This window comes from Cynocephalus volans, chromosome 8, assembly GCF_027409185.1.
Source record: "Cynocephalus volans isolate mCynVol1 chromosome 8, mCynVol1.pri, whole genome shotgun sequence".
In the NCBI taxonomy this organism is placed as follows: Eukaryota; Metazoa; Chordata; class Mammalia; order Dermoptera; family Cynocephalidae; genus Cynocephalus; species Cynocephalus volans.
Window position 1 is genome coordinate 4,261,301 of NC_084467.1, and position 246,302 is coordinate 4,507,602.

Genomic DNA, 246,302 nt, shown 5'->3' on the forward strand with positions numbered 1-246,302 from the left:
TGGACGTACAGCAGCCCCACCCACATCATCTGGGGTGTTGTTAGAAATGCAGAACTCAGGCCGCCCCAGACCTGCCAGACCGGAGTCTGCACTCTGCAAGGCACCGGGGGCTTCAAAGTACTCATCTACACTGCCTCTCAGTGGCCCCCAGAGGGACTGAGCTTGGATGGCCTCAACTCAGGGCACCCTTCGTGTCCCCTTCCCAGCCCCAATTCGTGTCCAGTTCCCTCGGACGCATCCTGGGACCCGCTTCCACATCAGTCACTCGCACTCCCATCCTGGTCTCAAAGTCTGCTTCTGGAGAACCCAACCTAAGCTGGGGCGGAGGTCTGTCCAGGGCTGTCTGTCCAGAGTACCTGATCCTCTCCAGAAACCATGGCCCACACTTGCAGCTCACTCCAGCAGCAAACACTCAGGTTGTCAACTCATCACACCCACGCAGGCGCAATGGATGGAAGGCAGACAGCCCAAGGGACAGGGGCATAAGAGAGCTGACTGCGTTGGGGGACAGACACAGGGGTTTGGTGAAAGCAGAGGTCAGGTAAGGGCACAGGGCCTGGCATTACTGACTAGAGAGCCACCTGCCTCCTTCCCAGCATCACCCCCAACCCACCACTCTGTCCACAATCTCTGCCCGGACCAGCCCCACCTCCCTGGCCCTCCCTGGGCCCCACAGCATGGTCAGAGGGCTCCTTGGCTGGATGGAAGCAGAGGAAAGCAGGCTCACCTAGAACTGGTCACCAGTCCCTCCACTGGCCTCCTGCTGGCTCACCAAGCTCCACCCTGACCTTGTGAAGGACTTTTTTGGGGATGAGATCACCTTGGCTTTGATCTCCCCTGGGCCAAGGAGAAAATGCAGGAGCCTCTGATCTTCTCCAAATGGCTCAGCACTCACCACACAGGGACAAGAATTGGGGCATTCCTCAGAACCTGCCTCCAGCCTTTGTAAAACTTCCCAAAGAGCAGGCTGACCTGGGTGTCCAGGACCATCTCTGTTCCCCTCAAATGAGAAAATCTCCTCTAAAGCGGAAGGAGAAAACTAAAGGCTCTGTACAAAATGTTTTCTGTCTGAGCTAATTTTAGGGTGGTCCACACTCTCATGAGGGTCATGGAAATTGTCCCAGGCACATGTTTCAATGCCCAGAGAGGCAATATTGCTGAAGCATCGGGGCACGGCTGCAAATGTCCAGTCTTGTCATGTAAATGCCACAGCTGAGGTGCTCTGTGTCTGTAGCCATGTGAAAATCCCTCACCTGCCAGCTCTCAAAGGCAAAAGGGTCAGGCACGTCTGATGCAGCTCCCCATGGCCGGGATGGATTTCACTCAACAGACCCCTACTGAGTGCCGGTGACGTGCCGCAGCTGCTCGGTCCAGAAGACAGCGCTCCGCGGTGTTCCAGCTGTGGGCTCAGAGTGGGAATGCTGGGGCTGGAGTCCCAGCTCTGAGCCTTCCTGGCCCCAGGAGTCACCTCATGGGTTGTGTGATCTCTCAGTCTCAGTCTCCTCATCTGAAAGCAGGGATAGGAATAGCTACTTAATGAGCTGTGTGAGGACCGGAATTTATGATGCACATGATGAGCTCAGCACGGTGCCTGGGAACGAATCAAAACCTCGCACAAATAGGCGGGACCACAAAGGGGGGGTGGCCACTGACTTTCATGATTAGGACATCCAAAGGGTGGGACTGGTCTTGAAGTTTCCAAAAATGCCACCAGGTCTGCATGTATGTGTGTGTGTGAGATGCGCTGTCTCTCTCTCTCTCTCTCTCTCTCTTTCTCTCTCTCTCTCTCTCTCTCTCTCTCTCTCTCTCTGTATCCATCTCCATCTCCTTTTCTCCCTTTCAGTTCCTCCATCCTCTGTGTTGGCTTCATTTTCAGTCGGGGTCTCCCACATGGCAGCCAGAATGTCCACCATCAGACCAGGAGCAAGATGGCAGCAGAAAGAGAGTAATTTCCCAATTACTCCAGCAAAAATCCCAGGGGCAAATCTGATTGGCCCTGCCTGGGTCATGTGCCCATCCCTGAGCCAACCACCATGGCTGAGGGACAGAGTTCTGTGATTGGCCAGCCTAGGTCATATGATACATGTTGGCTGGATAGAAAGGAATCAGTTTCCACTGCAGTCACCTGTACATGCTCAGCAAATGTAAGTTGCTGTGTTGTTACTGCACAGAGAACGGGGCAGGGTATGAACATCTACTGAGCTGGGTGCTGTGCACCAGGCCCTCCTGCACTATCATGACACGGGGCTATGACCACATGCAGGCCGGGGACAGTGCCCAGCCCTGCTTCCCCAGACCTGCCTCACCTGCCCCCTCCTCCCCTCTTACACTGGGAAGAGGTGTCCCCAAAGACACCGTCAACAAGTTTCCAGGGTGCTCCCCAGCCCAGCAAAGCCATCTGCCCTCCTGCCCCCAAATAGGTGGATGTCCTCACCCATGCCGCCCTGCCCATGCTTGGGGACAGCAGTCTCCACTGTCTGCCATGAATGCTGAAATCGGCTGCTGGGTGGTCAGGGGCTGGTTGGTGTGGCCAGTACCGAGACGCCTGATGGGCAGAGAGCCCTCAGGCCTGTGCTCCCACTGCCTGCAGAGACGGGCCCTTGGGGCATCTTGTGCAAACAGCACAGCCCTGGCTTCTCAACATCACTGCCTGGAAACAGCAGGAAGCCTGGAAACAGGAGCTGGGGCCAGAGAACGGGGAAAACCTCATCCGAGGCTCAGGCTGAGGGTCCCGCCCGAGGGATGGGTGGTGGGCAGGGAGAGGGACCAGGGAGCTGCACTGAGCCCAGCAGGGACATCACAGAGGGAGCCCAGATCTCTCAGCAACAGAACTCCTCTACAGAAGAGACTGCGCCAGCTCTGGGGACCACACCCCAGCAGTTCCCTCGGTACCCTTGGGAAGTCTGCTCCCCAGTGCACGTGAGTGCAGACTCGGGCTCTCTGAACCTCGGTTTTAGCCTCTGTAAGAGGTGGTGGTGACAGAGCCACTAACATCCACTGAGCAGGTACTCAGTGCTGGACACCCACACACACTCTCTCTGAAGCACTTTAGATGCACAAGCTCATGTCACCTTCTGAGTGATCATTGTCCCACCTCACACTGAGCCCCAGCCACAGCCACACCGAGGCTGAATTCAGCCCCAGGCCCTCTGACTCCCGAGCCCTGCCCTGGCCACTGCCCTGGGCTGCTTCTGCCCATTGCCGGGGTGGCCACAGGGCACCCCACGGGGCTGGGGGACGAGCAGCTTCATCCTACAGAGGAGCGAGGAGCCGGTATTCGGGTGAGGGAAGCCTGCCAGGTGGTATGGAGTGTGGACCCACCAGGCCACGGCCTTCCCTGGAAAACAGAAAGAACCACACAGCCCAGGCCCTGGGGAGCCAGACAAAGGGACGTGGGGGGCCAACAGTGTTGGGGTGTCTACCAGGGCATTCAAAAGCTCTCCAGCACATTCTGAGGGCTCTTAACCTGCATGGGGTTCATGCACCCCCTGGAAATTTAGTCAGACGTTTGTCTCTGTCCAGCACCCCTTTCTGAGAAAGAGTCCCCAAGGGGTCACAACATTCCCACTCCTCCTAGATATGAGTCCACTCCTGCCTGGGATGATGGACGTGGCACCTTCTACTGCTGCCCCACTGCCCTGCGAGGCACGGGGACCCCAGACCCTGCTCACCCCAAGGCTTGATGCCTTTTGCTGGAGGACACTTGACACTGCGAAGCCTCCTCACCTCCCCAGGAGATCGGCCCATCCACCTTCCCCACGCCATAGATGAAGAAACTGAGGCAAGCACGGTCAGGCCCGGCCTGGGGCCACTTGGCTTTCGAGTGGCATGGAGGGACCTGGTCCAGCTCAGTTCCGCCCCAGCCGGCCGTCTAGCCACTGGACAGCACCGCCCCAGGCGCTCAGGGACCCGGCCCGGGTTCCTCTTCCTTCCAGCCGGCCCCGGCGCTCAGCAGAGTGACGACTCTGTGTCAGGCTGCGTCCCGCGAGGGCTTGGGAGGAAGGGGCCTTGCGGCTAGGAGGCGATGGGCAACCCCTGCCTTTCATGTGCAGTCTCTTGTCTGCACATCAGTCACAGGGAAGTGACACAGGAACAGCCTGTCTGCCGCCCTGGGAGCGGTGCAAGGCCCGCGCACAACTTTCAGTACGTACCCTCAGGTTTCAAAAAGTGTGCCTGCGTCAGATCTGAGACTTGTTTAACAGGATTAATCCAGCTCACAAGCGCTCTGCTGCCACTTTGTTCCTGGCAAGACAAACTCCGAGAGGAAGTTGCAAAAGCAAGCTTGAAATGCCAGGATCCTGGCTCCCGAGCGCCCCCATGGAAGTCCCCACAGGCAAGGACAAGACCTGTGTGTGTGATTGCTGAGGATGCTGTCAGGGGCTGGGGGTCCGGCTGCAACAGAGGCCAGACGACCCCGCATGGGGACTGTGAGCCTGGGCTTCTGCAGAAGATCCAGGTTACTCAGGGTCTTTGCCGGCTGCTCCCAGCATCTCCAAACCTCCCCTGCTCCCGCCCCCCATGCCCAGCTCATTCAGGTTTGTCCACAAAGACCAAGTTCCAAGACCCACTATAGCTGCAGGAAAACCGGGCTTGGCTTACTCTGGGGACAGTTCAAGCCTCGGATCTACAGTAAGTGTCCGAGTCAGGTGGTCTGAACTGGAAGGACCTACGCCCCTGCCGCAGAGGTGGCATAGTGGTGTGTGAGGGCGCAGAGGCGGGAGCTGGATGGCCTGAGTTCAAATCCCAGCTCTGCCACATTCTACTGAATGTCAGTCAAGCATCTTAACCTCTTTGGGCCTCAGTTTCATCGTCTGTAAAGTGGGAGGATGACAAGACGTCCATCACAGGAGCTGCTGTGAGGATGAGATAGATTGGTGTCTGTCAGCACCTCGGACAGTGCCTGCCTCAGGAAGCACTCTCCGTGCTGCTGTCGATGCTGCATTGTAATTGTTACATTAGGTTATATTGCTATCGTGTATATGTTATAGTTATAATATATAATATTATTGTTACCACGTGACGGGCAGTTGACTAAGCTGTTCACAGGAATCACCATCTTGCTCTTCGAGATTGGAGGCACGTTAGCCGATTGTTCACGTGAAGACCTGGGATTCTAAAAGGTTAAGGGACTTGTCCACCGTCCCATGGCTGGCTGTCAGTAGAACTAGACTCTAGACCCAGGCCACCGGGCCTCAGGGTGATTTGACCTTGAACACCAGTCTACCACACGGGGTTGAAAACTCAGATGCCCGAGGAGCCGGGCAGGCAAGGTAAATAACCAGCCAAGAGTTAGATGACAAACAGCAAGGGACATGTGGGCTCTCCATTGGGGACACTATAGGGAGCAGTGGGGATTGTGGCAAATCAGAGCAAAGAGGTCAGCTGCTTCTCAGATTTGGGTGATCGGGACCATGGGAGAATATAGGCCCAGTGTGGCCAGACCTTCCTGTTTTTCAAAAGAAATATAGACTTTGACTGGATTTTTTTTTTAATGCTGGCAAATTATTTTTAAAATCTTGAACACAGAATGACTCAAAACAAATATTTTTTTAAAAACCTCTCTAGGAGCCAGACCCAGCACACAGCCCCGAGCCTGGGACCCCTGCCGTGGAGAGACATCAGAGGGCCCCAGTCCCTCTCAGTCCCCTGCACAGGGGACACGGTTCTGTCCCCACGACCTCCTCAACGGCAAGTCTCCTGCAGGAAGCTCAGTCTTTCCTGGCAGGAAGAAGCAGGCTTGAAATGAAGATGTGAGCCAGAGAATGGGGGTCCCAGAGCCTCCTGCACCTCACCAGCAAGGGCACCTCATCAGAAACTCAGAGAAGACTGGAGCCAGCCAGACTCTTGCACTCTACGCCCAACCCCCCACTTCACAGGTAGGAACTGAGGTCCAGGGAGGCAAGGGCATTGGCTCAAGGTCACACAGGGGCAGTGCTCTCAGTCCTGGGCGCCGACTTGTCCACGCAAGCCTGCTCCGTCTCTGCCCACGGAGGCTGTACCCTCGGTGGCCCCCGCCATCCCCGTGGCCAGAATCCACAGGGGCCATTTGCATGCGGGCCACCATCACCCACCACAAGGCCACCTGTCGGATGGATGGATGTGCTGCCTCTTATCAAAGCCCGTGAAAACACTTTGAACGCTGCACACTTTGAAGCTCCGTTTGACTTTCAATCTAGGCCCACAAAGTATCTTTGCAGAAAAATAACCTAGATTTGTCATGGCACATCTTGACACATTTGTATAGTCCCTTGATCCGTCCCTGGGCTAACAATAGCTCCCCAGCTTCACTTTAAATAAGAACATTCACAACACAGACAAGAAGAACGGGGGGGTAAAACGGGCCATTACTTTAAAAAAAAAATTACTTGCACAAATGCGAAGACAAATTCAGTCTGCTCAACACAGAGCCTGGTTTCCAGCCAAGTGACAGATTCATAACCAAGTGGCTCGAACGGCTGTTGACAGGCCCCAACCCAAAAGGAGAGAATTGAATGAGGGCTGGCTGCAGAGCGGGTAATAGGATTTGGGGCCCTTCATTTGCAGGTCACTGGTTTTAATTTAGCCCAAACACCCTGTCACTGAGAGCTGCCACTGTCTGGCCACTGACAAAGAACAGGCAGGCCCAGGCCATCCACAGGAGATGGAGGGGGGCCCGCAGGAGCCTATCCAGGCAGCTGCTGCTGGGGCAGCCCAGGACTAGGAGGACGGACACCAGTGTCCCTAGCTGGGGCTGGAAGTCAGTCACAGCTGGCAACGCGAGGGCAGGTCCCCAGGTCAGGGGCCATCAGCTCTCTGGTGCTCCCTCCAAATCAGCAGAGAACACACTGGCCCGGGGACCCCAGCGTTGCCCCCTTTACAGCTCCCTCAGTGTCACCCGTGCAGCCGTCGTCAGATCTTTGCAGCTTTCTCATGGCTCAGAGAGCTCCGCAGTCTGCCCAGGTGAGCTCAGTGCCAAAGCCGGTGCCCCCGCCTGCTCAGCCCACTCTTAGCTCCACCACCTTCCCCTTCTCAGCCCACCCTGACAGTTCCAAAGATGCATTTCGGCACACAATAGAATACATTCAGGCTTTAAAAAGGAAGAAAATTCTGACACCTGCTACAACATGGATGAACCTTGAGGACATTTTGCTGAGTGCAGTGAGTCCTGTGTGGTTCCACGTGTGTGAGTTACTGAGTAGTCACAGTCACAGAGACAGAAAGGAGATTAGAGGTGACCAGGGGCCGAGGGAAGGGAACCAGGGAGTTAGTGTTTATGGGCGCACAGTTCAGCTTGGGAAACATGAAAAAGAAAAGTTCTGGAGACGAACAGTGGTGATGGCTGCACGACAGCATGAATGAGCTTAATGCCACTGGATGGACGCTTTAATATAGTTAAAACTGTACATTTTATGTTACATGTAATTTAGTACCCATACACATAAAACTATGCATTTCAGAGCCTGGATGGGCAACCTCCACTGTCCCTTCCGCGGTCACCTGCTTTATAAAACAATGGTTTTTCAGCACCTACCAGGTGCCAGGTGCTCGCTGGGTACTAGGGCTGGAGATGAAATATGGCTTCTGCCCCGGAGACACTTGAAGCCCAGAGTGGGGAAGTGGGCAGAAACACGCAGCCACCCGCTGTGCACGCGGCACTTATGGGGGCGCCTGAGACAGGACAGTAGTGGCCACTGGAGGACAGCAGGGAGGGGAACAGGGCATCCTCCACCAGAGGGACGGCTCTGCAGTAGACAGAGAAGGCCCAGACGTGTGGCCACGGAGAGACAGAAGTGGTCACTAGGGCGGTGAACATATGCTCCATTTCTCCCCGAAGCCTCCAGGGCCACACGCAGGAGCTAAGGTGTGTGTTGAGGCCCATGTGTCCCCTCCACCACCATGGGACAGGTAAGCTGTGTTCACTTAGGGCTGCATCAGAGTGCAGCAGGGGCCGGTGTCCCCGGGAGGTGAGGGATGGGACGTCTCCTCACTGCCTCCCCTGCCGTTTCTCACGCCCGGCTACGGAACCAGGGCAGGAAGCGGGTGGGCCCAGGTCGCCCTGCCTGCGGCTCCAGAACTCGCGCCAAGTTGCACTTCCGACGTCACCCGTCTCAGCTTTACTGCACCCTGACCACGTCTGTTTGAGATCGCTGTCATTTCCCATACCAAGGGTTATTTTTTATTTTTGGCAACTTGTTGAACGCATTTTTTGTCTAGCCATTATTTCATTTAGAAGTCCCCTGGTCTGGCTGTGATTGCGGGCACTTAACGGAGCTGCTTGTGCTGAATGAAGATTTTCTATCTGATCGTTGACAGCTTTAATCTTAAAAGAAGCCATTAAGTGAGGCCAGCCGCACCTCGAAATGTCATTGCCATGTAAATAGGCTGGATCAGGCCACTGGTACTTTTCCAGATGGGCAGGATTTACCCAGCGTGTGGGGGCAAGTCCACTCTCCCCAACCAGCAGGAGAAAAGCAACCAGACATGGGGAAGGCAGGTTCCCGGCCAACAGCGTGGCTCTGCGGCGAAGGTCTTATCACGCCCTTAAAAACTGCCCTCGTGAGGGGGAATTCTCACATGAGCCTGTGTTTTGATGAACCGGGCTGCCCCTGGTCCAAGCAGACCGGATGAATCCACACCCTCAAGGAGCTGTGTCCCAGGCCATCATGGGTCATCAAACACCACCCACAGCTTCAAACATCTCACCTAGCGAGTTGGCACTGCAGGTTTACCAATTCTGGAGGGTTTCAGATGGAGGCAGGACATTTCTTTGGGGTGGACACAGTGGAAAACAGGACAACAGGAAAACTGTCAGACCAGGATAGCTGGGCAAGCTGACCATGAAGGACCCTCCGATGCACGGCACCATGGCTAGGGATCTTGCAGGTGCTGTCTCTTTGACACCATTGCCTGCAAGTCAATGACCACCCTTCTCTGGGAGGTGTCACCCCTGCCCCAGATTCATAGGGGTGGGATTGGAGGCTCTGCTTATTCTGTGAGATCCCACCCCCCAGACCCCTGCATGCAGCTGATTGAACCAGGAGTACATACCTGACCCAGCATGAGCCAGTCAGATTTTCTCTCCTGGAGATGTAGCATTGTGGCCAAGAGAACTTGACTGTCCTAGGGGCTGGCCTGTCACCTGCAAGCTCAGGTGTCATGAGGGCCACCTGGATAGAGACAGCTAGACCACAAAGATGAGGGAGAACAGAAAGAAACAGAAACAAAGAAAGACAGAGGCTGCCAGTCCCAGCCCCTGGTGAGGCCGCCCCACACCCTGCCCTAGATTCCCGAATCGCCCCCCACCATGCTGCAGCAGCTCGAGCGTGCTCCGTCCTTGTTCTGTAGTGTCCTCACCATGACAGCAGGGTAGGAAGGTAGATGACAAAAGCAGAGCTGGTCTGGTCTGACTGTAGGAAACATTGTATGAGCCCAATCCCCAGTTCCAATATGCAAAGTGCATGAATTTCATACATGCTTTGTGCAAATTCAAATTTTTATTTAATCATGAATGTTAATGGTCTTAATAGAAAAAGACCTTATTGAAAACAAATAAATGGCCAACTTTGCCAGCCCACTGAATGGCCGATAGAACCTGAAGTCATGAATTTGCTGCTGAGTCTCCCGGAACGGCCATGAAGAGCTGGTCGGTCTTTGACTCTCTTGAACACATCAAGTCTTTGAAGCTACAAGACCTGCATGTGAGAGGATGAGGTCCTGGGAAGCCCAGAAGAGCCCAGAGCTAGGATTCAGGAACATGGACTTCAGTCCTTTAAGAATAAGACTTTAAAAAAAAAAAAAAAAAAAAAAACAGCAAAGAGAAGTTGTTTAAAACCTAAACTAACTGTAGCTACTTCTACCTTCTGAATGAGACAGCATAATTTATATCACTGTATTAGTGCTCTGTTGCTGCAAAGCAGATCAATATGAACTTGGTGGCTTCAAACAGCCAACACTTATTACCTCAGAGCATCCGTGGGTGAGGAGTCGACACGGCTCAGCTGGGTCCCCTGCTCTGGGTCTCACTGGCTGAAATCGAGGTGTCAGCTGGCTACATTCCCGCACGGAACTCAGGAAGAGAATCCCCGTCAGCTTGTCGGCAGAATCCAGTTCCTGGCAATGGAGGAAAGGGACTGAGGTCCTGTCACTTTTAGTTCCCACAGGCCACACGCAGGTCCTAGCCACCCAGCCCCTCACAGCACGGCAGATTGCTTCTTCCAGGCCAGGAGAATCTCTCTCATGATTTGAACCTCCACCTGCAAGGACAGCCTCTTTCTGGCTGAGGGCTCACCTGATTAGATCAGGCCCACCCAGGATTATCTCCCTTTTGGTTAACTCAAGGTCAACCGATTTGGGACTTTAACTGCATCATTAAAGTCCCTTCACTTTTGGCATGAAAGTGACCTAGTTGCAAGAGTGAAACACATCCTGTCCTTCGTCCTGTACACACTCAAGCCCAGAGATTATAACCAGGAGGTTGGGAATCTTGCAGGCTATGCTAGGCAGAAAAATGGCCCCCGAAATGTCCACACACTAATCCCTGGAGCCCATGAACATGTTACCTTACATGGCAAAAAGACTTTGCAGATGTGATTAAGGTAAGAACCTTGAGATGGAAGATTATCTGGGATTATCCAGGTGGGGCCAAAGTAATCACATGAATTCTTAAAAGCAGAGACTCTTCCAGGCTACAGTCAGAAGGACATGTGACTAAAGAAGTAGGGGCAGAGGGACACTGTGTTGTTGACTTTGAAGACCGAGGAAGGGCCACAAGCCAAGGCATGCAGGCAGCTCTAGGAGCTGCAAAAGGCAAGAACCCAGATTCTCCCCTACGGCCTCCAGAAGGATCACGGCCCAGCCCACACCTTGATTTTAGCCCCATGAGACCCATGTCAGACTTCTGACTCCAGAACTGTAAGATAATAAATTTGTGTTGCTTTAAGCCACTAAGGTTGTGGTGATTCCTTCCAACAGCCGTAGAACACTAATACAGGGGCTTTATCAGTTTCCTGTGGATACCTTAGCAAATTACCACAAACTTGGAAATTTGTTTGGTGGCTTCAAGCAACAGAAATTTATTCTCGCTGTACAGATATTGGTAAGAAAGAGAGAAAGGAGATGGCTTGTGTCTCATGGCTTCTTCCACCTTCTGGGTTGCCACAGGCAGGTCCTGGAGTGGACGGTCCTGCAGCTCAGCCAGGCTCTGATAGGACAAAGCAAGAAGGAAAAGCGAATGCTCCATTAGAATAACGTGTGGAGGCCTGAGTATCCCGGGCAGATGGAAGGAGAGGCTCTGGAAATAGAGAGCAGATCTTGGAGGAGATGCACACGGGGGTGGCCTGGGTGCTTGTCACCTGTGGTATGGATATTACTAATTTGGGGTTGTGCATCTGTGCGTCTGCTACACACACAACGGCCTTGTGCAGATGTACATTCTCTGCAGCAATAAAATGCAGCAGGTGAAAGTAACCTAGAAGCCAGAGAGCTAAAGTACACATCCCAGCTCCACCACCTCCAAGGTGAATGTTAGCATCTCCGTGCCTCGGTTTCCTCATCTGTAAATGGGGACCACAAGAAACATGCTCACCTCCTAGGAGGGCGGTGAGGATGAAACTGTGCTCTGCAAGTGATGATGCTTCAGGGTGGGAGCTTTTCATGCTTGGGTTGACGTCAGCATGGAGGTGGGGCAGGGGCTGCAGCATGCAAAGCAGGAAGATTTGGCAAAGCAAGAAACCAAAGCCGGAGTGCCCAATTGGAATTTGAGCCCTGTGCCTCTGAGGCACTCTTTGGAGGAGGTGGGCGGAAGAGCAGGGGTGGGAGGATGAGGGGAAGCAAATCTCCAGATCTCAAGGGGCAGAATGACCCCACTGATAACTGAATTTCTCAAACAATCATAATAGCCCATTTATCCAGCAGTTAATCATGTCTCAGGAACCATGGTGGGCATTTAGATACACATTTACTCCTCCCAGGATCTTGTGAGGTATATTACTATCCCCATCACACAGAAGATGACTCCAAGGGTCATAGAGGGGCAGTAGCTTGCTCAGCTAGCATGAGCAGGTCCTGGCCTCCACAGCTCAGGCTCTTAACCAGCCAGTACTTCCTCCCGGGGCAGCACCAAGGACCAGAGCCTCAGAGGAGGCATGAAGTCCCTGTGACCTCAGTTGAAACTCTTCTCTCCACACCTTCCAAGAAAAATTCAAATGAGATTTCCTGTCCTTGACCACCCAGGGACCCTAGAGGACTCGAGTGAGAGGTCCCAGTGCACAGGAGCAGGCCATTCCCTTTGTGACCTGCACCCACAACCCACAGCATGTTCCCTACTACAGTGCTGCAGAAGGGGTGCAGGCAGGCAGCTGCCTCTGGGCAAAGACAGAGCGAGGGGCAGCGTGCCTCAGGAAAGGGCCCCTGCAAGCAGAGCCTTATCTGCAACGTCCTCTCTGGACACCCAAGTCCCATGGGTCACCAATCTAGACCTCTGTGGGTGACAATCTACAACTGTAACCTGTACTTTCTGCAGACATCCAACAATGTGAACAGGCACAACTGACAGCAAGACATGGTTTGTAACATGGTCAATCAGCATTTTGCTGAAGTTCCCTGCTACCAGTCTCAAGTCAGCCTGGATTCGGTTGTTCCTGGGAAGGGAGGGATTGAGACTGGCTTCCTGGAGGAGGAGGCATGACCTGGGCCTGGGGTGGAAAGGGATTAGGACGTGTCTCCCAGGCAGTGTGGACCACATGCTGTCTGGGGTCCTGGTCGGCTCTGGTATGGAGAAACAGTCAGCCTGCAGGGAGCAGAAAAGTTTCCTGTCTCAGTGTCCCCTTTGTCTCCCCCACTCTCAAGTTCTTGAATCTTAAGAGCAGACCTGGGTGAACTTCACAGAGCCTTCTCATAGATCACAGCTCCCAGCATCAGCAGAAATGAATTGAGCTCCTTGGAATTCCTCTGCTCCTTGGGCCTCACCTCGCAGAGGGCTGTGAGCGGGACCCACTGCAGCCCAGGAGTGAATCAGGTGGCTTGGCCTTCCACCAGAACAAGGTGGCAGAGTGACTACTTGAACCGCCATCCAGCACCCCACCCCACCAGGCCCACCTGTTATTTAATACATTTTTTGGCTTAACGAAGGTGAGGTTGAGACTAAGCTAAAAAAGCTGCAAAAACTTACCAACACCTCTGCTTTGTAACTTCCAAAGCCACCAGCAACCTCCTTCCATTTTCACACAGAGGCAAGAGGCACCAGCTAGAAATCAGGAAGCTGGAACAGCCCCTGCAACCCACATCCAAACCTGAGCAGTGACTTGCAGCTGACGCCTCAGCGTCCCTCAGGAGGCAGGAGGGAAAGTCATCAGGGAAGGGGCATTTCAAAAGGCCCAGCCACCAAACATGGTGCCTGGCATTTCACATTAGAAACAGATTCCTTGAACAACCCAAGTGTCTGTAGACTTAGGAATGGATAAATGAAACGTGGTGCATCCATGCAATGGAATATTATGCAGCCATAAAATGAATGAAGTTCTGACACCTGCTACAACATGACGCTAAATGAAAGAAGCCAGACACAAAAGGTGACATACTGTATGATTCCATTGCTATGAAACATCCAGAATAGGCAAATCCATAGAGACAGAAATCAGAGGAGTGGTTGCCAGGGGCTTGGGGGTAGGGGAGTGTGGAGTGGCTGCATAATTGATATAGGGATTCTTTTTGGGGTGTCTGTTACCTCTTCATCCCAAAACTAGCAGATGGATGTGCATCATAATCAGAGTTTGCTTGGGATGGTGGAGCAAGGAGGTGCAGGGTTGGAGAGCTGGTCCTTCCACCTGGCAGCTGTGGACAATTGATCTATAGACTAACACAATTCCCATCAAAATCCCAGCTGGCTTTGTGCAGAACTTGATGAGCTGATTCCAAAATCCATATGGAAATGCAAAGCACCTAGAACAGCCAAAACGACTGTTCTAAAGAACAGCGTCAGAGATCTACCCGCTGGATTACTGCATGTCAATCATTCTTTAATAAAGCTGTTAGAAAAGAGAGAAGAGAGGGTAACCTCATATCCTGGTCTTTACAAAGGCTCTCAAATACAGAGAGTTTTATTGCTTTACTTTCCATCGCAAAGTACTATTTAGGAGCGACATGCCTTGCAAGCCATGTTAAAACACCGTGGACAGAGAAAACAACAGTGATCAAAACTAGGAGAGCTGACCCAAAATCAGGATCGTAATATCTGAGCTTCAGTATTGGAGCTGGTTCCCACGTGGGCAACTCTATCTAACATGTTCCAGAAGTAATGTGGGGCATTTAGTACATGGTAGGCACCTTGCCAACAACTTTACATGCACAATCCTATTAAATTCTCTCACCAATCCAAGACATGGTAGGTTCTGCTTTTATCCCCACCTACAGATTTTTTTTAAAGGGCAGTTCAGAGAAGTTGAGTAACTTGCCCAAGGTCACATAGCTAGCAAGTTGGTGGAGTTAGAGTTTGAATTCTGGTCAAATGATGCTGTTAGCCATGATGTTCTACAGCTGCCAGGCCTGGTGCTGGGGATGTGTCCAGCTCTGTCAGACCCACTGGCAAACGTAGTGACAAAGATAAGATACCAGCCACTCTGCCATGTGGACGAATTTGAAAACAGAGCTTTTGGGTCAACTGATTTAAGCACAGGCCCTTGAGCGGCTCAAACAAGGGAGGCACCTTGTATTCTGGTCCCCTAAATTACAGTCCTAGGAAGTTCTCTCTCTTATTAAATAAAATAAGTCATATTAAAAACAATGAGAGAGAGATCTTCTAGGATTGAGCCACAGAGGATTGCTTGCAGAAGATGAGTTATCCTGAACTCATCTTCTGAGTGCAGCTCAGTTAGTGCAGCTAACTGAGAACCTCAGTTAGTGCAGCTCGGGATGTTTATTGAGGCCACCTAATAAAATCATGCTCAAGACATTTAACAGGTGTAGTCAACACACACGGAGCAATGGCTTCACGATGCAAGTGCTGGATATTGTTAAAGATCTCCTTAGAAAGTAAGGAGATAGCATAAGTGGTTATCTTCCAGGGATCACATTTATATATTTACAGGACAATTGGAAAAATAAAAAGATTCTTCTAGTATCTGGCACGTAGGCACTTGTGGCTCAGAATAACATTTTCAGCATCATTCACAGGCTCAAGAAGTCCTGTGCATCTTGCTCTTCCTCGTCTCGTCCTGCACAGTTCAGTCCAAAAGCCATTAGCCAGGGCCAAGCCAGGTAGGCATCTGCAGGGGCGGGAGGGGAGGAGGACCCGAGGCCACCTAGCAGGGAAGAGGATGCCCATGCAGGCGGCTGTCCTGGTCACAACCCAGAGTGGGTTTCAGAGACTCAGCTGGGTGAGGACAGGATGGGGTGGGGACAGGGAGGGAGCAGGCAATGTGGGGTATTGCCGCCCAGGCGGGGACAGGAAGGTGTCCCCAGGGGTGGTAGCAGTGCAGGTGCAGGTTGTTAGACCCCAAGCAGAGTGTGGTGGGAGTCAGCACAGGGAGAGGGAGAGTGACAGGGGTAATGGGAGATTGGTTACAATTACCAATTGTAGCCTGAAGAATTGTCCAATCAATTATGGTACATCTTTACTGCCGGATAGTATGTAGCCATTAGAATCAATATTGTAGGGCCGGCCCGTGGCTCACTCGGGAGAGTGTGGTGCTGAGAATCAATATTGTAGAAAAACATTTAATGACATGAAAAGATGATCATGAAATATTAAGGGAAAAAAGCAGGTTACAAAAGACTGTTCCTGATGATCCTAACAGTCCCCCTTTCTGGTTTTCTACAGCTACGCAACAATCCACCCCAAAACTGGGTGCCGTCAAACAGCCGCTTTATTCTGCTCGTGGGCCCACGGGCCAGGCGTCGTGAAGTCAGGGCAGGAATGGCTCCTCTCTCTGCTCCAGCAGGTTGGGGGCCTCGGCTGGAATGACACAAACAGCCCAGGCTGGAGCCGAAGCCAGAGAATCCATCCAAGGTGGCGTGTTCCCTCACACACATGGCACCCAGACTGGGGTGACTAAAGGACAGACTCAGCCAGGACTGTTGGCCAGAGTGTCAACCTACATGTGGGCATCCCAGCAGGAAGGTCTCAGTGTAGGGATTTCTTACACAGCCACTCAGTAAGAGCCAGTGTTCCGGCAAGCGAGGGGACACCCATGGCCTTTCGTGACCTAATCCTGGAAGTCACAGAGTGTCACTTTTGCCATATTCTTGGTAGAGGTGGTCACAGAGACCAGCCCCAACTCAAGAAGCAGAGGATGGACCCCACCTCTTGACGGCAGTTGCAGCAAAGCACTGGCACCCACCATTTCAAACCATCATGTCCCCCTCAAGAAAAAGGATGGACCAAAATGTCAACCACCGTTTTCTAAGGGTAGTGAGATTTTAAGTGGGCTTTTTTCCTTCCCTTTTCTTCTCTGTCTTCTAAATGTGCTGCAATAAATATGTATTACTTAAGTCAGTAAAAAAGAACATTAAAATTAAAAATAAACTCTGCCCTTTCCATTTCCCACTCACCAGCTCATCCACCTTCCTCGGTGGCAGTGTGACGCCCCTCATCTGTAGTTCTGCAGGGACTCTGCACGTCTGGCTGCCTGCGCTGTGAGCCAGGAAGAGCTGAGGAGCTCGAGGGAGAAGCTCGGTTGTCCTTGCCTCCTGCAGCATCCCGGGAACGAAGTTCAGGGGTGCAACAATGAGACAGGGCTGGGCTTGTGTCAGAGCGTGAAGCATCCAGAGCAAGCAGAAGGAAGCCTTGGGGCACCTGCCAGCACATGAGGGGCAGCGCTTTCCAGACGCTGAGCTCCTGGAGGGCAGCGGCTGGACCCTGTCCCTGCGTCCCAGCTCCCACACCAGTGGCACAGAGCATCAGGAGCAGGAGAGCTTCAGAACGGTAGACATGACTCAACGGGGTCCCCAACCCCTTTCAGGACTACAGAGTGCCTGACAGATGTGCACCATGTCTCACTTAAATACCTCCAGGTGGGGGGCTCACTCCATTATTAGACAACTGTCCTCAGTAGGACAGATTTTCCATCCAAGGACAAATGTACTTCTGCATAGGTCAGATTATGTCGCTCCTTTGGCTTAACCCCAGGGGTTTACGCCAGCATAAAGCCCACGGCACTCACTGTGACACACAAGGCCTGGCCCAGTCTGGCTCACCCAACTCTGCAGCCTCACCTTGTTCCACTTTGTGCTAAGCACCTTCTCTCAGCTGCCTGTACACATTCCTCTGTCTCTTCCACCAACACGTCCTTCCAGAGACACCCACAAGGTTGGCTCCTTCTTGTGCTTCTAGTCTCCGAGCGAATGTCAACTCCTTGGACAGGCTTCTCTAGTCACCCAACCAAAGTCCACATACCACCCATTATTATCTCTCTTGTTCACAGCACTCAGTGCACTGTGCACTTGCTGGACTGGGTCACCTGCTTGGCTGTCTTCCTCCCCCACTAGGATGTCAGTACCAGGAGGGCAGGGACTGGTTTGCTTTGCCCATTGTTGTATCCCGAGCATCCAGGACAGTGCCTGCACCATAACAGACATAACAGATGCTCAGTAAATATGTGATGGATGGATGGATGGATGGATGGATGGAGAAATGGATGGATGGATGGATGATGGATGGATAGATGGATGGAAGAATGGATGGATGGATAGATGGATTGATGGATGGATAGGAAAGTGGATGGATGGATGGATGGATGGATGGATGGATGGATGGATGGATGGATGGATGGATGGATGGAGAAATGGATGGATGGAAAAATGGATTGATAGATGAATGGATTGATGGATGGATGAATTGATGGATGGATGATGGATGGATGGATGGATGGATGGATGGAAAAATGGATGGATGGAGAAATGGATGGATGGATGGATGGATGGATGGATGGATGGGTGGGTGGATGGATGGATGGATGGATGGATAGATGGAAAAGTGGATGGATGGATGGATAGATGGATGGAAAAATGGATGGATGATGGATGGATGGACAGATGGATGGAGGGATGGAAACACGGATAGATGGTGGATAGGTGGATGAAACATTATTTATTTTTAATTCACACTCATTCAGTGAATATTTCTAAGTGCCTGCTGGAGACGAAATTCTAATCCTACCTGCAGGAGACACAAAGAACTTCTCAGCCCCACCCAAGATGCTTTTCAGATACTGGACTCGAAATCACCCCTTCCCTTAATCTTTCCTCCAAGCATCGAAGGACCAGCTCCTGCAGCAGTTGTTCATGTCCCATGTCCCCTGACTCACCCCTCTTGCCCTCAGCAGCCTGTTCTGGCCATTGTCTAGGGCCACAAACCTTCCCTAAATGTTTTTCCAGAGAAAATCATCCTCAAAAGCAAGGCTTATCAAGCTATCTGTGGTGAAGGACATGTTTGTTTTATTTTTCATTTCCAATTTGTCACAAACTAGTACTGTTGTAAAATATGATAAAAATGAACGATTAGAAAAACACAGTGAAAGGGCCGAGCCCGTGGCGCACTAGGGAGAGTGCGGCGCTGGGAGCGCAGCGACTCTTCCGCCGCGGGTTCGGATCCTATATAGGAATGGCCGGTGCACTCACTGGTTGAGTGCCGGTCACGAAAAAGACAAAAAAAAAAAAAAAAGAAAAACACAGTGAAAAAGGATACAAAATACAAGCCTAAATTTTTTTATTGGATTCAACAGATATAAAATTACCCAGAAAATTGCTGCAAAGTTTTCTAGACTCTTACTCTCAATTTATTTACTTATATTGTCTTGAGCTGGTAACAGTTCAGGGACCACTCTTATAGCAGTTGCACCAAAGAAGCACCATGAGCCCAGGGACATTTTGACAGGTGGAGTGGCACCAGCACCTGTGAGCAGGTGTGTCAGAGGCCCCTGCTGCAGGGCAGGCTGTGCTCCAGCCCCCAGGGTGAGCACCCGACCCTGACGCCGGCCAGTTCCTTCCACTTGTCTGGGGTCAGAATCCGTTCTCAGCATGAAGAAAGCACCTGCCTTCAGAAAGCTCGTGTTCCAGTTGGAGAAGACAGAAAATAATTAATAACTAGGCATATGGATGTCAGGAGATGTATGTGAGCAGGGATGGGCTAGAGGAAGGACCATGCTGAATACGGTGGTCAGGAAGCCCTGATTGAGAAGATCAGAAACACCTGAAGGAGGTGCAGGTGAGAGCCACACAGATACCTGGACAAAGAATGTCCCAGGCAGCACAACAGCAGGTGCAGAGGCCCAGAGCTGGGAGCCTGAGTGGGCTGCCCCTGGAACCCCTCTTCCAGGAGGCTTCCTGGGATGCTCTCTCCTCGGGCTGAGCTCAGGGCTCCTCCTCTGTGCTCCCAGAATACCATGAGCACACACCCATCACCACAGGTTTGAAGTAGAGTCAACCCTCCATATCCACGGGTTTCGTATCCACGGATCCCATATGCACAGATTCAACCAACTGTGGATCAAAAATATTTGGAAAAAATGGAAATAAAAAGTAACACAACGTTGAGAAATAATACAAATAAAAGCAATGCAGTATAACAATTATTTACATAGCATTTGCATTTTATTAGGTATTATGAGTAATCTAGAGATAATCTAAAATATATGGGAGGATGTGCATAGATTATATGCAAATACTGTGCCATTTTATAAGGGCCCTGAGCATCACAGATCTTGGCGCCTGTAGGGGGGTCCTGGAACCAGTGCCCTGAGGATACGGGAGGGATATCTGTCTTCTGTCTTCCCCTCCACACTGGCAGCTCCTGAAGAGCAGGTACAGGGGATCGCTGCTGAATCCCAATACATGGCACATGGTAGCTGCTCCAAGAGTGTTTGGCAAATGGAAGGAAAGAGGGTAGGAGGGAGGAAGTAGGTACAGAGGAAAGAGGGAGGGAGAGAGGGCTGAATACACCAGTCGCCACGAATGAAAGCCTCTGGGCTAGAAACTGGGGGAGAAGCAGCCTCGCCTGGCTCTTCAGTCCCAGGGAGGGCTGGTATGGAATTTAGAATAGCAGTCTCTCTGGTGGGAAAATTCAGAAGAAAGCACTGACCTCTCTGATCTTCACCTGCATTGCCTTTAAAAGAGGGATAGGATACACATACACATCCCCAAGGATGTTTAAAAATTTAATAATAGAAGTCACAAAAGGCATCTGCCATTGAAGCTGGCACATGGAATGACTCTGCAAAACTTAAGAAACATTAAGAAAGAGAGATGCGGCCTTGGGAGGAGACACACTTGAAACCTAATCAGAGTCATTTCTGATGATTTCAGTGAGAGGTGGCATCAGAGTCTTTCCCTGGGACCTCCAGGTGGGGACTGGAGTGCTGGAGGGGAGTGGGAGTGTCAGGGCGAACTCTGCCAGGCCCCCTCCTCCCAGGATTGTGACAGCGTCTGAGGGAGCCGTCCGCCGCAGGGCAGGAAGGAATCCGAGAGGTCAGCCCATCCAGCCTGCCCAGGAGGCTCCTCTGGGCTTAACTGCCCCCAAGTATGGGAGACTCACTCTCAGAGGGAACGGCAGGTGGGCAATGGCCAGTTTCTCTGAGCCTGGTCCAAAAGCTTACATGGCTTACATCATGTGATTTCTCCCAGTCATTCTCGTAAGTCTGCCTGTGCCTATTCTTGGTGCTCTCTGAGCAGAAAGGATTTGCTTCTTTTCTAACCCTAATAAATCACTGCTCCTGCAGGGGGCTGGGTGGAGAGCACCAAGAGAATTCCCCACAGCAGCCTGCATGTGATCAGTTATTCCTTCATGCAACCTCCCACATGGACACTCACGTAGGCATGTGTGCTCACCCATGCATGCACACAGACACACGTACATGCACACACACAAGCACATATATGCTCATGTGTGCACATACACGCACCCACCCTCACCCACACACATGCGTATGTGTACATGCTTGCTTACATGTACATACACATGTGCACTTGTGCGTGTGCGCATGCCCACATGTGCTTACATGTTCATGTGCCCAGGCATGCATTGCATGCACATGCCATGCACACACATGTATACACATGCACATACAAAAATGCCAATTGAAAAGGAAACAGAGGGATTAGCAAATGTTTGCTGAGCTTTTGCTGGGCAGGAGATTCTGCAGGGATATTTGGAGCCGGCAGAAAACTTATAGTCCCTGCCCTTGGAGCAAGAGAGGAGACACTTTTGTTTGGCGCCTGCCTTGTTGGAAGCACTTTGCAGGCACATATTTTAAAAGCTTCTTAGTCTGTGAGGAAGGGTTAAGTCGGGCATTGATGGGCTATAACCAATAAGCGTGTTTACACACTTACCCATTTCATTAGGCATCTTCATCAGAAAGGAATCAGTGTTTAACCTATTCATGCTCCAAACCTGAAAATGGGAAATAGACATGTCCCAAAAAATGAAATCCGCCATCTTGATTTCATGAACCTGGACTATGGGAGCGTCCACGTCAGCCCATGAAGATCCTTCTTGAGGTGCCCCTGGTCCTGCAGGGTGACCAGTCTCTGAGAACCAAAGGAGAAAGTCTCCCAGGACTCCTGGAGAACAGGCCTGTGGGGGAGAGGGGCAGGGGCAAGCCCGGAAGGGGGTTGTCCTCACAGAGAGAGGCAGCGCTGTAGGCCCGGGCCAGCCCGGAGGGGCCGCAGCCAGGTCCGGGACAACTGGAGCAGAAAAATAACGATCATAAGGGGTTATAGACCAGTGGAAAAAATAGCAAGCCATGAGCCCACATGTACATGATATGAATAATAATAAATAAGCATAATTCAAGAATATGATAATACTAATAATATTATTATATTTGGATTAATAATATCACTGTTTATATTAATAATATAAATATTATTACTTATAAAAATTTAAAAAATACAATTCAATCAGTGGAATGAATGACTGCAATACTGATATGATGGATTTACTAAAAGACTGGGAGAGAAGAGAGCGGTCCCCCCAAATGCACAAGACTGCCGGAATCAGGAAATCATCAGCGGTGCTGGCAGCAGTGGGTAAAGGTTGTTTAGGAATACAATATTCACCTAGTCTCAATGTATCACCCCATAAATTACCCACTAATTATTAAAGGAAAAGAGTTGCTTCCAGCAACTGAAGAAACCTGATGGACTCCTCCTTAACCGAGGGATCAAAGTTAGCGTCCCCGACATGGAGACAGCAGTGCCGCGTGCTTCCCACCCTGGTGCACCCAGGATGACCCGGCATGGCTCGGCAGTCGTCCCGCCCAGCATGCAGAGCCTGCATCTACACACAAACCAGTTAAAGGACATTACAAAATAACCAGGTCAAAAATCCCAGAGAAAAGCCGAGGAACTAGTCCAGATTTGAGAAGACTACAGAGATGATAACTACATGCAACGCGTGAACCTGGGTTAGATTCGGGACAGGGAAAAGCACCATCTATAAAGGACATTAGGGGACAGTTAAAATTTTTAAATATATATATAGAGAGAGAGAGGGAATGACAAAGCAAATTGGGCAGAATGTAAACAGTGGTTGAATGTGGGTAGAGAGACTACAGGAATTCCTTGTGCTGTGCTAGCAACTTTGGAATAGATCTGAAATTACATCAAAATTAAAAGTTATAAAAAAATCTAATTAGGCTCTGTCCCCCCTCCAGGAGCACACTGTGTTCAGAGGTCCCCAAGACTGTCTTCAGGTTCAATGATTTGCTGGAAAGATTCACAGAACTCGGAAGATCTATTATATTCACAGTTATGGTTATTACAGGGAAAAGATAGACTAGAAACAGCCAAGCAAACAGGCCTTGGGGCAGAGTCCAGGAGAGACGGGCTACGGGCTCCCTGCTGGCCTCTCCGCGTGGAGCCGTGCGGACAGCGCTGACTTCTCCCAACAACGACACGTGGGGACTGGTTAGAGGGTGAGCAGAGGCAGAGGGACCACTGGAGACTGACTCTCGCCCAGGACAGCACTGGAGTCGCAGACTGGGAGGGTAGGGATTTGAGAAACACACCGAGGTGTGACCAACCCGGCCACTTCATCCCAAGGTGGGCGTCGTCCCCACTCTGTGGTCAGCACCCCCCAGCACAAGTACTTAGAGCAGGTGTTAGGGAACAAAGCAAACATTCTTAGCGATATGGAGAGCAACAGGGCCCCCTCCCCAGGCTGGCAGGAGCAGAGCGGAAGGTTCCAGCAGTTCATCTCACTAGGTCTTATGCTGCTGGTTTGGGGACCAGATCACGGAGATCTCTGTCTCACACACAGGAGGCCAGGGCCCCACGCAGCATCCAAACTGACATCTGAGAGAGAAGTAAGAGGCTGGCCCTTTCCAGTAATAAAAACAATACCTCTCAGAGCAGCTTTGTAGAAGACTGAGGAATCTGGAGGGCATTTAGCCCTTACAGCATGAAATGTTCTGTTAAATTACTAAAAAGAAAAATTCAGGTTTCTTTGAACCTGAAAGATATAGTAATTACTGAACCAGAACTCACAGCAGGAGATGTTTTATGGAACCTAATTAAAGCTAAACGGGAGGAGAAAGTCATCACAACTGCGGAAAAGAATACATCACCGGGGGCTAAGTGAGCACAGCAGAGGAGGGAGCCAGTGAGGAGGTGGCCACCGAGGGGCCTGACTTGTCCCAGCTGCCGCAAGTACAAGAAGACAGGGCTGCTCCAGAGCCCCCATGCAAGCCCACGCCTCCTAAAAGATGCAGGGCTGGTGAGTGCCCTCTTCAGCATCCCTCCCTTTGCACATGCACACACACACGCACCTGCACATATGGACACAAATGCATGTGCACACACACACACATGATCACGTGCACACTGCATGCATATGTGCAGGTACATATGTGGGTGTACATGTGCATGCACGCACACATGCACACGCACATATATACATGCACATGCATACGCACCCATGGTCACGCATGACCCATGTGCACTGCCATATGCACATGCACACACATGTACATGCAAGCATGAATATGCATAAACAGCTCCTCTTGTTCAGTCGGTCACAGGGAATACAGCTTTCTATCTTCCTGATCCATCAACCAGGACTCTTCGGGGTCCTGCCCACCACCAGCAGAAAGACAGAAGTGGATAGAGAGTGGTTCACCCTCCATGGTGCCTTGAGCACTCTGGTTTGAGCCAGACTGGTGTTCTGTACCAGCAGATACCAGGAGAAGCCCAAACAAAGCAAACCCTACCCTCCACCCCAAGCCAGCCCAAAATAATAAGACTCCACCTGGGTTTTCCAGCAAACCAAGCCCAAGGCAAGGATTCAAGTGCTGAGGCTTTATCCAGGAAGTGCAAACCCGGGCCAGCCCGGGGAGGGAAGGAGAGGTGGGGGAGGGAATGGCGGAGGCAGGCGGAGGGCTGCACCAGGGGCTGCCACTGCCCAGAGCCACACAGCCCCACCGGTGCCCTGGCAGGAGTCAGCCTGGCACATGGAGCTTCTGTGGCCAGGCTCTCCAGTTCTCCATCGGTGACAGGTCAGTCCCCTGGGCTCTGAACCCAGCATTTCATAAAGGATGTCAAATCCCAGGTGGGGGATCCCATCCAAGGCCAGAGTAGCGGAAGAAGCCAGAACTCTCTGGCACATGTCAGGTCAGCCTGGCTGCAGATGACAGCCAAAGGGGACCACCCCACACTCCCAGGGCCAGTGACAAGCTGACCCTCAGAGACAGCAGCACCATCCAGAGCTGTTAGTATCACTGAAGGAATCCAAGACATGCGTCCAGGACAAAGAGTACCCAGAAACAGGCGGGCACCATCTCCACACTGCACACCACTGGGGTTCCAAATCCACATCACCAAGTTGGTCCACACCCTCAGTGAGCCACTGCCGTGTTGGGAAGTCAAGACTTCATGCGTGCAAAGGTAACACTGCAGTGAGGACTCGGCCACATGCCACCACTATGGGAACTCTTCTGATGTCCCCTCCTGTGTGGCCCCCTCTGCATGCCTGACTCAGGCCACCTGAAGCAGGTCTGGCTCCTGTCCTGGGCTGCCTCCCCAAGACAGAATCTGTCTTTCAAGCATCTTCCTGTTCCTGGAGACCAGCACATGGTAGATGCTTGGTAGAATGGTCGGGAGTGAATGAGCAGATGGACGGATGGATGGGCAGAGGAAGGAAGGAGATTATTGAGGTAGAGGTGATCAGAGGTTTCCTAGGAGACATAAGGCAGAGAGCGGGGGACAGAGCACAAGTCGTGCCCCAGAACCAGCGGAGGTTTGCTTTATGTTGGGGTTTTAGCTAGACTTAAGCCTTTCCTCCACCTGTTCTAACCTTTGGGCCCCTTGCTGTCCTTGTGAGCCTGGAACCACCTGCTTAGACTCTCCTGGGTCTTTTGCTAAATACACAGATTCCCAGGCCCGGCTCAGACCTGCAGAATCATCATTTCCAGATGGCCGGAAGCCCTCTGCCCCAGGGAACCCACACACTCAATTTTGAAAGCTTGGCCCTCAAGCCCTTGAGGCTTCGAGCCTTCAACCGAGAGTACAGCAAAAGAATCCAGAATCCTATTTCTCCCTTCAAGAGAAAAAGTTTGTTTCCTAAAGTGAAGAAATTAAAATCCATAGAGACTGAGATTTATTTTAATGGAGAAATAAATTAAACAAAGCAAAAGCATCAGCCCGCAGCCCAACCAGAGGCAAACGGGGAAGAGACGCAGCTTGGCTGTAGCCCAGGCACAGGCTCATCTGATGCACTTGGTCCCTGAAGCTGGGTGTGGAGAGAGAGGGGATGTGTCTGCACTGTGGGAAAGGGGACAGGGTCCTTGGAGAGCTGTACACAGAGCAGAAAGCTCCCCTCACTTCCCAGTCCTCTAGTGAAGAGGGGCGACCTGGGTCCTCACCCAGAGGGAGGTAAGCAGATGGGGGGTGGGGGAGGGAGGTAAGCAGACGGTGGTGGTGGTAGGGGGGCAAGGCAGCCCCTGCCCTGGCCAGAGGGGCCCAAGGCCACCAGTCTGCATGGAGATACTCGATTTTGGTATAAATACTCCCCCCCATCACTCCCTCCTGCTTCCCACTAGCCCCACCCCCACCACCTCCCAGGACTGGTCAAGGCTCCCCTGGCAACAGCAGGCTCCCCCACAGCAATCAGGCCCACTGACAACTCTCTGAGAAAAACAGGAGAAATATAAGCTAAGCAACGACACCACCTGGCTATTTTCCCCCAAGACCGAAGCCATTTTCATTCCCACTATGTTGGGGGGCCGAGATGTCGCTCTTTCACCCCATTCAGTTGGTTCCCTTGGCAGCGGCCAGCAGCGTGATGTGGTGGAGAGGCCAGGGTGACTCTGTCCCTTTGTAGCTGTGTGACCTCGACAGGCCCCTGCCCTTCCTGACTTGCAAAAAGGGGTCTTCGCAGTCACTCAGGTGCCTCTGCAACTCAGCACATGGACCCCAGCCCTGTGTGGTCAGAGGCTGCAGAATCCTATGGCCGGAGCTGTCCAGCATCCAAACGCGTCTCCCAAGACCCCCAGGGCAGAGGACTTGGGCAGCAGGGGGCCTAGTGCCAAGGAACAGGGAGACCCACCCTAAGACCACTCCTCCTTCTTCCATAGCCCAGAGCGGACCCAGCCAAGGCCCCGGGAGAATGTCCAGGCTACGGAGGGGTGGGTGAGGTGTGGTGCCGAGTCACGATATCCCCCTCACCTGGGTGGGGTGGGGGGTCCCGAAGCTTGGCCGGGAACACTGTGCAGGCGTGTGGGGCTGACTCTCAGACTCCTCACCTGGCCCAAGCAAAGGTGGGCTTAGTCCAGCCAAGTTTGGAAAGTGAAGTGCTGGGGGGAGTGCCTAATGTCGCAATAAATTAAAAAATTGCTCAGGCAGAGCTGCCTGTGAAAGGTGAGAGGTCCCGGGACGACTGCAGGTGAGATCTGCAGCAGCGCAGCTGGCTCTCCAGGAGGACTAGGAGAGCTACGGAGTCCCGGGACTACTGCAGGTGAGATCTGCAGCAGCGCAGCTGGCTCTCCAGGAGGACTAGGAGAGCTACGGAGTCCCGGGACTACTGCAGGTGAGATCTGCAGCAGCGCAGCTGGCTCTCCAGGAGGACTAGGAGAGCTATGGAGTCCCGGGACTACTGCAGGTGAGATCTGCAGCAGCGCAGCTGGCTCTCCAGGAGGACTAGGAGAGCTACGGAGTCCCGGGACTACTGCAGGTGAGATCTGCAGCAGCGCAGCTGGCTCTCCAGGAGGAGTAGGAGAGCTACGGAGAGCAGCACTTGAAAACCAGTCATCTGAGCCGACTGAAGCAGCATTTCAAGCCCAGAAAGGTGCAATCAGCGCCAGCTTCGAGAGTCAGCTTCATAGATTCCATTTCCTAACAGCTGCCTCTCATTGGGACCTGACTTGGGGGGTCAGTCTCCCCCAGGGTCTCCCACTGGACATGGGTCCTCCTGTCCCACCTGAGATGCCAGCATGGGTCACAGCTTGACTTTGATTGAAAAGCTCAGTTTCCACCAGCAGTGAATTTCCATGCTGCTATTAGCAGAAAACGATGTGTTAGAAGCAGGGAGGTTCCTCTTTCTCTGTCAATAAGTGGGTAAAACCCAACCACTGGGGCACAGCTGACCAGCAGCAGCAGGAGGGCTGGAGATGCCGGCAGAGAGTGTTGGGCTGGCCTCCAGGGTTCACCTTCCCCTCCAGGATTCATCTTCCCCTGCAGGGTCTGCATTGGGTCCTGAGATTCCAGGAGCAGGATGGGGTCAGAAGGGACCTGAATCTCTTTGCAGGTGCCAAACAAACAGCATTCACTGTTGGGCAGCTGTCGGTGGACAGAGAGTGAAGGCATCCCAAGGGGCTCTGCTGAGTCTGGCTCTAGACTCCTTCCCCAGCTGCCCAGAGCTCAGACTGACCTTCAGCAAGCAGAGGCCTCCCCCTCCCAGGGAACTGGATACGGCCCCTTTGTTCTCTGGAGCCTGAAGGACTCGGGTCTCTCTGCAAATGCTGTCCAGGCACTGTGGTGGGGAAGTCCTCTCCTCTCCCTGCAGCTAGCAGTGGCTCTTGGTGGCCATGGCCAGTTGTCTATGGGCCAGCAGCAGCTGGAAGCCAATGGAAAGAAGGACCCTCTGTGGCTGCATCACCTCATAGTATCCTTGTGTCCCCAGAGGATCCTTGTGTCCCCAGAGTCCTGAAAAACAGACACCTAACCACCTCAGGTCCCAACAGTCCTGCTCCCACTGAGTTCCAGAATTCAGGGAGAAAAGCCCCTCAGCAGACAGGGGTACCTCTGACAGACTGCCACCCTCTCCCTGTGCTCACTATGAGCTGATGGTGAATGTCCCTGGGGTATGGGTTTGTCCTGCACAGCTTCTAAACAAAAAGGTACAATTCAGCAAGCCTGAGAATATAAGAGTCAAGGATTTAGGGAGTCCCCGCAAGGCTAGGGTGACTACATCACTGATCACCCGAATAGGAACTCTTAAGAACCAAAGCAGGGAAACAGGTATTCAAACAAAAACTTGAACATGAGTGTTCATAGCAGCATGATTCACAATATCCGAAAGGTGGGGCCAACCCAGGGCTGCCAGCGTCCTTGCCCAAGCCCAAGCCCCAGGCCCAGCAGGCCAGGTGGGGAAGGGCACCTGGGGATGCCCTGAGGCTCCACTAGGCAAAAGGCAATGGACCCCACCCCCCAAGATGCAGAGAGCAGCCATTTCCAGGTGGGTAAATTGGTGGCCCCAGGAACGGAGGCAGAGTCAAGGCAGATTCCTGAGAGATCTGAGTCACAAAGCCTTTTGGGAGGATGTACAATCAGACAGAAATCTTTCCTCATGCACATGGGTAGCAGACTAGAGGGAGGCTGCTCCCCGGGGAGCCCCCTTCCTAGAGCACCCCCTACCATTGGCCACCAGCCCTCCAAGTTCAGCATAAGCCAACTTTGTTCACAGTGGGTTGCCTCTGACTTAGTGTAAGCACACACAGCACCCAGTGTCTCAGGGTGGACAGAAGAGATATTGCCTAGAGAACAAAGCCCAGCTCTCCTCCCTGCCCCTCTCCTACCAGGAGTCCTGACCTTGGAAAGACCCCTTCCCCCCAGAAGCAGCAATGGATCTGGGGGTGCCTTGAACCCCTGTTCCCAGGCTACAACCCAAAAACACTTCCAGGAAGCATCAGGGTATGAGGGCCTCTGACACCATCTGAAGATGTGCTAATTGATACTGAAATCAAGTTTCTGGAAATAATCACAGCCTGTGCTGGACAGAAGACTTAACAAGAGATGATGCTCTATGCATCCAGGAGATTCACAAGGCAATGCAAAGAAGGGCTAGGGTGGGATGTGCAAGGGACAGTGGTTATCCTGGCAGGCTGTGGGATGGCATGGACAAGATAAGTAAAGTCCCCATGCTGCAACACCCAGTCCTTTAAAAAGCAAATCCCCTCCTACCCAAGGGAAGGGGAAGAAGCCAATGCTGCTCTCCTCTGCTCTTTATCTGTCCTCCTCATACATCAAAGCAAACCCCAGAAAAAATGTGTATTCCTGGTATTCAGCTCAGACTCAAGGAAGTCAATGGCAGAGTGTGATGGGCCAAAGGGTGACTCCCCAAAACATATGTCCATGTGCCAACCCTGGGAACCTGTGAATGCTATTTATTTGGACACCCCTCCCACAACCAGGCACACCACCAGTGCCTCAGGGCCCTGCCCAGGGGCCTGGGGTATGGATCTGGGAACTGAATTCCCCTCCCACAACCAGGCATACTGAACCAGCACTTTGGGGCCCTCCTGGGGACCTGAGGAATGGAGAAGGGGACCGGGCCCCCTCCCACAACCAAGCACACTGCACCAGTGCCTTGGGGCCCACCCAGGGTCCCAAGGCATGGAGAAGGGGACCGGACCCCCCTCCCACATCCAGGCACACTGTGCCAGTGCCTTAGGGCCCACTTGGGGACCTGAGGTATGGAGCCAGGGACCAGACACTCTCCACAACTAGGCACACTGCCAGTACCAAGGAGCATGCCAAAAACATCACCTCCACATGGGTGGCCCACCACAGCAACCACAAAAACCATGGCTGACACAAAAGCAGCTAGACACCACAACCACCACACAGACGGTCCACCAGCCACTGGAGTGCATTGACACAAGGAGAGTCACCAGCAGAGACCAAAGAAAAGAAGAGGATGTCTCTCTCCACAAAGCCCATTTCACAGCAACAGGAGCATCTGCTCTATGATAATATTGGGGGACCTGATCACACCTCTCAGCATTGGACAGATCATCTAGGCACCAAATCAGCAGAGTAACCATTATTCTTTCAGAAGGAGAGAAGAAATCTAGGGCAATTAGGGGGGGAGGGGGTAGGGAGAGGGGTGGGGAGAGATTGGACAAGGGGCGTAAAGAATAAGTATGATTTGTAACAATATATGTGCTAGTAATATTGATTTGATCAACATATATCAATGTTGAACCCCAAAATTATGTATAATCAATTTTGATTCAACAAAACTTTTTTAAAAAAAGAATGCCTCACAAATGTATCATTTTTATTGTTCTTGATCCCAAAGAAAGCTGAGCTATGCTACTTTCAACTCCCAAACACATTCTCTTAAAAACAGATTCCAAATTCCCAAATCATAGTTAATAGGGTATTCACATTTCAGTTCTCAGCTGAAATCCAGAAATTTCACACCCACCTTAATCCAAGGGTCACTACTTCTCTGTCTTTATGAGTTGGGGGGCCATCTGCTCCCCAGGAGCCAGGCAGAGTGCCCCAGCTCCCACCCAGCGAAAACCAAGCCCCCCCAGAAGAAAACACCTGCTGCCTTAAGTGAATCCCTGACCTCTAGCACTTCATCATGAGTTTACACACACACACACACGCACACATGCACACACATACGCACACCATCTCTTCATCAAAGAACCCAGGAATGATCCCAGGTATAATTAGGGCAATGACCTAACACCTGCCCTTCTTAAAAACATCTCATTCCTTCCACAACCAAAGGTCACCAAGTCTCTGGTCCCTTCCAGTGAACCTCTCTCATCAGTGACATACATTTAGACATCAGCCGGCAGCACGTGATACTCCTGAAAATGTCAAGCCTGTTGGGTCAGTCATGAGCAATTTAAGACAAGCTGAGCAAGTCTCATTCGGAAGTGTCCATTCCCTGCTGGAGCCTCCGGGAAGCAGAGAGAACATCACCACATCCCTCCTGAGACAGAGGCCAGCACTTATCAGGCTACTCAATGCCTGAGCCTCGCCCACTCCAGAAAGCACTTGCTCAAAGCAAAAGAGAGATGAAGGGGGGCAAAAGGCAGGGAACTCCAGGTTATCTGCCAGAGCCTGGGAGTGTACTGTGGTCACTACGGGCCACCAAAGAAGTCATTTCTTGTTTCCATCCACCCACCCATCTTTTCCCTTTTATGTATTTGTCCATTCATCCATCCATTCATTCATCCATGAATCCTTCCCTTTCTCCATCCATCCATCCATCCATCCATCCATCCGCCCACCTCTTTGGTTCACTCAGAAGGGATTCTTTTGTAAAGGGTTTTGAGCGCAGTCTGGAAGCTAAGAGATTCACCCAAATGTAGACATGTCAACCTGATCTATGTACTTTGGAACTCAAGCTACATATAATTCCAGAAAGCATTTTTAAACAATGGTAAAAATGCAGAACTAGACCTCGTGGTTTCTTTTTTTTTTTTTTTTTTCAGAAAAACACAGAGACTTTTAATACATCACAGCCATAAAATAGTTGTTTAGAATATTCCCACTTTTCTATCAGGTCCAGCTCTTACAAGGTTATCACAGTATTTGAAAAAGCCAGATCTCCCTGGGAGCAGGTTATTAGGCAGAGGCTAAGATGTGCTCAGAAACCTCATCCGGTTTCTGGCAGGGTACACTGATGACCTCCCCTTCACTGGGATCCCTTCTTGTCCCTCTGCACACAACCCCCACCAAGGCCTGGACTTCAGACCATTACATTTCCTTCCTTCAACTCAAACAACTTAACAGTTAAAAAAATAAAATAAAATAACCCAATTAAAAAAATGGGCAAAGGAGCTGAATAGGCATTTATCAAAGGAAGATATACAAGTGGCCAACAGACACATGAAAAAATGTTCAACATCAGGAAATGCAAATCAAAACCACACTGAGATATCAACTCACCCCAGTTAGACTGGCCATTATCAAAAACACAGAGAATAACAAATGCTGGTGAGGATGTAGAGAAAGGGGACCCCTCCTACACTGTTGGGGGGACTGTAAATTGGTGCAGCCATTATGGAAAACAGTACAGAAGTTCCTCAAACATCTACAGATAGAACTGCCATACAATATCCAGCAATCCCACTGCTGGGTATATACCCAAAGGAATGGAAATCATCATGTGGAAGAAATACCTGCACTCCCATGTTTACTGCAGCTCTATTTACAATAGCCAAGGTTGGAACCAACCTAAAAGGCCATCATCAGATGACTGGGTAAGGAAAATGTGGCATATATACTCAATGGAATACTACTCTGCCATCACAAAGAATGAAACGTTGCCATTTGCAGAAACACAGATGAACTTAGAGAAAATCATGTTTAAGTAAAATAAGCCAGGCACAGAAAGAGAAACACCACATGTCTTCACTCATAAGTAGGAGCTAAAAAATAAAAATATAAATAAAAGAAAGAAAGATACATCAATCATAATAATACATTGAACTTTCAAAAGGAAAACTGAGGTTACTAGAATTTGGAGGTGGGGGAGGAAGGAATTGGTGAAGGGCCACAAACAGTGATAATCGTGTGTATTGTTGAATATACCAATTTTCCTGATTTGAGCATCACGTATTGCACACGGGTATGGATATTCAACTCGGTACTCCACAAATATTTACAATCAACTATGTTGTTACAATAAAAATAAAAATAAAAATAGATTATACCACAAAAAAAAAATTTGCTCCTTCAAATGGGGCCCTCTTACCAGTGTCCACATGGCTTCCCAGCTGACCTGCACGGCAGCCAACTGAACGATCCTGGGAAGTAAACAGGCTAAAGAACAGCAAGTCACAATTTGCCCCTGGGAACACGGCAATGATTCAAGCAAAGTAGGGAGCGAGGTATCACATCCTGCTCTGCACAGATTTTTTTTTAAATCTGAAGCCTGGTAACCAAGCTTTTGTATATCTTTTGACAAAAAACCAACATAAGTACCTTTCAGGTCCCTCTTTATGTTTGGCAGGGTAAGACTTTGCAGGACAGTGTCAAGGGAAGCAGGCCTTCCCAATGCCCCACTCCAGATGTCAGCCCCCAGAAAAGAGAGGTCCATGTTAACAGACCAGAGTTATTCAAACAAGCCCACAAGACTTCTCTCTCATGAGTTACGTCCTCTCCCAAACGTAACAAAATTAACTGGCCTAAATATTTGGACTACTGTCATCTGTCTTTCTACAGCCTGGATTGACTTCAAGAGCCTTTCAGAACTGATCTGACTCAGTGCCGCTCTATCTCCTCATTGATTTCAGCTTCATTATAAAATAAAACAGGTAGTTTACATCCACACGTAGACCGTAAGTGCTACTATGCTGTCTAAATATCGTACCTCACTGTCCCACTGGGATGATGAAAGCATGAACACACTTTTAATTGACCTTCTGGCACTTAAAGTAAACGTAACTCACAGGATTGGACCCTCCTTTCATCACTAATACCATGTCCTCTGGCTATGCAAACACTGGCAAAACCATCTCTCCCTATTAAAAAGCAAAGACATATGGCATCCTCCCTTGACAAGAGCCACAGCCTCACTCCAAGAAGAATGAACACAGAACGAGAATAAGTGGTGCTGATGTCAGAGGGTCAGGGGGGTGGTCTGATAGCCTCAACCCACCCCACCTTCTTACCAGTTCCTGATTCTGCCACAGGAAAGAATTCAAGGGCAGAGTCACAGTGGAAAGTGAGAACAAGTTTAATATAAGAAATGCGGATTCCAGGGAGAGAGTGCGGCACAGCTTCAGAGAGTGGAGCATGGGCCAAGTTTAACACAAAAGTTCAGTACAGACACCAAGTCCAACACAAAAGCAAGAAAAACATACTTAAAGCTCAGTATAGAATGCAGCCTGGCTCAAGACAGTGAGCAGCCGCCTGCTGAAAAGCAAGTTTGATGCAAAAAAAGAAACACGCATTCCACAGGCAGAGCGCATGCTGGCTCTGGGAGCAGGAGCAGCAGCCCTGCCTGGGGCTGGGATTCGGTTTTTATGGTTTCCCTACCTCGTGAATATTCGATTAAGGGTGAGGTTCCCAGTTATGTAACACAGTCTTGCACATGCTCAGTCGGTCTCTTCTTGGAGCATGCTCATTGGTCAAACCCTGTCACATGCACCAGGCATATTCAAGAATATTCCATGCTCTCTAGCACTTCTAGTGGAAGGTCATTTGGCTACCAGGATTATATGACCCTTCTCTACGGAGCATGCTCAGCCACTGGATTTGCATGGTCTCACCTTCCCAGGGTTGGTGCCGAAAATAGGTCTACCTGGCAACAGTAACTTTCCTCTAGGGGAGAGCCCAGAGGAGGGGCTCAGGGGGCTTGTTACCCAGTGGGGTGTCCTGTAACCTGAGCCCAGGGAAACTGGGCACCTCCTGTATCAGTGAATCCTCCCACCTAAGGCTGCACAGAACGGCCTTCACCCACCCAGAAATGGGTTTTTTCTCCCTGGGAAGGGACAGTGTTTCTAACGAGTGACATCAAGCACATCCCCTCCCATGCAGAGCCCTGGATTCACCATCCATCAAGTTTCCTAAAGAAAGAAAAGTATAAACTGTCTATCCGTCCATTTTCTTCCAGGAAAAGAAAAAAAGAGGATAAGTTAAGTCTGAATAAGACGGTTTTTCATATTCAGTGCTTTAAAATTAGAAGTCAACAAACTTTTTCTTAAAGGACTAGAGGTAAATATCTTAAACTTTGCAAAGCACACGCTCCATGCTGAATGCACTCAACGCCGCTGCTGCGGCACCTCGACAGTGTGTAAATGAATGAGCGTGACTGTGTTACCATAAAGCTTTGTTTACAAAAACAGGCAGACTCGGTCTGTGGGCTGCAGTTTGCTGACCCCTTGTGTGGAAAGTGGGGTCAGTACAGTCAGGCCCCCTCGCCTCATGCCTGGCTGGAGATGATTCAGCACATCCATGGTAAACGAGTTACACAGGAGCAGAGTTAGTGCACGTGCACGCCCGTGTACGCTTTGGCCCGTCGCCACTTTTTGTGCACTTCCAGTATGGAAGGCTCTGAGCTGCTGGTCGGTGGAGCACGCGTCTTAAGAATAACGCGTGTCCACTTTGCCGGTGGCTGCTTGGTTTTTTCTTTCGACTTCCTGGCTCAGGACCTGCACAGGATGCGGTGGAAGGGTCTGTGATCCAGCCCGACACCCCTGCTTTAAGGCAGCACTACATGTGCTGAGGAATGGGGGGGGTGTTTGTTGTCCAAGAGGTAAGCGTCCAAGGGAGGGTATCTCTGATTTCAGCAAGACCATGATGGTGCAGTTCTGAGTCCCAAGAGGGAATTTCCCTTCTGGTAAGAGAAGGCACTCAGTGAGGACCTATCAATGAAGATTTGCTAGTTTCTCTTGCAATGTTTCCTCCTTAATCACGGCTTCCCAATCTTGACCATTAGAATCAAGAACTGAAGCAACAAAGACTCCAAGATACCAGTGGGCGTTTCTCTAAAGGTCCTTCCAGAAGGGCTTCCTGGGGCCAGAGAGAGCCCCACGGAGGAAGGGAGTCGATGCTCAGATACTGATCCCCTTCGCGAGCGTCCAGGGTAACGAGCAGCCCCGCCATGCCCCGCTCACTCGGAACCGACTGATCTAAGCACGAGGTGTTAAGGGAAGCTGGCTCTTTAGAGAATTCAAACTAGGGGAAAATAAGAAAAGAGCAGGCAGAACGGGGCCAAAAAGCTTCTGCAGGGAGGCTCCACTTGAATGTAGATCTGAGTCTTTCTCCATAATTAAATACTTCAGCAGCTAATTGGTTTCAGCAATTTAAAAAAAAAAAAAAGACTAGATTCAATTTCCACTCCTTTAAAATGCAATCTAGACAATTTATGAAAAGAAATCAAACATAATGCAGAGATGAATAGACTTTCTCTTGCCATAACCTTCCTTAAAAGCACTTGGAGAGGTAAAAAAATTCTTAAATCAAAGGGAATGCCATACTTACTAAAAAGAAAGTTGCATAATTAATTTAGTGGCCCCTTTAGTTATCATAAAGGACAGTTAAAGAGAGCTGTTCTGTTCAGTTTCTTCCTGGATGCATTCATGTAGAATGTTTAATTAGAAAATGAAGAAGGGTCAAGCTGCTAAAGAGATCTCGAGACCAGTGCTGAGCTCCTGCTGCTGAGGAAATGCAGGAAACGCGGTCACTGGAAAGGGCGAGGTTGAGAGCAATGGCCTCTGCGAGTAAAGAGACAGAGCAACATCAACAGGGTGTGTGGAATCAAGTGCAAAGTTGAGGTGGAAGTTTCTAGAAGAGATATAAGGAGCCTGAGAACAGATCTGCAAACAGCAGAGGCAGAAGGCGCTGGAGGGAGATGATGTGGGGCGAGAGGCCCCCCTCAACGATCCCCACATGGATTGGGCCTTCTTATTAGTGAAAATGAGCGTGTGTACACATGGCACACACACGGCTCCACAGACACCTACGCACAGGGACATGAACACAGACACACCTCACACAAACATACAGCCGTGTGGACACACACCCAGACACATCCAACTCACACGAGACACAGACACACAGGCATAGAGCACATAGGTGCGTGCACACACGCAAATGCACACACAGACACCAACATGCACAGACACAGACATTTCACACAGTCCCAAGCACACATATGCACACAGAGGTACACACACAGACACGGAGTAGGCAGAGACTCACATATTCAAAATACACACACACACTGCCCCCTTACATGCCAACACAACACACACGACATGGCTGGAGACAAACATGTATATGCTCCGGGCCCAGGTCTGGCCCAAGGACGTCTCTCAAGGTGCTTGGGAAAACTTGGCAAAAAGAAGCAGCCAGCAATTTTGCCCACATCTTACTAAGCCTTCTGTGCCAAGACCCTTCTCCTAGCTCCAGACGCAGGCGCCCCAGCTGCTCGTGTCTCTAGCATCGCAGACCCACCATGCCCAGAGCTGAGCTCACCCTCTTCCCTGGGAGCCTGCTGCACCTCCACCCTTTCCACAGCTGAGGCGACCTCAGCCTCCTATCAGGGTCCTCCTGGATTCCTCTCTTCCCCACATACCTAGTCTCCCGTCTGTCCCCCAGCCCTAGTGGCCTGACCTTCAAGACAGATCCAGAATCCAAGCTCTTCCCCATCCCCGGCCCCCACCTCCTGGACTCCTGCCATGAATCCTGAACTCATCAGCCAGAGCAATGCTCCTACGACCTCCAGCAGACCATACCCCATTCCACCCAGAGGAAGACTCACCTCGTACCCTGTCCACAGGCCCCGCACAACCTGCCCTCCGTAATTCTCTCTCTCCAGCCACACCGGCCTCTTTGCTTGCTGTTCCTTGAACCTGGCAGGCAGCCCACTGCCCCAGCTGCTCCCTCCACCTGGAACATTCTCTCCCAGATCCCTGCATGGTTGCTTCCCAGGTCCCTTTCAAGTACTGGCTCAAGCGTCATCTTTTTCCGAAGCCCTAGCACGGCCACCCTAATTTTTACAGCCCCCTGCCCACCCCCACCTCGGCACTAATATCCCCACGCTCTGCTTTTTCCCATAGCAATGGCACCTCCCGTGTCCACCGTAATTCACTAATGTGTGTGTAGGTCCTCATCTCTTTCGTTCACAGGCGTGTTCCAAGCGCTCAGGACAGGGCCTGACACGTGGGAAGCACGCAGGGAGGATCGGCTGAATGAGTACCTAGGATCAGATGCCTGCCGTGGGCTGGGCACTGTGCACGCCTGCAGATAAAGGGGCCAGAGAGGGTCAAGTGCCCACCACCTCCCTCAGCCCCTCTTTCTGTTTTCACAACAGCCCTGTGGGGTGAGAAGCTCAGATATTTTGTTTCCCCGTTTTATGGCTTGCGGGAGGCTACACAGCTCAGTAAGTAGCAGAACAAGGAGTCCAAGCCAGGGCTCCAACTTCATTAGGATGCTCCGTCCTTCAAGCCACTGAAGAAGGACCGGGGGCTGCGGGGAGGTCAGCATGCTCTGGCCACTCTCCACTGCTGTGCACATGTTACTGCAGTTGTTAAACACACGGTATTGTGAATCTCAGTGTGGTGAACCTGACAAGCAAGCAGTTTCAGATGGGAGCAAAATCAAAGGCGAGGAGCTGCAATTAGTTTAAAAAGCATCTGTAGGAACATTTGAATGAATTATTCACCCATTCATGTCCCTCCATTTTTCATGCTCACCAGAGCCACAAGGTACATTGTTAAAAATTTTATTATGAGCTCAAAGAAGAGCCCCTAAATCCAGAAAACAGTAGATCCTTGTGCTTTATTCTAAGCATGAACTGATTTTTTCTTACAAAAATACCCTGTGACCTAGGTGTGACAGAGTCCTAGGCTCCCAAAGGCAGTCGGGGACCTGGGGACACCCTCTCCTGGCAGCACGAGGTCGGCGCTGGGAGGTCGGCTGCTGGTTCTTCATCCACCAAGCACAGCTGCGTTTCCTCTCTTCTTAAAGCTCTGGAGGAAATCAGCTTTAAGTCAAAGAGTACTTCCTTACTGGAGTCTCTCCCACCTTAATTTAAACTGGTTTTATTTCCATTACTTTTGACCCAAAGAGAACCTACCAACTCTCCATTACAACATCTTTCAGGTGACACCCTCCATTGAAAAGCTCTGTGGCTTTGGACAGGTCACCTAACCACTCTGAGCCTCCATTTACTTCCCCAGTTCAGTCACAGGCTTCTGGGAGAATCAAATGGCAGCAAGTACAAGGGGCCACCCGTCAGTCACCTCTCAACTTTCCCTGCAGGCCAAATAGCTTCTGCTCTGTCAGCCTCTTCCTCATAGCGCCCAGCTCCTGTCCTTAGGATGCTTTTCTGGGGTGGATCCTCACTACGGTTTTCCACTGCTCCACATACATGCGTGTGTACACACACACACACACACACACACACAGGCACACCCATGCTCGTGCCCACATCTGTGCACGGTCACACACTCACTGTCACACACAACTATACACACACACCCATATGCACCCACATACACTCTCTGTCACACACTCCAAGGTGCCGATGCTGCTACAGACCCCCCACTTATCCCTTCCAGAATTTGCAGCACCTCCCAGAACCAACCAGGTTCTCCAATACACCTACCAGATGTTTCTGCCTGAATAGTTCTTAACGAGATGACGCCTCCTTTATGATTGTACCACATTTGCAAAGAATTTCCTCCCGCTGGTTGATAGCTCACCTTAAGATAAACAAGGTAGGCTCTTGCCCAGCAGGGACAGGGGCCAGCCAGGAATCTGGAGAATTACAGACACAGCATGCCCAAATCTGGTAAGGAAGGAAGAACCCAACTCCCTCTCAGCCACTGACTCCATAAATGCTCGTAGCAGGTGACTGGGACTAGAAGGGTCAGCCACCGGTAGCTGTCTCCAACAGAACCAGTGGGCACAGCACAGCCGGCCCAGAGGTTCCAGAACTGTGCCATCTGCCATCACAGAGCTACGCCACTTTCCAAAAGATAAGACTCCCTTCCATGGCTGCAAGTGCACTCTGGAACCCTCCCTGAGTAGGAAATCTCTCAGAAACAGAGCAGAAGGAAGGCAGCTGTCGGAGCTGTGATACTCCTGGACAATTTCTAAATGTGTTTGCTTTCACCCAGCTTTGCAGAGCTACTCAACTCCACTTCAGTAAAGAAGTGGCCTCAAGAGGGCTGGCACGATGGCCTTGAGTAGAGCCCCTCCCCACTAGGGAATTCCCATTCCATTTGTCTCCACAGGGTCAAACAGGATGAGGACACCTTGTGTAAGTCTGAGCTTCAGAAGTTATCATTTTCAAGTCAAGACAACTCAAAAAGAGAAATTCAATCATGCACAGCTACGAACAGACACCTCCGCCCTCCCTCCCCAGCAGACCCCATGCCCTAAAATAAGGTCATTTAACTGGAAATTCCCTCAGAAGCCATTTCTAGATTGAGGTGTTGTGATGTATCAGATCAACCAAAGACCTGAAATTCTGCCTCATTGACTCCAAATGTGAAATAAGATGAAAAGAAAGCAAGGAAGGAGAGCAGCTTTTAAAACGAGCAAGAATCTTCCCTAGGAATAATTATGTGTGAGATTGGCTGAGAGAGGACACGGATTTCAGAATGGTTTTGCCCACAAGGGGGGTTGTATGTTTTTCATCAATTGAGATAATATGGTAATATTTCAGATCACCCATGCCGATGCCAAATCAAGAAATTATTTAACCTGCCTTGACCACAGTGCCTGTCCTAGTAAGTGCAAAATAGAGTCATTTGAATAAAGACAGCACTGCCCACAGCTTCTCAATCTTTATCAACAATGATTATTGGGGAGGGGTGTTTTCTGGTTAATGGGATTATCTGGCTAAGTGGTCATATTAGGATAATGAACACTAGGTGTTATAAGAAATAATGCCAAAATCTCAGTGGCTTTGCATAATAAGTTCACACACCTCTAATGTCATATTCCAAAGTGAAGCAGGTTGATCCTTTTGGCTCTCCTCCACACGGTGACTCAGAACTCCAGGCTCCTTCCATCTTCTGAGAAGATCATCTTAATACCTGGCCTTTGAATCCCTCGTGACCTCATCCTACTAGCTCGAACCCAGTCATGTGGTCCTAATTCAACCCCAAGGGAAGCTGGGAATTGTAGATTCCTGTGTGCCCAGGAAGAAGAATGGAGTCGATGGTCATCTAACCAGGTCGGCACAGAGGATTAAACAGAAAATCCTTCTCGTTCAACCACTGTCTTTTTAAGATTTCTTTCTTTAAAGCATATAATCTTCCTTAAGCTTTAGTAAATAAAGCCTTCTGAATATTGCCTAGTTTTTCTTCAATGACTGTAGGGTCATCATTCAAAACACCAGTAGAGATGTGTAAAATTTGTGAGATTTGGCTCTATGAATATTGATATTTGTATACATATGGTAAGTTTTTTCTTATAACCCTCATAGAAGCTTAGCTTATTTTCCAGACATTTTTAAGAGGGAAAGAATAAGTTCATTTAAATATTATTTTGCTGCAAACCTAAATCTCTAAGAAAGTCCATGCAGAAATCAGCCATAACAGGAGCTCTCTTTATTTTTTAGAAAGATAACCAGGAGATAAGGTGGCCACAGGACACAAAGAGGTGCCCACATGTGTGTTCCTGGAAGGAGGGAGTTTGGTTTGGTTCCATGGCTAGCACCCCAAGGCTGGCATCAGAATATCTGTGCCACGTCTTAAAGGGCAGGTGTCTGCACCTCACTCTAGTGACTGGAAATGGGGCCAGAGTAGCTTTATATCAATACACTCTGCTGGTGTCTCTGAGCATCAGCAAAGTTTGAGCATCTACCAACGTTGTAGAAAGAAAACAGCCTTTTGAAATTAGAAGGCCCTGAAATTCTATCTGGTTTTGATTCTTCCAAGGTGTGTTCCCTCGGTGGAGATACTTAAACATCCTGAATGCCAGTTTTCCCATCCACGAAATGGAGATGTCACCTCCGCCATAGGTTACCTCGATGACTTAAGGAGACAACAACCAGAAAGCACTAGGTTCGGAGTCTAGCTCCCGACAGGAGCAAAAGGGCTCATGGCTTTTGTTGTTGAGGATGGTGATTTCTGCATGTTGCAGGTGTCTGCTGAAAACCAGGTTTCTAGCCTGGAAAGTAAGGACTGTAAAATTGGCTTGCTTTCACCTGAAAATGTTCCAACATGCTCGTGGTGGACAGGAAGAGCAGGAGGCAGCGTTGCAGCAGGAAAGGCTGCGATGTCTCTCAATGCTGTGAGAAACCATTGAAAAGCAGAACCGGCCCAAAGGGAGCTAAGTGAGCCGCAGTTAAGGGTGCCTCTGCAGGTGACAAGGGGTGTCTCAGAGCACTCTAAAGAGAACCCACTCCCAGCAGAAAGAAAGAGCAACTCCTACACAGGCTAAAACCAAATGGCCCCCAAGTGGCATGAGGGGACCAGGGATGAGCAATGGTGGGTGGGAGGAGGAGAGAGAAAGACGGGCTCGGGAAACGTCCTCTTCCTGGTGTGGGTGGCTCTGGGGAAAGTTCCCAAAGTGCGGGACATAAAAGGCACAGAGAAGACCTGGGGTGTGGGGTGAGGGGGTGGCTAGACACGCTCTAAATCACACTGAATCCTGTGCAGGTGAGCAAAGGAGCCCCCGCCTCGGGTGTCCAGGCTCCCCACCGATCAGATCTCTCTTGAGGGGTCCAAAGCCTCAGCTTGGTATGAGTCTGTCTTCACCACTTCTCTCTGACCCATGCTAATTGCTAACATCTCCTCTTAATGACAGGGAGACAGACACGGGGACAGAGAGGGGAGGAGGAGGACAGGAAAAATAAACCAAAACAAAGACCGCTCTCAGGTAATAGCCTGTATTGGCTACGGTTAAAACACATTGTTTTATCTCCATTAAGTTTCTTTCTGCAGTTACCTTGTTTCTGGGAAAGGGTTCTGGTGTTTCATTTAGGGCAATAACACACATACACATGTCCCTTTTGAAATGAATTTAGCTAAAAAGCTGAGTCCATTTAAAGAACAGTAATAATATGGTGTAGGCATTAAGAGGAAAGGCAAAAACCACGGGCAGGTGTGAAAGGAGTGGAGTCGGGCCCAGCTGTTCTGGGGGAAGGGCCCCTCTCCCCCACCCCTTCCCCCTGGGGACGAGAAGACAGATCTGATTGGTCGGGAGCCTGCACACCTGGGGAGCCGCCTTTGCTCACCTGCCTTATACCTTCTGGTATAAAATTCCCTCCAAGTGCGCCGCCAGCTTCCTCTTCTGCGGACACTGGCAGATGTGGCTTTTCATCCCACTCAGTGCTCGGATCTGAGGCTGGGTCTGGGGTTTGGGAGAGGACGGGGCTGTCCATGAGACCGCAGGGGTGCCGGGCCGTACCTGCAGCTGCAGGGACCTGCTTTTCTCCGCCTCCTCCAAGTACCTCCTAGTGGCTTTGCGGGGAAGAGGGGGCCGGGCCAAAGCAGAAAGCAGGGATGCTGGAATCCCTAGCCCACCTGCCGGCCTGAGGGCTGCCATTCTGACTTTTCACCCTGTGTGACCGGCCCGGTGTTGTGACCAGCCCGGCGTTCGATGCTTTTGTGAGTGTCTCAGTTAAACACGTCCAAATTCTCCAGAACATGTTCAGGTGGCCTTGAGGTGCTGAGAAATGTGTCAGCTTGGTTGGAAAATGACCAGGGAAGGCAAAAGTTGACGAACATACTTCCACCACCTGCCAAGACTTTCTCTCACCAGACAGTGGCCGGCCCCAGCGGCTATGACATCCTTGCCCCCCAACCCATAAGAACCAGGGGTTCATCAGAACCAGAGGATGTTAACTCTGCCCAGGGGTGACCAACACAGGACGCCAACTGCACAGAAGCTGTTCTTTCCAGTAGCTTCTCTCTTCTCTCCCAGGTCAGAGAAAACCCAGAAGACCCAAGGCATGGGCTCCATTGAAGGCAGCAGAATCAGTAGTCACCTTATGGGGGTTTCCTCCAACTCCATATGGTGAGTAGGAACTTCACAGATGCACATTGTTAATAAAAATGCATCCCAGCTTGGAAAAAGGAAACACGATGAGCTCTTGCTTTCCTGACATCCTGCACTTTCTGATAAGCTTGCTGCAGCCGCAGATCTCTTGGGGCGTATAGCTTAGTTTCCCCTAACAGCTGAGAGCCCGGACAGTTTGCAGCCCTGGAAGGTTAAGGGTTTTAACCTGTAGAAGCTGGTAAGAGGGCGTGGTTTTGTGGCCCCGTGCAGAAGATGGCCCCAAAGCTCACAGTTCTATTGCCCTCAGGGCCGTTAACCAGTTTTGAGTCTAACTTACCAAGCTCACATCAGTGTGCTTTTCCCAGCTGACGTACAAACCCATTGACTTGTGCTTCAAACCAGCTATTTTTAACTTCCTGTTGGTTCATTGATTCATTCATTAATGAATTAAATTAAACTTTAACATGTTCTCACTATCTACTTGCATGAGATTTTCATTTTAAGTGACATAATGATGTAGACCATTACTTGTAGGACAGGTACCTTAACATTAACTACAAGAATAATAATAATAAACAAAAATCAACATTTATTAAATGAATATTCTGTACCAATTATGTGTGCCAGAGGCTTCGTAGGCATTACCTACTTTAACATAACAGCCCTATGAAGTATGTAATATAATCATGCCCATTCTAAAGATGAAAAACTAGGTTGAGAAAAAAGTAACTTGTCCAAGGTCACACATCCAGGAGTGACAGACTAGGATTCAAAATCAGGCAGTGTGCCATCCTCTCCCCCACAAAAAAAACCCAGACAAACTCAGCCTGATACAAGTAGCAGACAGTCTTATCCTATGAGCTTTTAACAAACTTGACAAATCGCAGAAGACTGCAAAAGGTCAGAGAAACTCCAAGTGGTAAACAATGACCCTAAATCAGAGTAGTAGCTAAAGATGTTGATGCCGGCTGGCCCTAAACCAATCCGTTGGTTCAGGCACAAGTTACGGAAGCAGGGCAACGGGGATGTAGTTCGTGCGCCCTTAGGAAGGCACATTGTGCAGGGAATTACTGGATGTGTGGATACAGGGAATCACTGGCTCTCGCAATCTGTGCCTTCCTGGACTATGGAAGCTGGAAAGCTAAAAACTACACTTCCCAGAACCCCTTGCAGCTGCAATTCAGCATGTAGAGTCCACCGACCAAATGTACTTGTGGGGGAACTGGGCTGGGTGGGTGGGCACACCTGGCCTCAGGCAGCTTCCTGACCTTCACGGGCAGCAGGCCCTTCGCCAGTCCAGTTCTGTGGCGTGGCTTTGAAAGTCTTTCCTGGAAACTCATCCTCGAGTTTGTTTCTTCAGGTCTCCCAGTGACTCCTGGGGCCATTCAGTGCCCTGTAATGAATCCCTTTACACTCAGACTAACTGGAATACACTCATTTCTCTTCCATGGAAGCCTGGGCCTCACAGAAGCCTGTGCCAGGAGTGGGTGTGGGCGACACACTGTAGCAGTGAGATCTGAGGCTTGTCATCTGCTGACGACGTGAAGGGAACAAAGGCTCTACTGGCACCGGAGGGACAGAGGCGGGGGTTCACTCTCACACAAAGGTGCAGCCATTACCTGGGATTTCAGAGTGGCCACATGGACCCACCAGAGGCTGGGGGGACGGTGGCCCCAGTGGGCAGTGCAGCCAGAATGCTTATCAGAACAGCTTCTCTCTTAGGGATCTTAAGTGGCGGTCAGTTAATCGTGAGGTCACTGGGACTGAAATAGGGGGACAGCCTGCCACGGTCCTGCTTGATCTGTATAACCCAAAAATATCCTCTAGGCCTGGAGAACAGAGGCCTGACTTGAGACACCACAAGGAAGTCACAACCTCTCATTCAATTCCCACAGCAGAGTCGGTTCATGGATCCTCAACCATCTGAATAAAAGGGAGGCCAGGTTCCCTAGGGATCGGCCCAGAGCTACCACCTGTATCTGCTAGCTATGGCTGCATGACAAACCACTCCAAAACTTAGTGGCTTAAAGCAACAATCACTTACGGATGCTCACGCATCTTTAGGTCAGTGGGTAGTTCTGCTTAAGAGCCAGGCTTGGCCTGGAGCCTCGGCTGGGCCGGCTTGTCTCTGCTCCATGTGGTCTCTCATCCTCCTGCAGGCTGGCATGGGCTTGTTCTTACGGAGGAGATAGGGTTCCAAGAGAAAGAACAGAAGCAGGCAAGGCCTCTTGAAGCCTAGGCTCAGAACTGGCACAATGTCACTTACAGTACATTCCACTGATCAAAGCAAGTCACAGCCAGTCCAGATTCAAGGGGAAACAGACCCCACCTCATGCTGGCTGAAGCTGCAAGGTCACATTACAAAGGGGGCATGGAGACAGGAAATAATAGTGGCTGTTTTTGCAAACGACCTCCTGCAGCTCTGAACATGTGTGCTGTCGAATTTCTGCCTAGCAGTCCCCTAAAGGATCTGTGGCCACTTGCCAGGGTGCTGCCCATGGGGGAGGGCTTTGAACTAATGCTAATCCTTGAGACCCCAGATCTACTGTGGCCCCCATCAGAGTGGGGACTTGTGAAGGTCACATGATGTTGGACTTGGAATCTGGGTGGTCTCACAATGAGCCCTGAGGGCCCACGTACCCATATGCAGTCTGTTCTGCAGTTCCTAACTGTGGTTGGAAGACAAACCTCTGGCAGAATCCTACACTGGCCCCAACCCACGCAGGGAGGGTCATTATAGCAGGAAGGGGCAAACAGAAGTCTCTGGAACTACCTGTTCCTACCAAATTAGTGAATAAAAGCAACCTGGCCTCCATGGTGGAGATTAGTTCCCAGTGTCACTCTCAGACTTGGGAGACTCCTCTCTTACCCCCTTGAAACTTACCTGCCATACCCATGCGAAAGGCAGATAGGTCTGGAGAGTGTCAGGGACCACAACAGTCTTACCCAGGTGGGACTCCAGTTGAAGCTCCAGATGTCATCTCCTTACTGATGCACCTCATACTTGGCTATCGATGTGGTGGGTGCTTTTTTCCTCTGTCACATGTACAGAGGTTTTGCTTAACCCTGACAAAGGCAGCCATACAATTCCATTGTCCTACCCTGGAGCTTCGTCATCTCTCTGTCTCCGAGTCCTAATTCCATCCACAGGGTCCTTCATCACCCCAGCATCCCACAGAACATCGTGCTGTTCCACCACATTGACCCAAAAGCGACAGGATCTTGGGGCAGGAAATCTTGGGCAGACACTCGGCAACCTTGGCAAGACCCAGGTGTGCCAGAAAGTGGGACACAGATCTCTGGAAAATTCAGGGGCCTGATCTGGGATATGTTAGGATACCCACTCCAGAGGTTAAAGAAGAAAGAGGCACAGACTCCCACCCGTTCATCAAGGAACCTGTGATTCTGCCTCCTCTGGGGAGCCCAGTGCAGGAGGCTCCCTGGCTGATCTGGGCTGCAGTACAAGCAGCTTTGCCTCTGGGCACTTATGATCCTTGAGATCCAGCAGGGCGCAAAGTGTCTGTGGCAGATGGGGAACTGGAGAGAGCCTGTGACAAGCTGCAACAGAAGAATCACAGTGCAGTTCCCCTGGGTTTTGAAGCAGAGCCACAGCCTCTTCAGCAAACAGTAATTTCAACTAGAGACACAGTTCAGCAGTTGCAACTACACCTAATAGAGACTTTGCTTCTAGTCACGGATCCCCAGGGATGCCGATGGATGAGGTATAACTGGATGGGATCCCGTCTACCTGGCCAAGCCCAGGGCATGCCAAGCAGGACCCCCACCCCCCTCTAAGATATATAAAAGAGGTCAGGTTCAAGCAGGTCCTGAAAACACAAGAAATTGCATCAGGAGGGGATTCATCCCCCAGGGCACCTACTTCAATGGCCCAGTGACCTCTCCCTCCACCCACCCATCATGGGTCTCCCTCTGTCTAGCTAACTGAGGACAAAGGACTTCAAGCCTGAGACTCCACACAGATGCTGGCACAGATGCCACATCACAGCCCCCACCCTGGGGAGGCTCTGGAGGGGAGTGGAAACAGGAAACTGTCACAGTTGGCAGGACCCCCAATGGTACAGCTGACTTTCCGCTGGGTCCTGGAAGGAGAGGTGGAGACACATGCACAGCAAATGGGAGAAATGCCTGAAGGTCTGGCCCAATGGCACAGATTGGCAAGAGCAAGACTGTAGGACAGAGGACCAGGAGGTTTGGGAACTAGGCCTCTCGGGGTGGGCACAGAGAGCAAGGACATCTGGTCCCCACTGCAGAGCAGGCTCTCGGCGATCAGATGGACAGGCTGAACCACTCTGAGATGTCAGTGAGCCTCTTTGCTCAGCCAGCCCAGCGCATGCTCAGTGAGCTCACAGGATGCCAAGGCAGAGATGGAGATGATGGTGTGAGCTCAGCGGCCTGCTCTCCCTCCCCAGTGCAAGTCTGGCTACCACCCTTGCCAAGTGCAGCAGAGATGTCAGCTAAGTCCCCACAAGGGCACATGCCCGGGAGAACCAGGCTCTTCCCATCTAGGAGGGGTTAATCAGTTAGCCTTGCTGGAACGGACACTCACTCTGAATAAAGATTTGCTTTCCCTATTCACCATGCTTCTGCCAGTGTATGGAATTGCTGACTTTCTTCCATGCATCTCACACAACCTTGCTCCCAGAAAAGGAACTCATTCCACAGGCAAAGGAGGGAGGCCACATGGCACTCACTGGTCATACTGTGCAACTGTCACCCAAAAGCAGCTAGCCATCCAGAACAGTGGAGCGTGGTGGAAGGACCAATGAAGACTCAGTTATGGTACAGATAGAAGCCAACAGCACGTGAAGCTGAGAGCTCCTTGTTGGATGTGGCCTATCCTTTGAACCAGCAAACATCATGCTCTGCTCTCTCTCCCCCAGGCAGACACCCAGATCAGGGAAACAAGGAATGTTGCCCCTTAAGACTATGCAAAATTTTAAATTCTTGCTTCCTATCCCCACAACTTTAGGCTCTTAGAGTGCCCAAGAGAAGACACAATCATGGTGCCATGTTGGCTGGGGTAACTGGCCCTGGATGTCAAGGGGGAAATGGGCTGCTGCCCTTCAGTGGGGATGAAGGGAATGTTCTGGAACCCCCATGATTTGGGGAGCTGCTTCTTGTTATTGCAATGTCTTCAGATAGTGTTGATGAAAATCTACAGTACACCCCTTCAAGCAGGACCACCAAGAGCTCAGACCCAACAGGGATAAAGACATGAGTCAAGCCACCAGGTTAAGAATGCAAACCAGCTGAGCTGCCAACTGGGGACAAAAGAACATGAAATAAGCAGTAGAAGAGAGAAGTTCCAAAAACCAATGGCCAGCTGCATACCTGAGGAACCTATCCTGGATTTCCTTTTTCCCTCCCTTTCCCCTATTCTTTAAACTGGATGTGCAGTAGGTGGTTGGTTTTAGAATTTGGGTCATAGTAATTGTTGGGATTTGGGGTCCTTTAGTTCAGGGAAGGGTGAGGACAACTGTGCTTTTGTGGGGGTGGTTGTACTACATTACACAGGAGCAGCTTGTTGCTAATGGTATTGTTTAGAAATCAAAGTGTGGGAAGAAGTGAGGGTGGGGGGTATTGATTAGTGAAGGGAGGACCGTGAGGGTGCCATGCATTGGCATGCCCGGAAGCTACTCCAGCCCCTTGTCATGAACCATCCTACTCTGCAGAGGCTGGTGGTTAAAACTACATCTCCCAGACTCCCTTGCAGCTCAAACTCCAGATTGCATTAGGTTCTGCTGTCAACGGAATGCATTCCTGCAAGGCCTGGGGGGGGGGGGGGGGGCAGATAGTAGGGTGGTCCATTCAGCTCAGAGTAGAGATATTTGTGATTCTGGTGCCTGTGGCAGAGGTTTTGGCTGTGGCAGGGGTTCTGCCATTTAACAGAAACGACTTCCTGATCATTCCTAAAAGCTCAGACTGGAGTTTGTTTCTTCAGACCTCCCAGTAGATTTATGAACCATTATAACATACCCTATAATAAACTCATTTCTGCAAAACTCCTAGAGTAAACTCTGTCCTCTGCAAGTGGCCCTGGCTGATCCACTGGGATCTTTCTACACTAATTTGCAGCTTAGAAATCAAAGGTTGGGTTCCATCGGGCGATGGTATTAGATTTAGCAGTCATGAGAGAGGGAGCAATAGAAATAGATTTAGAAAATTTAGTTCCCAATTCCCACTTAGGATTCCTTTCTTCAGGTTCTCTACAAATATTTCAATGGTAAATCACCAGTTTAAAAAAAAAAATAAAACTTTATAGAGTGCTGTGTTAGAACACCAAGGTCAAGGGTTAGGATCCCCATACCAGCCAGCTGCCAGAAAAATAGTTTTTAAAAGGTCTTTGAGGCTTTGAGCTCTATGTTCTTTGGACATCAGATTCATGAGCTAGACCAAAGGCTAAAGTGGGAGGTAAATGTGGTCTACCCGCTCCCTGGCACCAGCCACAGGTGTCACAGGACCTGCCCTCCCTGAGCCCATCCTCACCCTACAGCCCTTAGTCACTGTCGCTCTCCCTCTATCCCTGCCCAGAGACTTGCCAGGGCTGGGCAGGAGTCCAAGTCCCAGAGACATGATGGAAAAAAATATGAGCACTCAGGGTCCATGACACAGGCTGCTGTGACACCCCATGGAAAACAAAGGATAGTTCCCTCAATGCCCCGAGGCTCTTTCCTCCAAATGACAGAGATTTTCTCCAGGCCAGGGATCCTGACTGACTCGAGAACTCTTCTTAGTTGGCTAGAAACCCAACTTGTCCCATCCCAGGGGACATTTTTGGCTCATGTAACTGACAATTCCAGGAGAAGTCTAAAATGGCTGGTCCCTGACACTCAAATGATGTCATCGGGACTCAGTTTCTCTGTTGTCCAGCTCTGCCCTCCTCCCCGCTGGCTTCAACCCCAGGCAGGCTCACTCCTCGAGATGGTCCCTGTCGCTGTAGGCCCACATTCCACCAGCTTCAAGATCTGAAAAAAGAGATTTCTCTTTCCAAACAATTCTAGCAAAAGTCCCAGGATTGAAGCTCCTTGGGTCAACTTGGGTCATGCATCCAATTATTTGGAGAGCTCAACAGAAGACTCCTACTGGCCGGGTCTGGGTACCATGTGTACTCCTGAAGGCAGCTCATGAGGCAGAGAAGGGTTGACCAGCCCATAGAACCCCCACGGACTGGGAGTGGAGGAGGGGGTTTCTCTGCTAAAAGAAAAAATAACCAGAAGTGCTACCACCAGAAGAAAGGGGAACAGATGCCAGACAAGTAAAACAACAGAGGAGCCTCTTGCCAACTGCAGTGAGCCAGAGCTGCCTCAGAGGGGCTGCCAGAAACCAGGGCCCTGAGAAGGATGCGGCTGGGCTGGGTGCTGCCAGGGGCAGGCAGGACCACAATGGTACAGCTCACAGCCCAGCTCTCCTGAGCACACAGCCCCAGCCCCCCACGCAGCATTTACAAGACCAGATAACTCTACAGTGCTGATAGTGGCCGTGATGTTGTTCTCATTTTGCCGATAATGAATGCAACTTGAGATTCTCAAGTCCAAAACGTTTTGTTCAGAAGACATGAAAAGACTTATTATCTCTAGTACAGCCCCTCCAGTAAACACCCAGTGGCTTCTCCAGTGACATTTAAACCATTCAGCACCGCATTTCATTTTAGCCACAAATTTTACAAGCTTCATGAGTGACTAAAATATGTGGGGCCATGTGTGTGGTCTTTCAGGGAACCCACTCAGATCCAGCCACCATCTATGGGGTAGCCCTGGGCTTCCGTGTCTGCTGCCACACCTGGAGGGGTTGAAAGCAGAGCACGTTGATAGTTTTAACTTGATTTTTTCTAGATACCAGAAGCTCCCTGAATGTCCTGAAAGTGTTTGCAAAAGTGGGCATGAGTGTGTTTCTGGGGCAGGAGTCCACCACATCAGTAAACTCTTGTTGCATAACAAATCACCTAAATGTAAAGGCTTAAAACAACAAACATTATTATCTCACATTATCTTCTTTCTGTGGATCAAGAATCTGGAACAGCTTTGCTGGATGGTTCTGGCTCATGGTCTCTCAGGGGATGTAGTCAAGCTGTAAGCCAGGAGGGCTTCCTCATCAGAAGGCTTGCCTGAGGCTGGAGGACTCTATTCCAGGATGGCTCACCCACATGGCTGTTAGCAGGAGTTCCTCTTTGGCACCCAATTCCTTGCTAGCTTTTGGCAGGAGACCTAGTTGCACAGCATGTGGATCTCTCCACAGGACTGCTTGAGCATCCTCCCAACATGGTGGCTGGCTTCCCCAGAGCAAGTGATGCAAGAGAGAGCACAGCCAAAGCCAATGATTTTTATAATTGAGCTTCAGAAGTCGCATTCTGTCATTTCTGCAATATTCTATTGTTTACACAGATCAGCTCTATTCAGTGTGGGAGGGGACCACATGAGGGTATGAATATCAGGAGGCCAACTTGGAGGCTGGCCACCATAGCTCTCTCATTCTTAAAGAGGTTCTGTCCTTCCCAAAATATTATGCATCTCTGAGGTCTACTTCAAATCTTGAGTTCTAGGGATCTGTTGCTGCTGAAAACTCCTTCCCTTGGAAAAGGAACCAACAGGAAAGTGACATCAGGTCAGAAATAGGACAGTGTGCTCCCTCCTGACCTGCCCCCATCCCCAGTGAATGAATGAGATGAGGTGCGAGAGAAAGGGGGAAATGTCAGCTCCCTGCTTTTCCATCTCTCCCACCAGCCCCGTCCCTGCCCCCAGAAGAAGCCATTGACAGACTTTCCATTGAGCCAGCTCCTTCCAGAGAAACTCAATGGTCCTCTCTTTCATCAGAGTATCTCTGCTGTTCCAAGACATGAGGTTTCAAGGGAGTGATGTAAGAGTGTCTGTCTGCAGCACTCAGAGTAGCGTGCCTAAGAGAACAGTGATAAGCATGGCTTTGAAAGCTGTTTAGTCTGAGTTCTGACCCCAGCTCCAATGTGTAATGGCCACAAGTCTGTGATAAGCACCTCAACCTCTATGAGCCACCATATCATTGCAGGGTTGTTGAGGATTATTTTGATAGTAAGAATTAACTGGCATTATGTGCCCAGACCTGGACTAAGTACTTGATATGTGCCATCTCCTCTAATCCCTGGCATCAGCCCCATTTTACAGGAAGATAAAGTGAGAAGAGGCAAGTTCTGCTCCAGGCTACCAGGTTTGCAAGTGGAAGAGCCAGAAATAAAACCCAGGAAAGTATGATTCCTGAACCTGAGTCCTTAACCACTAAACAAGCCCAGAGCCTGGAATGATGATGGTTGGTGATGATTATGGTGATGATGGTCATGGTGATGATAGTCATGGTGATGATGATGGTGATGATGGTGATGGTGGTGACGATGGTGATGATGATGGTGATGATGATGATCATGGTGATGAAGATGATCATGGTGATGATGGTGATGGTGATGATGATGGTGATGATGGTCATGGTGATGATGGTGATGATGATGGTGATGGTGGTGATGGTGATGATGGTGATGATGATCATGGTGACGATGGTGATGGTGATGATGATGATGATGATGATCATGGTGATGATGGTGATGATGATGATCATGGTGATGATGGTGATGGTGATGGTGGTGATGATGGTGGTGATGGTGATGGTGATGATGATGGTGATGATGGTGATGGTGGTGATGATGGTGATGTTGATGATGATGATGATGATGATGATGGTGATGATGGTGATGATGCTGATGGTGATGATGATGATGATCATGGTGATGATGGTGATGGTGATGATGATGGTGATGATGATGGTGATGATGGTGATGATGATGATCATGGTGACGATGGTGATGGTGATGATGATGATGATGATGATCATGGTGATGATGGTGGTGATGATGATGATGATGATGATGGTGATGATGGTGATGATGCTGATGGTGATGATGATGATGATCATGGTGATGATGGTGATGGTGATGATGATGGTGATGATGATGGTGATGATGGTGATGATGATGATCATGGTGACGATGGTGATGGTGATGATGATGATGATGATGATCATGGTGATGATGGTGGTGATGATGGTGATGATGATCATGGTGATGATGGTGATGATGATGATCATGGTGATGATGATGATTGTGATGATGATGGTGATGATGATGATCATGGAGATGATGGTGATGGTGATGATGGTGATGATGATGATGATCATGGTGATGATGGTGATGATGGTGATGATGATCATGGTGATGATGGTGATGGTGATGGTGGTGATGATGATGATCATGGTGATGATGGTGATGGTGATGGTGATGGTGATGATGATGGTGATGATGATCATGGTGATGATGGTGATGATGATCATGATCATGGTGATGATGGTGATGATCATGGTGATGATGGTGATGGTGGTGACGATGGTGATGATGGTGGTGATGATGTAATGATAAGAGTGGTGATGAAGCAGTGAAGGAGACAGAGTCCCAAGGACAGGGATGGGCTCCCAGGCAAAGGAGGAGTTAGGGGAGATATAAGTCAAGCAGCCCCAGAGACAAGCAAAAAAAACGGAATTCAATGAGGGGAGCAGGTCAAACCCAGGACTGAAAGGAACATCTCCCAAAACCAGGGCAGAATGGAATGAAATCTTGCTTACCCCCACATTTCCCAGATGATGAGCCCGAGGCCTGGGAAGGAAAAGCCACTGATCCAGCCTGGATCAGAGCACAGGCCCAAAGCCCCATCCCCCGCCTCCTATTGAGGAGTTAATCACCCAGCATCAGAATCCAGGGCAAGGAGGGGGACCCTCTCCGTGAAGAGCTCAGTGCCACCACAGTGCTGGGCCATAGGGGTCTTCCGTTCACATGTGTTGAATTCCCATCTACTCACAAAGGTTCCCAGTACAGATCAGAAGTCTGAAAGGATGGCAGGGCATGCAGCCAGCAGAGCACCCAATCCAGCCATTCTTCTGGGGAAGGCAGCGGGTTCCCCCAGGGCCCCAGGAAGATTACTCTGCAGGGGAATAAGACCACCCAAGGACAGAGACTTTCCAGCCAACTGCAGGCACCATCTCAGGTGAGGGCAACAGAGAAGGTCAGACACCGACCATGGCTGCTGATCCCACCGGCTGTCCTACCCACCCATCAGCAGCTGGCTGCAGATCCCTCCCCAGCTACGGAAGGGTCCTGAGCTGTCTCCAGGCTGCCAGGAAACCAGCAGAGGCAGACCCCCAAGTCTGAAGAGAAGCCGGAGGCCAGATGGACAAAGCCAAGTGCTGGCTCCCAGGCCAGGCCTGCCCAGCTGCTCCATCCCTGCCCAACTCTGCCCTCTCTCCTCCTGGTCTCCAGGTCCTCCACTGTCTACTGTCCAGCCACCATCCTCTCTGCCACGGAGGAAAGCCAGTCATCATCATGAGGTCCCTGGCTCCTCCAGACCCGTCACTTTGCTGGCTCTCTGACAGTGGTTCTTCTCCAGAGGATTGGAGCAAGGCTTTGGCTGCAACTGGGGAAATAAGTGGGGCCGAGGAAAGAAGCCACCTAGCTGGACACTGCCCCGGCCACTAGGTGCCTATGTCTCACCCAGTGTGGGGTTGGCGAATCCTCCTTCTGCAGGTCCGTCCCTGCACTCTGTACACGAGCCCAGTGACCACAAACACCCGGTCCATCAGCTCCACTATCCCAAGTGCTTACCTTGGTCCCAGCACACTCTTGTCTGCTTTCCTTCCCCTCCTCCCAAAAACATTTTTAAGCAAAGCCTTAGCACACTTTGGACCAGGAAATCTTCCAGTGCGCCGGCTCCAAAGCTCTTCCTTTGGTTTGTGCAAACCCTCTCAGGCTTCGGAGGCGTCAGGCAGCTCCAGGGTATGTTTTGAAGTCTCCTGTGAAGTCCCCTTTCCTTCCCCACCCACTTAAGAGAGAATCCCAGCCAGCCTCCTCTCGCTCCTCCCAGGCAGCAGGAGCCCGCCAGCACTCAATCTGCCTCGCTTCTCCCCGTGTGCAGCACCCCTGGGCCCGGGAGGCTAAGTCTGGCCCACCCCTTCCCAGCACCAGCACAGAAATCCGCGTGCGTTCTGGGCGGAGGTGGGCAGCTCTGTGCCTGCAGAGGCCCCGGGGGAGCCATGCCTTGCAGCCCCTCCCCGCTCCCCATCCTGCCCCCCGGCATCAGGACACAGATGTCCACAGGACAAGGACGAAAAAGCTGAGGGCAGTACCGGGGCTGTCTGAGCCCCGCCCAGCTGAGAGCAGGAACACCCCTGGACCCATGGTCCAGGCCCACCTCAGCCTCCATCCCATCTACTTCCTTCCAGAGCCATCCAAGAACTGCCTGCCCAAACCATGGGACTGAGGCTTAGGGCAGGTCGTCCCCCTACCTGGGCCCATCACTAGTGAGGTCTCCACCAGCCCCACCAAGAAATGGCAGGAAGCAACGGACAGCAGCTTCCTCCAACAAATGCTTTCCAGTTTGAGCGTCAGCCTAGGTTCTGGATTTCGTCCTTCCTAAGTGGAAGGGCTTAAGTGTTCCTTCTTCCATGACAGGACAGTGATGGTAGCAGTTTGGTTTGGACAGGAATTCTCTTAGTGCCCTTACTTGGCAAATAAAAAGTTGGCAATTCCACGCTGGTTCTCTAATTTAAAAAGAAAAATTTTTAATCGACCCATGAAATCCCAGGAATGACCCTCCAGGAGCCCTTCAGTTGGTGACCCTGGCGTCTGCCTTGTTCATATGCTTAACCGTTGGCTGATAACGAAAGTCAGCTGAGCGGGACAGGATAATGCCATCGCCAGTGAGAGCTCGGGTGGCGCTGGGACGCAGAGGAGGAAGCCACAGTTCATCATTTCTGTGGCCAAACCCGCTCCAGAGTGACAGACCCCACATTCAAGATGTCTCTCCAGAGGCAAGTGAGAGCCAAACACGTGATTGTATTTTATTAGTCAGAGACTCTAATGTTGCCCTGTCCACGCTCCAGCACCCCCAAGGAGGAGACGGACTCCGGATGGCTGGGCTGGGCACTGCCAGCGGGACATTTATTAGGGGTTCTGCATGAGGGCTGAAACCCTCCAGGCCGTGTCCCTGGCAGAGGAGCCAGCCGGGGAAGGACAGCCCACCCACCCGTGCCCTTGGCTCCTTGCTCACATGAGCCCTGCAGTCTCCCCTTCTGCTGTCCTGGGGGGCGGGGGTGAATGTGCCATCTGTGAATTCATTTGATTGTCACCAGAATCTAATTTTCCTCCTGATATGGAGGAAATGGTATGAGAATCATAAGACAGGCAGACAGTAAGCAGGGAGCGATATGAGCATGGTGTCATTATCGGGGACAACTCCATCAGCCAGCCCTGAGCAGAATAAAGATCAGGTTCCCTCCTTCCAGATCAGCACCCACGGGAGACCCCATCTTCCCCCAGGCAAGCTGGCTGGTGTCTGGATTCTGCTGGGGGTGCATCTGCATGTGTCCCACTTTGGCACCAGGGAGGGGAGGATGCTCCAAGGCCCGGGCCACTGCCCTGGAATCTCTCTTTTGCAGTTTGCTCTGGGGGCTGCAGCCAGAGGGAGCCCAACCAGGATCCTGTTTGGCAGTTCAGACCCCAAAGCTCCAAGAGCAGGTGTTGAAGACATCGCACCACACAGCTGCCCCTCAGCTGAGACCCAGGGGTGGCCTCACCTCCAGTAACGGCTCAGAAAACACGGCCTGAGAGTCGAGGGTCTCCTAGAAATCTTACGAGCCCCTTGAGGCCAAGGACAGAACTCGCACAAGGTCCCCTCCCTCCTGACACACGCCCTCATTCTGCACCAGCTTGACGTGAATTCTGTCATTTGAGGTCACACAGGAAATCCAGGACAGCCCCAGCTGGAGCCTGAGCCTTCTGGGTCGCAGCTCGTCCCTCTTCCCAGCACACCAGCCCACATCTGCCTACTGTGCAGCCCTGTGATTATTATAACATTGCAAAACCAACTTCCTCTGCTTCCAACCTCCTGAGGTTCAAATATTTAATAGAAAGGCTGCACACACACACACACACACACGCACGCACGCACGCACGCACACACGCACGCACACGCACATGCACACGCCAGCTGGACACCTCGTGGTGTCCTTCCAAGTAGCTGCTTTCTCCTCCACAGAATTATGTGTGTACAGACAGAAAGATCCTACCAGCTCTGTTTCCCTGGAGAACCCTGATTAGCTAACGCACTGGATAACTGCCATCTACTTACCAACTCTGTGGATTTGCCTGCTCTGGATACCGCACAGAAATGCGGCCACGCATATGAGCATGTGGCCTTCCGCGTGTGGCTTCTCTCACACACGTTTTCGAGGTTCCTCTGTGTCGTAGCATGCATCAGTCCTTCATTCCCTCTTGCAGCTGAAAGGCGCTCCGCTGTGTGGACAGGCCACATTTTGCTTGTCCTTTCACCCACTGATGGTTCGAGGTTGCTCCGAGGCATGATTCTGACTGAGCTGCCTTCGTGGAGGTCTGGAAGAAGTTAATGGTTTAATTAAAGCTCATGTGGTAGAAGCAGACTAATAGCCACGCACAGGGTCCTCTCTGGGCCCTAGGCAGGAACAGGTGGCCTCTGCCTGTGCAAGGTTCTCCCAGGCTGGGGGAGGCAGGAAGTGAGGTGACCCAGGCAGCCCTGATGCCACCAGGAAGGGTACTGACAGGGGTGGAGGAGTGGAGGTGGCCCTTCCAGCAGGCTCACTCGGAGAACTCTCAATATCAGTCAGGAGCCTGCGGGGTCTTGGGACAAGTCCCTGCCCTCAGGGAATCCAAGGCTGAGCCTGACTCATGGATGGGGAGCCCCTCGGAGCCCCGTGCTGAACAAACGTAAGGATTCTGCCCTGTTTTTCCAGCTCCTGGGATCCCACTTGTACGCGGGACTGCTGAAGGGAAGGTGGACTTCCAGGACACTCTCTTTGCCTCCTCTCTTGTACAGTAAGATTCATGGCCAGTGGCCAGCGATAAATCCAGCCTGCAGCTCGTCGCTCATTAACTGCCATATGTACTTATGAAAGAAAGCCCTCTCTAATTAAAGCTGTCATGTTACACTTTATGCATCTCGTCCGGGCACAATGCAGCAGCCAGGGCCTTAACTGCCTGCTAAGCTGGCCTAAACTTTCCAGGGAAGCTGGGGTGTGCGGAACAGCCTCCCCCAGTCACCCGCAGGTAACAAATCCCCACCCGCAGGTAACAAATCTTCAGAAAGACCCCAGGCCCCTGGAGCAACAGCTCTCCCTGCAGTCTGTGGAGTGGGGGTCCTTATGGACTGCCCCCTGGCTGTGGGCCCTGGGCCTGGACATCCCTGCAGTCCACCTCTCCCTGGCCAGGACACAGCCAGCTCCACAGCGCTCGGCTGTGCTGAGATCTGGAGCCTCTCTCAGTGTCTCCATGAAGCTCAGTTAGGTGAACTTGCTAGCCCTGGTGGTCCCTCTGCCTAGAATGCCCCTTCCCAGCCCCCCACCCATTTTAACCCATTAAAGCTCAGCACCAGCCCTTCACCTCCAGAGACACCCGGCCCACCCCATCCCAAGGCCGGGCCAGCAGCCCTGTTCAGGGTGCCCACAGCTCTGTGACAAGGGTGCATGTCTGTTTACGTGCATCTTTCACCTGCCCATCAAGAGTAACCTGTCTTAGTCTTTCCACTCTTGGGACACCAGAAGTTTCCTTGGGGTGGCCCTGGCCAAAGCCAGCATAGCTGGCCACATTGTCTAAACCAAAGTCCCCATATCAGACTTCTCAACAGCCCCACTCCATCAGCAGCCCCCCCCAGGTGGGTCTTCAAAGAGTTGTTTCACTACTTACCTGACCTCAGGGTCCCAGGACCTTCCTAGAGAAATACCGCCTGTCCTCACTTACAAGTGGGAGCTATAAAAATAACAAATAAAAAAAGAAAGACACAATCATCACAATAATATGTTGAACTTTCAAAAGGAGAGAACAGAACCAAGGTTACCAGAGGTGGGAAAGCAGGGAGGTGGGGTTGTCAAGAAATTGGTAACAGGCCACGAAAAATGATTTTATTGTGTCATGTTGAATATACGAATTATCCTGGTTTGAGCATCACATATTGCACACAGGTATGGACATTCAACACTGTACACCGCAGATATGTACAATCAATTGTGTTTCAATAAAAAATAATAATAAGGAAAAATAAATTAAAACTTTACAAATACCTTTCTAAACATTTTAGAAGCCCAACCTTGACTCTCGTGTGGGGCTTGACGGGGTCAACACACAAGACCCCTGTGGCGCATCAGATTGTCATTCAAACCCCAGCCCCCCGCAGCGTGACTGCCCGTGCCCACACCGTGTGGCTTTGCAGAGGCTCCCAGCGCCCAGCCCGCCCCAGCAGCTCGCAGGTGTGGCGCGCTGTGGCGTCATGTGCCCGGGGTTCGACTTGCCCTCTGTGCTTCGTCCCTGAGAGGAGTCCCGGGGAAGCTGCTGGTCCCAGAATGCGATCCGCATGGGGCCGAACTGACCGTGACCTGAAGCCTGAAGTAGAGTCCCCCACAGCCGACCTCAGAACCATCAGCAAAAACGAAATGCCGCTGCTGTGAGCCCTGAGCTTGGGGATGTTTTGCAGCGTGACTGCGGCATGGAGCTGTCTCATACTCTGCCCTTTTACCCACAAGCTCTGAACCAGTGGAGCCAAAGGGAGCATCCAGTGGGTGCAGACAACGTCCGGCTGACACTGGGGAGGGTGAGTTCAGAGACACCAGCTTCCTGCAGCAACCTTGGCTTCCTGAGCCTTCATCCCAGACCTGGGGGCATCACAGGCAGGGGCGTGCAGGCCAGAGCATGGGCCCACTGCTGGCTGGCAAGTCCCAAAGAGAGGGCAAGGGACAGGCTGAGCCGCAGGCCTGGGCTCCTCCCAAACTCTGTAATCAGAGGACTCTTACCACCGGGCTGGCAATGCCCCCCTGTCCCAACGTGGGAAACAGGACGAGCTACCCAGTTTGCAGGGCCCAATGCAACATAGAACATCATGCCCCTTGTTACAGGATTACTGAGGATGAGAGGATGGCAAGAGACGGGCATCAAACCGAGTGCAGAGCCCTCCTGAGCACCAGCCCAGGTGACTGCATGGGTCACATGGTGGGGAAGAAGTGTCCCCACCACCGTCACACACCCAGCCTGGCCTCGCCAATGATGGTCAACTCACTTCCTGCACAAAAGTGAAACTCAGAACCACAGGCACTCAGAGGCCGGGAAGGGGCTGGTGGTTCAGCCTCTCACAGACCTGGATTGAGACCCTCGAGAGGGACAGAACCGGTCCCGTCTCCTAAGCCAGGTGCTGACAGGGGAGGATGGTGCCCCTCAAGGGATGTGGACCAGGGAGTCACCCCTGCCCCAGCCAGCTAATGCCTTCTGCAGGTGCATGGGACCAGCTCAGCTTCTCCCTCTACCCGGAAAAGACCCCAGGAGTCAGAGGGCGTCACCCCCCAGGTGACTTCCCCAAACCCAGCCTCTGTGCACTGCAGAAAGCCAAGGCAGAATCCCACCTGGACACCAGAAGTCCCTGAGGGGCAGCCACTGACTGAAAACAACCAGCCTGTCCAAGGTGACAAATCCAAAGACCCAGGAGGGCAAACCTCTGCCACACTGCCCTCCACTGCGGCCCTGGGCACACGCCGCTTCCTCCACCTGCAGGGGAGGACCTGGAATCAGCTTCTAATCACATTCTGTCTCCACGTGACTTCGGAGCTGTCCGTCTGAACCTGACCCATCGTTAGCTTCTGTGTTCTCGCCGGAAACGTAATTCACTCTGCAGCCTTCAGCGCTGACGCTGACTCACCTTTGGACATTTCTGACTAACAGTAGCTAAGGAAAGACCAGGGCGCATCCATAATCCTTAAGAAATACTATTATTCTATGAAAATCATTCAGTTAATCTACTTTAATAACCCTGTGTAGGGCCCTTGATATACTGCAGTCTTTACAGTATTAATTTCAGAAATATTAGCTGTCACTTTCCCATCCAACTGGAGCGACAGAGGCACCCAGCATGTACCTTGATGGGGGTGCCCATTCGTCCACTTAACATGCCATAAAGAGCAGTGACATTGCCCCCCTCAGGGCATAAATCTCGCCCAAGCCAGGGTGGGCCTTGGGGTGCAGGAAAAGCAATGAGCGGCTCCTGCTGGTACCCAAGGCAGGAGAGAGGCAAGTGCCCTCCCAGTCCATGCCACGGTCCCCAGGGCTCCTCCCGCCTGACTTCCAGGGGGCCTGGGGCTCACCTCCACTAACACACTGACCCCAGGGCCTATAGCTGAGGGACAACGTGGCTACGATACAGAGATGACAGGACGTGTCTGGGATGGGTGGACGCTGCCCAGCGCATCAGAGATCCTTGAGACACCATCGAATGAACAAACCCACAAACCAAGTGACACCGCCTCCTGGTGGGGCCACAGATACCCACTTGCTGGCCTGCAGGGCCACATGCCTGGGTGATCTGTGGGTGCTGAGAAGGCCATCCGTCCTGACCCCCCACCCCCGTCCCCACCCTAAAAGCCTGGACCCTTTCTCCCCAGGGGGCTCCCAGCCTTGGGTGGCACTCGCCATACCATCTGCAGCAGCAGCTGCCCAGCCCGAGGAGCTGGCACGGCTGGACACCAGGCCCCATGGAGCAGGAGCGAGCAGGGGAGCCTCGGGAACGGGACAACTGCTCCCTGCTCCTCTCTCCGGTCTGGCCAGGCCTCCCTTGGGCCGACTCCAGATCTTTTTTGGGCCATGCTGCTTCTAGAAATAAATTGTTGCCAGCAGTGTCTGTTTCTAAATCCTCATTGATTTTTGTCTCTGTTTTCCCAGCTTCCTGTCACAAGGAGTTATTGCGGGTGATGAATCGGAACTCGCCCTACACTAACCCGCCTCTTAAAAGCTGTCCACGGCTGGACTGTGGCTGGGGACCCTGCCTGATGGCTTCGGGGAGGGCCGGCGGGGAGCGTAGAGGCCTCTCTGCTCCTCCGTGTGTGGAGCACAAGTTGCGACATGGGGTCCACCTCACTCGGATCCAAACACCTTCTCTCCCTCCCCCTCACTCAGTGACCTTGGACGAGTCACCCAAACCTCAGGCCTCAGTCATCCCCCCGACCCCGCCCAGCTCCAGAGTATTGGGGATACATAAGAAGCGACAGGTAGTCATGTGGCCCGGCAGCCCCATGGTGTCAGGGCCAGCTCCTCTGTCCTGCCATTCCCGTGTGGCCCTCAACCTCATGGTCCAGGTGGCTTTTGCATTCTGGGCTTGCAGAAGGGGGAAAGGAGCATCGGGAAATGCAGCTTGTGCTCTGGTGGCCGGGTGACCGGGTGACCACTCTTCCACCCTGTTCCCTCTGCATCCTGTTGCAGGGACACATGTCCCTCACCACTTGCTTGGCAGCCCAAGCACCTGACACCTGCTAGGCTGTGCCCCACACCTGGCCACCTGCTCGGATGCCTCTGTCCCTCCCAGTGTGATGCTGTCAAGCTGGTCCTTGATGGCCACTAGCCACTTGGCCTTTCTCGAGGCTTCACTGTGTGTGATGGGGCTCTCTGGCTAGTCCAGGTGTGAGCTGACCTTCCCAGGGCTGCTTCTGCCCTGTTCCCCACACACCTGCACTGCTGGGGTCGTCAGGCTTCTCCAGAGACACACAACCAAAGGACGCGTGCAGATGGAGAGAGATTTATTTTCAGGAACTGGCTCGCTTGATTGTGGGGCAGGTAAGTCTGAATTCTGCAGGGGACAGCTGAGGTCGCAGCTGGAGTACAAGGCAGATGGAGGCAGAGCTCCTCCTCTTCCAGGGACCTCGTCTTTTCTGTTAAGGCTTCACCCAATTAAATGAGGCCCACCCACATTAGGGAGGGTGGTCTGCTCTACCCAATGTCTACTGACTTAAATGTTAATCTCACCTAAAAAATACCCTCACAGCAGCATCCAGACGTGTATCACCAAGCATACCATGGCTTAGTCAAGGTGATGCATAAGATTAACCATCACAACTGCTCTGGTGGTGCCAGAAGTCCCACCTTAACCAGTGACTGTGCTGGGTTAGGCACTACCTTGCCTGGGTCCCTCTACACACAGCTGCCCTGTGGGTTGCAGGGCGAGTGTGACATGCCCCTTGCTATGGGCGCTTCTCCCAGGCCAAGGCCCCTCCAAGAGCAGAGAGCTGGCAGGACGTGGCGCTGGGACCCGGAACAGGGTCACTGAAACTCAAGAAAGGGGCCTGGGCCCGGCTGTGGCTTTCTATGGCATGGCTTCAACCCAGGACCCTGGATCCCAGGGGCCACCGAGACGCATATGTTAAGAAACCAGGTTGAAGACCACAGGCCTCAGAATTGTGGGAAATTCCCATCTCCACCCTCCCATTCCCAGGGGCAGCCAGAGGTCTGAGCAGAGTGCTGGTGGACGGGGCACCCACGGCTGAGCCTTCAAGAGGCCGGGGGGGGGGTAACTAGTGGACCCCATTCCCTTGGCGCCCGATGCTTGGCAGGTGACCTCATCAGTAGCCCTCACAACACCCCGCAAGGCAGCAGCACTGTCATCCCCACCTACAGGCGAAGCCACTGAGGCTCAGAAGGGTGCCGAAGTCACCCAGCTGGCGGGCTATGGGCAATGGGGTGGCCAAGACCTGCCTGGTGACAATGACAATGATGCTCACATCTGGGAGGCACCAACGTCGTATTCAGCTTCTTCTAATGGCCTGTGCAGTCGCGGGGCTTATCAGCGGTTGCTGACAAGGAAACAGGTTCGGAGAGGCTCGGAGCCGCCTGGTGGCACATCCATCCGCTGGACAGCAGCGGCCAGGGCCTCCCTCCCGCTGCGCAATGGAGCTGTTTCACCAGCAGGGCCTGGCTGCTCCTGCCTCCACGGAGCCTGCAGTACACAGCAGCCGCGGGAACAGCAGGGGGAGTGGGGACAGGTGCCAGCAAAGCTGTGACTCGCTGCCACCCAGACTGGGGGTTTATTTATGTAACCACAGAAAAGAAGAAAAGGAGACTGCCTCTGGGAAGAACCCAAGTGAGCATCTTTCCTGAGGTCTGACTCACAGATTCATCCTGACCCAAGAGAGCAAGCAGTCAGACCCCTCCCCAGGCCACAAGCCCCAGAAAGTAGCAGTCACATCACTTGGGGCTAGTGGGTAGGGACAGAGGAGGTCCCCGAGCTTCGGACCTCAGGGCACCTGCCCATGCTTGGGAAATGACCAAACACTTGTCGGCAGGAGACGAAACCAGGGACAGGGGATGGCAAGTAAGTCGGGGGTGGGGGATGCTATGCTCATCTCCTGGTGACATGAGTGGGACACTCCTGCCCCTCCAGTTCCTGGCACCAGGTATTCCATCACAACCAGACAGGGAAGGACCCAGAATTTGGAGATGGGTGGTCTGGGCTTGCAGCTGTGCCACTGGGAGCAAGTCACTTAGCCTCTCTGAGCCTCAGTTTCCTGGCCTGTTAAGCAGGGTGTTAGTGGGGGCTCAGGCTTGGTGGGAGTCCCAGGGCACTGCGAGCCCATCAGCTGTTAGGAATACAGGAGGCCAGGGGTTTGGAGTTTGGTTTTGCCTGCTCAAAAGGTGGCCATGTGTGGAAAGGAAACTTCTAGCCAAGCCAAATTTGGGTGGAATTCACATGCGGGCTTTGCCACCTACAGGAGAGCCCATCCGCCCATACCATCAGGGCTGGCGTAAAGGGGTCTGACACCAGGCAGACCTTGTCTTACTCCTTCAAAGGCCGAATTCCTGAGCTCTTCCCTCAATCAGGGCAAAGAAAGGGCACAGCCTGCATCTGCACAGGTTCCTGGGACAGAGGCTGGGAGGTGGGGCTGTGAGGTCAGGGCTACCATGTACAGGTGCGCACGTGGCACACCTGTTGCAAACGGTGCCCCTAGAGCTGCACAGGCTGGGTGAAAATACTCAAAGTTAATGCTTAATTTAGTAAGCAGCAAAAGTTACTGATCTGTATTTCTATAAAACATTTCTGCAGAATGTAACAGGCAAAGGACACCGCTCCCACGACCAGTGACTGCAGCTCTCAGAACTCAGCCCCTTGGGGTGACGGCAGCAGCTTCCAGGAGCTCGCTACCCTAGGGCTGGCCCCGTGGCAATTAGTATTCCAAAGAGGCGCTCGACTAATTATATTTTTACCTCCATAAAAAATAAATCAGATCACCTTAGAAGAGAACCATCCTAATTGTGAGAAACATTGTATCTCATGTCTAATTAGAACTGCCTGTGTCCCCTCCACAGTTACTGGAAGATTCTGGCATAGAATTAAGAGAGTAACTGAATGACGGCAGCTCCTGGCTGCTTTCCAGGCTGTACAGAACTTCTGGAGGCTTCCCTGCCAGGGAGAGAGTAGGATGTTTCTGCTGGGCTCACACAGCAATGCCGAGGGGTCCCTGGAAGCCTCCACAGAAGCACCTGACTTCTGTTCTCCTGTCAAACATCAAATGGCTGAGGACATTCTCTAGTTGAAGTTTCTTAAAATCAGGATTTGCTGCAGGAAGAACTTCCCCGAGAGAAGAAGAGTAGGCTGAGCCGACACATGCTGGTCCGCGGCTGGGGCACGGTCGGCTCCATGCCTGCCCCTGCCTTGACAGCAGGGCAGTGAGTGCTGGCAGCCGTGGGCAGGGCCTCTGCCCCTTGAAAAGGGCAGTGGAAGCTTCAGGAAGGTGTCGGCCTGGCCAGGGAGAAGCGCATTCACTCGCTCACCCATCCATCGACCTCATCCCTAATAAGCACTGCTTAGTAGGTGGGTGGGTCGGCACCGTGCAGGGCACTAAGGATGAAAAGGTCTCACCACAAGCACACAGCAAGGCCCGATGCATCCCAAGTACTAACAGGTGCCAGCTGGGTTATTAGTGCGTGCTGAACTGGGTCACCGAACGCCCTGCTCTTTTCCTTCCATTGATCCGCATGTAGACTAGCATCGTTGAGGTTCAGTGGTGGAAGGAAGATATGTCCTCACGAACATGACACTCTAGCGGGGGAGACAAGGAGGTGAACAAACACAGACTGAGACGGGAACAACCCCGGGCAGAGAGGGGTGACCTGAAGACGGTGCACCAGGTCCTTTTCTGTGTAATAAACTAGCCCAAACCTCAGGGGCTGCCAGCACAGGCCATATTCAGCTCGTGGTTCTGCCGGCTGGCATCTGGGCTGGGCACAGCGGGCAGTAGTTCTTCTGGCTGGGGCGCTGTGTCTGTCATCAGCCAGGGTTGCCTGATACGGGATGGCCGAGGGATGGCTGGGCACCTGGACCTCTCTCCATGGGCTCTCATCCTCTCATAGGTTCTTGTGGGCTTGTCCCCATGGTGGCCTCGAGGTCCCCAGAACCCCAGAGCAGAGCAGCAAGCAGGGCATGTCCAGCTGTGAAGCCCACATGCCATGCCAGCCACACCGGCCACGTTCCAGTAACCACGGGTGACCAGACCCCGGGGGGTGGGGACACAGACCCTCCTTGATGGAAGAAGCATAGAATATGTGGTCATATTTGTGACCAATCACGGGGGAACTGCTACCTCAGACAGGTGGCCAGGTGAGGCCTCTCTAGGTGACGAAACCACAGGGACGAGAAGAGCTGGTCATGCTGGAAGTTTCCAGGCAGAGGGACAAGAAGGTGCAGGTGGGGGAAAGGTGGGGGAGCTGAGGCTGCGTGAGGGGAGGGGATTCATGAGTTATGGTCAGACCGATGCGGGACTCAGCAGCCAGAGGCCTCAGGACTTCGGGGGGGAGCAGCTGATGGGCTGACGCTCACCTGACAACAAGGTACACTCACAGGTAACAAGGGCGCTATGCAGGGAGGCCTCTCCAGCAAGGGAATGTCCACCCTCATTCCCGACTAAAGCCCGGAAGCAAGGCACGAGGGCGTGAGGAAGAGCATTCAGGCAGAAGGAACAGCATATGCAAAGGCCCTGCACTGGAGAATACTGGACGTCCTCGAGGGACAGCAGGAGAACAGGTGGCCAGAACCAATGCACCAGGGAGGAGCTGGTGGAGATGAGACAGGAGAAGTGGCCAAGAGCCTCAGGCCACCTCACGGACTCTGGCTGAACAAGAGAGGAGGCACTGGTGGGCCCTGCACTGCCCCGGCTGCTGGGGGACCCAGGGGGAAGTCAGGAGACTAGCTCAGGGGCCCCTGGCGACACCTCAAGATGGCAGCAGGTGCAGACAGAGAAGTGCTTATTGCTCTTGCTGACAGCTGCCCGTGGCATGTAAACTCCCAGGAGACTCAGGGACTGCCCCCTTGGACCCACACAGCCAGCTCTCCAGCCTGGTCACTCGGGTGAGTGGCGGTCCACCGAGGGAGTCCAGGGAGGTGTCTTGCTAAAACTGCACTAGCTTGGGCTACTCGGGGGTGTCCAGCTCGGAGCAGAGATGTCTGAGAATCTGATAAAGGCTGCAGATCCTCCCTCCTATGCATACAGAATTTTGCACATAATTTCAAGGGTTTGGGGGACTCCTGTCTGAAAGAGAGAAGGGTAGAGGGAAGCCTTATTTCCACACAGAGGGGAGCACAAGAGGAGGCTGGCACTTCCTCGGCCATCACCCAGCTCTGCTGTCTGGTGGGGACATCGTGGCCAGCAGCGTCTGGTCAGTGCAGGGTGATGGCTGCATGGCGAGGCTGGCATGTCTGGGCCCTCAGGTGTCCACAGGTTGTCCTTAGTCTCCTGCATCTCACCCCACAACAGGCCAGAGGGGAGGGAGTAGTAGCAAGAGGACTGACAGACCCCCGTCCATTGTCTTCATCTGGGGGTGAGAGCACAGAGGCAAGTTCCCGAGGAGACCTCAGCCACCCTGTGGCCACACCCACCTCCTTCCAAGGTCTCTGTGGGTGTGGCCTGCCCTGCACCCGCCCCTTCTTCCCTCACAGCCAGCCTGGGGATCCAGCCTCCCCCCCAACTCTCGGTCTGACCACACTCTGACCACCCCCTCCAGCTCCAGGTCTGGACCACCACAGAAACCATCGCAGGTTCAGGGGTGTGTCTGTGACCTGACCAGAGGCAGAGGGCCTGGGACTTCCACTCAAGGAAACAACAGCTGGCATTTTAAAGCGGATGGTTATCTTTGCACTGGGGGAAGAGCCTGCCTGAGAGTGACATTGACACAGAAAAGGCAGAGCGTGTGGACACAGGCTGCTGATGACATCATCCAAGGACCTGGATCCAGCCAACTTGAAGACTGAGTTTCCCCAGAAGGTATGAGAGTCAATCACAGCTGCCTTTTTGGCTCATTCTGGTTTGAGCTGAGGGTTTGTCCCTTGCAAACAAAAAATCTCTACTAATAGCGTTGGTCCAATGGAAGTCTAGCACATTCACTGCAAAAACAGGCCAGTGCATGTGAGCTCTTGGCAAGCAGAATTAAGGGGAAAAACCTAAATGCTGTATCATTTAGGGGACCGCTGTAGGTGGTCAGCAATGTGAACAGAAAGCCTGACAACTACCTACACTCGAGGATTCCAAATTCCACAGCACTCTGCAAAAGGCTGACCCTTCCCCCGGCCACCCACTCGCCCGCACAGCCACAGACCCAGCTTCACTGTGTGAGCAGCAGCCCACGCAGCAGCCTGTTCCTGGTGCTTGGTCTCGTTCCTGACACAGAGGGAGGACACTGAGGAGGACACCCCCCCATGCCCATCCCCGGGTCCAAGGGATGGGGGCACCTGCCTTCCAGACTCAACCTTCAAGCCACCTCCACGCAGGTCCCAGCCACAAGGAGCCTCCTGCAGGCTGCTGGCCCAGAGAGGGAGGGCAGGCCAGTCCAGGTCCGTCCAGGCAGGGAGGTCGGCTGGGCGAGAGAGGGCAATGCTAATTGGAGACCAAGACCACCACCTGGGAGGACAGCCTATCTCCTCCTCCTCAGCGCCCTGCAGACAGACCCCAGGGGCAGAGGGCAAAGACCTGCCTGGACAAGGCGGTATCACTCCTGCCCACATGCCATCAGCCAAGCCTGCAAGCAGGGGGTGAAAGGACATCCCTCCCAAGGGGACACTGCCATCAGGTGGCGTCGGGTGGGAGGGGCAGTGAGCAATCGGGAGCTGTCCTGCAGTGGCCACCCAGGACCTGCTGCGCTGAGCTCTGCAGCTGGTTAGCTCATTTGTCCTCACAGAGTCTTATGTAGCAGAAGCCACGAGAACCCCTACTTGACAGAGCAGACTGAGGCCTGGGGCTGCCCGGAAGCAGGGAGCTGTGGCAGTGGGGGGCGAGAGGGTGTGGGATGGAGCCGGAAGAGGACGGGCCTTCAGGCACCAGACAGGATCCTTGTCTTGTCCTCCCCACCAAAGGGTTTGCCCAAAGGAGGTGACAGGATCAGGTTTGTGTTTTGTGATGGTGGTGATGGCTGCCCTGAACACTGGACTCGAGGGCCAGCGCGACAGCAAGGAGAGTGGCTGGGAGGGCAGGTGGATGGCACAGACCGTCCCTGCAGATGGCACAGCCTGACCCTGCAGCCAGGGCCCACGCTTGTAGGTCTCGGAGACCTCACCTTTCCGTGAGAACTCACACGCTGTCTTCCCATCCCGGGCCCATGTGAGCCACAAGAGCAGAGTCTGCAGACTTAGCCGTTCCCACAGCCCTCGTCCTGGTCACTCTGCCTTCTGGAGAGAAGCACATCACTTTGGTGCACGGTTATTTCAAGGTAGAATCCTCACCGTGAAATTTACCTTTAGCACCTTGAGTTGCAGATCGATTCAGGATGGCTGGTGTGTGCCTTGTGCGGCCACAGGGTCCTCCCCGGCGAGGACGGCCATGCTGGAGGCCACACTACACGCACCAAAGGTTTGCCCCGTCACGGGGTCATTTCCTAGATTTACACTAGGCCTTCCCCCTCAAGGACTAGAAGTCTTGATTTGCTGGTTATGGGACTACTGAAGACTCCCCAGGACTACATGGGTCCCCAGACTCCTTCTGTGTTAGCTTCCTGGGGCTGCTGCAAAAAATTGCTACAAACTGGGTGGCTTAAAACAACAGAAATGTATTCTCTCTCAGTGTGCAGGCCAGAGGTCCAGGATCAAGGTGTGGGCAGGGCTGGCTCCATCTCGGGGCTCTGAAGTGTCCGAGGGGACTTTGTCCCAGGCCTCTGCGGCTTCTGGTGGCTGCCGGCAGTGCTTGGCGTTCCTTGGCTTGTAGCTGCATCACTCCAACCTCTGCCTCGGTTGTCACATAACCATCTGTGCACCTCTTTCTGCCTTCTATAAAGACACTCTCACTGGATCTACAGACCACCCTAATCCAATATGATTTCTTCTTGGCCTTTCCCTTAATCATATCTGCAAAGACCCTTTCCCAAATAAGGTCACGTTCTGAGGTTGCAGGTGGACGTGAGTCTTGGAGGACGCTATTCAACCCTCTACAGATGGGTGACTCTCCTCACATCTGTTCTGCAACTTGCAGGTGGCTTCCAAGCCTCCACGGCAGCCCCGGAGAGGCGAGAGGCAGCACTGGAAGACCAGCTCCCTGTCCCACACAGCCTCCCGTGGACCTGCTCAGATGTGGCTTTGGTCTGGGGTCAGGGGAGCCAGAGGGGCGTGTGTGGCACTCGCCAGCAGGTATGTGCTAACTAGTAAAGTTTTGTTGGAGTGAACAGGACTGAAGCCATGTCGGGACCTAAAACCACCTGGGCTATGGGGGGTGAGGGCAGGGCGAGAGACTTTAAAAAGGACAGTTTTTTTTTCTCTCCACTCTTTCTTCCCACCCCTGACTATATTTGCTTGTTAAATAGGAAAACAGGTTGAGAAACTAATCAGTCCTTTGCAAAGCTAACAGGTCTTTCTTTGAGACTCGTAGAGTTCTGAGAAGTCGTCAAGGTCAAGTGACTGGAGCTGACCTTGGGCACCAGCCAAGTCAGCCGGAGCACTGCAAAGCGACACCACACAAAAGACCTTGCAGAAGGGTTGATTCTATTCCAGAGCAAACCAGACTCTTGACAGTTCTCGAGATAGCAGCGAAAATGAGAACAGAAACCAGACAAGGCCTTGGCGAGACCTGGTACCTGACCCATAGACGTGACTCCTTGCAGCTCGCGTCCCTTTCTCTCCTGCTTTTCACCTCCCATGTTCCATTCCCTGATCCCCTCCTTTAAAGCCCCCTCAGTAAATCTATGAGATTTACTCTGAGATGAGACAGGCTACCATCTCCTTCAGCTGAATACACCTGCTTTTCTAACACCAACCATTTGACTTCTGCATCTTTTTTCTTTTCTTCTCAAGGGGGCGGGCAGCCGGAGCTGAGCTCGGTACCAGTGTCCACTGTTTGAGGATCGCCGGCCCCTTTCTCGGGCGGGAAGGGTTTCCACATTCTTTACCTTCCCGTCCTCCAGATTCAAGGGCAGTGCCCTGCGTACAACCAGGGAGACCCCACCATGCTCAGGCCCCACCAGACCCAGACCCACCTGAACTGCTCATAACCGCAGGCCACTGGGCGTTCTGTTCTCTCTCTCTCCATCTCCTTCTACATCAGGGCCTCAGTGCCACCTCCCTGACCTCCGACTGAAGCCGCCACGCTCGGGGCTGGCTGAGAGTAGCAGCCCCCACCCCGTCCGTTGGGAGGGAAAAGGTTGTTAAGGAAACATAATGGCTGTTTCCCCACCTCTTAGAACCTAAAGCAACAGTTTTAAAAAGCGCCTTAATTTATTTCTAAATACAGACAAACATAGCATTAAATCATTATCAGACATGAGAAAAGCAAAGCAGCTCATCTGGTTTGCATTTGACGCCATTTAGTTAAAAGTAGCTTTCAACAGGGTGGGTGGCGGGAGGAGCGGGACGGAGGGAATAAAATACCGCTACTAAGAAATGCCCTTGATGGAAATGATAACGTTCCCTTTGAAAGATGGCCCGTCTTTGTGCGGGAGAAAGCAGCGCTCAGCTCGGAGCCCTTAGCCCCTATCATTGGGCAGATCCGCAGCTCTGGAGGCTTCCAGGCTCCGCTGCAGGGCTGGGCTTTCTCATGGAAATCACCCGACCTGCAGCGATGCCAGCTGTTCCTCCAGGCTGGCGACTGGCAAGTCAGAAGTAAACTAAAATGCTAATCCAAGAGCAGGGCATAGGCTCGACATTCTGGGGCTCATAAAGGAAGGGACAAGGCCCATCTTTTGCAACCCAGAGCACACAGCAGACTTGGGCTGGGGTCTGTGCCCAGCAGAAGAGCCCCCCCCCCAGAGATGCCTCTTCACATGAAGGGACATTGGGACAGCCAGTAACACACCCGCAGGGGGGTCCAGCCGGGGAGAAGGGATGGCACACTGTCCTGCACAGTTCCCTGAGTGGCTGGTGGCAGCCCCTGAGCCAGGATCCGAGCCCTCAAGCTGCCCCAGCCAGGGCAGGAGGAGCCCTCTGTGGGGCGGAGGCAGCAGGAGGCACGCCACGGCAAGTGGGGGGTTTGGGAGGGAGGGGGTATGTGGAGGGTGGAAGTGGAGCAGCCCCAGGGGTGACCGAGGGCCTGGTGACCAGGGCCAGGGGAGACCCCAGGGAGGACGCCTGCCCAGCCCAGCCCCCAGCTTCTCCCTCCAGCCCACGGGGCCCATGACCTAGCACAGCCCTCACCTGCTCTGGCCTTGGCCCCTCACCCCTCCTCTCCCAGCTCTTCCTCTGCCGGTTCCCTGCCACTCCCTCTTCTGCTCAATGCCACCTCCTCAGAGAGGCCCCAACCTCCTTCCCTAAAATAGAAGCCCCTTCTCCAGGCCCTCAGCCTGCTTCTCCTCGCACGCACGAGCCTTCAGCACCACCTGACAGGACAGGACGGGCCCCTTCCTATTGTGGACAACCTCCCAAGAGGGCCAGCTTCTGGGTGGCATGAGTCCAGGGCAGAAGAGTGACAGCAAGTGATGGCCAGCGTGGCTCCTCTGGCCAGCTGCACCTCTTCCCGCCCCTGCGAGCTCACTGCCAGGCACCCAGCACCTGCCCCTCACACCCGGGGGTGTCTCCACTCGGTGCTGCGGTTCTCTCCTCCCCACGTGGGGGTAACAAGGCAGGGGGGTGCTGTGTGGGGCACACCCAGCTGCTAGGGACGGACACGTGTCATGGAGTATGCCACGTGGGAGCCCTGTGGGCAACAGTGGACCAGCTTGATGGTCAGCCTGTCTCGGACACCTGGGGCTGAAGGTGCCTGAGGAGCCAGCCCCCTAGCCTTCACTTCACAGACCGGCCAGGGCTAAGTGGGGGCATGGGGACAAAGCGACTCTGGTGGCTCCTCTTCTGGGAAAAGTGGCAGCCCCTTGGTTCTCCAAAATGAAAAATTCACCTGACAAAGAAAGAGCTTCTGCAGAGCAGGCAGCGCAGCCCGTCTCCCTTGCAGGCGGGAGCTGAGCCAGCTCTTGGAAGCCTCTGGAAGTGGGAGGAGGTGGGGTTGGAAGTGCCCTGTGCCCTCTCCTCCCACCCTGCTGAGCCAGGAGAGGGAGCAATTAGGCCTCTGGAATCGCCACTCTTCTAAAAGGCACCCAAGCTGCGTAAGTGACTTTCCAGTGGGCGCCGCCCGTCCCAGTCCAGGGTATTCCTATCTGGGTTTGACAGCGCCTCGGGTGGGGAGCCACATCCAGGAAGCGTTCTCAGCTTAGCAAGTCCCAGGCTGGAGGAAAGCAGCCCAGGGACCGCAGCGGCACTCACTCAGCCCTGCCGGCACTTGGAAGAGGGACTCAAAACCCCGACCTTCTGCCTGGAGCTTCACAGCAGATATCAGGAGCATGGCGAGTGGCAGAGAGCCAGAGATCACTAACTGCAGGGAGGGTAATCGTTACAAAGAAGCCCCAAATGCATGCACATGGCATGGAAAGTGAAGACCTTCTAGGACCACAACAGAAGGACCAGTGTCCTTTTCCAAGATCTTGAGAAGCCAGGCAGCCAAGGTCACCTGCGACATTGACCAGCCCCACGGAGGATAGCCTTCACTCCCACCCCACTCAGGGTCTGCCCGCAGTGTGGCCACAGGACAAACAGCTCTGAGAACATCCCACCTGGGGAGCATGGAGCCCTGGAGTGGTGGGTTGCTTCTGTATCATGAGGCTCCAGGCCCAGGCTTTCCCACTGACCCACTGACCCACGGACCCACCCGCAGACTCCTGTCTCTCTCTCCTAATTCTCCAGCAGCCCGACTCCTCCTTGCTCACCCTGGGCTCAGGCCTCCTATCTGAGTGGTCACTGATCCTGTAGCATGACACTTCTGGCTGGGATTTCTGCAAGACAAGGAGAAAATGGTCCAGTCACCCTCCCCAGCAAGACAGCAGAAACAAATGGAACATAACGACTTCATGATCACATCCATACGCATTGCTTTAACATCATCTATTAAGCCAAAACCTGAGCGTTCTGCCAGCACAGCTCATCGCCCGTCATGGGCAGCTGCCATTCTCAGGACCCTTAATGAGAGCCATGCAGCGTTGCAAACAGCAGACCGAGACCTGTGCTCTGGGGGCCACCTCACCCTCATGCCACACGCTGGGGAGGGGCAAGGCCTGGGCTAGGGCAACACGGAAAGGACAGCAATGGATGGGCAGCCCAGAAGCATGGAGACAAGACCTTGCAAGTCACAGTCACACCTTTGTTGTACCAGTAGACCTGGCAGCTATAGGAAATGAATACATGGATGTGTGCAGAAAAGTGGGTCCAACTTCCAGAAAGTAACTTTAAGGGGAGGGATCTGCCCCTCGTTGGCCCCTTCCTGCTGACTAGGCTGTAGCTGTGATGGCAGGAGCTGCAGCAGCCATCTTGGGACATGAGGTGGAAGTAATGTGATGAAAATAACAAAATGTCAAGAAAGAAGTCTGGCAGCAAGCAGAGCGAGGTGGCACTCCACCCTCGCCTGGGATAATCTGCCTGGGATTCCAAATGTCCATCTTGCTTAGGACAGTGTTATTTTGGGTTTTCTCACAGCTGAACCACACGTAACCACCCTGTCTAGTCTCCCACCTTACCTCTCTTCTGCGTGCATCTAGGCCAGCTCCAGTGCATTCCCCACGTCACTGCCCGTCTTCTTGCCAAAATGCACCCAGTATCATGTCTCTATCCCCCACCCTGCTGCCTGCTTAGAAACTTTCAAAAGCCTCTTGATGCTTTCCAATAAAGATAAAAGTCCTCATTGTGGACCTCATTTTGCATGAGGGACAGCTTCTCGGGCTGGGCTCCAGCCCACTGGCCTTCCTTGGAATGGGCACACCTTGCCCCTCCCCCAGGGCCTTGGCCCTCCCTGCTGCTCCCTCTGTCCAGGAGGCTTTCTGTCCCCCACTCCTCTGAGAAGCCCCCCAACCTGAATCTTCTCACAGAAGGCCTTGCCTCTTCCTGCTCCAGGCCCAGGACGATGGCCCTGAGGCCGTGAGATGGCAGGGAGCACGGTGCAGGCGGGCCCAGTCACCAAGAAGTGAGTGAGTGAACCTCCTGGTCTCCAGGGTGTCTCAGGGAGCTTCTTAGAAGGCAGGAGATTTAGGTTTTAAAAACATTAAAAGGACAAATCTATAATGATTGATTTTCCTGCCCATGGTTGTATCTCCTTAACTGTGGCGGCTTCCAGTTCAGTGTGGACTCCCTGTGAACACATGCTGGACACTTGCTCCCGCCCACAGGGCTCGATGACAGTGGCTTCTTTGGACTCCCAAGAAACCCTTTCACAGGGACTGGTCATCTTACAATTCACCTGTGTAGGACTGAATGTTGGGGCCTCCCAAAAAGAAAATCAAACTCCCTAAAAAGGAAAATACGCGCCAGCCATTCCTGTTGGGTCACTAGAGAAACTAGAGGCTGCTGTCCAGGTCTGCAGGCAGCGGAGCTCGGTACAGTGTCATCACAAAGCAGAGCCCGGACCCAAAGATGCTGCTCTATGCCTCCCCGCAAGGCTTCTCCACTCCCCTGCTGGCAAGGGACACAAGAAAAAGCCACAGCTCTGACCGGCATAACTCAGCTGAAGCGAACAGAACACTTCTCTGAAAGACAGAGACTGCATCACAATTTGAGCACTGCATTGAGGCAGCAGAGACAACAGCCATGACTGATTTTCTTTGTGAAAAAGGAACCTTAACCAACAGAAGTCCCACTGGGATGTGTCTCTCTGTAAGGTCACTGCCCAGGTGCGGCACGTCACTGCAACTCAGAAGAATGGGGACAGCAGGCCTTGTGCTCCCACCTCCCCGACCACTGCCATCTTAGCAGCTGTCCTCATGTTCTCAGCCACCCTCGGGTCAGGCCTGAGTGGACGCCCCATGAGGGTGTGGGGCCCTGGCTACACCTTCTCAAGGGACAACCAGGCTTATGCTGGAGACTGAAACCTGACACAGCGTCAGCAGAAAGTACTCAAGAAAACTGACAAAAGAGAAAACGTGTAAAAGATGAGTATTTCATTCAATAACTTAAAAAACAGATACAAAATAATATCAGTATAAAACATTGCATAGCAAATAATATACAGTGTTTGTACAAAATCCAGCAAGAAAAACGTGACTTTATCATTTCGGAATGATTCATAAAATACATTCTGCTAAAAGCAAATCAAAACAAAGTCATAGCGGAGACAACCTCCATGAGCAACAGGGACATGAAGTGGGTCCCACGCGCACCTCATACCTCAGCCTTGTGGTCTTTGTTACTGTCACAGCAGCCAGACTGGGTGCAGGTGCTACAAAAATGGTCACAGGCCAAGCTCACAGGTGACCTGGGGGGTCGCTGTGGTCAAACGCTGCAGAGAGGCCAGGACTGGTCTACAGAGCAAGAGCAGGCACACCAGGGACAGGGCAGCCCCTCAAGGCCACGCCCTCACTGGTAAATGACCTTCACGCAAAATGTCTCTTCATTTTTGTCTTCGTGGTCATTGATGTAAATCAGAATCTCCTCCTCTCCCGCTCTCTGACCGGGTGCAAACTGAAGGCCGATGGTGTGGGTCTCTCCTCCTCCGACCTGCAAACAAGTGCCAAGATGCAGCATGCACACTGAGTGCCCCGCTCTCTTGCCCAGCCACTGGGCGTGGAATGTGTATTTCCAACAGGACTGCAGGCCACAAGAGCTGACGAGTGACTGTGGGCCCCTTGGGTGCATCTGAGGCCCACCTGAGACTCCAGCACCAGGAGAAGGATGAGAGATGGCACTCACTGGGGTGACTCGTTCTTCACACTTGGAGGCATGCTTATTTTCTTAACTACACTTTCCAGTATTATACTGGTAATGCTGCTCTTTCCCACTCTTGGGAGAAGCTTCACTAAATCTCTCAGGCCATCAGGTGTCCGCTGGCCGTCTGAAGCACTTCCCCAGAGTATGGGATGGCACTTGTCCCCGTCCCAGGACTGTCTGAGGACTGCTGTTATTCCACAGAATCACTCCTAAACATAGCAGGAACCCCCCCACCCCACCCCATTCAGAGGTCCCCCGGTGCTTGCCCTGAGGCATCACCTGAGAGCCCCCACCGTGCACAGCCCCGGCCCCCACCTGGAAGGAGTCCTCCTTGAAGTGCAGCAGGTCAGGGTGGTCGCTGTGCAGGTGGAAGGTCCTCCGGGCGGGGTAGGGGTTGGTGTAGGTGATCCGCTTGTGGGCACCCTTCCCTTCACCCGCAGCCAGCGTGATCTCAAAGGCCTGTGGAGGGGGCGACAGGGAAAGGCTGTGGCCAGACTCGCAATAACAGCTGTTGGCCCTTCTCCAAGGATTTTCTGAGCCTATTCTGTGCCACGTGTGGTCCCAGACAGGGGGCACCTCCCCATGGCTAAGACGGACAAGCTCTCTGAAGCTTCCAGCCCAGAGAGAGGAAGCTGAGGAACAAACAATCCCCCACCCCAGCCTCACACGGGACCCTGGAACTGGGCAGCCCAAGTCACAACCAGCTGACAACCAGGTGACACCCTGTCACCCATATCACATGGCCCAGGCAGGGGCCACTCAGTGCCTTGGCAGAAAGTCCTGTCCCCTCAGCATGCTTGTCACTGTACAAACCTTGGAGATGAGTGGCTGGCGGCAGGAAAGGCACACGAGCCACGAGGCCACCAGCTGGTGGTAGTCCACGTCCACCAGGTTGAGGCGCATGAAGCGGCTGCCGGCTCTCCAGGGTCTCAGGCCAATGTGCAGGTCCTGCACCCCGTGAGGTGCCAGCACAAACACCCCACTGGGGTCCGTCTTCAAGGACAGGAGAGGCAGGTCAGGGCACAGGCCTCAACTGCCCAGGCACCATCAGCCCCGTTGACCACAGAAGCCACAGGTCACGAGGTGGCTCAGATTCCACAGCTCAACCCACCCAGGGACAGCCCACATCTGAAGCCACGACCCCAACTTGACTCCAGCATCCCAAGGTCTCAGGTCTGCGCTGGGCAGGGCCCCCTCCCACTGCAACCAGTCCCCAAGTGCCACCTCAACAGAGAGGACTGAGACAACCTCTGGGTTATGGCACCACCACAGGCAGGGAACATGAGCTGCCCCCGTTACCCAGGCATGTCATCGTGGCTTCGCTAATTCCAGCATTCCTATTAATATTTACCTTTCAACAGCCCTGAAAATTGGCCTTTGGGGTTTGTTTACGTGTCACTCATCCCACAATGACACGTCTCATAAGAGGCAACTTTAGTGGAGACTCTGGTAAGAGCAAGCCCAGTCGCTGAGGTGCTGGAAGAGCTGCCATCAGGACCAGCCACCAAGCTGCAGCCAGTCCTCCCCTCCCCCCACAGCCGACATCCCATTTCCAGGGTGGGGAGGGAAAGGCTCCAAGCAGCCAGGACACCCAGCAGCCCCAGAAAGGTGGTACCTTCAGCTCCCAGGGGTGTGAAGTGAACGCTCTCACTTTCCTCACTGTCTGCATCCCCCGAAGGACTAGGGACAGGCGGGTCAGCTGGCCGGTGACACAGGACACGTCCACACGCTTCAGGGAGTGCAGGTACACCTGCCATGTCTGCACAGGCACCGCCAGCCAGTGATCCCTGCAGCGGGACAGGAGCCATCTGCACTCGTCCCCGAGGGTGGTAGCAACAACCCAGGGGAGGTGGACAGGGTCTGCGGAGGGTGGGGAGCTGGGAGGTCACACAGGGAAAGCCCTGAAGACCGGAGCTGAGAGAGAAGGCTGGGGCCCAGCTGCTCCCAACCCCTGGCTACCCACCTGCCACCTAAGCCACAGCCCTCAGGGTGGGGCTGTGCCATCCAGGACACTACCCAGCAAATGACGAATGATGTCAGCTTTGGCTAAATACAAAAACTGGACAAGCTCCAACCCCAAACCGGATGTCCTGAGGAAAAGGCCATGAGCAGCATGACAGGGGTTGGAGGTCATGCAGGCCCGAGCACCGGGAGCCCCCGTGTCAGCATCTCAGCACTCGGACCTAGTGGCTTTACTGTAAAGTGGAGCTGGGCGACGCCTGGTGCTGAGTGCAGGTTCCCCACCCCGACCCTGTTCTCAGAAGCATTGCAGGAAGTCTTCCAGCTCGCACCAGCTGTAAAGGGCCCTCAGAGGGCTGGGAGACAGGATTTAGGAGGAATAGCAAAGATGCCAGTCACTTAAACTGGGTGGGAGAAGTAAGAGGCGTTTCAGGCATACAGGACAATGACCAGCCACCTTCCTTCTCCCCAGGGGGCCACAAGCCTGACTCCCTCAGACACTCAGCTTGTAGACTTGGTAAGAAGGCAGTGACCAAAGGCTGCCAGGTTGTTCCTGGGCACTGTCTACTTCATTTCTTTCCTGGGTGGGCACAGGACACGCCCAAGTCCCTCCGGCTGCCTGCGCAGCACTGGCGCAGAGAGGACACCCTTTCCCATGTCTCTGCTGGCCCTGGACTCGGCATCTCACCTTGCAGAGCACAGGCATGACAACTGTGTTCTCACCGGCAGCCGCCAAGCTTCCTCTACCACCACCCCCAGATCACCATGGGGCTGGCGGGGCTGGCACTTACATGTAGATGATGACAAAGAAGTCTTTGATCTCCGGGCTTGGACCACTGGCCACCTTCAGAAACACATCCCGTGGCTCCCCGGGGCCCTGCCAACCAGATGATGGCGTGAGTGCTGCCTGCGTTCTCAGCTCTATCCGACCCATCCTAGCCCAAATCACGTATCTGCTGCAGCTACGGCAGGTGTGAAGCAGCCCCACCCCCACAAATGCATTAATTTTCTGTACAGTCAGAATTCACTATTTTGTTCATTGCAAAAGAGAGAATCATCGACTTCTTGGTTTTACATTGATCTCAGCTATTATGTTCTGCAGGTTTTGTCCAGTTCCCTCACCAGTCACAGCACAGTCACTGTCACCCTCACACACGTGATTAACAAGCACCTTAATCACCATTCACTTTGCCCACTTTGCTTCATGCCTCTTTTTAATTTAAATTCAGGTCATCAAAGAACAGATCTGCTTGCAGAAAAACAAAAACTCGCTTGTAAAGCCCACAGGTGTCAAAACAGCCCTTTAGCACCTTGGAAAGAAAGCCCTGGCCTGACACTGACAGTGAAGAGGCTGTGGGACAGGGTAGGACCATGGGGGTGAGGCTCACTAAAAGGAGCTGCCCGAGACGGGCCATATACACGCACCACATTCTGGGTCTCACAGATGACGTTTGGGTCGCTACATCGCACATGGACTGGGGGGTCATCAGCAGGCATTCCCATGGGAGCTCCTGGAACAGGGGAAACGTCAGACAAACAGATCTCTTCTGGGCAGGACCGGCCCGTATCATAGATGGCCCTGCGTGTCCCAACACCAACTAGGACAGGCCCCAGTACCAGGTGCTCAACCGACCCCTGCTGGGAAATGGACACTGTGCTGCCCTCCGCCCCCAGCACAGCACCTGTGCATGGGGCACAGCTGTACAGGCACTGGCACCTCCACCCTGACACAGCACCCCCTCAGGGAAGCATCAAAGGGAAGAACCAAAAAGCAAACAGAACTGCTACCCGGCAAGGAAGACCTTGCTGTGGTCTAAAGGGCAGCCACCAGAAAGTAAGTGAGCCATCAGGTGAGGAAGTAGCATTCCTCACCCCCAGGCCCACCCCCTCATCTGACGGGGCCATGATGTTTAGGTGGGTGGAACAGCTACCACATGTGCTCCCATAATCTCAGAGGACAAGAAGGTTGCTGTTTCAAACCCCAAGGGTAGAGTTTATGATGTGCCACACGGCTGATGTAACAGCACCACGATGACTTCACCTGCCTGTGGAGACACCTTTTCTGATCCGTGGAACCTACAAGACACTGGCCCGGGAGAGCACGGGACCTGCCTGGAAGTGTGCGCCAGGGGGGCAGGCGGATGGCCTTCTTCAGGAAGGTGAGCTCTGGGTGGCAGAAGCGGAACACCTGGTCCACCACGTGGGGCTGTGGCTCCACGGTCAGGCAGAGCACAGCGAGGGGCTTGCCACGGCTTGCTCGGAACACGACCTACAAAAGAGCAGCCATGCCTGGCGTCAGGACCGGCACTCGGGTCCCCTCGGAACAGGCGTGCCCAGCACAGGGAATGCACGTGGACATGCCACTGTTATTTCTCTTAGGTAAGGCACACTCCTTAAGTCCTGGTGAACAGGCTTGCTGTCTCAAGGTAAGAAACTACGTCAGCCATAATTCCAGTGTGTGCACGGGAAGTCATTCTGGAAGGATCTCGACACTAACCTCTTCAGGTCCTACGGGTGCTAATGGGGGTGCCATTTTCACAGATGTGCACATTAGCATGAGCTCACTGAATTCAGATGGTAAAGAGAGGCTGTGCTTAAACCAAAGGGCTAGAAATAGAAACTTCTCTGTTTTTAACAAAAGTTACTAAAAAACTTAATTTGGATAAGTGATATAATGGCTATCCTTATTTCATCACACACACACTCGCGCATGTGCACATGCAGAAACATGTGCACACAGAGGCATACACATATACACACATGTACATGCGCACACACAAGCTCACAAACTTGAACTATGCACACGCCCACAGAGGAGGGGTGGGGGAGGGGAAGTAATGGAAGCAGACCTTCTGAATATAACCTGTTTTATATTTTTATTTTGAACTCATGTAAATGTTTTTAGTTGATTTCTTAAATTAAATCAAAAAGAAAATAAAAGAATCTCTATATATTGAAAACAAACTGAAACAAATCAAACTATTTATCAAGCTGGTTATACAACAATCCAGAGAAAGATTTTTTAAGTAAATTTAAACCACAAGACAAAAAGGACGTAGGGACAAAAACACCACTCAGAAGTCTTGAACTGCAGTGGTCCTGTTTGTGGCTGGCAGAGATAACTTGAGAAAAGCACATACATGCACACCAGCTGGTGCAGCCAGCAGCATCAGGGCCAAAGGGGCTTAACTAGCGTGATCAGCAAACTCGTTACATACAAAAGGAAGGGGACAAATAAGCAAATATATTGTAGAAGATAACAGGAGCCAGATTTCTCAGTAAAACATCAAAAAAAGACAGCAGGAATAAATCCCATGACGCTGGACTACTACTAGAAGAACTGGCATGAATTCATGGTCTTTGACACGACATAGATAGAAATAGAAGTCTGTGCACACACACACATCTACATGTCAGACACGCGTGATCTGTATATGTGTATGTGTGCACATCTGCACATACAGGCATACGCTTCTTAGGTCTCTGCTAGGTGGGACTAGCAGCAGTGGGACTAGCAGCAATGACACCCAGCAGTAATGAGCACTCTGAGCACCAGATTTTGGTTTCTAACTATCATTCTCCACTAAAAAGAACGTTAACAAATGGCTGGTTCCAGAAATGGAGAAGGGAAATACAAGACTAGCCTGGAGCATCTCGTTGTGTCAGGCAGTAAGGGAGGGCTAACAGAGTGACAGGGACGTGTCAACAGGACACAGGAGCCAGCTTGAAGGGGCTGCCACTGCTCAGTCAGGGACAATATGAATATGAGCAGCAAAATAAATAATGATAGTAACAAATTTAATAGAATAGAAAGTCACAGCCAGTAAGATACAAAAACCAATAAAATAAACGGGATGAAGGAAAAGCTCGATCTCAGAACACTGATAACAAACGCAGAAGCAACGGCCAAATTGTAAAGTCACCAAAAGGCAACCATCACACCAAGTACTGGTTCAGGCAAGATCATCAGTGGATGCCAAGACACAGAGGGTAAGAGTTTTATAAGGAGCAGGATATTCACATAGTCTCAGAGTTATCTCCCAACAAAATACTTATTTTCTAATCACTAAGTATAAAATACTTTGTGATTTTACAGGGAGGAAACGTGGCAGATGCCATCTTAAATAAATGAAAGAGTTAACATCACCAGCAACGGGACAGATTAATATCGTGTCCCTCCCAACATGACGTTCTGAGAAGAGAGCAAAACGTCTGTGGTGTCCTGCCCAAAATTCATAACCTGAATCTGACCACAAGCAAATGTCACACAAGCCCCACTGAAGGCATTCGACGAGACAAGCAGCCTGAACGTCTGAAGGACAATTCGGGTCACATGCCAGGCAGGGCCACAGGACACACCCTGAGCCCAGGCAGGTAACTGCTGAGCACTGGGACATGTGTGACCCTGTGATGAGATTACACCAGTGCCAATGTCCTGCTTCTCATGGCCCCACCTTGGTTGTATAGGAGAGTGTCATTATTTTCAGGAGAGACCAGCTCTTAAGTTCCATGGAGAAATGGGGCACTATGTTGGTAACTTATTCCCAAACTGTTCACAAAAATATAGAGAGAGCAATGAGGCAAACGCAGTAAATGCAGTAAGCATAACAACCAGGTCTGGGTGAACACTGCATGGGAGTTCGTTGCACTATTCTTGTGACTTTTCTCTAAGTTTGAAATTATTTCCTTTTTTTTTTTTGGCACAGAAGCTAACCTGAACAGGATGGCAGTGGCCAGAGAAAGAACGGTTTTATCATCTAAAGAATAATGTCTACCATGGAACAGGAAATATAAATATAAAACCCATGAGTTCACAATGAGATGACAAAAAACCGACCATCTTTGGAGGCACACATCAGTATTTTGAAAGTTGATAAGTAAAGGGAATGAATCTAACATTCACCCTGACTTTCCAGTACAAAGTTGATTTCAGAGTAGCCAAACTGCCAATGGGAAAGGTCTGGTTTTAGAAGAATCACAGGAAGGAGGCCAGAATTGGAATTTCACCATTTTCCACCCCTGATGGAGTAACGGGTGTGAGCCACGAGCCTGCAGGTCCTACAGCAAACACACCGGGCGTCAGCGTCTGAGCCCACGATGACCACCCACCACCATGGCCTCCAAGGGTGACATGGTCAGCCACGCTCAGTGACTCCAGGGACAGAGCACACAGGACAGCAGGTCCTGACCCAAACAAACCAACTGTAAAAAGGCTGGTGAGCACAGCCTGGACACCAGACAATACTGACGACCTGTGCTGATGGGGGGCAGTGATGATGGCATGCGGTCAGGTTAAAAAGAGTCCTCATCTGTCAGAGACACATACTGAAGTCATGTGGGTAATCTAGTAAGATTTCTGGGGTTTTCCTTAAAACTCCAAATTCATGTGAAGGGATCACAGCTTCAACATAAAGATTACTTTTAAGTGTAAACGTTTGAAATCTTTCCTGAACTTCCCTTATCTGAATAGAGCTCAGCCTCCTGAAAGGAAGCCAACAGACTGCCCGTTCACATTAGCATCAAAAAGACAACAGAACCTTCCATACCTTTCCTCTGAAGACCTAATTCTCACCCCCTTTTTGTTAAGTTGGCATATAAACCTTACCTCAGGTATTCAGCAAGTTACTCATTTCTAAGTACTCCCATGGGCATGTGAAAATAAGTCGTTTTTTCTCCTGCTCATCTGTCTATTGTCAGTTTATTTGCAGGCCCCTGAGCATTTAGACCCGACATCTGGTGACAAAGATGGGATGGTTTAGACTTCCCACACATGTAAGGAAAAAGCATTCTCCTGAGAGTTAATCTACAGCACTAAATAAAGAGCAGACATATTCCTTAGACAAAGGCAAAGCTAAGGCTCGCATTTAAATAAAACAGGTTTTTGCTGGTGATGGGGCCTGGTGGGCACAGGGGCCAGAGCCAAGCACAGTGCGCCTCAGGAAGGTGGGGCAGCCCTCGGTGCCACTCCCTCCCACTGGAACATTTGGTCTGAGCTCAGTTCTCAGCATTGAATACTGCTCTCAAGGCAGGGGAGAAGGACCACAGTTTTGTTTTTGCTTTTTACTTTCAAACTACTACAAGAGGCATTTGTCCACCAAAACAAATCACATCGGAAATCCCTACAAACAACAGGGTCTCAAGATCCTCCTGAGAGTGACTTACCAGCAGGCTGTTGAGAAGCACATGCCTTATAAACTCGGCCTTCCCTCAGGAAGGTAACTAACGATTAGTCTTATTTTTGGAAAGAAACTATCCACACTCACACACACGTCAGGCTCATGAGGTGGCCACGAGTGGTGACAGCTACAGCTCAAGGACGCGGCAGCCGCTGGGACCACTGGGCTTCACACCAGAGCACCATGGCTGCACAAGGCAGGTGGCCAGGGCGCCATCTCCACACTGGACACCCAGTTGGGCTGCGCCAACGTCTGCACGGAGCTGCTGCTGCCCTATTAGGACAGGAAGAAAGTCCACCTCCAAGGCCCCTGCCCCCATCCCAGTCCTGCCCTAGACCCAGCTCCTCCTCTAGGAGGGCAGAAAATTGCAGAAGGGTGAGGCCCAAAAAGGCCCCTCTATTAGAGTGAACCAATGATACACCTTGCTCAGTCTGCAGGGAGGACACCTGGCTGGCACCGTGAGACCATGGAACACCGGGCATCCATTTGTCTCCTGCCCCTTTACCTTGGCATGTTTGGTGGGCATCGTGCTAGACTTCCAAGTGGACCCGGCATCTGTGCCCTCCTCGGAGTGCAGCTCAGCGGAGGCCTGTGAGAAAGCAATGAGCATGAGTGGTCCATGAGGTGCAATCACGGGCACCCAGCATGTGTGCACGCAGGAACAGCCGCCGCCTGGGCTGAGGCCCCCTGCACACCTCATCTCCTCCACTCTAATCCCCGGGCAGCTCCCGCTACTGACCAGCCTCATGACACCGGAGAGGAAGCCAAGGCTGTCAGGAGCTACTGAAAGGGCACACCCAGCTTGTAGCCAAAGCCTGAGGTCCCAGCCCCTGTCCTTATGCCTGTCCAAAGAGCCGGCACGGACATCTGTGAGCCTTGAGGAGTTCCTCACGCCCACCTGAAGCTGCGGTCCTCATCCTACAGAACTGACCTCAAAAGGCACATGCTCCACACCCCTCCCCAACCTCCCGCACACGTGTTTGACTCACGCACGCTCTACACAACACCTCCAGTCCTAAACCCCACCTTGTGTAGAGGAGCCAAGGCAATAGTCACAGGGGCAAACAACACTAACTTGAGGGTAGAAAACACCAGAATATTTCAACCCATTAGCTCTACTGAGGTTTACAAAAGCTTTTTTTACCAATTCAGTAAAGAGAACTGGGCGGACACGGTCCCCGCTTGCAGACACCCACAGGCAGAAGGAGAGAAGGCTCTAGGCTGCTGAGCACAGTGCAGGTGCCAGCACTCTCAAGGAGTGACAAGCAAGCAGATAAGGCCCAGAGGCTGAGCACCTGCCCTGGTGCAGGGGAGCACTGTCGAGACCTGACAGCCTTCTCAGCCCCCCGCCACTAAACCCCAGTGTGCCCAATGTCCAGCACCTGCGCCTGGGCCAGCTGCCCCATGGAGAAGCTCTGGTACTTGAAGGGGATGTGGATGACCTCCCGGGGGCGCAGATAGAGCTGGGGGGACAGGCTGCCCTGCAGGCGGAACATGTCCTCCTCCACCGGTGTGAGAAGGCCAGCAGCATCCTTGAGGTACCGCCACTCCCGGCTGTCCAGGACGACACTAAGAGGGGGAAGGGACACAGCTGAGGTGCCAACACTGCTCTTTCCAGGAGTGCCCTGTGGGGGATGCACCCCATCCGAGACTGGGCCTCAGTGGAGGGGCAAGAAGCAGCTCAGCCCCCACAGTACGTACCCAGTTCCACCCAACACAGGCCTGGGCAGGGGACGGGTGGGAGGGGCTGCCTGGAGCTCTCACCTAAGCTCAGGATTGTCGATCTCAATGGTCACCGTGTGCTGCGTATTGTGGGGGTTCTTGAGTGCAAACTCGAAGAACTCAGCCGTGCCCAGCGTGGCATAGAGTGTGTGGTGCGTGGTGATGGCCAGGCTCAGCACACTGGCAATGCTCTCGGCCTTGGTGCGCTCGCGGTAGGCGTCAATGACCTGCAGGTCCCGCAAGTGCTGTGCACGGATGCTCTGCTGAGCCTGCAAACCAAGGGGCCAATTTGGTGGATGCAGTCCCAGTACACTCTCCTCTGTGAGGGGCTTGATCTGCTGGACACCTACCCCACTCCACCCCAGAATACCAAATTTCTTCTGGAAAATCACCACCACTGCCTGCTTCCTTGACCATGTGGCTTCAGTGGCACTGGCCCACCCCCAATGTGGGGGTGGGTCTCAACCAGTGTTAGGACAGAGAACGGGCACGCCTGTCCCTCACTGGCTATTCCCTGCATGTACAGGTCTGTGCAGCACCCTGGCTCCTCTCTTCCCTGCCCTGTAGCTGGCCTACCCCACAGGGGGCAGGAGGCCTGCCCTGCATGCTCTGAGACTCTCTTCACAGCCATGAGGCTGGTGCCCGGGCACAGTGGGGGAGATGAAAAGCAGTGGTTTCAAATAAAAGAGGAAAGAATGGCCTCAAAACTAAGCCTGGTGACAGGGCTCACCCAGCCAGTCCCCAGCAAGGCGAAGGGAGCGGATAGCCAGCATGACACTGCCTCAGCAGGTCTTGGCTACCTCCTTCTTCAGGTGCCCAGCAATTCCAGGGGCTCTGGCAACACAGATGCACGCTACAGGCTGGAGACTGGCTTCTCCTGTGAGCCTTACACTAAAAAGTAGGGCCATCAGAGGCTGCTTTGCAAGATTTGAGGCCTAGAAGGGGCAACCCCCATGCTGGGGAGTTGCCCGGCCACAGCTGCCCCAAGAACCCACTCGGCTGAGCAGAGACCCTGATGTCTAACACTGAGAGGCTGAGATGTTGGAGGGATGAGCTGACTTGAATGCCTCAGACTTGAACACAAAAGTTGAGGACAAAGCATGGTTTCTGACTGCAGTGACTCTGGAGACTAACTTTCTGACATCCAGAACTCTGGCTTGTCCTTTGCAGGGGGACTGAAGCTGAGCCTGTCACTTCTCCTGGGATTTGGAAGTGGGAGGTGGCCGTGTTCACACGTGAGCCCCCTAGGCATTTTATCAGCAGAGCTTCTCGGGGTAGTGGAGCCTCTGCCAGGTGCACCGGACCATAGGACTGTCAGTCAGGATGAGAAAGGGAACCATGAGTGGCTTTTCCACCTTGCATGGCTCTGACCACTTCTAGCTGAGGGGACAAGATCCATTCTGTCCACCCAGGACGAAACAGTGGCAGGCTTTGGGGTGTGGCCACTTGAAGATGGGAGCACAACTGGCCTACTACACTGGTTGTCCAAGACAGGGCACAGTGACGGCCACTCCCCATTGTACTGTGGACTTGAGGGTTACACGCGATGGGTAGGGACAGCATGAACCTGGGGTTGTGAGGAGGGCAACTTCTTGCCCACTCCTGTCTCCTTCCACACAGGACACTGTGAGCTAACACCCCTGGCCTCCCTCCACCTGGCCCACCCACAGGAGGAGGGGTGGGTCTCCTGATTGGAAGGTTCTGTAGCATGAACAAGACAGGCACAGCCCTGCCCTGCCTCTCCTCTTCCTTTGGGATCCACCTTCCTGCAGACACAGCTGCTGCTCACACCACTCCAGGCCGGAGGGGTCAGCTCAATAACAAAGATCCCACCTGTGGAGAAGGCCTGCCACTGCCTGGTGGTGCCCATGACCAAGCAAGCTTATTTTTAAGTCCCAGGCTCAGAGTTAGAAAGCACACTTGCCTACAGACATAAGCCAAATCCCCAATGTCAGCTTCATTGATAAACAGCCACCAGTGAGAGAGAGGTGACATTTTGGGCTCCATCTGCCACAATCCTATGTCATTTCTTCATCAACTCAAAGCCCAGGTGGGAAAGGGTGACGTTCCCTGGCTCCTGGGCCCCCCACGGTCCACATATCCCACCGCAGTCCACATATCCCACTGCAGGGCCCAGCACTGGCTCAGGGAGGGCCCATTGCCACATCAGGGCAGTGAACCACAGTGAGCCACTGGCCAGGACATCCGGGAAGTAAAGCTCTCTCTTCCATGGCACTTGGCATGAGATGACACACAAAAGTTGAGTCTAATGGGACCATTTTTCTACCATGAGTGGTTCCTGGAGCTGCTGGGACATCACTGCAGGAAGCTTGAGGGTGAAGCCAATACACAGAGGGCAGGGGGACGTGGGGAGAACCAGTCCCTGAAGACAGATGCAGCCTGGAGTTGGCACCATCCTGAGCTGTCTAGTCATTGCATCCAGACTCACTGGCTACATGAAGAGAACTTAGTGGCAACCCATCGGCACCAGGCAGGCTTGGTGCGTCGGGACATCTCCTCAAAACAGAGCAGCTGGGCCGGAAACCACAGCCAGGGCCCAGTGTATGCTGGGCTTTTTGTCACTTGCAGCCCCAAGAACCCCCACACAAGGAGCTTAACCTGCCAGCCCTTTCTCCCAGGCCCAGCCAGGGTCCACAGGGAAGGGGGTCACCCCACAGGCCTGCGGCTTTGCACATGTGTAGTGGCTCCCACTGATCTATAGCAGTCACTGCGGGCCAGCCACTGTCCCGGGCACTGAGCACGTATTAGGCTGAGTGACCCTCGTAAGGAAAGCACAGCACAGAGGGGCCAGTGACCGTCCCCAGGCATCACACGGAGATTTGGATGCAGGGATCAGGCTCCATGGTCTGTGTTCCCAGCACCAGGCCAGATGACCTTCCAGCCGAGAAACCCTGGACAACAGGATTCCTGCCCCAGCTCCACCTCCCTCATGTCTGCACTGACTGTGGCGAAAACGACCCTGAAGGGGAAAGAAACCCACCCAGAGTTCTTCTCCGCCCCCAACCACGACCTTCCGAGGCCAGGACTTCACCAGCATTAGTGAACTCATCACACACGTGCAAGACCAGGAGCTCTCTTCCCAAGGACTGGAGGAGTTTGTAGAATTCTTAGCCTTTCTTCAAAAGAAGGTTGTAAAAGCTCTTGAAGGAACAGGAACCTCCACATATTTGCTAAATCGAGTCACTTTCACCTCAAAATTCCACGGGGCTACCAACCCAGGAACCTTAGAATTTGGTGGAAAACTCTCTTGTATTTATCAACCCAACTTTCCAGATCCATTGCTGCGCTCAAAACGGGGTGCTGAGCCATCAGCTTCTCTACCAGAGCACACCGTGAGAGAGAGAGCTTGCCAAGTTCATAACAATGCTGCTACTAACAACACTGGTGGCACCTTCACTGAGGACTTGCCATGTGCCAGGCCCAACCACACCAAGGCGGGGCCTCTTAGTGTCCCCACATGCCGGCAGACAGAACTGAGGCTGTCCACGCTGGGACCTCCAAAGACCACAGCCTCCAGCCGCACCTGCCCATGCCTCCCCACACCACGGCTCCCTGCCCAGCCCTGAGGCTCCCCAGCCCCCATCCTCTTGCTGTGCCCTCTTCACCCCCCATCAGATGGACTGACCTCCTTTCTGCTCCCGCCCTAGACCCACAGCCGAGGGCAGGGCCCAGCTGCTCCATCCACCTGTGAGCACCAGGGCCTTGCTGTCCACACACTCAACCGCCCTAATGGGAAAGGGACTCTCAGACGATCTTCCTCTCTCAAGGCCCCTGTGGCTCCTTTCCTCTGTAAACCCTTACGGTGCAACCATTCCCTCCTCCCATTTCTGAGATGCAAAATATAAAAGGGTCTATTTGGATTTTCAGCCAACAAAGGAAATTTTTCTGGTCAGAATTACACTGACAACCCAAGATATACATGTTAAGTGGTTCACGGCTCTGGCCCCCAAACTTGGAGAACCTCAGAATCACCTGCAGAGCTTTCTTAAAAACCCAGGCTCTGAGGGTGCCCCCCAAACCAACTGGAATCAGAATCTCCAGGGGTGAAGCCCAAGAATCCACTTTTATTAAAAGCTCTCCACATAATTCTGACTTAAAAGTGTCCCCCAGTGGCTGAAAGAGTCCCATTCTCTTACATTCTGCAGCTGGGACTTGGGAGGAAGATAGAGGGACGACAGGCAGGTCTCACTGAGACCAGGGAAGGCGTACCAGCACGCTGGTCCTGCGGCCGCCGCTGCACTCTGCCCCAGCCTCCTGCAGACGCACGGCCCTCATCCGCTCCAGCTTGCGCCTGCGGACGGCGTCCGCCTCGCGGCCGGCACTCCGGGGCCCTGCACTACCCGGTGGGCGGCTCAGCAGCACGGCGGCCAGCTCGCTGTCCACGTCGGCCAGCTTCTGCGCCTGCACCACACGCGCCGCTGTGGGGAGGGGCAGAGGAGGAGTCAGGGTGGGGTGTGGCATGCACGTCCACCGCAGACATGGGGCAGGCCTCGTTGTTTTTGGCAGGTCCAATCTGCGCAGCTTGAAGAGGCTCGTAGTGATGGTGACGTTTTAAGCTGGCCGTCACAGCAGCCCTCCTTTCACCAGCCCTAAAGCAAAAGGAATTCTGACTTGGTCCTTAGACACAAAGTCATCAATACACCATGAGATGATGTTCTAGGTGGAGAAAGGTCAGTGCTCTAGCTCCTGCTCTCAGGATTTCACTGGGCCCACTAACTGCTCCAGGATTGACAGCCCTGCTCACAGGCAGCCCCTGCAGGGAGTGCCCCTGCCCACCAAGACACCATTCTGAGCTCTCAGAAGCATCATCACACTGAGTCCTCAAGCCCACCCATGTCGGATGTCATGAGCCCCTGGTACAGATCAGGCTTCTGGAGCTCAGATTGGGCCTGGCTCCAAAGCTCACCTTTAGACTCTGTGCCCAGTTGCCCCTGGACTGCCTGACGACCAGGGCAGCCCATCTCCTTTGAATGCCCTTTAGCAGATAAACAGAAGCCCACACGGGCCTGGCCCTGGCAGATGGGTGAGCAGCCGGCACAGGATGCTACGTTTCCTTCTGACACAAGAGATTCTGAACAATCTCGTGACCAGCACAGGCAGGGCAGGTGAGAGGGGCTCATAGGACCTGAGTCTTTCCTGACTCTCAGGCACCTCCAGAAGTTTCCCACGGGACAAGAGCACCAGCCCGCACTCTCCCAGCCTGGTTCCAGGCTCTCCATCGTCGAACCCCAGAAGCCCCCGAGGCCCTCCAGGTGGTAGGGAGCAGTTTTTCTCTCTAGCTCGCCCACCTCTTCCTCTGTCACAAGTAAACAAGTGCCACTTCCAGTTTCCTTGCCACCATTCTATCTTACATCCATTTAATTGCTTTTCAGATGCTACAAGTTGGTTTAGATGCCCTAAATGGCCGCCCCAAAAGAGCACTGGACATGTCTCCAGTGTGCAGGTATGAATTGGTCTGCACTGCCCACAGCCAGCCTCCAGTGGAGGGACCGGGGCAGGCTGGGGGCTTACAACAAGCTCAAGTCTTCAGACTGTATCACCCCAACACCTTCCTCTCCTGGTTCCAGCAAAACCAGAAGTGAAGTTCCAGAGTGACCACAGGGGACCACACTTGCTGAGAGGCAGGAAGCACTGAGAACCTTTTTAAAATTTTTGTGAGACTTCCAAAATCCAGAGCCCTGAACACCTCCCAAGCCCTGAACACCTCCCATCCTGGTTCTGATCAGAACAGGGCGTAGAGGACCATGGACTCCAGACATACTCAATTCCCTCAATAAATCTTTCCTGGCTCCAGCTCCCTAGACTGCTGGGCCCAAGGCTGGGGCTTTGCAAATAACTCGGCTGTTTCTGGAATGCAGGGACTTCTTTCTTCATGGATCTGGCTCTCCATCCACTCTCTTGGTGGTCAGAGGACCAGCTGGGATGAAGAGGCACTAACCCTAAAGCAGGGAATCCAGATTCTCGTCCAGGTTCACCACCCTTAACCACATCATTGGCCAAGTCACCGGACATCCCTTTGCCCCCGTTTCTTCAATATTAAAACGAGGAAGCTAGCCCAGAACAGACTCTCAGCCTGCTTGGATCATGGATCATTGATCTGCTGAGACCACTAACAGGGTTCCTGCGGACCCACATAGAAACGAGGAGCCACAGACAACTGAAAAAAGGAGCCACTCAGAGGCTGGTGAGTCATCGCAGGGCCCATCCCATGGGAAGGGTTTGCAGTGTGGGTGGTGGGGGAGACAAGCCCACCAGGGGAACACCGGCGCACAGCATGGACAGCTGATCTGCTCTCCAATCACTGTTTGTAGACTGGTCAGGAATACAGAACGGCAGGGGGTGAAGTTTGCTGAAAAGACTCAGGCTCAGACCAGAGTTTCCACATAACCCAGGTGCACCAGATCTTACAAGACCCAGAAGTACCTATAAAGTCAACTATTAAAACCTGAGCTGCACAAAAAGCCTTCCCCAGGGAATCAGCAGCAAAGCAGCAATTTAGCTCAACCACAGAGCTCAAGTGCTGGTCCCCATAGGAAGTTCCCCCATTTTAAGTAAGCAAAGGACAGCAAATTAGTTCCAGTGCAGAGTTTAAGTGGTAAGAACAGCAAATTATCCAACACAGAACTGAAAGAAAAAACAAAATACCGACAGCCCAGAGACAAAGTTTGATATTAACTAGTAAAGGTCTAACACCACCAAAGAACATCTATGAGAACCCTAGAAGGACCAGAAGCCCCCTGGGATACCCAGCCGGGGTGGTGGGGGGCCAAGGCCCTCAGCCACACACCCCCAACATCCACACCAAGCCCAGGGATGACCACTGAGCCGCCACTGGAAGCTCCCTGGTCTCCCCTGCTGGAACGAAAGGGGTGCCACAGGCCTCGACCATGCCCCTCCTCCTTCCTACTCCTCCACCCTATTTTCTTCCCTGTTTCCCTCCCCCCTGCCCCCCAACTGCTCCACAACAACATCTTAGAATGTATAAAATAATAATAATTAATTAATTAATTAAAAAATAAAAGAAGCCTCACAGCAGTTTTGCATTCGCACAAGATGACCTACAACATTGGGAGAAACACCACTTTAAAAGCACTTCCCACTTTTAATTCAAGGAACAAATATCTTATGTTCAGATCTGTAGGATCTTAAATTTTAAGGAGATAAGAAACTTCAGAGCTTCCCTGCTGTGAAAAATATTTCCACCACACAGGTCTTTCCCTCCCAAACCCGGGTCTTTCTTTCCCAAGGTACATAATTGGTTTATTTCAACTCTTCACAACATGGAGAGTTTTAAATTCATTTTAAAAAACCTGTCTATGTTCATACTGACCTCTCTTCATTTCCTCTTCCCCTACAGTGAGCAGTTAACCAGACACAAATGCCATTCACAAGATTACCATTCCTGTAGGAAACAGCACAGCCAGCCTGCAGAGCCCAGTCCAGACAGTGCTCAGTGTGATGAATCGCAGATCAACGGGGCTGCATCTCCACAGGACCATTTAGTCAGGGCACCAAGCTGGACACGGACAGCTACCAACTGGCTCCAGACACAGAGGGGCACCAACACCACCACAAACACACACGCACGTGCATGCGGCTTTCCACCTCTCACTCCTTCCCACCCCGCACCCACCATTCACAACACACCCATACGTGGGTCCAACAGTCTCAACTCACGTCTTGGGCCTCCACTCATGAGGAGGCTGCCTCCACAGAAGCGGCCAGCTCCATCATTCGAGATGACTCGAGACCTGGACGGCGGCAATGCGCTGGACTTTCTCACTCTCTGTTCACACGAGTGACCTAAATGAAAAACACCCCCTGCATAAGATGCTAACACCAAACAAGAGTGTGATGGAGCAGGTCAGTCCACCCTACAAGGAGTTCTGGCTTTCTAATGGCCCCCGCACACCCTGACGTGCTAGCGCTCCCCAGGGCCACTCTGCTCTGAATCTGCCTTGCAATGACAGAGGGCAGGTGGGAGCTCACTTTTCTTGAACTCTTGCAGCTCTAGGTTTCAATTCTCTTGCCATCTCAGCAGCAGCCTCTGCCTTCCTGGGATGAATGAAAGAAGCAGCGCTCACAGCTCACTCACACGCAGATCCTTACCTGTGCTTCTCTGGACTGCAATGTGGGATGCTTCACAAACGTGGACCTCAGTCTTTTGAAGGTCACACTGTTCAGGGAAAGGCCTTGGTGCACTTGTGTGTACAAACGTCTGACTCCACACACACCTGACAGTGAAAGAGCCTCCACAAACTAGAACCTTCACTGGAGTATTTTCACCAAAGAAGCCTTTAGAGCAGCAGCATGGCCTCAGGATAAACGTGTCCACAAAGCAGGCTCATGGCCTGGCTTCCCCCAGCTGACTGGGGAGTGGTGCCCTGTGAACCTGCAGATGTGAGTCCCAGGGAGAGGCAGTATTGCCCAGGGCACACTCTCCTGCAAAGAGGGTCCCACAACCTCGGCAAGGATTTTACCTCCACTCAGGGCAGGGCCAAGCACAACTAATGAAGCCACGTCCCAAAATGAACCACCCAACTTGTACACAAAATGCTTGTACTATTGATTTCCCTAATTCCAACAAGATAGTGTTGAATACTTGCAGGCCTGGGGCGTCTGGTAGTCTTGTCAGGAGCTCTTAGGAGCAGCGTCCCCTTGCCCTGGGTTTCCCACCTCTCTGTGTCCCGTCCCTCCCCGCCTTCCTGCAGCCCCAGGGGAAGGAGCTGTCTTCTCCAGTCTTTCCTGCTCAGCTGGGCCCCTCCTCTGATGCTGCAGACCCATCTGCTACTCTGGGTCCCTTCCCCTCTTGCCTGCCAGAGCTGCTGTTCTAAGGGGCAAGCTCAGTGCTAGGCGATTTGCACAACCATCTGCCCACAGAGGTGAGCCATGTCCTCCAGGTTCTCCTAGTGACGAAGGTGTATTTCCATCTCCAGCAGCCTGACAGTCGTGTCTCTTTAGAAGGGTTCTGAAATGAAGTTGGAAGGGGAGTGCCCGTCCTTCCAGGGACTCGGCAGGTCTTTGAGCAGCACTGAGTGAGCGCATCCCCTCCAGACCCGAGGGACAGCAGCCTGGGTTCTGAAAGGACATGCAAGCTGGATACTGAACTACAGCTGGTGACCCTAAAGGCACTGGTGCACCAGGAGGCCACCCCCCAAAAAATACTGGCAAGGGCAAAGGCCTCAGTTTAGGGGTGGAGGAGGGCTAGATTTAGAAATTACAAACAGTATGAAGTCAATCTCTCGTGAAATTCTAGGAGAGGTTTACTTAACAGACAGACTGAAAGCTGATTTATATAGCAGTGAACAAAGTCCCTTCCTTCAAAGAACCTACATTCCAATGATTTTTAAATTCCTTCAGTCATCCTGAGTGTTTTCTGTGAGTCTCTGCACACACCAGGTGCGCCTTCCTGCCCCTTCCTGCGGACGGAGCTGTTCTTGGTCACCCACCCCTGCCTTCTTCACAGGGTGGAAAGTGACTCCGGCAAGTGCCTGACCTGTCAGCTGTCTTCCCTAGCACCAGTGAATGTGCAGAAGCCCCTGCTCAGAGCATCCCCTAGGAGGCACCTGCCAAAGCTCATGGGGGTCAAACAAGGGCCAGGCCACCTACTCACACACGCTGAGGACTCTGCTCTTAGAGGACAGGTTCCACATACTGGGCACTCACAGCCATTGCTGCTGAGGGCCAGCGGGCAGGCTGTCTCCTCCCACTCCTGGCAGTGACCAGGAAGGCCATTAACACCTGTGCCTATAATCTCTTTCTGGGGGAAAGCTGTCCTAGCTGAAGTCCCAGTAGCTGACACCCCCTTATCCTACTGTTCTTCCTCGCTGACCTCAACACAGCTGGCGACACACAGTGGCAGCAGCAGTGATCCCCACCCCTCACCCCTGCTCACGGGCCCATGCCACACCCACAAAGACGCAGCCTCAGCTTCTCACGGCATCTGCAACATCCACCTGACCTCACTCTGGGCCGCTTCCTGGGAACAAGCATGTAGAATAAGAATCGTTCCAGTCTCTCTACTGCCCCTGGAGGCCTCTCCACCAGGTCCACTTGCCATGGCCCCCTCTTCTACACTCTGCATGGGGTTTCCACCTTCCCCTTCAGATTAAAGCACATGACCTTCAAGCTCAGGCTGAGCCTCTTGTCAAAACACATTCTTCTCCATGGGATCCATTTTTGACCCTAGACATCATCATCGTCATGGGATCATGATTCTCGTCCCTACAAAAGGAACCCTGGCGTCAGCGCCCCTTTGCATGGACAGATGTTCGTGTCTCGTGGCCTGCGTTATCTTCTGAAGCCCAGGAAGAACAAAATTCCAAGGCAAGATGGGCCTTAGGCTTGCTTATCAATCCATTTGTTAATCTTTCCACCAGCACTCTAGGTACACAGGCAAACATGATGACAAGCAAGAAATGGTCACTGTCCTCAAGGAATTCCCAGACTTGCGAGGGGAAATGGCAGAAAACAAGCAGAACAGGGCAGAGACAGAGTGTCCAGCAGGGCTGATAGGGGACAGGAGCCTAATCCAGGCCCAGCCACGGGTACCACAGCCAGAACTCCAGCACAACATTCACGCCCGGGGCCCCCCAGCCTCACCACCTTCCAGATGATGGAGATGAGGTGCCCCCAGGCCCCCAAGTCCGTCTGTTTCCCTCCCACAAGCTCAGAGGCAGCCAAAGCTCCTCGCTGTCTGCGTCGTTTCTTCCCACATGAATTCACAGCAGGGACGGTGGTTCATGGGCTGACAGGTCTTGGCAAGCTCTCTGTCACATCCCAAGGACCTGCTCCAAGAAGGAGCGAGCCTCCCAGGCACCTGGCATGTGGCACATAGCACCTGCACTCACAGTGAGGCAGCAGTGTGCTCATCCCACACCCGGGGGAAGCCAGCCAGGTAGCTATGGAAGCTACCTTCCATAGCTCTCTCGACCACCTTAATCTGCTGGCTGGTGGCTCCCTGAATCTCAGGCAAGGAGGCCTGGGGTCCACCCAAATCTAATGAAATGAGCACCAGCCTATTTGAAGGCTGGTGATATGCGCAACACTGAGAGATACAGAGTCCAGGGAAGCTGCTAGAAGGTCGGCATCAGGTCCAGATAGCTCGCAGTGGCAGGTGACCGTCGTTCTGGGAGCTCAGGCTCTCAGGAGGGACAATGACAATCTCCACAGCGGGCGAGACAAGCAGGATCCCGTGGGTCACCTCACAGACAAGGCATGCTGTTGGGCCTCATTACCATTTCCTCTTACTGTATTTATACTTAGAGCTTTGATTTGTTTACAAGATGGGAAAATAAACTGGTAAGCTGAATTAACATTTGCACGCTGACTCAAATAGGATAAACGGGTGGGAAAAACGCTGGATTTCATCAGGGCACAATCTGTGATCTTAGATTGGTGCAGGTTTTCTTCCCCTTCAGTTAGACAGAAGGTTAGTCTGGGGATCAAGACATTGGCTGCAGGGACGGAAATCCCTCCACACACACAGGGCTCCTGACACGGCCCCACAGATGTGGCCCCACAGCTGCAGCAACCACACCTCAGTCCCCTGTCAAAGTCTGTCGCTACCTGGTATCCTTGAAGTGTGGTCTGCAGACACACATCTGGAGAACACAGACACTCGGCCTTGGGCCGTCTGCCCTGATGCCTGCTTCCCCTGGGAAGGCCCCTCCAGGAGGCTGCAGAACATAACGGACAACCAAGCTCCAACTGAACCGTGGGATAAAAGACAACACTACGTTCTTGCAATCCCTATGTGACTAAAGCTAACTGAGAGACAGGCAAAACAGGCTGCTGAGAAAGTCAAAGGGCCTGTCTGAGAGGAGACATCCCCAAGCAAGAAGACGGGTTTCTCCCCATTGTAAGACCCGCAGGAGCCTGGGCCTGTCCGTGTCACATGCTTCCCGGCATGGCCTCAAACTGCAGCACACACTGAGATGCAGCTAGCCAGTGTGGGGTTCAACCCAGGCTGACGTGCAGGCTCCGTCCTGCTCTGTCACCCTGCAGGCTTCCACAGCCATCGTCCAGTGTAGGGTGCTGGCTTACACCTGGTGCTCCATGCATAATAATAGTTTTAGAAGGAAATAAAAGTCGTAACACTTTTTTTTCAAAAAATGCAAATGTACAGAGGAGGCCACAGTGCAGCGGCACTGACGTGCTGCGTGCAGCATGCGTCCTTCGCTAGCTCTCCCGCACTGGAGTCTCTTGAGCTGGCTATCCCAGACTCTCTCCCCTGTGAGCTTATCTCTCCCTCGCAGGCAAAGTGTGAAAATGACAATTTAAGATAACATATAAAGGAGCCAATCTTTCTTCTGAAGATAAGATTTTAAAACCTGGAGTCACTGTACATTTGCGGGCTGGTGAAATAAATACAAAAATACCCAACACGGTCTCAGAACCAGAACGCTTCTTGCAACTCCTTTAGCTGAGTGAGCCCCTGAACAATGCCTGCTTCTCACATGTGGCTAATTTATTTCTCCAGAACCTAATTGAGTTTTGCTGTTTCTATACTGTCTGTTTTCCAGGCTGCCTCAGATTTTACATTTGTAAACAAGCAGGCAGCAACCTCCAGCCAGACTTAATGAGCTGTGCGCTCGCTCTGCTGCTGCGGCTCCGCCAGCCTCTGTGCTGTCAGCACAGGGTGGATGTGGCCCATGGGGCTCCGGGATTTAAAATCAGGCTGAGTTTTGAGGAATGGAAAATTCCCTAATAAACTAACAGAGGTTTGAGTCCCATCCAGACAGACCCAGCTCCAGAAACACCAAATGGCTTGGTTTTGCTGTGCATTCAATTTTGCCCAGAAAAATCCCAAACCTTCCAGAGTAACCTCAAGGGAGATCCAGTGGGTTGTCACTAGCCCACATGTGCCCTCCACCCTGAGGTGGGCACAAGCAGGCACCCAGCCTTGTGTTCCACGATGCCTCTGTCCCCAGCCCCTTCAGCAGCCCGTCCCATCAGAGCCCTCAATTGATGTGTCTGGAATGTCCCTGGCAGGGTCAGCCTCAGTCACTCCCAATCCTGCCCACTACTGGCCCAGGTACCGGGAAGAGTGAAAACCAGGGCTTTGCTCAGTCTCCCTGATGAACAACTCTTGGACACCATCTGATATAAGGCCATGGTGCTGGGCTCCAAAAAAGCACTCTTCTCTGATCTCCTGTTCCCGAACCACAGGGAAGCTTAAGAACTTTCTCTTTTCTCTCCTCTGTGATGAGACAGTTTGGTGGGCTGGTACTCCAAATGAAAATCTCTCTTGGAACTTAGCCACTTTATCTGAGGATTGTCATAGAGCTGCCCCATGGATAGCACCAAGAAACACAACGTAGGCAAGCCTGAGATGACTAATGATCTCAAATCTTGACCAGAAATAAAAAAAATACCAAACAACTGGTGCCAGGAGACTTGGTGGTCGAGGACAGGCTCAGTGGTTGAGGACAGACTCTCCCTTGCCATGCTAACAAGAATTCTGCTGATTTCCTGCCAAGTGCATGATGCCTACAGTGTGGCCACTGCCCTGAGGGAGCCGCACTGGGAAGATAATGGTGCTGACATGGGAGAAATGGCGAGAAGGCAGGCACAGCTGCCGGGGACTCTTACCCACGTTGGCCAAGGTCAGGTGCAGCCATCCCTTCACCACGGTGTGGACGCCAATGGGCCTGACACTGCCAAGCCTGGACACATCTCCACTCACCACCACCATGTCCTGCTCGTATTCAGTCGCCACAACCTCAAGCTCATGGGAGACCTGCACAGCCGGCCGCCCTTGGCGGAGGAGATGCTGCAGAGGAAAGAAATGCACTCAGAAGCTAGAGTCTAACAACAGCCATTTCCAAGTGGCCCTGCAGATATAAGTGGCTCCCCGACCCACCAAGAAAGGCCAGTAAGGAGGAGGTGGAAGGAGCACCCTAACCCTATACCACCTCAGAGGGGAGACTGAGGCAGCATCTTAAAAACCGGAGTCCTTAATATCGGGGTCTTTTTCACAAATTCTTTAATAAAGTGCCACCCGACTCATGTACTAAATAAACACCACTAGGCAGTGGGGACACACAATGGGCCTGGCTGCTGTCCTGGAGGATCCACCTCGCTGTAGGAAGGCTTAGAATAGAGGGCAACAGAATGATACAGGGAACGCCAACCAAGCCCAGCTCCAGGGACAGCAAAACACTCCAAGACAGAAATGTGAGTTGAACTTTCAGAACAAAGACGAGCCCGTGGGCAGAGAAAGCTGGGAGGCACGCACCAAGGGCACACACAGCACAGGACCTCCCAGGGCCAGGGAGCAGTGGGCTGCCACATGGCTGCAGGGGAGACTGTGGGTGCAGGACCCTAGCGTGCTGGGCTGAGGCCAGGTGGTGAGGATCTCCATGCCAGGCCAAGGCTGCTCAGAGCAGGGTGAGAGCAAGACAAGCCCAGGCCCAGGGCAGCATTAGAAGGACTTTCTTGACCATGGTCTTCTCAATTCCCTGCTTGGACTCAGAAAACGCTCTTAAGGCAAGCCTGGGGGAATGTGATGAATCACGGGCTGGCTCCAGCCCCACCTTGGACATTCTTTACTATGTTCCCTTGGGAAAGTCACCTGTCCTCTCTGGACCAGAGCATCCTCATACATAAACGAAAGTGCGGGAACAGGTTTCAGTCCCAGCTCTCGTAATTCTCGTACTTCTCCCACACCAACAAAAGCACCTGCCTCTGGGGCTGCAGACCCAGACCTGACCCCTCCCCTGGGTCTGGGAGCTTCCAGTGGCTTCAGACTCTGCTGGCTCAGTGATGCTTGTCCACACTGCTCATGTTCATTGCATGCACATCTATGGTTTAAGGAACCTCAGCCGCAGGAATATGTGAAAACTCCCTTGGAGAACAGCCAATAAGCATAAGAAACAATGTTCAGCCTCACCCGGAAGCAAAGAGATGCAAATAAAAACAAGGCATCATTCCTTACTTATCAAAATTGCACATTTTTTTAAAAAAGGCTAGCACCCCACAGAGGCAAGTGTGCGGAAGCACAGGAGGGCCGGGCCGGTAGGCTCCCTGCCCCCGTCTGGCCCCACACACCTGCAGCCCACATGTTTGCACCTTTCTGCTTCTGGGAACGTGTCATTTGGGGGGACCTAATAGCAAAGAGCACAAGCTTCAGGATCAGAATTGGTCTAAAACCCAAGCTCTGAATATTATCAGCATGACCTTGAGCCTCGGTTTTCTCTGCTGGAAACGAGGATAATGATAGGATTACCCTGAAGGGCTAGGCCGAGGGTTACAGCATCAGTCCCTGAAAGCAACGGCTCTCATGGCCAAACAACGTGTGACCATCACTATCCTCAGGACATCAGCTGACGAGGGTGCAAAAGTCGACCTTCAAGACGCCCACTGCAATAATGAGACTAGAGAGAAAGCACCTGAATGTCCAAGAACAGGGTAAGGAACCAGTCGCCATGCACCCTTTGCCTGCAGAAGATAAGTCTACCAAATGGTAAACAGAGCATCTTCACTGTCTCAGGATCTGCAGTCACAAGGGATTATCCTTTTTTATTTCAATTTTCCATCTTTTCTACCTACGTTTTAAAGTTAAAAGGCTTTTTTATTTTAAAAAAAGAAAAACTTAATTTTAATTTATCCAAGTCTGTATCAGTCAATGTGACAGTGTTTAAGGGGCTCTTCATATAGAAAGAAATCACATGGCTCTGCTGCCTCCATGCCGAACAACAGTATGACAGTAAAGAAGGGGCACAGGGCTCAGCTGGGCAGGAAGAGAGGCCTCTATAGTCCCCAACGTGTCACAGACATGCAGCGGCCACAATGACCCTGGGGACCTGAACCATGATGCTAGTGGGAACAGAGGACCAGGGTAAGTAATCAGAACAGCAGCCAGCAACTGCTGAGTTCTCACTGCGTGGACCCCGCTGGGGTGCTCTGCACGCACTGCCCTCTCACACTCTCCAGGGGGCATCACCCTCCTCACAGACAAGGACACTGAGGCTGGGCACGGCTGAGTCACTCACTCGGTGGCTGGTGTAGCAGGATCAGTCAGAAGGAGGAAGGGGCAGGCGAAGCCCCAGAGGAAGAGGAGACAGTGTCAGGAGGAAGGGCCCACCACAAGCACATCACAGACAGGACAGAGGGGCAATGGGATAGGATCCGTATTTCCCAGTAAACACGAGGCTGCTAGATGGGGCAAGGCTAAGGCAGGGAAACTGGGGAGGTGGCTACAGCTGGAAGCCAGAAGGAAAGTAGCTATGTGGAATCAAAGAAAAGTGTATAAGTTTTGGAGATTTTGTGTAAGTTTTAAGTGTATAAGTTTTTGAAGCTGTAATTATGATGCTATATCCTCTCCCGCCTCCACCCCATGGGCCAGGAGGAAAGTTCTCAGGACATCATGTCAGCCATGAAAGTGGCCCGGGAGTTGTCATGGTAACTCTCATTGATCCTCTGCCACCCCCCACCCCCATGCAACAGAGAAGGCTTGGGGAGAAAGCCCGGGGAAGAAGAGTGAACGAATGGATGAATGAACGCACGGACTTAGGTTTTAACACGTGAGGAGACTAGGAAAGCACAACCAGAAAAAGAGTTAGATCCTGGGCCGGCCCCGTGGCTCACTCGGGAGAGAGCAGCGCTGATGGCGCCGAGGCCATGGGTTTGGATCCCATATAGGGATGGCCGGTGCACTCACTGGCTGAGCGTGGTGCAGACCCCACGATGCCGAGGGTTGCGATCCCCTTACTGGTCAAAAAAAAAGAAAAAGAAAAAGAGTTAGATCCTAACTCTCATTACAATTAGAAAAGCACGGTTCACGCAACTGATGACAGGAATCAGATAACGTTCGCACATCCCATTCATTCATTTGTCCAATCTTGAAGGTGTACCCCTGCTGAGCTGGGCCCTCCAGGGACCGTGGTAACAAGGCAGACCTGGCACCTGCCCTCATTATGGTCAAAGGAGCAGAGTGACATTAGCCAGCAAGTCGGTTTGCAGGAGAAGCTGATAACCAAGTTTGATTTTAAGAGTTCACTGAGCAAATGCCTAGCACTACAGATTAAGACTTTGTGGAAAATCTTTTCCTTTCAGAAAGCAGAGAACACAGCACTGTTTTTAATTAGTGAACCAAGAAGCCATCCAGTCCAGGACAGGACAGTGACCAACAGCACAGTGACTCGTCTCACGAGGGATGCAGCCGCCTGCCCTGCTTGTCCTGCAGGACAGCCACTACCTTCATCTGAACAGCAGCAGATCCAATGAGAAGCAAGGAGTCCCCGTCCCAGACATCAAGCTGCAGGGTCTGTGCCGCCAGGTAGCGGAGGAACCAGCGCTGCTCTCCAGGTTTTAGGAATCTGGGGTCCACCATATACTTCAGCTGGAAGCCGGGAGACCCTGTGAAAAAAAGGCCCAAACGAGTCCAAAAGTAATTACAGCCATTTGTCATCTTTCCACTTGAGGACATTTCCGCTCTGGTCATGATTACTAATTTCTGCTTCCATCATAGTTACAGTTAAAAAACACATTAATCAAAAACATCAAAAAATACCCAAATTAACAAAATGAAGAGCCCTGTTCAGAAGACTACATTTCTTTCCAATACATATGATAAACTCCTCCCAAAATAAGATTTGTGTTTCACCAAGTCCTTGTAAAACAGTCTGTGATGGATGCAACCAGCGCGCTGATGGGGCTCACCAGGGAGTTTATTATTCTGGGCACAAAGAATTTAAGGAAAATGTAGTCTATGTCTGCCATCGACACCAGACCCCTCCACAGACACACAGCGGCAGGCTGAGACTGAGCCCCTCCGTGCCTTGCTCAGGAGGGCAGCGGCCTGGGGGATCTCAGGGCTTCTCTTTGGGGTGCGCTCCTGGCTTGTGGCTGAGAGATGGGAGCTGGAAGGCGGCCTCTGCCTTCATCTTCTTCAAGTGGCATCATCATTCATCCCACACTGACCAAAACGCCACTGGAATCGTCATTAGTTAAAGTGAAGGGAACAGCCATGTTGGAAGCACACTCAAAACAGCATTACTCTTTTCCATCAGTGTTTATGGAGACCTGACGAGCAGAGGCTGAACTCTGGGGAAGAGGGCACCTGCTTACTTAGCACCCCTGCCACTGGGCCCACATGACGCTGAGATCAGGACGGTCTGGCCATGGGTCCTCTCCACCCCACCACCAGCCACCTCAACCCATGGGGGGGACTACAGACTAATGTCCCACCTGTTTTCCTCAAGAGCAGGGGACAGTGCTTTCAGCAGCAAGCCTGAGTGCAAATGGGTCAGGACAGGGGACACTGCCTGAGATGCTGGGCTCCAGCACTGGGGGGCTGAGGGGCAGCAGGGACTGGAGGGCTGCAGGGTGGGCCAGCTGCTTAGGTTCCAGCCACAGAGGGAGTCAAAGGGGCATCTCACAAAGTGGAAAGGCAAGTAAGGAATCAGGACAAAGATGAGGAAGAGCTGGCAGTAAACATCACACAATGGCAGGCATGTCCCCAGTATGTCATCTCAGAGGTAACCAGACCAAGTCACACCTCACCCCCATTCCTGCCCCACCAGCCAGCTCTGAGGACTGTGGCACTTGGTTAGAGCTCAGGACATAGCCATGCACACACGGGAGCCTCTCAGTACTTCTCAGAGGTGCAATGGGCCCTGGAACGAAGACCCTGAGCACCAAGCCCAGGCTCGAGCACTAACCACAGGGCTCCCACCCACTGCTGGCCTGGGCTGCTGGGGAGGAGCAGCAGGGGACCTCCCTCCACACCAGCCAGACTTATGCGGGTGGTCTTCCCAAGTGACACCCAGGGTGCTTCTGCACCCCCGCCACAGCCTCTCCTGCACCACGGACCCGCACAGAGTACTAGGTATACCCTGAATGCAGCCGCTCCCTACTGTCTTCTCCCCAGCCAGCTCTTCCAACACCCCGTAGGCCAGCCTCACTCAACACCACTGCTACATCCCATCATTGTCAGGTCCTTTCAATACCACCAGGTCACTGCCCTTATGGAGCTCAGGGTCTTGGGGAGAAACCAACACTGAACCCAGAGCCGATGGTGTGCTGGGTGCTCCTACAGGGGAGGCGTGGCAGGCGTGGGGCCATTCTGGCCTGGGCAGTCACAGTCCCCACAGACCAGACCTCCCAACATTTCCCCCTGCAGGCTCAGACCTCTGTACTCCTTTCCTACGTAAGCAGAGGATTCCTCAGTGGCCATCCCTGAGGTCCAGCCTCCTATAGCCCACCCCACAGCACTACCAAAGCACCTGTCCAGAGACCCTTGTGCCATCTCCACGTTGCCCAGACGTCTCTGATGGCACCGACCACAGGCTGAACTGAGAACAGACTCCCGGGGCAGTGCAACTGCCTCACCCCCTGCAAGAACACTGTGCCCCAGCCCAGCTGGAATCCATGCTGCTTCCTCCGGGCAGCCCCACACCCAGGTCCACATCTGGTGGGTGCTCCTTCCCCTGTCTGGATGGCCCTCTTCCAGCCCTCTTCATAGCCTCCACCTGTCCTCCTGTTCATGCAGGCATCCAAAACTCCCTTGGATGATGGACACTTTATAAACATCTGCAATTCATAATAAATGTCTAACATCTCTGAATATCTGCAATATTCATCTATTTGATGAAAACACAGTGATGATGGAGACTAACCACTTTCTGTTCACAGGCAGAGCCGGTGGACAGTAAATAAGGATGCAGAAGGCCAGAGCAGCTAGCCTATAACCTGGAGCACATGCTGATATGAATCTAACACTATCCCCCAATAGCAGAGTATACATCTTTGCAAGTGTATTTTGAACATTAATAAAAAACTGACTGCATATTAGGCCACAAAATAAACCTAAATACACTCCATAAGTAGAAATAATACAAAAAGTATTCTCTGATCACAATACAATAAACTAGGAACTAGTAACAAAAATTTTTTAAAAACAAATTCTCAACTCACTCATAAATAACTACATGCCAAAGGGCAAACACAATCAAAAAAAGAAAATTTTCCAGAAATAAGAAAAATGAAAACACTACTTATCAGAATCAACAAAACATAAAGCAGTAATCAAAGAAAAATCCACAGCCTTGAATAGTGCATATCGACAAAAACAAAAGAATTAAAATAAATTTAAGCAACTAAAAAAATTAGGACGATAACAATAAAGAATGCCAAAATGAAAGGAGAATAAAAGAAAAAATTATAGTAAAGATAAACACAAATTATAACTAATTAGAAAATAAGGAAACAGCAAAACCGATACGAGGTTAACTTTGAAGCTCTCTGGAAAGACACAAAAGTAGAAATGAGCATATGGAGGGAGTGGCGCCTGGCTCCTGGATGGAACACCTCCCAGCATGAAGGTGCGGCTCCTCCCCACGCTAATCTATAAATCTAACAGAATCCCAACAAAGACACTAACAAGTTTCTATGGAAACTACACGAGCAAGCATATTCAGGGAAACCCTGCAAGGGGGAGCAGGTGGGGGACTCGCCTGGCTACAGATGAAACCACAAGGCCCAATGAGACGGTGTTGCATCGACGGTGGACATAGCCAAGCACAGAGGTCGGCAATTGCAGCCCACAGGCCTGCTCTAGCCGTGAGCTAAGAACAGTTTCCACATTTTTTAAAGGTCATAGGCTGGCCAGTTAGCTCAGTTGGTTACAGCACAGTCTTGCAACACCAAGGTCAAGGGTTCGGATCCCCATACTGGCCAGCTTCAAAAAAAAAAAGAATTATAAAGCGTTGTATAAAAAGAGAAGAAAATGTAACAGGGACCATATGTGACCCAGAAAGCCTAAAATATTTACTATCAGGCCCTTAACAGAAAACAGTCAACCTCTGGTCTAATGCAACAAATTAAAAAATCCAGAAATAAACCCAAGTATTTTAAAACGGTTGAATTTGATAAGGGTGGCTCTCAAGTCACTGGTGAAAAGATGGACTTTTTAACAAATGGCACTGGGTCAACTGGATAGCCATCTGAAAAAAGATAAAACTGGATCCATACCTCTCATCACCCAGCAGGATAAACTGCAAATTGGGCAAAAATCTAAGTGTAAAAAAAGAAACCTATGCATCTCAGAAGAAAACATGCCTAAATCTCTCTATAATGAGGGAGAGAAAAACCTTTCTTTCCATGACTCAAGAATCTAGAAGCAATAAAAGACTGATACACTAGATTACATAAAAACAAAACTTTTTACATAGCAAAACCCACCATAAGCAAAGTGAAAATAAAAATGACAAAGTAGGAAAGCACACTTGCAATTTATATCACAAAGATTAATCTCCCTAGTAAATAAAGAGCTCCCCCAAATAGAGGACAAAATAGACTAGAAACCTGATAGAAAAATGTAAAAAGATACAAATAGAACTTTCAGAGGAAGAAAGAAAAATATAAAAGACGCTCAACTTCACTCATTATAAAAGAAGTGCAAATCAAAGCTTCACTAACATCGATTTCACATCTATCAGATTATAAAACTCCCAAAGTATAACAAATCATCTGCAGGGCGGGGTCCTGAGGTCTCAGGAGCCTCTAGACACACTGCTAGTGGAGCACAGAGGGTGACACCCTGACAGAGCTGATCCCACTTCTAGAACCAGAAGCACAAGATTACCTACTGCTGCATTACTTGAGATAGCAAAATATTGGAACCCAAACGTCCACTAGTTGGGTAAACTACAGAGCAGCCACCACATGGCGTGCTGTGCAGCGCAGCTATGGGAAGAGTGCGGGTGATTTCCAAACAGAGTGAAACTCAGATGTACCACAGACTGAAAAGGGCTAGATGCAAAAAAGTGCATTTGGTATGTTACCTACTGGATAAGAAAAAAATGCAAGTAAAAATATAAATTGGTGCTTATTTTTGAAAAAACAAACAAAAACCCTGGAAGGATAAACCAGAAACTAAAAACCAGGTTCCCCTGGGAGGCCAGGGGTGGGGAAGAATGGGTAAGGGTGGCAGGGGCTTCGGTGTACATCCGACTACAGTCTTACGTTTTGAGCCACATAAATATCCTAAAATATTAAATCAAAAAGGAAGGGAAGCAAACATAAACTGAAAGCAAAGTGAAACAAATGCATCTTACTGAGTACCAAACTGGCAACATGACCTCCACAGAGAAATGAGTCATCTGCAGGACGCTGGCTCAAACACTGCTGCCTCTGCACCCTCAGTGGGATAGAGCCAAGACAAAAAGGACTGCAAAGTGCCTGAACTTCATCAACATGTACTGTCAATCTTATCAGCAGCAGTGCAATTTTGAAAATACATTAGGTAGATTGTAAGGTTAAGTAAATAAGTATATTATCAGAAACAACTTTTCTGTGTAAGAAAGATACAAATAAAATAAGAAAATTTAAGGAAAAAATTCAAAATCTGAATTAGAAACAGTGATATGAACTCATGTTTTAATATATATTCCCCAGCTCTTCCCAGTGAAAGGCTCTGAAGCAACAAGACCCCAGAATCAAAAGCACCCCAGATCTTGATCTCTAAACAGCACCCCCCATCGGGGGAGACCAGGCTCCCCCGAGGAAGGGTGGTGGCAGGGAGGGCACAAGACCACCCGGGATGCTGCTGTTCCAGGAAGCAGGATGTGCCATGGCCAACGAGAGCAGGTCAAGCAACTCACAAGTTAACCCAAAGGGCTCCCACTGGCCAAATGTAGACAAATTTGTGCATAAAAAGTAAAAATAATGAATGCAACACAATGCATAAACAAAAATCCAAGAGATCACAGTGATACTTGAAAGACAAAACAAGAAACCAGACATCTAAAACCTCAATTGCTACTACTGGAGTAACCATTACACCAACTTCTTACTCTGAAAATTGGCAATCAAAGGGAAAGGATCAAACTGTCTTCTTTGGAGGGCATGTACATACTTCATCCCTGGTTGATAAAGGAAAGTTCTTTTTTGATAGAAGAATATCAACTAATAAAAGGAGGTCAAATGATAAAATTAGAAAAATTACCATTTCAAAAACCCCGGTTAAATAATTGATCCAAGCAAAGCTCAGCCAAGGGTCTTAAAACAGGAGGTAAAAGGCTTTTGGAAAACAGACATTTGCATGGAGCCAAAGAATAGCCCTAAGAATTCTCCTCTAAGTACAAAGGGAAAAACTCTCTATCCACGGAGACATCTGGGGGTAGGTGCCTTCACTGAGTGACCAAATTAGCATCCTAACATGGGACGATCGTCACTTGTGCCTCCTGACAGGATGGGATGTAGGCACACGGCATTGACAGTGAAGTGTTCAAGCCAAAATCTAGAAGCAAATTGAGCCTCTAGCCCTGACTCCCAGTGTGCTAGAACTAGTGGGGATAAGGCAACAAGTTCCAGAAAAACCTGAGGAAACAACCAGATAAACACAGAACACGGGACAGCCCACAAGTCAACTCGCTTGGTCTCTTCAAAAAGTCAATGTCATTGGAAAACAAATGTAGGGGATTACTATAGATTAAAGAGATTAAAGGGATAACTACAAATGAATCTGGATTGGATCCCAAATCAAAAAATATATATGGGGGACAAACGGGAAAATTTTACTATGAAAGTCTTATTAGTTACCTTAAATGTGACAACAGAATTGCACATACATAAAAGGTATCCTTATTTTTAAGAGATGCATTTTGCACGTTTAGAGGTAAAGCGTTACCGTGTCCACAACTTACTTTCAAATGAGTAGGGGAAAAGGGCCAACGAGTAGTGAAAGCAGGTATTCCAAGATGCACCAAAGAATCTCTGCCGGTGGGGCGCACGGGTGAGGGCACCGGGAAAAGGCACAAGAGAGAAGAGCCTCTGAGCAGAGCAGGCACGGCAGTACCGCGTGTCCAGACTGGGCTGGGCGTGGGTCTGGGGCACAACAGCTCTGGGCTGGGGGAGTCCCGAGCAGGAAGACGGACAAGAGTTCTTTGGAGTAACGGATGCTCTCGGCTGACCCAGAACTCCATGACTTCAGCTCTCATGCTAAGGAAGACCCACAGGACAATAACAGTGAGAGGAACATATTAGAACGACAGAAGTCCAGGCCAGAAGCAATGGAGATAAAGAGGAAAGAAGGCACAGAGGTGAAGAAACACGAGAGGTACGTCCCACTGCTGAAGAAAAGGCGCTGACAAAAAGAAATGCCATTCGCAACTCACAACACCAAAGAACAAGGAAAAGCACTGTCTGGAGGAGCCCGGGGCTCCAGAAGCTTCCACTCAGGAGGCTGCATTCCTCCCACTGGATCTATGTGGCAAGAGCCTGGTACGGGCTCTTGCCAGGAGACAAGAACATCCCAAATGCCACCTTCTAGGAAGAGACCCTGCCATCTAGGATGGCAGTAGCATGGAGAGGCTGTGGCCCAGGCTTCCCCTATCCACCCTCACTCTTCAGACACCCCAAGTCTCTGGCGATGCAAGTTTTACATTCTGGGAACACAATTTTACTTAGGATAACTATTCAAGGGCTGGGAATTGGCTGGTTTTCTAAATCTGGGGTGTACATGGGCCAGTGCTCTTAAAATCTTGTATGTCCTGTTAACTGTTTGGATTCTTTAAATGAAGGTCATGAATCTTGATCCCTACACCTCACACAATACATAAAAATCAATTCCAGATGAATTCCAGGTCTGAATATGAAACGCAAAAATAAATAAATAAATAAATAAATAAATAGAGCCTCCAGAAGATAATGCAGGAGGATATCTTCAAGACTTTGTAGAGACAAACTACTTCTTATGCCCAGCTTAGGAAATCTTTCCATGAATGAAAAGAATGATAAATGGACTTAATTTTAATGGAAAACTACTGTTAACCAAAAGACGCCACTAACAAAGTTGAAAGTCAAGCCACAGAGTAGGAGGAGACATGCACAGTATCTGAAGAAGGACGTGGGGTCAGGGTACACACATAATGCCCGTAAACTAAAACACACACACAGACCATAAGAACAAACACTTCATGGAAGAGGATATCCTTAAGGCCAATAAGCATGTGAAAGGTGTTCGACATCATCAGTCAGGGAAACAAAAACCACAATGAGGTGCCTTTGCACACCCACCAGGGTGGTCAAGAGAACAAACAAAACCAGCAACCATTACACAAGTGGCTTTCAACCTACTGCTTCCAGTCTACTGCTGAAGGACGTGTGAACTGGCACAGGCACTGGGGAGAATTGCTCAGCAAATCTACCAAACCTAACATGTGCTACCGCATAGCCCAGCAGTTTACAAAACACCTCACATACCCAACTCGACAAACACATGCACATGTGCACCAAAAGAATGTCCACAGCAACGTTATTCAAAAGATCCAAAAACTAGAAACAATTCAAGTGCCTATTTGAATGGAAAAACACTGTGGAATCTCCAGACACTGGTTTCTATACAGCCAGGAACTACTGCTATTGACAGCAAAACGGACAAATCTCATAGACACAATGTTGAGCAAAAGAAGTTAGAGCCAAAAAAAGTTAGAATCAAAATGGTCCCATTTAAGTTAAAAAAAAAAAAAAATGGGCAAAAGTAATCTATAGTGATGGAATTCAGAAGAGTGGTTCCCTTGGGGAGGTTAGAAATTGGGGTCGAGGGGGTCGATAAGGGAAGCCCCAGGTGGGTTGGGTGGTAGTTACACAGATGTGTACACTTTATAAAAACTATACCTGGTATAAAAAATAATCAAAATGGATCATAGACCTAAATGAAAAACACAAAACTATAAAACTTCTAGGAGATGACTTAGAACAAAATCTAGGTGACCTTGAATGTGGAAATGACATTTTAGATACAACACCAAGCACAATCCATGAAAGAAATAACTGATGAACTCATGGACTTCACTAAAATTAAAAACTTCTGCTCTGCAAAACACGCTGGTAAGAGAATGAAAAAGACAAGCCAGAGACTGAGAGAAAATATTTGCAAAACACATATTTGAAAAAGGACTTGCATCCAAAATACACAAAGACATCTGTTCAGGTGTCAGTCTAAACACACACTTCATGAAAAAAGACATAAAGATGACAAATTAACACACAAAAAGACGCTCCTCATCGTATGTCATTAGGGAATGGCAAACGGAAATGAGATGCCACTACATACTTACTAGAATAGCTAAAATCCAAAACACTGACAACACCAAATGTCGGCAAAGACGTGGAGCTACAGGAACTCACTCACTGCTGGTGGGAACACAAAATGGTACAGCCACTTTGGAAGACAGTTTTGTGGTTTCTTACAAAACTAAACATATGATCCAGCAATCACACTCCCTGGTACTTACCCAAATGAGTTGAAAATTTATGTCTACACAAAATCCTGCACACAAACGTTTATAAAGGCTTTATTATTCATAATTGCCAAAAACTGAAGGCAACCAAGATGCCCTTCAATAGGGGAATGAATGAATGAACTGCGGCACTTCCATATAACAGAGTACTTATTCAGCAATAAAAAGAAATGAGCTGTCAAGACACGAAAAGACACTGAGAAACCTTTAATGCACGCTGCTAGGAAGCCAGTCTGAAATAGCCACATACTGTGTGATTCCAACTGTACAACATTCTGGAATAGACAAAACTACAGAGACAGTAAGATCAGTGGTTGCCAGTGGAGGGGGGTAGGGATGAACGGGTAGAACACAGGGAACACTGCAGGGGGTACTTAGGGCAGTCAAATCATTCTGTATGATACCGTAATGGTGGATACATGATGTTATGCAATTGTCAAAACTCATAGACTGTATAATGCAAAGAGTAAACTACGGGCTTTAATTAATAATGTATCAATATTGGTCCATCCATTATAACAAATGAGCTACACCAATGCAAGATGTTAATCACAGGGGAAACTGCTGGGGGGACAGTCTGGATTTTTCTGTAAATCTAAAACTGCTCTAAAAAAATGAAACGTTAATTTTTATAAAATCATTACACTATACACTTGAGATCCGTGCATTTTACCATTTGCATATTATATTTCAACAACAACAACAAATATCTTTTAAGTGAGGCTCATGAGAGACTTGGTGCTGAACCAAAAGAACTTCCCCAAGGAACCGTGCCCGTTGAGGGAGGACCCCACTTCCCTAGCTGCAGCTACTGAAGGGAACCCCAACCTGACCAGGCAGAGGACAGGTACCTGTGGCAGAGATTTTGCTATATAAGAAACTGAAAGGAACTTTTATTTTTTTTGGAGTTTAACTTAAGAATTTGAACTCAGAGTTTTAATTCCTAATGACAAGAAAATCGGTTTTTGGAGTTTTATTTTTAATTTTTTATTTTAATTTTTAATTTTTGGAGTTTAATTTCCTTTGGACTTCAACTTAAGAAAATTTAATTTGGGGACTTGAGTTTCTCCCTGGGAAATCCATCATGGAAAGGGGTTCATACTCAAGTCAGGTGCAGCTCTAAGTGGCTGGCCTTCTTTACTGAATGATCTCAACGCTACTGTTTAACGACCTCACTGCAGAACCTCTGATGATCTACACTGGACAAAATGATTGGGGAGAACTTGGAATGGGAAGTAGAATCGGGAATGCGTTTGCAGCAAGGGGTATGGAGGAGCCTTGAAATTAGCGCGTTATTCTGATCCACTTCAGAGCCTTCTGGGGACATAAGCTGAACAGCCCACAACTGTCCCAGGAGGATGGACAAAGGAAAGGTGTTTAGTTTGGGAGAAGTGATCTCGGGAAAGCTGGAAACCACTCTGGAGTGGTGACTGGTCTCCAGACAATGGCCTCACCCCTAGTTGGCCATAAACTTAATGGTTAAAGCCAGTGAGTTGAGAGAAGCAAACCTGGGAACGGCTGTAGGAGAATGTCCTTCCCCTGGCTTCGCGCCTCCATGCAGAGGGTACTGCTGTGCCCCCTCTCAGCCCAGCGCATGCTCCTCTCAGGGCAGGAGCCGCTCCTCCAACTGAGGGTATGGAGAAAGGGGAAGGGACAGGGCCTCGGCTGCTCACCCCTCCCCACTGCTCTCTTCTCCTCAGATTGGCCACAGGAGAGCACGTTCAAGTCTCAGATGTGCTTCTAGGGTTGCAAGGGGCGACAGCTCTACCCCCGGTGGGAGGCCTACAGCTGTCTGGCCCAACCCCCACCTGCATTACAGTCAGCCAGTTCAGGGGTGGGCAGCAGCAAGCACAGCTGGCTCTCAGACTGACCATGTTCCCTAGTTGCTCTATTATAAATAAATATGTTATAAAGAAAAGCAGTATTTCAATCTCCTCCATCTGACTCTGGATGGATTCTCACCTTGGACAAGAAACAAGGAGAACTACCTGTTGTACCTGTTGACTCCTCATGCCCAACAGTAGATCCTTTCTACTGTTTCTTTGTTTTCTAAGCATTTATGCTCATTTTTGTATCTCTTTTCTTCTACTTTTATTGGGTTGGTTCTGTTTTTTCACCCAAAACTTTTGGGTTGAACAATTAGGTCTGTATGAAGGATTATTTCTTCTTCTCCAATACAGGCATTTAAAACTGCAAATTTCCCTGTAATTACCATTTTTCTTGCATCTCACAAGTTTTGATATACAATATTATTTTGTTGTTCCGTTTTAAATAATTAGTCATTTCTATTTTGATTTCTTCATTGACCCATGGAATAATTAGAAGTATGTTTTAAAATTCAAAAAAATTACAGCAATTTGGAGCATTTATGGAAGAGTGACTGATTTCTGACCCTGTGGCATTATGATCAGAGAATGCCATAATTAGATTTGACATTGATTCTCTTGGTATAGGCCTAAAATATATATATGAACGATCGGTTTTTATAAGTTTCAAAGTATGCTTGAATATAATACATATTCTCCAAATTGGATGTATAGGTTTTCTGAGATCACCTCTTCAAATTGTATTGTATAATATATTTATTAATTTGGTTTCTGCTTGATCTATCAGTTTACTGGAGAGGTGTGTCAAAATTCCCTATGATTGCAGGGTTTGTCAATTTCTCCTTATAAGTCCATTAATTTTTCCTTTATATTCTGAGGCTATCTATGTTAGAAGCTCACAGACTCAGAGCTACTTATTTTCCTAGTGAATGATTCTCCTGGTTATTACTTAACCTAGCACTGCATTTGCCTCTGTCTGCTCCATCTGATGTTAATGGTGTTGGCTTCCACCTGGGGTCAGTACTGCAATGTAGCTTTTCTTCCTACCTTTTACTTCCCGCCTCAAGAGGCAGCAGCAACTCAGACCCCAGCTCAGTCCCTTAGGAACTGTGCCACTGACCAAAGATGGGAAAATTGACCGCCAATAAAACAACAACATGCCAGGTATGTTTCTATCCACTGTAGTTTAAATCCAAAAGTCGTTGGCCCCACCCTTGAAGGATGCTAGGAAACCATGTCATTATTTTGGAAATTGGCAAATAAAGAGGAAGAATCAAGCATCATCCTGCCTTTCCTACCTGAACTGTACCTGGAGGTAACCAAACACTTGATGAGGGGAACTTTCTGGTTACGGAAGCATTCCAGCTGACAAAGAAGGTGTTCTAGAAGTGGAATGTCACCCTGCACAATCTTGAATGAAATAATCAATCCAAGCGACGGTCATAATGGCCACTGACGTAACATAAAAAGCAGCAGCCAGACATTATGGAGCTGCCGAGATGGTGTATACACTACCAACTACAAAGAATTCCTGCCAAAAACAAAAGACATGCATCCATATCTAACTCCCAATTTACAAGAAAAGAGGGATAGAGGGACACCAGACTGTGGGACGGACATCCATGTGGGATGGACACTCTGCAGGACAGGGAGGCTTCTTCTACAAATAAACTAAAAAGAAAAAAGAGACGGGGGATGGTGGCAGCCACTACAGATGTAAAGACATGCAGGATTCACACCACTTCATTACAATATATGGACCTTATTTTTGAACAAACTATTAAAAAAACTTTATGAAGTGACTATGGAAACGTTAACATTGCCTATATATTTGATGGTATTAAGAAATTATTATTAAATTTTTAGGTTAAATAATATTAAGTTTATGTTTTTCAAAAAAGACTCCTTAGGCTTCCGGTCAAGATGGTGTAATAGACAGTCCCCAGTGTCACTCTCTCCCACAAATCAACCAATTTACAACTACATAAAAGCAACAACAGCCAAGCTAGGGCTGCTAGAGCTCAGGGGAAGAGGTGAAAAGACCTATGGAGTTCATGAAGGTGGGAGAAACCACGATGAGAGAAAGAAAAAACCGCTCCAACCATTTTGTGCCATGGCCACTATAAGGCTGGAACTGCTGAGCACATGGAGCAGGAACCTGCAAAAGCCACAGCTGTGTCCTTTGGATGGAGTTGCCTGGAGGTGGCGGGGAGAAGAGGGCCACCAAGACCACTAATAGGGTTCCTGTGGACCCACATAGGTATGAGGAGCAACAACAACTGAAAAAAAGGAGCCACTCAGAGGCCAGTGAGTCATCACAAGGGACTGGCGCATGGCCTGTCCCATGGGAAGTGTTTGGAGCACAGGTGGTGGGGGAGACAGGCCCACCAGGGGAACACTGGGGCACAGCAAGGACGGCTGACCAGCACCCCAGTCAGCGAAGGACCATTCAGAGGAGACTGGTCAGGAATATAGAATTGCAGGGGGTGCAGTTTGATGAAAAGACTCAGTCCCAGATCAGAGTTTCTACACAACCTAGGTGCACCAGGTCTTTGGAGAGCCGGAAGTACCTGTAAAGTCAACCATTACAACCTGAACTGCACAAAAAGCCTTCCCTAGGGAATCAGCAGCAAAGCAGCAATTTTGCTACACCATGGAGCTCAAGTACTGGTCCCCACAGGAAGTTCCCCCATTCTAGAAGTAAGCAAAGCACAAAAAATTAGTTCTGGCCCAGGCATACTGCCAGCACCTCAGGGCCCACCTGGGAACCTGAGACATGGAGTCAGGGACCGGACCCCTCTCCCACAACCAGGCACACCACCAGCGCCAAGGAGCATGTCAAAAACATCACCTCCATGTGAATGGCCCACCACAGCCACCACAATAACCACGGCTGCCGCATAAGTGGCAGGACGCCACAACCACCATACAAATGACCCGCCAGTCACTGGAGTGCATTGACACAAGGAGAGTCACCAGCAGAGACCAAAGTAAAGAAAAGGATGTCTCTCTCCACAAAGCCCATTCCAGAGTGATGGAAGAAGCATCTGCTCTATGATAATATGGGGGACCTGAACACACCTCTTAGCACTGGACAGACCATCTAGGCAACAAATGAACAGAGTAACCATAACAAAACAGAGTAAACCATGACTCTTTCAGAAGGAGAGAAGAAATCTAGGGTAATTAGAGGGGGGAGGGAGAAGGGGTTGGGGAGAGACTGGACAAAGGGCATAAAGAATAAGTACGATTTGTAACAATATACATGCAAGTAATATTGATTTGATCAACATATGTCAACGTTGAGCCCCAAAAATATGTATAATCAATTATGATTCAATAAAATTTTTTTTTTTTTTAAAAAGACTCCTTAGCCTTTTAGATATACATAAGGAAATACTTATAGACAAAAATCTGCCTCAAGACAACCACAGTTGTGGGGAGGGAACTGGGCTGGGTATAGTTAGTAACTGCTCGGTGCTCTGATCCATCATGCCATTCTCTCAAACTCTGCATATGTTTCAAATTTTTCTTAGTACATTATTTTTTTAATAATACAATTTACACACAAAGCTTGGTGTGGGATTTCTTGTGCTCACCACGTGCACAAGCACTTACCAGCATCAAAGGCACCGTCTTTATTGATTGGAACAAGGACGTGGGACAGGGGGCCTGAGCCAGTCTTCCCAGCCGTGTCCAGCTTGACCAGCTGCAGTCGTGGCGTTGTCACAGGTGGGAAGCGGTAGAACTGGAAGGTGAAATACACAGTCTTTGGCCATGGCGTTCCTCGGTAATCCTGGGCTGCTCTGAATCCAACAACAGCTCTGAATTAGTCAAATGTCCATGACAGGGAGCCTGGGGTTTGTGACGTGCACTTGCGTATGAAGACAGTCGGGGCACCGCAGTCGCTGGGGCAATGTTAAGAGGCTGCCTGTCACCTGCGTGAACAGCTGCACTGAGATCTCAACAAGCCAGCCAGACTCAGCCCTCACCAGGCGTAATGATGCTCTTGGCTGGAGAATTCTGTTCCTAGAGCTGCACTAATTCATGAGAACTGGGCAACACACTGTCCACATTTCACTTAAGGACCACAGAAGATTGGGCAAAGCTGTAAGCATTTAGAACGGCTTTGGGTGGGTCTCAGCCAAAATAAAAACAGATAGTACTCCTTACTGTAATAAGACCTGAAGATACAGAGTTCTGCCAGGTCAGAACCACACAAGAAATGTGAAAGCCAAGAAGAATAACACAGGCAGAACATTCAAGAACCTACCTGCTAAAGGCAAGAAACTGTAGCACTATTTCATTGCTCTGAAGACAATCTGATTCTTCCTTTTGAGGGTTAAACTTCACAGGATCTGTAGGATTCACAGCTTCAGCGGGCTGGTTATTGGCATCCAGAATCTCAGGAAAGCCAGAGGACTGTAGGAGCACCATTGAGGCTCTCGAGATCTGACTTGCAGAACTAAAACACAAAGACTCCTCAGCCAGCCTCCCAGGAAAGGATGGCAGAGATGGCAGGGCCTGCTGGTGCCCTCTGCGTGTAAAGCCTGTTGTTCAGAGAACCACGGTTTGATTGCACAGCACTTTCCTGGTCCAGTCCCTCCCAGGCCCGTAGCTCACCTCCTGGTCTGGGTTCCCACAACGATAGGAGCATGTAAAGGTGTGAAAGGCAGCTCCTGTAGCTGTTCGATGGATGTTTCCAGAACCGAGGAAGTCTGGCTCAGGTCAGCTTCCAAGTGAGAGATCCTGCCCTCCAACGGGAGCTCCTGCTGAACAAAATAAGGGCCTCCAGGTGAGGCCAGCAAGGCTCTCAACCTGTAACGACCAACAATGCTCAGATTTAACGGGATTTATCAATGAATTGACCCTGTGGGGTTGCAACCTTCAGCAGATGAAAACACAAGAGGTGCAATTACATTTTAATTTCAGGTAAACATGAATAATTTTAGTGTAAGTATGTCCAATGCAATATTTGGGAAATACTTACACTAAAAAATTATTTGCTGTTAATCTGAACACAGCATTTAACTGGGTATCTCATATTCACGTGGCAACCTGATTTGTGAGTCGAAAAGTGAGAAGGAAGGAATCATCAGTTTTATGAACCATGGGAGATATTTGACACCTGAGATGGTAAATTAATATCAAAACATGTTTATAGAACAAAGATGAAGGAAGCTTCCTTCAACACTCAGAGATAAACTGTGGTACTGAGCCCTGGTGGTGTGTCTGGACGGTTCTCTTGTCCACACGTCCTCTGAACAGTCTAGTCATTCACCTGTATTCCACCTTCCGCCTCCCCCCACGTAGTAGAAAGGGAGAGCATGTCTAGGGGCCCAGAATATTCTCATTCAAGCTTGACTCCCACACTTTCTGTTTCAGCACAAAGAGGATCCCACAAAACCAGAGGCAACCCCCACATGCCTCAAGTACCAATAATAAAAAGACAGGCAAGCTCTTGAGCAGCGATTGAGCCTCAGGAATGTTTCAGAATAAGGCATCTGACACTTGGATGCCAAGTGCTTTCGAACGACTAACTAACAGGAGCTATTTTTGCTCAACAAACTTTCAGGGTAAGACTGGAGGCGCAGTTCACAGGTGAACAGTCGGGTTTTGAGACCAAACTGCATGTGACTTTGTCAAGGTTAATGGCAACATGAGCCTATCTTAGCCACCAGCCCCACCTGAACCCAAGGGTGGGCTACACCAACCCTCCTCTAGCTGCTGACAGCCGGGCAGCCCAGGGGCTGGAGACTGTCCAGCCTCTGTTTACAACTGCGGCCACAGGCCCCTTTTCCTGCCTCTTCACAGATCTCAGGAACGTCCTCTCTGTTTTCTCAGGGAGGCCAAAATCTCCATCAAGCGCTGTGGCAAGAAGAGCTCACAGACACTTTCTTCCCCGATCTCTGAGACAGAAAGGTGGCGTATGTCTGAGGCAGGAAAGTCAGCAATGCCCCCACCCCACCCGTCCCTACAGCCCATATAGGGTTAACTAAGGCCCTGCACAGCTTGAGAAATCAAAGGCGTCCACAGAACTCAGGAGCTGCGTGGCTTCTTTGGCAGAAGGTGGGGGGCGGGGGCACACTTACTGCCTGGGCCGGGGAGGGCCGAGAGCCGCCTGGCTGCTGTAAAGTGGGTCGGGCTGAGCGGCGCTGAGCTGGGGACTGTGAGGAAGCTGCCAGCTGGGAAAGTGACAACTGGAAGGGAAGAGAGCTTGGGTGAGATGATCAAGCGCACTCAGGTCAGCTCGCAAAACCCCCCCCATACGGCAGCACAGACCCACGGGATGCAGGACAACTCTGGATCCAGCCACGGTGGGGGTGACGTCTGCAGTCTCCTGGTCAGTGGCTGTTCTGGAACCTACAACCGCTTCGAAATTTCCTTCCTTTTAATAATAGAGAGGTGTGATTCCATGATCTTTCCCAGATCATAATAGTTGAATAAAAATATTATTAACAAGGAAAAGCCAGTAGAGAAGGGAGAGGAGTCTTGGGTTGCAGGGCACTGGCTTGTGGCCTCTTGGGCTTCGCCTCCGTCCCTGGACCGAACACCTGAAGGCCCCTTTCGACTCTAGCCACCCGCGTTCCTGTCAGACAGGCGGTGACCACACTGGAAGCTGGCACAGGCTCTGGAGACAGACAGCTGGGGACGGAATCCCCACTCTACCACCTCATTATCACAAGACTTCAGGTAAGTCAGCTAACTTCTTTTTGCCTCAGTCTCCTCACCTGTAAAATGGGGATAACAACAGTACCTAAATTGCAGGACTACTGTGAAAATTAAATGAGCAGGGCTTGGCATGGTACCTGACACATGACAAACCTTCTATAAATGTTACAAATATTTTAAAAATGCATGCTGCTACAAAAAGGCTGATGTGGAGGGATGGGGACCCACACTCTACTGAAGACACATATCTCAAGTTCTGACTCTGATTCCAACACACACAGCCACTTGGGATGTTCACTTCAACAGTGACAGTTGGCCCAAAGGAGTTGCTGGCACAGAGAAGGGCTCACAATGGAGAGGCGCTGAGGGAGGGACGAGGGGTGCGTGAAGCAGTGGGGCATGCTGGTGGCATCGTCAGGAGGCAGAGGAGACCTTCAGGGTCTGTTCATTCCCCTGACCCCAAAGGTGTTGTAGGCCTCTCCTGCCTCTGGAAGTGGGGAGCGCTGCTCTGTGGTCCCTGAACACTCAGGGGTACTGTGGAAACTGCTACAGGGAAAATGTTGGATTAGGCCACTGGGAAGCCCGGGAGTACCTAACTTGCAGGACTATTGTGAGAATTACACAGACATGCATCTTCAGGCGAATATAATATTCACTTGTGATCCAGTCTCCAAGCTGTATGTTACACATTAAAGCTGCTTCCTGGAGACAGCCTTGGATACTGAATTATTCAACTTTTCTAGAAAGTCAATTTCCAGGATGATGCTGGTAGACAAAGTCATCTCAGGAGGAGCAAGCCAACTCGGGTCTCGCCAGCCCAGAGCCACAGGTGAGCCCTGGGGCCACGGAAGATTCCAGGGCCAGCCAAGCAGGAGCATGCCATGGCCCAACCCACTGGCCAGGCAACGGCCCAGTCCACTGGCCAGGCTACAGCCCAGCTACAAGGAGCCTTCCTTCCACACAGGAAATCTCATGCACCTGCCAGGCTGCCAGGTCTCCAGCTGGGGTCCTGCAGGGCCAGCTGGTGCCTGGCAGCCTGGCAACTCTGGGTGCTGCTGGTTGTAAGACGCCCTCTCCTGGCACAGTTGGTCTGGGAGAGAGGTGTCTCTCAGAAAAAAACAAAGGCTGTTGAGTCCTGACAGAGTCTCAACCATCAGACATAATTGCCAGGGAGAATAGAGCATTTTTTAAAGTGTTGAAACATGCCTTAGACAGCAAACTGGAGCATCATTAACAACCAGCGGGCAGCCACCAACCTGACAGTCCAATGCTATGAGCCGGCACGTGAGAACAGGCCACACAGAAATGGCAAGAGGGGACTAAAGATGCCCCCACCACTGCAGCCAGCAAGCCCAGCCACACAACAGCAAACAGATCAACTGTTTTTAAAGACACAAAGAGTATTTTCTTGCACCCAGAACTTTCAAGTAATTTATTATAGAATTCTGAGGTAGGCCCTAGTGGGCCTGGACTTACCCCTGGTCCCACAGGCGAGTCCTGGGTGGCAGCAAGACCCTGGAGTGCTGGCGCTGGAGGGCCTGGGAGGAAGCACAGGGGGTGGGGGACCGTCAGTCTCTGTGAGTCCAGCAGGCCCCTGAACCCCACCACAGCCAGACTTAACACGTTTCTCGCCTCATCCGTAGCCTATGCTCAGCAGCCTGGCACAAAAGCTTGGCAGCATGCATAATGCTCCCGGCTGCATAAAATGCCATAAACGGAGGCTTTTCCTGGGTCACTGCCTGGGAGAATGGAACTGGAGCTAAATCCGCTTCCTCTTCGCTTTGCTCTGCCTCATTCTTCCTGGGATCTGGCAGTCTTAATATGAGTGAGGCTTAGCGAGACATGAAATGCTTCGGACACTCAAAGTCCCCTAGCATGCTTACTCTACTGCTTTCCAATCTTTCCGTCCACTCACACACCCGGCCTTGACACAGCTCTGTCTGATGTTTGCCTGCCCCAGTGGTTCCCTGGCTTGGGCCAACTGCGACTGCTGTTTCGTTAAACAAGAAACTTTCCGGAGCAGACACACGGCAGATGCTGCCAGCCGCGCCAGCGGCCCCTCCAATGCCCACTAACATAGCTTGTTCTCCAAGTCCTGCTAATTCTGGGTGTGGGCATGGTGGGCTTCGGGAGGTCTGCAGGAATAGTCCAGGCCAGCCTTTCATGTGGTTCCCCTGCAGTGAGAGGCTGGGAAAAGCCTTTGACCTTGGTGAGGCCAAGGTCCTCCTAGGGAGCCACCTGCACCTGCCAAGCTCCGTCACAGCACGGTAGCCCAAGGAAGGTCAGGCTGGTGTGTGTGCTGCTTCTGCACCCCCCTCCCTGGGACCCATGGACACACTGAGGCCCAAGCAGCTGCCCAGGCTCAGCAGCGCCCCAGCACATAGGTCCCTTGGCACAGCTCAAGTCTCCAAAATCTACCACTTATACCACTGTGCTTGGGCATCCTTAGCCATTTATCACCTTATGGTCATTTCACATGTACCACCATCCGCCTTACCCGCTGTGGTCACTACCTTCAGTCTACAGTGCAGGCTGCCCCAGCCAGACCCCAAGCCCATCCTGAGGGGCCACCTTCACCCACCCAGAGGCCAGGATGTGGCTGGCACATGGTGTGAGCCCTGGGCATTTGCCAGCAGGGGTGATCTGTCTGTTTACCCTGAGGACCATGGCTCCAACCTCCAGCCCTAACCTCCAGCCCTCCTGTCCATGCCCTGCCTGGCTCATTACAGTCCCCTCCATGGTGAACAGACTCTGTCCACTTCAAGTAGACACCACTCCTACTGGACTTCCAGAATATCCTGGGCCTCCTGAGAAATGGCACCCTCCCGCCATGGCCTTGCTCCGCCTGCTGTCACCCTCACCTGGCCAGCCACCTGGTCTGCCCGTATGCTTGGCCCAGCTGCCGCCCTGAGCTATCCCTCCCTCCCCTGGGGCCTCCACTTTCCAAAGTCCCTGCATGGCCTATGTCTGCTATGACATGTCAAGCAATGAGTCCTCATACTTCCCTGTACTCCCTGAATCCCCACGGCACACAGCACAGGGCAGAAACTCGGTACCTACCATCAAATGAACACCACAGAGGTCTGTGATTTTAAATCCTGTATACTTGGTATAGAGAATGCCCAGCAACTTCCTGTTCCATTCTGAATTGCAACAAAATGGCAATAACAAAAAGACTCTCTACCAAGGAGGAACCAAATACTTGCAGCACCACCCTAAATCCAGTGCTGCTGTCACCCCTAGAGCCAACTCGCTGTCCAAGCCCCTTCCAGCAGCTCCCAGAGCCCACCTGGGAAAGGGCTGCAGGTTCACCTCAGCCTGAGGGGTCAATGGAGGCCCTGTTGATCTACTGAGGGCCCGTTCATGGGGACAGGAAGGCAGTGGGGGCCGGGCCACAGGGAGCCCCCACATTTCGGGTGAGCCATCCGCCCAGCCCAGCAGGCACAGCTCACAGTCCCGCCACCTCTTAAGCAGCTTCCACTCGCCCATCCCAGCTCTTCTACAAGCCCAGTTAACGTAGTCCTGAGGAACTCTGGAGCACTCTTGTCAGAGGAGCCTGTGGTTCCAGAAATAAGCCCATATTCTTCGGAAGGAGTTTGCAAATCATCCAGCAAGCTCTGCTTCCCCAGGAAGACACAATCTCACTAGAAGCAAAAATGCAGATGAAGATTCTGCCAGGGCCCAACTGGTCTCAAAACTGCAAACCTCCCCCCAACTGCCAGAGCATCTACTACAGTTTCCGAGCTCCATGCAGAAAGCACTTGTCTGGCTAGGCTAAGGCCTGGAATCCTCACAGTGCCAATTGTCTAGCTCTTAATCCTGTTCGTGACGCCAACTGTAGAGCTAGGCGACCACGCCAGTTGTTGAGCTCTTTTACCTGCCGGTAATCCTGCACCAACTGGGCCAACTGTTGAGCAAGGGCTGGGTCTGGAGCTCCCAGACCCCTCAAGCCCATTCACAGACTGGGCCAGAAACTCTTTACATGCCAGGCTGGATCACCAGACCCCTTCACGCAGGTCTATGAGCTAGGTAACTGGCCAAAAGGTCCTTGGAGCCATAGGTTGGAAAGCATGGCTGCGAGGAGTGGACGCCCAAGGCTAACACCCACCTGCCTGCTTCACCAAACTCCCCTCTACTCTCTCTCTCTCTCTCTGTCTCTCTCCCCCTCTCTCTGAAGAACACAAGAATAGCAACAAAACTAAAAAGATACATTGACTTGCATGTGCACTAACTACACACACACACACACACACACACACACGCACGCACACGCACACGCACACACATGCACACACACATAATTTGCTTACAAAGAATGCTGAACCACACCCAACCAGACCCGAGGTGAGGGCCCTGACCAAACTATTCTATTTTCCCAACAGCACTCCCCACCCGCCCCCAAAGCGGCCTAGAAGATGACAGAGAAAGGTAGCTAGGGGATCTCTACGTTGCTCCACCCTAAATGGGGGCTCTGAGACTCCACAAGCCAATTTCGATACCGGAGAAAAACTGCAGGAAATGGCTCCATTATCTTTGCTAAGAGAAAGCGGCACTTAAGAGCAGTGAGCAATGGAGAGGGGCTGCAACGTCCCCCTTATCATTTTAGCAAGCATGTATTCATTTTACCTGTAGAATTTTTTTTTAATTAATTTTTAGTTTAATGGTCATTATAAGGTGTGACTTTATGTCTCTGCCAGAGTCTGCTCCTGGCTGGACTACGCATACCAGTGGGAGCAGGCAGTGAGAGATGAGGTTTCCACAGCTTGCAGCTGCGGACTCGGCCGCCTCTCCCCTCAGTGCGCCCCTCTGCTCCCCCAGGCCAGCGGGAGGCTGGGCTCCTCCACCGGCAGGTAGCATGGAGCCCACCGCAGGACTCTAGTTTCAGGTAAAAAAAAATGGACATTAAAAAGAAGAGCACAGAAACTCAGAGACGAGCTTTCCCATGGCCACTCTGGGCAGCTCAGGGCCATTAGGGCCTGAAAAGTGGTATCACCAGCACACCACAGCTGCACAGAGCCATCACCCAAAGGGAGCAGCAGGGGACTAAAGCAGTGGGTTCTCATGATATCAGGGCGAACTGAGATCTGAAACGGTCCACACTGATTGCTTGAGACAAAGGAAAAGCTTCGACCTGCAGCTGCCACAGGCTTTGCCACCTGTCTGAAGATTAATCTTCCCTGACACTCTTACCCTCCACACAGTCTCCATTTGCTGGACACCCCTGTCAACAAGCCTCAATTGTCCACCCCAGTCTTCCATAAATTTAGCTTCAAGAAGCTCAAACGCCCTACACTTGACTAAGACACAGCCTTAGCAGGCAAGGCAGAGGCCTGCGCTCTGACCCCAGCCCTGGGCAGCACATGTCCCACTTGGTCTGCAGGCCTGCTCTACATTCTTCCTGGCGGGAGCCTGCATTTCGCACTCCAGGGAGAGGGGATACTTCTCAGGTCAACTTGTCCCAGACAGCACTTTGAGTGAGTCAAAAAACAAAAGCTGTACTGTGAGAAAATAATGCTCAACCATGGCAAGAACCAGGGGCAAGAATCCCCTGGAACACACCCTGAGCCTCCTTCCTCCACCCCCAGGGAGACCGTCAACACGGCTCCCAATTATACATGTTGGGTAGAGAACAGAAAAGAACCTTATCGTTCAGAATAATAACAATAAATCCACAGCCAGAAATGGAGGAAGGTGCTCTCCAGTCAAGCCTGTCCCTCCCGGGCACAGGGCTCTCTCAAAGGAAGCGCACTGGGCTTTGCTTCTCTATCACGGTCACCCCGGCAGGTGCCGCAGGGAACAAGACTGGGGCATGAGGCGGCATCCCTCCAGCAACTCTCTCACTTCTGGTGTCATATCGCCAGACAGGTTAAAAGTGCTGACGATGCGAGGAGGGGTCCACAGGGGTGCAGAGGTGCAGGGCTATGGCATCCATCTCCTGACCTAGGGTTTCGCTAGTGGCCATCTGTGCCCTCAACCCATGCGCTGTTCAGTATGCAAGTTACACTGCCACAAGGAGTAAAAACAGAAACAAGGAGAGACAAAGGATGGGGTTTTACCACCTTTACTTTCATACATGCATTGACATCACGCCAAGGCCACAGAAAGATGGAAAGACAAGTAAAGAGCTAAGCAGGAGATGGGCAGTGGTCTTCAGCCAGATGTCTGCCCAAGCTGCAGAGCGCAAAGTCCCCTGGGCACATCAGGAAGCGTGTGGGAGTTGATGGTGTCCTTCTGGAAATGCGGATGGGGGGCCCACAGCACCATCGTCCTGCCCCAGCAGGAGCGGGCCCTGCACAGGAAGCAGCGTTGGTGTCCCTGATCCCAAAATGCTCTCTGTCCTCCTGGACCTGCCCAGGCTGAGACGCCTGCGCCGAGGAAAGGAGACTCAGCAGGCAGGCTCAGTGAGGGTGTCAACAGAGGAAAATGCTCAGTTCCGGAACCAACCGCCCCATGCAACAAAACTGCCTGGGTCTAACCAAAGGGTGGGTTATTGGCAAGAGAGGAAAATCCCAGAGGAACAAGAAGGGGCGGCCAAGGATGATCCACTTAGCAAGCTGCGTAGCTCAGGCTAAGGGCTGGCAAAGGGCCAGGTCTTGGCCCAGGAAGAAGCGGAGGTGGCCATGGTGCAGACACTGGCCTGAGAGCAGGGGACAGGAAGGGCCCTCACTGCTAAAAGATGTAGTCACTGGGACTCACAGAAAGACTGTAAAAGGCAGCGTCCCACCATCAGACCGTGACATTAAAGGAGGAAGCAGCATCTAACAGTGCTCTAGATGCCAAGAGTTCACAAGGCACACCCACTTGAAAGGCCTTTATTCCTATCTGTGGGTAAAAAGTCATTCCTCCTAAGACTTTGATTGCAGGAACGGAAAAATAAGCAAAATCTAAGAAAAGATAAAGGGACAGTCGGTGATGGCATGGGCGTGGGTCTCCAGCAGAATGAACTCAGACTGCAGAAGCATGCTGTCTCAGTTAGGCCCAGAGGAGTGGCGGGGCTCTGTGACAAGCCCAGAGCCCACACTGGGGTCACCTTCAGGGTCGGTCTCAGGAGCATTCCCTCCCTTGTCCACAGCATTGCTCTGAACACTTTCTCGCCAGCATTTGCCAGCAAAACGCTCCCTTACTATCTACACACGAACTTCCAACCCCTCTGTTAAAGGGCGACCAAAAAGCTCCTCGACAGCCTGGAACTCTCCCCTCCTGCTGCGTGATATACTGAATGACAGCGAGGGATCTGTCTGCCGGAGAGGACGTTCCAGACAAGAACACAGCACAGCAGGCACAATCGTGGCAAGAATCTAAGTCCACATATCCTGGGAAACACCATGATTACATGTCCACATGGCTGTTTCTAAATCTATCAAAAGCAAACAGATCAAAATCCTGACACCACCAGAACATTCAAAAGCAAAATACAGGTCAGGGAAATTCCAAGTTACAAAAAATAAAAACTGAGTGCCCTCTAGTGGCTCCACACACACTCTCTCATGTTGGTGATGAATGGACTTTATAGCTCCCTTGCAACGTTATAGAAAAAATAAAAAGGATTATTCATAACGGAGAGCCCAAGTACCTCACTTAAAGTGACAGCCGCATATCATTAAGATCTCCAAAGGAACCATATAAGTTCATAAAATACTGGAGTAAGAAAAGTTTCCATCATAAGTTAAACACTAGTGGATATTTAAAAGTCTCTTATTCTGAGTCTTGGGAGGCACTGTCTTCAAATGCTTGAACATGGGCTGAAGGTGACCACATTAACATGACATGAATGCAGCCATAAATCCAAATTAAATAAACCAAATTAAATCAGGTTCCATCCATGTAGATCTGTTGGTCTGCTCCTAGTAACTAAAAGATAGATTATGCTGCTATAGCACATTTACACAACAGTTCAGTTCCCGATCCTTCCTATAATCAAAATATGCTCCTCTCTGCCAAGGACACATGATAAATCTTTTGGTAGAGAGACAAAAGTGTGTGCACCCAGGAGCTCTGCATCATGCAAAGTCAATCTGCTGCCCAGTGGGAAAATAGGTAAATGACACCTGGGAAAATAACTCCCTCGGCCCAGTCACCTAGAAAGATGCTTGTTGCAGTGAGTGACAGGATAATCAGGAGCCCAGAAGTGAGCCACCTCTGTGGGGAGCCCTCCCTAAGAGGGGCCCTTCTCCCCAAACCTCGATGGTACCCACTCGAGCCCAAGCACATCTGGCCTCCTGGTCCTCTTCTCTGTACCCAGATCCCTGTCCAAAGGTCTAGATGGTGGCTTCTGGAGGACAGGTTGCTTCTCCCTTGTCTTCGTCCTCCTCCAACAGCAGGAAGAAGGGCAGGAACTACTAACATCCACTCATTCACTGGTGGAGAAGTGCACAGAAAGGTGGTCAAAGCTGGAATGCAACCACACAGTCAAAGCAGCAGGGTGTGGGGGACAGAATGAGGACTCGGGGTCAGGAGGTCAGCCTCCTCAATCCAGGGGGCAACCAACACCTGAGGGTTTTGCCCACCCTGAATCCACATTGTCTTCTGATGGTTTTCCTTTGGGGAATCACCCTCCCAGCTCTTAACCATATAGTCAACAGCAAGCCCAACAGCCATACCAAGACAGGGCATGTGATCCAGGACAGACGTCCCCACCCTTGACCTTATCAGTCATACAATGCAGTGACCAGCAATGTTCCAAGTGGCAACTGCCATGTAGAGCCATGTTGAGCAGAGCCACCACCAACCACAACGGACATGCAGTCAGAGTAGAAAGTAAACCTTTTTGTTTTAAACCACGGAGATGTGGGAATTATTTGTTACCACAGCAAGCCTGACTAATACACTCCAGGAAGAGTAGAAGGAGGAACTGCAGACAGCACACGAGTACGCAAAATCAGCAGCAGCCCACAGAGGCTGTGGGGCACTGAGGAGGAAGCTCTGCAGGGACGAGACCCTCAAGCTGGGCTTCAGAGATGAGTAGAAGTTTCCATAAGAAATGGCAAGAAGTGTTTTATGGCTGTATGTATTTTTAATAATGTGGGCATATGTAAAAAAAAAAAAAAAAAACTTCCAAATTCTAGGTAAAAAGGAAATAAAAACTCAAACAATTTAGGAATTAAGAATACTACAAATCAAAACCCATGAAATGGGGTCCAAGCTGTACTTGGAAGAAAATTGCAGAACCTGAAATGATTTTATTAAACAACATAAATGAAAAATAAGCCAAGCATTCAACTTCCTAAAAACCTGAAGAAATTAAGAATATGGAATTAAGATAAAATTAAATTTAATTAATTGAAGATAAAATTGGAAACATAAAAACAAAGAACAAGAGAACCAATAAGAGAAAACAGTAGCCGATTATCTGATGAGACTAATGAGATGTGCAAACCTTTGATAAGCCCAACCAGAAAAGGAAGAGTACCAGCAAAATAATAGGAATGAGAAAGGAATCTAACCATAGACACAAACTAGAATTTTTAAATTAGATACAACTTTATTCCAACATCTTTGTAAATTAAATTGGCTATTTTTCTAGAGAACATATATGCCAAAAGTTAACACAAATGAGGTGGAAAATGTAAACAGGCCAATAACCATGAAAATAAACTTAAATGGTTGTCCAAAAATCCCTTGAAAAACCCTCAGGTTCCTGATATTTTCATCAGACCTTCAAGAAATAGGTCCTGCTTTTTGTTTAATGCCTTTTAAAGCACAGAAAAAGATGGAAAGCTTCCTTCTGAAAGACATGACAAACAAGAAAGCGATGGCTCAGGGGTCTGCAAACTACAGCCCACAGGCCAAATAAAGCCTGTAATCCATGTATGCAAATAAAGTTTTATTAGAACAGAGCCATGTTCATTCACTTACATATCATCTGTGGTTTTCATGGTATACCAGCAGACATGAGTAGATGACAGAAACCATTTGGCCCCCAAAGCCCAAAATATTTATTATTTGGCCTTTATGGAAAAAGTCTGCTGACCTCTGCCATAAATGATCCTCAATTATAGAGACAAATTGAAACAGAAACACTGAACACAAGTTAATCGAATCAAGATGGACATAACTGTAAAGCTCTCCACAAGTCATTCTCTACCTCTCTGTCTTACTTTATTCTTTTTCTGTTTTTTAGAGCAGGGTTTTAGGTTCACAGCAATATTGAATAGAAGGTACACTGAGTTCCCATAAACTCCCTGTCCCCACACAGCTTCCCCAACTATCAACATCCTGCACCAGAGTGGTACATTATTCTTTTGCTTCCTAATATATTTAGTAGTTGACTTTGTCTTTTTAAAATGTAAGTTCTGAGGTCAGGATCTTAACAAAGTACCTGGCACATCAAAGACCCTCAGTAAGTATTTGCCAAATCGTTGAAGGTGGGAGGGAGGTGGGAGGGAGGTGGGAGGGAGGTGGGAGGGAGGTGGGAGGGAGGTGGGAGGGAGGTGGGAGGGAGGTGGGAGGGAGGAGGGAGGGAGGTGGGAGGGAGGTGGGAGGGAGGTGGGAGGGAGGTGGGAGGGAGGTGGGAGGGAGGAGGGAGGGAGGTGGGAGGGAGGGAGGTGGGAGGGAGGGAGGGGGGAGGGAGGGAGGTGGGAGGGAGGTGGGAGGGAGGTGGGAGGGAGGAGGGAGGGAGGAGGGAGGGAGGAGGGAGGGAGGTGGGAGGGAGGAGGGAGGGAGGAGGGAGGGAGGAGGGAGGGAGGTGGGAGGGAGGTGGGAGGGAGGAGGGAGGGAGGTGGGAGGGAGGAGGGAGGGAGGAGGGAGGGAGGTGGGAGGGAGGTGGGAGGGAGGTGGGAGGGAGGTGGGAGGGAGGGGGGTGGGAGGGGGGTGGGAGGGAGGGGGGTGGGAGGGGGAGGGAGGTGGGAGGGAGGTGGGAGGGAGGTGGGAGGGAGGTGGGTGGAAGGGGGGGTGGGAGGGAGGGGGGAGGGAGGGGGTGGGGGGGAGGGAGGGAGGGAGGGGGGAGGGAGGGAGGTGGGAGGGAGGTGGGAGGGAGGGAGGGGGAGGGAGGGGGAGGGAGGGAGGTGGGAGGGAGGTGGGAGGGAGGCGGGAGGGAGGCGGGAGGGAGGCGGGAGGGAGGCGGGAGGGAGGCGGGAGGGAGGCGGGAGGGAGGCGGGAGGGAGGCGGGAGGGAGGTGGGAGGGAGGGAGATACACTCGAACTAACCCTATCTGAGTCACCACACCCTTAAGTTCTTCCAGAATGGCTAATAGGAGACAGTAGAAGTATGGCCAGCACTGAGCTTTCTGGGCCCAGTGAGAACCTAATTTCCTGGATAGTGTCATGCCCATTAAGGACTGTGGGGTCAAGAGACATTCCATGGAGGTGTACTGCAGCTGCTCCTGCCCTCGTGGCCACCTTGCTGCCAGGAAGACTTTGGATCTCGTTTAATTGAATGTGGTTGAAAGGAGCACTGTAGTGGATTGAATTATTTCCCCCCCAAAACTCCCTGAAGCTTGAACTGTGTCCCCCAAGTTTTATATATTAGAAACTTAGTCCACATTGTGACTGTTAAGAGAGTGGGAAATCCTATCATGGTATTGAAAGGTGGAGCCTTGAAGAGGTGACTGGTTTGTAGGACCGTGCAGTAGTGAATGGATTAAAAATGGTGGTCAGGGGCGTGGTTCTGAGGGCTGTAAAAGAAGAGGAGAGTCTTCTGGCTCTCTGCTCTGCTCTCTCTGCTTCCACCATCTTGCAGTGTGAGACCCCTGGGTCACTGTTGCCATCACCAGATGGACTTTGGACTTCCCAGCCTCAGAAACTGTAAGCAATAAATTTTGTTTTCTTATAAATTACCCAGTTACACGTATTTTGTTATAAGCAACAAAAATGGACTAATACAAGCACATACATGTGGTCACTTCCCAGCAGTCCTGCCAACAGCAGCAGTATAAGAATAATGCTACAGTGACAGCCGATGGCGATTGCTGAGCATGAGCTCCACGCCAGGCAGTCCTGAGCACTTGAATGTGTCTTTACTCATCTAATCTTCTCTACAGTCCTTTGATATGCTTTGCCCATTTTTCTTTTCTTATTGATTTGGAAGAGCTCTTTCTATAGTCTTTCTTCTTTCTAGTCTTCTAATTCTAATTCTCGCAACTAATTTTTAATGGCTATATGTATTGCAAGTATCTTTCAGTCTGAGATGTGCCTCCTAACTTTGTAATATGGAGTCTTCTCTCATCCAAAAGTTTTATATTTTAACATAACCATATTTCTCAATCTCTTCTTTTTGGTTTAAGCTTTTTCTATCTTGTTCAAGAACGCCTTCCTAACTCCAAGATCATAAAAATATTTTCCAATGTTTTTTTCTAAAATTTCTCAAGTCTTGTTTTTCACACTTAGGTCTTTAATCCACCCCATTTTATGCTGAGGAAACTGAGTAACAGACATAAGTAATTGGTCTGATACCATTCCATTAGTAAGTATGGGCCCAGACAGTTAGCTCACCTGGTTAGAGCACAGTGTTATAATATCGAGGTCAAGGGTTCAGACCCCCAGACTGGCCAGCCACCAAAAAAAAAAAAAAACCTAGATATAAGGCTGTTAAGGTTGTCTATACAACACCCGGTAAGTCTGCACTCACAAACAATGCACACACCTGTTCTGACAGTCACTTAAATACTGCCTTATTCTACAATTCCTTTCTGACGTCCATCGAGATTTACCCATAATGATATGTATAGATCTGTTTCATTCATTTAACCAGTTTACAGCATTCCATTGTCCAAATTAATCAACTACTTATCCTTTCACAACTGGGGAGCAGGCAGTTGCTGTCATATTTTGGCTATTATAACGTGTTGTCATGAGCAGAAGTAGCTGTTCTCTGCAACAGGTGCCTAGAATGGCATTTTTGACTTCTAGGGTATTAACTAAACATCACAAAATTGCTCTTCAAAGCAGCTATGCGCACTCCACTCCTCCCACCGTGGTGAGAGCCCCCGCTTAACCACAGCCTCGTTAGCCTTCATGCTGTTAGACAGCTAGGTTTTTCCAATAGGAGGAAATTTAAAGATTTCTCACTTTATTTTGCATTTCTCTGATTACTAGTGAAACTGATTACTTTTTCATATGTTTATTGGTTATTCTGATTTCTTCTCTGTGAATTCCCTCTTCGTGTCATTGCCCATTTTTCTTTCCTGTTGTTTATGTATTTCTTATTGATTTGGAGGCAATCTTTCTATAAATATTCTTCTTTCTAATCTTCTAATTCTAAAATTTTCTAAAATTCCTAAAGTTCTGTTTGTTAATCCATCTGGAATTTATTTTTATACATGATATGAAATTAGAATTAAATTTTATATTTTTCACATGGATAACCAATCATGCCAGCACCATGTACTGATTGCGCCTTCCTTACTCCTGCATAGGCAGAATCATTGCTCCCTACCCCAAAGATGTCTACATCCTAATCCCCAGAACTTATAAATATGATGTTACACTGCCAAGGGAATTAAAGTTGCTCATCAGCTGACCTTGAGACAGAGAAATGATCCTGGATTACCTGGGTGGGTCCAACATACGCGCAACAGTCCTGGTAGGTGGAAGAGAGGCAGGAGAGACAGGGTCAGGGAGAGAGACTGGACTATGCTGCACTACTGCCTTTGAAGATGGAGGAAGGGGCCAAGTGATGCTGGCAGCCTCCAGAAGCTGGGAAAGGCAAGGAAATGAATTCTCCCCTACAGCCTCCAGAAGGAACCAGCCCTGCTGAGACTTTGATTTAAGCCTATGAGACCCATTTTGGACATCTGACCTCCAGAACTATAAAGTAATAAGTTTGTGTTGTTTTTAAGTCACTAAGTTTGTGGTGATTTGTTATAGCAGCAACAGGAGACTACTACATTCCGCATCTGTAAGCTGTCATGCACCATGCTGTTTTTGTACCGTTATCTATTTATCTCTGCATCAATGCCATACTCTTCCAATTACCATAACTTTATGGTAAGCCTGCAAATCAAGAAAGGTGAAGCCCCCCGTCGTCTTCAAAATGCCTTGGCTGTTCTTAACTATGTATTTCTTTAATTTAAAAAAAAAAAAAAAGAATCTATCTTAAATGAAAGTAAATTCAGACCATGGGGAAATACATTCCAGGCAGACAGCATGAGCCAAAGACTCGAAGTCAAGGAAACACATGGCATGGATAGTGAATCACAATGGCACAAGTAGCTAGGTAAAGTCTCAAAACTACCAAACTATCAGCGTTGGGGGCGGAAGATTTCAGTAGCCTAGAAACCAATAATAGCAGTGAAAGACTTCTACTTCTGCCAAGACGGAGTAACAGGGTCCAGATTTACCCTCCTATCTGAAACAAATTTAAAGACTAAAAGCAGACAAAATATATAAAACAATGGTTTTCAAGACAATGGACTTCAGGTAACAAAGGAGAGTGATCCTGAGGGGCAGGAAACAAAAGAGGGGAGCTCTGCAATTGCCCCAGCTTACTGTGTTCAGCTAGTCTGCAGGTCACAGAGAAGGGGAGGAAAACACAGGCAGAGCACAGTGGACCCTGATTTGAGAAGACAGAGGTAAGGGTTCAGGGAGGCCAAGGAAGCTCAAGTTCAAAGGACAGAGCACCAGAGAGGAAGAGTTACCCAGAGAGAAAACTCTGATCATGTGACACAGGGTCTCCCTCTAGCATTCAGTAGGGTACTGACAAGCAAACTAACAAAGGCCAGAGAAAGAACCAACAGAAAGGATTACAGAGAACAGTACCTGGTGTTCACAGTGCCAGACATAGCGCCTGTTCACACCAGCCATTTTTCATGGGACACTGGCAGAGTACTCAAAAGGGTCTCGTCATCTTAGTAGGGAATAATTAATCCCACCTAACAAATCCTGAAAGGCTCAAACAACTTTCAAACCTTGAGAATAATTATCAAATACAAAAATATTCAGCACCAGATGAAATTCCCAATATCTGGAATCCAATACAAAATTATCGGACATGCAAAGAGGTGGGAAAATATAATCCAAATTAAAACGAAAATCAATCAAACAAAACCAATCTAGAACTGACAAAGATATTAGAGTTAGTAAATGAGGATATTAAGATACTGTATCTCATATAAATACAATGAAATAAAATAGTTTTCAACAAAACTATATGAGTATTTCATATATCCAAAAAGTTAGAGGAAACATTGAACATGTTAAGTCAAGACATGGAAGTTATAAAACAGACCCAAACAGAACTTCTAGAGATGGAAATTACAGTATCTGAGATGAAAAATACAGTGGATGGAATTAATGGCAGATCAGACGCTGCAGAAGAAAAGATGAGCGAACTTGAAGACACAGCAACAGAAACTACCCAAAATGAAACAGAGAGAAAAAAGATCAGGAAAAGTGACCAGAACACCAGGGAGCTGTGAGACAACTTCCAGCAGGCTGATATGCGTGTAATTGGGGCCGCCAGAGGAGAGGGTGAGAGAGGAAGACGGAAGAAAAAATCTGAAGAAATAATGACCACAAATTTTCCAAATGTGATGAAAACTATTAATCCAGAGTTCCAATAAGCTCAATGAACTGCAAGCAAAGAGTCAGTTACAGAACAACTCTGGGAAAATAGAGGCAGCGGCAGATTACAATCCCCTCGTGAAAGACACACAGTAACTGGGGAAGTAGAACAAAATCCACAGAGGACGTCCACGACTGATCCAGCCCAAAAGAAGCCCAACAGCAGGGCCGTCCCATCAGAGTTTATAATTCATTTGATCAGAAGGTCTTCAAGCGTAAGTAGCTGCTTGTTTCCAATGCCATAACTACAACATAATCTAAACACCTGAAAATTCCTTTCCAGAAAAGGTAATTATATTCTTCCATTAAAGGTAGCTATATAGGTCCATTCTCTAAAGAAATTATCTATTCAGGTATTTCTACAAACACAGGTGAACTATGTTTATTGCATATTATTATAGTTCTTTTAAGTAACTTAATCAAAAATCAGAGCAATTATGTTTATATTTAATCACAAAATATACCTATTTTATAACCTAGGATCCAATCTTCCTTTCATATTTATGTTCTTAGAGGTTGATATTTGCTTTATTTTTAAAATGTAACTATGAATATATGTCAAAGAAGGAAAGATACTAGATTGTAAGCAGAGGATGGGCGAGAAATAGATTTGACCCTTTGTTTAGTATTTTTAAACTTGAGTCCTAAGTCTTCAATGCATTCAGCTTTCTCAAATAAAATTGGCAATTTATTCTAAACTGACTCTGACAGAAAATACATGCCTACCACCCACCACTGCGAGGGTTCCAGCAGACATTCTGGCAATACCTCAAGTACAGGGGGTGCTGTACATTTCGGTACCACTTACATAAGATGGATTATTAATGCATACATTGGTAATAAAAAGAAATACCGAGAACAATCTGGAAAGCAGAAAATTCAAAAACTGAAAGAACAAAATGATCAAAACCATCAAATGTACTGCCTCTATGAAGAAGAAAAATATCTAATGATATGGTTTGTCTCTAAGCAATCAACCATCAAGTTTTGGTACCTGAAAATCTGTAGGCAACTCAGAAAACCCTGGAAGACCATGAAAATGGAGGTCAACATACCAAGTTCTAGGCCACAGAAATAAGAATGCTGCAGTCACCAATTGTAATTCGATTAAATTCAACAAGACTAGTTTCCATAAACTAGAATCACAACTCATAAAGAAAATCACTCCCAAGTGAAAGAATCACCAGCACCTTTGTGCCAGGACTCACACTGAGAAGAGAAGGCAAGTCCTCCCTGGACACCGGCACCTACCAGCTAGAGGAAAGCCATCGGGAGGACAGGGAACACGAAGCTTCCCTCTACCAGCTTACACATTTGTTCATTCCTGATCCTTCCATGTAGAACCAGCAAAGAGAATAACGACCTGTGATCTCGGGGTCCTAGAACCTTCTTTGACTAGCGAGATCTCCAGACGCCTAGTGCCAAGGATCTACTCACTCAGGGTGGACTTTTGGAACACTCCCTTTCAACTTCTGCCCCTCACTTCATTATAGATGAAATTCTCCATCAGGACACGGGTCTAAACTAAGAGGCCCTGAACACAGGGTACTGGCCACAGCAGAAGACACTGAGCCAACCAAATACTACTGACAACTGGCAGTAGCTTTTTAACCATCTAAATGCACGCAGCTTTGTCACCACCCACAAGGCAAGGACTATACCTCTGCTGGTAGCCCTGGCTGCTTGCAGCCAATTATTACTCCCTTTCTAAAGAAAGCCACATACTGAGATAGACTCTCAGCCCCCAAGGACAGTGCTTCAAGGTGAGAAGACAGCTACATTAACAGTGCGAACAGAGCTGGCAGGCAGTCCTGGCTTTCAGGCAGCCTCTCATCCTCAGCCCCAGGCTTGCAGGACACCTACATAAAGTGCCCTTTTAGGCGTTAGTGACAGAACCCCCCACAGATGCTTGGCCGGGGAGCTGTCAAGTAACTGAGATGAGTGGCTGAAGCACAGGTGACAAATGCGGGGCCACACTTTGTCACTGTCCAATTCTACACCTCCATACCAAGCAAAATCCCAACTAACTGGTTCAAATTAAAGCAATCTGTGGCAATTATCTTAAGAGTGTGGTGACTACTATACTGGACTAAGTACTCTTGCCGGGGAACAGATGGAAGTCGTGCTGTGTGCCTGTAAAGTCAGCTCTGTGGGAACACTTACTTGATGGGGACGTGGGTGGCTTCCTGGAGGGCCTCCGCTCTGCTCCGGTGCTGCTGGCATGCTCTGTGGGTATGTCCTGGTGTTCTTCGGAGCTCAGGGAGAACTGGAACTGGACCGTTCCTGACTCCACCTGCTTCACCTGGGATTGAGCACAACGAGAACAATGATGGCCTCTCCCATTGTCAGCAGTCCTGTCACAATGATTCAACCAGGAACAACACGCCCGGCCCCAGAACAGAGTCTAAGTAAAATCAAAGACTTCTGAAGCCACATGTTCTTAGATTATAGTCAAGTAATTTTCTGAGCAGAAAACAACTGGTTATGGCATTAAAATCCCACAGGACCATATTATCACAGAATGACTATTACCCAACTAGAAATTAAAAATACAGGTTGAGTGTCCTTTACCTGAAATGCTTGGAACCAGAAGTGTTTCAAATTTCAGATGTTTTCAGAATTTGGAATATTTGCATTATATCCAGTGAGCATTTCCTTTGAGCGTCGTGTGGACACTCAAAAAAGTTTCTGATTTGGGAGCATTTCAGGTTTCAGATTCTTGGATGAGGGATGCTCAACCTGTATATCTCCAGTTTTGAATGTGTTTTTTTTAAATTAAACTACATAAAACTGACTTTTTAAATTTTAGTTCTATGGGTTTTAACACACATGTAGATTCACGTAACCAGCATCACAATCAGAATACAGACCAGCTCCATAAACCCAAACACTCCCTTGAGCTGCCCCTTGTAGTCATATCTTGCCCCCTCTAACCCCAGCAATCACTGATCCCTTCCCCAGCACTACAGTTCGGTCTTTTGGAGAATGTGACGTAAATGCAATCACGTGATATAAAGCTTTTGAGACTGGCTTCTTTCATTCAACGTAATGCTGATGACATCCATCCAAATTGTAGCATTTGCCTGTACATCAGCAGGTCACTCCTGTTTATTACTGAGCAGCATTCTGTTGCATGGATGTACCATGGTTTATTTAGCCATTCACACATTTAAGAACATTTGGGTTGTCTGCAGTTTGGATGATTATAAATAGAGCTGTTATATACTCCATGTACAGACTTCTGTGTGAACACACATTTTCACTCCTCCAAGAGTAGGCCTGCTGGGTCATATGGTATGTATGTATCAAATTTTATAAGAAACTTCGAAACTGTGATTTATTTCTGGACTTTTATTCTGTTCCATCAATCTCTGTGCCAATCTCTTCACCAATAGCACTCTGTATTGATTATCGTAGCTTTTCCAGTCTTACTACAGGTTCATCAATTTTGTTAATCTCTTCAAAGACTCAGTTTTTTGTTTCATTGGTTTTTCTCTATTTTTTAATCTATTGTTTTTTCTGTTTTCAATTTCATTGGTTCCTGCTCTTTATTACTGACTTTCCTCTTCTTGCTTTAGGTTCATTTTGCTCTTCTTTTTCCAATTTCTAAAAGCAAGTCAGATTATTGACTTAAGATCTTTTTTTGTCCTAATATAAGCATTTAATGCTACAAATTTTTTAAAATTTGATATGTTGTATTTCCATTTTTTTCAGTTCAAAATATCATCTACTTTCTCGTGAGGCTTCCTCTTTGACTTATGGATTATTTAGAAATACATCGTTCAATTTCCAACTGTTGGGAAATTTTTATGTTATCTTTGTTATTAATTTCTAGTTTAATTTCCTTATGATCAGAGAATATACCTTCTATAATTTCAATTTTTAAAAAATTACTAAAGCTTGTTTTATGACCCAGCATACTGTCTATCTTGGTGAATGTTCATGTACACTGGAAAAAATGTGTATTCTGCTGCTGTTGGGTCAAGTATTCTACATGTGTCATTTAGATCCAGTTGGTTGATAGTGATGTTCAGTTCTTCTGTATCCTTGGCAATTTTCTATCTATTTATTCTAAGTTTACTTAGAGAGGAGTATTGATGTCTCCAACTATAACTGTGGATTTGTCTATTTCTCCTTTTGGTTCTATCAGTTTTGCTTCATGTATTTTGAAGCTTTATACTAGATGCAAAAACTTTGGATTGTTATGTCTCTTGGTGATGACCCTTTTATCATAAGTAATATCGCTCTTAATTCCTGGAAATTTCCTTTGCTCTGAAGTCTACATTGTCTGATATTAATACAGACACTCCAGTTTTCTTTTAGTGTTTTCCTAGAATATTTTCCATTCTTTTATACTTATAACCCACATCATTATATTTAAAGTATATTTCTTATAGACAGTATATATTTGGACCTTATTTTCCATTCAGCCTGATAATCTGTCTTTATATTGGTGTTCTTAGACTATTCACATTTAATGTAATTACTGGTATGTTTAGATTATGGACTACCATTTTATTATTATTTGTTCCCTCTGATATTTTATTCCTATTTCCCCTTTCCTGCCATCTTCTAAACAATTCCATTTTATCTACCCATTGGGTTTTTAACCATCTCTTTGTATTTTATATTTAGTGATTGCTGTGAGGATTTAAAATATAAATACAGTCACGTACCACGTAATGATGTTTTGGTTAACAACAAACTGCATATACAATGGTGGTCCCACAGATTATAATGGCTAAACCATATAGCCTCGGTGTGTAATAAACTGTACCATCTAGGTTCACGTATTACTTCAAGTGGAATGCACAGTACCTGTCAACATACAGTCCCTTTACCACCCCTCCTTTTCTTATAATGTCTTATGTACTGCATCTACATAGCTTGAAAATCTACCAGAAACTAGTTGGATTTTTGCTTCAACCATCCAACATACTTTAAAGAACTCAAGAAAATATGAATACTGTATTATATTTATCATTCTGTTATTTCTTCGTTCCTGATGTTCCAAATTTCCATCTGGTATCATTTCCCTTACATGTGAAGAAATTCCTTTAGCAATTCTTTTTAAAAATGTCTGTTGCCAATGAATTCTCTTAGTTTGAGTTCATCTGAGAACATTTTATTTCACCTTTGTTCCTGTATCATTTTTGCTGGATATAGAATTCTGGGTTCTGGGGTCTTTCTGGTAGTACTTTTAAAATGTTGTCCCTTTTTCCTTCTGGCCTCTATGGTTTCTGATGAGGAATCCAGAGTCACTCAAATTATTGTTTGCTGTAAGTAATGCATCATTTTTCTATGGCTGTTTTCAAGATTTTTTTCTGTGTCTTTGATTTTCAGCAGTTTGACTATGATGTGTCTGGTATGGATTTTTTGGCAATTATCTCTAGGGTTCTCTAAACTTCTTGATCTGTAGGTTTACGTCTTTTGGCAAATTGGGGTAGTTTTCAGTCATTATTTCTTCAAATAGTTTTTCCTGTGACATACTCTTTCTCCTCTGCTGGGACTCTGATGGCACAGGGGTCAGCCTTTTGGTATAATTACCCCACAGGTCAAGGCCAAGGCTTTGTCCAATGTCTTACAACCATTTTCCTGTCTTGTTCAGGGTGGAAAAATTCTACTGATTTGTCTTCAAGTTCACTGACTCTTCTGTAATCTTCATTCTGCTATTAGGCCATCTAGTAATTTTTTTATTTTGGTTATTTTACTCTTCAGTTCTAAAATTTTGATTCTTCCTCATATTTTCTGTCTCTTTACTGAGACCTTCTATCTTTCCATTTGTTTCAAAGGGGTTTGCTTTTATTTACTAGAGCATTTTTATAATGGCTCGTTTAAATTCTTTGATAATTCCAACATTTGTGTCATCTCAGTGTTGGTGTCTGTTAAATGTCTTTTCCCTACAAGTGGAGATTTTCCAGGTTCTTCATATGATAATTAATTTAGATCATATCATGGGCATTTTGAACATTACAAAACTCTGAGTCTTACTTAAATCCTATGAAGAACGTTGAGAAATTTTGGTTTAGGCAGGAACCAGCACCATTGGGTTCAGGCCACAGTTTCTGACCAGTCTCGTGTGGGCTGTGGTTCCAATGCCAGCCCTATTTTCGAAGCCTGGGCAGTGCTCCTGGATCTCCCCTGCATGTGCTCCCCCAGTGGGAGACCCTGGGACTTGGTGGTAGCCTATCCCACAGTTCAATTCTCAAAGTGTTTGATATGCTACCTAGGGTCAGACCCACACCTGTGTGGCTTGGGGGCGCACCCAAGGTCTCGTGAACAACTTTACAAGGGCGATTCACTAGCTTCTCCCTCAGTGATCTCGCTGGTACATTCCAGTTCCCTGAAGAGCCCCTTTCAATTTTCTGACTGCCCTGCTGTGCTGCACACTTTCTGCGATGGTGCCTGAATCCAGGGCCAAGCAGTGGGAGGACAGAGTGCTCTAAAAAGAGGCAGGAGCGTGTAAAAGAGCTAAAGTTCTTATCTATCATCATGGAAAGTCAGTATATAATGTCTAAAATCAATAAATTAAGAAACAGCAGTAGATTCATATTATTTAGAAAACAGGTAAATACCATAAGTCACAGCTAAAAGTGGAAAGTGGCTGCCTATGGAAACAAATATTTTTATAAGGGGTGACTATTCACTCAAAGGAAAAAGATAGGAGTTGTCTAAAGAAAGAAAGATAATCATGATACATTACTTCATTTCACAGTAAATAACAATGTAATAATCATTAATGATATAAACCCTAAAATCTACTTAGCCAAAAATTATAGAATTTTTATAATATTTTTATTTTTCTTTGATTAACATCAGCCACTCCTACCCAACCATAAATTCTATGGGATCAGGGATGTTTTTCTTATGGTACATGTAGGTGCTCAATGAAAATGCATTGAATGAATGAATGAGATAAAGAACTAACTGGTATGGGGGCAGAGACAAGGCATTCCTAGGTTTCCATCCAGTCTGATTTGATAGGTGCCGGCACCATTATGTGAGAAATACAGGAAGAAGCAGAGGAGTGCTTTTACAGTACGGGAGAGTGAATCGAGCTTGTGACCAGTTTTAGTTCACTGTTTTTGTTAATGATATCTGTTTAGAGCAGTGGTCCTCAACCAGGGGCAATTTTTCTCCCAGGAGACATTTGGCAATATCCACAGACTTTCTGGGCTGTCACAATTTGGGGGGTGCTCCTGGCATCTGGTGGGTGTAGGCAGGGATGCTGCTACACACCTCCAGTGCACAGGACGCCCCACAGCACAGGATTATCCGGCACAACGTGTCAATAGTGCTGAGGTAGAGAAATCATGATTTAGAAGTGGTGTCCCTTGTGAAAAATGGCAGTATTTGATACGTTTGTGTCCTTGACATAGTAAAACCTTCAAAACACTCATGCCCCAATATAGCTTACACTTTAAAAAGCAAAGGAAATGTAATGTTGATAAACCTAAAAGTAAATAGAATATTTATTTACATACATACCCAGACTGGGGATGGGGGTGGGGGGGAGAAAGAGGAAGAGTGAGAGAGAATGGTAATGGCTTCGGGGTTTCTAATGGCAATTTTATAATAAGGACTCAAACGAGACTGTGTAGAAATGCAGCAAAATATGGTCCCATGACGAGGGACATTCCTTGTAATAAGAAAAGCTGCAACAATCAGCTGTTCCCTTATCCAAATCATAAATAACACTGAAAAGGATAGTCGTCACTAGAGTCAGCACAGAGGTGACATACTGAAATGGCAGGTACAGCCCCTTTCCCTTAGAAAAATGAGACAACTGAGCACACTCAAAGGCTCCTGTTTGCACCGCTGACACAGGCGTATTTTAGGAGGTTGAGCAGAAGAACTAAACAGCACACCCAACAGCACGCACTCAGAGTCAGGGTGCACCCCAGACACCGTCAGGGAAGTGGTCTCACGCCATGTCTGTGGCACCCAGGTCACTACTAATGATCCTCCAAGGCCAACGATGGGACCAGGGGGAGGACAGGGATGTGACCCCTCGCACACGCACTTCAGCCTACCCTCCCCTACCTTCATTTGCTTTCTGTATTAGGGTTCAGAGAACATTTCATTTCAGAATAGTTTTTTTAAAACCTGAGAATCTCTGCTAAGGATCTACCCCTCTGTACTCAGCTGAGAGAGCCATGGTCCAGCAGGAATTAGTGACAAGTCACAAGGACAAGCCAGGGCTGGAAGCCAGACCAACTGGCTGCCACCACTGCACTCATCCTGCTAGGAAACCCACTAGCAAAGGTCACGAGCCCCATCCTCCTCCAATGCACCAAACGTACGTAGCCAGAAGTGGGTCTCATTGCAAAGTGTACAAATCAGAGTCACAGATCCACCAAGCCACCTCAGGAGATCAACAGGTGAACAAGGGTGATATAAGACCCAAAACTGGCCTCACTGAGTTTATATCTGACTGAAACTCAGTAATCATATTTATCTTAAGGGCATAACCAGCAACTGACATCTGCCAACACATTTGTCAACTTCTAGTTCTGAAAATGCGTGAACTTGCTAGAAGCTCACCAGAGAAGTGTCATATGTAAGGAGTATCTATCGACGTACCTCTTCAGAGCTCATGCTGGCTGAGGGCACTTTATAGACCAGCCGGTGAAAGGGGTTGAGCTGGATCCCGCCCTGCAGAGGCAAGGTCACCCTCCCAGGACCAGCTCCCAGCGAGGGGTTCCAAGCGGCCCAGCGGACTGTGTGCATACACGCCAAGCTGGACAAAGATGTGGCTGAAGTTGCCTAGGGTGAAAACAGAGGGATGGGTGTGTGAGTCATCACAGGAGCCACCTGCAAGGGAAATCCATAGCACTCTCACCATGAAATTCAACCAGAGCACAGCACGACAAAGGGCAGGGACCGTCAGCTCCATTTCACAAGAGAAGAAACTGAGGCAGGAGGGGACAAGGCATCCCCGGTGCAAACAGCCTCCGTTCTGAGACTCTCTAACCCACCCAGGGCCCCTGTGCACCCACACGAGTCTTCTCTTCCAGCTCAAGGCAGCAATGCCTTCCCTCCTGAAGAGCAACACTGTTTTTACTCATCTGTTCCCAGAAGTTTCTTTCTGCAGGTTTGTAAACACTCTGTACCTTGCCAACATCTACTCAAAGGCATTAGGAAAATATCAGAAACAGCACTTTGTATTGGTGATAAGAAACTTTGCAAAATAATGAAGAATGCACATGTTTATTCAACTTAGGGTTATTAGCATGTATTTTCTTCAGTGAAGTTTCAGCTTAAAATGGTGTATTTCATATGTGTAACTGTACATGAAAATGGGACATCGATCAGGACAAATTTTATGCACTGCTCCTTCGTTCTTCTCTGTCACTGGTCAAATGAAAGGAATGAGGACACCACAAAAATGCTTGGGTTAGCAGCCACATGTAAAGAAAGTCATTCTCATAAACACGGTTTTAGGGCTTGACTCAGCAAAGTGTTCTAAAGTTACCACTTTCATCCATTTATTTAAAAAGTAGGAAAAACAATGCTAAACTCTGTGTCTTTGTCAGGTACTGAAATCCCCACTCAGCCTGGGCAATGAAACTTGCAGTTTACCATCTCACAGAAGAGGACTTCAGAGATGACCAGCTCCAGCCAAGGCCCCAAACAACAGAATCTGCAGGCCCCTCGGGAGGTGGGGCACACTGACATCACCGGGAAGGCTGATACTCAGCCAGAGGCACACAGGGTACAGGCAGCGCTGGGTCAGCCTGGAAACCCAGGGCAGAGCTCTTTCCTCTCCCAAGAGCACAGCTGCATGGACCTAAGTGAGGTGCGCAGAGTCCTGCCTCCACCTCAGAGACTGAGACAGCCCAGGGGAAGGGCAGCAGCCAGGCTCGGAGGCCATGTGCAGAGAAGAAGCCACCCAGGGCGGGGGTGGCAGATGGAGCATGAGCCCAGCATTCCACTTCCCAGTGCTCTCCTGTGGGCAACAGAGACAGCCGCGCCCTTCAAGGACGAGGAAAGCAAAAGAATGGGGTGGCTCCTCACTGCCCCTGGGCAGTAGGCTTGGGGCTCCAGGGCTCACCTATGGGAGCCAAGGGGGTCCCCAGATGAAACAAGGCCCGTCCCTGTTAACTGCCATCTGAGAGCACAAACTCCAGCAGCCTGGAAGCAGGGGCCTCCCGCTCCTGACAAGAAACAGAAGCCCATGTCCTGCCGGGGATGAGTAGAGAATACGATCCACCAGGAAAGGATATGCCAAGGGGACTCGCCAACTTGAGCTGCACCGAAGCCAGTGAGGACGGCAAGCGGTGGTGGCTGGGGGTCCCAATGGACCTTGCATATTTGGCTGGACACAGAGGAGTGGCCATGCCACTGTCACTGCCCAGACGGACTGCAGTCACATCCAAGGCAGATCCCCATGCACGCACACACATGCACACACACACAAAAAAAACACACAATAGGCCTCTGGCTGGAATGATGCAGACAGCTCCATGGTCTGCTGGGTTAAAGCATAGCCAAGGTCACACATGAGCAGATCCAAATACAGAAAAGGAAACAGTCCTTGTTTCCTCCAAGCCAGTCTCTTCCAGACTGTTCCTTGCTGGATGATACTCCATCCCATTATACCCTTTATATCCATGTGGGAAAAGTCCAGAATCAGCATCTAATTTTTTTTTTTTTTTTTTTTTTTAAAGATGACCGGTAAGGGGATCTTAACCCTTGACTTGGTGTTGTCAGCACCACGCTCAGCCAGTGAGCGAACCGGCCATCCGTATATGGGATCCGAACCCGGGGCCTTGGTGTTATCAGCACTGCACTCTCCCGAGTGAGCCACGGGCCGGCCCATCAGCATCTAATTTTAAATTAACCTTTCCTCCCATCATCGCTGGACCTCAAATGCCCACTTCAGCAGGACCCAGACTGATCCTTCCCACAGCTAAACCGTAGATCACAGCTCAGGATCCTGCCACATTCCCACCCCTGTCCAGGGTAAGCAGGGATCTGGGTTCCTGGCAATTCAATAAGAAAAACCCACATGCTGGAAGTACAAGCAAAGAATCGGAAGAGTAAGAAACGGAAGCACGTGGCCCTGTGCCACGCTTCCAATGTGTGTCAAACACAAGAACAACAGCTGCTTCCTCCCCAGCCGGTTAGCTGGATGGATGACAGGTTGTAAAACAGCACTGAGCAGCTAGAGCACAGCAAAGGAAAGTCGATTATAAACCCATGGCTCCTTAAAAATAAAATCACTATAAATGTACTAGGAAAACTGGTCACTAAAAAACTGTAGGGACTCAACAACGTCTAGACTACTTCTGTAAGCAGTCCTCTCCTATAAAATACAGAAGCTTATTACAGGATCAAAATAAAATGAAATAAATTATGTATCCAATTTTTCATGCTACTTGTGCAACTCTTTCTGGTTTAATTTGTCAAATTAGGTGATTCCAATATCTAATTTTCCAATTTCACAGTTCTTTTTGGTTTCTGGGTTCTCAATCGATATAAATCTCTTCTGTGAACTCTCAGTTACATAAATATCCATTTTTCCTCACCTTTGTCTTTACAGCTCTAACAAACAGGAATAGTCAAGTGAGTCATCGATCACTCCTTCTGAGACCTCAGGAGATAATCAGGGCCTAGTGGCAGTCCAGCTGCCATTCATTGGCTTCCACTCTCTTACAACCAGCCCTCAGAGAACGTCCCCAAACCTGCTGGCTCTAAGGAGAAGGTCAAGTGCATCCGAGCACGTGGGCAGAGCAAAAGCAGTTATTTCGTCAGCTCCTCCTATTAGCGAATTCCAGCAGTTGACATTAGATCAGCTACTTTATAATTTCTTATTCTGCCAAATTTGCCAAATTTGCATTTGAATTCATGCAAACTGAAAAAAAAAAAGCCCAAAATATACTGAATTATTCCCATTTAGACTTGTAACTAAAATAGCAAACAATATACAAAAGGCCAAAGGAATACACCTGAATTATGAGCCAGGTTTTGTCTTGGCACAGAAGTCACCAGGCAAAGCCACAAACAGAAAACAGACACCTGAGCTTTGGAAATGCTACAAACCAGAGTCCCTGTGGAGGCTGCAATGGTAGCCTACAAAAAGATACATCCCCATCCCAATCCCTAGAACCTGTGACTGTGGCTTATTTGAAACAAGGGCCTTTGCAGATATAATTAAGTACTGTGAGATGAGATCATCCTTGATTGTCCAGGTTGGCTCTAAACGCACTGGCAAGAACAGGGCAGAGAAAAACTAGAGACAGAGGGGGAGACACAGGGAAGACGGCCATGTGACAACAGAGGCGGGGAATGAAGGGATGCAGCCACAAGCCAAGGGTTGCCAGAAGCCACCAAAATGAGCAAGAGGCAAGGAGGCTCCTGCCCCAGAGCCTCTGGAGGAACACAGCCCACCAACACCTGGACTGCGGCTCAGCAGAATGGATTTTGGATCCGTGGCCTCCAGAATTGTGACAGAATAAATTTCTGTTGCTTTAAACCACCAAGTTTTGTGATATTGATACGGCAGCCACCCCAGGAAACTGATATAGTTCCCTGATGGCTTCTGTCCTCAGATTAAGGTGAACTCACTTGGAGGAACGTCATGTTATTTCATGAGCTTCATTTTCCTTAGATTTTCAGTGAGACCTTTTACTCCTGCCTGGGTCACCACACCACTGACTCAGGACACTGTTCTACTGGGACCGTCAGCCCCAGGGACTGAGAATTCATAGGGAGGTCCCAGTACACCCTGTCTGGACAATGGGAGGGGGTCCCACCCAAGCTGCACATGCTCCACTGCTCATAAGTCCATTTCTTGAGACAAAATCTTCGATGGATGTGACCACATTTGGGCACTTGGCCAAACACAAATTTTAAAAAGACAAACTCTTGCATCAAAACATCTCTGAATATTCCCCATAGCACACAAATAAATCACAGAGAAAAGAAGGGGCAGCTGAAAGAAGCAAAAAAGAGAAAAAAATTAGGTAAGATCATTGTGGAGGCCTAAGATCACTGTGGAGAATCAGGCTCGGACCCTGCCTGGGAACAAGCAAGTTTCCGCTCACACAGTGTGAGGCCACCGCAGCAGTCAGGGCTGGCCAACACAGGTGCCCTTCACTATGTGCGTCAGCTCACAGAACCGCCAGCACGCCCTGTGTGATGACAACCACCTAGGAGCCGGTACCAACAGAGCTATCGACGGCACACAGTAGGGGCCTGAGGACCGACCCAGGCAACACGAGCCAAGGGCATCTTAGGAGGTGGAGCCAGGTGTCCACCACCTGCACGATGGGCTGGGCGCACAGGAGCGTTCTGGGAACTCCGACAGCAGCACAGTCCAAGGTTCCTTTCAGATGACCTGTTTTCGAGCATTCTCCTCAGAGGACTAACTCTGGGTCCTTGGCTGCTGAGGCGAACTTTGCAAGGCCAGAGAGACTGAAGCCCACACAGTGCAGAGTGACAGGGAGCAGGGGGCCACAGCTATGTCGTCCCCTCTCCTTCCCTGTTGAGGAGCAGGGGGCCCAGGTACCACACCCTGGGCACAGCCACTGCCACTTCTCCAGCGGAGGCTTGCACACCGGATGCCAGCCTGAAGTCATTCCTTCCATAAAAGGGATCAATTATATGCCAAACCTTGTCCAAATTAGACGTACAGCGAACTTGGCAGCTGCTGTAGGCTAATTTCCCTCACACATTCACGGTGGAAAAGGAAGCCTAACAACATGTAATTAAAGTCATTTAATCTGCCCAAAGAACACAGTATATGCGGTGTCATTTAAAGCACAGTAATTATTTAATAGGCAATATTTTCAGTTCATTCTACTGAGTAATTATTTTTAAGTACATACATGAGCAATGAAAAACAGTGGGGGATGGTTTTAAAGACATAACCTAGTATAACTCTTCATACTGGCTAACGGTTCACAAAACTTTGGCCCCCTGTGCAAAACAGGAGTCAACCTGACAATGACTGAAAGAAGAAACAGCGAGTCTGCCACAGTTTGGAGACGGGGCCAGCATGCAGCCTCCTGCCCTTTGGAGACTGAGTGCGTGGGCACCGTGGGGCCTCTGCTTCTGCCTCCCCTGAGAACCTGCCCTGCCCTGGTTCAGGTTTGAGCCCAGCATCGATTCCCATGGGCACACTCCTTCCCTGAGACCCGGCTCAGGGTGGCATCCCCAGCTCAGCCACAGAGTAGGCAATAGGGAACTCCACCCCTGGTGCCAACGACTACTCTGGGGAAGGGGCTCATGTGACCCGGTCTCAAGCTCTCCATGAGATGGCACTTCCATGAGCTGGGACCCAGGGACATGGGAGAAGGAAGCTCTCCTTCACTCAGGGTCACCAGCTAGGAACGAAGTTAGCCGAAGTGTCCACAGCCACACCCCTACCCCAACTCCAGGGCACAGGGGAGAGAAGCAGACAACAAGGAAGGAAGAAAGGCTAACACAGGGAACACACATGAAACGGACAGAGGACAAAAGCTTCTCCCCCTAGGACAGACAGTTCACGGAGAGGACTCAAAAGGCACCAGACATAAAAGAAAAAGTTGGCCTGCTGGACTAGAAATAAGAATCTGTCCTCATCAAAAGACAGTGTTACCACTGGCAGTACTGTGCTTTGAATGTGTCCCACAAAAAGCATGTGTTAGAAACTTAATCCCCAGAGCAAAAGTGCAGGGAGGTGGGGCCTAATGAGAGGAGATTAGGCCATGCGGGCCCTGCCCTCAATAATGGATTAAAGCCATTAACATGGGAGTGGGTTCTTGATAAAAGTATGAGTTTGGCCCCCTTTGGTTTCTCTCTCAACATGAATTCTCCTAAAATTGAAGAGAGAACAAACATCAAATTTACACTGAAGCTTGGGTGGAAGAATGATGAAATCACTGATGCTTTATGAAAAGTTTATGGGGACAATGCCCCAAGATATCAGCAGTTTACAAACAGATAACTTGGTTTAAAGAAGGGACAAGATGATGTTGAAGGTGAAGCCCACAGTGGCAGACCACCTATGTCAATTTGCAAGGAAAAATTAATCTTGTTCATGCCCTAATTGACCAGGACTGACAACAGCAGAAACAACAGCCAATACCACAGACATCTCAGTTAGTTCAGCTTACACAATGCTCCCTGAAAAATTAAAGTTGAACAAACTTTTCACTCGATGGGTGCCAAAACTATTGCAGCCAGATCAGCTGCAGATGACAGCAGAGCTTTCAATGGAAATTTTAAACAAGTGGGATCAAGATCCTGAATCATTTCTTTGAAGAACTGTAACAGGAGATGACACACGGCTTTACCAGTATGATCCTGAAGACAAGGTACATTCAAAGCCATGGCTACCAAGAGGTGGAAATGGTCCAGTCAAAGCAAAAGCAGACAGGTCGGGGACAAAGGTCATGGTGACAGTTTTTTGGGATGCTCAAGGCATTTCGCTTCTTGTCTTTCTGCAGGGCCAAAGAATGATATCATCTGCTTATATGAGTGTTTTGAGAAAGTTAGCCAAAGATTTAGCAGAAAAACACCTAGGAAAGCTTCACAAGAGAGTCCTTCACCACAGCAACGCTCCTGCTCATTCCTCTCATCAAACAATTTTGCAAGAGTTTCAATGTGAAATCACCAGGCATCCACCTTACAGTCCTGACTTGGCTCCTTCTGACTTCTTTTGTTTCCTAATCTTTAAAAAAATCTTTAAAGATTTTTTTCTTTAGTTAATAATATAAAAAAGACTGCATTGACAGGGTTAAATTCCCAGGACCCTCAGTTCTTTAGGGATGGACTAAATGGCTGATATCGTCACTTACAAAAGTGTCTTGAATTTGGTGGAGCTTATGTTGAGAAAAAAAGCTTATATTTCTTATTCTTATCTTTTAATTCCATTTTTCCACAAACTTTTTCAAGTCCCCTCGTATTAGCGTTCTATATTCAAAATAGAAAACTAAATAAGTACAGACGGGATGGGAAAGATAAAACTGAAAGCAAACAGAAACTGAAGGCCCCAGCCGTAGTCCTAATGAATGAAGTCACCACGCTATGGAGGGAACAGGCCTTGTGAAAACACTGCTGGACTACACCTCTCAGTCTCAGGGTGCAGAGAGGCTGCGAACGAATCCTGAATGCTGTCTGGTAGGTTTTTGTGTTGCGGTGGTGTAGACGGAGCAGTTTTTATCTTAGATGTCTTTTAGGACTGAACAAATGAGTCAGTGCGTGAACGGTGCTGGGAGCCAAGTTCTCTCTGTGGAAGGAGAGAGGTACCAAGGGAAGGAGAAGCACAGGAGGGGCCTGCAGGGACAGGCCAGCCAGAACTCAAGTTCTGAGCAGTGTGTATGTACATGGATGCATGCACATGTGTGTGTTTAAGCACAAGTATGTAGGTATACATACCTACATACATGTGTGTGCATGTATATATGTAGCTCTGTGTTTACGTAAGATTTCCTAGCTCTATCTGCTGAAAGGGCTTAGAAGCAAAGCCACACCTAGCACCCAGATCTTGATTTCTAACACATTCCCCTTTAAAAAGAATCAGAGCTTAACCAAGGAAGTCTGAGAAACTGTCACACCCTAGAGGAGCCTAGGGAGACAGGATGATGGAATGCCACATGGCATCCTAGATGGAATCTTAGGACAGAAAAAGGGCATTAGGTGAGGAAACCTCAATAAGTTATGAACTTCAGTTAATAATAATATATCATACTGGTTCATTAGTTATGACCAATGTACTATACTAGTGATGTTAACACTAGGGGAAACTGGATGTGAGGTATATGGGAACTCTCTCTGCTTTACAATTTTTCTGTAAATCTAAAACTGTTTTAAAATAAAAAGTTTAATTTTAAAAAGGCAGGTCATGGGCAACCACGGCTCCTCACAGCAGTGGCTGGACCAGGGAAGAGGCACACGTGTACACACGTGCACAGTTACACATAAATGGGCACACATACACACAGACACAGCAAAGGAGACAGGGAGGACACATGAGCACAAAGGTAAATACCACAATGGGGCAAATGTTGACAACCAATGAGTCTGGGTCAAGAGTAAACCCGCATTCTCTGTATTTCTGCAAATTATCTGTAAGTTTGAAATTATTTCCAAATAAAAAGCTTTTAAAGAAATAAAATAAAGCCCTACTATGCCATTTTTTTTACAAGTACAATGTTAAGAAAATAATAAGGCAAGCCACAGACTGTGAAAAAATATCCAGAATACACATATCTGACACAAGACTTGCGTCCAAAACACATAAAAGAAACCCATACCTACCCAATAAGAAAAAGACAAACAATCCAGCACAAAAATGGGCAAAACAGTGGGATGGCTGCTTCACAAAGGAAGACTGTGAATGGTCACCAAACACAGGACTAAATGTGGAAAGGGGCAGGAGGGACCTGCAGAAATGGTAGAGAAGTTCCGTGTCTTGATACAGTGGTGGTTACACCAGTGTATACGTGACCCAAAACTCACAGAACGCATGCTCAGCTCTGTGTAGGTCATGTGTGTAAATTTTACTTCAAGAAAAAAACAAAAACATCATTTGAGCCCCTCAAATTCCTGACAGCAGACTCCTCCTCGACTTGCCAGCTATGAGAACTGACTTGGGTCGGGTTTCTTTTTCTAGTAACCATAAGAACCCCAACCCGACCTGGAAGAGTAAAAAGACAGATGCCGCTGAGTGCAAAGGTGACTTATATCCTAACCTGCTGAGCAGTTACCAAATTAAAGACGGAACAGGACAAGGCCTCCAGATCGTTCCCTGGAGCTGTAGGAGGTACTGGAATCAACTAAAGGCAAGACATCTTCAGCTATTCCCAAAGTGAAGGCCTAAAGAGCTTTTGAATAAGGGGATCAATTACAGAGTCACCGTTACCTGTGACAGTTCTCTGGCTAAAAATCTTATCTCTAAGAGAAATAAAAAAGAGGAATTCCAGCTCCAGGTTTAACCAAAGACTTGTAAAGTCTACAAAGCAGAAAGAACCACACACAAGTGAGGCAGGGTTGTCACCTTCTCAGACTTCCTTTGGGCCTGGGCTGGAAGTCCTCTCCTAGTTCTTCGGAAGCAGGCGGCACCCGGGGCAGCACTGCTGGGCTTGCAGCCAGCCAGGGGGAAGGTGGGTTGTGGCGCTGAGGACCTACAGTAAGAGATGTTGGAGTCAGCACACCCTGCAATCTGGGGCCAAAACCAAAACATAACGAAGACCCAGTTCCTAAGGCTTTGAACCTAGCGGAATTGAGCTAAACCAAAGACGTGATGGAGACCAAGAAAACCTTACTATGAAACGTCAGAATACCACTGAGTTAATTGTACAGTTTCACATCATTTCACGTTATGTGAATTTCAGCCTAAAAAAAAAAAAGAAATTTTCTTAAAAAGACAAGTCATGAAAGAATTTTTAAGAAGTGAGTCAATATCCTAAAACCATAAAAGAAGCCCAACATTCAGGAAAAAATGGAAGATTCAACACAAGACTATCCCTTCCTCAGCAACCTCAAGTGCAGACTGTTCACATTTGCCTATGCAGACAATTCAAAACTCAGCAGGCCCTGCCTGCTCTGGGGAGACCTCACCAGCGAAGCCTCTGGCTGCAGCAGACCGCCATCCACGTGCACGGTGACCTGGCTGGGACATGTGCCGTGCTCCAGGGACAGGGTCTGGATTATCTTGAAAGATTTCAAGAAAACCCTCAAGACATCCATATTCCAAGTTTTAGAAAATCTAAATTTATATAATTTTCAGAATAAATCCAGGCCATGATACTTATGCTCCAAATACAGAATATTTAAAGTATGCAGCACTGCTGTATCCTAGGTCCCTAGACCAGCCCCTTGTACATGGTAAACGCTCAAATTCTTGTTAAACCAACTTGATTTTTCACAGAATATCAGTCAATACATAAACAACAAATTAGTATGACTTTAACTCCGAGATTTGAGGAGGTGGTCATTTTGTCATGTGACCCACAAAAGGACTGTTTTTACCCCTGAAAGCCCCAGAGGGATGGACACTTACTCTGACATAAAAATGCAACAAGACACTGGGTCTGGCTATTTTTGCAGCCTCACTACAGCTCACGCTCATGTTGCGAGGAGTCTGCTTTCTCGTTCCTTCAGTCAGCACACATGCACAGAGCCCACACTTGCAGGCTTACAGCATTTCAAAAGAGGTAGTGCCTTGGCCTTGGCGATCTAAGGAAGTCTGCACTGTCCCCAAAATTCTGGAAGGGAAGTGGTCTGGACAGGAGGAATTACTTCCTGGGCTCTTCACGGATAACACAAAGATAAATTACAACGAAAGGGTTTTAGTTGCTTTGGCTAACAAAAAAATGCAAAAATTTAATGACAGATTAAAAATAACGGGTGTGTCTTCTGAAAACTTTTTTTTCTAGTTTTTTTGTTTTTCTTTTTTTGGTGGCTGACCAGTGCCAGGATCCAAACCTTTGACCTTGGTGTTATAACACCATGCTGTAACCAACTGAGCTAACCAGCCAGCCCTCTAGTCAGTTTTTAACGTCTACAAAATACTCAGGGCCAAAAAAATTCACATGGACTCAGGCAGTTGAGTGAAAATTGTGGAATATGGTGAAAATATGTATTCCCTGTCTCCTGGCACACAACTCCTAAAATCCTTAGAATCTCCAAAGTGCCATCTTTTCATATGCTAATCATTTGCCCTGTAGCTAGCTGTGGCCCCTAGGTAGCTTCAGGATGGGAGCTGGTCACAGGAAAGACCAAGGCAAGACTTTCAGTCCCACCCCCCAACCTCCTGGGAAGGGAGAGGGACTGAAGATTAAGTTGATCCCAAATGGCCAGGGATTTAATCAATCATGCCTACATAATGGAGCTTCTATAAAAACTCAAGGGCTCCTCAGCTGAACTCATGGAGGTGCCTGGAGGGTGGTGTGCCCAGGGAGGGCATGGAAGCTCCACACCCCTACCCCATACTCGCCCCATCCATCACTTCATCTGTATCCTTTGTAACAACCTTTATAATAAGCCAGTAAATGTAAGAGTTTCCCCAAGTTCTGTGAGCTCAAGCATACTAATCGAACCCAAGGAGGGGGCTGTGGGATCCCTGATTTATAGCTGGTCAGAAGTTCCAGAAGCCTAAGCTTGCAACAGGCATCTGAAGGGGGTGGGGGGAGTACTCCTGGGGACTGAGCCCTCGCCCTGTGGGATCTGACACTGTCTCCAGGTAGCTGGTGTCAGAACTGAATTGAATTAGAGGACACCCAGCTGGTGTCTGCTGCAGACCTGCTTGCTTGCTATTGGACTCCACACATTAAGTCACAGGAGTCAGAGTTGCTCTTTGGTGTTGATGCGTGTTAAAGAGTCCAGGAAACACATTTTACTTCGGTTTATGCCTTTCCTGCTCGCCCAAATTGGATACAGTACTTAGCCAGTTTTCTCATTAGCCTGGATGGTCTCCCACCCACCTGGATAGGCCATTTAAAGACGAATCCTTCTACAAAGGGCCTCAGGAGACCGCAGCTTTCAGCTCCTGCTCTGAAGCATGAAGCGAACTTAAGCAATCGCCGGAAGCCTGGAGCATTTTGGTTCTTCAAGTGTGAGGAATAAAGGAACACGATGTGATGGGTGCAGAGGCCACTGTGAAGACAGATCACAGTGTCAAGGTCACGCCAGGACTCCTTCCTCAAGGGAGAAGACACAGGCTGCCCAGCTCATGCAGGAAGACCTCGCTCGGGAGTCATTTTCCAGAGAAAGGTACACTGTTTTGGTTTGTCGTTTCTGATTCAGTAAAATACTTGAGATGTACACCCAGGTTGACGGGATACTTGATGACACTGAAATTTATTTCAGTTTTTCAGTGTGATCGTGGCTCTCGTGGTGATGTTGTTAAGCCCTGTCTTTTGGAGAGCCATAGTGAACTACTTCAAAATGAGATGAGACAACATGAGGTCTGGAGCTCACTCTAAAGAACCTGGGTAGAATGGGGACAGGGAGAAGGGACGAGGCTAGACTGGCTGGGAGTCAACCCAGCTGTATCTGGTGATGGGCGCGTGAGTTCATCACACACTCCTCTCGACCTTCCATCATGCTCCAAATTTTCCATAATAAAAAAGTTGTAAAAAAAAAGAAATGTATACGCTAAAATGTTTACAGATGAAATAAAATGACGCCTGAAATTTGCTTCAAAATCATTCAAAACGGGTGTGGGAAAGGATATGGATGGAGCAAGTTATCCACTAAATTGAAAACTGCTGAAGCTACATGGGTTCATATTACTATCCAGTCCGCTTTTGTTTATGCTTGAGATCTCCATCCCATAAAGTCTTAAGGAAGAAGGAAACTTGCGCCTGAATGCATAAGTACATTTGAGAAGACCTCATCCCCACTGAAGCTCACTAGCTCTGCAATGGACTGCTAAAGGGAGACAGGACACGCTGACATGGGCCACGTCCCTCCTGGGGCCACGCCTAAGCCTGCAGCAGAGGCCCTGGGCTTGTGTCCCCACCATTGCACAGACCCACTAGACGGAAGGAACAATAGGCCACGCCAGCACCCACGCGGCACTGTTGGTCTCCCCTCCAACATCCACATCTGCTCATGCTGGGAATGCTCGATTCAGGCCTCACCCACTGAGAGCTCAGCGTTTTTCAATGTCCCACAGGACATATAATTTGTGTGGAAAACATTCCATACACTGGGACATTTCCTTTCCAGACTACACTGAAGAAAGTACACCTGATGATGGTAAAATGGAATCCAATGTTCCGTGTCATGATCGACCTCCACATCAGAAAGAACTGATGAGCTATTACATAGCCACACTCCAAAAGCTCCACAAAGCAGCAACATACGGCAACCACCTGCCATTGCAAGCATTTCAGTGAATAGTTAAAGATAATAAAACAACACATAAGACACCTCGGTTTCAGCACACAGTCTCCATAATCACAAGTAAATTGTAGTTAACATTCTACAGAGGACACTGTGAGTAAGGCGTCTAATTGTGAGTCAGGCATCTACAGTGGCAGGCAGGGAGCTCCCACCAAGGCACCAGGCCCATGCTGCTCCTCCCGCCACCCCCAGGCACCCATAGGCCATCACTCCCAGCCCCAGAAGCTCCAGGCCTCAGGGAGCCACGTCCCAGTCCAGGATGCCCCGATTCCACCCACCCAGGAGTGCTCACACACAGTTGCACTTTAGCTGAAACTTCTGATAATAAAGAAAAGCAAAACTGGGAAAAACAGTTTCATTAAAATGACTGTGACCATGGATTAGGCTACAAGGATACCTACTACCTCTAGACTTTTTTCACCTAATTAGGACTCTGGATTATACAGACCTGACATGTGGACACTGGGGAGGTCAGTGCTGCCAGAGATCAGAACAAGAAATGGCAGCTATGTTCCAACACCCAAGACTGTCCTCGATGCGTCACATTCTTCCATACGCTATGCCCAGAACCACAGCAGGCCAGATCACCACGGGAGATGTCTTTAGAGCCTTCTTCTATTTTTTAATTTACTTGTTAAGTTGAATAGCTTTTTCAAACAGAAAACTGAATCTTAAGTATAGCATGATTTAGGTTTTCCAAAGAATCTGTATCAATGATGCAGATGATGTCTATACGTTATATTTCTTCCACCTGAATCTATACATTTTTACTCTTAGTTATGATATAGGTACATATAAAGTTCCATGTGAAAAGCCATTTATCACTTATGCATATTCAAGCTTTACCACACTTGCTATCATATGAAAAATACATTAAAATGACCTCATTTTTCAAAATAATCATGAATTTGATAATTATGAACTTAATGCTATTATGATACATTAAACTTATAGAACTATTAATTACTATCAGCCAGCACAATGTACTGATGATACTATGAAATATACGTTTATTTGGTCCTTGTCCCATTTCCTGGCATACAACTCCAAAAATACCTGCAATCTCCAAAGTGCTGTCTTTTTGTATGTTAATGAGTTGTCTGATGGCTGGCAGCCCGTAGAGAGCTTCATGATGCGGGCTGGTCACAGGAAAGACCAAGGCAGGATTAGAGTGTTGGGACTTCAGCCCACCCACAACCTCCAGGGACAGGAGAGGGGCTGAAGGTTAAATTGGTCAGTGGCCAGTCATTTACTCAGTCATGCTTAAGTAATAACGTTTCCATTAAAACCAAAAAACTGGGTTTGAAGAGCTTCCAGACAGCTGAACACGTGGAGATTCCTGGAGGGTGCTGCCTGGGGAGGGCATGGAAGCTCCACGTCCCTTCCCCACATCTCACCCCATATATCTCTTCATCTGTATCCTTTGTAATATCCTTTATAATAAACTGGTAAATGTAAGTAAACAGTATCCCTGAGTTCTGTGAGCTGCTCAGTGAAAGTCAAACCCGAGGAGAGGGTTGTGGGAACCCCAATTTAAAGCCAGTGGGTCGGAAGCACAAGCAAAGCAACCCGGGTTTTGAGATCATCATAGGAAGTGGGGGACAGTCTTGAGGACTGAGCCCTTAAGGTGTTGCTATCTCCTGGCAGACAGTGTCAGAACTGACCTGAATTAGAGGACACCCAACCAGTGTCCATGCAGAATTGATTGCTTGCTTGATTGAGGAAAATCCCCCACATATCTGGTATCAGAAGTGTGTTGTGAGAGTATAGCAGGAGAAACTGAGTTTGTTTTTTTCCTATAGTCTCAGGACTATGGCCATAAAGATGTGACATGATTATAACAAAGCTATTATTAGGAAGAAGTGTTTTCTAGAATCATATCCCATACTTTTTATCCACATTGCTAATAACAATTACACTGCTTTTAATGGGAAAAAAAAAAATGTGAATGCCAACCGTGCTTATCCTAACCACCCAGAGCCCATCACCAGATGAAACCTGAACACACAATGATTGTTCTTACGTTGCCGTCCACTCCTGAAGGACTGTTAAACACATACTCCAGCTGAAAGACGATTGCGAACGCCGGGTGCTTCACCATCTCAGGGAGGCGCAGGCGGCTCCTCAAAACTAGAGCCTGGTTTCCAGAGCTGGGCCAAAAACACAAGCCAGAGGCAGGTTAGAGTGTCCGTGCGCCCTGCCCTGCACCCACCTCCACCACTGTTAGTGACAGCTAAGGGGGGCCTAGGGCAGGCTGATGTGAGGAGTCTACCATGCATTGCTGCCGAGCTCTTCCACGTGGTGTGGCCCCCCAGGTAATTCCTTAAACCATTGCTTTTTATAAGTGTCACAATCAACACCTTTTCCAAATTACCAGAGCCTGCCTGCAGGAGGGTGGAATTACAGCCACATAACCAGGAAGCAGCACAAAGAGCAAGGCTCCTTCCGCAGGGCTGGGCCTGCTGCAGAAGACAGCTGGCCTCTGCCCACTATCACAAGAGAGAAGAGAGGCCTGACGCCTCACAACGACAACTGTGGCATCTGATTTGGGAAGCACTCGTCTGCACAGAGAGGCCGTCTGGTCTCCAGCACATAGGAAACCACAGAGGATACATCTGGAAGAAGCATGCGGGGGTCTCCACAGCTGCAAGCATCCCTAATGCTAACTCCAAAACTGTCACAGCACTGAAATGGGCTTTTCCCAGCCTTACACATCTGACGTTTGTTCCTAAAGGGTACAACTTAGCAAGAGGAAAGGAAAACTACGGGGAGGAACCTCCATGTGGGCAAGTCCACACCTGATGCCAAGAGCCACCTCATTCCACTGTGATTCCTCCTATGGGACCACCCAGCCCTCTCAACTCCATGTGGGTGAGACTCAGAACCCTGTGAAAAATACCTGGTCTTCGAAGAGGAGCCCACTTTCCTGCTGAAGCTGGCTGAGCGCGTCAAGGCCACGTCCATCTCAGGCACCAGAACGACGACCTGCGGCCTCTGCACGAAGCCCAGACCATTGTGCACGCCCACGTGCAGGCGCCGCTCCAGGATCTCCAGGGCGCCACTGTCCAGTACACCGCCCCCCTGGAACAGGTACAGGGCAGAGGGGATGAGCCTGGCACCAGCAAAGAAACCACCACAGAAGTTGCAGGCATTTGCAGATCAGATGACACTCAGTCAGAATGAATCCACACAGAGGACACATCACCCAGTCATGACCATAGCTTCAGGGCATTTCCTAGGTGGCACTGGCTCTCCAACACAGCATGATCTACTCAATGCAGCACACCCCGCAGATGCCTCCATGGCCAAACCCTCGCACCAGCTTTCCAAGAGTGAGCTACAACTCTCAGGGTGAGCAACTCATCACCAGAGACCTCAACTCCTTCAACAAGACTCAGGCCTCCAAGGTCTAGGAGCCCACCTCCCCTGAGTGGAGGGGACACAATAACAGAGAGGTGCCCGGAGGCAGAGCAGGTCAAGAGTCAGCTCTGTCCACCCAGGGACTAGAGACTTGGGGCACAAGTGGGGGCAGGAAGAGGTAGCAGGCCTACACAGTAAGCACAAACCAATAAAAAGGGAATCTGCCCCAAACTGGTCACTGGATATTAAACTATCTCATCTTAACCAAAAATGTACAGGTGCTCTAACAAATGAACAGGGATATTCCTCCAGGCTGTTAAGGTTTATTAAATTATGAGATCTTTGCAAAATTTTCAATTCTCTTCCACTGTCCATTAATCAAGCTGAACAAACTTAGGTTCATCCTATTAGTCTTTGGATAATGAAACTAAAACCATGGAGATAACTGAGTATCTGCAAGTTGAATAGAAACAAAAACACAAAGGTGGTAAAAACACAAATGATTTTTATGGGAATGTACAAACTTCAACAATGATACTCTTAAAACATCTCTAGTCTCACACAATCCACTCTGAAAATAAGAAAACAGCAGAAACTAAACCAAGAAAATGGACGTTGTTATTTCGGTGCTATTCTCTGCCTTGTGTTTGTATTTCAAATAAGACCATATTACATGGAACTACATTTTCAACAGTGGGCAGAGAGCAAAAAAGTCCAGCTCATTCACATACATTTGTAACCAATAACTTGCTAACTTCATAGACTACTAGAATTCTGACTACTGACGGAATCATCCATTCTCACAACTAAATGATATAGCCCTACTATGCGCCCAACACCTTCAATGCACATCCCATGTAGTGATGAACAAAACAAAGTCCTGTGCTTGTGACACGAACATTCACCACAGGGGATGGGTGATGACCCATGGACAGATTGAGAAAGCCAGGTGCTCCCAGGGGCCGCCCAGAGCAGGTAGGCAAGACCTGAGGCCTTAAAGGGACCACGCAAAGTTATGCAAGAAGAACGTCCAGGAACTCCCCACTCAAAGGCCCTTGGCAGGGACAAGCATGAGCCATGACCACCAATGCAGGGATGAGCACAAGCCCACAGCCACCAAGGCCCACATAGCAGGGAAGCAGCCCGGGGAGCCACCCGGAGTAAGACCAAGTCACACGTGGCCTGAACATAAGGGCAGTGAGAAGCTGGCAGAAGGTTTCCAACAGAGAAGAAAAATGACTGGATTTATGTTTTTAAAAGACCACTTTGACTACTGAATGAGAAAAAAAAAAAGATATTCTCTGGACTTCCAAGTGAACATGGCAGACTGGCATGTCCTCAGACAATTTCCTTCCCCCAACTCCTAATGAGCAAAAACAACAAAAGCAGCAAAAATCATCCACAGCCACCAATCGAGGAAGGTGGCATGACAACAGCACAGCCTTCAAGACGTGGGCACCAAGACCAGACACAAAACCTGGGCCCTTCGCTCCGAGGGGAGGCAGGTGGGGTTCCATGCCTGAGCTACTGCTGCAAAATCTGGGAATTCCACCAAAATCCCTATGGTAGATGACTCGTTCGTGGCGCCAAGTCATGCCTCTCTGAAGATACACCCTTTACCCTGTAACTCGAAGTCCCCTACCTCTCTAACTGGACTTGGCCAGGGATTTGTAAATTTAATGCAAAAGGAGGCTTGAGAAAGTCTGTGCCTTTCTGACTCCCCTCTCAGTCCTCTACCTCTGTGAGAATGAGCCCAGACTAGCTGCTGGAGAATGAGGCACCCAAGGGAGCCCAGGCCATCCTAGACCAGCCAGCCCCCAGCTGACCCACCAGCTAACTACAGACATGTGAGTATTTTTCTAGAAAGTCCCTTTTACTTCCTGTTCAAGATTCTACTAAGTCAGAGCCAGGATGCACACAAAAAAATGTTCACAGCAAAGTCACAGTGGCCCCAAACTGAAAACAGTCCAGAAGTGCATCAACATTAGAATGGGCAAAAAAATCACAGTGCACGCACACAGTGGAGTACTAGACAGCACAGAACGTGGGCAGACAGAGCTATGCCAACTGTGAAAACAAATCTTACAGGAGCACGGTGTTAAGCAAAAGAAACAAAACTTAGAAGAAAAAGTATGATTTCATTCAAATAAAGATCAAAAGCAGGCAAGCCTACATAATTTAGAGATGTGGCTAATGGTCATGAAACCAGAACATAAAGTGAAGACATGATTAGAATAACAGCCTGGGGGTCGGGTGGGGGAAAGGGCATAACCAGGAGGAGCAGGACAGGAGTTGGCCACCCAGTGCTCCCTTGTCTTCATTCTTCAGGCCACAAGGTCATGGTCCCTGGACTGCCACAGGTGTGAGTCAGGATGAAATGGGTGGAATCTGGACAGGACATTAAGTAGTAGCAAGATGTCATCCCCACCAGTTTCTCAGCCCTCTGCTGGTAAAGTTTCTTTCTTTTCATTTCAAAAGTCAGAAGTGAAGACTCTTCCTAGGCAGGGAGACCAGGAGCAGTCTGTCCGCAGTAAATCTCCAGAGGCCCCTTCTTTCAGATCTGAGAGCAACAGCGGGGATGACCTGTCTCAAGCTCAGGGCCATCAGTTAATGAGCAGGTAGCGAGGCCAAGGCTCAGGGCCCAAGCAGGAAGGAGCAGGCTGCAGGGCATCTCACGCTCCCATTCCCACTTACGCTGGCAACAGCCAGACAGACCCTGATCTAACAGCATTTGTAACAGTCAATCAGGCCTAATTTTCCAGATGAAGGAAAGATTGTTGCCTGGAGAAAACAGAGGTCCCCAAATCTACAAAGGTTTTTCCAAGGATCTTCTGTCATACAAACTTCTACACTAAAAATCCAAGAGAATCCTTATCATTAGAGGGATGAAAACTCTAGAAATTCCTTGGCCTTGGTGTTTTACAGTTTGCAAGCTGGGTCAGCAATGGGATGGGACCAGAAAGGAAACCTCAGGCACCCTGTGTACAAGGCAAGCCTGAGCGCCACACGTGTACAGATGGGCACGGGAGTACGATAGGCATGTACTGTACTGGGGACCACAGGCAAACAGAAAGTTGCTGCCTAACAAACAGGTATCCCCGGATAACCCTGCCAGGGCACCTGGACAAATCCACGTATTTAAAAGCAACGGAGAGGAACAGCTTCATGCTCCCCACACAGGCGCTCACTGCAGAGTTGACGGGAAAGCGCTCACACAGGCAGGAGTGTTAGTCTAGGGAGCCCCCCGCAGCAACCACCTCAACAGGCAAGATGACTGGGGCTTCTTTCCAGCCTCCTCCCAAAACGAGCCAAAGATCATCAAAATGTCCTGTGTAGATGGAGAGTATTTTACAGGTTTCCCCATGCTCACCTGGTGACTTAACCTACTTTTATGAGGACTATTTCACAGTCTATCAAAATTAACGTTGATTAATTCCTCAGGCCAACAGCACCGTCACCAGCATCCAAAACTAAGACAATAGTTGGAGGCTCTGCAAGGGGCTTGGCTGCTGGAGGAAAAGGGTTCCCTAAAACCTACATTAAGTACCAATACAGGGACAGAAGGAGCGTCCCTCTTCAGCCAGGAAAGGGAAAAAGACAGGACTATGTCACTCGTGACCACATTGCCAGTCCCCAGGGGCATTAGGTGCTGGAGGCTTGTCCCAACTGTGACACATTTCCACCATTCAGATTAAGTTGCTGTGACATGAGACAGTACCTCCCGGAAGTGGTCACTGACAAGGAGTTCCAGAAGCTCTTCTTCAAACTTCTCAAGGGAGGGATACAGGGTGAAGAACAAATCATCTAAGTACCACGTGACAGACTTCTGAAGGCGAGGCTTTCGGAGGGCATCACCTGAAACAACGAGAGGGCTCCTGTAAGATTATCCTCAGAAATGAAACAACCAGAAGCAAGCGGAGGGTTCTCACCCATCAGAGGTCTCGGGCCACAGGTGATGGGACCTATGGGCAGCAAAGAAAGTTCAGGAACTGCTTACACAGAACAGCACATCAGAACGCACCTCCGAGCAAGCCAAACTGCTAAACCGGTTAAACAAATACAAATTTCATTCGCAGTCCAAATTCTACCCCAAACCTCCTCCTGGAACAAGTTTTGTAATTCAGCAGTTCAAAGAACACAGATTACAGAATGCAAAGTGACATCTGCTCCCTGTCTGCACGGTCTCCCTGGAATACTCACTTCCACTTTAGCAGGAAAGCAGCCAAATACACCGCTTCTTACTTGACTATGTTTACCTTGAACCATTTGGAAACACACAGATATTCACATGAGCACGTTAAGGCAACAGGCAAAAACACAGCACCACAAGAAAAAAGTCCTGGTCCTGATCCAGCAGCATTCCTGAACTGTGAGCTCCTTGAGGACAGAGGCAGACCGTGGCTGCCAGGATGTAGCCCGGTATCTCAGTGTCAGGGCAGAGCAGCACATGACAGACCTCTAAGGAGCCTCCTCCACGGCTCTGCAGCAAAGCCACCTGCTTCCAGATGATCACACAACACCACGCAATCCACCCCGTAGCTCCCCACCATCTTAATCTTCTTCTGGTCCTGTCCCTGTCTCTTCCTACTTTTTTTATGATTACATACATATTCAGGTATAAGGTCTTCGATTTTTAAAAGCCAACTCCAAAGTTAAAAAAAAGAAAATTTGTTATCTCACTGAGTGAGATAACACTCAGTGCCAAGGAAATTGCTGTCAAAAGAACATTCTACTATCCTCCTGGAAGGTTGTAAGCTGGTATCACTAAAGGCAATTTTGTCTTTCCCTTCATATGTATCAAGAACCTTAAAAATATCCCCCACATTCTTTCCCACTAATACTTTTTTAACCTATTCAGAGAAAACAGTCAAACGTAGGAGCAAAGATTTATGTGCAAGAATACTCATTGTTGGAACATTATTTGTCATAGAGAAAAATGGGAAACACCCAAACGTTCAACAGTAGGGGAATGTTAATTACACTGTTGTTCACCCATGCCAAATAAGTACAAAAAATCATTTCGTCAAAGATGATTTAATGATTTAAAGATAATCATGATATTGTAGGTAAAAGGAGTAACGTATAAAACTGTACATTATTCCATCTGATGCCAATTCTATTTTAAATGCATGCGTGTTACATGTATGCACATATGTCTGTAGGCAGCAACTGCAGATTATTTCTTTCTTTACAGTTTTCTACATTTTCCCCATCACAAACATGTATCAGTTTTGCTGCTTCTGAGAAAATGTGTGTATTCTTTTCGTAATTAAAAAAAAGTGTTTAAAGCAGGCCAGTCAATGAATCAGAACCAATTAAAAGTGCAAGTAGCATTATTCACAACAGCTAAAAAGTGGAAGCAACCTGAGTATCCACAGAGGGATGAACGAATAAACAAAAAGGAGTATTATTCAGCCTTAAGAAGGAAGGAAATTCTTGCACATGCTACACCACGGATGAACCCTGAGGACATTCCCTAAGTGAAAGAGCCAGTCACAAAAAGACAAGTACTGCGTGATTCCATTTCCACGAGGTCCCTAGAGTAGTCAAATCACAGAGACAGACAGTAGAATGGTGGGTGCCAGGGGCTGGGGAAGGGGAGGGGTGGTTAGTGTTTAATGGGGACAGAGTTTCAGTTCAGGAAGATGACAAGTACTGAAGATGGTGGTGGTGACGGCTGCACAACAGTGTGAATGTGCTTAATGCCACTGAACTGTACACCTAAAAATGGTTAAGATGCTAAATTTTATGTTATGTCAATTTTGTCCCAACTTTTTTAAATTGCAGGAATGTATAAAGTCCACCTTTCTGTGAAATAGTCAGGGGAATGTCTGAAGCACATCCTGAACTGACAGCCTCCCAGCCCCATGGTCAGAGCACAAGAAAGGAGGGGTGCAGAAACACTGCTTTCAACAAGCGAGGCAGACCTCAGACCGTGGACTGCAGACTGCACTAAGAAAGAGGTGCAGCCAGGGCCGGCCCGGGGCTCACTTGGGAGAGTGCGGTGCTGATAACACCAAGGCCACGGGTTCGGATCCCTATATAGGGATGGCCGGTTAGCTCACTTGGGAGAGCGTGGTGCTGACAACACCAAGTCAAGGGTTAAGATCCCCCTACCAGTCATCTTTATATAGGGAATTTTAAAAAAAAAAAAAAAAAGGTGCAGCCGAAGGGCCACCTTCCCTGACAGCAGAGGCAGGAAGCCCCCCTCTGTGCATGACTGTTCTACAGAACTTCAGAGAAGATGAGGCAAGAAAGCCACTGGGCCCCTGGGAGAGCTGAACTGAGAGCTAAAGAGGAAAGCCAGGCAGGTCTCTGGGAGCCCCAAGTTCTGCATGGCCATCCCATGATGAGGAGCACATGGACCCGGGCCCAGGAGCCATCACAATAGTTGTGACCTGGTCTGCACAGAGAGGTGAAGAGTGAGTCCCATGCACAGGAATCCTATGGGAGCAAAGATGAGGTTTCACCAGGATAACGAGACTGAGGGGCCACATCTCCATCAGGAACAACCTTCCAGACCCTGGAGGACACGGGAGGCCAGGGCAGCGCTGGGTACCACCGAGCCTGCTCCAGGCTACATCTTGTGAGTGTAGTGGGCTCTGGAATAAAGCACCCAAGTCCTAGCCTGGCTGAGTCACCAAGTTGCTCTGTGACCTTCAAGAAGCCAAGACTGGAGAAAGAACAGGCCGGCAGGAGCTGAGTCCTCTCCCCACGTGTCTAAAGGACCAGCAAACGGAAAACAGATCAGACCTCCCAGGATGCTCCAGCATAGGAGGCACAAATTCAGCTGAATTTAAGTCAGCACTTTCATGGTGAAAGACAACAGCTCATGTTTGCTGAGCACTTGCTAAGTACCAGACACTAGTGACTTACCAATCCATCACTTCCTCCCAAACACGCCTCTAGGAGCAGGCCCTATTCCTGTCCCCATTTTACAGAGAAGAAATAACAACAACTAAGGTCTGGAGAGCTCAGGAAACATGCCCGAGCTCATGCCGTGGCTAGGAGCGGAACAGGCGCTCATGGCAGGTCTGTCAACCTCCAGCATCACCCACGTAGCATCATTTTACTACCAGAAATTACTCATTCATTCATTCACAACCAACAGCAGCATCTGAGACACATTTGAGCCCTACCTTGGCAGAGCTGGCCTCCCAGCGGCTGGGCCACATGACCCTCACGCTCTGTAAGTGGGCCTCGCTTTAATTTAGCTGTGGCCAAGTCTCTGGCTAGATTGCAGTTCCCAGAAATAGCACTGCTCCAATGGGAAAACACACCCCACTTTACAACAATCCATTGGATCCTAGGATTCCCACAAGTGCACTGCAGAGAAAATGGGGATTACTGGCCAGCCCTTAACAAGCATGAACTCCCTGCCCACTGGCATCCTCTGGGAAACACTCAGAAACATCCAAGATGCCTGCAGAAACCCCCCAGGCCCTAGCAAGTTCCCAATGTCCACAGCCCCCCAGAGACATCTCTCTTCTGTTGAGAACATTTAATTCACAAAAATGCACCTCATAAAACAAGGAGAACATTGTAATAGCGGCAGCAAAATAAAAACTAAATTTAGGAATGATTTAGGCAGGAATGAAAATGAGTTTGAGTTAGTCTACATTTATTCTAAAACACCTTCTGTTGCCTTTGGTGATTGTGGTTAGACTTGAGATCTGCCCTCACTTAAATTCATCAAGCATCTATTAACTATCGCCTGAGAGCTCAGTGCTGTGTTCTCAGCACCCAGCACGAGGCCTGCTGCTGCACACAGTATCTATTCGATAAATATTTGTTGAATAAACCAATGAATACATGAGTATATAAAAGGTACACACCAAACTATCAGCAGTAGTTTTCTCTGGGGAGTGAGACTAGAAGGGAGAATTTTCAGTTTTTACTGAATTTACTGAGTAAAGATTAATTGTCTAACTCTAAGACGATCTTTGGCGCTGTTTGAAAGGGGCACACAAAAGACAAAAGTGCATGCTGCATCAGCACCATCCAGGAGCTAACGGCACTGGGGGGAGCCCAGCTTGGCCCACATCACCCCAGACTGCAGGGGAGCAATGGACGATGAGCTCCCAGACACAGGGAGGATCTGGAGCAGCAGGAGGACGAACCCCACAACCACATGAAGGTGCCCAGGTCTCACTTCGGAGCTTGCATGGAGCTTGTTAAAATGAAGAACCTGGAGCCCTGCCCGCAGAAATTCTGATCTGGCAGGTTAGAAGCCTCGGTAGGTAGATAGACAGGGTCAGGCATGAGCATGCATTTAAAGCTAGGATGAAGAGCCTGGAGCCACCAAGAGTTGTAGGCCTGGGAGGAAATGTGGTGAGGACAGCGTTTGAAGAGGGTGGTTCCTGACAGGAGGCGTCGCACAGGAGAGCCAGACAGCAGGGACACCGCAGCAGCAGCGGGGGTGTGCTAGGTGCCCTTACAGTCTTCTCCCAAACAACTCACCTGATCAAGAAGAATAGCTTCTCAGTCTCTCTTCACCCAACATCCCATTTTCCCAAGACTCCATGTAAGTCAGCTAGCTCAGAGGAAAGAACCGCTGGACACAGGGGCAGGAGCCCAGTTGGAGGAGAGCAAGCTGGTGCAACCAGGCAGAACCTGGTATCCAGCTCATGCCTGGCACACGGAATGCTGGAGATTCATGCAGGGAGGCAGGGGGGGTGGCTCCTGGGGAGCCAAGGGCAGTGAGCCTGGGTAAACACCACACGAGTGACTACTCACAGCCATGAATGTCAGCAGGGTGCCCTGCCATCAGCAGCTTGTCAAGTCAGACTGCCCCAGCCACGAGCCACCAGCTCCCAGCCCAATGCTCTGGCTGCCACCCCACCAACCCTCCAGCCAGACTTCCTGTGGCAGCTGCATGGCCTGCCCACCTCTCCACCAGCGTGTGCCTGCTGTGGCCCCCAGGAGCACCACCACTGTCCCCGCACAGCACCCAGCTCCTGGACTCATCTTGATGAGGAACAGCCGTCCACAACACCTCAACAACATCATCCTGTGATCTTAAACAAGCTTCCACCAAAGTCTCCTCAATAGCCTGGCCTGCTCCCCAGACACCTAACAATGCACAGCTCACACTCGACCAACCTCCTGGTAGGGGGGTGGCCAAGTGCCCTGTACACTTCAGATGCTTTGGGGATGTCAGCCCCTGCTCAGGGGATTATCCAGGCAACACCCTCATCCCTCCAGAGCCTAAAAGCACTGTGGGAATTGGGCCGGGGCTCTCCCTGAGCCCCCCTGAGGAAGCTCCCCAGGAGTCAGTTCAATCCTGGCACTGGACCATGGCCTGCAGTTCCAGTTCTAGAAAATGGGTGTCACCTTATTTTTATAAGTAAGCTTCCTCACACAAATGAGTGTGAGCCAAGCTGGGGAAACCTAAGGTGAGACCAATGAGTTGTATCGATGTCACTGTCCTGGGTGTGACCTGTGTTATTTATGACAACCGCACATGAATCTACAACGGCCTCAATAAAGATTTCCATTCAAAATAATTCAATCCTCCTATACTGTGGCATTTTGCAAATGAACAACTATCCAACTCCCAATATGACATCAAAATAAAACCCATCCCAGCCTTGGCCCTTTTAGAGCCTAATAGATATTATCCAACAAAAAACCCTTTTCGAGAGAGTCACAAAAGCCCAAAAGTTCCTGGGAAGCCTTTAGGCCTGTGCATCCCACCTTCCACCTGGCATCGTGCACACGAGTGACAGGCTGAGTAAATGGCTTTCTTTCCTACAACAGCCCCCGAGGGGCAGGAGAAGTTGTGTCCTCCCCTTCCACAGTCTGTGTGGACTCAGCACTTGCTCCCAACCACCAGAGCAGGTGCTGGCTCTGCTTTCAGATTCCCTGCTCAATAGATTTTAAACAGCAGCAGCATAAATCGTGGCTCCTTTCTGCTGTTTTACAGGCACCGTCTGCATGTGCTCGGGGCCTCAATAACTTGCTGGCCACTCCACACCAGGAGGGCCAGCATGAGGCCAACAGGCTCCAGCTCTTCTGAACCATGAACTTCAGGGATGAGGAGCTGAGATCACACATCCTACACTCCTGCTTCTTCAGCTGAACTCTGTTCTCCCTAACGTGGCTCCTTGACCCCCCCACACATGATGTAAGATACAAAGAAAGAAACACGGGGGACATTGGCACTAATCTTCCCTTTCCCCACCCTGGTAATGAAGCAGACAAGTTCACAGTGACCTGCAAGTACTTTCTATTTTCTCTGCTCTGATGACACCCATGGGCAAGAATCTCAGGTCAGGGAAACTCACAGAGCTGACTCCAAAGTCAGCATGCAGCTACGTTCTCAATATCAGTATACACAACAGCAACATGTCACAGAGGTGCCTACGGGGTGATCCCTGATGAATAGGGCTGGGGCCAGGGGGACAGGCCACAGCCCAGGTCTCAGAGCCAGATGCAGGTTTTCATGTCCTCTGCCCTCAACAGCAGTGACACTGAGGCACTCTCTCTGGGTCCTCTCCCTGTCAGAGACCACAGGCAGATTAGAGAGGGCAGTAAGGATTCCTAAAGGGGGTTGTGGAGGGCATTTAAAGCTTGGTGACCCCCAGCTAGCTCCTGTTCAGAGTCAATTTTTTGTTGTTTGGTTTTTTTCTTGTGCCTGGCCAGTAAAGGGATCTGAAAATTTCTCATTTCCCATTGTTTCTTGTCTGGGATGCTGGAAAAACAGTGACTTTATGATGGTGAAGAAATTCATTAATTCAGATAATAACATCTGCATCCCAGCACGGAGCAGAGTGCCTGTACGACGTATGGGGACATCACCCCTTAAAGTAAACACACCCGTCCAAGAGTGGAGCTGCTGCCTTTCTTCAGGGTCTGGAACATTTCCACAAGCCAAACACTCCGCACGCCACTACTCCTGACCTCAGCCATTCACACAAGACACCAAACCTGCTCTCCCGAGGGCACAGCAGGGAGTCAGCCCACCCAAGACAGCAGGCTCAAGCAGCACCAGGAAACCTCCAGCACACAACAGACAGGGGAGGCTGGCGTGGCCCCTTCTCCTGCTCCTCAAGACTGAGATAAAAGGCCTCTGGAAGCACCTGGAAGGAGCACAAGGCCCAGGTCATGAGGAACACCCCGCAGACTCCTAGAGCAGAGCACCCCCAAAGTGTCAGAGCACACCCCACAACAGCAGTCCCTTGACCACTGAGAATCGACTGCTAAAACCACACCAAGACAGAGCCCTTCACCTTTCACAAGAATTTCGGTTTTCAAAGGTAATCAAGTCACTACACACCCCCTTCACAGTGGCTTTATTTAGAGCAGCCAAAAGAACAGGAGCAACCCAAGTGCCCATCGATGGATGAGTGGCCAATCAAAACACAGTCCACGCACACGATGAAACATCATCACTCATCCTTAAAAAGGAAGGGAATTCTAGGGCCGGCCTGTGGCTCACTTGGGTGAGCGTGGTGCTGACAACACCAGGGCCACGGGTTAAGACCCCCTTACCTGTCATCTTTTATAAAAAAAAAAAGAAAGGAAATTCTGACACATGCTACAACATGGATGAACCAGAAGACATTCTGCTAAGCAAAATAAGCCAGTCACAAAAAGACCAAGACTGTATGATCGCACTTACACGAGATTCCTAGAGTAGCCGAATCACAGGGACAGAAAGGAGAAGAGTGGTCGCCAGGGTCCGGGAGCTGGCAAACGGGGAGTCCGTGCTTAGTGGGACAGTTTCGGCTTGGGAAGATGAGAAAGTTCTGCAGGTGAGCGGACGGTGGTGATGCTTGCACAACAGTCTGAATGAACGTAATGCCACTGGCCTGTCCTCTTAAAAATGGTTAAGCTGGGAGATTTTATGTTATGTGTATTTTACCTCAATTAAAATGATAATAATATTGATAGTCAAGTCACTGGTATGTGGTACAGGAAGCGTGAAATCCAGCAACCATGGTTTTCCTGGCCATGGTCATAAAGACATGAACTATGTGTTTTATGAAAGCATTTTCCCAAGGAAAGGAGGAGGAAATGACTTGAGAGGTGACACTCTTCAGAAAGGGACTGAAAAAGAGATGACCGTGCCCATCCTCCTTCCTCCCCCCACAGCTACCCCCCAGGCCGTGCTGCTGAGCTGCAGAAGGGTGCTTGGCACACCACCCATGCTCAGCCTGGAGGAGCCTGGTTCCTGGGAGGCTTGACTGTGAGCCACACAGACACTCGAAGTGAAGGAAAGCCAAGAACCTCACCTGTGTCTCCAGGAGCTGGAAGGAGGCCGGGGACCTGCTGCAGACCAGACATCAGGAGGTTCTCGGGAAGCAGGGGGAAGGCGGGCTCCAGGGCCGGGTGTGGCTTCAGGCTGTACTGCAGGCTGCAATTCTCAATGAGGGTCATGTGTCTGTTTTCTGGGAGAGAGAATGCCAATGTAATGTCTGAAACCAAAGGTAGTTCTGGTCAAACCAGCCATGAAGCAGAGAAACTTTTAAAGAAACACCACAAATGGAAAACATAGTTTTCTAAGGAGAGGGAATCACTCTGTTAGCTCAGCCGAAAAGTGAAAAAATCAGTCCTTAATAATTCGCTCTGGTCAAACCGCAATAAAAGAGACATTTGCTTTTAATCCAATGTAACAAAATCCCTCTGGCCCAGCTTTCCCCCAGCATGGAGAGGGCACAGGCTGGCACGGGGCTGAGAGGCCTCCCCAGCATCCTCAGAGGGAGCTGGAAGACGCGCTGGGCCCCATGCCTGCCTCCCTCCGAGTCTCAGCACCCACACCCTCAAGCCCACACAGGAGCCAGACAGCACCACAGGGCAGCTGGTGGCATCAGAAACACAGCCCTGTCCTCAGAAGGGGCTGAACTCCTGGGGTGACGGCCGAGACACAAACACACTGACATCCACAGCACACGAGAGAACAGGATGAAACCATGAGAAAGGTGTGGATAAAGCACTGGGGCAGCGGGAGGGGGGGAAGACCCCCAGGCAAGGTGAGAGGGAAAGCCCCCTGGAGCGAACCAGTCACACAGCACCCGGGGGGCAGACCCTCAAGGTGGGAGGGGCAGCATCGGCAGAGCAGAAGCTGGCAAGCATAACAAGGCACACCCAGAATCACCTAAGGGCCCTGGGGCTGAGGGACCTCCATATGCCCTCTTCACATTCCTCCAGAGGGCACCCTTGCTTGGGCTGGGTGCCTTCCACGGACGGGGACCTCACCACCTCCTGAGGCACAACATGCCAGCTTAGGCCAGTCTGGCTATTAAAGTTCTGGCTATGGCCCTCCATTCTTAAATTAAATCCGTTTTTAATACCTAATCCCTATAAACATGGGATCTGCTTTCTTTAAAATTTTGAATGCCTCTGAAACCTACATGGCTGATCGGAGAGAAAACTGGCACAGCCTCCGTGGCGGGCAAGGAGGAGGAACACACAACACCACAAATGCTCAGACCCTCGGGCCCAGTGGCTGCACTTCAGACACTGCACACTTGCAAAAGGGCAGAAGGCCACTGCAGCAGGGCCTGCAGCCCCCCACTCCCACAGAAGCCCCTGACAGTCCACGTGTAGAGATGACTCAATCAACCATGGGCCAGCAATTCCACAAACACCATGTGACAGCCATGAAAAGAATGAGGCACTTTCTACATACGGATATGAAACATTCCAAGACACACTGTCGTTAAGGGTAAAAAGCGAGGTGTGGAACAATGAGCTAAAAGAGGGCAAAAATAAGGTACAGTACTTAGTGCGTACGTCCGCTTCCATGTCCACAGAAAGACCTGGAAGGATCCACAAGAATGCAGGGAGAGGTCCCCTGTGGTGGCAGGTGAGGGAGAGGGAAGGGAGACCTCCCTCTGAACTTTTTATACTTCTGTATATGCTTTGAACCCCGAATCACATGACATAACGTCTTAGTAAATTTGGGGAATGCCAGCTGGAAGGAGCTCTGGGCTCTGGGCCTCTCCAACATCCTTCTGGCCCAGCCCCCGCCCCACCAACCCGAGCTTCCACGGTACACCCTCCTGTCCATCCTCCAGGTGGGTGGGCAGCAGCAGAGGGGGCTGCACTGGCTCCACGCTGGCGTCCCTCTGGCTGGTCACAGGGGCAGAGCAGGAGGCTGCTGCTCTGCTCTGAGGCAGGCCTCTCAGCCTTTGGGCCTCATACAAGACGGGCCAGGAGTTCTACAGCATGGCGGGTTTTCCTGCAGAATGTTCCTCATCAGTTAGGCATGGCTGGGAAGGCCTTGCCGTGCTGGAGATAATCAATGGACCTTACAGTCACAGGTGTCGCTGGACAGACAGAGGCCAGTGAAGGACAGTGACTACTTCATCTGCTGGGCAAAGCTGCTACCCAAGAGGCAGGGAGGTCAACTCCCCACACCAGGTGGCTCTCTCAGGGCCACACCCCTCCCACGCTCAACCCCACAAAGCAATACCCTCCTTTTGGGCTAGTACACTTCAGTTCTTTAAATTATGCCAAAAATTCAAGCCCTTGATACATTTGCCAAACCTATTAAATAAATTAGCTAAGCAGATAGTGGTTCCCATTGAGAAAGATCACAAGACAGAGCTAAAAGCAGGGAATACTCAGGAAGATTGTGAGGTCAGCGAGTGCTACCAAGGCCAGGCCTGGTCTCTTACGTTCTACAGGGTCCTGGAGGAGCGGGTGCAGGAGGGCTCTGGGAGTGCCATGGTACAGCCTCAACCTGGAAAACAGGAGCCAGGGAATGCACGTCAACTAGCTGCATCTCGCACTTAGTCACCAAAGGTCAGCTGCACGTCTCAAAAGGCAAGTACATGGGAGCCCCAACCACCATGCCTACTAGAGCTTTCTAAATGCCATCAACCAAACCCTCTGCAGAAAACAGAGGCAGCTGAGGAGAGCATGAGCCCCTCAAGCAATCAGTGTTCTTGGCCAAGCATACCTGGAATACATACAGCCTGTCCAGTGCAGCCTAAATATGAAGAGCTAGAAAACAGGGCCAAAGGAAATGTACAGAACTCTGAAATGTCCCAAGAAAGACAATGTCTGAGAAATTTCCATGGTTATTGCATCTAGAGCAGTGGTTCTCGGCCAGGGTGCTCCTGCCTCCTCAGAGCACACATGGCAATGTCTGAAGACATTTTGGGTTGTCACAACTGGGCAGGGGGTGCTTCTAGTACCAAGTGGGTAGAGGCCAGGAATGCTGCTAAACATCCTGTGATGCGTGGGATAGCCCCATAGCAAGGAATTATCCAGCCCAAACTGTCAGTGGTGCCAGGGCTGAGAAACCCTGATCTAGAGTAATCATGCAAACTTAGCCCTGACTGAAAGGAGTACACACTACCCTATCCATCTTTGTATGTCCAGTTCCTAAACAGCCTGGCACAAAGTAGGTGCCCAACCAGTGTTTGCTGAATGAATACCTACTGCTTACCAGGTGCCTGTTTCTGAAAAACATATTACTTAATACTCAAGCAACCCTATGCAATGTGTATTATTACCCCTCGTGCATAGATGAACAAATTCAGAGCCAAAGATTGTAAACAACTTGCCTGAATCCCACAGGGGTAAGTGTTAGAGCAGGTCTTTAGCCCATATCCATCCTACAGCAAATCCAACGCCCACGGCCAAAGCCAGTCCTCACTCCAGCCTAAAGAACAATTCCTCAGCTTACTTAGAAAAGACAAACCCCACCCCAAGCAAAAAATATCCTACAGTATGCTGTCATAAACGCACAACAACCAAAGATAACAAACTTAAAGCTTTCTATTGTCACTAAGAGATGAGCAGTTACATCACCCTGGAGATGCTGGAGAACCGCACAGATGTAGAGAACAGGGCAGATACCGTTTGTCCTGGGAAGCGCAGGTAGGGGATTCTGGCTTGTTGCTGAAGATCCGAAGAATTCCAAACCCACATGACAATGTTTGGAGAGTCCCATCCTGTTTCTTGCCTTCGGTGACCACTTCTACCACAGCCACGATGTTAGGGTGATTTAAGGACGTATGAAAATACAAGGGCTGCAAAACAGAAATCAGAGGACAGCTAAAACATAAGCCAGATGACGGGTCGAACGTCTGCAGCCTGCAGAGAAGGAAACACAGAAAGAGGACGCAGGTGGGCCCTGTCCTTCGCCCCCACGACTGTCTTCACATACACGCCACCAGCATCCAGGACTCTCCACCACGCTCCCTCATGTGGAATACCGCAGTCCTTCCGGGGCACAAGGGAAGAGAACAGTGCAGTCAAAAATCTCCCTCAGAGCCAAAAGTCGGTGTCAGAACTTGTCATTCCGGAGTGCCCAACATCCATGACATCAGACAATTTACTTTTGCTCCAGGACCTTCCCATCCTTGGGAATTCCACCACAAAAACTGCCAAAAGACCCCAGACCCTCTAGAGAAGAAAGAAGCTGGAGCAGCTGTGCACCCTGCCCCCAGGGCTGGGCAACACCAGGCCAGACCATGGCTACACAAGGACCCTGCAAACACACTCATCCGCCGACCATTTTACACTCAAGCATCACCTAACGCTCAACATATGAAACGTCAATCACAGCTTGCCAATATCGACAGTCCCCAACTTACGATGGCTCAATTTACAATTTTGTTGACTTTATGACTCTGTGAAAGTGATCTGCATTCAGTAGAAACTGCACTTCAAGTCCCCACACAACCATTCTGTGTTTCATCAGCACACATGACATCTTCAACACTTTATTATAAAACAGGCTTTGTGTTTGATGATTTTGCCCAACCATAGGCTAATGTAAGTGTTCTGAGCACGTTTAAGGTAGGCGAGGCTAAGCTATGATGTTCGGTAGGTTAGGTGTACTAAATGCGTTTTCTACTTACAATATTTTCAACTTCAGGTAGGTTTACTGGGACATAACCCCATCATAAGTCGAGCAGTATCTGTACTGACTAGACCCCTGTTTTATGCGTAACTATTATGGAGTTCCACCTGAACTAGTTATTTTTAAACTAAGAAGAATTCTTATGTTTCTGTAGATGCCAGGTAATTATCCCAAGTTCAGAGCCCAACTAATGTCTTTTTATAACGAAAATCACCTTGAGATCATATTAGTAAAAGGTTTTGAGGAACTCAAGTCAAGTAGATGAAATTCAAACTGATTAAAAGATTTTCCACTTGCAACCTTTCCATTCCCCAACATACAAACCACAGACCTGACTCCTGCCTTCCCACCAGTCCCCAGGGGAGAGGGACCTGGAAAGACAGCACAGGTGAGTCAGAGCCATCCCTGCACCTGATATGAAGAGCACCTTCAGAATGTCACTGCTTTTCTAGCTCATTAAGTTAAACGCAGTTGTTTTCGTTTAAAACTAATGAATATCACAGCCACAAAAGATAGAACCAGAGCCACTGATCGGGTTTGCTAATCAACAGGAAACAGGCACCCACAGGCCCTCAGAAGTGGCACTGGGCTGTGGCTGTAGACTCAGAGTGTCCGCGTGAAAGCACAGCGTAGAGTCACCAGCTGAGCACAAAGACCATCTCCCCAAAGCAGACAGAGGTAAGGCAGGGCCAAGGCTGGTCTGCAGCTGCATGATTTAAACTTGGAATAATCCTCCTATTAAGAAGTCATTACCATGGTGTCACCGTGAAAACGTTTACTATAATCACAGACTGTCAGCCCAGGATAACAGAGAGAGACATTAAAACATCAGCCATGAGATATAAATCGTTATTCTATTATCTTTTATTGCAAAATGATGAAATAATGACCACTTACAGCTGACAGGTGGTTGGACTAAGAGAGAATTATGTTTCTGTTTCCAAGACTCAAGAAGTGTTTTTAAAAAGCCTCACTGTAAAGTCGAGTTTGTCATTATCACCTTTTATATTTACACCTGTGCATTTTGGTTTTATGAACACTACCCACTTTTTCTTTTAGCAGTAGAACAAACATTTTAAACTCTGATATGAAGCAACAATAATTCCCCGGCTTAGAGGTCACCTTGAAATGCTCCACCTGCAGGCAGTGGGACCAGTTGCTTTGCACAAGACCCAAGGACGAATTTACAGCTATTGCCTCTCCCTTTCCTTTGCTACCAAGAACAATTATTTTGAGATGAAAACAACAACAGAGCCCCACAGTTGTTCATCTCAGTTGGTCCAACCTTAGAATCTAAAGAATTCACCTTTAATCACAAGGGCAGCCATCGAAGCACAGCATATTCAAAGGCCATTCAAGTTCAGATGGTTGTGTCAGTGTTATTATTCATTGATAAAGACCATTTGCTCTTTTCCAAAAAATCATTTATTGACATTCCCATGGGGGAAAAGCACCATGCTAAAGAATTTATAAGTAACCCAGAAAACACAATACATCCTTCAAGAAGTTCAAGGCTCAAAGGCTTTAGAAAGGCTAGGACAGGCAGGCACAAAAGTGCTGATACTGCTCAGGAGTGAACTGCGCTGCAGTACTGCAGAAGCAAACAGCCTCCCCAGGATGAAAACACAAACACCACCACACAGCTTTCACCTAACCCCAGTGGTCCTTGCGAAGTCCTATTGGACTGGATCGCCTATATCTGGCCACCCACGTCCCTCCGGCTAGCAAGGAAATGCACTCCACCAAAATTCCAGAGAGCACTCAGTGAGCGAGACCTGCCAACAGCCCTTCAGCCTAGGGAAAATTATTTAACGCCAGAGCTGTACATTTTGACAGGAAAATTCTGTGCACTGGCTGAAATTGCATGGTTAGGAGCTGAAGTCGAGCCCAGCACACTACCTGCAGGAGAAGGTCACTGACACAGAGGCAGCAGCATCGTTCACCCTGCATCACATCTCGCTCACCTGCTCTTGACAAGTTTCCTCCCTGACAGCATAAACAGATTAATAAATCATTTAAATGCTCCCGCCTTAATGCCTTCATCTTCAAAAACACTGACACCATTCTGCCTCGGGGCCAAGTTTCCATTTTTCACCTCCAATGACAGAATCGAAATTGGGCCTCGATGCTGCGTCTTTATGAAGAGGCTGAAGCCAGGCAGACCCTGCCACACTGCCTCAACCTGACACTTTTGTGACATGGGGCTGGGCAACAAGATCAGGGAAGAGCTAAGTGGAAATTAAACGAGTACCTTGCAAAGAATTTTTTTAAAAATAAATCTTTGGGCCGAGCCCGTGGCGCACTTGGTAGAGTGTGGCGCTGGGAGCGCTGCGACGCTCCCGCCGCGGGTTCGGATCCTATATAGACCTGGCTGGTGCACTCACTGGCTGAGTGCCGGTCATGAAAAGGACAAAAAATAAATAAATAAATAAATAAAATAAAATAAATCTTTAATAGACTATCTTCAGGGAGGCATATAATTCACAAATACTTCATGCAGCTTCTATCTACCAGCTCAGCTTCCCACTGGGGGTTCAGACTGTTCTCCAGACACCACCCATCAAAGACAGGGGAGGGGAGGAACCCACAGTTGTCCACAGAGAAGCGTCACAACAATGAGGACAGCCCCACAGCAGAGAATTACTCAGCCCCAACTGTCAGTGGTGCCAGAGCTGAGAAACCCCGATCTGGAGCAACCACGCAAACTCAGCCCTGGCTGAGAGGAGCACATGCTACCTTATCCGTCTTTGTACGGCCAGCTCCTAAACAGCCTGGCACACAGCAGGGGCCCACCCAGTGTTTGCTGAATGAATACCTGCTACTTGCTGGGTGCCTGCTGTGAAGAACACATTACTCAGTACTCAAGCAGCGCTATGCATCGTGTATTATTATTATTACCCCTCACGCATATATGAGCAAATTCAGAGTCAAAGAGTATCAATAACTTGCCGAATCCCACAGGAAATAAGTGATAGAGCAGGACTTCAGCCCATACCCATCCCACAGCAAATCCAACACCCATGGCCAAAGCCATTCCTCACTCCAGTCTGAAAAACAATTCCTCAGCTTACTTAGAAAGGTGAGCAAAGCCAGCTACAGCCCAAGGCAAGAAACACCCCACACTATGCAGTTATGAACACGTGACAAGCAAATTTACAAACAAAGCTTTCTACCGTCCCCAAATGATTGGCAGTTCAATCACCATGCAACCAAACCCCAATACTGGAAACATCATTTCTCCTTCTAGAAACCATTCTCAATCATCCCCCACTTCAGGTTCAGAGCCCTCGGGAGTGGTTTCTGTTGAGCCAGAGAGGAAAATGGCCCTCCATGAGGACACAGCTGCAGACAGGTGGGCACACAGAGCCTGCCGGGGGCCAGGGAGACCACCTCTGTGGAAACAGCTCTCTCCAAAATGAAGCTCATTTCCTGCTTTTGCAGTGGTTATTTATGACCAGGACGAGCCCTTCCTCTGCTGAGCTGCACAGAGAACACACGAGAGGCAGCGTGTCTGTGCAGGGAGAGGGTTAACTGCACATTCCAGAACCGGACTGAGTGATCAGGGTGTGTGGAAGGGCTTCCAGCAGTTTCACTGGATTACACTGATATTCCTTGACAGCATCCACTTTTAAAGGGGAAATTACATTGCTCTCATTATTTTGATGAATAAGGGCCATTCGAGGGTTGCTTTCTCATAGCTTTAGTTACGGGAAGGGAAAGCAACCCAATTACCTGGGTCACTCGGCGAGGGCAGGTGACGCACCCTCCTACTTGAGCAACACCTGGAGCTAGGGCACTCTGAAAGGAAAGAAACCCCTGCTTTGGGTTAGGACTGTCTGTCGAGAACCACCAGGACTCTTGCCCTGCAACTCTCCTCAAATAAATTAAGGAGGAAAACTGGCCTGCCATGAAAGGCTGAGCTATGACTAGTTCAGGAAAGAATCTAAAGGAAAACTATGTCCATCTCAAAAAGAAAATGTAGAAATTGCACAGTGCTTTGGCCTCCAGGATTATTTCTTTTAAAGATACTTTTTTAGAGGTTGAATGAATTATTAGCTGTCTCAGGAAGTAAAAGGCAATTCCTCTCCACCACAGAAGGTCTCAGAGGCGAACACTGAGCTCTGAGCTTGGAGTTGAGAGAGGTCTTGGGGAGGCTTGCCTGGGCCCCACCAGGCAGAGCCGAGAGGCAGAGCCTGTGAGCGGAATATGAACACAGGGCAAAGAATTCATCAATTACAGAAAAAAACACCACCCAGCTCAGGTTCAAAGCAAGGCTTCTTTGTTCAAAGTCTTTTTTCAGGGCACTGCTGTTTACAAAGTAGTAGAGCAGCATCTTCTCTCAGGGCTACTATCACACTGACAGCTCAATAAGACCCAGAGCACACGAGGCCGACTTACAAGTCCCTGTGTAAGCTGCACAGCCACAGTGGCTACACATACCGTCCCTGCTCCTGGCAGCTCACCAGCCTCCAATCACATCACCCCCATGCCACTGCTGATAGGTAAAACCAGAAAACACAGGCAATTAGTAAAACCAGAAAAAGACTTTGGTAAATCTCAGAATCACCTCTAAAAAGAGCACACAGTACTTGGCCTCTGTTTCCACAGGTGTGTAGGGAGAATAGTTAGCCAGCTTGAGGCTGTCACAGAACCGCATCCTAGTGCCTATAAATGCCCACCCATGGAGGCCTCCACACCTCAACCATGTGTGTACATAAACATGCACACATGCTACACACACACACACAAATGCACAGCGAAGGGGGACTCTCTTTAGTCAACTGAACTTGAACAAAACCTGTTTTTCTGCATTCTGAATGTCAAGGAGTCAAGCTGCCCGGGATGGAAGATGTTGCTAAATAGCTCATAGGATGGGGTTCATTCCTGGGCCACCACTGGCCTCTGCTGCTCGCAGTGGGCACAGCAGCAGGAGAAAAGCAGGTGCCCCAAGCAATTCAGCAGCTTCAGCATCACCCGCACCACTGAAAATGCTCTGGCCTGGCCACCCCACACTAACCTGGCTGCAGTCTCCACCTCAGTAACCCAAAGCTGAGAGTCCAGATTTTTCCAGAAACTTTAAGGATTGTGCTCCACTTGTCCCTCACCCCTACCCCTGCCTAGAATAAGACATCCAGAAAGTGGCCACGGCTAAGCTGGAGCAGCTCCAACAGCAACTGCCATTGGAGCCACCAGCACAGGCATCCAAGACTCGGCCTGAGTGACCGACTCCTACTTCCCAGAGTGAGCTCTACATCGCGAATAAGTGGGCCTGAGGTACAAGCCACCATGATACAGTGAGGCTGCTGGTGCTGCTGGGCTTCTGTGGCAGCGGGAGCCCTCTTAGTGGCATGACTCAACCCTAGACGTACAGAGGAGAAGCGTCTACTCTGATGCCAGGTCCCTACGGTGAGACTGGTGTCCACAGGGACGATTACCCTGTAACCACAGAATAGGGGAGATGGAAGACCCTGCTACTGAGCTGCAGCCCACGCCTGCCCAGGTGTAAAGCACCATGAACAGCACAGCACAGATGGCGTAAAGCCCATCCTGCCCCTCTCAAAACAGAAAGCTAAAACAGGGGCAAGGAGCAGGAGGAAGAGGGAGCACTTCATGTAACCTCAGTGCCTGCAAAGCATCCCTGTGCTGGTTTCAGAGCTGGATCCTGTCCCTCAACGTTCTGCGAAACACTTCCAAGATAAAAATGCGGGCCCCGCTGACACACGAGGTTCAAAATGGCGACAGGACACTGTGGTTAGAGCACAGGCGGAGCAGTCAGACTCCCCAAGCTCACCAGCCAACCCTGCTGCTCACCCACCTCGTGGCCTGGGGAAGTCACCCATCTCCACTCCCCAGTTTCCTCCTCTTTAAGATGGGGACATAAGAATGCTGACCTCCCCAGGAGGCTGCCAAGCATGAAGCAACATAACATACTCCTGAGCCAATACCTGGCCCAGAGTAAATCCCCCACCCCAGTTAAGAACGACCATCATCACAGTGGTCATTACTCATCGTACAAACTGTCACAACACAGGGCTTCCTAGGGCTTCACTCTGTACACACCAGAAAAATAAAATCAAAACAGCCCAACCCTGGACAGCTGAAAGGCAGCAAAGACTGGGCCCCAGCCAGGTTATCACCAGATCGCTGTCCACAGAAACACAGGACAAGCCTCTTTCTGCTGCGGCACAGGTGCGAGGCGATTCACTGCCCATTCTGAGACAGCACTGCATGGGGCTGCCCTCAGTCGCACATGATTTACAACATGAAATCTCCTCTCTCTGACACGCTGGCCAGAGAGACCTTTAGGAAGAATCTGCATAAGCTGTTTGACAGCCTAGTTTCAGATACATTTTACCAAGGCTTGATTCAATCTTCCTGACCTCTGGGGGCATTTTCACCCTCTCCTACCCATGTTAAGTAAGGGCAACAGTCAATCAATCCATGCCAAGACACACACAACCCTAACACAGGGTGATGGCCAGACACAGAGAGCAGCATGTTCACAGCCAGCCCAAGGTGGAGCACCAACTGTGGTCAAGGCAGTCCCCACAGGAATGTCTCAAAGGACAGCCATCATCACCACCACTACTATTCATCATACAAACTGCCACAATACCAGGCTTCCTTGGGCCTTACTCTGTACACCCAAGAAAGATAAATCAAAAGCAAAATGAAATAAAAAATCAAAACAGGTCAGACCCTCTGATCGCCACCTGCAGGAGTCAAATCACTACAGACCCGCTGTGTTCAGACGTGGCCCCTCTAGGACACTCCCCCCTCAATCTCAGCTGTGAAGCAGCAGACAGGCATGGGGAAAGGCCTCCATGACATCCCCAGCTCTTCGAGTAAAATCCCAGTGTCCTTAAGAAGGCCCATCAGGATTCAGCCAAGAAGGTACTGCTCAGTCACCTTACCAACCCCACCCACTGCACCAAACCCTGGGTCCTCTACCATTCCTAACACCTGCCGTGTCAGCCCCCAAGCCCTCCTCTCACCCCTAACACCTGCCATCATCTAACACCTGCCCCGCCAGCCCTTGGGCCCTCCTCCCACCCCCAACACCTGCCCCGCCAGCCCCTGGGCCCAACATCTTCAGACTTCCCCTGTCTCACACCTGTGCACGAGCTCGCCCTGCTCTGCTTGAAGCATCCTCGTCCCTGCTCATCCCAGGGACAGTTTCTTTTTCATCCTGCAGGTTCCAGGTTAAGCGTCAGCTTCACAGAGAGGCCCTCCTTCATCTCCCTGCCTAAAGCAGGTCTCCCCGTTCTGAGAACTTATCACAACTTGGAATTACTCCCAACGACTGTAAGTGCTGTTAGGGGAGCCCCGTCACCACCCTTGCACCCAGCACAATGGCCCGCAAAGAGCAGGCGCGGAGTACCTGCCTGCGGAACTGAGTCCGGGCCTCGCCACCTTCTACCTGTGCAAGACGGAAATCTCAATTTCCCCATCTGAGAGAGAGAACACGAAGGAGAAGAGGAGGCAGCAGCAGCAGCAGATGAGATCAATACTTTCCTAATTCTGTTGCTTGAACCCCAAGGTTCCTTGGAGGTGACGACACCCCCATCACTTCAACCAGAGCAGAGCATTTTCATCTGTTTATATCTGGCTTCCACATAAGATTCTGTTTGGGAACAAAGCGCCCTGCCGCTAATACAAGCTTTTCATGACTGAGTCTGCTGCTCCACAGCACTCCTACAGGTCTGCGATCACCGATCCTCTCTGAGCCGATGCCCCACATTCTGGACCACACACTCCAAAACCCTGCACACCTGCCCTTCACCACGGAGCAGCCCCCACCCGCCGTCGCCAGGGCCCACCTCATTGAAGACGATCCTGGACAGTTGCCTCGAGAGCTGCTTGGTTGGCTTCACTGTGGATTTCCACGTCCTCCCAAAAAAGTGTCGGTAGGTGACATCAAAGAAAGACACTCGAAGATGGCACTCCACCTGGGACAGCACTTCCAGTATACCCTAGGAGACAGCAGGGAATTGGCCCTGAAGAGTCCACAATGTCATGAGCAGTCCCCAACATTGTCACGAGCAGTCTCCATCACGGAGGGACCACTCCAGTGGACTGTGGGCCACTCAGCATCCATCCCACTTGTTAGGTAATCAGTAGCCCAATGTCCCTTTGGAGAACTCCCTCTCTCCTGCAGCCATCGGTGTTGGTGGGGTTCTAAGTCAAAGTGCTCAGCCCTCCCCTGGCCAATCAAAGCACTGAAGTACCCTGGAACAGACACAGGCTCAAGACTCACCCAGAGCCTATGAGACAAGAGTTCAGAGCTGCAGACACAGAAGTACCTGCCAGGATGCAGCTTAGAGCTGCTGGCAGTCACTCTGTCACCATGTGGAGCCAAGAGAGAACAAGTCCAGGTGACATGACATGACAGTCTGAATCAAACCACACCTGATGCTCATGCTAACTGTGGATTTGTCTGTTATATGAATTAATAAGTTGCCTCTAGCTTAAGCCTTTTTGGATGGATTTTTTTTTTAAATCATTTACAACCAAATGAGTCCGTCCTGACATAACTAGAAACTTTAAATTCTCAACTTGCCAGAATTATTTTGGGGTGGTATTAGCAAAGGAAAAGCATATCTCTGATGGTTGAGAAATCATGGTTACAACTACAGAACAAAGCAACCAGACACTAAAAAAATGGTGCCCTTTCCCACAGCTGTACTGCTTATAGTAAGTTTTTGTTCTGGCCTTCAGTTCCTTTGTTACTGGCTACAACCAGCAATGCCATAGTTCTTACCTGGTACAAATAGTTCTCTGCTTTCTTCCATCCATTCACTTAACAAACATTAATTAGTCGTCTATCCTGTGTATCTACTCTGTGCCAGGCACTGTTCCAGCACTAGGGATACAACAGGGAACAAAACAGACAAAATCTCTGCCCTTCCAGGGCTTACATGAAGAAAAACAGGGTGAGAGGAGAGACACGTGGGTCTGCTACTTTAGAGAGAATGGTCTGGGAAGGTGCTCTAAGCAGATGACATTCAAGCTGAGAACTAAGAGAAGCATAAGAGCCACAGGGTATCTGGAGAGTGCGCCAGGCAGAAGGAGCAGCAGAATCAAAGGCCCTGGGGCAGCAGAGAGCCTGGGTGCCCAGGGACCAGCAAGACATCTATTACCTTATTTGGCTCTATTTTTTTTTTTTTTTTTTTTTGTCCTTTTTTGTGACGGCACTCAGCCAGTGAGCAAACCGGCCATCCCTATATAGGATCCGAACCCGCGGCAGGAGCGCTGCTGCACTCCCAGCACCGCACTCTCCCAAGTGAGCCACGGGGTCGGCCCCTTATTTGGCTCTATTAACAATATCTTCCTATTTGCTGTATTTTCCCTGCTCTGGCATCTGGGGCCTCACTGATGGGAGAGATTGCCCCTCCGAAGGCTGGCTAGTTCCTAAAGACAGGAAATGGCTTGCCTTCTAGAAACAAAGCAATCCAGGTTGTCCCCCGCCCCTGCACCACTCTCTTCCACTCCAGGAGACAGTACTCCTCTTCCCCAGCATTGGGGCCAAGAACTAGGCAACCAGGGCCTCCCTAGAATCAGAGGCTGCTGAAATTATTCACACTGGCCACTCCTAAGCCTGTGCAGCTGCTTACCCTGCCTCGCCCACTCCTTCCCACAGAAGCCACAATAAAGGCTCTTGCCCACAAGTTCCCCTCAACCCTTTCTGCCTCCTGAGCACCCAGTGCTTCCCCATGAGGCCCTGCATGGCCCAGCCTGCCCCCTCCTCTTGGGAACCGTGAGTAACAAACCATCTTTCAACAGCAGTTGTCTCGTGATCTGTCAGCCTCACCATAGCTGAACAGAAACAAAATCCCAGGGACATTCTAGAACAGAAAGCCCGCATGACTGCAGCAGACAGAGCGAGGGGAGGGGGGGAGCGACAGCAGAGGGGCAGCCAGAGCGCTCACAGAAGCTGGGCTTTTACTCCAAGTAGCACGAGAAGCAGGGCAGATTCCAAGCAAGATGACAGAAACCGATGCAGGATGTTAAGAACATTCCTGCATCCATTCCTCTTTCTTTTTCATTTTTTATTGAAACACAGTTGGTTGTACATATCTGTTGGGTACTGCGCTGAATATCTGCACCTGTGTGCAACATGTGATGCTCACATCAGGATAATTCGTACATCCAACAACACAGAATGTAATCCCTTTTCGTGGCCCTTTACCAATTTCTCATTAACCCCCCGTCCCACCTCTAATAACCTCAGTTCTGTTCTCTCCTTTTGAAAGTTCAACAGATTACTGTGATTGTTGTATCTTTCTTTCTTTCTTTTTTAATCTCATTTCATAGACTTGAACCTGCAGTAACCCTGACTACAGGGACTGGAATTCTCTAAATCTCTCTGGTAGAAGACTCCGTCCCCACTCAGAAAGCTGAAGCTTGTCTCTCTCTTTCCATGTTAATTGCCCAGCACTGCCCAATGAGTGGTTTGTGGAATGTTACAAGGTATTACCCCATAAAATTTTCCAAGTACATCTGAGAAAGAGTGGGCTTAAGGAAAGCCCAAGTTTCTTACAGCTGAAGGCCTCAGATTCTATAACACACTAATGTGCACTGTGACACTCCACGTGAGAAACAGAGCACATACCATCTCCCATAGTTATGTGACTCTTTAACTTCTTTTTTAAGGAACAACTCGTGGGGTTAGTGCCCCAACAAATACATTTTGGGAAACACTATTTTAAAAATCTTATAATTACTTCCTAAATCGCTCCTATTTTAAAGTTCTTGATTTATACATTTTAGATGTATTCTTTTATTTAACAGTATTATGGTAAATATTAAAGAAAAAAAAATCATTGCAGCTGTTATGTGGAGCCCAGAATGTGGGGGGCAGCAGCAGAAGTGGGGGCCAGTCAGGAGGCTGCTGCCACCACCCAGGCCAGATGACAGGGGCAGCGCAGGGGGTGACGGGAAGGGCACACTATGTGAACGTGGTGGTGAGCGGACATGGAACATAGGGCAGAGAAGTAGGAAGGATCGGGTGACCAGCACTCCCTGTCTGCCCGGCCTCCCCAGGTCTAGCACTGTACATCCACATCCCCAATGAAGGATGACAGCACATCTTCTGCTGGAGCAGCTGGGAGAGAGGTGGTGTCATTTACAGAGACAGGAAGATGGGGCAGAGCAGGTCTGGGGAGGAATCCAAATTCAGTTTCAATCATCACGTTGACCAGGCCTGCCCACCCAATCTGTGTCAAAGGCTTGCCTCTACCACCCCTCTGCACACAGCCCCTTGCCCCTCCACTTGCTTGGTACATGCACCTGTCACCCATCACCTCTGGGACTGCTCAGGGCTCCACCATCAGCCTCCCCGCCTCCCCACTATCCTCTCAGAAGGTGATTACCAGCCAGGACCCGGTAACTCCCAAATCTCTATTGCTGGCTTGGACGTCTTCCCAGAACACCAGACCCTAACACCCTTTCCACCTCTAGACTACTTTGTAACCAATTCTATTCAGGTAAGTTTCTAGAGCTGATCCACCCCCACCCCACTGAGAGCTCTGTGAGGTCAGGATATGGGGCAGAGTCAGCTTTGTGTCCCCTGTACAGTTCCAAACATATAAGGGGCACTCAGCAAATATCAAATTGAATTGAAACAGCCATCCCAAAGAAATGAAATCAGTGTTCATGATAAAATTAAACAAAAAAAGTAAATGCAACAAGAGAAACATACTAAAATGATTAATAAAATGCCCTAAGTTCAAAATAAGCACATAATATTCTTAGCCCAACACCTTTCACAGGGAGGGTTGCTATTACCTACAGATATCAATTCTCAAAACAACTAAAATTGTACAAACTTGTAAGACTTTATTTTTAACATCGATTTCCAACCTTATCTTTTAAACAGCATATTTTGATTGATTTTTATATGTAAAACCAACTTTGCATTACTGCAGTGAACCCCACTTTGATGTTGATATATTACCTTTTATACATATTGCTGGATTTGATGACTTCATATTTTAAGGATTTTTGTGTTAATGTTCATGAGGGATACCAGTCTGTACTTTCCTTGTAGCATCCTTGACTGGTTGGAGTATCAGAGTTATGGTGGCCTCAAAAAATGAGTTGGGAGGCTTCCGGTCAAGATGGCGGAATAGACGGTCCCCAGCATCACTCTCTCCCACAAATCAACCAATTTACAACTATAAAAATGTAACAACAGCCACGCTGGGGCCACTAGAGCTCAGGGGAAGAGGAGGAGAGACCTAGGGAGTGCATGAAGGCAGGAGAAGCCATGATAAGAGAAAGAAAAAACTGCTCCAACCATTTCACGCCACGGCCACTTTAAGGCTGGAGCTGCTGAGAGCACAGAGCAGGAGCCAGCAAAAGCTGCAGCTGTGCCCTTCGGATGGAGTTGCTTGGAGGTGGCAGGGGAGAAGAGGGACTTGGTGGCCCCCAGGCCAGCAAGACCAGTAATAGGGTTCCTGTGGATCCACACAGGAGCAAGGAGCCAGAACAACTGAAAAAAAGGAGCCATTCAGAGGCCAGAGAGTCATTGCAAGGGACAGGCACATAGCCCATCCCACGGGAAGTGTTTGCAGCAGAGGCAGTGGGGGAGATGGGCCCACTGGGGGAACACTGGGGCACAGCAAGGACAGCTGATCTTCCCCCCAGTCAGTGCAGGACCACTCAGAGGAGACTGGTCAAGAATATAGAATTGCAAGGGGTGCAGTTTGATGAAAAGACTCAGGCCCAGATCAGAGTTTCTATATAACTCAGGAGCACCGGGTCTCTGGAGAGCCAGAAGTACCTGTAAAGTCAACCATTACAACCTGAGCTTCACAAAAAGCCTTCCCTAAGGAATCAGCAGCAAAGCAGCAATTTAGCTCAACCACAGAGCTCAAGTACTAGCCCCAAAGGAAGTTCCCCCATCTTAGAAGTAAGTAAAGAACAAAAAATTAGTTCCAGCCCAGACACACCGCCAGCACCTCAGGGCCTGTCCAGGGACCTGAGGTATGGAGCCAGGGACTGGACCCCCCTCCCACGACCTGGCACACCATCAAGACCAAGGAGCATGCCAAAAACATCACCTCCATGTGGGTGGCCCACTGCAGCCACCACGATAGCCATGGCTGCTGCAAAAGCGGCTAGACATCACAACCAACATGCAAATGACCCGCCAGCCACTCAAGTGCATTGACACAAGGAGAGGATGTCTCTTTCCACAAAGCCCATTTCAGAGTGACAGAAGAAGCAGCTGCGCTATGATAATATTGGGGGACCTGATCACATCTCTCAGCATTGGACAGATCATCTAGGCAACAAATCAACAGAGTAACCATTACTCTTTCAGAAGGAGAGAAGAAATCTAGGGCAATTAGGGCAGGGAGGGAGAGGGGGATGGGGAGAGATTGGACAAAGGCATAAAGAATAATTACAATTTGTAACAATATATATGCTAGTAATATTGATTTAATCAACATATCTCAACCCCAAATATATGTACAGTCAATTATGATTCAGTAAAAACTTAAAAGAAAAAAAAAACCTCACAAAAAAATAAATAAATATGAGCTGGGAGGCATTGGCTCCTCCTCTATTTTCTGACAGAGTTTTTCTAGAATTAGTATTATTTCTTCCTTTAATATTTGATAAAATTCAACACTGTATTTTTAATGTCTGCAGGACATGTAGTAGTGCTTCTTCTTTCATTCCTAATATGACTAATCTGTGTTTTCTGGGGTTTTTTCTCTTGATCAGTCTTGCTAAGAGTTCATCAATTTTATTAACTTTTCAAAGAACCAACTCCCAGCTTTGCTGACTTTATTATCTGTCCTTTATTTTATTGATTTCTGCTCATATATTTACCATTTCCTCTTTTTTATTTACTTTGTATTTAATTTGTTCTTTTTATCTAGGTTCTTAAGGAGGAAGCAGAGGTCACTGATTTTATACTTTTCCTCTTTTCTAACATAGTCATATAAAGCTATAAATTTCCCTCAAAGGACCATATTAGCTATATCCCACGAATTTTTATATATTCTTCCATTACTCAGTTCAAATTATTTTCTATTTCCCTACTAATTCTTCTTTGAACCATGAGTTTAGCAGTATGTCAATTTCCTACTATTTGAGGATTTTCTAGGTCTCCTATTGTTTATCTCTAGTTTAATATCACAGGAGTCAGTGAACATACTCTATAATTTCAATACTTTTAAATTTATTGAGACATTTTTATGGCCCAGGATATGGTTTATGTTAGAGAATGTTCCGTGTGCACTTGAGAAGAATATGGATCCTATTTTTGTTGGGGGTAGTGTTTCAGAGATGTCAAGGTGGTTGTTCGGATCTTCCAAACCCTCATTTTTTCTTTTTTTTTTTTTTTTTTGGTCTATTTGTTCTATCAATTATTGAGAGAGGAGAGTTAAAAGTCTCCAACTATCACTGTGAACCTGAATACAGTTTCCTTTAGCTCTATTCAATTTTGTTTCATGTATTTGGAAGTCTTGTCATTGGGTGCTGTGCACAAAAAAGAAGTTATCAAAGCAGACCTGTTATGGTTAGAAAGGTTACTGGGCTGGGCCGGCCTGTGGCTCACTCGGGAGAGTGCGGTGCTGATAACACCAAGGCCCCGGGTTCGGATCCCATATACGGATGGCCGGTTCGCTCACTGGCTGAGCATGGTGCTGACAACACCGGGTCAAGGGTTAAGATCCCCTTACCGGTCATCTTTTAGAAAATTTAAAAAAAAAAAAAAAAAAAAAAAGAAAGGTTACTGGGCTGCCCTCAGCTGGAGTCTGGGACTTAGATTTCAGGAGGGGTCCTACCTCCTAACTCATAACAGCAGCTCACTGTGCCTAAACTGCTTATACAGTGGTTTATGCTAAACATCTGCCTCCCCTCTGGGAGTCTGGAATTTTGGTACATGACACACATTTCACACGTGCTGTTACAACTCATTGCTGGGGGAATTAAATGCATCCCGTGTAACTGCTGGGAGAGGACCCTTGGAAGCCCATGCCCACTTGCCCTGAACTTCCCCCCATATGCCTCTTCCCTTTGCTGAGCTTGCTCTGTATCCTTTCACTGTAACAAACCTTAGCTGTAAGTACAACACATGCTGAGTCTTGTGAGTCACTTAGAGAATCTTAGAACCTGGGAGGTGGTCTTGGGGGCCCCCAACACAGATGCATACACATTTAGTCTTCTTGATTATCACTATCTTTATGAAACACCCCTTTATCTCTGGTAATACTCTTCACCTTAAAATCTATTTTGTCTGATATTAATATAGCCACAAAGCTTTCTTATGCTTAGCATTTACATGATACCTTTTTCTATCTTTTTACTTTTAACCTGTTTATTTCTCTGTTTAAAGTGTACTTTTTTGTAAACAAAATATAATTGGGTCTTAAATGATAACTTTTAACTTATGACTCTGGATCAGAAATCCCACTTGCAGGAATTACTCTACAGACAAATGTGAGCATGAAAAATGATGTGAATGTGGCTATTCACTGTAGCAGTGTCTAACAGAAAAGACTGGAAAAGTCCACATGTTCATCAGTAAGGACCTAGCTAAATAAATGACGGTTCATCCACACAAAGAAATATCAGGTAGTCTCAAGAAAGGACAAGAAAATACTCCATGTAATAACATGAACAATCTATAAGACATACTATTGAGAATTTTTTTTAAAAAGCAAGGTGCAGAGCAGAATATAGTAAGCTACCATTTAAATTTCTAAAAAGGAAAAATACATACAGATGTATTTATTTGTTGTATTTGTCTAGAATTTCTAGAAAGCTGTCCAAAAACAGGTAACACTGCCTGTATCTAGGGTGTGGTACACTAGGTGCCTTGGGCACACTGTGGAATAATTCTCTTTAATGTGTGAATTACCTTTTCAAAAAAAATAAAATGGGGGAAAAAATAAGATTTCATTTGTAAAGTTTCTAGTAAAGAGAAAACAACTATCAATTTTCTCGTGAGCTCCTGGAGGACAGGGGCAGCTGAAGCCAGTCTCAGTAGGCTGGAATCCCAGCCGACCACCCAGAGCTGGTCACCTTGGGCACCCGATGTCACTGCTCTCAGGTTCTGTTCCTCTTCTGTGGAACAGGGGTAATGATGGTACCAACTTCACAGGGCTGTTGCAAGCATTAAGTGAATTAATACAAGTAGAATGCTAGGAAGTAAAGCTATAAAAGTGGTAGCCATCACAGCACCTAGCACAGTGGCAAACATGCAGCAGGTGCCCAAAGAGCTTGAAATTGAATGATGTAGGGTATTAGTGATTTAGTAATAGTAAATCATTCACAGACCCAGCACTCCAACAATGCGGAATGTATGCAAATATCACTCTGCAAGCTGCAGAGGAAGGCACGGTCTTGCCAAGCCAAACCCTATAAGAAGCCACATATTTACACTGGCAGGGCTGAATCCTTCTCATTAATTCCCACAGGCTGCTGGGCCTCAGGAGCACCATCCAATTACGTGGGCATTCTGTGGGCAGCAGCACAGAACACTAGCCTCTCCAGCAGGTTCCCTGTCAACTGAAGGGCACAGATGGACACAGAGCCATAGGGCTTGAGCCTAGTATGCAAAAAGCCATGGTATATCTGAGCACAAGGTTCTGATAAGCCATGGACAAGATACCAGGATGCCCAGAGCTCTGCCCCCCATAGCACTCACTGCCAGGCTAAGAGCAGGCCACACTGAGCCATGCAAAGGCCTCCCCGCCCAGAAATAACCTAGGAAATCAGCTTGCCTGGGTTTTTTAATTGCTCCACTGTGGGCAGAAAGAAACCCTTACCCAGTGTCAAAAGTGCTGACCAAGTCACTGAATCAAATATTCTCTTTGCTGATGGGTCATTTTCTCTCTGAATACTGCCAAGCCCCAAGGAAATGGATATGGTGGTAAGACTCAAGTAAATAAGTGAAAATCAGCATGTTAACTGGAAACCTCATCTCAGCCAAGAGCAGTAACAACGTGCATTTAACAATAAATAGCAAATTTCATTACCTGTTTAATTAGCGGTCCCTCAAGCCACTTCAGGACACACTGAAATGCTGTTGATTCCTTCGAAAGCTGGCGTGCCCTCTGTGGGTGGGGAGGGACAAGTACGTTTTGTGCAAAGATCCTGTGCCAGTCATTCATTCTGCCGTCTGAAGGTCACTTGGGCCTCCAGGATTACCTGCACCTTTGAGTTCAAATGAAGAAAAAAGTTGTAAGGGCCACAGTGCTCAGAGCAATTTTGAAAGTTTCTTGCCTCCCACTAAATCCGAAAGGAACCTCCATCCCCAAAACCCTTACACTGCAATCACACCTTCCAAATCCCAGTGCAGCAGACTGTGTGGCTAGCTGGCACCCATGCTGCCTTCCCCTGGTAAATGTGCCCATCTCGCTCTAGAGTATCCCACCCCGACCCCCGCCACAGGACAACCAGAGTGTGTCTATCCAAGCCTTGGTCACTATTTTAGGGATGGGCACATGGAGGGCTGCTTTGTACAGTCATGTAGGTCGAGCACCAGGAGCAAGCAGCAGCTGAAATCCAGCCCTAGTGTGGGTCTGTTGTGGAGGGGACCCAGGAGGTGTGAGGGAGGGAAATAGAGCCCTTGGAGCAGAGAGGTCATCAGCCTGAAGCTGCCAGGGGCCTGCCAGGGAGCAGCAACCTCAAGACACACATTGACAAAAAAAGCAGAGAGCAAAGCAGGAACAAGAGCCAGTGGGCCTGGGTGTCACCATTAGAGCCCCAGCTCAAAGGCACCCTAAAGCTTGTCACCCCAGGACAGTTCAGCTGCAGGAACAAAGTCTCTTGTTGCTAAAGCCAGTCTGGGACAGGTTCTGAGTGTTACTGGCTTCTTAGTGACCAGGACCATTACAGATGTTATTTGACCCCTTCAGCCAGACAAGGATCTGAACCTTCTCTAGACTTCTCTTCAGCTGACACAGAATCTTAAGATCATGGCCTTGATAACAGGCTGAATTCCATACACTAAAACAGCAAGCAAGGAGAAGCAGGTTTGCTCTTCTAAGACAGCAGTCCTCTAAGTGCGGTCCCCAAACCCCTGAGGTTCAACAAGATCCTGTTGGGGCTCCACGAGGTCAAAACCATTTCATAATACCCAGATGTTGTCTTCCTCGCCGTGCTGATGCCTGCGCTGAGGGAGAGAAGGCAACAGTGGGTAAAGCCACTTGGGCCCCCACGCAACCCGAGGCATCAGCACCTCACTGTGCTGACCGTCACTGTGTTCTCCACTCACAGTAAAAACATCAGCTTCATTTAAGACATCTTTGTTGAAGCCCTGAAAACTACTCATTTTATTACATCTCCACCCTTGAGTATTTAATAGTCTGTGATGAAATGGGCATTTCTGGGGCAAGCTCAAGGGCAATGGTCACCCCAGGGAAGCCCTGCTGTAACTGTGTGTGGGTCAGGTGTGTCCCCCCAAGTTCATCTACTGGAAACTTGACCCCCATTGTAATAGTGTTAAAAGGGTGGGAAATCGGATCATGGTATCTGAAAGGTGGGCCTTTGAGAGGTGATTGGATTGTGAGGACGGTGCCCTCATGGATGGATGGATTGATCCACTCATGGAGTAACAGGCTTGGTTCTGACGGCTTTAAAAGGAGAGCGAGTGAGCAGGTCAGCTCTCTCCTTCACATCCTTCACAGCCCATGCTCACCATGTGACACAATGGTCACCCTGGGACCCTGTAGAGTCCCACACAAAAGACCCTCACCGAATGTGCCCCCTGGACTGTGAACTTCTCAGCCTTCGAAACTGTAAGAAATAAATTTCCTTTCTTCATATACTACTCAGTTTCAGGTATTCTGTCATAAGCTACAGAAACAGACTAATACAGACTGGGTTGAGAGCCAGACTTGCTTTTTTCCTTCATCAACATCATTTTTACTAAAAAGAACCAAAAAGAGACAAGCTATGGTTATTCAGACTTGGGTACTTGGCAGATATTTACTCAAACATGAATGAAATGAGCCTGTCCCTTCAAGGAAAACTATAATCAAAATGGAGTTTTCAAGCCAAACTAAGATGTAAGAACATCTGTATCCTCCACGATGAGCCTCACAACTTCGTACTTCTTCAAGACTTTCCTGATGAGACGAGCAGTGACATAATAAACGTGATCTACTAAAACTGTATGATTTAACGTGCCGATATTTGGAAGGTCTACATAACTCAGCCAACCAGCATTTTCCAAATGAACACTGTATGGTGGTACAAGATCCTGTAAGAGCAGATCAAAGTGCAGCCAGGCCAAAGGACTTCAATGTCACGGAGTGTGAAAGGCCCACTGACACGGAAGGAGACTCCACATTGGAACAAATCGTTAAGCAACTTCTGTTTGCGGAGTTTAGGTGTAGCATCAAAGGATATCCACAATTGTCTAAGAGACAATTATCTGGATGAGGATGATTTCCTTCAAATACATCAACCAACATATCCCAACAGACTGAACACAGAAGCAGACAGGAGGGTCCAGCTGTCTTCTATTAAGTCAGACATTAAAGATATTAGCAAAAATGCAAAACAATTCCACTCTAATTTTTTTGTTTTGGAAAATATAGTTGGTTTTCTTAAAAAATGTTTTTATGCTAACATGAATTAATACTATTTTTAGCACTTCTCAGTTTTAATTTCTAGTACAGTAAACATCAGTAGATATAACTCACATCAACAAAAGTTCCTCAGGATCTTCAGTAGTTTTTTAAAGGGTAAAGGAGTCTGAGGCCAAAAGGTTTGAGAAGGGCTCTTCCACAGGCCAAATCGTCCACACTCACAAATGTGGGAAATGGACAGGACAGGACTGGCTAGCTTCAGACCCCCAGGGGCCTGGCCAGTGTCCTACCCTCACCTGGAATGTACCCACCACAGGCCAGGCACATCCCTAAGGGGTCCAGAGCCAGCATGTTACCATGTCAATATGGCAATGTTGGTTTTGTCTTTTGTTCTTTGTGGGTTAGCTTTGTCTGCTCAATATCCCTTGTTCTGTGGAAGGACCCTCACCCAATTCCACGTGTGGAGGGAGGGCTGCCCCCCCAATTCCAGCCAGGGGCCTGCAGTGATTGATTCAAAGAGGAACAATGACCTATACTGAGCCATCAAAGTTTTCCCTGGGAGACTGGAACCCAGGCTATCTCTCCTCCAACACCCAGAGCCCCAGGGACCACCCAGCCACCACAGCCTAGGGGAGGCTCAATTTGGACTTTTGGAACCGAACTGGACAAGAATGAATTTGTGTTATTTAAAGCCACCAGTGTGTGGTACTTTGTTACAGCTGCCACAGGAAACCATACAGTTGTCCACAACCTATACACAGAGGAGGTCTGACCGACAGCTCAAGGGCCACCTCCTCCGGTGGGCTTCCTGGGCATTCCCAGGGGTCCAGCCCCTGAGCTCACACAGTCTCTGTGCTTCCTTCGGCCACAGCACTTGTCATCTTTCTCATGCTGACCTGCTCACTGGCCTACTCCTTGGAAAAGAGAGCTTTACTCCTCCTGTGTCCTTGGACCAGCTCGCCATCAGAACTCAATAAATATTCATAAAACAAATTGAAGTTTCAGTAACATTGACCCTCAAGCTTTTTTGTTTTCCCGTGGACCTTCAGTATAAGCTTGAGAATGCATGCCATGATGGACCCAGACCAGCGTTTCTAGAAAGGAAGTCTCCCTGCATGGATGCCCTAGAAGGCACCCACTCTGCCCACTCTCCTCACTTGCCCCAGATTCCTGACCCAGGCTCCTTCCTCTTCCTGGGCAACCGCAGGACGCAGTGCCACATCTGGCTGGTAGATGCTGCTGAAGAACACACAAGAGCCAGTCCACGCTCACAGAGGGCTCAGTTACCCTCAACTGTCCCCTACTGTACAAGCAGCACACACACTGGGGAGAAAGGCATCCCCTCTGAAAGGACCTGCCACCCATATTGAAATACTGAGGCTAGAAAGTGGAGGCAGGACAGCAACAGTCTGAGGGGGCCATGGAGGGAGAGGCGACACCTGGGACCCTGAGGGTGGGAGTCCAGGCAGCCACAGGACTTCCCTTCCCTGTGCCTCACAGAATGGCCTTCCAGACACTCTCCCATCTGACTCTCCCTCCTCTCCACTGCGACTCTCACCCTTGCATCAGCCTTTAGGCACCAAATCAAATGCCACCTCCTCAGAGTGAGTGCCCCATCCCCACCTCCCGCTGCTTCCCCCCCCCCCCCCCCACTAACTCTCTTACAGGAGAGTCACCACTCCACACTAGGGCTACATGTTTACTGACGACCTGCCAGGCTGTGAGCTCTGCACAGACAGGGCTGGGTCCAAGCAAAAGTCTTTTAATGACTGATTAAAGAGGAATGCCACAGAGGAAGGGCAGAAGGGACCTGAGGGCCAGATGAGCAACAGAAAGAGAAAACTGGGAGAGTTCCATGCTTTGGACCCCAGAAAAGGATACAATAGGCTCTTCAGGGGAAAAAAAAGAGGAAAATGCACAAGCTTTTACTGAGCCCGTTGTGAGCCAGGCACTCACAAACAGCTGCACATTTATCATTCCAACAACTCTGTAAGGTATCATTATCCCCATCTTAGAGATGAGCAAACTGAGACTCAGAGAAGTTCAACAACCAGTCCAAAGTCATAGAGCTAGTCGTGACTCATCAGAAGCCACTAATAACCCTTCCCATCAAGGAGGCCCGAGAGGGTAACAGGGACAGCACTGGAGGAACCCTGGGTCGGAGGTAATCCTCTTTCCTCTCTGCCTTCGAGAAAGACATGTGCCCTCCCGCCTGTTTCCAGTCTGTAAAATAAGGGCCGTGAAGTCTCCTTGATCTTTGCTTCCGTAGATCTATTCAACAAATTCCTACTAAGCACTTATTGTGTTCCAGTACGTAGAAGACTGCCAGATGCCCTGTATTCAAGAACCTAAAAGCCCCGTCGGGGGCAAGACAAGAGGGCAAGTGTGAGCAGCACACAGGACACCAGCCTGACCCAGCCTCCTTTTTTGCGGGGCTGGGGGGGGACCAGGAAGGCTAAAGAGGTAAGCTGGGCTGAAGTCCCACAAACAGTGGTTCCCAAGGAAAGGGAGGGGCAGGAGGTGCTGTCAGGCTCAGGGAAGCCTCCTTCCCAGAAGTAAAGGAGATGTGGGATGCCTGAGACCCAGCCTCCTTGGGGAGCTTTTGGGGGAGTAGGTGAAGGTCGGACTAAGCACTGCCTGGAATTCTCGAGAGTTTGCCACGAATGCTGAGCCCTGGAGAAAGGGTCCTGAACACAGCAGCACAGGAGAGCGAGGCCAGGACAGAACACAGATAACCACCCAAAAAGACACAGGGGTGACCGACGGAAGCCGCACAGAGGAGCTGTAAGGGGACCTGGGTTAGGACCGGAGCACCGCCCAAAGTCACCTGAAACGATCCTTTTCCCGACTGCACACGTGAGTGAGGCCCGACTTCTTTCCCGGGCTGCAAAAACGAACGCACGGGACGCGAGCGCACGGGACCGGAGCGCACGGGACGAGAGCGCAAGGGACGCGAGCCCGCGGACTCCCACGAGGCCAGACCCTAAGGACAGCGCGGGCGGAGGGCAGCCGGGGGCCAGGGGGCTGCACGCGGGAGGCGAGGGCCGGGGCGGCCCCGGGGCAGAGTCGCGTAGCCGCCCCGGCCCTCGCAGGAGCCGGCCGCCAGGCCACAGGGCAGGGCCGCGGAGCGCGCCCGCGGGGAGAAAGGCGCGGACCAGGCCGGCGCGGACACCGAGGGCCGGCCCAGGGCGGCGCAGTCGGTCGCACGGCGCGTGCCAGGCGGGAGCTACAAGGCCCGAGGACAGCGGGCAGCGGGTGACCCGAGGACCCGCGACGCCCAACGAACCCCGGCGGCCCGGGCCGCACCAAGTGTCACCGGGGGTGGGGGGGTGCTGACTGACTCGGTACAGTCCCGCGCCGCGCTCCGCCGCCGCGCCCCACGGGCACCGGGTCTCCATGCAGGGGCCGGACTAACCTCCCCACCCCCGGGCCCCAAGGCCCCGGCCAGCTCTGCGGCCACCCGCACCCTTAGGCCGCGTCCAACCTCCCCCGCGGCGTCAGCGAACATGGTCCCGCCCGCCGCGGGCCGCGTTACCTAGGAGACGGCCGGCCGAGGGCGACTAGGCCCGCGCTTTCAAGAAGTCCCCCCACCCGGACCCAGAGGCTCGGCGGCCGATGCCCAGCGGAGCCGCACGCCTCGCGGGCTCAGGACCGGCCGAGGGGAGCGCCAGTCCGAGGCCACCCGCGAAAGGAGCCACGGAACGTGGCGCGCCGCTCGCTCAGGCCGGAGCCGGCTACGTCACCTCTGTCGTCAGCGCCGTGGGGCCAATCCGAGCGTAAGTCGACGGGCTCCGCTCCGCGGGAGCCAACCAATCGGCGCGGCGGCGGGCCCGTCCTTATTTGCATGGCCGGCCGTCTCTCAGGCAATGGGAACGTGACTGGCGTGAACGACAGCCAATGAGAAGCTGGCAGAGGCGTGGCCCCGGGCGTCCCACGAGGTGAAGATGCTGCGGGCGGAACCTGCCCGAGCGAGCGGGATTCGGGGGCGCTAAAGTCGCAGGGACAGGGCGGGAAGGAAGATCCGGAGCGGGGCGCAGGATCCGGAGCTGGAGCCCCCAGGTGAGTGCAGGGGGAGACCCCGGCGGGCCGCTCTTTCCGAGGACCTGCGCCGGGAGAGCGGCGGCGGGGACCGGCGAGGCCCGCGCGGCGACAGGCACCGCGTCCCTGCTCCATCTCCTCGTCCCCAGCCCTGCGTCCCTGCCCCCGCCTCCGTTCTCACCTCCTCTCCAGCCTCCTCACCTCCGTCTCCGTCACCTCCCTCCCCCCATCCCATCCTCGCTTTCCTTCCCGCGTGTCATCCCGCCTGACCTTTCAGCGCACGTCCCCGACCCCTGCCCAACTTCATCTCCTTCACCCCGCGACGCTCCTGTGCCCGCAGCCTGGCCTCCCCCTACTCTCCTTCCCCGACCTCTGCGCAGCCCGGTCGGAGAGCTGCTGGTCCGGGTCCTCCCCATGAGCGCCGCAAGGCTCCCCCTTCGTCCTCCCTCCAGTCCCTGTCCCCATCCTCCCACCCATTCTGCTCCCAGGCCGCTCCGATCTCTCCCCCTGGACACCCCCAGGACCTTGACACTCCCTTCCTGCACCTGTTTCTCTGGCCACCTACACCCCTCACTCCCCCACCCCCACCACTGGGCCCCTACCCCACCTTCAGCTTCTCCCTCCTGCCCAGGTCCTGGTACAAAGCACTACCCCAGCTCCCTACCTGCCGCTGCCGCTGCTCCCTGCAGGAGGCAGAGACTCAGCTGCTGCACCGCTTCCTGCTGCAGAGCAGCAGCCGTGTACCTGCCCACCTTCCCACCCTCCCACCCTGGCACGTCCTGCCGCCACTCCTCCAGGCATTTGTCCTCTAGGCTCTGCGGGGGCCACGCTCTGCCTAGAACATGCTGGGGTGCTCCAAGTGGGAAGCCCCTTAGCACCCTTGCCTGTTTCCTCCCTGGCCACCATCTCCCTCCCACCCCACCCCCACTTTCCTGCTCAGCCTCACTTTGTGATTCAGCATTTTTGGGGTTGGTAACTTTCTTTGCTTCCTGTCGTGATAGGGACCTGGCTCTGGGGCTGAAGCAGGGGGTCTTGACCCCGCAGTTATCAGTGCCACCTTGGGGACCAGACCTGAGCCGCCTGGTTGGGAGAGGGGCAGGGAGCGAGGGACCCGCCAGTGGGAGTTGCCTTTATCCTCTCTTTCATTTGTCTGCCCTGTGTTGAACCGTGTCCAAGGGGAGATGACATAAGTAATAGCTCTTGGGGAAATGGGCTGTTAGCATTTATGGAAATTAATACATCCACATCCGAGGAGCAAGAACATCAAGTTCAGGCCACAGCTGTCCCACTGTCTGTCATTTCAGGGTTTCTTCTTTTTCTGCAACTTCTCCTCCCCCTCAAAAAATGCCAGCCCACTTCCAATGCCAAGAGCAGCTCGTGTTCTGCTAAGGAAGCCGCATTCAGGCCCCATATTGCAGGGTTTGGGGACGTGCATGTGGAGAGTCGCATCTACCCACCTGATTCTCACTTGGCAGACGTGTCCCCTGCAGAGCCCAGGCTCGCCTGCAGCTCCTGGGCTCCTGGCCCTGTGCTTTCACACCATGGGGCCCTCAGAGTGCACTTGGTTCTCCAGGTCCCATCCATCAGGCCCAAAGTGCAACCCCCCTGTGGAAAGCTCTCCAAGTCCATCCTCAGCCTCAATGGCACTGGCAGCATTTGGGCTGCAGCAAGTCCCTGCCTCCAAAGCAGTCTGGTGGAGCCTTCTCTCATAAAACCAAGGTCCATTTTTTTTTTTTCTGTCTTTGCTATGACAGTCAAATGCTTTGTGGGCTCTGATCAGGGACCGAGCGAGGCAGTGGGGCAGGGAAGGCATCATGAAAAAGTGTGAAACCCTTCTCGTGTGTTTCTTGTGTTCAAAACCCTTGTGGGTGTGGACATGGAGACTGGATGGGAGGGAGCATGCACAAAACGATTGCACATGGGAGATGGGACACAGGATGTGGGTGCCAGGGAGTCGGAGGGGCAGAGAGTTTTGTGGGCTGGCCAGCTTGAGAAGGCTTCATACCCTTGGGCTTCCTTTCTTTCTGTCTGTCTTTCTTTCCTTTTTCAATAATCTTCTAAAACCCAAATGACTCAGGAGGAAGTGAGTGGCACAAAGTTTTGATTTGGCAGTTTCCGGCAAGGGCTTGGAGGGAGGGGCCTCCTCTAGATGCTCCTGCTTGTTGGGGCTCCACCAAGGCAACCGGGCAAACATAATCTATGTCGAAGGAAGATCTACTCCACTGCTGGAACCCTGCAAAAAGTGTTTCACCTTCTGGGGATTCTGGCCACAAGCAGTGTGTGTTTGGTCCTTGGCTCAACTCTCAGTGATCTTCATGTCACCAAAGGTCCCAGAGTTAAAGCATTTTTCCTGGCCTTCCTGAGTAAGGAGGCAGAACGGCAGGCAGCCGCCAGCAGCATTTGAGAAGGGCCAACTCTGGAGGTGTCTAGGGCCAGAGACCCCACACCTCCCTCCACCCCTTTCCCAGCAGCCAGGAGGTCTTGCCTCATAGAGGAAGACTCCAAAGCAGCATGGGTGTGTCTGAGTCACTGGAGAGGCTACTGGAAGCAAGAAGGGCCATTAACCATGCAGGATTCTTGGCAACTCCAGTCCTGCCTGGCCTGGCGGGCCCCCAGCACAGAGGTGTTGTTGCTCATGGCCGTCAAAGAGATGGCCAGGCAGTTAGTGGGGAGGCAAGGAGCCAAGGCCCTGGATGGGATGTAGGGGAGCCAGGACTCTCCCCATACTGGAACTGTTGTTCTGACTTGGTGAGCCTCAGGGCCTTGTAGATAACCCTGCAAAGTAGGCTGGTTAGCCTAAGTGGGGAAACTGAGGCACAGGGCAGGGCAAGACCATCCCTGACCTCCCAGCTAGTGAGGAAACCTTGGTTCTGTTCCTGCCCTGTCAGGGCTCTGTAACAGGTGCCCCCTCCACCATCCAGCCAAGTTCCAGCAAGTGACAGAAATCCTCACCTCCGTGTGGATGAGTTTCCTTAGACACTCAGGAGGGTCAGGATTTAGTCTCAGCCGCCAAGGGCCCGAGGGATGTAGAAACTGTCTTTTCCATGAAATGGGAAGCCCTACAGTGTTTATTCCTCGGCGACAGCCAGCCCACCACGCTCAGCCCTCTGCTGACTGCACAGCAGCACCACCAACCCCCACTGCCCCAGACCATCTTCAGAGGGAGTCTGTTAAGACATGTGCTCTCTGGGCTCAGCCAGTGCTGAGGAGGCAAAGGGAACAGGACCCTCCCAGGGAAAGTCGGGGTGGGTGGGGAGGAGGGGACGTCACACACGTGGTCTTTGTCCCATCACTATGGGGAGCCTTGAGGATTTCCATTCGGCCTGATCTTGGCAGGTGCGTGAGTCTCCCTGCCTGGATGGACCTGAGCAGCTGCTGGGTCTGCTTCGTCACATTCTGGGGAGCTCAGACAGAGCTGGCCTCCCACTTCCTGCACGCAGGATGAGCTCTGGGCCCAGCCCCCCAGCCCGAGGGTGCCCTGCCACCAGCGTATCATCTTCCTAACTCATATCCCTGCAGGGCGGGATCTCGAGAGGCCACTCCTTGCTCTGCCGAATGACCATGTAGCTAACCTGGGAGTTCACCAGGTGGGGCTGTGTGTGTCCCTTGTCGCAGAGCCGAGCTGACCCCACACCTGTCTTGGCTGCCTCCCTTGACTTCCTCCTTGCCAGCAGCCCATCTTCTCTCTCATTCCAGTGCACAGGCACCTGCAGAGATCACTGATGCCATGCTGGTTGCAGATAAGATAGGATTAAGAAAAGGAAAACTTTGGAGAAAGGACAGGGACCATCTCCCTCAATTCCCACTTGCACTGCAGACCCAGTTAGAGGGTTTTCCTCCCTGTGATCTTCAGCCCTGGCTGGTGAGTGGTTGGATCTCATCCAACTCAGTGTCTAAAAGCCAAGCATTTGCTGCTGCTTCTCAGATCCCTACACCAGGTTCAAAGACAAACCAGCAAGCCACTCCTCATGGAGCCAGTTTCCCCAGTAAGAGAGAGACTTCTTGGGGCCTGTAGACCACCAGGGTCTTGTCCACAGGGGTCCTTCACACCTAGTGGAAAGTTAGTTCTCCAAATCTCTGGCGCTATCGCCCTCCCCTCACCAGTCAGAGGCTGAGCCCCAACTGTCACCCACCTGAAGCCCAGATGGCTTCTGGGCAGCCCGTCCAGACCTCCAGGAAAACTTGAACAGAGTGACTTGGGTTTCCTTCTGGGTCCTCAGGCCGCCTGCCCCTGGGGAAGAGCCGGGGAGAGCTGAGCTGACTGCTCTTGTGGCGGGGGCGAGAGGGAGCAGGGAGGAGGAGGAGAGGGGAGGAGGGCGGGCCTGCTGCCCTGGTCTGCAGAGCACAGCCTCCCTGTGAACGGGGGACAGGCCTCGTCCCTGCTCCCACACCTCAGGCTTCCTGGAGGCCGTCTGCACACCTGCCTCACTCCGAGCGCACTTACCCTCCATCCCCTCGGGTGTCCTTTCGCCTTCCATCCCCGGGCAGCTTTGTGATCTTGCAGAGCAAACTCAGACCCTGATGTCCTCAAACTGTCAAATACAGCCCAGGGCAGAAAGATCTAGAATTCGGCCCAGAGCCCTGCTATCCGGAATGGTCAGTGGGGGCAGGAGCTCTTTGGAAGCAGTATCCTTCCTGCTCCTTCTAGATGTAGGAGGACCAGAAATAACTAGAATGTGTGGACAAGGAGAGTCTGAAGAATCCTTTCATTAGAAAGTAAATGTAAATTTAAAACATTGTTGAAACTATAAATACCAATGATGGGTAAGGACCTTTGTGGCAGACGTTTGAAGGGCAATGATGAGCAAGACTCGCCCACCTCTATCCTCTAGGGGCTCCGAGCCGGGGAAAGGGAAAGGGATGCAGTAACCACATGCCCGGAATGGTCAGAGGAAACCCTGCTGTGGGGAAGGAGATGGGGGTGGGGGGACATTTGACCCAGACCTTGAAAGGCAGGCAGGGTTGCAATAGGCAGAGCTGGGAAAAGACTGTCTGGGAGAGGGCCCTGCGTGGGCGAGGGCGGCAGAGGGAGGACTGTGGGTCATAGGATGAGTAGGAAGGAGGGCGTCCACCGTGGAGCTGGACAGGGATGGGATGAGGGACAGAAGGACAGCGCAGGAGACTCCCAAACTTTTCTCACTGGGTCCGCATGGGCTGCGCGGACAGAAGAAGCAGGCCAGGAAGCAGGGCTCCTGGACAGGAAGCTGGGCCGGGGTGCCCACAGGCCTTGAGAAGGTAGACTGGGGTTCACATGAGAGGGGGACCTGGAGGTGACTGCCACCTACCCACTGTCCACAGCCCTGACAGTGGACAAGGCCACCTAGAGGTCAGTGCCAAGAGTGGAGAGGGCAGAAGACAGAGCCCAGGGAGCGGCCATGGGTGCAGGATTTGAGAGGGAAGATGAAGGAAACCGCAGACCAGAGGAAACGCCAGATGATTCCAGAGCCCAGGGAGGAAAGGCAAGGAGAGGCTGGGGTCTGGCGTCGGCCCCGTCAGGTGGAGGAGGCAGTCTCTGTTGAGAGGACAGGTGAAGCCGGGCTCCCAGGAGCGGATGAAAAGGAAGCGAGGCCACCTCCCAGTAGCAGGACCGAGCTGCAGACCACCGCCGGTTCCCGGCACGCCCTTGAACCTTTTTTTTTTTAATTGAAACGTAGTTGACCGTACATAGCTGTGGGGGACAGAGTTGAATATCAATACCTGTGTGCGATATGTGATGCTCAAATCAGGGTGGTTAGTATATTCAGCATTACACAATGTAATCATTTCTTGTGGCCCTTTACCAATTTCTCCCTTACGCCCCCACCCCCCGGTAAAATCTGTTCCGTTCTCTCCTTTTGAAAGTTCAATGTGCTGTTGTGATTGTTGTATCTTTCTTTCTTTTTTTATTTTTTTTTTATTTTTTTTAGCTTTTAGCTCCCACTTACTGAGTGAGGACGTGGTATTTCTCTATGTCTGGCTTATTTAACTTAACATAATTTTCTCTAAGTTCATCCATGTTGCTGCGAGTGGCAGGATTTCCTTCTTTTTTATGGCAGAATAGTACTCCATTATGTAAATATACCACATCTTCCTTATCCAGTCATCCGTCAATGGACACTTAGGTTGGTTCCAACCTTGGCTATTATCAGTAGAGCTGCATTAAACATGGGAGTGCAGGTGTCCCTTGGACATGATGATTTCCATTCCTTTGGGTATATACCCAGTGTGGGAGTGCTGGATCTTATGGCAGTTCTATCTGTAGTTGTTTGAGGAACCTCCGTACTGTTTTCCATAAAGGCTGCACCAATTTACAGTCCCCCCAACAGTGTAGGAGGATTCCCCTTTCTCTGCATCCTCTCCAGCATTTGGTATTCTCTGTGTTTTTGATAATGGCCAGTCTAACTGGGGTGAGATGATATATCAGAGTGGTTTTGATTTGCATTTCCCTGATGCTGAGTGATGTTAAGCACTTTCTCATGTGTCTGTTGGCCGTTTGTACATCTTCCTTTGAGAAACGCCTACTCTGCTCCTTTGCTCTCAAACCCTTTGACTGATGCAGAAACAGGCACTGAAAGTTGAAGTGACTTTCCTAAGGTCTCCAAGCTAGTAGACGCAGGAGCCAGGAACCAAAGCCAGCCTATTTGGAGCCAGAATCTACTCTGTTGGCCTTTAGATTCTGCTGCCTCAGTGGCTCTTGAGAAATTTGACAGTAAAAGAAAGAAAAGGAAGGTGAGAGAAGAGTGGGGGGCTCAGGAGTCGGCAGGTAGAGAGAAGGAAAGTCACTTTTCTATTTACCCTAGTCCGTCAGCAGCGCCCTTTTGCATGTCCCCTTTTATAGACTGTTTCCATAATACATCATTCCATTTCCTACCTTAATGGGGGCATTTCTGCATACACCTGTGAACTACAGGATCAAGGCTAATCCTCACGGCCTCACCGATGGCTCTGTATACTGTGACTGCAGAGAGTGTAAGAGTGGGGGCTCTTGGGGCCCCTGGATGGCCCCAGTGGTCCTCAGCCCTCAGCATGCCCCTTAGGCCTGCAGGGGTTCCAAGACTGTACTTTGAGAAAAACTTCCCAGCTATTTTAAACTGTTAGTCGACTTTCCCACCTCTACTTCTTAAAGCAGCACACAAGGAAACACTTTTTAGTAGTTAAAAGCACTGCTGAGAAAGGCTTCACTGGGGTTTCTTTAATTGTCTGGAATATATGAAGCCCATGTTGTACTGGAGTGACCTGCTACGCTTTTGTTAGATTTTAATCTAAAATCATGCTTTAATCCTGATGTGCATAGCAAGATGCTGTTGTTAGTTTCCCAGCCCTTTCAGAACAGGGGTTGGTTCAGGGATGCTGACTGTCTGCTGCCCAAAAGGCCAGAACTCTGTAGGGGAGTGGGCTCTCGCCCCTCTCTACCTGACCGTACCATGTCTGTCACCTGTCTGTGTCCTGACTGTGCCCTATCTGTACCCTGATTTTACCATGTCTGTACCCTGATTGTGCCCTGACTGTACTGTGTCTGCACCCTATCTGTACCCTGAACCCTGTGCCCTGTCTGTGCCCTGATCGTGTCCTGTGTGTGTCCTAACTGTACCTTGTCTGTGCCCTGACTGTACCTTGTCTGTGCCCTGTCTGTGCCCTGACTGTGCTCTGTCTGCACCATGACTGTGCCCTATCTATACCCCGTCCACACCCTGTCCACAACCTGTCTGCACCCTGACAGTACGGTCTGTACCCTGATCATGTCCTGTCTGCACCCTGACTGTGCCCTGTCTGTGCCCTGACTGTGCTCTGTCTGCACCATGACTGTGCCCTGTCTGCACTCCATCCACACCCTGTCTACACCCCATCCACTCCCTGTCTGTGCTCTGACTGTGCCATCTGCACGCTCTCTGTATCCTGACAGTCCCACATCTGCACCCTGACTATGCACTGCCTGCGCCCTCTCTGCACCCTGTCTGCACCTTACTGTGCCCTGTCTGTACCCTGTCCGTACCCTGACAGTACCATGTCTGCACCCTGACTGAGCCTTGCCTGTCCCCTGTCTGTTGGGGCATATCCTTTGGTGTCTTCCCTCCTCTCTCTGGCCCCCTGCCTCTACTCAGCTGGCTCCTCACAGCCCCCAGAGGTTATAGCCTTTTCCTGGCAATGAGCAGATGGTATTTTTAGTCACCTAGGCCAGGAGGTGTTTAGGTGTCACACACAGGGGGCCCAGAGCTGTCTTGTCCCTTTGCTCTGCAAAGGACACAGTGTGCCCAGAACAGGAATCTGAAATCCCAACTCAAAATCTCCCCTTTCCACAGGGAGACAGGTGTGTTCCTCACAGGAGTAGGGGACACCTCCTTGTCTACATCCTGCCATTTAAAAGGCATCAGTGGTATCCAGGGACATCAGTTGCCCTGTGCTAGGGCCCTTCAGAGGTTCTGGGGGTGCTGCTGCACTTTCTCTTCATCCAGAAAGATGGATGGTTTTGGAAAGTCTGCTCCTGTGGGGTGTAGACCCCCCAACCCTGTCCTTCTGGTGCATGTGACAGTTATCAGTGGGGCCTGAATGGAGGAGTTCCAGAAAAAAACAGCGACATTTCCCAAAAAATAAAGGATCTTTTCAAGTGAAGCATGTAGGTTGTTGGGGCCTGGTGTTGCACCTGGGGGGCCCAGGTGACACGTAGGGCAGATGGCCTTCTCCCACTCTGGCTCTGCAGTGAGACCTGTGGCTGGGGAATGTCACTGATTCCTCACTGACACCCAAATCAGGGACACCAATGAGGCCACCACCCTCCACACCCAGGTGGACGTGTGGTCTAGTGCACTGAGGTGCCACTCGGCCACCACCAAAGTGTCTGCGGACACAACTGGGCAATGTCCATCCAGCGCAATCAGGAAAGGAAGAGGCAGGGATGGGAGGCGCAGAGACAGCGTGGGATGTTGGGGGCAACTTGGGAGGGGGACGCTGGCTGGACGAGGAAGAATCTTGGAGGCCTGACCATCTTAGAAGATGCTTCCTGCCTCCTCTTTGGGGCTGAGCAGAGTCATTTATCTGGCATGTGAGAGAGGGAAGCTGACCAGGGTCCCCCACGACCTGGAGGCCCCAAGCCTGCCCTGAGCCTGCGGTTCCCTCTGAGCGCTGAGCTGCTCCAGCTGCCAGGATTGCTCCCTCCGCCCCCACCCCGAACACATGCACACACAGAGCCTGTCCTCAGGCTTGGCAGAATCCCTGGTCTCTAACGTGGCCCCAAAGCGAGCAGGCATGTTGACCAATACACTAACAGCCTCTAAAAGTCCCTTCAGGCTTTTCAACTCTTTGACACTTTTAGCCCAGCCTCCCCGTTTTAGGGAAAGGGAAACTGAGGCTGGGGGAGGACTCACACTTGATAGAGCCAGGGTCGTTGCTGCCAACATCCAGCCCCTCCTAGACTGTGGGCCTACGAGAACAGGGCATGCCTGTGTCCATGGCCTCTGTCCCCAGCTTGGTCTGGACAGGCACTCGCAGGCGCCTCAGCCACATCAGGAACAATGTGCTTCTGCCCAGCAGGTGGGGCGGGGTTGGAAGTAGCCCATGTAGAGCCCATCTGCAGCCTGGAGCCGCCCTCTGCAGAGCTGTGAGGGGGTCAGGACCTGGCCACAGACAAGGTGGAGTCCCCAGACTCGGGGATGATCAGGGAAGGAAAGCCCCTGGGCAGAAACCAAACCTGGTGCCACATCCTCCCCAGGACTCTGCTCTGTGCGTCAGATGCATCCTTCAACCCAGGCTCCCCACTTTACAAGCTGCACAGCCACGCTCAGGCCTCCCAGGAGGCCCTTGTGCATGCCGGTACAGGCGGAAGGTCCACCATGAAATGCAAAAGTTGCCACCCTGCTTCAGGCCAGGTGTACATGCACCCGACCCCAGCTGATGTCATGGACTTACCAGTGCCCAGAGGTCTTTTGAAGCCAATGCAGTCACCTCCCAGCATCCCTCACCCCGTGTGTTGATGTCCAGGGCTCAGAGCTGCAGAGAGAGGTAAACACCACGGTCCCCAGAGTGCACTCGGAGCAAAATCATGCCATGGCCCTGGCACTGCCCGTGGGCTCCTATTCTGCCCACTCTTCCCCCCAAGGAGCTGACTTGTAATTCACCCACCACACCACCACACGAAGTCTTGGGACCAAGCCTGGCCTCCCTGAGTTCATCTCCCCCAGGCTGGTCACGGCAGGCAGGGAGAAATCTTCAGAACCAGGGAGGACCCAAGAGCTCCTGGCCAGGGAGGTGGCCCGCCTGAGGCTGACTACGCCACTGAGGGACCTCCCCACGGTGTCTCCCCCCAGGGCTCAATCCTGTCCTGAACACCCTGAACAACAGGCAATGCCCAGGGTAGGGCAGGGACAGCCACACCTCGGGTCCTGGTATCCAGGCAGAGATGGCTGGGGAGGGGACACCTGCCATGGCTGAGGATGAGACAGGGCAGGTGCTCAGAGCCTGTGCTGAGGCAGCTGTGGATCTGGGGCTGGGCCGTGGGCTGATGACTGCGGGCTCGCAGCCGCCTGGCACCTGGACAGATGGGCTCTGTCCCCCAGCCCCCAGCCTTCCCGTTGGGCAGCCTCCGCCGTAGCCCAGCCCATGCCCGCGAGGAGGACACCACTCACGTTTTTACAACCCAAGCACTTAATTATGCGGCAGTAATAACTTCAAACTGCAGAAACCCTCCCAGGGCATCCAGTTCACGGGTTCCCAGGTGGCAGGCAGAGAAGGCCACCGTCCCTCAAGCACTGCCTGGGAGCTAAAGGCCTGCAGGCCTGCCTGCTGGGACAGGGCAGCCGCAAGCGTTTGTCACTGTGGGAAGAGGAGCCAGCGTTTCAGCTGGCTTTGGGAGACACTGACGATAATGATGGTGAAGGTTACTGTCACTATCGTTATCTGTGTTGGCAGCTGTCTTGTGGGTTTGCTCCGTCAGGCCCCCTGTTTAATACCTCGCATGCACGTGCCAGGTACTGTGGTTATCTGTGCTTTGTGGGTGAGAACGGGCACATACCTTGCCTCAGGTCACGCAGCCCTGAAGGACAGAGCTAGGATGTGACCGCCAGGGCTCCTGATCCTACACCCTAGGCCACCCCATTAACAGAGCGGGTGCTCACCCTGGGCCCCGCTCCTGGACCAGGGTCACCAGGACGCCAAGGCGGAGGGAACCACAGGAACGCATGGCCCGGCCCCCAGCCGGCTACGCTTGCTCCAGCGCCCGCTGCTACAGGCGGGGCTACAGGAGCCTCCTGCGGGACTCCTGTCCCAGCCCAGGAATCTTTCCTTCCCTGCTTCACGCACACAGACCCTCCCCACCAGCAAGGAGTCGCTGAATCAGAGGCAGGATTGGTATGGCTGGGACGAGGGACCCCTCTGCACTCACTGGTGTGCTTTCAGCATCTGCAAACACACATGTGGGTGCCCTCGACTCTCCACACAACGTTATGGCACAAGCGTCTTCCCAAACAGGGAAACGGTCACTGTGAGTGACCCCGTTCTGTCCTCCTGTTTTTCTATAATTTACCTGGGCATTATTTCCTTAGAGATCCAGCATCTTTTCACTCTCCCAAATAAGGCTGTAGTGAAGATTGGTGTGCATCTAACTCTTTCCTCTCTTGCACAACTAGGATAAATTTATATAAGTGGGATTTCTGGATCCCAGGCTATGGACCTAAATGATCCAATTCCTTTCCAGAAAGATTGTATCCACTGCCCCCCCAGAAGCAACAACATCTCCATGTAGTAGTCTCACCACAACCTCACCAGCAATGTGTGTTCTCATTTAAAAACGTTATGTTGTCTGTTAATTACGTGATTGCAAAGGCCTGGAGCCTGATGATTTTCTTCTGTGTATCTTTTTATTCAGCGGAGCCTTTAATGGATGTAGGGAGTAAAGCCGGCTCTCAGATTGCGGGTGGAGTGCTGCATGGACAAGATATTAATCTTTCATGCCTCTGTCACGTGGTGATAGGACCGTAATCCTCTTTGAAACCGTTCGTTATTCTTACAGTCCCCGGGAGAGCAGGGAGGAGCCCCACGCGCCTGGTTCACAAATGTGAACGCAGAGAGAGCTGCAGACATTTCCCTGCAAAGCCCCTCCCCACCAAGGTGGGAGCAGAGCCAGGGCTGGGGCCCACCAGGGTCCAGACCCCAGCAAAGGGGTCACTTCCCACAAAAGAAAGCTGTTTCTCCATTTCCCGTACAACCTGCTTAGGTTAGAGGGTATCAAAGGCTGTGGGTCAGTCAGTTTCCTATTACCACAAACAGGGTGGCTCAAAATACCTATATTTATTCTCTCACAGTTCAGGAGATGAGAAGTTCAAGATCAAGGTGTTGGCAGGGTTGGCTCCTTCTGGAGGCCGAGAGACCTATTCTAGTCATGTCTCCAGCTTCTGGTGGCTGTCAGCCGTCCTTGGTGTCCCTTGGCTGGTAGACGCACCACCTCAGCCTCTATCCTCACATGCGTTCCTCTCTGTGTCTCCTCTTCTTATAAGGACACTTGTCGTTGGGTTTGGGGCCTACCCGAACTTTGAGTGATCTCATTGCAGGATTCTTATCTTAACCACATCTTCAAAAACCCTTTTGCCAAATAAGGTCATATTCACAAGTAGCTGGGGTTAGGACTTGGAGGGGGACACAATTCAACCCATGACAGTAGGTTTCTACCACTCAGTCCCACCCCCCACCCCAGTGCTCCCTCTGGAAGCTTCCATGGCTTTCCTTGTAGTTTGGTGATTCTTTTCCCTGAAGCAGGGATTACTGCTGGCTTGGCGGGGGAGGTGGAGAGGCAGGGAGGTGGGAACCAGCTGAGTCGTGCTGGATCACATCCTGTAGAAAACCAACCATTGGTCCAGAGCCAGGGCTGAGGGGCTCACCCCCATGACTAGGAGTGGGATCCAGTGTGGGGTCTCCTTTGTCCCCTCCTGCTGGTGTGTTCAGAAGGCAGGGCCTTGTTTAGAGAGCTGTGCCCAGCAGCCTGGGGGAGGCTGCAGGAAGCCCAGGCCTGCCTTTTTGTAGTGGTCACATGGGGATACAAGGCCCACAGGCAAGTGGCATAAGACACAGCATCCCACTAGGAGCCGGTGGGAGTGCTCAGGGATACACCCTCTTTTCAGGGTGCCAGCCTCTGCTTCCCCCTAGGAGGGGGCGGATTTGTGCTATGGACTTGAGGGCAGCCCAGGGATGGGCATCTCAGGGGCTCTGTGCTGCATGCCCCCCAGAAAGTAGGGTGGCACCAGGTCAAAGAGGCAAAATCGTGAGATGCACTGCCTGGGCAGCATCTTTGCTCCAGGCTTCCAAGTCCCTTCTGCAAATGGAACCCTGACTTCTCCCAAGGGTCGTGACTGAAACCCACCTAAAGGGCAATAATGAGAGCTATTGTCAAGTGACTGAACACCCACCACATATGAGGTCAGCACTAGGTTCTGGGGATTGGCAGTACACAGTCAGCCTTACTCTGTGCCAGGTGCTGTGCTAAGAACCTCAGAGGTGCCTGGCTGTAAACAGGGGCCAGAGTCTCCCTGCACAGGGCTGCCCAGGACCAGGCAGCTCCCATCCCCACAGTTGACAGACCAGCCCCCCAATGCTGCCACAAAAACTTGCATCTAGGCGAGATGGGAGCACCCGCCACTCCCCAAGCAGGCCTCGGGGCTTGCCTCTGGGTTCATCCAGGGCTCCAGAGAGGGAGAGACACCCAGGTGCAGGGCCCAGTGGCCAGGGGGACTACTTAGTTGCTTGGTGGCACAGAGGACACCAGCATGGCCTTCCCATGTAAAGTGACTCTCTTTCTCTGATGCTGCCTATCTGGGAAACATCAGGACGCAGGCCTCTCCCTCCTTGTCCCATCCTGGGGTGTAAGTGGTTAACACCCACCCCCTCTACCTGGGAAGCCACGGCAGCAGCTTGGAGCTGCCCCATGCATCCCAGACCTGGGGCCTCCTCTGCACCTCCCTGCTGAGCTGTGTCAGGCTTTGCAATGCAGTCATCACCATCGGGAAGCAAATCTGGTTTCTCCCCCTCCCCCAACTGTGTTTTTTTCCTACCTTGGCTCGCTTAAAATTTCAGCCTGGCTATGAGAAGAGACTCAGCATTTTCTTTATCTCCTTTTATTGTGGATGCTCAAAAAAAGGAGCAGGATAAATGAGGCTCTGCAGACGTGTATGCACCACTGCTGCTCTTACCTTTGTGGGGCGGAGGTGCAAGTCCTCCAGACCTCCCGCCCGAGACCCCTGAGTGTCCCCCCTCCTCCACTGTCCCTTGACTCACTGATTATCCCACTGGATGTGGAGGTTCAGTCTAAGTGTCTAACGCTTCACCCAGGTAGACACAGCTGCAGCCGCAGGCCCGGAGAGAGCCAGAGATGCTTCAGCTACGGCCTCAGGGTCCCCTCAGCTCAGTGTAGCCTGCAGGTGCTGTCTGGAGTCCTCTGGGTTTGCATGGCACCCCTAAGGGAGCTGGTGAGTAGGGGAGCAGGGGGCAGGAGGCTCTGCCTCACTAGGGATCCCCTCCGTGGGACCAGTGGGGAAGGGATCCCGGAGGTGAGGTGAGCCATTGAGACCTGCAGATTGTTTTCTACTTGGGGTGAAGGGCAGGGCTTCTCAAGGCAGACAGTGGGCCACACCCAGTTCTGCTGCGCTGGTTCCCCTGCTGCAGGAAGCTGCCCCTTCCCAGTCCCCCTGGCAGTGCTCTGCCTGCTCCTGAGGGCATCCAGCACCCAGGACAGGTCTCCCTTGTTCCTCTGTTCATCCTCTTTAAACACCTCAGACGGACAAGACCAGCAGGTCCTGACCCCAGAACGGGGGGAGAAATGGCCCTGATGTTAACAGACCTGCAATGGGTTATGAAAAGAAGGCTGAGACAGGGGTGTGGCCAGGGTGCCCCCCCATCCACCACAGCTGCCCTGAGTGCTTGTCCCATGGCCCCTCCAGCCCTGGGCTCTCACGCTGTTTAGCCCCATCTACCCCTGAGCCTTGGCTGCTAGAGGAGCTGCCCCTGGGGGCTTCTGTGGAAGACTCAGGCACTGGGCCACCTATGGGGGACATGTCTGCAGCCCCGCTGACTCTGCCCTAGGCCCCAGAGGGAGGTTCCGGGGCAGCCGTATTCCATTCCTCTGGGAGTAGATGCAGTAAAAGCTGTTATGGCAGGAAACGGGGCACATCCAGGCCCCAGAGGGAAGAAAGTAAAAGCACCCCTGGGTGCACTTCACCCCCAGGGAGGCAGAAACGGGCCACACCACCCCACGCTGGGAGCAGCAGCCATGTCCCCATTCGAAATGTGCCCTTGCTGGATGTTAGTGTCTCTGGAGATGAGTCTGAGGGTCACCCAGATGACATTGTGTGGCTCTCAAAAGTCCTCCTGGCCACCCCACTCTGCAGGGTCCTGGGCCTTGGTCCTCACCTGCCCTTTGGAGCATCTGCCCTTCAGAGCAGCAGGAGGCTGCTCAGGGGACGGCTGAGGACAGCCGAGAGTTTGGTTCCTTCCACACATGGGAAGCTTGGCGCGGAGCCCACCTGGTCTGGGTGGAGTGGCCGGCCATGCAAGGTGAGGCCTTTCCACGTCAGCTCTTTGGCTATGTGTGGGGCAGTACACCGCGAGCGGCTTGGCTGGTGGGTGGAGCGGGCCTGGGAAGCGGGGTGCCCGTGTGTGTGTGTGTGTGTGGGGGTGCCTGTGTGAGAGTGCACGCACATGCACCTTCCAATGCCTGTCCCCTGCTGGACCTGCACCAGAGCTCCTCGCCAGGGCTGGCCTGGACACACCGTCCCGCTGGGTTCTGCTCGCTCCTTGTATTCTCTTTATTGCCTTCCTGTAGTGGGAGGAGCTCTGACACATTTACACATAACGGGATATAAAATTAGTTTTAAAGGAAAAACAGGACTGCATGGTGACCTGGAATTCAGTTTTTGCCCTGGGGTTCCACTGTGGGGTCTTCATGCCCTCTTCTAGGATTTCTGGGAGGAGGTTATGAGACCCGTGGGTTATCAGAGAGTGATCTCTGGCCCCTGGTTTTCTCTCTGTCTCTGTCTCTGTCTCTGGCAATTATCTTCCTCTCCTCAGTCACTGGCGTGTCATTTTATTATTCGGGTCATATGTGTATATGACCAATCTTATTTCTTAGTTTGCATTTTCCTTTTAGTCAACTAAACATTTTTCTTAAGTTAGCTTATTTTGAAATGAAACTTCCTGTGTCTGCAATAAAGAAAAAACCAGCATTACTTGTCATTAAGAAGAAACTGGAGAAATGAGTAGGTAGATATTAAATTCAAGACCTGTCTCATGTATGACCAGGGGTGCCCAGGCCATGCTTTGAAAATCCCTGCCTTAGGGAATCCCAGGGTGAGCCACCGGCTTATTTTCTGGGAATTCAGGAGCGTGCCACCTGCCCCTCCCTGCTCCAGTCATCCCCGGTTCCCTGAGGTCACAGGTGGAATGCCCGGTCGAAGGTCACCCATGTTGTCAAGGGCATGCTGAGGAGCCCTCCCCATCCCTGTTCAGGTGAATATGAGGTGGGAAGCCCAGGGTGGGTGTGTCAGCCCCATGTACCCCCTAGTTGACTGACTGGGGAGAGGCTTTATTAGGAATGAGGGTGCCTGGGGGCTAGGCTGGCATTCGGGTGCTGAAGAAAGCCCCTAGTAGCATTCTTCTCCAGAAACCGCCATGGAGGTCTGGGAGAAAATGGCAGAAGGTTCGTTAAAGTGTTGGCTTTGCAGTCGGCAGGCCTGCCCAGCTCTTTGCTTCCTACAGTTGTGTGCCTTGTTTAGAAGCTGCAGATGGCAGAAGTGTTACAGATGGAAAGTGCAACTCCCCACCGTGGGCCACCCCCAGGGTAACCATTGCTATAGAATAGCTTGGGGTGACCCATCTAGACCTGGGCTCAGTCTCTGCATGGGACCCTGAGACTGGAGAGTTCCAGCAGATGGGGAGACACCACGTCCCTCCGAGGGAACAGCAGGAAGGAGGGCAGGGGCTGCCACAGGCACGGGAGCAAGGTGGCGAAGAGGCAGGCAGGGGTGCAGGAGGGGCAGCGAGGGGATCAAGAGCTGGGAAGGTGGGCGACAGGCCCAGCTGTGAATGGTCTGGATGCCAAGCCGAGGCACTTGTTCTTAATGCTGAAGGCCCTGGACAGCCCCTGAGGGCTTTAGGCACAGGCATGACATGAGAGATCTGCTGCTGAAAAACAGAAACAGGGCTCTGGTGACAGGCAGGGGCTCCCAAGGCGAGCGGTAGGGGTGGGCAAGGGAGAGAATGTTCAGGGATACCCCTCTGGACCGAGCCAACACCTGGAGCTCAGGGCAGAGGGGATGGCTGAAGGCATAGCTGGAGGGAGGGCCTTGGGTATGGAGGTGAAGCTGGGAGAGGGCAGAAGAATTGCCCTGGAGGGTCATTCTGGGGGAAGAGCCCATGAGCAGAAGTCTGAAAACAGGAGTGCTGGGAGGGAGAGGAGCTGGCCTGGGACGGTGGAGGTGGTGGTGGTGTGTGTGTGTGTGTGTGTTTGTGTGTGTGTGCCCGTGAGCCAGGCATCGTCCTGGTGGGACCCAGACTTGGCGGAGACTGTCCTGGTGAGCCTCGGCCTGAACACCTGACCTATGCAGGCTGCGCTCTCTCACCATGAAGCCCCTCGGGGAGGCTGTATAGGCTGCAGGACCCCCTCTGTCTCCCTAGGAGGAGCAGCCGGAACATGACGTCCCCCGACTCCATTTCCCGTCGCTCTGCTTGGCTTCAGCCTCACACTGGAGCCTGTGTTATCTATAAGCAAATAGCTGCTTGTGCAGTGCGGGCTGCCACACCCTCGTGCATTCAGCAAAGGCACTAGGGGTTCAGCAGAAAATGAGGCAGGCCCAGCCGTTGCCTTGGGGTTCAACTTCTGGTTGGGGGACCATCAGGAGAGCAGTCATCACAGGTTGAGGTGCACACTTGGCAGAAAGTACGTGCGATGACGTGATGGACAGCTCTCAGGACAGCCGCTCTGGAGAGGTGGCATTTGATCAGGGACCCAAGGAAGAGCATCCTGGGCAGAGAGACCTGCACCTGCCAAGGCCCTGTGGCGTCAGAGAAGAAACTACTCCAGCCTGGGGCTGAGGAGGAGCCAGTGAGAGGACACCTGGATATCCAGCAAGCACCTCAGGCTGGACACAGCTACCACCAGCTGTCAACTCCCCCATCTCAAGAACTGACAGCTCATCTCTAGAAACCCATAAGCCTCCCTCCTCACCTGTCTTCCTCCCGCACCCCACACCAGCCGGCCAGCTGACCCTGAGGTCTAAACCTCCCAAATTCACCAGGCGGTGTCCACCTTCATTTCCCCACTGCTGACCCAGGCCACCCCCACTTACACCTGGATTGTTGCAGTCTCGTAACAAGACCCCCGGCTCTTTACCCTATGCCCTCCTCCCACCCACTCCCATCTGTTCTCAGTGGTCTTGAACAGCACGGCTCGGCCCACCCCTGGGATGAGGCCTTTGGCTACACCTGTGTTTGTCCGCGGACTTCTCTGCTGGTGATAGCACAGGACTGTGGTTTGGAAGATGCACTCCCAGAACTGCCACTCATCAGGCGACTGAGGGAAGGCCGACTTCACCTCTCTGAGCCTCAGTTTCCTCAGCTGTCATCTGTGGTTAATAATAGCACCAACCTCACAGGACTTGGGGGTAGGAATTAAGTGAATTAATGCATGTGAAAGCCCTTATCCCAATGATTCATTCGGACTGCATTGGGTGGCTGGTCGTTCTGACAATGATCCCCGTGCAATGATACGGTACAGGGATTCTACTCCATGGGCATCTTTCACCTCCTCCACCCATGGCACTCGGAGGGCACTTCCTGGATGCCCCTGGACCCCCCAGCCATTCAAAGTCCACCTTCAGTGCAGTGCCCTGAAGGCCCAGCCTTTCCCCCAGGACTGGACCAGTCACCGTGTCCAGAAGAGTGAGACCCACATCCCTGACCTGGAAAGGGCAGGCAGGTTTCAGGTGAGGCTGAGGGCTGGAGCAAGAGGTCAGGTGGCCCCACCCGGACAAGGCGCTCCAGGTACTTGGCTCATCTGCACAAATCATGCGATAACACGGCAAGGCCTAAAAATATTACACATTTAATTTCTGTGCAGGAGAGAGAAAGAGAACACACAGTCCATATGAGCAACTCAAATCAAAAATAAATGAGGCAAAAAGAGTCACCAAAAATAGTGCAGCATTAGAGGCAGCAGCCCGCGTCGTGTGGCCCGCTGTCCTCAGCTCTCTGCTGGCAAGCGGCGTTGCAGAGAGCAGCTGGGAGGGTGTCTTTATAATGTTTACTCCAGAACACATTAATCAGGCCTGCAACCTGCCGATAAATCAGAATTACTAGCAACGTAGAAGCTGGACTCTCGGGGCACATGAGGGCCTCTGGCGTTCTCTCCTCCTCCCGTCACCTCTGCCAAGCAGTGGGGTCAGGGGCTTGGCCAGCAGGCAGCATCAGGACAACTTAGCCAGGACATTGTTCCTCTTTGACCTTAAGGGATTCCTCTTCCAAACTCAGAATGTCCCCACAGAGGGACAGGTCTGTCTGGGGCTCCTGCTACCTGAAAAGCAGATCGGAGAGTGCTGTGACGTCACGAGGATTTGCCCTTCTGTCTTAATTGCATTATGGTGGATATCGCCTTTTTTTTTTTTTTCCCCAATGTTATAGATCAGGGCTCTGCAAACTATGACCTGAGGGCCAAATCCAGCCCACCACTTGTTTTTGTAAATAAAGTTTTATGGAACACAGTCACATCCTTTCATTTCCATATTGTCTCTGGCTGCTTTTGCACTGCAGAGTTGAATAGTTGCATCAGAGACCGACCGGCCCACAGAGCCTAAAATGTATACTCTCTGGCCCTTTACTTCAAAAGTTTGTCATGTCCTGCCTTAGATGTTTTTCATCATATGCTTAAGCATCCTAGGAAAACATTCCATCCACCAAATACAACTGCTAATGTTGTGGGGTTTTTTGTTCAGTGTTGTTTTCAGTATACGGATGTCGATTTGGGGATTTAGAGATTTTTTTTAAAAAAGAGAGATGCTGCAATAATTAGGTTTCTGTAATGCAAGGAACATCTTTTGGCTAATTGTGAATCACATAATTAGCCTCAAACCCCACCATAAAGGGAAACACATGCATTCCAGCCACTGGCACCCACCTGCTATCTATAGATGACTCAGCTGTCAGGGCAAAGGGGGCTCTCACAGACTCCCAGGGATCTGGCTAGGTCCCCAGGCTCCACCTGCTGGACCACCCTTTCTGCTCTGTTCCCCAGACGTCTTGAGTGGGAGACGCAGGTGGGACTCCATAGGGCAGGACTGGCAGGGCCAGGAAAGGGACCTTGCTCTTGGGAGTCCCTTTCCCTGTGATGTGCTGACATTGCCTCTGCTCCAACCCCCCCCCTTCCATGAGTCATTGTGGAGCTATTTCAATCCTCAGGCCATGACAGAATGTCCACGCCCTCTGGGGCCACAGGGCCTTCAGGGAAAGGATCCTTTCCATAGACCATGGAGCCAAGTCCTGAATTAGATAAGGCATTTTTATGTGACCTTACTTGAACACTTGAAAATTTTGCATTACCTGTCACTGAGCAGGTGTCTCCCAGAAAACCATTCAGGGAGCTTTTAAAACATGCAGGTCTACGTTTGCATGAAGGCACTGGTTACCTCCTTTGCATGACGTGACTGGACTGAAGGCAGCAGGACACAGCAGCGGGACACTGCTGAGTATGCTCTGCTGCGTGACGCCCCCCCCCCCCCAGGTGGAAGCCACACCAGCATCAAGTGGACTTTCTGTGTTTGCCTTCCCCCAGAATGAGATTTTGAGCGGGGATAGGGAAAATGCCACAAATCACGCTGCCACTGAAGCAGGCCTTGGGCATCAGCTTTTAATGTGGATTAGCGTGTCAAATCCCCAGGAGAGGAGGTTATGCTCTCATTAGATGAAAACACTCAACTGAATTCCAGGGTTGGCTGGAAAGTAGCAAACCACCTAAGATTTACCTGCACTCAAGGTATGAACAGGATGACAGCGACCAAAAGTGTGCACGGAGACAGTGCTGGCCTCTTATGAAACAGCACGTGGAGAGAGGTCAAGTCCTAGACTCGGGCTTGGAAAACAAGTGAGGGTTTATGGGCAGGGGACGTGGGCTGCAGGAGCAGAGGTGTGTATTTCGGCAGATCGGGGGAGCTTTGGTATCTCAGAGTGAGTGTGGCCTTCTCAAAGGCCGTGCTGATGGACATGTCCTAGAGCAGGGATCGGATGCAGGCAATACCATCTCCTGTGCAACCTCTCAGCTCTGCCACGGTAGCATGAGAGCAGCCGTAGATGGTATGTAAATAGGTGCTATAGACGAAGTGTGTCCCCCAAAACTCATAGTTAAAGCCCTAATCCCCAATGTGAAGGCACTGAGAGGTAGGGGCCTTTAGGAGGTGATTAGTTTTAAATAAGGCCATGGGGAAAGAGCCGCCGTGATGAGATTAGTGTCTTTATGAGGAGAGACCAAAGCCCACCCTCTGCCATGTGAGGACCCAGGGAGGAGGCTGTCTACACGCCAAGAGGAGAGCCCTCGGGGGAATGGAATCTGCCAGCACCTTGATCTTCCACTTCCCAGCCTTCAGAAGCATGAGAAATAAATTTCTGTCGTCTAACCACCCGCTGTCTGGATTTTGTTATGGCAGCTCGAACAGTCAAAAGACAAGTGAACGTGGCTATGTGCCAAAAAAAACTTTATTTACGGATGCAGAGATTTGGGTTTTATATAATTTTCATGTGTCGTGAAACTTTCTTTTGGTTTTCTCCCAACCATTTAAAATGTAGAAACCATGCCTAGCTTGTGGGTCACACAAACACAGGCAATGGATGGATTTGGCCCTCGAGCCACAGCAGTTTGCCGACCCCTGTCCCAGAGCAAGGAAGGTGGCCACCTCGGCCAGATGACATGCGCTGCTCTGGGTGTCTCTGTTCATTTAGGAAAGATATGGGCAAACTGAAACCCCTTTCAGAGAAGGTGACCAGGGTGTTCTGAACGGTGGCCGACGAAGTGTGGAGGCTGGAGCCCCGGATCCCTGCTGTCCACTCACTGGCTAGCTGACCTTGGCCTCAGTGTCCTCGCGGCACAACGGGCACCGTCACCAGGCCTGCTTTTGAGGCTTTGTAAGGATTCGGTGCGCTAGCCCACGGGAAGCCTGTTGCAGTGTCGGCCGATTGTGTTTATTAGCTAAAGTCAGAAACCTCGTGTGGAAGGATCGAAAGAAGCAACTCTGTTTACTCGAGAACAGAGTGCCTGGTCGTGGGGTGCAGTGAGGGATACCAGATGTCCTCAGACGCTGGAAGGAATGTCACACCACAGGGGCCTGATCTGTTAGTTGTGTGGGGAGAGTGAAGTGGGCCCCATGGGTAGAAGTTACAAGGAAGCCATTTCAAATCGACGTACTTGTACAGAGGAACTTTTTCATCGTTTCTGTTGTCCCCAGTGCAATAATCTGCTGACGGTTCCCCAGGGCTGGCGATGTTGAGACCTGCCAACATGGGGATCTTGCAGAGGGAATCGTGCATCCTCCAGAGCCCGGCACCTGGCCCCCTGCTCCTCACGCTTGGAGATTCTATGATGTGTGACCCTAGTTCTCTTGCTAACAGCTGGAGGATATGCCCCCCTCAGAGTCCCGCCCCAAAGCAATGTGAGTTACATCAAATCAGATGTATTCAGTGGTTGCTCCTTACGTTGTAGAAATATCTAGAAGCCAGAAGAAGAACGGCTGTGAGGCCCCTACTCAGCAGGAAGAGATTTTTGGTGGTCCCAAGATGGGCCTAGCACAAAATCTTATTGTGTGGTCATTTGGGGGAACAGACAAGACAGCTCGCTGCAGACCAGCCTCCATCTGGGCCTCTTGTGCTGCCACCTCCTGCCTCCTGATCTGGCCTGAGATGCTGCTGGTGTCACTCCCTCTGCTGAGAATGGAAGCAGGCCTTGGTATGCAGCTTCCTCCATGACAAGAGCCGACCGGGAGACTCTGTCCCTCTCCATTAGGAAAGCAGAACTTTCCTGGATCCCTGCCCACCAGGACTCGGCTCATAGAAAGTCACAGGCTACCCAGCAAGAAGATAATTCCAGAGGGGGGTCCTGGGAGACGTTTGGGCCAGTCAGCAACCGTATCCGCCACGTTTATTGATCTAGCTTAAATAAATGGCTCAACATATAAATGCAGAAGTGGAGCTGCTCATTGACTAAGTGAAGTACTTTCTCTTTTTTTTTTTTTTTCCCAATTTTTTTATTGTGGTAAGATATATGTAACATAAAATTTACCACTTTAGGTGTACAGTTCAGGGGCATTCAGCACATTCACACTTGTGCAACCGTCACCACCATCCCTCTGCAGAACTCTTGTTCATCTTCCCAAACTGGAACTCTGTCCCCATTAAACTCTAACTCGCCCATTCCCGGCTCCCAGCTCCCTGCTCCCAGCAGCTGCCATTGTCCTGTCTGTGTCTATGAATTTGATGATTGCGGAAATCCATGTAACTAGAATCAGACAGTATCATCCTTTTGTGTCTGGCGTATTTCACTGAGCATGACGTCCTCAAGGTTCATCATGCTGGGGCGTGTGCCAAGATCTCCTGCCCTTTAAGGCTGAATGGTCCTTCGCATGTCCATGCTTATCCATCCATCTGTCGGGGGACACTTGGATTGTTTCCACTTCTGACTATTGTGAATAATGCTACCAACATGGGTGTACAAGTGTCTCTTTGAGACCTTGTTTTCAATTCTTTTGGGTATGTACCCAGAAGTGGAATTGCCGGATCACATGAAAATTCTATTTTTAAGTTTTCGAGGACCATCCATACTGTTTCCCACGGTGGCTGCACTGTTTTACATCCCTACCAACAGCGTGCAAGGGTTCCAAGCTCTCTGCGTCTCACCAACACGTTATTTCCTGGGTCTGTTTTTTTATAGTAGCTGTCCTAACAGGTGTGAGGAGGTGTGTCATTGCAGTTGTGATTTGCATGTCCCTAACGATTAGTGATGCTTCATGTGCTTACTGGCATTTGCATGTCTTCTTTGGAGAAGTGTCTATTCGAGTCCTTTGCTTATTTTCTAATCGGGTTGTTTGGTTTTCTATTGTTGCATTTTAGGAGTTCTGTATATTTAGGAGTTGTGATAAAGGATTGACATCCAGAATAAGTGCCTAGAGTCATCAAATTCTGGGTACTAATCCTTTATCATATATACGATTGCACTTATTTTCTCCCATTCTGTAGCTTGCCTTTTTACTCTGTTGATAGTGTCTTTTAGAGGAGGTGTTTCTAACTTTGCCAGCCAGCATTTAAGAGTCACCTGCCTTCCTGGCCCAAAGTAACTTGTTTTAAAAACAGCAGATATCTGAAGAAGTGTGACTTACTTTTAAGGGCCAGGAACGATGCTGAGCTTGGTTTGGAGCTGGTTCAGTATGTGAGGTGAGGTTGCAGGTGCTCATTTGTGACATTTGACTTTGCGGTAGCAGCCATGGTGGTCTGAGGTAGTAGAGTCTGTTCTGTGCTTGCAGATCCACAGGGTCACAGGTCCAGCTCCGTGCTGGGGAACAAGAGGACAGCTGCTGCTCCCTGGCCTCGGACAGGCAGTGGAGGTCACCTATCCAGAGTCACAGGCCCAAGCAGGGCTCCAGGGCAGGGGAGGTCGTGGTACGTGTGCAGGAAAGAGCCCCAATTTGGAGCCCAGAATACTGGGGCTACAGCCCCAGCCTTACCTCTGATTCTCTGAGTGGCCTTGGGTGTTGTTGAATACGCGTGGGCCTTGATCTTCTCAACTGCACCGTGTGGTTTGCAGAGGGCGGGGGCGTGGTCCAGAGTGAGCTCCACGTGGGCCTTCCTCCCGCTCTCCTCATGGTGTCTGTCTGTCTTTCCCATTTGCTCTCCTTCTCTCTTCTCTTCTCCCTCTTATTTGTCTCTTAACAGCTCTGCTTTCTTACTGAAACCCAAACTGTTTTCTTTTCCTTCTTGTCCCTCTTTCTCTGCCACCCCCTGCCCCCGCCACCCCGTAGCCATGTCCGTATCAGTCCTTCCAGGGACTAACAATGGCACCCAGACCCAATGCACAAGAGCCAAGCTGGCTGGCTCCCGGACAAGGCTTCGGAGCCTGGTGCCCACCCTGGGGAAGGGAGCACCTGCCTCCCTCCCCAGATTCACGTATAAGGGTGTGGGCCGTGACTGGGGCTGGGGACTCAGCACAGTGAAGGTGGCCGGCACTGTGGGGGACAGAATGCTCCATCCAAGTTTTCCCTTTGCCTTGCACCCAAGAGGGCTTGGGCTCTTCCCCAAGGGGAGTTGCCAGGGAGGCTGGCACAGCTGCGCAGGGTCCACCACTCAGCAGCTGGCCCCAACAGGTGTGGATGGGAGGAGGGTCCTCCCCAAGAAGGAAGAGGCCACAGGGAAGAAGCAAAGCTCCCTGGGGTGGGGGGTGGGGAGTCCCCTTCTGACTTTCTCCCCAGGGCCTCCCCTGTCCCCACGCAGTCGGCCTGCACCTGCTGTGTCCTGGCACTATATGGGACCAGGGAGGAGAGGCGGAAGGCAGAGCCTTGCCCAGGCATCTCAGCAGTGCACAGCTCCAAGCACAGCTTTGGAGGCAGCCACCCCTGGACAGAAGGCAAGCGGAGGAGGGCAGGGAGCGCAGTCCTCATGAGAGAGGAAAGCAGCCTGGCACGTCCCCACGCCCCACCCATGGCAGACCCTCCAGAACAGAAGGCAGACCCTGTGCCTGAACCCCTTGGACCCTCAGTGTCGTCATCTGTAGAATGGGAAGGCAGAGTAGCCCTTCTCAGATCTGCGGAGAAGATCAGAAGAGAGTAGGGGGCATGCCCTGGCACAAAGCTGGCTCCAGCAAGGGTCTCTCCTGAACATTACCAGGGCTAGCTGGTGGCTGCATGTCTGTCGCTCCCTACCTGCCTGAGAAAGGGGCTCCCAGACTGGCAGGGAGGGTCTGCTTCCTGTTCTGGAGGGTCCACCGTGGGCAGGGCGTGGGGACGTGCCAGGCTGCTTCCCTCTCCCTTGAGGACTGTGCTCCCTGCCCCCTCTGCCTGCCTCTGTACCCTGTGTCTGCTGCACTGACAGGAAGGTTGGGGGTGTCTGGGGTCCTCCAACCTGGGTCATGGCGCCGGGCTCTCCTGGGACCAGAAGCCGCTCCCCAGTGCCCCACGGGTCCTGGTTAGCCTTCTGCCCTGGCATTGCTGTGGAGCCCTGGCACACGCTGTGCCAACTTCCTGCTGGGCCCTGTGGTCCCATAGCGGTTTGCCATGCAGCAGACGCGTGACTTGGCCTTCCACCACATACAGGCAGGACATGGTCTCGTTTCTTCTCATTCCAGTTCAAGAGCAGGTACCCGGGTGCTTTGGGGGAGGTGTTTCCCAGGATGGGTCCTGTGGCTGACTGGCAGTGCCCCTGCTCCCTGAAGGGGGTTCTGTGTTCCCCTCGCATTCAGGGTTGGTTCTCAGCTGCATCCTGAGCCCCATGCTCCCCGGGATTGGCCACAGCCTGGGAGGGAGCTACCCCACCCTACGTCCTGCCTGACCCAGGCAGGGCCCACGTCGCCTCCTGTCCCAGCAGCTGTGGCTCCACACAGTGGGCCCAGACCCCAGCAGAGGTGTCTGATTGTGACACAGTTCTCCGCTGGTTTCTGCTTTCATCCCTGGGCAACAAGGGGGAGATGCCTGGGGATCGAGAGCCCTGCGGGCCCACCTGCGTCCCTGTGGTGGGGGGGAAGGTAACAGCTGCCAAGCAGCCCTGGCAGCTCCTGGAGAGTCTTGCCCATCTGCTCTTTCCCGGGAACCCCTGGCCTGGGACTTCCTGTCTCTGAGTGGAAGGAGCAAGGGCCCCTGCCTTGAAAATGAACATTATGGGTCCCATCCCCTCCCCTCTGCCACCTCAATTCCCACAGCTGTGTGTGCGGGTGGGGGTGGAAGGCACACGCAGCCCCCCAGCGCAGCACCAGCACGTCTCCCGTCTCCCAAGGTCAGGGCAGGGGTCGGCAGGGAGCCCCCTGGTGACCGCGCTTCCTTCCTCCCCTGCCTCGCTCCCTCCTCCCCTCCCCCTCCCCCACCCCCACCAAATGGGTACAGGGTGTGGTCACAGCTGGGAAGGGTGGGGAGGAGGCTGTGAGCTCCCTGAGAGGGACAGCGGCTCGTCCACCGCAGGAGGGCACACGGTGTGTGTGGATGGAACGACTGAGGAAGGAAGCCTTGAGGCCCTGGCACGTGGTCGTGGGGATTCCAGAGCAGGTGAGGGTTTCTGCTGCCTCCATGGCAAAGACGGCACCCACACGGGGCCCTGCGTGAGGATCCTGTGACTCACCCTGACTCAGGGCAGCTCATGCATCATACAGCGCTGGGGTCCCCTCCACCAGGTGCCAGGTGAGCAGCCCTGCACAGCACCACACCTTGCCACCTGTGCTCGCCAAGATGCAGCATGGAACTGGAGGAGCCACAGCCGGGAGACGAGGCCTTCCCTCCCACACCCAGCCCCTGCACCTGAACTCAGCAGGACCCAGATCCTCAGACAGCATCTTCAGTGCACTCTGAGTTTTGAGAAAAATACGGGAACTGCAGGGGGTGGGGGCAGCCAGGGAGCAGCCCAGGCGCAGAGTAGGGTGGCTTTTCACCCCAGATGCACATCACAGAGGCTGGGGGAGCCACAGTCCAATCCCTTTCCCCAGGATATGAGCCTCCCGCTCAGGGAGGGAGCGTGGCTGTTTCCAGAACCAAAGCCATTGCAAGTGCGGCCTGTGGCTGGGACGTGAGCCGTGGCAAGAGTTTTTGCCTGCAGGTGCCTGCAACCTGGGTTTATGTCTGGGTGTGTGTTTGTCGTAGAAGGGGAAAGGCATTTAAGCATTGCTTTGGAAAAGCTGGGACTTTTTGGTGGCAGCCTTTCTTTTTTTAAATTGCAGTGTTAGTCAGATGTGGATGTGAACCGTCCCTGCCACAGTCTAGACCCGGGCTCTGTGCTGGGTTGGTTTGATGTGTACAGTCAGGAAACAGGCATTTGCATGTTGCTTTGAGAAGACTGAAATTTTTAGTCTGTGGTCTTTTTAAAATTTCCGATGAGGCTTTGATGTGATGTATTATCAAACTTCCTATCCAGTAGTCTTGACTTGGGCTTCATGGTTGGTCCAGAAGCTTCTTCTGTTGCCTGAACTGTGTGACGTCCGTGCTACTTAGTGTCAGGGTAGCAGGTCACTGTGCCCTGGTGCCCTAGCTCCAGCCTCAGGAGCTCGGAGGAGAGTCTGAGGTTTCTCTGTGACAAAACCAGGGATCATGGCTGTGACCTCTGGCCTCTAGCAATGTTTAACCCATCCTCCCTCCACATCCTCAGGCTGCATCTGAGCAAGGTCTGGAGAATTGGTCATATTGACCTGCAGACCCCTGCCCAGGCCCTGCAGGGCATCCCAACAGCAATTAGGCCTTTGGTACCCCAGGATGAGCGCAGGCAGAGCTGGCACCCACGCATGCTCAGAGGCAGCAGCGTCCACCCTCGCCACCAGTTCTTGGTCACAGGAGAGGAGCTGGCTCCCGTCTCGGACCCCTGCCTCTCAGGGAGAGAGGAAGGGTGTGTTACGCAAGTGCCCTCCCATGTGGCGTGTGGTTTCGTGCAGTTATGCCATTTCCTGTCTGTTCATGAGGCACACAGTCACCACCCTGTCTCCCCAGACTTCGGCCCACAGACCCAGCGGTGGTTTCATGCCGTGCAGTGGTCATGGCAGATGCTTCAGGGCTTTGGCAGGGAGGATTTCCAGAGTTCGAGAAGCAACGTGAAAGTAACATCTGTTCGATAAGCAGGAGCTTGAGTCCAAGCCCTGAGCCCGGAAGCTTCCGGAAGATTGCCCGGATGTCACACCCAGATGGCATGAGCCTCTTCTCTCTTCATTCCCTCAGTCAGTGTTCACTGAGCACCTACATGTGGACCAAGTGATAGAGCGTCCCGCCCTGGTGGAGCTGACATTCCAGGGTCTCACAGGATGTGGGGACAGAGGTAGATTTGGGGACAGTCTGTCGCTGGTGTTGCAGTAGCTGACCTCCACGGCAGCGTCCGGTGCCACCTCCTGCCAACCATGAACTCGCGTAGCTCCCTCCCTTGAGGTGTTAGGGTTGGTCCGTTTTAAGCTGTTAGTCCTTGCCACGTGGCAACAGGTAACTAGTGCAAGGTTATCGTTCTTAAGACCTCAGCAATCTAGGGATCGGCCTCCTGGAAGCTTTGAGCCCCAGGATGATTTGGAATTTGGGTGCAACCATGGACACGTGTCTATGAAGGATCAGAAAGATGAGAAGCCTTCTGACAGCAAAGGAGAGAGGCAGTGAGGAAAAGCAGGAGCTGTCGTGGCAAGTCCGAGGACCCTGAAAAATGATTTTCTGGGGATGAGACCAACTGCCTGGGACATGTCTGTGCAGGAGCAGCTCCATCTGCCTTCGTGCACGTGGCACAAGTGTCAGGTAACAGCTGTGGTCTGTGATTCATCAAGAAGCACACCCAGGCCTTGGCCAGAGCCTGCCCTGCACCTGGGCCTGGTGTGAACCAGGGCCCGGCACAGGCTGGTCCCAGCTCCCATGCCCTCACCGTGCGTCTCCACCTGTGAGCACATCAAAGTATCCTCCCCATCATCATCCCATTTCACAGACAAAGAACTGTCACTGGGAAGGGAGAAAGACTTGTCCAAGGTCGTACACCAATGACCAGCAGAATTAACTCAAACCATGGCCAGCTCCCAAGCCCACATCTGAACCACTGCCTGGGCCTGGCCTCCCTCCCCGGCACCCAGAGCAGTCTCCTAGGGTCAACCAAAGAGGGTGGAATTGTCACCAGCCCAGCGCTAGAAGAAGGTAGGAACATGTGCGACAGGGTCGGGCAGGACTTCAATTTAGAAACAGATTCCCTCTCCGGTGCTCAAAGTGCTAACTAACTCTGGATCAAGAAGTCTTGCAAAAGGAAGGTTCCAGCCAGCCTGAGTTTTCCTGTAATCCATAATCTACAGTTAATAGACAGACATAGTCTCCTTCTCCAGTAATAGGGTGTAGGCTCCCAGCTACACACTGGGCTTATAATTTAATATTCACAAGGGTGACCTCGAAGATTGAATCACAGCAGAACTCGCTCCTTGGAGCACTAAAGTTAAACTCTGCTCATTGTCTGTGTAATGAGCCTGCTGATGGGTCACATGAGTGTTTATTTGTTCATTTATTTTTGGTTTGGCTGTTTCCAGGTTGCAGGGGACAGGGGTTGTCCGCTCTAGACTGATCGCCCTTGTGTGTAGAATGGGGTGGTCTGGGGCACTTGTCCCATGACACCTGTCATTGTCAGCTTACCATGTAAAGGGAAGACCTAGAATTTATTCAGCATCTTTCCTCTTGGGTTCAAGGCATTTTTACATCTTGCTTCTCCTTGCTCCCTGAGAAAGCTTGGACAGGCCTTTGTAAATGCTCCGTGATTCAGATTCTCCAGACATAAATCAGGGAGATGTGCTCAAGGTCACACACAGACCAAATGGAAGTTCAGGAGACGGGAGGGACCCAGACTGCAGACTCCCAGCTTGGACCCTGAGCCCAGTGCCCTCTCAGCTGCTGGGCTCCCCTCCTATCCCTCCAGGACCTGGTGTGTTGTCAGACAGTTTTTGAAGCCTGTTCTCCTGATCCTTGGGGTGTCAGGTGTCCCAGGACCACCCGGCTTAGCTCTGCCTGCTGCCTCCGCTGTGCATGAGCTGCTGCACCAGCTGGGATTCACAGCATCCCTGCTAGTATGTCAGCGACATGGGGATTGGCCACTCTGCAGATGCAGTCGCTCCTGATTGGACGGTGGCAGCTGCAGAGGGAGGAGGTGGATTCTGGGCAGGTCAGCTCTGCCCATGTGTCCTGCATCCTGAATGCAAAGCAGGGGCTGTGGGGAAATCTCATTAATCCCCTCCTCCTCTGTGAGATGACGGAGGCTGCCAGGCCCCCAGGGAGGAAGGAGACAGAGGTGCTGTTGGTGGCCTGTGGTTCCTTGTGAAGTGGTCACCAGAGCAAGTCCAGTGCCCGCCTGTAGCTGTGGGCCATGGAGCTGACTGCTGGCACAGAGGGAGCCTGACCTCAGGGTCAGCACTTCTTGGAGTCCGGGCTAGGGGTGGGAGTGGGACAGATGGCCTCCTCAAAGGACCCTCCCTAAGTTCATCCAGTGACACTGGTTGTCCCTGCACCTGTAGCTGCCCTGAGCACCCCCACTGGACAGAGCAAGCATTGCACCCTCCAGAGAGAGTGGCCCTCGATTACATGCAGCAGCTGTCCCCAGGCCCTCAGCACCAGCACTGTAGGCGTGCTGCCTGCAGTAACACAGACCACCTAGCCCCAGCCGCTGTTCCTGTGCTCTCTCTCTGTGGCCTTCAGCAAGCTGAATCATTCATTCACTCATTCATTCATTCATTCAGTCAGTCAGTCAACAAATACCTGTTGAGTGTCTACAATGTTCCAGGCACAGCTGGGAACACAACAGACAAAACTCCCCGCTTTCATGGAGCCGGCTCTTGGTGGGGACAGAGATCATAAATGAGACAAGCAGGTGGCATGGAAGGTATATTAGCAGGTGGTAAACACTAGGGAGGAAAATAACACAGAGAGGGGCTGGGGTGCGTGGGGGAGACGGGGTTTGCAATTTAAGACAATGTGTCCAAGGAAGACCTCCGTGAGAAGATGACCTTGGTATAAAGAGGCAAAGTGGGGGTTCTAGGTAGATTTGGGGGGTCAGAGGCTGAATTCAGGCAGGAGGAAGAGGAGCAGAAAAGCCCTGAAGTGGGAGCCAGTCTGCTGGGCGCATGGACCCCAAAAGCCAGTGTGGCTGGGGTGAGTGAGTGGGGGGCACGGTGGGCAGGAGTGAGGTCGAGAGGTCACAAGAGCAGACCAGGAGGGGCCCAGAAGCCATTGTTGAGATTTGGGCTTTTACTCTGGGTAAAATAGAAGCTATTAGAAGGTTTTGAGCAGTGTGGATATGATTGATTTATGTTCTGGAGGGTCGCTCTGGCCCTTGTGAAGCAGAGACCGGTTAGGGAACTGCTGTGAGGATCTGCCAGAAAGAAGATGGCCCGGACCAGGAGGAGGTGGCAGGGAGCGTGGGGGAAGCGTCAGGACTCGGGCTGCGATGGGTGGGATGTGAGACATGAGAGGAAGAAAGGAGTCGCGATGACACCCGGGAACTTGGACTGAGCCTGGAGGGTGGGGCGCCCTTTATGCCGCTGGGGCCAGCCGGCCGTGGGAGAACAGGACTTGGTGGGCCGGTCAGGAGCTCAGTGTAGGCGCGTGAATCTGAGGCACCTGATTCACATCCTCGTGGAGGTGTCCCCAGGCACACGAGTAAACGAGGCTGGGCTCAGGAGCGTGGCCGGGGTGGAGATATGAACATAGGGTCTGCAGTGCGGCAGCGGAGGCCAGAGCCAGGGGACAGGCGGAAATCTGAGACTTCCTGAGGACAGGAGAGAGAAGATGCTCAAAGCCTGAGCCGGGGCAGCTGCCAAAGTTGGAGGTGGAGAGAGGGGCCCGAAGCGGCCAAGGAGACCGAGAAGGGGCGGCCGGAGAGGCGGGAGGGGAACCCCGACAGCCGGGGTCCTGGGGGCTGAGGAAGACCCCCCTGTGCAGCGCCACAGTTGCCCCAATACGACAGGCACCGTCGGACCTGGCGACAGGGAGGTCACGGCGACCTTGGCAAGAGGGGCTTCCAGAGTGGTGAGGCCGGAGGCTGATCGGAGTCAGTGTCTGAGCCGAAAGGAGAGGGGTTGCAGGCAAGTGAGGGCAACTTTCGGAAGAGTTTCCTGTGAACGGGAGGAAACAGCTCAATGGGGGAGAAGGAAGTGGGTCCAAAAAGCCACTTTTTGATGTTTTTCTCTTGAGATGGGAGGAATAACAGCTGGTCGCATGCAAGTGGCAGTGCTCCCCACAGGGGGCAGATCGCTGCTGCAGGGCGCTGTCGAGCAGGGCGTGGTGCCCGGGCCCTGGAGGGCACCACAGGAGGAAGGCAGGATGCTGTGAGGGCTGAGGCCGGAGGGTGGGCTGGGCTGGGCAAGGTGGCCACTGGTTGCTTCTGTTTTCTCATTGAAACCGGGAGCAGCAAGGTCAGAGCAGGGACGGAGAAGGGAGAGGAGGTGCTGGGGATTTAAGGAGAGCAGGAGCTGGGAAGTTGTCCCTTGAGAGTGGGGAGAGAATGGCCTAGAACAGGCATTGGCGGGCTTTTTCTGTGATGGGCCAGGTAGCCAGTATTTTAGGCTTTGCTGGTAAGACAGTCCCTGTTGCAACTGCTCAACCTCGTCGTGATAGCACAAAAGCAGCCTTAGATAACTTGTAAGCAAACAGACATGGGGGTGTTCCAATAAAACTTTATTTATAAAAATAGGCGGCAGGCTGGATTTGTCTCATGGGCTAGGACCCCGCCAGACCAGTGGTTCTCGAAGTATGTTCCCTGGGCCAGCAGCACCGACATTGCCTGAGAACTTGTTGGAAATGTAAGTGCCTGGGCCCTGCCCCACATGTGTGGAATATGGAATGAGACACTCTTGGTCCCTGCACCTTTTCAAATGCAAGTTGAGTTTGTGATTCTAGAATTCTGGAAGTTAAACACTCCTGAGTGCCGCTCCTCCACAGCTGGACCCAGGGAAAGCCAAGGAAGGAAGAGTGGGATGTGGGGTGGGCAGCAACCCCATTAAGGGTACAGGCATCCGGGCCCCATCCCCTTCTGCAGACCCGTGGGAGGACACCCTGCCCCCCATCCTCCCCTGTGGCCTGTGGACCAGCACGTTTGTTTACACATCCTCCACGGATACCCCCTGAGGATGGGCCGTGGTGACAGCTCTACTCCCAGCAGGCCTGGGTCTGCCACTCTGTAGCGCCTGCCACTCTGTGCCTGTGGTTTCCTGTCCACATCCCTCACCCACCCAGGTCAGGGACCCTGTGCTACTCATACAGGCAGCCTCCAGCACCTGCACACAGGAGGCTCAGTCGGTGTTTTGTGTGTTAAGGAGCATACCATCTTCCAGCTGGAAGCACAGCATCGTTGGGAGTTTAAACAGCAGCTTTGTAACAACTTTAGTGAGGTGATTTCATGCCTCCAAGTCACCTAAGAAAGCAAAAAGAGAGACTGCCCTTCAAGGCCCCAGCCCCCCAATGCCTGTCACCAGCCCCTCTCTGTAGAAGAGGCTCTGCACAAACTGAATTGCAGCTAGCCTGGGCCCAGAGTGCAGCATGCATCAGTGACTTAGGGCTGTGTCCTGCCCATGTGCAGGGGAGAAGCTTCTTGCGCTGATCTGGGCAGGTAGGGATCAGCCTAGTACCTCCTGGTGCTGTGGTCCTGAAGGAACCGCAGAGCAAAAGGAAAAGTGATCAAGAGGCCTTCAGTGTCCAGTGGGAGCTGCCCCCTGTCCAGGACTGGTGTGAAAGGGGCGTGCGGAGGGGCCTGAGGGTGGAGGGAGGTGGGTCTGCCCAGATCGCGGCATTGCGGCTCATGAGGAATCTGCCTGGTGAGCGAGAATTAGTGTCAGCCAAGCATTGCTGTATTCATTTTAAGGATTTAAGAGCATTTTATTTCCCTCATCGTTGCATTCCACATGAGATTCTTTAAGGGAAAAACTGTGGGGCACCTTCCCCCACTTCCTCCGAGGTTGTCGTGGGGTGAACTTCCATTGTGTCTTCTGTCCCTGTTTTTCAAGCAGGCTCACGCCGGCGCTCGCACCTGTCACTCAGAGGAGACCCCAGTTATCAGCAGGACCTAAACCTGCATCGCGTGACTGCAGGGGGTGTTCCAAGGACCCAGCCTCCTGGTGATGGGAGGTTCTGGGGGAAAGGAAGGGTCGGATGAACAAAGCCCTCCAGATCGGCCGCTTGGCTGGGTGTCTGGTTATCACCCTCCCTGCAATTTCAGGGGCCATTGTGGGTGGGCAGGGCTGTGTTTTGAGCCTGATCCATCCCTTTGCCCACTGGTGCAGGACCACATGATTTTGGATCAGGGGTCCTTCGCCCTTTCAGAAGCCAGACCCTGCTCTAGGCACAGAGGGTGCTGCTGTGATGAGACCCACGAGATCCCTGCCCTTGCGGAGCTCGCACTCCGGAGAGGGAGCCAGAACAGCACAGGCCAGTGTGCAGACAGGAAGGTCAGCTGGCATTGGCTGGGGCGCTGGGCAGGCTCGCTGAGGAGGCCCAAGGGTGACAAGGGGGGGTAAGAGCACAGCAGGCAGAACGGACCAAACTGTAGTGCAAAGGCCCCGCAGAGGGTGTGAAATTGGCCTGCTGGAGAAGGCCAGGGCCTGGGTCCAGGAGTGAGGCACAGGGAGGCAGAGCACTCAGGGCCTGGGGAGGGGAAGGAAGGGGCAACGTGACCAGATTCACCCCGACAGAGATGCCCCTGGCTGCTGGGGGGAGCGAGAAGTGAGGGCTGGGCGGGAACCGGAGCATTTAGGAGGCCGATCCAGGGGTCCAGGTGAAGAAAACAGCCCAGCCCAAGGGCGCAGCTGGAGAAGTGAGTGGAAAGACAGGCGTGGGCAAGCATTCCCGTCATCTACAATCACCACAAACTCAGCAGCTCACAACAGCACACTCTGTCACCATCTCACGGTTCTGGGGGTCAGGAGTTTGGGCAGGGAGTAGCCAGTTCTGCCGCTTCAGGACCCGCGAGCTGCAGTCAGGCCAGGGCTGGGCTCTCATCGGAGCCTCAGCTGGGAAGGATCCACCTCCAGTCTCCTGCAGTTGTTTGAAGGATTCGCTGCTTTGTGAGCTGTTACCAGAAGCCCCCTCAGTCCCTGCCACACGGGCTTCTCCAGTGTGGTGTCTGGCTTCATCAGAGCCTGCCATAGTCTGCTGGTTAGAAGCGGGTCACAAGGTCCAGCCACGCTTGAGGGGAGGGATCTACAGAAGGGCAGGAATCCCAGGAGCCAGGTTCATCGGGGGCATCTTACAAGCTGCTGCCTTAGGACCTCAGCAGGGCCCCTTCCTGGGAGGGGAAGACAGACGGGAGCTCAGCAGGTGCACAGACTCCCTCTGAGGCCATCTCTTCTGCAGCATGTGGGCAGCGGAAACCTGCTCCAAGTTTCAGGAAAGCAGCCAGGGAGGTGCAGAAGGAGCCCCACAACATGTCAGGTGGGAGTGTGGAGTGATGGAGTGGAAATCCTTCACAGAGGTGTATCACCTGATCGTCAGCCTGTCTGAGCCCCACAGGTCTGTCTGTCTGTCTGACGGACACGTACAGATGCCCTACAAACTCAGACAGCCTTCTAGGCCTTTACAATCACAGAGCCTCCTGGCCAAACCTGGTTGACCTTTTTTTAACTATCCTCCCCCAACCACATTTTGCTTTTCTTCCAGAATTTTCCCTCCGTGAAGAAGTGAGCGGGTCTGGACAAGTGAAGCCGGCTCCATGTATCCTGAATCGACAACAGGCTCCCCAGCTCGGCTCTCCCTGCGGCAGACGGGCTCCCCCGGGATGATCTACAGGTGACCCCCCACCTCACTCCCACACAGGCCTCCTCCCAGGGCCAGTCCTGCCTCTGAGGAGGAGTCCCCAAGGCCACTGGCCTCCCCATGGGAGGAGGGAAGGACCACAGGGGGCCCACATACTTCTGCCTTGCAGGGCTGGGCAGTGCACACTGGTGAGCGTTTTCTCCAAAAAGGGAATGGAAGCTTTTAAAAGCCAAAATGGGGAAGAAAAACAAAGCTTTTCTGGGTGGGATTGAGCCAGGATAGACTCCATTCTTGTCCCTGACTCTTCTGAAATATTTCATTTGAGGGGACAGTGAGCGGGGCCTGTCCCTGCCTTCTGCTCCTCACACTTTCAGCGTCGCGGCTTACTTGGGCGCAGTGGTCCCCCGGCACCCTGGGCAAGGCTGACGACCTTGCAGGCCTTTGGGAAATCACGTCTGCCCATTTTCCAATGCCCGGAGTGGGGGGTGCGGCCAGATGCTCCCGGACACCCTTGACCTTCTCCTGGTGGAGGCCACTTCCAGATCTAGGACTGGGTTTTTCTGTTTACACAACAGTCAGCCTGAGCAACAGGCCGGCACATGGAGGGTGCTGGGTGACAGCTGCCAGCTCCAAGGACAGCAAAAACCCAAAGCATGGGCAGGACCCCAGAGGTCTCTAGGTCCTTGGGCAGCTGACCTTTCTAGGTAATTGCCGGGGCCTGAGCCAGTGTCTGTGGGAGCCACAGGGAAAGGGGGTGTCTGTCCTGAAAAGAGCCCTATAATCACCTGCAGACTTGACCAGCACTTCTTGGTTTAAGAGTTTTCAACTGTTGATCTAAAGCATATTATAAAGTGTGTTCTCAAACATATTAAAACCCAGACATACTCTCACCCAGACACGACAAGACCCCTTAGTGTCCAGGCGGAATGGGCTCTGGGCTTCTACTTCCACGGGCCACTGGGTGGCGCTGCTGCCGAGCGTCTGGGGCTGGCCGTGCATCCTCCGAGACCACCCTGGGCAGGCAGCCGGCGGGGGTCCTGGGGCTGCGGGATGTTGGCGATGCTTTCTGAGCTGGCCCCTCCCGTGCTTATTGCCAATTGTAGACTGTCTCTCTTCTCTTCTCTCTCCTTTTTTTCTCTTTCCTCCATTGCCCGCCGAAGCACTCGGTATGGGAGTCCCAAAAGACAGCTCCAGTTCTACAGGTAATGAGTCCTTCGTTCTCCCTAAATAACCCAGCAAGCTGAAGGCCGGGGGCGGGGGTCGTGCTCATCCCAGGTAGGGTGCGCTGGTGTTTTCTCTGAAGTAAACCCCTGATAATACCTCGGCTCTGCCGGCGCCTCTCGGTGCTTTCCCACAGAGCATCACATAACGTCCTGACGCAAAATGCGAAGTCGGGTTGTGTGTGTTCATCTACTAAAAGTGTGCTGTGATTTGAGCAAGTGGACTCCTGACACCTGCTCAGCTCTCAGCCAGATCTACCGTGAAACCTTCACTCACCAGTGGGGGAGGAGATGCCTTCCCACGGTCACGGGTCTGTAGAGGACTCTGGAGAGCGCGTCCACCCTGCCTTCTGCTTGTGGATCTGAGCTGATCTGTAACCCACAGAGCTCTCGAGGTCATCTAAGCTAATGCCTCCTTGGGGGCGTGTGGCACTGATGTGACTTGGATCAGGGTCGGGGTCGACTCGGTGACATCTTCCGACGTGTTTCCCTATTGGTGAATTAGCAAACAGGGTGTTCGCCTGGTGAGAGACTGTGCCCTGGAGGGACGAGGTCCCTAGAGGCCCAGGCTATTGCCCGAAAGGTCCTTTCAGGCAAGTCCGTGCCTCCTTTGGGCCATCTGTCCCTCACCTGTGAAGTAGGGATGCTCTAGGAAGATGCATCCTTCCTAGAAATTCTCCAGCTCTAGGAAATAAAATGTCAGGGCTGCCTGGAACCTGCAAGTCAGCGAGCTCCACCAGCCTTGGTACTGTGTGGGGAGTCACCACAGCTCTTGGCATCAGGTCCCCTGCGTGTTGCTGCTTCTTAGTATTTGGGCCTGGGAGGTCTCTCTACCCAGGACTAGTTCCTCGGGATTGTGCACACCCACCGGTGGCAGCACTGGGGGGTGTTTATTGCTGATGCTCCAGGAGTCTCAGGCAGCAGGTGCTGGGGTCAGGGCTGGATCTCCACATGGGGCTCTTTCCTCCCATAGGCCTGGCACCTCTGGGTGTGACCGTGGGCTGAGTGCTCAGGCTAATCTGTGCCATGGCTTTGGGGCCTCCTGTGAGGTCTCACTTCTTACAAGGGGCCCTAAAGAGATGGTCAGCTCTTTGATTCTGATGAAATTTTGGCTAGATAACATTTTGCCTGAGACAGTTAGATCTGAACTTGGACTTGCAAATGCTTTTATTGGATGAAATGTGTGTATCATAATGTATGTATGTATGGAATAATGTGCAGTAATGATGGTACAGTGTTTGTCATGGAGGGTTTTGACCAATGAAACCAAACTTGCACCTGAATTGCATCCTTAGAGAGCCCAGGTCCACCTCAGTCCTTAGAAGGAAAGGAGGGAGGTCAGATAAGCAGGCAGAAAAATCGCAGGTACAGACCTGCCGGCTGTAAGGGCCTCGCCTGTAGGAGGGGCCAAGTACGTTGTCTGCTGTAACCAGGTTGACATGAGAGTCTTTTATGCCATTCACCCGCCCTCAGAACCCCACGGCTCAGCCTGTTGTCCACCCCTGGGGGGCCCTCTGGGTGAGCACCTTCATCTTCAGGAGGTCCTCCCTGCCCCGAGGGCCAGCTCTGAAGGCCTCCCTCTTGCCTCTGGGCTCCACGTTCTGCTGCCCCTGGGCTCTGGCCGTCCTGCCCTGTGTATCTCCCATGTAGTTTCTTCACGTGGCTGTTCTGATGATGACCTCTGAGGGCTGAGATCTTTGTTTAACAGACTGGGTACCAGTCCCGGTGGGGCACCCTTGTCACACAGTCACAAAACCTGGCTATGGGATGTTTATGCAACCCGACTGGCAGCGTAGAGCCCCTGCCTGGCCCTCCAATGAGGCAGACGTGTTCAAGGTGTGTGCCCTGCCCTCGAGCTGCTCCCAGACCAGTGAGGGAGGTGAGACTCGTGTGAGTCAGCAGCATCCAGAATGCCACGTGCCAAACAACCCCAGAACTCAGTGCTAGGCAGCAAAGCATTTCTTCCTTGCTTGTATGTGTGTGGGTGGACGGGCGAGGCTGGGTTCGTCTCCATGGAGCAGGTTGGGTCCAGGAGCTCTCCATCTGCCTGTCCTCCTTAACCATGGCTCGTCCCAGGCACGTTCTTCTCCCCGCAGAAGTGACAGAGAAAAGCAGAACTACACAGTGTCTCTGAAGACCTGTGGCTGCAAACAGGACCCTGTCACTTCTGCTCACATTCTTTTGGCCAAAGCAAGTCTCCCGAACAAGCACAAAGTCAAGGGGCAGCAAAATGTGCCCTCCCACCAGTGGGAGGAACGAGCAAGTCACATGGCAAAGGTCGTGGACACAGAGGGGTAGAGGATTGGGAACAATATGCAGTCCACCGCAGAACGCTAATAACTCGAATAGCATGTAGAAGGCAAAGCATGTCGTGGAAGAGTCCAAAGAGCTGCTGGGGTTTGCAGGAGAGAGTGGCAGCAGCCAATCGAGAAAGGCAGGGAAGGCTTCCTGGAGAAGGCAGCACGGGGGCTTTGAGCTGACCTTGAAGGCTGGGCAGAGCTCAACACAGAGACTGGGAAGAACATTCCAGTAGATGTGACAGCCTGAGCTGCAGCTTGGAGGTGTGCACAGAGCACAGAAAGTGGTTGCACAGACTGGGCGGCAAGGTGTGCTGGAGAATCACAAGAGGCCAGGCTGTGGGGTGGACTGGGTGAGACTGGAGAGGCCCTAGAATGCCGAGTGGAGGAGCTCGGATGACTCTGGTGGGCACTGGGAGCCATCTGTAGTGTCGGAGCAGGGCAGGGGTCAGTGTTGTGCTGTAGGAAGGAAGTGTCTTCCTCCTGGGGTGGGGAGTAAGACAGGCAATGGGGAGGCTGAGTGCGGGGAGACCAGGTAACAGCCCAGGAACAGTGGAGAGAGGAAGAGCCACGTACGGGAGTGCAGGAAGAGGGTGAAGGGAGCAGGCGCAAGAAAGGATGTCAGAAGCCAGGCTCGGGGCCAGGCTGCTGATGGGCAGGCGCTGAGAGGGACAGAGAGGGGCAGTGGCCAGGGAGCAACCTCATTCAGGGCATGCCAGGCTGACAGCCACTCCTAGAAGTGAGGCACAGGGCCACCCCACCAGAGATGACAAGTGAGGAACCAACATAATGGATTTGGGCCTTTGGAGAAAAACCATCCCAACTCAGCCACTGAGGCCTTTCCGGATGCCGTGTCCTCGCCCAGCCTCCCATTTCATTTGCCTTCTACTCCATGTCCTGGGCACTGGTTTCTGCCCCCACAACCCCCATGGCAGCCACCACTGTTTGTTTGTCATAGGATAGACAGCTCCACGTCCATCCCAAATCCCACATGCGCTGGCACACTCTCTTAGCTGAAGATGATGTCATGCTGAGACTTTTGAGGCACCCTGGGGTGACATGCAGGTCCCAGGGGTCACAACTCACCCCAGAACTCAGCCTCATTTGGAGCCGTCTCAGAGCATCTTCCAGACCCCAAGGGAGGACCGGTGATATGAAGAAGGGCGCCTGTGCCCCCACCTGGAGGAAGTGGCAGTGTGGTGTCCAAATAGCAGACTTCCAGAACCTTCCAGCCACTTATAGGTACTGGCAAGATAAGACACACCACCCTGGAATACATCCAGTGGATGGGAGGCCTTGCCAGACCCCAACCCCTTCACTCTAGGTGGTGGCCACATGCTGTGGGGACCCCAACTCCCCCACTGTAGACACAATCATGTGTGTCCCGCACTCAAATGACAAACAGCATGCACAGCCTGCCCCTCGCTACCTGTCTCTGGCACATGAGGGCGATGGAGGCAGCGAAGGTGGGGCCAAGGGAACGGCAGGACCCCCCCCACCTTGGGCTGCACCCCAATCTTACACGCCAGGAGTCGGCCGTGCCAGGCTGCGCCACGGAACTGCACTTCCCAAGCTCTTAGGGAAAGAGGCGCTCGTGAATAATTCAGCCTCTTTGCAATGAAAACGCCCTAATAGAACTAATGGACTCGCTGCCTCAAAACCCGACCCTTGTGGGACTCGCCTCGTTCACCGATTGCTTCTGGCGATCTGCAGTGACACTCCCTAATGACAACGCCGCTGCGCCAGACCCTCAGAGCGTCTGGTGATCCCTAATAAACTAGCCTGTGGCCTTCCTGAAGAGCAGACGCCCACGAAGGCAGGTGAGTCGTCCCTTCGCCCCAGGATCGGATGTCAGAGCCGCCTCCTTAGGGGGAGATGCTACCCGGGGGCAAGCATCCCCAGAAACTAAAATAACAGAGAGGATGCTCTCGGCTGATCTGAAATTAGCTCCTCTCCATTTTTCAAAGCACAAAGTCTCAAAACAGCCAGCCCCGGGTAAACTGGAGATGCTGCTGGACAGAGGAGAGACGGGCGGATGCGGGTGGGTTCCCTGCCTGGTGCCGGCTGGCTGTGGCCCTGCCTGCCCAAGAGCCGGGCTCACCCCTGACTCGGGCTCAGCATTCCGCGTGTTGCCGAGAGCGCTGTCAGGAGGTTGGGTCACTGTCTGAGGAGTCTGTCCAGGAAGCACATGCCTGAGGGAGCTTGTCTGGGCCTCGGTTTGCTGATTGCTCGTGAGCGACAATAATTCTGTGTTTGCGCTGATGCGATGCCATGCGACATACAACCGCGCCAGGCAGTGGTAACAGCTTCCCTCCCGTCCCTGCTGTCCAGAACCTGGGCAGGTCTCTCTGATCTCTAGACGGATGTCATCATTTGTTCAGGGTTCCTTTGCAGTCTCACATTTTATGCTTTGGTGGCTCTCAGTAAACAGAACACAGTTCAGAAATTCCAGGTAGAAGACTTTACGGAGGTAGCGATTCCTACTGACTCACTGAAGTAAACGTGTTCATTTCATTTTTCCATGTCACAGTGTTATTTCATGTGAACTCCCCCGAGTCCCCCAGTCTGCAAGAATAGATTTGCAAAAGGCAGGCCCCAGCACAGGAAGGAACTTGTAGGCGTCGCATAATTAGCAACGGCTATTGAGGAGGGGCTAATTTTTCCTGAGACTGGGGTTGGGGGGTGTCAGAGCTTGGAGAACGTCTCTCTGGAAAGCGGCTGGGATGCTACAAATCAGAGGTAGGGGTCACTGCACTTTTGAGCTCAGAAGAAGTGGAGGTTCCGAGGCAGGAGCTCCAGCAATGGGATTGCCTCCCCTCCTCCCTGGGAATTTCTTACTTGGGGTGCCAAACCAAGAACCGAACCCTGCTGCAGTCACCTTCAGACAAAGCCAGGAATAAAGCCCCAGTGTGAGGGAGTCCGGGGGCGCTGGTGTCACAGAGCCCCGGACAGTCATGGGCAGTGCTGGTGA

The 246,302-nt window shown here is 50.8% G+C and overlaps 1 protein-coding gene across 1 annotated transcript; it reads right to left on the minus strand.

Moving 5' to 3' along the window:
• Positions 1-76,999: 76,999 nt before the first annotated feature.
• On the minus strand, positions 77,000-203,043 carry NPHP4 (nephrocystin 4). The gene is made up of 30 exons (XM_063104717.1): positions 202,908-203,043; positions 196,814-196,991; positions 187,637-187,789; positions 178,808-178,980; positions 177,619-177,683; positions 175,231-175,386; positions 166,713-166,849; positions 162,534-162,715; positions 161,658-161,784; positions 146,378-146,560; positions 139,958-140,096; positions 123,774-123,835; positions 121,718-121,825; positions 120,249-120,397; positions 119,899-120,090; positions 119,244-119,431; positions 104,751-104,911; positions 101,144-101,324; positions 95,228-95,353; positions 91,760-91,968; positions 87,572-87,798; positions 87,190-87,376; positions 86,313-86,396; positions 81,744-81,900; positions 81,057-81,142; positions 80,423-80,508; positions 79,288-79,459; positions 78,486-78,665; positions 77,988-78,131; positions 77,000-77,462 (listed from the first exon to the last, which is right to left on the minus strand). Exons 2-30 carry the CDS (start codon positions 196,946-196,948, stop codon positions 77,322-77,324), a joined length of 4,290 nt encoding a protein of 1,429 aa, XP_062960787.1. The 5' UTR covers positions 196,949-196,991; positions 202,908-203,043; the 3' UTR covers positions 77,000-77,321.
• Positions 203,044-246,302: the final 43,259 nt, after the last annotated feature.

Excerpts from the sequence above, each read along its gene's own strand:
- NPHP4 (XM_063104717.1), bottom strand. The coding sequence starts at position 196,948 with ATGAATGACTGGCACAGGATCTTTGCACAAAACGTACTTGTCCCTCCC. Across the intron at positions 187,790-196,813 it reads AGGGACCGCTAATTAAACAG|GGTATACTGGAAGTGCTGTC; the intron begins GTAATGAAATTT and ends GCTGTCTCCTAG. Across the intron at positions 119,432-119,898 it reads CAGTTTCTTGCCTTTAGCAG|AGCAGCCCAGGATTACCGAG; the intron begins GTAGGTTCTTGA and ends TGTTGGATTCAG.